This window comes from Mercenaria mercenaria, chromosome 13, assembly GCF_021730395.1.
Source record: "Mercenaria mercenaria strain notata chromosome 13, MADL_Memer_1, whole genome shotgun sequence".
NCBI classification, from domain to species: domain Eukaryota; kingdom Metazoa; phylum Mollusca; class Bivalvia; order Venerida; family Veneridae; genus Mercenaria; species Mercenaria mercenaria.
In genome coordinates, this window is record NC_069373.1 from 27,421,000 (window position 1) to 27,709,357 (window position 288,358).

At 36.5% G+C, this 288,358-nt stretch overlaps 3 protein-coding genes across 6 annotated transcripts; 2 read left to right on the forward strand and 1 right to left on the reverse strand.

Moving 5' to 3' along the window:
• Positions 1–15,649: 15,649 nt before the first annotated feature.
• Positions 15,650–160,963, forward strand: LOC123529215 (sortilin-like). The gene is made up of 22 exons (XM_045309448.2): positions 15,650–15,971; positions 45,997–46,059; positions 59,343–59,407; positions 69,858–69,972; positions 71,652–71,801; positions 73,126–73,333; positions 77,634–77,782; positions 79,120–79,203; positions 79,966–80,026; positions 81,330–81,580; positions 92,992–93,094; positions 93,897–93,973; positions 98,888–99,047; positions 110,399–110,521; positions 116,439–116,556; positions 122,024–122,098; positions 126,714–126,830; positions 129,244–129,373; positions 131,824–131,951; positions 135,416–135,566; positions 141,182–141,289; positions 146,488–160,963. Exons 1-22 carry the CDS (start codon positions 15,681–15,683, stop codon positions 146,500–146,502), a joined length of 2,742 nt encoding a protein of 913 aa, XP_045165383.2. The 5' UTR covers positions 15,650–15,680; the 3' UTR covers positions 146,503–160,963.
• An 8,951-nt stretch (positions 160,964–169,914) lies between these two features.
• Positions 169,915–237,662, reverse strand: LOC123529211 (uncharacterized). 4 transcript variants are annotated; one of them, XM_045309437.2, is made up of 3 exons: positions 237,525–237,655; positions 189,625–189,920; positions 169,915–184,387 (listed from the first exon to the last, which is right to left on the reverse strand). In XM_045309437.2, exons 2-3 carry the CDS (start codon positions 189,694–189,696, stop codon positions 183,518–183,520), a joined length of 942 nt encoding a protein of 313 aa, XP_045165372.1. In that variant the 5' UTR covers positions 189,697–189,920; positions 237,525–237,655; the 3' UTR covers positions 169,915–183,517. The 4 variants fall into 4 exon arrangements, with proteins under 4 accessions (XP_045165372.1, XP_045165374.1, XP_045165375.1 ...); XM_045309439.2 differs by lacking the exon at positions 189,625–189,920 and having other exon boundaries at positions 237,525–237,662; XM_045309440.2 differs by lacking the exon at positions 189,625–189,920 and having other exon boundaries at positions 169,915–184,384.
• An 8,375-nt stretch (positions 237,663–246,037) lies between these two features.
• LOC123529207 (dual specificity tyrosine-phosphorylation-regulated kinase 2-like) lies at positions 246,038–254,983 on the forward strand. The gene has a single exon (XM_053521378.1). The coding sequence runs from the start codon at positions 246,270–246,272 to the stop codon at positions 247,953–247,955; it is 1,686 nt and encodes a 561-aa protein (XP_053377353.1). The 5' UTR covers positions 246,038–246,269; the 3' UTR covers positions 247,956–254,983.
• The last annotated feature ends 33,375 nt before the right edge of the window (positions 254,984–288,358 follow it).

Consider the following 288,358-nt stretch of genomic DNA (forward strand, 5'->3'; position numbering starts at 1 on the left):
TTGTAATTAGGTATAACTAATTGAAATCTTCTGCAAAGCTTCATAAATTAATGACTTTCCATATCCAGTGGGTCAAATTACTAATGTATCTCCATCATTTATTTTTTCTAACACATTCAACTTTTTGGGTTTAAGGATACTGAATTGTGTATTACTTGATTTTTCTTACAGAAATATCTAATGTTTTTATAAATTCCATCTAGCAGCCGACAAAAAAAGGATCCAAAATAAAAGGAAGCTCTGTGTGACGTTTACATCGATATATACACTCAGCCAATCAGCGATTGCTATCTTTCACTAATTACCTGCGGCCTGCGGCCTGAAGGCCGCATGTATATTTGAATGCAACAAGTAGTGTAGCACATGGGGAATGGGAGATATCACGTGATTTTTTACCGATATGTGATTGGTTTATCGCAATTATGGAACGCCGTTTTCGCAATATAGTTGGCGAGCTATATGATATATAGAGAAATGCTTGTGATCTGAATTCCTCATTCATTATTTCATATAATTTATTCAAACTTTCAGCAATGATCAATATTGATACTTAGTTGTGCACAAGAGATTTTTAAATGCTCTTTAATTTCCTGGATTATGGTTCTGTTGTTTTACTCTATATGTCAACGTCCAGGTGAAAGCATGAATCACATTTGTGACAGCTCTAGTAATTTAATTTCAATAGTCAAGGAATGTGACCAGTTGAGATTAAAGCTATGTTATACATAAAAGGGAAATATAGTTATTTTGCTCAAAACAATGACTTTCAGAATTAAGAAATACTAAAGAGCTATTAAAATAAATTTAGATTAGATTAATTCTGTGTATTTCATACTTATTTGGAAATGTATATTTCATAGATCTACTTGTAAAACATGTAGAATGGAGTAATATTTCCTACATTAAAGCGTAATGGTACGATAAAAAACAAGCTCGATTTTCACCCATAAATTACTTTTTAGAATGTAGTCACACAAACATCAATAACAATTTCTTGTCAATCTGACTAAAGTACATATCCTATTACGCTACGCATAGGATCTGACAACGAGCTATTGATAGTCTCGTTCTGACGACCCTTCCGCTAGCCAATCAAAAGCTATCTTACAACATTCTGCAAGCTTTAAAAAGCCTTGGTTTTTGATATCTACAATTTTTATGTCGAAAGTTGTCAGATAGCCGGTTAGCTCAGTCGGTAGGGCACTTGCTGTGTAGGCGAGAGGTCCCGGGTTCGAGCCCTTGATTGACTGCAAATTTTTCTTACTCTTTGACATTCGAACAAGTTGTCTGATTGATTCAAAACAAAATAGATTTGCGAAAATAAAAATAGCAATATTGGAAATCCAAAATATACAGAAGACGAATGTGAATGGGTCGTTCTCAGATCTTCGTTTAGAAGATCAAGTACTTTAGTCAGATTGAATTTCTGGTCTGTTTAACTTCTGGCCGCAGGAAATCTTTCGACTTGTTTCATACCTGGCGCGACATAGTTCTTGGGTTGTAACAGTCGTGATGGGGGCAAGGGACAGTAAATTTGAAAACTCTTCAACTCTGCGCTGATACCAGTGCGAAAAAAATCATAAAAAAATCCAATTTCGACAAATTCAAGGCAATTGTTAAGCGAATGTCCCGCATAGACATAGCACTTCATTATGTGACATTTTCAGTCTGCAATCTGTTGCTTCTGTGATAAAAACGAGTAAAACGCAGGTTTCAGGACACTAAATTTTTAGACAAAAATGGCCCAAAATGCACTCCTTGCGCGACCTGTACCGTATTATCTGCAAATGACTGACCTAAAACACATGCATATTTTTAAAGCATGTGGCCAGACGAAAATAATGGTGGGAAGAAAAGTATCTCATACCCCTTTACTTTTCCGCAAATTTGAGCTAAAGCTGGATGGATGGAGGACCGTTTCCAATTCGTCTGACTTCCGTTACCTCAGGTAAAGTTTTAGACCCGGCCGTCTATATGGAGCTAGGAAAATCGATACATGCACATATTTATTTTACACAATAATCACTCGTACGCAGGAATCCTTAGTTCTATAAACATCATAAATAACCAGTTGAATATATATGCCTGTAAAGTACATATGTCTATTTTATTTAAAAAACGTACCGGGCCAAATGCGAAACTGGCCCCTGCCACTTTAATATGTAGTATTTAGGCATACAGACACTAAATAGAAAAATGGCGCGAAAAAAATGGTAGTCGCATAATGGCGGACACAAAAAAGTCCTCAGTATTTTTTGCTCTGTAGAGCTATTTTCATTATTTTCTTTGCAATTTGTTTGCTAAAATCACATGACAGATCTATGCTTGACATGTAGGTAGCATTTTCATAATGAAATAACAACATGACAAAATTTTTCATGGAAACTTAGATCATACACCACCAGTATAATTTGGGGTCTCATTTTTTAGCTGATTTTGCAGTTTGTGTGTTTGACTGAAATTATTTTTCTTGCATCGAACAAGACTCCCACTTTTCTTTTGATTTTTAGTTAGCACTGACAATATTCTTCAAGAAAATGTAAGTTACAGAAATTTAAAACGGGTCCTGATGTGTGCTGCGGTCATTGGAAATAGGTCAATTTTATATAGAATAAAGAACAACAACTATTTAGTGTGTTATAACCTTTAACGTGTGGAACAGACTAGGTTATAACACACTAAATAGTTGTACTGTTAACATGTGAGAAGATATGGTCGTAGCCCTAGTGGGGCTTAAAGCCACGGCCCAAGGGTAGAACGGCCAACACCTTGACCACTAGACCATTGCACACCTTAATTAGAACTCTTCGAGTGAGGAAGCCATCCAGCTTGCTTACGGAAGGTGGTTCTATCAAGGTGCCCGCCCTTGATGAAATACTAGTAATACAGGGGCACATGGGGTCTTCCTTCACCATTAAATGCGGGAAAAGTCGCCACATGACCTAAATTGTGTCGATGTGACGTAAAACAACACATGATCGATTTATCATCAGCTTTTCGGTACCGTACACACGGTAAAAATAACTCGGTTCGGGTTTTTTTTTATTACCGTTGATGGACAGGAAATCCGCAAAAAAAAGCGTCTGCTTCACATATTCAATACTTTCTTCAAACACAGTGTGCACGTAATCTACACATTTGGTCTGTGGAAAAAAACTTTGACCGAAGTTTTTGAGAAAAGTATTAAAAATGTCTGACAGACGCTTTGTGACAAGGAAAGAACACGTTTACCTGTCTTCGACGCTGTTTATATTGTTAAAATCAGTCAAAGAATAAGAAATTTTACCTGGATCGAGCGATTTCTGTATACGATATTGAAATGTCACATGAACTGGCCACTCTGAACAATTAAGAGAGATTCTATCAACTAAACCTTTGGAAGTTCTAACTTGCAAACAGTTGTGTATGTTCTCATACCATACATTTATTGTATTTTCTGTATGTATATCTCTGTACTTACGTAAACCTTACACAGCCAGCAAAAAAAAGCACTGAGCGACGGACATTTATGAAAAAGGCCAAATGAATGCCCCAAATGTGGTGTTTAGTGGAGACATGGGATCCACTTCCGCTGAAACTAAGAAAAAAATAGAGCCTTTATGGATTGAACAATTCATCTCCATGGAGTCTATTTTCAAGCATATACAGTGTAAAATATATGTTTCTCGTAATAACCTGACGATTTCATTTCATTTTAACAATGAAAAAGATTACTCATTTTCTAAGATAATAAAAAAAATCAACAATGGTACTGAAATTTGTGTAATTTCAAATGATTCAACAAAACTTAAAAAGACAAGGACTTGTTTTGTTTCAGTGCCTAATAGGTTATTATCTAGCCGGATATGATATCGTGTTTTACTGTAGTTATTATATTGTAAATATTGTGTAATTTTAACATGTGACACTTCAATAAACAATGTAATTGTAAAACATTATTGTTGTACATATTTAAACCAATAAATTCTGACTTACTTGACCTGTACATATGTGGCCTTTCAGTATAGAAACATAAGAAGTGAAACTATTTTAAGCTATAGGCATATTTTACAACTATAATATAACTATATCATTTCTTACTCTACTAGAAGCATTGAGTTTGCACTTTTTACCAAAAGCTACGCATTCTAACAGCACAGTAAATTCGGGACTTCTTTTTTGAAATAAAATAAAGTTACAGGTCTTACCGTAATGGTGTTTCTCCTGTTGCTCTGCCATCTGTCCCGTTTCGTTCTGGGCCGTAATGGAGTTTCTCCTGTCGCTCTGTCTTCTGTACTGTAACGTCGGGCATTAATGGTGTTTCTCCTGTTGCTCTGTCTTCTATCCTACTTCGACGGACATTACTGATGTTTCTACTGTTGCTCTTCCTTCTGTCCTGCTTTGTCTGCTCCTTTATGTTGTTTTTCCTGTTGCTCTGCCTTCTATAATATTTCATTGGGCATTAATGGTGTTTCTCCTGTTGCTCTTTCTTCTGTCCCGTTTCGTCGGGAATTAATGGTGTTTCTCCTGTTGCTCTGCATTTTGTTCTGTTCCGTCGGGCATTAATTGTTTTTCTCCCGTAGCTCTGCGTTCTGTCCCTCTTTGTCTGGTCCTTAATGGTGGTTCACCTTCTGCTCTGCCTTGTGTCCTGTTTCGTTTGGTCCTTATTAGTATTTCTATGCCTTCTGTCCTGTTTCGTCAGGCCCTTAATGGTGTTTCTCCTGTTGCAGCACCTTCTGTCCTGTTTCGTCGGGCATTTGTGGTGTTGCTTGTGTTTCTCCTGTTGCTCTGCCTTCTGATCTGTTTCGTCGGGCATTAATGGTGTTTCTCACGTAGCTCTGCGTTCTATCCCGTTTTGTCTGGTCCTTAATGGTGTTTCACCTATTGCTCTGCCTTGTGTCTTGTTTCTTCTGGTCCTTAATGGTGTTTCTCCTGTTGCTCTGCCTTCTGTTATGTTTCGTTGGGTCCTAAATGGTGTTTCTCCTGTTGCTCTGCCTTCTGTTCCATTTTTTCGGGTCCTTATTGGTGTTTCTTCCGTTGCTCTGCCTTCTGTCCAGCTTCGTCTGGTCCTTAACTGTGTTTCTCCTGTTGATCTGCCTTCTGTGTATGTTTCTTCGGGTCCTTTATGGTGTTTCGCCAGTTCCTCTGCCTTATGTCCCGTTTCGTCGGGTCCTTTTTGGTGTTTCTTCTGTTGCTCTGTTTTCTGTCCCGTTTTGTCGGGCATTTCTGATGTTTCTCCTGTTGCTCTTCCTTCTGTCCTGCTTTGTCTGGTCCTTAATGTTGTTTCTCATGTTGTTCTGTCTTCTGTGCTGTTACGTCGATGATGTTTCTCCTGTTGCTCTACCTTCCATTCTGTTTTGTCGGGCATTAAAGGTGTTGCTCTATCTTCTGTCCCGTTTCGTCGGGCATTACTAGTGTTTCTCCGTTTCCGCTTCCTTCTGTCCTGCTTTGTCTGGTTCTTAATGTTGTTTCTCCTGTTGTCCTGCCTTCTGCCCTGTTTCGTCGGGCATTAATGGTGTTGCTCCTGTTGTTATGTATTTTGTTCTGTTTCGTCGGACATTAATGGTGTTTCTCCCGTAGCCCTTTGTTCTGTTCCGTTTAGTCTGGTCTTAAATGGTGTTTCTACTGTTGCCCTGTTTTCTGACCCGTTTTGTTGGGCATTTCTGATGTTTCTCCTGTTGCTGTTTCTTCTGTCCTGCTTTGTCTGGTCCTTAATGTTGTTTCTCATGTTGTTCTGTCTTCTGTGTTGTTACGCCGGGCATTAATGATGTTTCTCCTGTTGCTCTACCTTCCGTTGTGTTTTGTCGGGCATTAAAGGTGTTTCTCCTGTGTTGCTCTGTCTTCTGTCCCGTTTCCTCGGGCCTATTGCTTTGCCTTTTGTCCTGTTTCGTTTGGTCCTTAATGGTGTTTCTCTTGTTGCTATGCCTTCTGTCCTGTTTCGTTGTACCCTTAATGGTGTTCTCCTATTGCTCTGCCTTCTGTCCTGTTTCGTCGGGCATTAATGGTGATTCTCCCGTAACTCTGCGTTCTCTCACGTTTTGTCTGCTCCTCAGTAGTGTTTCTCCTGTTGCACTGCCTTCTGTTCCATTTTGTCGGGTCCTTATTGGTGTTTCTTCCATTGCTCTGCCTTCTGTCCTTCTGTCCCGTTTTGTCGGGCATTACTAGTGTTTTTCCTGGTGTTTTTCCTTCTGTCCTGCTTTGTCTGGTCCTCTGTTATGTTTCGTCGGGTCCTAAATGGTGTTTCTCCATTTGCTCTGCCTTCTGTCCCATTTTGTCGGGTCCTTATTGGTGTTTCTTCCATTGCTCTGCCTTCTGTCCCGTTTCGTCGGGTCCTTTATGGTGTTTCTCCTGTTGCTCTGTTTTCTGTCCCGTTTTGTCGGGCATTACTGGAGTTTTTCCTGGTGTTTTTCCTTCTGTCCTGCTTTGTCTGGTCCTCTGTTATGTTTCGTCGGGTCCTAGATGGTGTTTCTCCATTTGCTCTGCCTTCTGTCCCATTTTGTCGGGTCCTTATTGGTGTTTCTTCCATTGTTCTGCCTTCTGTCCCGTTTCGTCGGGTCCTTTATGGTGTTTCTCCTGTTGCTCTGTTTTCTGTCCCGTTTTGTCAGGCATTACTGGTGTTTTTCCTTCTGTCCTGCTTTGTCTGGCCCTTAATGTTGTTTCTCCTCTTGCAATGCCTTCTGTCCTGTTTCGGCGGGCATTAATGGTGTTTCTCCTGTTGTTCTGTCTTCTATCCCATTTCTTCTTGGTGTCAGTGGTGTTTCGCCGGGCCGTTAATGGTCTTTTCTCCTGTTGCTCTGTTTTCTGTCCCGTTTTGTCGGACCTTTAATGGTGTTTCTCCTGTTGCTCTGTCTTCTGTCCCGTTTTTTCAGGCATTAATGGTGTTTCTCCTCTTGCTCTGTCTTCAGTTTGTTTCGTTTCGCAGTAATGGTGTTTCTCTGCATACTGTCTCGTTTCGTTTTGCATTAATGGTTTTTCTCCTGTTGTGCTGTCTTCTGTCCCGTTTCGTCGGGTCCTTTATGGTGTTTCTCCTATTGCTATGTCTTCTGTCCTGATTTATCGGGCCCTTTATGATGTATTTTTCTGTTGCTCTGCCTTCTGCACATGTCCTGTTTCGTTTAGTCCTTTATGGTGTTTCCTATGTTGCTCTGCCTTCTATCCCGTTACGTCGGGTCCTTTATTGTGTTTCTCCTGTTTGTCTGTCTTCTGTCCTGTTTTGTCGGGTCCTTTATTGTGCTTCTACTGTTGCTCTGTCTTCTGCCCCGTTTCGTCTGGTCTTTAAATGTGTTTCTCCTGTGACTCTGTCTTCTGTCCCGTTTTTTTTTCGCGCATTAGTGGTGTTTCTCATGATGCTCTGTCTTCTGTCCTGTTTCGTTTTGCATTAATGGTGTTTCTTCTGTTGCTATGCATTCTGTCCCGTTTCGTTTTGTATTAATGGTGTTTCTCCTGTTGCTCTGTCTTCTGTCTTGTTTCGTTTCGCATTATTGGTGTTTCTCCTGTTACTCTGCTATCTGTCTAGTTTCATTTTGCATTTATGATGTTTCTCTTGTTGCTCTGACTTCTGTCCCGTTTCGTCGGGTCTTTAATTGTTTTTCTCCTGTTGCTGTGCCTTTTGTCCTGTTTCGTTTTGCATTAATGGTGTTTCACCTGTTGCTCTGCCTTCTGTCTTGTTTCGTTTTGCATTAATCGTGTTTCTTCTGTTGCTCTGACTTCTGTCCCGTCTCGTCGGGTCCTAAATGGTTTTTCTCCTGTTGCTCTGTTTCTTCTGTTGCTATGCATTCTGTCCCGTTTCGTTTTACATTAATGGTGTTTCTCCTGTTACTCTGCCATCTGTCTTGTTTCATTTTGCATTAATGGTGTTTCTCTTGTTGCTCTGACTTCTGTCCCGTTTCGTCGGGTCTTTAATTGTTTTTCTCCTGTTGCTCTGCCTTCTGTCCTGTTTCGTTTTGCATTAATGGTGTTTCTCCTGTTGCTCTGTCTTCCATCCGGTTTCGTTGGGTCCTTAATGGTGTTTCTCTTGTTGATATGCCTTCTGTCCTTTTTCGTCGGGTCATGTATGGTATTTCCTCTGTTGCTCTGTCTTCTGTACCGTTTCGTCTGGTCCTTTATGATGTCTCTCCTATTGCTCTGTCTTCAGTCTTGTTTCGTTGGGCCCTTAATGGTGTTTCTACTGTTTCTGTGTCTTCTATCCTGTTTCGTTTGGCATTAATGGTGTTTCTCCTAATGCTCCGCCTTTTGTTCTGTTTCGTCAATCCCTTAATGGTCTTTTTTTCCTGTTGCTCTGCCTCCTGTCCTGTTTCGGAGGGCCTTTATTTACGTTTCTCCTGTTGCTATGCCTTCTGTCCCGTTTCGTCGGGCCCTTTATGTTGTATTTCCTGTTGGTATGCCTTCTGTCCCGTTTCGTCGGACCCTTTGCGGTGTTTCTCCTGTTGCTATGCCTTCTGTCCTGTTTCGTCGGGCCCTTTATGGTGTTTCCCCTGTTGCTATGCCTTCTGTCCCGTTTTGTCGGACCATTATTGGTGTTTCTCCTGCTGCTGTGCCTTTTGTCCCGTTTCGTCGGGCCCTTAATGGTGTTTCTTCTGTTGCTATGCCTTCTGTCCCGATTCGTCAGACCCTTTGTGGTATTTCTCCTGTTGCTATGCCTACTGTCCTGTTTCGTTGGGCCCTTTATGGTGTTTCTCCTGTTATTATGCCTTCTGTCCCGTTTTGCCGGGCCTTTAATAGTGTTTCTCCTGTTGCTTTGCCTTTTGTTCTATTTCGTCGGACCCTTAATGGTGTTTCTCCTGTTGCTCTGACTTCTGTCCCGTTTCGTCGGTTTCTCTTGTTGCTGTGTCTTCTGTCCAGATTCGTCGAGCATTAATGGTGTTTCTCTTGTTAGGCTGCCTTTGTCCTGTTTCGTCGGACAATAATGGTGTTTCTCTTGTTAGTCTGCCTTTGTCTTGTTTCATCGGGCCCTTTATGACTTCTCCCACTGCTCTGCCTTCTGTCCCGTTACGTCGGGCATCAATGGTGTTTCTCCTGTTGCTTTGTCTTCTGTTCCAGTTTCGGTGGGTCCTTAGTGGTGTTTTTCCTGTTGTTGTTTTTTTTTTTTGCCTTCTCTCGCATTTAATCGTGTTTCTCCTGTTGCTCTGCCTTCTGTCCCGTTTCGTCGGATATTAATGGTTTTCTCCTTCTGGACTCGTTAAGCTAGTTTTTTTGCATACATGTTGTATAAATCATGTTGTATAAAAAGAGTATATCCAACATATGATATCTAATTATCAGTAACTCATTTCAAAATAAGCATGTCTACATAGAGAAAAAAAGTGTGTACGTCATTAATGCCAATCATAACTTAACAATTTTCAGCGTTGAATCTGATACCCGAATTACCAGTCTTATATAACAAGGAGAAAGGACGTGTCGTCTCATCTCAGAAACCAAAATCTTTTGTTTTTAGGACATCTTTGTCAACCTGGTCAATTCTGTTTTGGATTACTTTCACATTGAAATTCATATACAATTTCATTTTGATGTTTGAAAGTTTGATTTATAGTTAATAGACTTATCTTCCGAATCGGAATCGGTAAGTATTTATAAAAAAAAAACAACCATCAAACTGAATAACACTACAAAAATAACGGATCATAAAATTTCTGAAAGTGCAAAAAGATCGCTGGGATCGAGCCTCGTAACCGACTACAGTATTCTTGTGCTAAAAATTAAAAATTTTAAGATAATATTACGTAATATTTTGATGATCAAACGTCGGTACATCACGGGTGACTTCCGCAGCAATTAACTCTTGGGGTGTCATAAAATATTTGAAAGCCGCGGTCCTTCTGTTTTGATTAACACTTCCCGTTATGTAAGGCCATAAATTCCAAGCCATCGTATACACAAATTGTTGTTTAGGGGAAATCCGCATGTATCACGCGTGACCTTCATGACCTAACACATTTAAAAATACTTTGATGTTAAATGGTTGTTATTTTTAGAACGAGGAAAGCCCGCGAACCGGCCAGTTGCAAGCAGTTTTCTCAGTAATTTTCCATGACGTAGCGTCGTGCACATGTAGGAAAAAACCCCGGTGTCTTTCTTTGCTAAGTACTCGATAAATTTAAATAGTAACCACATGATCTTGTACGTAAATAATGATGACGAAATCCCATATTTTGAGTTAGTAAACATCCGGAATTTGTTTCTTTAGGAAAAGAACGAAAATAAAGCGATTGATTATGAGACACGGGATAAAACGATTCTGTTCAAATGGCCGTTAATCGGTATAATACGTTTCTATCGGGGAACCGATAGACTCGGGTCAATACGTTTCTGTTCGGTAATCGATAGATACGGTGATAAACGTATCCGTGTGGGAAAGGGTTAAGATGGCATAAGATAACAGATACCCACATTTCCTGATTACCAAAACAATTTGTTTACTATACTCAGTGAGCAAAGCCGATGTCGATTCGATGTACAATGACATTGTCAATGCCATTATAACTTCTGTCAATTCTACCCTCCCAAAAGCAAAATTTAATAAACACACAAAACCTTACTGGTCAAAGGAATTGAAACAAGCGCATGATAAACAAAGGTAAGCACGCCGTGCCTGGCTTGCTGAAGGTCGACCAAGGGGCCGCTCTCATGCATCTTTCATAAATTATAAGTTGTCTAAGAGAACTTTTATAAATATTCAAAAGAAAGCCATAGAAAATGTAGAAAAGCAATTTGTTGATGAACTTACTCAAGCCGCTGAGTGCGATAATAGGTTATTTTGGGGAATGGTTAAAATTCGTAAAGGTAAGAGGTCCTCGGCATGTTCACAGTTAGAAACAGATACTGGTTGTCTCGAGACCCAGAAGTCATAACAAATCAATTTTGTAAGTTCTATGAAAAATTATATTCACCACTGTATAATGAAGCATTTGATGATGACTTTAAAAATTTGGTTGAGAATGAACTGAAAAATATTCGATCAACAAACAGTGAATATCCTAGCCGTCCACAAATTATTCCTAACCTTTCACCAGATGATATCGAAAAGCATGTTAACACCCTCAAAATGAAAAAAGCCCCATCTTTTGATATGATATGCAACGAACATTTAAAGTATGGGGAAAAAGTTTATTTACTTCAATCTCAGACCTGTTCAATATGATTATAATGGAGGGTAAAATTTCGCTCATGTGTAAGAAAGGCATGATAATACCGGTATATAAAGACAACGGTAAACCCCGAACAGATCTGAACAATCAAACAAAAAAAAGATTGGAATGAATCGGTGTAATAAATGGTAAACAAATCGGGTGATTTGTTCACGATTTGATCACGATTCAAATGGTATGCAAATGAGCTAATGAATCAGTAATAAATCGTAAACAAATCGTTTAATAAATCGGTAACAAATCAGGACTTTAAATTGTTTTGCTAAATAATGAATCGGTAACAAATCGCGTATGCTGAAGTTGAAATGAAAGGAATCTGGAAATCAGTGGCACTAATAAATCGGTAATAAATCGTGCTAATGAATCGGTAATGAATAGTACTAATAACGCAGTATTATTTTTAAAGGAAGGTAAGCATGGGTACAAAAAGTTTGAGGACGAATTGTAATTATCTAGGAAGGGTAGCATTAACTATAAAAATGGCAAACTAAATGTTCTAGTAAGGAAAGAAAAATATGAAATATATAGATTCTATTTACATTATAGCAATTGCAAAATTCAAAAATATGATACATATTAGAACATATGCATCAGATCTAATTTATAAAATTTCTTTAAAGTTGTCATGAAAACATGTGACAATCTTGTAATTATTTCCTAAAAACTTAACAGCTTCAAATATAATGTAAAAAGTTAATGTATGCACTTAAACATGTCCTTTTACAACTATATTAGACAATCAAACATTTGCACTTACTCCATAACAGTTAAAATTCCAGTATTTTAGAGGATGTGATGTCTCTACATGTGTACTTCAGTTATCCCGCAAAAATGCATTAAAGATGGCTGCCAATATACTCATGTTTCCCACCCCAAAAGTCACAACTTTACTTTTTGATGAATCGGTAATAAATGGTACTGCACAAAATATCTGTTTCTAATGAATGGTAAACAAATCAATTATCTGCAATGAATGGGGGAGGGACTTTCTCTGCAAAACCCGATTTGCTTCCGATTCATTAAATAAATCGTAAACAAATGGTGTTAATAAATCGGCAAATCCCGATTTGTTCACCATTTATTCACGATTTTGATACCATTTGTTACTTGATTTTTGGTTGCGGGTTTATCCCGCTACCAACGTTAAGTGTATTTCTGACAATCATGTAGTATCTTTATTTGATTCCAAATCACATCCAAAGGATGTTTATTTTCTTCATTTTTCTAGTCCCATTCATGAACAATGCGGATGAATTATCAATGATCAAGCAGTTCTTATTCATTCTCCATCCATTCACACTGGCCATTTAGATTATGTAAGATCTGTCAATGATTAGGTATTCCAGCCCATGGTTACATCACTGACTTCCAGCTGTTCATGTAAGGTCAGGCAGAGTTTATCTTAGATTGAGGCGTATTAGTATTTGTTTCGTATACATGTATGTTTATAGATTGGCATTTAAAATGAAAATAACTAGCAAAACCCGCAACCACCAGACATCTCAAGGCTTTGATTTTGTTTGGGATATATATATACCGTCCTATAACCCTCCTCCCAGTTATATATAAAGTATTCGAAAGTATACATGTAGTCATGATCGGTTATCTTCTTGGATATCAGACAGCAATATCCCCTTTCCAAACCATCAACAAAACCCGTACCAAAAACATTCTTGCGCAATAACAGCTTCCTTTTACCTTCAAGAGTCTATATTCCATATTATTATATACTCGTTTCTTTTCCCCGTTAAGTTACACTGGTACCGGAAACGTCAATATTTTTCCATACACTGACGCCTGAATTTCATATCGGGTGCGTGACGTAATTCAGTGTGTGTTGTTGCACTATTTTTTTCTATTTAGTTCAGTATTGTCAATCCTATTCAGGCTATTGAACATATTTATGATATTTACATAATATTTATACGTGTAGATGCGTATGTAATAAAATAGTTATTATCTTTGCATCGGGAAATATGCACGAGTTCTTCAGCGGAAGAATATTGCGCTCCTAAAGTCGCGCAATATTTCCGCTGAAGAACTCGTGCATATTTCCCGATACAAAGCTAATAACCTATAAATATTGAACTGAACTCAAAAGTGTATGTAGTTTTTCTTGACACTAAAAAGGCTTTTGACACTGTCTGGTTAAATGGGGTCTTTTACAAGTTGTCTAAGCTTGGTGTACAGGGAAAAATTTGGACTCTACTCGTTGATTCCCATACATATATGTCTAGCTGTGTGGCGGCAAACGGTAGACAGTCAAATTTCTTTAAAGTTCAACAAGGAATTCAACAGGGAGGAGTAATTTCCACCTGGATATAAAACTTGTTTTTCTCTGCGATTCTTGTGGAATTTTATGTAATAACAAGCTATAGTGCATATAGCAACTGACTGTGATAAGATGAAACATAAACGAGATGAATTCCTTTGTAATACAGGCTTTAGTTTTGGCGATAATGTATTGCATGAATTATTGAACGACGACAATGACACAAAAATTCAGAAGCTCATTGGTAAACGCTTGTTATCAATTACTTGTAAAAACGTTCATAAGTATTTTTTTTAAGAATTGCCATTCGCTATGTTGTTTCATGTATGCATTTTGCTGCAAAGATAATTGATTTATAAAACAATTTAATTAGTATGTGGCCAAATGCAATTATTGCATCATGCATATGTATTTTGTAATGAATCGTGACCATGTTTGATGTAAGTTTTACATCTTTTTCTCTATATTATATGTATATAAACAAGATAGATTTGATTTAAAGCGAAAACCTTAATACTTCTTTTACAATTCATATTGTTTGTGTACATTTGTTTGCAACATTGTGATATTTATTCTCATCTGTAATTTATGTCTTGTTTGAAATGTATATCACTGAACAGTGGAAATAAAGAGTATATAAATTTAAAAAGTGCACACTTTCTTTTGCAACAGGGTATACTGTATATTCATAATAAAAGCTTCAAGAAAATTCATTACTTTTAATTTCATGACTTGATTTTGCCTGTCACATGATCATTTTCCGCGATATGGAATTGGCGAAATCAATACCCGTAGCCTATACGTTTTTATTTCAAAACATACCATGTAGGCATTGATCGGTTAGCGTGGTATAGACTCAAACCCCTTCAAACATCAAAACCGTTGGCACATTTTGTGGAATACACTTCCTTTCTAAAGAGTCGATTCCTAGTTGTAGACTCGCATTCCACCATTTTCACAACCAAACTCAATATTTTCCACCAAACTGACCTAATTTCAACGGTTCTGACGTAAAATCAAGTTGTTTGCACTATTTTTTTCATTTTATATTTCAACTATTAGGCTGACATAATTAGATATTACATCAAATTAAGGTATAGATTAAATAAACTGTTATTATCTTGCATCGGAATGCATTCTTCAAACTGCGCTCTAAAGTTCCATCAAATGTTTAAAATTCTGCAAGTTTCCCATACAAATGAATAACCTATAAATATTGAACTGAACTCAAAAGAGTCATAGTTTCTGACAACTAAAAAAGGTTTGACATGTTTTAAATTCTTTTAACGAATTTCATAACTTGTGTAAAAGTGAAGAATTTTGATTAACATTGATTTTCATAATATATCTAGCTTCCAACGTTTGACAAGTAAAGTTACTTTAAAGTAACTATTAAACAAGTAATCACTTTAAAACTGTTTACTCTGCGATTCCCTTGGTGAATTTTTTTAATAACTGCTATGTCATATCCAACGACTGTATCAAGTTACTAACGGATGAACCTTTGTAATACGTTGCGGGTTTTCGGCGAAGGCATGATTTAATTAACGACGACAATGTTAGAAGATCATTGTAAGTTTTTAATTTAAAAACGTTCATATATTTTTTAAGAATTGCACTATTTTTTCATGAACATTTTCAAAGGTAATGATATAGAAACCATTTCAATAAATTAACAATATCTCATGCATATGTATATATGTAATGATCTAATGTTTGATGTGTTACATTTAACTATTATTTATATAAACGAGATGTTTAAGGCAAACTTATACTCTTTTAAACTATTTTTTACAGCAACATTAATTATTCACTGTTATTTAATTCTAAATGTAAAACATGTTAAAGATATTTAATTAAAAGTCAACTTCTTTGCACAGCGTTAATGTATGATCTAATTAGCTGTGGTTATTACTTTGAATTTAGACTTGAATGTTTGCACTGCACAATATCAAGTTTTCCGATATGAAGGGCGAATATACCGTAGCTCATAGTTTTCTTGTAACATAAAATATTTTTACTTAAAAATTGGCATGTATACACACGTAGAATTATAATCTTAATAAAAGCTTCAAATGATTAAATATTCATTACTTTAAATTATATGTTTTGATTTCGCTTATTCTATTTGATTTCGCGAAATCTAATTTGATTTACAGGTTTATGTGATACTGAGTTCGAGCAAATAGTCGCGTTCATTTGCATAGGCCCTGTACATGAATTTCCTCTCTGGTGGGAAATAACATTAGCACCGAAAGTCATGTGACTAACAACACACCAAGATGGCGGACAAGGAAGGAAAGTTTTCATCAAAATATTTTATTTTCTGTTTACTTGCATTTTTGAAATTTTGCAGTTTGTCAGAAGCAAAAATTATACATATGCCATACCATCAGTCAGAACGGGTAGTTCAATTCGATGCAAATTCGCTGCCAGTGTTTAATCTACAGAAGTTTTCCATAGAAAACGTTGGACACAGTTTGTACAAGAGGGAATTGGCGCAAGATGAAAGCTGTAAACAGCAAAATTCTGAGTTTGAAAAAAGGCTAGGAGAAAACAAAATATGTGAGACCGTAAGTGTACATATCATACAAATTAGGCGCTGCCATAATTTCCTTGGCAGTGGCTAGGAGTCCATTTATCCCAGACTCACCAGTTTCGACTCACATTCATAATTTTAACAGGTCCAAAACATTGCGGAATGATACTTATTTCACTTGGGTATTGATTACATTTTACTCGGACTTTATCATAGACTCCCTGTGTAAAATCTCAAACTTTTAACTAAAATAAAGGTATTAAATCGATATAATATTTCAATGAAACTTCAAAGTGAAGTTGTTTGTAGCATCATCTGGGGCATGTGCAGTGAAAAATCTTAATTTGATTTCTAAAATAGTGTGATATTTATTTCTAAATTCACTATATGTTCATAGTAAATATACTTCGTTATACCCAAGTGGAAACTGGCAGGTACTCGAAAATGCAGCTCTCTGATTGGTCAGTTAGAACCCCTAATGTACTGTGATGTCATGATAAAGTTATGAATAACAAGCAACATGGCTGCGCTTTTTCATTCAGTAACATACGTGACTCTATTAGATGTTGCATGTGCACAAGCCTTTTATGCATTGAATCATATCAATAACATCTTATTCTAAACAACTGACTGCCAGAAATCAAAAGGTAAACAACAACTAGTGTGGTCGGCCATAGAGTCAGAGTACCTGGTTTCGCACACATTTCCTAAGAATACCTTCCTGTCTAGCTAAAAATGATTAAATTTGAATTTACCTCTATATGTTTTAATAAACACACTTATTTCGGTTTGAAACACGCTACTTTCACTTCCCACTACAATGACGTCATACCTCTAAGTGTACTTGATTCGGATAACATATTTTGACCAGTTGTTGCATTTAAGTGTACCCGGTTTCGCACACCCTGCTATTTATAGAACTCGGTGATAACAATGCAGTTACTCAACAGAAAAATATTAATTAACTTTTTAGCCATTTATATAATTCAATTTAAACATGTATTTTCCAATAAAACATCTGAAAGTGAAATTTAAAAGCAGTTATGAAAGTGAAAGCTAGGTACCAAACCCTGTTTTTACTTCTAAAAGCAGAAAAGGCTAAAACAACTGAATACATGAAACAAACATAAAACAACAGAAGCTGTTGAATCACAAAAGACCCCCACAAGTCTAATTATTCGATTAAGTTCTCTGTTTTAATAAAAACGTAAAGCAAACAATCAAGTTGAAGGCATTTTGCAGGTTGGGAGAACTTCAATAACTGTTGAAATATTTTTCATTTAGGTAAAGTAGTAGGTAAATACTTACCTGTATGATAGAATAGTGATTTTTCAATTTATTTTGCACCTTGTTGTTGTTTGCATAGTCATTTTTTTCATGAAACGTAATATTTTTCAGCTGACCTACTGGTCTCCATTGATATTGTTATTGTTTTCGTCTGCACTTACCAGAACGAGGCTTCAGTGGGGAAAGACCCCTTGTGTCAGATAATGTAGGGAATAACTCAGTTTCGTGAAACAATAACAAAGAATTGTTAAATTTTCTGTTTTATTCTCACAAAGTACATGAATTTACTGGGTGTGCGAAACCGCGTACAGTGCGAAACCGGGTACACTGACTCTACTTTTTTCTTACACACCTATTTCGACGCATCTTACATGATACTTGTTACGAAGTTTTTGATTGGCTTAAATATTTGTGCAATCACTGTAAGTAATGTGCTACACCATAACTGTCATGGACGCTGAAATAAAACTTGACACAAAAGCAGATGCAAGTAGATAATCAATATTAAGGCCAAATGATATAAATAAATCTGAAAACATTTAAACATTCATGAACATAAGGGGCTAAGAACATAAATAATCTCTCTGCTTTTTAAATACACACTGTCTGATGTTTTTTCTTTCATTTTTCTGGACTGCAGTGTTTACTGAGAAATTGGGCACATTTTGTTTTATACAAAACTTTAGATGAACCCAGTGTTCGCAGCTTACTTGACAAGAGAAAAAAAAATGAAGTGAGTAGTAACGATCGCATTGATATATAATGCGTACACATTCCAAAACAGTGCATAAAATAGTGCGACTATATATGTCACATGGCAGTGATGTGACCTTGATAGCACCAAAGTCGGCTGCAGACTTACAACAAAATTTCCAGTAACTTTTTTAATCTAAGCTTCCACAGGGACGTTTTTAAAATGGATGAAAATTTGCATTAGTAGAAACATTAAAAATCATGTATAGGGTAAATGTAAGTTGATAAATATCTTCAAATCCTGAACTTTCCAACTTTTTTAACAGTAAAATTAACCATGATGTTTTCTGTCATTACACCGAGTAACTATGTCATCAGAAACCCCAAGTTAGTCGAGAACGAGGTCAAAACAAATATGGCGTCGAAATAAGTGTGCGTAAAATTACGTGGTGCGACGATAGTCCAAAAAATTTGACGCGATCCTAGGAAATGTTGGGAGATTTTTTATGGGCAGTATCCCCACTCGCGTCAAACACTCGAAAGACCAAAATAGTAGAGGAAATTTCAGATGAAATTTTCATCGCTGCCGATCGATGCTTTACATGCTGTAGGTTTAAATGCCGATTTTGTAACAAATTGGCCATAAATTCAAATAAAACTTATTTGTATGACAGTATCGAAAGGGGAATTGATTCCTCATTGATTTATGTAAAAGTTATCACATAATTTCCAAAATTACAAATTTTCTGGTGATTTAAACTGATGTATGTATAGTACACAATTAATGTTTACTGGCCTTCTACACTCTGTATGCATAAGTGATAAAACCAATACTTTACACAGCTGTGTACTGTGATTTAACCTCCATTATATTGGTCCGTTTAGACTGCCCCGTCACAAATATAAAACAATCTAAATGTCGAATTATTTTGACTAGGAGTCTGGTATATCTGGACCTCTAGACCAAGAGACTACAAGTCTGGTTACTGGACCTCAAGACAACAAGTTAAGAGCTGAACAGAGGTCCGATAATCAATATGAATCAGACATCCCTACTCTCCCGATCACGTCGGTTTCTCCCGATTCTGGATGTAAAATCCGATCACCCTGATAAGAAGTCCAGATCTCCCGATTAAAAAATAAACAAAACAAATAAATTATCCGCTCCTTTACATTAGTCCGATATCACTAATAACAAAAGTCTGTAAACAACAGTGTTCGAATATTTTCACACCAGTCTACCCCTGTTGATTGTTGTTTATTGCATGATATAACAAACAAAGCCACATGTTGATTTATGTGTCACAACTCAGGGCACTTGTTTGGCCGTTTTCGGGGCTGAATATGGGTCCCATTCCGGGATTCCCCTCATAAAATAATATGTTTTTTTCTCCTTTCTCAGAAGAAAATTCCCCTGATAATAGGTTGTTTGACACAACTAGATACGAACTCTCTTTCAAGTTATATTATAGTGCCTTTAAGGAAGGTAACTGCTACAATATAGTTACATTAGTTAGAAATGATTGAAAACATTATTTATAAGTGTGAAAAGTAGTAACATATATATGGCTAAAACTTTCCCTTTTTGTCTTAAAATGACGAAAAATTCTCCTTCCTGAGGGTATAGGTACCTGTCCCCAAAAGTTGTCTAGTGCCCTGCAACTGAAATTGAAATCCAGATTTAATCAATAAAAATTAATCACAATCAAATTTAGATTAGAAAATATATTTCCTTTTCTTTTTTCTATAAGTTTTTGAAATCGAAAGTAGGTTGTTGTGATGTCAACCTGCCAATTTTTAAAAAACATTTCAATAAGAGGAATGTCATGGTAAATTTTAATATCAGATTCTGTCAAATGCTATTAAACTGTCTTTGCATCATCACAATTTGTCAAACACATCCTTTAAACTGGAGATTCGGGCAATGTTTACGAAAGTGTAATAGTATCCATACATACAATTTTGGATATCCATGTTTTGATCAGTTAAAAAATTGGGGCTAGGGGTTTTAGAAACTGGTGGGCGGAGATGAGAATCAAACATTTAATTTTCTATTCATTGCCTAAACTTGTATTCTTTTTATACGCCCAAAGGGAGGTATTATGTTATGACGCTGGTGTCCGTCTGTCTGTTAGCAATTTCGTGTCCGCTCTGTAACTCTTGAACCCCTTGAAAGATTTCAAGGAACAGGGGTCACGCTGTCGATCGCCACTTGAGTCATTTGCGAAAAAAATTAAATGTGGCTTCGAAATTTTCTAATTGGCGAAAATGGCCCGAAGCTATGTCTGTCTGCAAAACTACGAATATTGCCAGTTTTACGAACCAAAAGGTGTGAAAAATCAATAATCTGTGTAGACAAACAACATCCGTTATTGAAAGGGAGGGAGCCAACTTGCAAATTTTTTTATTTGATCAGGCAGTTAATTGGCGATAATTAGATTGTTGAATAACAAACTGGATAATTATAATCATCATTTTGTGTGCTTGATATGATTTAATGAGCAATCGGCCGTTAGACGATCTATAGCAAATTTTCATAATTGCTGAGGGTTAGTTTGGGCAAAAACAAATAAAAAATGCTTTAGATAAGCAGAAATTGTAAGTATTGAATAGCTATGATGATAGAAAAGCAATAAAACATAAGTATTTTATCAAATATTTAACTGTAACTTACGTTTTCCATATTTGTCACCCGTTTTCGCGACCGTGATTTTCGGATATTTCTGTCATTTCTGACGAGATTTTTTAGTGCAATCTTAATACAAAGCCAATAAAAAGTCTACATTTAAGAAAAATATGACAACTGTTGCAAAAGGAGCTCTTATTTTGAAGTATTTTTCGAGAATAAAACATGCGAAGGCATCAAACCCCACCCACTTATAGGCAATGTGCAAAATAAGACACTGCTTAAACAAAATTTCTTCTTTTTTGACATCTTTATTTTAAATGTGATTTTCAAAAAAAATTTATTAAATGGCAGATGTTTATAAAATTGATAATTTTAGAAGTTAACAAAAATTGATTTTCTAAGTAGCTTTTTAAAGGGTTACTAAGAAATATGTAATAACTACATTAATTTCTTGAGTGGTACTTTGGTACTTATAATGTACAAGAACGTCAGTGCTATGCGCTTCACTGTTGTTGGCCTTATAATTTTAACTTCGGAAAAAGCAGTGGCTCAGAGAAAAAAATTCCCAGTGTGACCCCTGAGGAAACTTGACACAAATATTCACCACACCGAGACGACGTGCAGAGGGCATGTTTTGGATGTCTCGCTTCCAGGTCAAGGTCACACTTAGGAGTCAAAGGTCATATCAGTTTGTTTCGTGTCCGCTCTGTAACTCTTGAACCCCTTGAAGGATTTCAAAGAAACTTGACACAAATGTTCACCACACAAAGACAACTTGCAGAGCGCATGTTCCGGACGACTCGCTTCAAGGTCAAGGTCACACTTAGGGGTCAAAAGTCATATCAGTTTGTATTGTGTCCGCTCTGTAACTCTTGAACTGCTGGAAGGATTTCAAAGAAACTTGGCAGAAATGTTCACCACACTGAGACGATATACAGAGCGATGTTCCGGATGACTTGCTTCAAGGTCAAGGTCACACCTAAGGGTCAAAGGTCATATATGACTTTGCTTTGTGTTTATTGCTCTGCATTGCAGTGCTCTTGTTTTTATTTGGCAGATCTCTTTTCTGTTCACTTACAATAATTTTTTTTTAAATTACTTCCCTTTAATGTTACTATAAATAGCTTATTTTGAAACTTTTTTATTATTGGCCGTAGGGAAAAACTGAGACCACTTTCTGTGGTACAACATGGATGGTACCTCTAATTTTTAGGTGTATTTTTACATACCTGTACCTCATAAGGATTTCTTTTTTTGTGGACTTAGATTTGTTTTTTGAAGTTTTCCTTTTGTTGTTCCACTCCTTTGGGCTACAACAATCAAGTTCTTTAAATTTTGCTCCCATCCTATGATGTAATCCTTCGGGTGTATATTGCCCCACTTGGCGGAGCTCTTGTTAATATTTTGTTTTGATGGTTGTAACAGTGCTTTGTTTGTCACAAAAATTCACTTGGGGAGTCTTGCTCCCCACAAAAGAATATGAGTGCAGGTTTAATTCTCAGTGGAGTTCTGAATTTAGACATAGTGCTAAAAGTGCCATAACTAAATTTTGAAAAGAAGGCTTGCATAAGTTATATCAAAGAGTTGAAGAGTGCTGACTTGTTATAGATATTTACATTTCAGGACTTGAAAAATGCATAATAAACTTAAAATGAACATATGAAGAGAAATGACTGGTGATATTATAAGTGCAAATAAGTTGATATTATTTATTAATTTATTATTAGCTGCTGCATTGCATGTTATTTATTATTTTTTATTAGGAGTGCTATTAAAGAGATGTTTTACACTTAACATGTGTTTTTAGTACCTGTGTATGTATTAAAAGATTCCGTAAAGTAATACCATGAACGTAAATACCACAGTATTAAATCTCCCACTTGAACACCTCAGCCTCCCACTTTAGAATGCAAAAACTCCCACTTGGCACGCAGAAAAATTTTGGATGTCTGATGAATACGTAGAATGGTATTTACAAAGAGGATACTATATTTTGTCATTAAAAACAGAAAAAAACTGCTAAAATTTAAACAAAACAAAAAAAACTTAATAACAGCATCTGTACAACTTTTACCAGCAATTACCTTATACGCTGGTAATACAGTAGGTAAACATAATAGTACATGTATATTGATAGACATTTCCATATTGATTATTAAGTAGCTAGAAGTCCAGTAACCAATCAATGATTACCAGACTTCTAGACTTGGGGTCTAGAGGCCCAGTTATCATTGATTACTATATACAGTTCATCTGTATTGTCTTGGCACTTTACATTCGACTTCACAGCATTAAACAAAAAGCAACACAACAAAGTATTTCTGGTCTTTACCACAATATTTCATGTCGTATGCATCAAAAACTGTGTGAAAATGAGTCAGATATCATCCAAGAAACAATCATATGTACTTCAAACAACAGTAGTCAGCTATTGTCATCATGTGACATCACATCACTAATTTTGTGGTATAGGTCAACAACTGTGGCAATCAAACTATCATAGGCTAAGGAACACTAAATATTATTCAAACATTAAAAAGCTGTCTAAGTCTAACTAACAAGAACACTCAAAAATCATTAAACATCAGTTTAAACGTTTTATTTGAACTGTTTACATTGGCATTATCACAAATAAACTGCTCTGGGCAGTGGACACACCTGATATTTTGCAAGTAAACCACAAGGTGGTGGGTGTGATCATAATTTATTGGAGCCCAACTCTGGTACAATAACTGATAAATTTCTACCTGATACTTAGATAACATGTTCCAATTCACTGTTCAGCATGGTGGGAATATTTATCTAGATGGTCACAGGGCCCTACCTCCTCCTCCCCTTTAAAATCTGTTGACCTTAGACATTTTGATAGCTTGTTAGCCCACCATCATCAGATGGTGTGCTATTCAAATCACTCTGCGTCCGTGGTCCGTCCGTTAACAATTTCTTGATTTTTACCTAGTACCTACTTTCACATTTCACATTTCTCAAGGTACAGCCTTCAAATTTGAAGCACATGCATAGTTTTGTGTACCAAAATGAACTTTGACCTTGAAATTGATCTAGTGACCTACTTTCATATTTCTCAAGCTAGGTTTCAAATTTAGACCACATGCATGGACCACATGCACAGTTTTGTGTACCAAAATAAACTTTGATCTAAACTTTGATCTTGATTTTGACCTTGAGCTAGTCTTGAAATTTGGAACATTCAAAAATGGCTCAATGGTGGGCACCAAGATCACTCTGTGATCTCTTGTTTTTGATATTTCATTCATTTTTGTCTAGTAGCCATGAAGATGTTACATAAAGTTTGGTGTTCTCTAACCATTGGGTGGGACTTAATTTGCATAATTAATGATGGCAAGTGCGGCTATTAGGCGAACTTGTAAACATTGCAAATGTTTGCTTAATTTATGGATTTTTTTTGAACATCTGCAGTAGGGCGTAAAAAAAAAATATGTATGTTTCCGGTGACCCGACTGACCCTAATTTTAGCCCCCGACCCTAAACTTTTTTTCGGACGAAAATTTGAGGGTACGAAAAAAATTATATGCTCTCATTTAGGAACATCGGATCGATGTACATTCACCGGGCTTTTTGAACAAGTCCACCCGCCGACAGGCAGTTTCTTGTGAAGGATCTGACAGTTCTATATTCACCTCCATCGTACATTGACGAGTTAAATTCTGGATAGGACGAGTCAAAGAATATTTATTTTTATAGCTCTTTGGACGAGTGGACTTCGCTGTATACTCGACCGATCGGGCGAGTGGTTTTAACGTCGTAACTTTACCAAATTCAGAAATTATATCACGAAAAAATACCTGGATTGACTGGAATTAACCCGCGAATCATAAGGATATCAAAACGTCATGCCGGTAATTTTCCATTCCATGAGCACGTGCGACCTATCGTAATATCTAATCTCGCCGTTACTTTTGTTTATCGACACGAACACAAAAAACGCGCTTGGTGCATTCATTTTTTGATATAATCGCTTCAAATTTTCAACACCGCTTAAGAAGTAATACAGTTTAAATTCTATAATAATTTTAATAAGACATTGACAAAAATGTAGGCAAAATTCTATAAAAACGGCCGAATTTTCATGTAATCACTTGTAACATTTCAAACAGCGCGATCTTAATTACTTATTTCTTTCTTAAAGTAAATAAATGATACATAATATGGTCATAAAATTCAGACTTTTGAACAGAAAGTATAAAAACAGAATTAAAAAATCTTAAATAATGAAAAAGCGGCAGCAATTTAAATACATGGAGTAAAACGATTTTTCGCAAACAGATTTCTGTTAGCGCGGCAGAATAGGTTACGTGACCTCGTGAATGTAAATAGAAATGTGGCTTTAGAATAACGCATGTTGTTGCGGTTTTTAATTAAGTTTTAAATGAATCTTTTAGTACAAGTATTATTTTTGACACAACACTTTGTAAGATATTCTTCTCTAACAATAATGTAAATTCTTTGAGGGCAAACAGGTCACAGAAGTCATTCGTGATGTTGTACATTCGCTTTTAAAAAAAATAAAGAAGAAACTTTTTTATTGTTTTCTTCTCAACAATTTAAAGAAGCGAGGCGGTACGATCAAACAGTGATGTTTCACATGGCGCGAAAACATGACGTAATGCCATGACAATCTAGGGCAACTATACCGCTTTGATCTTCTCTTCAGATGCCATGATACCGACACACTTCTGTTAGCTCTTTGGCCGGTGTTAATTAATGATTAAAACAAGGCCAGTTACTTAGCTTATAAACTGAATAATTTCCGATAATTGTTTTTTTCCCGCTTTCACAAAGGGTGTGTGGATGATGATAATTATGTCCATATTTTGGGGACACTTTTCAAAATAATTATTTTCGGGAAATAAGTCTTGAGAAAATGAAAATAACTAAATATTTTATGCTGTCCTAATAGGTTAGGAAAATACGGGAGGGGATAGACTTTAATTATTATTACTATCGCTGCAGTTATTTTGGAGAGCAACTGGCTGGTGCTGCTGACAAAAATACAGGAAAGAAAAATAAAAATGTCTGCTGTAAAAAGGAAGTTTAAGAAGAACAAATATGCCACCTTAAAAAGGAAATGTAGGGTACAAGAGAATAGTATTTGTCTACTGAGTGTTACATTTGAAATTTACTTATTGTATAATACTCCTTTCATAAAAGTGACAATATTAAACATGTCAATTATAAGGGCAAGTGACTGTTCACTAAGGGCAAGCAGATTTTAGTGGTTAGTAGTCCTGCAGGGCAGGTGGTGTGGAAAAAAAATTACACCCCTGCCTTGACATAAAAAATCATGAGTTTAAGCTAGGCTTGAACCAATGGAAACCCAAAGGTGCATCTGTTGAAATATTCTGACGGCATGTATTTAAAAATTTGACTAAAAGCCAAAGGGTATATAAAAAGCAGTGTATTTAAAGTGTATAGCATCTGCCATCTAGTAAAGACATAATTATATGTATTGGTAAGACAATAGGCAAAAGCAAAGACAAGGGAATTCCTCTACTGTAAAGATGTGTATTCTAAAAAAAAAAAAAAAAGAAAAAAAAAAAAGAAAAAAAAAATCGACCTACCTACCCTATTTTTTTCTGGCATGCCACAGGAAACATACATATTTTTTTTTTGGCCTAGACATGTGAAAAATATGATTTTAATAAATATGGACAGATCCTTGCCAAGGTGACTGCAGGTAAGAATGTTGTTCACTAACATGCGTAAAATAGGCAGGGTTCTGCCAAGGATCAAAAATGGTGGGGACACATGTCCCCTAGATATGGACATTTTCAAAATCTTGGGGACAACAACTTTTGACCGTATGACATTGAAATAAGACAGTAACATTAGTCATTACTAAAATTGAAGTCTTTATTGTAGTCCAACCATTGATTTTTTGATACTCTTTAAATCAGCTCTCCCGAAATGGAGTCACTTTCCTTCTTGGTTTCATCCGAATTTTCTGCAGTCTTTGTGGTTTGATTTTGTGATGCATTTTCAGTTTTGGAGACAATTAGTGTGGAATGGTCAACAGATTTTAAGCAGTTTACGGACACACTTTCAGTTTCCCCTGCCAAGACTTCATCGGTTTTGTGTGGACTATGGGGCTTTTTATGAAGCAACATGAAGTACTAGGCTGTTAATAATTAGACTGAATGTTTTTCTTGTTAGCTCAAGGTGAGCTTTTGTGAGCGCTCTTTGTCTGTCGTCGTCTGTCCACAATTTCTTGTGAACACGATAGAGACCACATTTTGCATTCAAATTTAATTAAACTTGCACAAAACTTGTATTGGCGTAATATCTCGGTTTGTTCTGAAAACTGGCCAGATCCCATCATGGGTTCCAGAGTTATGGGCCCTTAAAGGGCCAAAATTTGCTAATTTGCTTGTGAACACGATAGAGACCACATTTTGCAGTCAATTTTAATCAAACTTGCACACGACTTGTATTGGCATAATATCTCAATTCCTTTTGAAAACTGGCCAGATCCCATCATGGGTTTCAGAGTTATGGCCCCTTAAAAGGCCAAAATTTGCTATTTTTGGCTTGTGACCATGATAGAGACCACATTTTTGCAACTGATTTTAATTAAACTTGCACACAAATTGTATTGGCATAATATCTTGGTTCCTTTTGAAAACTGGCCAGATCCCATCATGAGTTCCAGAGTTATGGCTCCTTAAAGGGCCAAAATTTGCTATTTTCAGCTTGTAAACACGATAGAGACCAAATTTTTCAATCAATTTTAATTAAACTTGCACACAACTTGTATTGGCATAAAATCTCAGTTCCTTTCGAAAACTGTCCAGATCCCATCATGGGTTCCAGAGTAATGGCCCCTTAAGGGCCAAAACTTGCTATTTTTAGCTCATCTGATTTTTTGAAAAAAAATGATGAGTTATTGTCATCACTTGAGCGGTTGTCGGCGTCGGCGTCGGCGTCTGCGTCGGCGTTGCCTGGTTAAGTTTTATGTTTAGGTCAGCTTTTCTCCTAAACTATCAAAGCTATTGCTTTGAAACTTGGAATACTTGTTCACCATCATAAGCTGACCCTGTATAGCAAGAAACATAACTCCATCTTGCTTTTTGCAAGATTTATGGCCCCTTTTGTACTTAGAAAATGTCAGATTTCTTGGTTAAGTTTTATGTTTAGGTCAACTTTTCTCCCAAACTGTCAAAGCTATTGCTTTGAAACTTGGAATACTTGTTCACCATCATAAGCTGACCCTGTACAGCAAGAAACATAACTCCATCTTGCTTTTTGCAAGATTTATTGCCCCTTTTGGACTTAGAAAATCAGTTTTCTTGGTTAAGTTTTATGTTTAGGTCAGCTTTTATCCTAAACTATCAAAGCTATTGCTTTAAAACTTGCAACACTTGTTCACCATCATAAGTTGACCCTGTACAGCAAGAAACATAACTCCATCCTGCTTTTTGCAAGATTTATGGCCCCTTTTGGACTTAGAAAATATCAGATTTCTTGGTTAAGTTTTATGTTTAGGTCAACTTTTTCTCTTAAACTATTAAAGCTATTGCTTTGAAACTTGCAACACTTGTTCACCATCATAAGCTGACCCTGTACAGCAAGCAGCGTAACTCCATCCTGATTTTTGCAATAATTATTGCCCCTTTTGGACTTAGAAAATCATTTTCTTGGTTGAGTATTATGTTTAAGTCAACTTTTCTCATAAACTATCAAAGCTATTGCTTTAAAACTTGCAACAGTTTTTCACCATCATAAGTGGACACTGTACATCAAGAAACATAACTCTATCCTGCTTTTTGCAAGAATGATAGCCCTTTTTAGACTTAGAAAATCATGGGTAGGACAATATTTCTATTACACAAAAAAAATCAGATGAGCGTCAGCACCCGCAAGGCGGTGCTCTTGTTGGCTTAGGAACACAATAGAGACCACATTTTGAAATTGATTTTAATCAAACTTGCACACAACTTGTATTGGCATAATATCTCTGTAACTTTCGAAAACTGACCAGATCCCATTATGGGTTCAAGAGTTATGGCCCCTTAAAGGCAAAAATGTGCTATTCTTGCTATTGCAGCCATATTAAGACTTCATCTACGGTTTGATGCCCCATGTGGTTCTGGGACGATCTGTGTATAAAAAGAATTGGAACCACTGCCTTACCCTTGCATGATTGTAAGAGGCGACTAATAGGGTCTTAACACTTGGTTTTGCAGTAACTCTGTGATTCCAGCAGGTATGCAAATTTTGATTCCATACCTCATGTTTTTATTTCTATGTAAATGAGATGTGGAACCAAAATTTGTAGCCCTGTTTGGCGCCATATAACCTATGCTGTGTTGGTCACCGTTAAGCCCAAATAAACAAGTAAACAAACAAACTTGCAAAATATCTTTAACAACAATAGATCTTGGATTCCATGATGAATCTGGCAGATCCAATTATAAGTTTCAGAGTTGCCCCTGAAAGAGCCAAAATTTGTTAATTTTACATTGTGAACACAATAGAAGTGACATTTTACTTTCGAGTTTAACCACACTGACACACACCTTAAGTCACAATAATTTCTCGGTTCCTTTCAAAAACCTGCTTGATTCGGTCATGGGCTCTAGAGTTCGAAACTTGGTCATGTGGGGTCAATAACTAGGTCACCAGGTCAGATCAAAGGAAAAGCTTTTTAACACCCTGGAGGCCACATTTAAGACCCTATCTTCATGAAACTTGGTCAGAACGTTTATGTTGATGATTCCTATGCCAGATTTAAAACTGGGTCATGTGGGATCAAAAACTAGGTCACCCAATTAAATGAAAGAAACTGCTTGTTAACACTCTTGAGGCCACATGTATGACCCTATCTTCATGAAACTTGGTCAGAATGTTCATCTTGATGATTTCTAGGCCAAGTTAGAAACTAGGTCATATGGGGTCAAAAACTAGGTCACCACTCAGATCAAAGGAAAAGCTTGTTAACACTGTAGAGGCCACATTTATAACCCTGTCTTCATGAAACTTGGTCAGAATGTTTATCTTGATGATTCCAAGGCCAAGTTTAACAGGTGAGCGATATAGGGTCATTATGACCCTCTTGTCTGCAGATACAGAAACGTAGCTTAAAATTGTTAATTGTTTATCAAAATGACGTTTTTGCGGGAAACTCTGCTATTCAGATACGGAAGAAAAATGAATGATTAGTACTCGGTGCCGGTCGTCCCATACACACATTTCATTCCCAAAATTTTCGTAATGCAACAACTGACGCTTCTAGAGAAATTTTCTGCGACATTCATAATTTTACGCGAGATTCCAGCCTCGGCAAAACCCTGAATAGGTCATGAACTTTGACATGCAAACACTGCATATGTTGCACAACTCAAATACCGCAAAATTAGTGATGACATGAAATTAGTGATGGCGAGTATTATTGTTCTGTGTTACAAGTGTATATGATAATTTCCATGGAAAAGTTTTCATCATATAGTTGTCATAAAGTTGCCATTAAAATGCATTTGTTTGTACATTTCATTTTTAGCTCACCTGAGCTTGTCAACAATTTGATTGTTAACACTCTAGAGGTCACAATTTTGGCCAAATCTTAATGAAACTTGGTCAGAATGTGTGATATTGGGTCATCTTTGGTCAAAAACTAGGTCACCAGGTCAAATCAAGGAAAAGCTTGTTAACACTCTAGAGGCCACATTTATGACTGTATCTTCATGAAACTTGGTCATAATGTTAACATTGATGATCTTTAGGTCAAGTTTGAATCTGGGACATGTGGAATGTGACATACTGACCTACTTCTTGTTTTTATCTCACCAGAGCCAAAGGCTCGGGGTGAGCTATTGTGATCGCTCACCGTCTGGCGTCCTTCAACACTCACAATTTTGATGAAACTTCACAGGGATGTTCCTTGGATGGTCTTCTTTAAAAATTGTTCAAAGACTTGAATTCTATGTAGAACTCTGGTTGCCATGGCAACCGAAAGGAAAAACTTAAAAAATCTTTTCCAAAACCAAAAATCATAGGGCTTTTATATTTGGTATGTAGCATCATCTAGTGGTCCTCTACCAAGGTTGTTCAAATTATTCCCCTAGGGTCAAATATGGCCCCGCCCTGGGGGTCACATGGTTTACATAGACTTATATAGGGAAAACTTTGAAAATCTTCTTGTCCAAAACCACAAGGCATAGAGCCTCAATATTTGGCATGTAACATCATCTAATGGTCTTCTTTAAAGATTGTTCAAATTATGCCCCTGGTGTGAAAAGAGGCCCCGCTCCGGGAGTCCCAAGTTTTAGATAGACTTACATATAGGAAAAAACTTAAAAAATCTTGTGTGAGACCAAAAGGTCTAGGCCTTTGATATTTGGTATGTATCATTGCCTTTTGGTTCCCTACCAAAATTGTTCAAATTATGCCCCTGGGGTGAAAAGAGGCCTTGCCCCGGGGGTCTCAAGTTTTACATAGACTTATATAGGGAAAAGAAGTTACAAATCTTCTTGTCTGAAACCACAAGACCTAGGCCTTTGATGTTTGGTATGTAGCATTGCCTTGTGGTTCTCTACCGAGAATGTGCTAATCATGCCCCTGGGGTGAAGAGAGGCCTCGTCCCGGGGGTCCCAAGTTTTACATAGACTTATATAGGAACAAAATTTCAAAATCATCTTGTCTGAAACTGCAAGGCCTAGACTTTTGATTTTTGGTATGTTGCATTGCCTAGTGGTCCTTTACCAAGATTGTTATGCCTCTGGGGTAAAAAGAGGCTCTGCCTTGGGGGTCCCAAGTTTAACATAGACTTACATAGGAAAAAAACATTTAAAAATCTTCTTGACTGAAAGTTCAAGGCCTAGGCTTTTGATATTCAGTATGTAACATTGCCTAGTAGCTCTTTAACAAGATTGTTCAAATTATGCCCCTGGGGTGAAAAGAGGCCCTGCCCTGAGGGTCACATAGTTTTTAGCTCACCTGCGGACCGTTTTACTAACGTACTTACATATGCGTAACTCTACGTTTTACATAACTTTGTGTGTACGCAAAATTGTTTTGCCTAAATGTGTTTTACTAAACTTTTGTACGTACGTTTATTTGTAAATATTTGCGTAAATATATGCCTACAAAAACCTAGAGTAACGCCTGCGTAAATATGGCCGACAGGAGAAATAATCAGCGTCGACGGCGGCGAATTTTTCACGAAAGGCCGAATTATTTAGAGGCATTGCCTGAAAGTGCAATCAAAGAGAAGTACCATCTTCCGGGGCAACAGATTAGGGACTTAACATGGTTTAATAGAGGATGATATTAATGCGGAGTCATCCAATTTCTTCTCTCACAAAGGTATAAATATAGATCTATTACAGTATATATCGTTAGTGTTATAATGTTGCTGTAGTCTACATTCGGTTGACATGATTTTGTTGTGACTGTGTTATCTCCCATTTGTTTATGACCTTCACCCTTTACACACGAGAACCAATTTAACGGTTATGTTCAGTATGAGGAGATTGCGAGTTAGAAAAAATTGTGTCATTTCAGTAAACATAAAAAATACCTTCAGCTGAAGAGTTACGCACATTTTATGTGCACGTACGTTGTATAAGTTACAAACGTTTAGTAAAACGCACGTATGACTATGAAATTGCGTAAGAGAAAAAGTTACGGAAATATTTATGCAAAACGTAGGATTGTTAATAAAACGGTACCTGAAAGTTCAGGGGTGAGCTATTAGTATAGGGTGGATGGTCCGGCATCAGATCTGTCGGTCGTCATCCACATTTTTACTTAAACATCTTCTCCTCTGAAACTACTGGTCAGAGTAACACCAAATTTGGTCTGTAGCATCCTGGTGAGATCCTCTATCAAGTTTATTCAAATGAGGATATTTGGCCACTTTTAGGGGCCGCTAGAGCTAAAAATAGAAAAACCATTAAACAACTTCTTCTCATGAACCGCTTGATGGATCTCCATCAAACTTGGTCTGTAGCATCATTATAATGTCCTCTTTCAATTTTGTTCAAATGGGGACATTTGGCCCCTTTTAGGATCGCTCGAGCATGACACCTGATCACTGTGTATTAATTTAGTCTTTGTTGCTTTTGGCAAACTCGAGCAGAGGTGTAAAATTTTTAGCACCTTCGCTGGTCAGAATGTATCTGTTAATTAAAAATTTCCACATGCCGTGAGTCTGTTCCACGACTATCCTAACAAGAGCTGTCTCCATAGGATGACACATGCCACCGATGGCACTTTGAATGAATAGTTATGGCCAATGTTAGAGTTTAGGACCTTTGACCTAAGGAGCTGGGTCTTGCGCGCGACACCTCGTCTTACTGTGTCACACATTCATGCATAGTTATTTTAAAATCCATGCATGAATGACAAAGATATGGACCGGACACGCCCATCAAAGTGCCATCAGGGGCATGTGTCATCCTATGGAGACAGCTCTTGTTTAAATTTTATTTTATTATAGTCTCTTCAATGTGACAATACAATACATGCAAATTTACAAATATCACAGATAAAAACTAGTTTAAAGAAAGCACATTGCCACTCTACATACAGTCTAACCTGTACTAACGGTCACCTCCGATCAGCGGTCACCTCCATTCAGCGGTCATTTTATGACGCCCCTGATGGATTTTCTCTATTTTATCACTTTGTTCAGCAGCCACCTGCCATCGGCGGCCTGTGGCCACCGAAATTGCCTCACGACCGCCGTATTTGACCCCTTTCAGCGGCCATTTTTCTTCCAAAACCTATTATTTTTAGGTGATAATCGCCGGAGATACCCGATTTTTGAGAAAAACGTGATTGCTAAGTTTCGCATGACTTCACCACAAGAACGACCAAATGACATGAGCTTCTCAATTAAAACTGATAACCAAAGGTGTAATCCCCTTTTTGTTATGATCAAATGGCCAGTAATTATCAGCAATTAGCGTGTCACCTCGTGTCAATTTTGTTTTTCACAGTTTGATCTCGGTTAAAGATAATACTCGATAACTAATTAGTAGCATAATATTTGTGATTTTTTTATACTTCTGTCATCAAAATACTATTACTATACTAATAATGTGTTTAAAAAATATAAACCACTCTTATCTTTTACGGAACGTAACGGCAATCTTAGATTTAAGCGTAGGCAATAAGCGTGGAGAGTAGCTTCCCTTACCAAAATGGCGAAAATTGTAAACAAACTTGTTTTGAAGTTGGAAAATTGTCTGTAACAATTTTTGTTGTAAAAAAAACACGCCAGAGTTTTAGATTGCTAAGAAAAACATTCGTATTGCGAAGGTTTAAAATGCACGTCATTGTATCCTGGTAAAATAATTATAGAAAACCGAAAAGAAATGGGCCTAAAGGCTAAACTGGTCAGAAGTCTGAAAAATACATATACTGGCTGCACCTCTGATCAGTGGTCATCTGGCTTAAGGGGCCAAATTGTCTGCTTCCCTTGGCTGGCTGCTTAAGACAGGTTAGACTGTAGAGTTATAAGAGACTTTGTAGTCTAAAAGAACATCATAGAATATCAGTACTTTAATCAACCACTGTACAATCTAAAAGCCAAAATTTCCCTTGCTAATTTTAATTAAAACCTGCCATAAAAAGGAAACAATACTGTAAGACACAGAATAAGGAAAAGAATTGCAAATGTATAGGATAGAAAATGATTTTAAGATAATGATCCAGTTATGATCAGATTATCACTGGTTTGATTAGCAAAAGAACTTTTAGCATTGATAAAACAAATGCAGTTTTATATAAGACACAAAATTTGTACATAAAATGCACTCTATAATAAAACAGTAGTTACATAAAAAGGTAAGCTGACAGATGTAAATTTATGTATAGCCCCTAGTGTTAACCTATATTCATTGTGGGTTCATGTAAGCTTAGAACTTTAAATCCACAGATAAATACACAACATTAGGAATACAAAAGATCAGACCTATGTTTTAATATTGAGAATATATATGATCTGATAATGAGATTAATTCTTGATAAAGGTGGAAGAAAAGTTTTATTGATCAGATATCGATCAATTACTGAAAACTTATTTTCTGCGGGATCGAGAATATTGTTATGAGATCTTAGTATTTTAATCAGCAGTTGTTTGCATTCAAATTAAGGAAAATAATATAGCCTTTTCATAAAATTGAGACGGTAATTTTGATTATGCCCTTGTTGATAAATAAAAATAAAAGGTCATAGTTGTTGCTTCACATGTGCCATTTACAAATTACGTATTGAAACATCTATCATAGATAACGTTTGTAATACGCGTCAAAAGTATGTTATTATTACGTATCACTGTTTACTCTGCAAATGGTCCCGATGACAATTAGTATTGGTAAAATAAACTTCTATTTTCTTCGTATGCTGGTGAATGTTCGGATCACTCGAAACCATGGATAACTCGAACATTTTGCTCATCCCATTGTGACCTCGAGCGAGCGATGTTTTACTGTAGTGGAAACTTTAAAAATCTTCTTGTATGAAACTGCCTGCCTGATTATAGTATTATTTTACACAAGTGGTCCTTATCTGACCCTCTACCAATTTGTTCAAATTATTTTGATTCTTCAAAAAACATGGCCGCCACAGGTCACTTTTCCCTATAGGTATATCTGTCAGACACTCCTATTACTTTTTCCATAGACTTCCATTATAAGAAATGACCCTGTCACATGCCCCAAAATTGAGAAATGACCATTAAAATGGAATTCTTTCAGTAAGACAGCATTTCAGACACATAAAAATAGCAATTTTATATTGGCGTAACCAGTCTGTTTTCTTACAATTTTTCATGAGACCAACCTACCTCCTTTCTTGAATGGCATTTAGAGGCAAAATGCCCACTGACACCTACTATTCTAAATACAGAATTGTTAAGTCAACCATTCAGCAAGGCACTAGTAAAATATTCCAAATTTCACAGAAAACATTATATTGCTTGATTTTGACACAAATTTTATGATTGTAAACATAACATTTTTATCCAATCAGCTTATATCGCATTGAATCTTATGGGTTTCCCTACACTTTTTTTCAACCAATCCAAAGCCGGCTTGTAATAACAATCGCTGACCTATAGTGAAAACTTTAAAAAACTTCTTGTTTAAAATTGCAGGCCCGAAAATCTTCTTGTTCAAAAGCACAGGGCCTAGGGCTTTGATATTTGGTATGTAGAATCATCTAGTGGTCCTCTACCAGGGTCAAATATGGCCCCACCCCAGGGGTCACATGGTTTATATAGACTTATATATGGAAAAACTTTGAAAATCTTTTTGTCCAAAACCACAGGGCCTATGGCTTTGATATTTTGTATGTGACATTATCTAGTGGTTCTCTACTAAGATTGTTCAAATTATTCCCCTAGGGTCAAATATGGCCCCGCCCCAGGGGTCACATGGTTTAAACAGACTTATATAGGGAAAAACATTAGAAACCTTCTTGTCCATATCCTACAAGATTCAAATTTGGACCACATGTATAGTTTTTGGTGGCTAGATGAACCTTGACATGAGTTGACCTTGATCTTGACCTAGTGACCTACTTTCGCATTTCTGTAACTACAGCCTTCAAATTTGAACCACATGCATAGATTTGTGTACCGAAATCAACTTTGACCTTGACATTGACCTAGTGACCTACTTTCACATTATTGAATTTACAGGCTTCAAATTTGGACCATGTGCATAGTTTTGTTTACCGAAATGAACTTTGACCTTGATCTTTACTTAGTGACCTACTTTCACATATCTGTATCTACAGCCTTCAAATTTGGACCACATGCAAAGGTTTGTGTACCAAAATGAACTTTGACCTTTACATTGACCTAGTGACCTACTTTCACATTTTTGAAGATACAGGCTTCAAACTTGGCCCACATGCATCTTCTTCTCTGAATCAATAATAGCTAGAGCCTTGATTTTTAGCTTGACTATACACAGTATGGAGAGCTATCCTACTTGACCTTCCGTGTCCACACTTTGGTTAAAAATTTTGATGCACTTTCTCTTTACCTTTGTTATTACTTGATGGATTTACTTCAGACTTAAAATATTTGTTCCTCATCATCACCCACATCATATGGCACAAGGGTCATAACTCTTGCACCAATATTTCATGAATTATCCCCCCTTTTTTAGCTCACCAGAATCAAAGGCTCAGGGTGAGCTATTAGGATCACTCACCGTCAGTCGTCTGTCGTCCATCGTCCATCCGTAAACTTTTACTTTAAACGACATCTCATAAACCGCTAGGCCAATTTCATCCAAACTTCACAGGAATGTTCCTTGGGTGAAGCTCTACAAAAAATTTTCAAAGAATTGAATTCCATGCAGAACTCTGGTTGCCATGGCAACCAAAAGGAAAAACTTTAAAAATCTTCTTTTCAAAAACCAGAAGCCCTAGAGCTTAGATATTTGGTATGAAGCATTGCCTAGTGGACCTCTACCAAATTTATTCAAATCATGACCCCGGGGTCAAAATTGACCCCGTCCCAGGGATCACTTGATTTTACATAGGAAAATCTTCAAAAATTTTCTAAAAACAAACCAGAAGGCCTAGAGCTTAGATATTTCACATGTAGCATTGCATAGTGGACCTCTACAAAATTTGTTCAAATCATGACCCTGCCCCAGGGGTCACTTGATTTTACATAGGAAAATCTTCAAAAAAATTCTAAAAATAAACCAGAAGGCCTAGTGCTTAGATATTTCACATGTAGCATTGCCTAGTGGACCTCTACAAAATTGTTCAAATTATGACCCCCGGGATCAATTTGACCCGCCCCATGGGGTTACTTGATTGTACATAGAAAAATCTTCAAAATTTCCAAAAAATAAACCAGAAGGCCTAGAGCTTAGATATTTGACATGTAGCATTGCCTAGTGGACCTCTACAAAATTTGTTCAAATCTTGACCCCCCCCCCCCCCCCGGGTGAAATTGACCCAGCCCCAGGGGTTACTTGCTTGTATGTAGGGAAATCTTCATAAATTTGCTAAAAATAAACCAGAAGGGATAGGTCTTAGATATTTAATAATAATAATAATAACGACTTTATTTATAGTGAATAACATATTTGGCTATGCCAATTTACAATATGGTCCACATATACATGGCTATATACAAAAACAATGAACATGAATAAAATTATGACATAATAAAACACAGAGTTATATGTTAACAGAAAAATAATATGAGAATGAAATATATACAATACAGGACACTATATTTGCTAACTGGAGTATTTACATTGAAAATGGTGAGAGATGGTAGAGACAGTATTTCCTGACACTTAATTACAATTATGAATTATTGTACTGTCAGAGTATTGCCACTGAAGGTATGATCTTTTAAATTTTTCCAGGGTGTCTGAAGAACGTATGTATTTAGGTATGTTATTCCAGATAACTGGTCCAGAGTAGTGCAAAGATTTGCGAAAAAATTCCTTTTTTGGCATAGGTACTACTAGTTCATCATTTTGTCTAGATCTAAGTTCATGATCAGATGTATGCTTTTGAGTAAATTTTGAAGTAAGGTAATTAGGACATTGATCATTAGTTGATTTATATACTAGGATTGCTTTTTTGTATTTAATTCAGTTAATATTTGATATGTAACATTGCCTAGTAGACTTCTACAAACTTTGTTCAAATCATGACCCCCTGGGGTGAAATAGGCTCTGCCCCAGGGGTCACTTGATTTTACATAGGAAAATCTTCGAAAATTTTCTAAAAATAAACCAGAAGGCCAATAGCTAAGATATTTGACTTGTAGCATTGCCTAGTGGACCTCTACAAAATTTGTTCAAATCATGACACCCAGGGTCAAATTGACCCCGTCCCATGGGGTTACTTGATTGTACATAGAAAAATCTTCAAAATTTTCTAAAGATAAACCAGAAGGCCTAGAGCTCTACAAAATTTGTTCAAATCATGACCCACGGGGTCAAAATTGACCCCCACCCCAGGGGTCACTTGATTTTACATAGGAAAATCTTCAAAATTTTATAAAAATAAACCTGAAGGCCTAGAGCTTAGATTTTTGACATGTAGCATTGCCTAGTGGAATTCTACAAAATTTGTTCAAATCATGACCCCCAGGGTCAAAATTGACCCTACATGAGGGGTCACTTGATTTTACATAGGAATTTCTTCAAAAATTTTCTAAAAATAAACCAGAAGGCCTAGATTTTAGATATTTGACATGTAGCATTGCCTAGTAGACTTCTACAAAATTTGTTCAAATCATGACCCCCAGTGTCAAATTGACCCCACCCCATGGGGTTACTTGATTGTACATAGAAAAATCTTCAAAATTTTCTAAAAATAAACCAGAAGGCCTAGAGCTTAGATATTTGACATGTAGCCTTGCCTAGTGGACCTCTACAAAATTTGTTCAAATCTTGACCCCCCACCCCCCCCAGGATCAAATTGACCCAGCCCCAGGGGTTACTTGATTGTACATAGGGAAAACTTCATAAATTTGCTAAAAATAAACAAGGAGGCCTAGATCTTAGATATTTGATATGTAACATTGCCTAGTAGACTTCTACAAACTTTTTTCAAATCATGACCCCTGGGGTAAAATTGGCCCCGCCGCAGGGGTTACTTGTTTGTACTTTGGAAAATCTTCCAAAAAATTTCTAAAAATCATCAGTTTGACATTTGAAACATATAGCTCATATTTCTCAGGTGAGCGATCCAGGGTCATCATGACCCTCTTGTACTTAGAATTTCAGGTTAAAGTTTTGGTGCACTTTCACTTTTTCTCAGTTATTACTGAATGGATTTAATTCAAACTTAAAACAGTTGTTCAACACCATCACTCACATCATATGACACAAGGGCCATATCTCTTGCACAAGTATTTTATGAATTATCCCCCCTTTTATACGCCCGTTTGAAAAACGGGACGTATTATGGGAACGCCCCTGGTGGGCGGGCGGGCAGGCAGGCGGGATGGCGGGCGGGCGGGCGGCGTCCACAGACTTTGTCCGGAGCATATCTTCTACATGCATGAAGGGATTTTGATGAAACTTGGCACAGTTGTTCACCATCATGAGACGGAGTGTCATGCACAAAAACCAGGTCTCTAGGTCTAAGGTCAAGGTCACACTTAGAGGTCAAAGGTCAAATTCAAGAATGACTTTGTCCGGAGCATATCTTCTTCATGCATGGAGGGATTTTGATGAAAGTTGGCACAATTGTTCATCATCATGAGACGGAGTGTCATGCGCAAGAACCAGGTCCCTAGCTCTAAGGTCAAGGTCACACTTAGAGGTCAAATGATACAAGACAGAAAACTTTGTCCGGAGCATATCTTCTTCATGCATAGAGGGATTTTGATATAACTTTGCACAAATGTTCACCACCACGAGGCGGAGTGTCTGCGCAAGAACCAGGTCCTAGGTCAAGGTCAAGGTCACACTTAGAGGCCAAGTCAGATACAAGAATGACTTTGTCCGAAGCATTTCTTCTCATGCATGGGGGATTTTGATTTAACTTGGCACAAATGTTCATCACCACGAGGCGGAGTGTCATGCGCAAGAACCAGGTCCCTAGGTCTAAGGTCAAGGTCACACTTAGAGGTCAAAGGATACAAGAATGAAAACCTTGTCCGGAGCATTTCTTCTTCATGCATAGAGGGATTTTGATATAACTTTGGCACAAATGTTCACCACCACGAGGCGGAGTGTCATGCGCAAGAACCAGGTCCCTAGGTCAAAGGTCAAGGTCACACTTAGAGGCCAAAGGTCAGATACAAGAATGACTTTGTCCGAAGCATTTCTTCTTCATGCATGGAGGGATTTTGATTTAACTTGGCACAATTATACACCATTATGAGACGAAGTGTCATGTGCAATTCCCTTCTTTAGAATTACTTCCCTTTGTTGTTACTATAAATAGCTTATATTGTAACTTTTTCATTACTAGTCGTAGGGAAAAATCGAGACCACTTTTCTGTAGTACAACATGCATGCTACATCCAGTTATGAGGTGTATTTTGACTAATCTCTACCTAGTAAAGATTTTTGTGTGGACTTACAATTTTTTTTTGGATTTTTCTTTTTTTTTTTTTTTTTTTTTTTTTTTTAAAGATTATCTTCCCTTAGTTGTTACTATAAATAACTTATATTGTAACTTTTTTATAATTGACCGTAGGGAAAAAACAAGACCACTTTTCTGTGGTACAACAGGGATGTTACTTTCCAATTTTAGGTGTATTTTAAGGTATCTCTACCTGGTAAGGAGTTTTTTTGTGGACTTAGAAAAACAAATGACTTACAATGATTACTAAACAACCACAAAATTAAAATTCCATTTGCAAATACAGGTGCTAGAGTAAAGAAATTTGCTGTGACGGGCGTATATTGTGAAATTCTGGCACTCTTGTTTACTTATAATTTCAGGTTAAAGTTTTGGTGCACTTTCAGTTTATATCGGGTATTACTAAATGGATTGATTCAAACTGAAAGTAGTTGTTCCACATCATCTCCCACATTATGACACAAGGTTCATAACTCTGGTACATATATTTAATGAATTATCCCCCCTTTTACTCAGAATTTCAGGTTAAAAATTTGATGCACTTTCACTGTCTCAGTTATTACTGAATGGATTTGATTCAAACTTAAAATAGTTGTTCAACATTATCACTCACATCATATGACACAAGGGCCATAACTCTTGCACCAGGATTTCATGAATTATCCCCCTTTTTATACGCCCGTTTGAAAAACGGGACGTATTATGGGAACGCCCCTGGCGGGCGGATGGGCGGGCAGGCGGGCGGCGTCCACAGACCTTGTCCGGAGCATATCTTCTACATGCATGGAGGGATTTGGGTCAATTCTGGGTCAATTTCACTTTGCGCCAACAAATTCGCCAATCAGGAAAAGTTTGCGCCAGTGACTCTCAAGTTGGAGCCAATAGTCTGTGATTTGCGACATACCATTTTCTTTTTCAATCTCTTTTTCATTTGATTCTTTACAGTAACCATGCAATTTGCTCTTGAACCAGTCTATCCTAATACCACATTGAATCAAAAATAGTTTTTTTAATCTTCTCAACCATTTTCAACAACATTTTCTGAAACAAAAATAATTGCTCAATCTATAAAATTATCCCTTTAATTTATTAGTTTGCCATTTTTAATTATCTCCCTTTAAGGGATATTTTCACTAAATAGATGTTTTTAAAACATGAATATTTATCCTAATATCACATTGAATCAAAAATAGTTTTTAATCTTCCCAACCATTTTCAAGAACATTTTCTAAACAAAAGTAATTGCTCAATCTATAAAATTATCTCTTTATATAGTTTGCTATTTTCAATTATCTCCCTTTAATGGTCATTTTTACTAAATAGATGTTTTTAAAACATGAATATTTATCTCTTTATTCTTTTAACTTTTTATTTCAAAATTAATTTAGGTCATTTATCAAAAACAGTGTTGTTTTATATTATTTTATAACTTTTGAAAAGCTTTTTAAAATGCTTAAGTTTCATTATATATATATATAACTAAATTTCTATTTCCATTCATACATACTATTGTATAGGGAAAATACCACCTACAGGTATTATTAGCACTTTGTTTTGAAGCTCTGGGGTTGAGCTTTTTTAAAAACCCGTGTATCAATGCTTTACGTTGGGCACGTAAAAGAACCAAAAGAACTGCTTTAGTTCATTTGTATCTCAAAAATTCTTTGATTGAATTTATACGACCGCGACTGAAATTATCTATTTACGATCGGAGAATAAAACTATGTATCTTTTGATCGTGTTTTGACGTTTCGGCATTTTCTCGGTCTCAATTACTTCGGCGAATCGGATTGTCATTAAAATAACCTGTAAATTTATCTCGTGTTTTTTGCATCATAAAAAAGGTGGTGCATTAGACGAAGCACGCAGCTAATATTTCGTTTCATTTGCTTTGGTGTAAGTAGGCGGGGCTAAATTTGGTGAATTAGATTGACTGATAATCGTTCTTGCGTGGAGGAACGCTCTAGTGACTCGGTGAAGTTTTAAATTATGCCCTGAGGTGTAAATCGATATTGACACGATGTGTATTGTCTTCGTGTAGTGTTAAATATCGGATAATCCGTTATTGCGTCATTGAGAAAGATCAGAAGATCAGATCGACGATTATCTTGTAGGCGCCAATGAAATTCGCCAATTGAAGATTTTTAGCGCCAGAATTTACATTTTGTCGCATTTGGCGCCATTGGCGACCGACAGCGGGAACCCTGATTATGTCAGAGTCGCACTGTCTAGCTATTGCCCTAGGCTAAAGAATGTGTGTGAGGTCTAACATAGAAGAAACCTATCAATACTTGTACCATTACGTTATGCAAACACACTTAAAGCCTTATACTCAGGTGAGCGCTTTAGGGTCAATGACCCTCTTGTTTAAGATATAGTCTGGAAATTTGGATGACATGTACAGTTTTGCACACCGATCTTAAAACTGATTTTCAGTGACCATAAATGTGACCTACAGACTTACTTTCTTAATATTTTAGCATCAGTTTGAAACATGTAGCTCATATTACTCAGGTGAGCAATCCAGGGTCATCATGGCCCGCTTGGTTGAAAAAATATGATCAGTTATTGTCATCACTTGTTCGTTGTCGGCGTCGGCATTGCCTGGTTAAGTTTTATGTTTAGGTCAACTTTTCTCCTAAACTATCAAAGCTATTACTAAAAAACTTGCAACACATGTTCACCATCAAAAGCTGATTCAGTACAGCAAGAAACATAACTCCATCCAGCTTTTTGCAAGAATTATGGCCCCTTTTGGACTTACAAAATACCAGATTTCTTGGTTAAGTTTTATGTTTAGGTCAACTTTTCTCCTAAACTATCAAAGCTATTGCTTTAAGACTCTGTACAGCAAGAAACATAATTCCATTCTGCTTTTTGCAAGAATAATGGCCCCTTTTGGACTTAAAAATATATGAGTTCTTGGTTAAGTTTTATGTTTAGTCAAACTATCAAAGCTATTTCTTTAAAACTTGCAACACTTGTTCACCATCAAAAGCTGACATTACAGCAAGAAACATAACTCTATTCTGCTTTTTGCAAGAATTATGGCCCCTTTTGGACTTAGAAAATCATGGGTATGACAATATCTCTATTATACAGAGACAAAACAGTCAGATGTGTGTCTTCACCCACAAGGTGGTGCTCTTGTTTTAAATGAGCTCCCACTCAGATTGGAGACATATTGAATCTGAAATTTTATAGGTAATTTCCGTCAATCACTGTTACTTACTTAAGCCGTACACCAATTTCAGCAGTAAATGAGCACAATCCAATTCTTAAATACTAAAGAAAAGCATCAGTTTTTTGTTTTAATCCTTCAATGCTGTGAAAATATTAATATTTTATTAAATTTGAGATTGTGTTTTTCTCTTGATTATTATTATTATTATACCAGATTTATGTAGCGCCCTTTTCATGATAAACATGTTCAGAGGTGCTTACATAGCACAAATGCAGCCACTCGGGGTGCCAAATTCATCCTCTACTAGTACAACACAGAGCGATCTGACCAAAGGGACAGAGAATGAAACAAAGCCCCCAGAAGAGAGAGAGAAATCTCTTTATGTTGATACTGTGTACTAGTACTTTTGTTTATCATAGTCAGTTGTAAAAGCTTTTGTACCTGACAGCATCTAAATAAGCTATTTAATTCATTTGTCATGGAGTCTCTGCTCAAATCGTCAGGTCACTGCCATGCAGAGGTAAATCCTGGCAGTCCTGGATATCCTGCTCATTTATACCCGAGTCACACATACGGTGCAGATAGCAACGTCTAGCTATGGAAAGAACTGTAGTAATCCGTATCAATCCGTACCTGAGCCGTACCTCAGTGTAGTCCTTCGTATTAATCCATACCAAAACATGGTCAAAACGTATTCAAAACTTATTCCAAACTTGCAAGTTTCTCCAACTTTTGAACATGCACAAAAGTTTGAGCGAACTGTAGCCATTTGAGAGCGTGAATTTAGTCCAACTTGGCTGAAACTTATTCATCCGTAGTTAAATGCAGTTATCTGTGCTGTTACGTACCTCGCCGTAGGTGAACGTAGTTATCCAAGGCTGCTCGTACTTCAGCATAGTTCAACGTAGTTTACCGCAGACCCGTCCGTGCGCTGGGCAAGTTGCAAGGCACAGTAAAACGTAATTCAACGTAGTACCTCATACCTATCCGTACTTATTCGCGTCCTGTATCGTTTTATTTGTTTCCTGTTTCTCACCATTTTTCCCGTACTAAGACGTACTGCTCCGTAGTTATACTCCCACAGACTAATCCTATCCGCACCATACCTCAACGCACGGACATATCCGTATGTGTGACTGTAGCTTTAGTCAGATCACTGCCATAAATAGTATTTGGCATAGGTAGTCAGGAAAAAGCGGAATATCCACAATTTACAAGAAAGAGTCCGGACATGCTAAAATTAAAATGTTGTGCTATCAGTAATTCTCAAGACCTTTACTAAAACCTTTTGAAAATATATTAATGTCTTCACAATTCCTGTTTCCTGGACTTAGGCCGTCTTTATCTAACTTGATAAAATGATAGAATTGTATAACAAAAGTAATTATATCAAGTTAAACAAGAAAAAACCATCGAAAGCTCAGCACTAAAATGAAGAACGTAGGCCATCAGAAATTCAAACAGCATTTTTAAAACATATTAAAATGGTGTAAAGGCGGCCATTATGTTTTTTTCAGCAAAACAATTTCTTTTCAATGATTTTTAACTGAGAAAAGTCATATCATACCACTTGAAGTTATGATGAATGACATGAGGTGATTTCCAAAGTTTATTTCAAATTCGAAGAATAGTCAAAGCTATTCTGCTCACCCTGGCGTCAAAGTCACACCTTGGTTAAAGTTTTGCATGCAAGTATGTATAGCTATCATTTAAAGGCATATGGCTTTGAAACTTATTTTTTCTTTTTCTAGGTCAATAACCAACCTCACTGGGTCAAGTCCCATAACTCTGACATGTAATTTGGGCAAATAATGCCCCCTTGTGGACTTAGAAAATCCTGGTTAAAGTTTTGCATGCAAGTTATTATCTCCATAACTAATGCATATATTGATTTAAATTCAGGGTTATAAAAGTTAGGTGAAACAACCAAGGCCTATAACTCTGACATGTATTTTGGGCAAATTGTGACCCCTTTTGGACTTAGTAACTTGCATCCTGGAGTTTTGCATGCAAGTTACTATCTCCAAAACTAATGCAGATACTAGGTTGAAACTCTGTAGATATTTTAACATTTAGGGTAATATTCCTGCTTATGGGACAACAGTTCGAATAGTTGAGCATTGGTTGTCTTACGGACATCTCTTGTTAAACAGATAAAATTCTATCTTTTTGAAGATTTATACTATTTATCTATTTTTTCAGCATACATTTCTCAACGAGACTAAAACTGCAATGGCACTTGCATGGGCTGGTGAGAATGATGGGGTAAGAATGATTTAAATAGCTTTCTTAATTAACCAGCTATTGTATAACAATAACAGCATGTGATAAATAGCATATAGGACACTCATATTAATAAAAATAACAGTTTATGATAAATGGCATATAGGACTACATGTATTTATAACAATAAATGGCTAAGGGCTACCCATATAGGTATTTATAACAATAACGGCCTGTGAGAATTGGCATATAGGACTACACATATTTATAGCACTAACAGAGTGTGATAAATGGCATATAGGATAACATGTATTTATAACAATAAATTGCATATATAGGTATTTATAACATTAAACGGCTAATGAGACTCCACGTATTTATAACACTACCTGCGTAGGATAAATGGCATATAGGACTACAAGTATTTATAACACAAACAGCATGGGATAAATTTCATATAGGATTACACGTATTTATAACACTAACAGTATGAGATAAATGGCATATAGGACTACATGTATTTATAACACTAACAGCATGGGATAAATAGCATGTAGTACTACATGTATTTATAACAATAACAGCATGTGATAAATGGCATATAGGACTACACATACATGTACTATTCCCCAACAATAAGGTGATGTTTGTGATAACTATGAATAAATTTTAATGTAAGGGAATTCAATATTTTTGTATGTTGTCGAAATGTTAATATTTGTAAATTTCGTACAAATCACAGTCCTTGCTGTATTTATATGACAGTCCTAGTTTTATTTATATCATAGTCCTGAAATATCATTCAACTTATGTAACATCGATATAAAGTATATGGTATATGTCCTATTTGTTTAGAAAATTTAGAAATTGTTATGTCCATCTTTATAGCAACCTTGTCTGATGGTTAGAGTTCCTGCTTTTAGTTCTCATTGAATCAAACTTTTATAAGAGGGATCCAGAGCTGTTGTTGATGGTCAGATCTATATAAATATGTCAGGGCAAGAACTTATGACAGATTATAAAAAATCAACGCCTCGGTAGCCTAGTGGTAGAGCGTCCGCTTCGAGTGCGGGGGGACGTGGGTTCGATCCCCGGCCGCGTCATACCAAAGACGTAAAAAATGGTACTAGTAGCTTCCTCGCTTGGAGTCGGCATTAAGAGGATAGTGCTAGGACTGGTAAGCCCGGTGTCAGTATAATGTGACTGGGTGGGGTATCATGCCACGTGTCTACAGCGTGATATTCCAGTGAAGCAGCACTATAAAGTTGGGCATTGTGCTCACTGCTACAAGTAGACACCGTCGTTTATATGACTGAAAAATTGTTGAAAAAGACGTTAAACCCGAACACACACACACACACACACACAGATTATAAAAAACTTAAGAAATATTAAGCCATCTTTAAAAGAAAAATGTTTGCTGTGCTGTGACTGACTTAATAAAATGCCCATAATCAAACTTGTTATACGTCCAAAGGGACGTATTATGTTATGACGCCTGTGTCCATCTGTCTGTCCTTCCATCTGTCCATTAGCAATTTTGTGTCAGCTCTGTAACTCTTGAACCCATTGAAGGATTTCGAAGAAACTTGTCACAAATGTTCACCACATCGAGACGACGTGCAGAGGGCATGTTCTGGATGGCTTGCTTCAAGGTCAAGGTCACAGGGGTCAATGGTCATATAAATTTGTTTCTTGTCCGCTCTCTAACTCTTGAACTGCTTGAAAGATTTTATAGAAACTTGGCACAAATGTTCACCACATCGACATAATGTGCAGAGCACATGTTCTGGATGGCTAGCTTCAAGGTCAAGGCCATACTTAGGGGTCAAAGGTCATATGACTTTGTTTCGTGTCCACCCTGTAACTCTTTAACTGCTTGAAGGATTTTAAAGAAACTTGGCACAAATGTTCACCACATCAAGATAACATGCAGAGCGCATATTTCGGATGGCTCTCTTCAAGGTCAAGGTCATACTTAGGGGTCAAAAGTCATACATCGGGCGTATATTGCTCTGCATTGCGGTGCTCTTGTTTACACATTACATTCTTCAGCCTTTGATCAGTCTTCATGAAACTTGTGTGGAATTTATATTGCCAAAAAGTCATAGGCAAGCTTCATGATTGGCAAGGTTTTATCTCAAAGAAGACCAGAGTTATCACCCATTATTAGTAAAATAATGCTCTTTTATGTAGAAGGAATACAGTTTATCTAAAGTTGTCCTATGAGGATATTACAAATTTTCACTCCGTCTTTGAATTAAGAGCTTTAACAACCTTGTACATTATATAGATGTTGCAGTGAAGTAAAGCAAATCATAAAGATCTTCAGGCCTGTTTACAAATATTTATTCTATGACACAGGCTTTCTAACTTGTCACTGTATACTGGGAGTTGTTTTTTTTTAAGTGTCATATTTTTAAAATTAAAAAGTCAAGTACGAGACAGTTTATACAAACCCCTTGTTGTTGATAGATAACATCAGTGACAGGAAACTGATTGATTTCCTCTAATTAGCATGTACAGAGTGCATGGTTTTATGTATGAATGGTTTCATGAATTATTAATTGATTACACATGTTAATTTGCTACTGAAAATGAAAATTTTTATATAGGGTGTTTACAAAAGTTGTATGTTTTGTTTTTAGGGTTAATTTTGGTCTAGATGAATTTGAACTATACTTTACTTTTGTATAGTTTTAGTATTTGTGTGTAATTGTACATTAATTGTTTAAACACAAAAGAACTCCTTCTTTTTCTAAATACTTAGCATGTAGCAGAAAGTGTATTTCTGTGTTATATAAAGATTCCTGTAGAATCAACAAAAATAAAATTGTTTGCTAAGTTAAGGTTTACTGATATATATTTGATATTTCTTTGCCCATGTATATTTATAACTGGTAATTGGATTATTAAATTGTGTAAGTGGATCACAGGGTTGTGAGTTTGATACCCGGGCGAGGTGCAGAGCTACAGATAAGATTTTGCTGTAATTTGGTATTTACCCCCTAATTTTTTTTTGTAATTGCTTATTTTGGTATTCAGTTGAGTAACACCTTGAGTGTTACCCCATCAAATTTTACACAACTGCTTTTTCTCTAGTTGTTTATTGCTTTTTTAACAAAATCAATAGCGCACTGCAACACAACTGTTTGAAAAGAATTTCAACTTACTTAGTTACACTTACTTGAAAAGGTTTTACTATAAGAAGTCCTGGTAAATGGTATTTGATGATCTCTAAACAACAAGGTTGAAGGAATCTGTCTGATCCTCTTGAAATAATAAGGCATCTGTCTGATACCTCAGTTACAAAAACAATAACAGTCAACAAAGCACTGAATTAAGAAGTTTGAACATAGCTGTTGCCTTACAGCTTAAACATTACAAGAACTTAAGTCTTTCAGAATTTTAGCCTGTTTTCTGCTGCTTAGCTGGTCTGGGCTTGAATTCCATGAACAATCTACCCTTCCTTCTTCTCTTCTGTCTGATCCAGTAAGCCACTGCTGCAGTTGGATCATAACTGGCAACATCTGGACCCAGCATACTGATTGTCATGAGAGTGTTCAACTTCTCTGACTCCATGGATGCTCTGTATTTACTGTTCAGTCTATTTTGTGTACCAAAGCTGCATTCACATTCAACGCTGGTAGACTGCAGACAAAGAGCTATTGAAGCCAACATAGCAAAGTTGGGCATCACATCCTTGTGCAACAGAATGATTCTTTTGCACAGCTTATCTGTCTTAAGTTTGGCATAAGTACCCTTTATCATTCCCTGTATTGTTGGCCACTCTTCTTGTAGTTTATCTGGATTAAGTAAGGGTTGTACCTGATGGACCTCATCTTCTGTTCCTTCTATCAAATTTCCATGAACAATGGTCACAGTCTTTTCATAGCCATACAATGCAGATAAAGATTCTACATCTTCAATGCATTCTTCATCACTGGATGAGTTCACTAGAGTTGGCTCAAACAACTTGCTGAAATCATCAAACACAGCACTGTCCTGTTTTCTAATTCGGCTAGCAATATTCTTTTTCAGTCTCCCTATGTAATCTTTCCTAATTCTCTCAAATTCACTGTCCATGTTGTCATGGAATGCCATTTTTTCTTCAGCATAAAATGCATCATTATCTTTCTTCTGTATCTGCTTTCATTTGTACTAGACACTCACCATTGCTCTCCAAAGAAGTAAGTTTTGAGACAGTTCCATCTATGAGGGGCTTAATCTCACTGAAAAGCAGATTCTTCTTCTGAAATTCACAGCTGAGGGTTGCAAGCTCATTGTGGACATCAAGTACCAAGGCAATAACCAGTGCAACCTTGTATGAACTGAAATACTTAAACAGACCTTTTGCTACTGCATTCTTCTCTGCTGCAAACTTTGATAAGGTAGCCAATACAGATGCATAAGACTCAAAAACTGCCAACACAGCATTTCGCAATCCTAGCCATCTGACAGAAAAGGGTTCTTTGATGGAAATTTCTGGTTCTTCAAGTAAATTCTGAATATTTTTCAGAGCAAGTGTTTTGATACTTGAGGCACTTACGAACAAGTACAAGGAGTTAAATTTTTCTTGGAACTTCAGCATGTACTCATTTTTCTTTACAGAGTCTGAACAACCAAGGTTTATTCTGTGGGCCAAACAGTGTGTCTGTACAAAAAATGGGGAGTATTTACTGATCATCTGTTTTCCTGCCCCTGTGTGTTTTCCCATCATTGCTGCTGCTCCATCTGTAGCTAATGAAGTACAATTTGCCAAACTGATTCCTAGCTTTTTGAATTCTTCCACTACACAGTTTACAATAGTGTGAGCTCGGCCATCAGCAATAGGTATATTACATAACATTTTTGTGAAAGGTTCCCCGCCTTTAACATATCTTACACATATACTAAGTCTCTTATCAACTGTTACATCAGTGCTTTCATCCAACATAAGTGCGAAAACCCCAGATGATTTAATCTCATTTACCAATTCGTCTCTCAGTACATGAGCAATGGAGTTTTGCATTTTGGTAATTGAATCCCAACTAGGATTGGTGTACTTCACTTAAAGTCCATTTTTGGTCTGCAGTTCCAGTAATCCATTTACAGAATGAGATGGAATTTCAGCTTTGGCTGCAAAGTATACAGTGTTAAAAACTATTTCATCTTCCTTTGCTACACTAAAAGCAGTCTCAACAGGTGCAGCATCTTTCCCTAACATAGTCTGAACTTCCTGTTTTTCCATGGCAGTGCATGCATTACTGTGTTCAGTGCTCTGGTCATGTCTAGTAACAGCGGATATCTGAATGTTAGTTGTACCCTCATTTGCCCAAACACTTTTAAGTTTTAACTTGGATTGCATTTGTACACCTGTGGAGCATATCATATTTGTATAAGTGTCATTTATTTCAAACCATGGGTATTTACTTTTCCAATCAGAAACAGTTTTTTTATTCGATCGGGCACCGTCATGTTTTTTACGACTGCAAGCAGAGATGACCCGGCTCAGTATTTCATCAACAACTACTCTGGCAATGCGTCCCATAAGATACACGATCTCTGCTGTACTGTCAGTGTTTTTTTCCGCTGTCCTCTCGAAGACATATTTAACCCGGAAGTAAACAAGATTGTATTAGACCGGTTTACAATATTGTATTATAAAGAGGGAAATGAGCGAAATGAATGAAACGCTTTTAATGAACCCGGCACACGCGTTTTCTTTCGTTTTGCTGATTTACTGCGTGGTTGAAGAACCAGTCTACTATGCCACTTTACGCTGTTTCGGACAGTATTTGCTTTGCAATACGCGGCGATTCTGAAAACATTTCAGTAAGGGAATTTTATTTGCTTTTCTTTACACTGGTTTCCAGAAATAAATTGCTTTTTCTGACTTTTTTTTTGCGTAATTACACAAATACGCAGCTTATCTGTAGCTCTGGGGGTGTATGTTCTCCTTGACAATTTGATAAAAGACATTGTGTTTGATATCATCGTCCTTCACCTCTGATTCATGTGGGGAAGTTGGCAGTAACAAGTGGAGAACAGGTTTTACTGGTACAGAATCCAGGAACACTAATATAGCTATAGGCCTAACTATAGTAAAGGAACCAGCATGGGAGCCATCTGGTCTAGTCGTGTTATGGCAGACAGGTTTTTGAACACTAATTTTTCACTTGGCATGGCCGCAGAGGTCTAAATTAAAGCTGGTTTCTGTTTAAAGGCGTATGCTAGAATTCCCTGTATATGAGATGGGCGAAAATTTTCCCAATAACAGAATTTCTTTAAACTTTGGATATTGAAGGACAATCATCTAAGAAACAAAAATATGCAATAAAAATCATAGGTCACCGGTATCGAAAAAGAGTTATCTGCCCTTGAAAACGTCATTTTTGGGGGAAATGCCGTTTTCAAGGGCAGATAACTCTTTTTTGAATCCGGTGACCTATGATTTTTTTGCATTTTTTTTGTTTCTTAGATGATTGTCCTTCAATATCCAAAGTTTAAAGAAATTCTGTTATTGGGAAAATTTTCACACCAAATTCTAGCATACGTCCTTAAATTTCATTGTGGATGTATTTTTGACATGTTAGTAGGAAAAATAGGAGAGGATGTATTTGGTGAAGTGAAATTCAATTTTAGTATGAGTAGTACTTCCAGGTCACAGCAGTGTGAGTTTGATGTGATTTTACAGTAAGCAAATGTGACAAGAGAAATCTCTCTTAGAAGATACATGACCCATACTTACCTTTTCATTTTATAGCAGTTTTATCATAACTCTTTAAAATGAGGTAAGGATTTGTCTGAAATGGGTCTAGCTATGTTTGGTAGCTCTTTAAAAAATGTCAGTTTTTAGCTCACCTGTCACAAAGTGTCAAGGTGAGGTTTTGTGATCGCGCGGTGTCCGTAGTCCGTCCGTGCGTGCGTCCGTCCGTCCGTAAACTTTTGCTTGTGACCACTCTAGAGGTCACATTTTTCATGGGATCTTTATGAAAGTTGGTCAGAATGTTCATCTTGATGATATCTAGGTCAAGTTTGAAACTGGGTCACGTGCCTTCAAAAACTAGGTCAGTAGGTCTAAAAATAGAAAAACCTTGTGACCTCTCTAGAGGTCATATATTTCACAAGATCTTCATGAAAATTGGTCTGAATGTTCACCTTGATGATATCTAGGTCAAGTTCGAAACTTGGTCACATGCCTTCAAAAACTAGGTCAGTAGGTCTAAAAATAGAAAAACCTTGTGACCTCTCTAGAGGCCATATATTTCACAAGATCTTCATGAAAATTGGTCAGAACGTTCACCTTGATGATATCTAGGTCAAGTTCGAAACTGGGTCTCGTGCCATCAAAATCTAGGTCAGTAGGTCAAATAATAGAAAAAACTTGTGACCTCTCTAAAGGCCATATTTTTCATGGGATCTGTATGAAAGTTGGTCTGAATGTTCATCTTGATGATATCTAGGTCAAGTTCAAAACTGGGTCACGTGTGGTCAAAAACTAGGTCAATAGGTCTAAAAATAGAAAAACCTTGTGACCTCTCCAGAGGCCATATATTTCATGAGATCTTCATGAAAATTGGTCAGAATGTTCACCTTGATGATATCTAGATCAAGTTTGAAAGTGGGTCACGTGCCGTCAAAAACTAGGTCATTAGGTCAAATAATAGAAAAACCTTGTGACCTCTCTAGAGGCCATATTTTTCATGGGATCTGTATGAAAGTTGGTCTGAATGTTCATCTTGATGATATCTAGGTCACGTTCGAAAGTGGGTCACATGCCGTCAAAAACTAGGTCAGTAGGTCAAATAATAGAAAAACCTTGTGACCTCTCTAAAGGCCATATTTTTCAAGGGAACTGTATGAAAGTTGGTCTGAATGTTCATCTTGATGATATCTAGGTCAAGTTGTAAACAGGGTCATGTGCGGTCAAAAACTAGGTCAATAGGTCTAAAAATAGAAAAACCTTGTGACCTCTCTAGAGGCCATACTTGTGAATGGATCTCCATAAAGATTGGTCAGAATGTTCACCTTGATGATATCTAGGTCAAGTTTGAAACTGGGTTACGTGCCATAAAAAGCTAGGTCAGTAGGGCAAAAAATAAAAAAACCTTGTGACCTCTCTAGAGACCATACTTTTCATGGGATCTGTATGAAAGTTGGTCTGAATGTTCATCTTGATGATATCTAGGTCAAGTTTGAAACTGGGTCAACTGCGGTCAAAAACTAGGTCAGTAGGTCTAAAATTATTAAAATCTTTTGACCTCTCTAGAGGCCATATTTTTCAATGGATCTTCATGAAAATTGATCTGAATGTTCACCTTGATGATATCTAGGTAAAGTTCAAAACAGGGTCACGTACCGTCGAAAACTAGGTCAATAGGTCAAATAATAGAAAAACCTTGTGACCTCTCTAGAGACCATATTTTTCAATGGATCTTCATGAAAATTGGTCAGAATTTTTATCTTGATAATATCTAGGTCAAGTTCAAAACTGGGTCACATGAGCTCAAAAACTAGGTCACTGTGTCAAATAATAGAAAAAACGACGACCTACTCAAAACTGGGTCATGTGGGAAGAGGTGTGCGATTCAGGACCATCATGGTCCTCTTGTATATAGAATATATAGGGAAAACTATTTACTGGTATGTGACCTATAAGAAAATGTGGGCAAAAATTGAAATTTGTTCAGATGTTGATATAAATTGGCTAGTTTGGTCAGATTTTGGTAAAGAATGAGCATTTTGTTGAAATTTTGCTACAAAAATTGATAAAAACAAAAAGAAAACACATTTTCACTGTTTTGGGTGTATTTTTTAGCTCACCTGTCACAAAGTGACAAGGTGAGCTTTTGTGATCGCGTGGCGTCCGTCGTCCGTCCGTCCGAGCTCACATTTGCATACTTTAAGGTGGCTATAGGAACAATAGGTAACTGTACTTTTTCTTTGATGTCATTCATTCCGTAAGGCTTTTATGTGGATATTTTTCTCTTACGTGGCTAAAAGAAAAATAGAGAGAACAAAAGAGTAGCCACATAAGTATCCATATGTAGGAACGTCCATCCGTTCGTCCGTAAACTTTTCCTTTTGACCACTCTAGAGGTCACAATTTTCATGGGATCTTTATGAAAGTTGGTCAGAATGTTCATCTTGATGATATCTAGGTCAAGTTTGAAACTGGGTCAGGTGCGGTCGAAAACTAGGTCAGTAGGTCTAAAAATAGAAAAACTTTGTGACCTCTCTGGAGGCCATACTTTCCAATGGATCTTCATGAAAATTGGTCAGAATGTTTACCTTGATGATATCTAGGTCAAGTTCGAAACAAGGTCACACGCCATCAAAAACTAGGTCAGTAGGTCAAATAATGAAAAAACCTTGTGACCTCTCTAGAGGCCATATTTTTCATGGGATCTGTATGAAAGTTGGTTTGAATGTTCATCTTGATGATATCTAGATAAAGTTCGAAACTGGGTAAACTGCGATCAAAAACTAGGTCAGTAGGTCTAAAAATAGAAAAACCTTGTGACCTCTCTATAGGCCATACTTTTCAATGGATCTTCATGAAAATTGGTCAGAATGTTCACCTTGAAGATATCTAGGTCAAGTTCAAAACTGGGTCACATGCCGTCAAAAACTAGGTCAGTAGGTCAAATAATAGAAAAACCTTGTGACCTCTCTAGAGGCCATATTTTTCATGGGATCTATATCAGTGTTGGTCAGAATGTTCATCTTGATGATATCTAGGTCAAGTTCGAAAATGGGTCAACTGCGTTCGAAAACTAGGTCAGTAGGTCTAAAAATAGAAAAACCTTGTGACCTGTCTAGAGGCCATACTTTTCAATGGATCTTCATGAAAATTGGTCAGAATGTTCACCTTGATGATATCTAGATCAAGTTCGAAACTGGATGACGTTCCTTCAAAAACTAGGTCAATAGGTCAAAGGATAAAAAAATCTTGTGACCTCTCTAGAGGCCATATTTTTCATGGGATCTGTATAAAAGTTGGTTTGAATATTCATCTTGATAATATCTAGGTCAAGTTTGAAACTGGGTCAACTGCGGTCAAAAACTAGGTCAGTAGGTCTAAAATAGAAAAACCTTTTGACCACTCTAGAGGCCATATTTTTCAATGGATCTTCATGAAAATTTGTCCGAATGTTCACCTTGATGATATCTAGATAAAATTTGAAACTGGGTCACATGTGGTCAAAACTAGGTCAGTATGTATAAAAATAGAAAAACCTTGTGACCTCTGTAGAGGCCATACTCTTCATGAGATCTTCATGAAAATTGGTGAGAATGTTCACCTTTATAATATCTAGGTCAAGTTCAAAACTGGGTCATTTGCCTTCAAAAACTAGGTCATTAGGTCAAATAATAGAAAAACCTTGTGACCTCTCTAGAAGCCATATTTTTCAATGGATCTTCATGAAAATTGGGTCATGTGGAGACAGGTGAGCGATTCAGGACCATCATGGTCCTCTTGTTGTTTTTTTTTAAATACACATTTACACACTAAAGTTTGCCCATTTATAGCTTTCAGAGGGGACATTAGGTATATTTCTAAGTGTTAGTGTGTAGTTTGCCTGCAAATTATAGTGAAAATGTATAAAATAGGGCAAAAACAAGCTCAGGCTAGAAACTGGTTAAAAATTATGTCGCGACATCAATTTAGAAGGAAAATTGACGCGGAGACACATGTTACTGAAAATGCCATAAAACCTTGAAAATTGATTTAATCAGGCTGAAACTTGGTATTTTTCATGCAGATATGTTACTGATACTATGCAAATGCAATTGAGACTATCACAGAAAGCCAGTTTTTCTTATAGGCCTAACTATAGTAAAGGAACCAGCATGGGAGCCATCTGGTCTAGTTGTGTAATGGCGGACAGGTTTTTGAACACTAATTTTTCACTTGGCGTGGCCACAGAGGTCTAAATTGAAGCTGGTTTCAGTTTAAATTTCATTGTGGATGTATTTTTAGCTCGACTATTCGAAGAATAGGGGAGCTATCCTACTCGCCCCGGCATCGGCGTGAGCGTGAACGTCACACAAATGTTAAAGTTTGCGTACCACCCCAAATATTTTCAAAGTCCATTGAGATATTGCTTTCATATTTTGCATACTTGTTTACCATCATGACCCCAGTCTGTAAAAAGGAGGAGGCAACTCTATCAAGCATTTTGACTGAATTATGGCCCCTTTTCGACTTAGAAGATGCTTATTGTAATGTTAAAGTTTTACTCATTGCTTATATTATACTATCTAGCACTGAGAATAGTCGAGCGCACTGTCCACTGACAGCTTTTGTTGACATTTCTAGTAGGAAAAGTGGGAGGGGATGTTGTATTTGGTGAAGTGAAATTCAGTTTTAGTATGAGTAGTACTTCCATGTCACAGCATTGTGATTTTGATGTGATTTTACAGTAAGCAAATGTGACAAGAGAAATCTCTCTTAGAAGATACATTACCCCTACTTTTCTTTTCATTTTATATAAATTTTATCATAACTCTTTAAAATGAGGTAAGGATTTGTTCTCTGAAATGGGTCTAGCTATGTTTGGTAGCTGCTCTTTAAAAAATGTCAGTTTTATATAGAATATATAGGGAAAACTATTTACTGGTATGTGACCTTAACTGCCTGCCATTACATAACTGAAGTACTGTTGAAAAACGGCGTAAGACCCAAAACAAATGAACAAACAACATTGTGTAAGTTTACTAGAAATTGAACAGTCTTTATAGCTGCTATGTTAAAATATATGAATTGAGTAGAGTTAGGGTTGGTGAGGTGAGCAATACAGGGTAGGAGAGGTGAGCAATACAGGGTAGGAGAGGTGAGCAATACAGGGTTGGTGAGGTGAGCAATACAGGGTAGGAGAGGTGAGCAATACAGGGTAGGTGAGGTGAGCAATACAGGGTAGGAGAGGTGAGCAGTACAGGGTAGGTGAGGTGAGCAATACAGGGTAGATGAGGTGAGCAATACAGGGTTGGTGAGGTGAGCAATACAGGGTAGGAGAGGTGAGCAATACAGGGTAGGAGAGGTGAGCAATACAGGGTAGGAGAGGTGAGCAATACAGGGTAGATGAGGTGAGCAATACAGGGTAGGTGAGGTGAGCAATACAGGGTAGGTGAGATGAGCAATACAGGGTAGGAGAGGTGAGCAATACAGGGTAGGTGAGGTGAGCAATACAGGGTAAGAGAGGTGAGCAATACAGGGTTGGTGAGGTGAGCAATACAGGGTAGGAGAGGTGAGCAATACAGGGTAGGTGAGGTGAGCAATACAGATACAGGGTAATACAGGGTAGGTGAGGCAAGCAATACAGGCTAGGTGAGGTGAGCAATACAGATACAGGGTAGGTGAGATGAGCAATACTGGGCTAGTGAGATGAGCAAAACAGGGTAGATGAGGTGAACAATACAGGGTAGGTGGGTTGAGCAATACAGGGCTGGTGAGGTGAGCAATACAGGGTAGATGAGGTGAACAATACAGAGTAGGTGAGGTGAGCAATACAGGGTAGATGAGGTGAACAATACAGGGCTGGTGAGGTGAGCAATACAGGGTAGATGAGGTGAACAATACAGGGTAGGTGAGGTGAGCAATACAGGGTAGATGAGGTGAACAATACAGGGTAGGTGAGGTGAGCAATACAGGGTAGATGAGGTGAGCAATACAGGGTAGGAGAGGTGAGCAATACAGGGCTGGTGAGGTGAGCAATACAGGGTAGATGAGGTGAACAATACAGGGTAGGAGAGGTGAGCAATACAGGGCTGGTGAGGTGAGCAATACAGGGTAGATGAGGTGAACAATACAGGGCTGGTGAGGTGAGCAATACAGGGTAGATGAGGTGAACAATACATGGTAGGAGAGGTGAGCAATACAGGGCTGGTGAGGTGAGCAATACAGGGTAGATGAGGTGAACAATACAGGGTAGATGAGGTGAGCAATACAGGGTAGGTGAGGTGAGCAATACTGGGTAGATGAGGTGAGCAATACAGGGTAGGTGAGGTGAACAATACAGGGTGAACAATACAGGGTTGGTGAGGTGAACAATACAGGGTAGTTGAGGTGAGCAATACAGGGTTGGTGAGGTGAGCAATACATGGTAGGTGAGGTGAACAATACAGGGTAGGTAAGGTGAGCAATACAGGGTTGGTGAGGTGAGAAATACAAAGTAGGTGAGGTGAACAATACAGGGTAGGTGAGGTGAACAATACAGGGTAGGTGAGGTGAGCAATACAGGGTAGGTGAGGTGAGCAGTACAGGGTTTGTGAGGTGAGCAATACAGGGTAGGAGAGGTGAACAATACAGGGCCTGTATTTACGTCTTGTTATATTTTCAGACATTGATTATTGTTACAACTGGAGACATTATGGGAAGTACAATAGAATCTACAGTATTGAGAAGGTAATTTAAATATTTCTGGAAAACTCTGTCAGTGTTCTGAAATCCAGTTTTAGGTTGACTATTTGAAGAAATGAGAGCTATTGTCTTCACTTTGGCCTCACCATTAAAGTTTTATTGCAAGCTTTTCAATTTCAATATATCTTCTAACCTGATGCCCCTATTTTTATCAAACTTTATTTAAAGGGGTTGACCTTTGTAAGGGGCTAACATGTTATAGTTGACGGCCAGGTAACCTAAAGGTCAAGGTCACTGGGGTCAAATGGTTGAAGTTCTATTGTAGGTTTCTTAATTTCACTATATCTCCTTAACTACTGCCCCTATTTATACCATCAAACTTCACATAATTAGTCTTTGTAAGGAGCAGATATTTCAGGTCAAGTATCCTAAAGGTCAAGGTCACTAGGGTCAAATGATGTAACAAAGCTGGTCAAAGTTTTGTGGCACAGTTTCAAAATCTCTTCTTTATCTATAATCATCAAACCTCGTAGAGATTGATCTTAATAAGAGGTAGACATTTCTTGGTTCATACACCTCTAAGGTCAAGGCCACTGGGGTCAGATATTGTAAGTGTTGGCTACAGTTTTATGGTATGCTTCTTAATTTCTTTGATTTCTCATAATATTTCTTGGTACCAGTATCCCTCTTACCCCAGTTCTAACCGCTTCCCATACTTCTTTTACCCCCTTCCCCTTCTTACCCATAAATGAAATCTATATCAACCATTCACACACACCCAGCCAACACACACACAAATTATTTTTTTTAGCTCGACTATTCAAAGAATAGGGGAGCTATCCTACTCGCCCCAGCGTGAGCGTTAGCGTCACACAAATGTTAAAGTTTGCGTACGACCCGAAATATTTTCAAAGTCCATTGAGATATTGCTTTCATTTTTTGCATACTTGTTTACCATCATGACCCCAGTCTGTAAAAAGGAAGAGGCAACTCTATCAAGCATTTTGATTGAATTATGGCCCCTTTTCGACTTAGAATATGCTTATTGTAATGTTAAAAGTTTTACTCCTAGCTTATATTATACTATCAAGCACTGAGAATAGTCTAGTGTGCTGTCTACTGACAGCTCTTGTTTTTACAATTCTTACACTTACTTGTGTCTCTTACGGTTTCTTAGTACCCCTCTCACACCAGTATACAATATTATATTCAGTATTTAGATCTTTTGGTGAAAATTTTCATGCAGTTTCATTCTATCCCAGTTATTATATAAAATGGATTTAAGTCAGTGAAAATAGTTGTTCCTCTCATTTGGTATTAAGGGTATTAATGAAGCCAGTGATAGCTCTAGTTTACTCAGCTATGCCCCTTTCATTATCCAGCATCAAAATTGTCAAGTGTGCTGTCTCCTCTGACAGCTTTTGTTAATCCCCCGCCACGAGTGGTAGGGAGTTATAGGAATGATCTCTGTCCGTCCATCCTTCTGTCTATCCGTAACACTTTTGTCTCCGCTCCATATCTCCTAAACCCCTTGAAGAATTTTCATGAAACTTTGGTCAAATGATCACCTCATCATGACGATGTGCAGAACTCATGAGTCAGCCATGTTGGCTCAAGGTCAAGGTCACAACTCAAGGTCAAAGGTTTGAGCCTTCCATTTCGTGTCCGCTCTGTATCTCCTAAACCCCTTGAAGGAATTTTATAAAACTTGGGTCAAATGATCCCCTCATCAAGACGATGTGCAGAACTCATGAGTCAGCCATGCCAGATCAAGGTCAAGGTCACAACTTAGGGTCAAAGTTTTGAGCCTTCCATTTTTGTCTGCTCTGTATCTCCTAAACCCCTTGAAGGATTTTCATCAAACTTGGGTCAAATGATCACCTCATCAAGACGATGTGCGGAACTTAGGAGTCAGCCATGTTGGCTCAAGGTGAAGGTCACAACTCGGGGTCAAAGGTTTGAGCCTTCCATTTTGTGTCCGCTCAGTATCTCCTAATCCCCTTGAAGGATTCCTATGAAACTTGGGTATAGTGATCACCTCATCAAGATGATGTGCAGAACGCATTAGTCAGCCATGCAGGCTCAAGATCAAGGTCACAACTTAGAATCTAAGGTTTGAGCCTTCTATTTTGTTTCCACTCTGTATCTCCTAAACCCCTTGAAGGATTTTCATCAAACTTGGGTCAAATGATCACCTCATCAAGAACTCATTTGTCAGCCGTGTCAACTCAAGGCCAAGGTCACCACTCAAGGTCAAAGGTTTGAGCTCTGTATCTCCTAAACCCCTTGATGGATTTTCATGAAACTTGGGTCAAATAATCACCTCATCAAGACAATGTGCATATTTTGTGAGTCAGCCATGTCAGTTCAAGGCCAAGGTCACAGCTCAAGGTCAAAGGTTTACCCTTTCACTATCCATAACAGTGGCGGAGGATTTAGTTGTCTTTCAGACTGTCTTGTTATTTTGGTTTCAGTCAGATGAGTTTTAGAGGATTGTCCCTAACATTTAGCATGTACTAGGGAGATTAATGCCTTTAATCCATATTATGCTATGTTTGCATTGCTTGTATTTTATTATCCCCCGATGAAGTCGGAGGGATATAGTTTTGGCGTTGTCCGTCCTTCCGTCCGTCCGTCTGTCCGTCCAGAGCCATATCTAGAAAGTGGTTTGAAATATTTAAATAAAACTTCATATACATGTTCACCACTATGAGGTTATGCGGCCCGTCAAGTTTCACACAATTTTTCGTCCGGATCTCTGTAGTAACTTTAGAGTTATTGCCCTTTAATTGTTTAAAAATCCACATACTTGTACATAACAAACTTACCATTTGCAGAATTTCATAAAACTTTCATTCTTTTCCATGAACATTTATTATAAACATGTGAAGTTGTGTACCCACACCTGGTCACCCCCTTGCCTTGGTCACACACCCTTCCCCTCCAATCACACTCCCCCCTCCCCCGCTTCCCCCAAATTTTTTTTAGCTCACCTGTCACATAGTGACAAGGTGAGCTTTTGTGATCACCCTTCGTCCGTCCGTCTGTCCGTCAACAATTTCTTGTCTACACGATAGTGGTTTCAATTATGATTTTATTTTAACCAAACTTGCACACAACTTGTATCACCATAAGATCACGGTTCCTTTCTTGAACTGGCCAGATCCCATTATGGGTTCCAGAGTTATGGCCCCTGAAAGGGCCAAAATTAGCTATTTTGACCTTGTCTTCACAATAGCAGCTTTATTTATGATTTGATTTTTACCAAACTGGCACACAACTTGTATCACCATAAGATGTTGGTTCCATTCTTGAACTGGCCAGATTCCTTAATGGGAACCAGAGTTATGGCCCCTGAAAGGGCCAGAATTAGCTATTTTGACCTTGTCTGCACAATAGCAGCTTCATTTAGGATTTTATTTTAACCAAACTGGCACACAACTTGTATCACCATAAGATCTCGGTTCCTTTCTTGAACTGGCGAGATTCCATTATGGGTACCAGAGTGATGGCCCCTGAAAGGGCCAGAATTAGCTATTTTGACCTTGTCTGCACAATAGCAGCTTCATTTATGATTTGAATTTAATCAAACTTGCACAAAACTTGTGTCACCATAAGATCTCGGTTCCTTTCTTGAACCGGCCAGATCCCCTAATGGGTTCCAGTGTTATGGCCCCTGAAAGGACCAAAATTAGCTATTTTGACCTTGTCTGCACAATAGTAGCTTCATTTATGATTTGATTTTAACCAAACTTGCACACAACTTGTATCACCAAAAGATCTTGCTTCCTTTCTTCAACTGGCCAGATTCCATCATGGGTTCCAGAGTTATGGCCCCTTAAAGGTCCAAAATTGGCTATTTTGGCTTTTGCAGCCATATAGAGACTTCATTTATGGTTTTATTTGATACAAACTTCTAAAATATCTTCAACAACAATAAATCTTGGATTCCATGACAAATCAGATCCAATCGTAGGTTCCAGAGTTATTTTATATCTGATTACCTCCCCTGATTGGAATCAAAATGGATTAATATCAGTAAGTACTTACAGGACTTATTTGAAATTTCATTATTGTTATTAGTTGGACTGAGACAATCAGGGTTAGATAACTATGGACTGATTTTATGTCAAATCACCTCCCTTTATTTCAGATTAAAAGTGTTATATTTTCATAACTACTGAAGATACTGATCTGAAATTTCATTTATGTCAACAGATTTATTTGGCAGATCCTTCTTTTGTCCACTTACAATATATTTTTTTTAATTACTTCCCTTTTACGTTACTATAAATAGCTTATTTTTAGTACCTTTTTAGCTCGACTATATGAAGTATAAGGAGAGCTATCCTACTCGCCCCGGCGTCGGCGTCGGCGTCTTTCCGAGTCCCCACCTTGGTTAAAGTTTTGGTGCACTTTCTCTTTTTTCAGCATATCTCTGTAATTACTTGATGGATTTGATTCAAACTTGTAATGCTTATTCCTCATCATCATCCACATCATCTGACATAAGGGTGATAACTCTGGCACCAATATTTCATGAATTATCCCCCCTTTTCACTTAGATTTTCAGGTTAAAGTGTTGATGCACTTTCACTGTATCATTGTTATTACTGAATGGATTTGATTCAAACTTAAAATAGTTGTTCAACATCATCACCTGCATCATATGACACAAGGTGCATAACTCTAGCACCATTTTTTCATGACTTATTCCCCCTTTTTACTTAGAATTTCAGGTTAAAGTTTGGTGCACTTTCACTCTACCTCTGTTATTACTGAATGGATTTGATTCAAACTTAAAATAGTTGTTCAGCATCATCACCCACATCATATGACACAAGATGCATAACTCTGGCACCATTTTTCATGAATTATTCCCCCTTTTTACTTAGAATTTCAGGTTAAAGTTTTGGTGCACTTTCACTCTACCTCTGTTATTACTGAATGGATTTGATTCAAACTTAAAATGGTTGTTCAGCATCATCACCCACATCATATGACACAAGATGCATAACTCTGGCACAATTTTTCATGAACTATTCCCCTTTTTACTTAGAATTTCAGGTTAAAGTTTTTGCACTTCCACTCTATCTCAGTTATTACTGAATGGATCTGATTCAAACTTAAACAATTGTTCAACATCATTACCCTCATCATATGATGCAAGGTGATAACTCTAGGACCAATTTTTCATGAATTATTTCCCCTTTTTACTTAGAATTTTAGGTTAAAGTTTTGTGCACTTTCACTCTGTCTCTGTTATTACTGAATGGATTTGATTCAAACTTAAAATAGTTGTTCAGCATCATCACCCACACCATATGACGCAAGGTGCATAACTCTGGCACCAGTTTTTATTAATTATTCCCCCTTTTTACTTAGAATTTTAGGTTAAAGTTTTGATGCACTTTCACTCTGTCTCAGTTATTAATCCCCCGACGTGGCGGAGGGATTATAGGAATATTCTGCATCCGTCCTTCCGTCCATCCTTCCATCTGTCTGTCCGTCCTTCCGTCCGTCTTTCCGTCCGTCCTTCCTTCCTTAACAAAATCGTGTCCGGTCCATATCTCCTAAACCCCTCGAAGGATTTTCATGAAACTTGGGTCAAATGATCACCTCATCAAGACAATGTGCAGAACCCATGAGTCAGCCTTGTCGGTTCAAGGTCAAGGTCACAACTCGAGGTCAAAGGGTTGAGCCTGCCATTTTGTGTCCGCTCTATATCTCCTAAACCCCTTGAAGGGATTTTATAAAACTTTGGTCAAATGATCACCTCATCAAGACGATGTGCAGAACCCATGAGTCAGCCATGCCGGCTCAAGGTCAAGGTCACAACTCAAGGTCAAAGGTTTGAGCCTTCCATTTTGTGTCCGCTCTATATCTCTTAAACCCCTTGAAGGAATTTTATAAAACTTGGGTCAAATGATCACCTCATCAAGACGATGTGCAGAACCCATGAGTCAGTCATGCTGGCTCATGGTCAAGGTCACAACTTAGGGTCAAAGGTTTGAGCCTTCCATTTTGTGTCCGCTCTATATCTCCTAAACCCCTTGAAGGAATTTTATAAAACTTGGGTCAAATGATCACCTCATCAAGACGATGTGCAGACCTTATGAGTCAGCCATGTCGGCTCAAGGTCAAGGTCACAACTGAAGGTCAAAGGTTTGAGCCTTCCATTTCGTGTCCGCTCTATATCTCCTAAACCCCTCGAAGGAATTTTATAAAACTTGGGTCAAATGATTACCTCATCAGAACGATGTGCAGAAATTATGTTTCAGCCATGCCAGCTCAAGGTCAAGGTCACAACTAAGGGTTGAAGGTTTGAGCCTTCCATTTGGTGTCCACTCTGTATCTCCTTAACCCCTTGAAGGATTTTCATCAAACTTGGGTCAAATGATCACCTCATCAACAACTCATGAGTCAGCCATGTCAACTCAAGGTCAAGGTCACAACTGAAGGTCAAAGGTTTCAGCTCTGTATCTCCTAAACCCCTTGAAGGATTTTCATGAAACTTTGGTCAAATGATCACCTCATCAAGATGTTGTGCAGAATTCATGAGTCAGCCATGTCAGTTCAAGGTCAAGGTCAGAGCTAAAATCAAAGGTTTTACCCTTTCACTATCCATAGCAGTGGCGGGGGATTTAGCTGTCTTTCAGACTGCCTTGTTACTGAATGGATTTGATTCAAACTTAAAGTAGTTGTTCAACATCATCACCCACACTATATGACACAAGCTGGACAACTCTGGCACCAATTTTTAATGAATTATGCCCCTTTTTGCTTAGGATATACTTATATATAGTGTTTTGATACATTTTATCTTTACCTCTCTTATTACTTTAAGTTGAATTTTTTGACATAGACTCAGGCTATTGTGCAATATCTTCATCCACAATTGCAGTCATTAAACACTCCAGTGACAGCTCTAGTTTCCTCAGATGTGCCTAGTTTCACTATCCAGCATCGAAATAGTCGAGCACGCTGTCTCCTGTGACAGCTCTTGTTTATTATTGGCCGTAGGGAAAACACGAGACCAGTTTTCTGTGGTACAACATGGACATCCAATTTTTAGGTGTATTTTAACATATCTATACCTTGTAAGATTTTTTTTTTCTTTTTGGTTAAATTTCTTCCCTTTGTTGTTCCTGTCCTTTGGGCTTAGATATTTTTTCTGAGGACCTTCTTGTCCTCAAGTGCAATGATAACAGGTGAGCGATATAGGGCCATCATGGCCCTCTTGTTTTTTTTCATTCCTTATTTTAAATTTTTTAAACCTTCCATGAATATTTATCAACATGCAAAGTTGTACCGTTCCCCCATCTCGCTCCTCCACCCAGTCATGCCCACAACCCCAATCATGCATCCCTTCCCTCACCCCCCAACATTTTTTTTTCATTTTTAATTTTCCATTAATATCTATAATCAACATGTGAAGTTTTGTACCCTCACCAGGTCATACCCCCCCACCTCCACTCAAAAAAAAATATATATTTCTTTTTCCATTCCTTTTTTCTCTGTCAGTGAGCAGTAAGTGAGCACACAAGTCTATCTTTCAGGTTAATCTCTGCAACCACTAACTATTAGAAATACCTTTTTTTTCCCCAGGACTATAGTCCTATGGATTTATCTTCCACCTGACATTTTCTTCCAACCCTTGAGCAGTTCAATGCTGCTGTTTGCAAACATTGAATTTGGGGTCAATGGAGCAAAAGTCAAGGTCACTGTTACTAGAAATAGAATAAAATTGTTTCCGCTCAGTAGCTTAATTTTCAGTTGATGGATTGAAATAAAACTCGGCATGTAAGTAGCTTATAGAAAAAACATGGCTGCGATTGCATATGGGGTCAATGGGGTCAGGTTCAATGTCAGTATAACTGATTTTATATGCCTACTTACAAAATTCCACTATGGCGTAGTGATCTAGTGTTGGACCAAAGCTGCACTATCAAACGGATGGGTCGCATTTCAAATCCCACTGAGCACCTAACTTTGTTTTTAGGGGTTTGTTTTGTTTTGTAAGAAAAAAGAACCATTAAGATGCCTTAGGGTCAAGGTCAAAGTCATAGTTACTAAAAATAGATTTTTTTGTCGAGCCCGCTTGCGGTGAGCTTGATATAGTCGTCAGTTTTGGCAGGTCGGTGAATGTGCGTCCATGCGTCCGTCCGATTTTGTCCGGACCATGACTTTGACATGCATGGTCAAAGGTCAAGGTCACAGTTGGAGGACAAAGGTCAAATAGAAGTTTGTCCGGACCATAACTTTGACATGCATGGACCAAATTTGTTTACATTTGGCATGAATGTTTACCTCAATGAGAAGGAGTGTCATGCACAAACCCCATGTTCCTATCTCAAAGATCAAGGTCACAGTTTGAGGTCAAAGGTCAAATTGAAGCTTGTCCGGAGCATTTCTTCTTCATGCATGGTGGGATTTTGATGTAACTTGACATGAATGTTCACCTTTATGAGATGGAGTGTCTTGCGCAAGAACCAGGTCCCTAGGTCAAAGATCAAGGTCACACTTAGAGGCCAAAGGTCAAATACAAGAATGACATTGTCTGGAGCATGTCTTCTTCATGCATAAGGGGATTTTGATGTTACTTGTCACATATGTTCAACACTATGAGGCAACCTTGTTTTTAGAATTACTTCCTTTTGTTTTTACTATAAATAACTTATATTGTAACTTTTTTTATTACTGGCCGTGGGGAAAAATTGAGAAACTTTTCTGTGGTACAACATGCATGTTACGTCAAATTTTTCGGTGTATTATCTCTACCTGGTAAGGAGTTTTTAATGGACTTATATTATATAGATTTTTTTTAATAATTGGTCAAAAAAATTCCATATGCAAATACAGGCGCTAGTGTAAATCAGTTCTGACACTGCCAAATAGTATAATAAATGTTAATTTTTTAGACAGCTGGCAGGCTCGACATTCTGCCCGTGGGCATGCAGAATGTATTTCTAGTTTATTGGAAACATCAAAAATATGGTTTCTTGTTTATATATTTAGTTGCAATTGACATTCTGTCACCAAACTAAGTGTACAGCAAGCTTATTATGAAGAACTAGCATTGGATTGTATTTGGGATTACTAAAAAAGAAAAAGACTTTCTGCTCAATAGCTGTTTTTAGGAATGCGATATTGCAATGGAACTTTGTATGTAAGTAGCTTATTAGGAAAGAAAGGTTAGGGGATTGTATTTTTTTGGGCCACTAGGGTCAAGGTCACAGATCAAAGTCAGTGTTACTAAAAAAATGAAAATGTTTGAAAATCCTGTTTTTCAGGGAATTTCCATGTCTCTTGTTATCTTTTAAATCACTAGCATATTTTCCTTTCCCTTTTATTTGGCCCGTTTTGCTTTTATTTTCTACTAACAATTTTTTTAAATTGATGTGCATGAAAATGTCTACGTCACTGTAAAGGGTTAGTCAGTAATGGATAGATAGATAAAGAGAGAGAATCACTGATAAATGGCCTAAGCTGATGATGGAAAATAGGAAAAATTGTTTAACATTTTCGAGTTACTATGTCTTGTATTAAATAATAAGAAGATGTCTATTGTTTCACATTTTTAGCTCAACTATTCAAAGAATAGGTAGAGCTATTGGACTCACCCATGCGTCCGCGTCCGCATCCTGATTTGGTTAAGTTTTTATATGTAAACTGGTATCTCAGCACTTGTGGGAATGGATTGAAATTTCACACACTTATTTACTGTGATAAACTGACTTACATTGCACAGGTTCCGTAACTCTGTTTTGCTTTTTTACAAAATTATGCCCCTTTTTTGACTTAAAAATTTTTGGTTAAGGTTTTATAAATAATATGTAAGCTGGTATCTCAGTACCCACTAATGGGAATGGATTGAAACTTTACACACTTGTTCACTGTAATGATCTGACATGCAGTGCACAGGTTCCATAACCCTGTTTTGCATTAAAATTATGCCCCTTTTTTGACCTAGAAGTTTTTGGTTAAGTTTTTGCATGTAAGCTGGAATCTCAGTACCCACTTATGGGAATGGATTGAAACTTCACACACTTGTTTATTGTCATGATCTGACTTGCATTACATAGGTTTCATAACTCTACTATGCATTTTTACAGAAGTATGCCCCTTTTTTGACTTAGCTGTTTTTGGTTAAGTTTTTGAATGTAAGCTGATATCTCAGTACCTACTAATGGGAAAGGATTGAAACTTCACATACTTGTCCATTGTCATGAACTGATATGCATTTTACAGGTTTCATATTCCTGTTCTGCAATTTTACAAAATTATTCCCCTTTTTCAACTTTTATTTTCATTCAACTGACAAGGCTGTTGAATAGCCGAGTGTTGCTGTCCTCCGATAGCTCTTGTTTTTATCATACTTAGATGTTGCTGCATTGTGTAGCTTTGTCTCAAACCAAGCTAACTTAATCTGTTTTAGACTTTCTCTGAATGATAAGGCAGCCATGATAGATGTTATCATTTATTTCTTTTGCAGTACCAACTATGGTGTTGATTACACAAATTTGACTGACGTTTTAGGTCTGTCACCAGGGACTTTCGTTATCAAGAAACACAATGGCTTACAGCGACACCCTCATAATGCTAAGAGAGTAAGAATGATCTTTAGATGTTTTGTTTATTGTAAAACATGCAGAATAATTTCTCATGTTTGTTTAAAAGGTTGCACTTCATGGTAAGGCGCTGCCAGAGCAAAAATTAGAAAAAACCTTTTAACAACTCACCAGTGTGATGTATCGTCACAAAAAATTGGTCTCTAGCATTTTTTGTTGGAGTTCTCTCAAGTTTTCTTCAAAAGGTTTGCCTTGGACCAAATTTGGGGCCCCAATAGGGGTGAGGATGAAAAACTTTGAACAATCTTTTTCTCCAAAGGTGCAAAGCTTGGTGGTAAGATATTTTTCATAACAGTAGGCTAGGAGTTCCCTACCAGATTTGGTCATGCCGACTTCTGTTATGTTTGTTAAAGGCCTAGATTCACTACTATATAAGTGTCCCCCCCCCCCCCCCCCCCCCCAATATACAATTCCCAACTTATCTGCTGCTTATCAGCGATTATGTAATAGCAACTGATTAGAGGGCAATTAGCACAGCAGGGACCCCAACTAGACCATGAAGATGTGTGCAGTGGAGTTGAACGAAATTAATTTTTCTTCAGTGAATGTGGAATGATAATAATATTAATTATTATTTTGATATTATATAGATGATAATAACTATTACTTTAATGTTATATTAATGATAATAATAATAATAAAATTAATCGTAATTATTATTATTATTATTATTATATTACATAAAGGATAATTAAAGATACAGTAATAATATTGAAAATAATAATGATAATAAAACACAAAACACAAGTATAGTGAAAACTTCATGAGTTCTTTGTGCTGACAAACAATATTTTTCTAATTGGAAACTGGGTTTCTTGTATTCATGTAATCAACATTATTTGAACTTAAAATTATTGTGTTCCATCTATACTCAATTTTCATTTTCAGTATGTTGCCAAAAGTGACTTTTTTCATGCTTTGCTTTGTAACTTTGAAATGCACATTTCAATTTTAGACAAATGTTATTTCAGTATTCTGCAAGCTTTAGATGAGTGAAAGTCACATTTTTCTGAAATATCACAATTCTCCAGACAAACTTTGAAAAAATAAAAACTTGCATATTTCTTTAAGTAAGATTATCATTATTTCATTATTGTGAAAATAAGTTCCTGATTATATTATTTTTGTGTTTGATCAACAAATATTTTTCTTTACATAGAAATGCAAAAAAAAACCAACTAGTATAACTTTAAAAGTTATCAGTTATATATCAGTTTAAAATAAATTACATTGTTTCCCCTTCTCACTAATTGATACACTTGTAAGGTAGACTGACTCTCCAATAAACATTGACCCTTGTTTATTGGAACCATACTGTGATGGTCATTAGCCCCCAACTGTGCTGGTGAAGACAAAAATCCCTTGGCCCACTGCCAAAATCTAGGCCTTTAAGTCCAGTGTGTGACACAGGGCCATCATGGCCCCTTTGTTTGTATATCGTATTTTGGTACTAACTTAATGCATGTTTGGATTCTTAAAGTTATGCACTGTTACTGTTTCACATCATTTATAAATCATAAAAAAGAAGTTTAAGTACATGTTTACCAATACACTAATACAGAAACCAAAGAACTTAATATGTCCAAAGTGAAAAGTAATTCATATTTATCAGACATGCCTATACCCTGTTATATTAAATAAACAATAACATTTTGTAGGTGTATCTTATTGGTGAAGGTAAATACATGTATACAACAACAGATGGAGGGCTAAATTTTAACAAGATAGATTTGACATTTCCATTTGACGGAGAGTTGGTGTTCAATTCATTCAACAATGATTATTTGATAGCACTTAATGCTAACAAGGTAGGATTCTAGCAGACATTCTTCATAACAGTTTAAAGCTGTGAAAGTAGAAATTTTATCCAATAGTTTCAAAGTCAGATGACAAATTCAATGAAATGGAAAATTTATAAAATTATGTTAAAAGTCGTTTTTAGCTCATCTGATTTTTTGAAAAAAAAAATGATGAGTTATTGTCATCACTTGAGCGGTTGTCGGCGTCGGTGTCTGCGTCGGCATTGCCTGGTTAAGTTTTATGTTTAGGTCAGCTTTTCTCCTAAACTATCAAAGCTATTGCTTTGAAACTTGGAATACTTGTTCACCATCATAAGCTGACCCTGTATAGCAAGAAACATAACTCCATCTTGCTTTTTGCAAGATTTATGGCCCCTTTTGTATTTAGAAAATATCAGATTTCTTGGTTAAGTTTTATGTTTCGGTCAACTTTTCTCCTAAACTATCAAAGCTATTGCTTTGAAACTTGGAATACTTGTTCACCATCATAAGCAGACCCTGTACATCAAGAAACATAACTCCATCTTGCTTTTTGCAAGAATTATTTCCCCTTTTGGACTTAGAAAATCAGTTTTCTTGGTTAAGTTTTATGTTTAGGTCAGCTTTTATCCTAAACTATCAAAGCTATTGCTTTAAAACTTGCAACGCTTGTTCACAATCATAAGCTGACCCTGTACAGCAAGAAACATAACTCTATCCTGCTTTTTGCAAGTATTATGGCCCCTTTTGGACTTAGAAAATATCAGATTTCTTGGTTAAGTTTTATGTTTAGGTCAACTTTTTCTCTTAAACTATCAAAGCTATTGCTTTGAAACTTGCAACACTTGTTCACCATCATAAGCTGACCCTGTACAGCAAGCAACATAACTCCATCCTGCTTTTTGCAATAATTATTGCCCCTTTTGGACTTAGAAAATCATTTTCTTGGTTGAGTATTATGTTTAAGTCAACTTTTCTCATAAACTATCAAAGCTATTGCTTTAAAACTTGCAACAGTTTTTCACCATCATAAGTGGACACTGTACATCAAGAAATGTAACTCTATCCTGCTTTTTGCAAGAATGATGGCCCTTTTTAGACTTAGAAAATCATGGGTAGGACAATATTTCTATTATTCAAAAAAAATCAGATGAGCGTCAGCACCCGCAAGGCGGTGCTCTTGTTCTGTCTTATATGCAGACGAAAAATATAGAAGTTTTTCCCAAGCTAAAATCTGTCTGAAAATCAGTTTAGTTTTAGAAATTTCAGCCAGTAACTTTGTTTAAACATTTGACATAAGTTTTATACCAGAAAATCAGTTTAGAATATGCTGTAAAAAATATTTGTTTTGTAGAACATGTTTGTCTCAAAAGATGATGGAGCCAACTGGAAACCGGTTGATATAAAAGAGAAACGTACTGGAGAGAAAAAAGTTGTTGACAAAGTTGTTTGGGGTGTTAAACTTGATGACAGTGTTGACAAAGGGACAAATCCAGACACTGCTGAAACTATATATTTTACCTACGGAGCAGAGCAGATAAATGACCCAATTTTAAAGCAATGTGAGTAACTATTTGTAGGGGAATAATATTTATTAAGAAACAAATAAAATTCACACTTACATAATCTTCAGAAGTTGAATTCCATAAAATCATTTTCCCAAGAAATAGCCATTTTGATCTTAATGACAAAAAACATTGTGCCCCAAAAATTGATTTTACACATCCACACATTTCCTTTTAAGTGTTTATGCCTACCGTATTTTACCTAAGTCTTGGGACAGCATAAAATAATTATTTTTTTCACTGTCCCAAGACTTATTTCCCGAAAAATAATTAGTTTAAAAAGTGTCCCAAAAATATGGACACAGTAATCGTCATCGGGTAACATCCCCCACCCACCCGTGTTGAAAGCGGGAAAAAAAACAAGGATTATCGGTAATTATTCTGTTGATAAACGAAGTAATTGGCCTTGTTTTCATCATAAATTAACACCCCCTCAAAGAGGTAAAAGAAGTGTGTCGGTATCATGACATTAGAAGTGGAGATCAAAGCGGTATAGTTTCCCCGAGATTTTCATGGCATTACGTCATGTTTTCGCGCCATGTTGCACATCACTGTTTGATCGTACCGCCTCGGTTCTTAAGTGCTGAGAAGTAGATCTAGTGTTGTAACAATCAATAAAAAAAGCTTCTTTTTAATTTGTTAAAGCGAATGTGCAATATCCCGTATAAACTGACAGGTAAACGTGTCAAACTATAATAGCGGATATCTTACCTCTGTGACCTATTTGCCCTCAAGGAAATTACAAAATGGTTTGAGAAGAATATCTTATTATAAGGTGTCGTGTCAAAAAATACATGTACATGTACAAAGATTCATTCAAAACTTATTAAAAATACGCAACAACATCATTATTGTTTTTGTTTTTTAACCGCATTTTCTATTTACATTCACGAGTTCATGTAACAGAAATCTGTTTGCCAAAAATCGTTTTACTTCATATTTTTAAATTGCTGCCGCCTTTTCATTATTTAAGATTTTTCTATTCTGTTTTTTGTACTTTCTGGTCAAAAGTCTGAATTTTATGCCCATAGTTTGTATCATTTATTTACTTTTAGAAAGAAATAAGTATTTAGGATCGCGCTGTTTGAAATTTTGCAAGTAATTTTATGAAAATTCGACCGTTTTTATAGAATTTTGCCAACATTTCTGTCGATACCTTTTTAAAATCGTTATAGAATTCAAACTATATTACTTCTCAATTGGTGTTGAAAATCTGAAGCAATAAAAAAAAAAAATGAATGTGTGACGCGCGTTTTTTGTATACGTGTCGATGAACAAAAGTAACGGCGTTGTAAGACATTACGATAGGTCGCACGTGCTCGTGGAATGGAAAATTACCGGCATGGCGTTTTGATATCTGTACGATTCGCGGGTAAATTCCGGTCAGTGGTAAATAAAAATAAACAAATAACGGAAAATGGACTTCCTGGCTGCTGCTGCAAAAAAAATACAACACTTTACTAGTAAAAACACGACACGAAAATGTTAAAAAAATAGTCTTTGGTTCTTATAATTATTTGATATTTTGATCGATACAACATCATACAATGTATAATAACGGTATTTGGGTTACATCTTGAATCAGTACAAACCTTAGTCCCAACACTTAGGAACGAAAAATACGCTGAGAAAATACATGTCCAAAAACTTAGGGTCAAGAAAAATAATTATTTTTCCATATTTTAGGGGTGTCCCAAGATTTAGGGTGTCCCAAGACATAGGTGAAATACGGTAATTAAATAACTAGAAACTACAATTTAATATTTATTGAGTCGGCTAAAGGCTGAAAGCCTTTTGACGAGTCCTTGCTATCCAACGATTCTCTAAATGGACCAAATAACACAGTGAAGGGATGTAGTTCCATTAGATTTCTCAAACTTCAAACAGTTCACTGCATGAATGAAGTTAAGTTGTGTCAATTCCCTTTGCTATGACCAATATACGATGTAATCTGTCATATTTATGACTTGTAATTGTGCAATTCTCGAATGTAACTCATTAAGCATAAATGTGCATTTTAAGAATTGCGCAGGCTTACAAAGCTTGGGTAACATCCAGCGAAAGACAAAAAATAGTTCACAGGGCTCCAGATAAGATGCGTATTAGCGTAAATTACGTATAGAAATAATGCAAATACGCATGTCTAATAATTTCTAAGCGTATAAAAACGTATATAAAATTACAGAAACGCACACAATGCTTTTTTAAAAACAAAATCTGAATCGTCTGGATGCGTTAAGTAACATAGCCGATCAGCCTTAATTCTCCTACATTAAACGTAAACATGCATCGTATGATTTCTATAAACTTTGTGTGGGTTGAATTTTGCAGTCAGTAAACGGATAAATTATCAGAAGAAGAAGCTCTTACTGGTTTGTTTAGTTACTACTGATATTAAAAATGATTTTAATTCTTATTTTTCGAGAAATAAACAAATCGGCGAAACATTAAATTGTATTTTCTTGTAGTTTTTGAAATCGAAAGTAGATCGTCTATGTTTGGCTGCTTTCACGAAACGAAACAACTTTTTTATGAAAAGATTTAAATAAGAGGTAATTTAACCGTAAACTTCAATGTCAGATACTGCCAATTGCTGCTAAATGTCTTCGTATCATCACAATTTGTAAAATATATTGTTCAAACTGGAGAAAAGTGTAATGGTATCCGGATATAATATTTTGGGTAAATATCGAGCTGTGTTATGAAATTTTAAGAAAAAACTAAAAACAAACTGAAACTGGTAGACTATACTGTCAGTACATCAATCATTAGCCGACTCAGGCCATTCAGGCCTTTGATGTTAAAGTTACAATTAAAAGATCAGTTAAAAAACAAACTGAAATAAGAGACAGACTAATAGAGTACAGGCAAAGCTGTATAAAGCAGCCAGGCAAATGAGTGGTACAGTCTGGCTGCTTAAGGTAGGTGGCTGTTTTAAGACAAGTTGAAGCAACAACACGGTGTAATTAATACACATTTAACATTACCACTCTCCAAGCTCGGGTATCACAGTCACCTATACTTTGATGCCAAGCTCAGGTATCACAGTCACCTATACTTTGATGCCAAGCTCAGGTATCACAGTCACCTATACTTTGATGCCAAGCTCAGGTATCACAGTCACCTATACTTTGATGCCAAGCCAGGTATCACAGTCACCTATACTTTGATGCCAAGCTCAGGTATCACAGTCACCTATACTTTGATGCCAAGCCAGGTATCACAGTCACCTATACTTTGATGCCAAGCCAGGTATCACAGTCACCTATACTTTGATGCCAAGCCAGGTAGCAGCTCAGGTATCACAGTCACCTATACTTTGATGCCTAGCCAGGTATCACAGTCGCCTATACTTTGATGCCAAGCTCGGGTATCACAGTCACCTATACTTTGATGCCAAGCCAGGTAGCAGCTCGTGTATCACAGTCACCTATACTTTGATGCCAAGCCAGGTAGCACAGTCACCTATACTTTGATGCCAAGCCAGGTAGCAGCTCAGGTATCACAGTCACCTATACTTTGATGCCAAGCCAGGTAGCACTTACCACTCTATCAATATCATTGAACATAATTATAAGGTGTCATTGACCAACATTTTGAAACCAAAATAACATAATATTTGGAAAAATTATTTTAACATTGAGACAATTCTACACCCCCCTCCCCCAACTTTTTTAACTCCAAAAACAGAGAGACATGCATAAGGGGAAAGTGTCTTGGTCAAGCCAGTTATGATGGCTTCACAGTCAGGCAGACCCTTAAATGAATTTAGCAAAATGAAAAGTCAGTATGTGACGTTAGTTGGCTGGCTGTATATGGCAAGTGGCTGCTCGATACAGGTGACCGCTGTGGCAGGTTCATCTGTATATTAAAGTAAGAGCTAGACCTATATTTCTTTAGACTAATTCACAATTTCAGAATGGATTCTTTTTAATTCTGTTGTGTTTGTCTCTTTTAATACATACGCTAGAATGACGTCACGTTAACATGGGGTGACGTCATGATTTTGTTGCAACCAAGAAAGAGCGCTACTATATTTTATCTACTGTTTTAGATTAAGGGCATATTAGAATCGAAATAACACTATTTATACACTTGGGCGGTAATACATCGTACAAATAATTTCACTCGGGCTGTGCCCACGTAAAATTATTACACCCGACGAATAATCACCCATCGTGCATATGTAGTGTTAAAACACTCTTTTGCTATAAATTATTTCTTAAATATGTACCATAAATAAAAAAGAAATTCATACATAAACAAGAGCGTAACTACTTGTTTTATTCTATTACAGTTTTTGACTTCAGTTATACAACAGAATTTACTCTTGCAAAGTCTACAGATGCTGGAGCTACCTACACTGATCTTCTAGAAAAAGTTGTTTCATTTGAACGCCAGGGAAAATTTTTGTATGCCTCTCAAATAAAAAGCAACACAGATGCTGTAAGTTAAGCTCTTATGGTAATGACTGTTTCAGCCGTTTCTGATTTTAAGCTTACCTGAGCACAAAGTTTGGAAAACTCTGGAAATCTCCTCTCAGACTACTGGCCCAGTTTTAGAATAATTTCACAGCATTGTTCCTTGTTCTAAAAGTATTCAGCCCAGCTGTTAATGTCAGGTGAATGATTTAGGTCCAGGATCCATCCTGGCCCTCTTGTTCAAGAAATGGAGCTTTTGTTCTTACCCTTTTGTCTGAGTCTCCATCACAGAAGTTTTGTATACTGGTACTGATGATAAACTCGGACAGAAAATGAGGTTTTTTACCTGTAACTTTTTTATTTCTGCAAATTGTTATCAATGGTTGGTATCAAAATACAGCTTAGCTCTTACTGAATAACTGACATAATTTAAATTTATATTTAGTAAGCAAACTCACAAGAAGTGAGGCATTGAAAGTGGTATGTAAAATGGGGACTGTAGGAATGTTGACTGATGATAAATTCGACCACTTTGTCATTTAAAAAAATTTCTCCGTAGTATTATATTGAAACTTTCCCAAAAATGCTGCAACAGTCATTCCCGATCAGGTAATGAAAAGTGACCCAATGTCAGGCCTTTATGTGTTGACAGTGAGCATGCGCAAAAAACACCCTCATCCCCAGTATTTTTGGATAAATATTTTTAAACAGACAAATGTAACTCATTTATTTATACAGAATATTTACCAATTTGGTTTTGTTTACACCAGTTGGTGTTCTAAGTGGTTGCTATTAGACGGCATGTTCAATCATATAAAAAAACAATTGCAACTGAATAATTTGAATGTGGTCAGCTTTATCATCTTTCGAATTTATCATCAGTACAAGCAGGCTTCTCAAAAATTAAAGGACCAAATACTTTCAAATACCACACTTCTGCAGCATTATGACATGACCTTTTAGGGCAGATTTCATAACCCGGGCTTACATATTACAAAATTATGCCCCTTTTCAAAGTCGCTGTCTTTGTACATTTGTCCCTCATCCCAGGATTTTAAACCTTACTTCAAGTTACTTGGAGTGTAGAATTTTTTCATGTGAAAGCTTTCCAGCTGGCTGACTGTAGGTCTGTGGTTCTAGCAAGTTGCCCTCTCATGCCTAGGGTTAGGGTTAGTAACATTTTAGGGGGCACCTTGGGTCTTCCAACATTGAAAGTTTGAATGTTGCCATATGACATATAATTGTGTCCATTTGCTGTTAAACCCATCAAAAATGAAACAAAATTTAAAGTTCAGTAGACAGTAGAAGACTACATCTGCCTTAATGTCTTATAGGAAACATATTTACCTGTTTACATTCTAGTATGGCTGGAGACATCTGCTTATTTCTACAGATGGTGGAAATGTGTTCAGGGAAGTCCAGTTACCTACTATAGAGCCAAGCAGAGTAAGTATTCATTCTATACAGGATATATGGTAGTCAATGAAAGCCAAAACATAAAAATAATGTGATGATAAATTTCATAAAAAATAAAATAGAACTTGAAAATCAAATACATGTATGAATTAAAGGTATGTTATTGAACTTAAATATACTACTGAAAAAACATGATATCGCGTTGACAATACTTTCATGGTTTTGGCCAGAACAGCTCTTTCCTTGGGGACAAGAATTTGTTGATTTTTAAATTTTAAGGGTAAACTCATTTATATTTTATTCGTTTCTTTAGATTTTATTTCATGGACTGACACAACTGTGAACTCGACAAAAACTAGGTTGTCACAAAATTTAATAAAAAAGTAATATTTCAGTAACTCTATCTCGCTGACTTCAAATCACTTGCCCCTCATCGATGTGGGTTCGAGCCTCACTTGGGGCGTTGAATTCTTCATGTGAGGAAGCCATCCAGCTGGCTTACGGAAGGTCGGTGGTTCTACCCAGGTGCCCGCTCGTGATGAAATAATGCACGGAGGGGCACCTGGGGACTTCCTCCACCATTAAAGCTGGAAAGTCGCCATATGACCTATCGTGTCGGTGCGACGTTAAATCCAACCCAAAAAAAAAAAAAAAAAAAAAAAAGAATTTAGTAACTCTATCACTTGGAGTTTATTTTTCAACTGACAATGTTACTTGTAGAGATACTGTCAAGTCTTTCTGAGTTTGACAAGGAAATACATTCAGTATAAACATGTTTATTTTTCATTTCAGTTTTTCAGTGTAATGGATGTGGAAGACAGTATGATATTTATGCATGTTGATAATAAGGATGGTTAGTATGCTTTGTGTACTTACTATTGTATTATTAAAAGTACCCTGTTTGATCCATACCATGAAAACTGCTATAAATTTTGTCATATTATGTTATGACGCTGGTGTCTGTCTCTCCGTCTGTTAGCCATTTCCTGTCCCCTCTGTAACTCTTGAACCACTTCAAGGATTTCGAAGAAACTTACACAAATATTCACCACATCTAGATGACATGCAGAGCGCATGTTTCGGATGGCTTGCTTCAAGGTCAAGGTCACACCTTTGGGCATATATTGCTCCGTATTGTGATGCATATTGCGTTGCTCTTGTTTATCATCTTCTGTACTCCATTTTAGTAGACTGAAGTGTATATCTTTATTTTACACTGGAGCTAAAAATGAAAGAATCGAGCTAAGCTACAATACAGGTTAATCTGTGTGATATTTCTTTACTGATTTTCATTTTAGTTACTGATTTTTGCTGTAGCTGTTCCATATATGGTTAGACCCAGTGTGAAAAGAAATGCTTCTATTATCTGAATGTAAAGAACTGAAACTGAAAGTTGAAATACACAGTAATAAATGCTAACATATCTCTACCCATTCTCTGTACAGCGAACAAGGACTCTTGGCCATTGTTTTGATGAATTATTTGCCAAAACTCTAAAAGCTAAGAGGTAATTAAAAATAACAAGAGTGAAATTTATCATTCACACAATGGTTTTGTTTTGAGTGAACTGAGATAAGACTGGCAGTAATAAGTCTACCCATGATATAAACATTGATGTTGTATTAACAATAGTTGAGTCTGCAGTGAATATATTTGATACCAGTTCATGTCTCTGTCAGCCTTCTCTACAATTCAGCATTGTTACCATTTTATGCAATGATGGAAGACAAAATAGATATCAGTCAGAAATAATCAAATTGGATACACCTTTGATGCTTCTGCTCAGTAGAATTCATATGCTATATCTGTAACTAAAAGTTAGAACATATAAATTACAAAATTTCACGATAGCTAAATTATTTTACAAAGTCATTCTTAACATTATAGATAATGAGTTAAACTTCGAATCATTCATATCATGTGCTCAGAACTAATTGTCTTCAAGGGTTAAATGCTGGATAGTCAGTGTGTTTTGTCAGAACATTTATAGTATTTTCAAAATATGAATAAATGTGCAGTGCCCATTAAATAAAGCCAGCAGTAGTTATTTCAACCTTTGGTCATACATTCTGATCTTTTAAAAGATTTGTTTTATTTATGAAGTTTGACTTAACCAATTTGAAGTAATTCAAACTTTAATTCATTATTTTTGATAGATACTGGTCATGGGACTCTTTACACATCTGCCAATCAGGGAATAGTATATTCAATATCTCTGACAAGGCATCTCTTCCCTAACTATGGGGAAATACATGATTTCTACAAGGTGAAGTCAATGCGAGGCGTTTACATCACCAGTCAGATGAGCGATGACGATTCCATACATACCATGATAACCTATAATCGTGGAGCTGATTGGCAAAAAATACCTAGACCTGAAGGTGTGGCTTGTAAAGATGAAAAAAAGGTATCATTTATATACTGTTTAGCTTGACTATACGAATGTAATGGAGAGCTATCCTACTTGACCCAGCATCCACGTCAGCGTCCCTTCACCATTCACACTTTGTTGAATGTTTTGATGCACTTAACTCTTTATCTCTGTGTTTACATGATGGATTTGCTTCAAACTTATAAAAGTTATTCCACATCATCAGCCTTATCTTATGGCACAAGGTTCATAATTCTGGCACCAATATTTCATGAATTATCCCCCCCTTTTTTACATAGAATTTCATGTTAAAGTTTTGGTACACTCAGTGAATCTCTGTTATTACTGAATGGATTTGATTCAATACTTAAAACGGTTGTTCTCCATCATCACTCATACCATATGACACAGAGTCCATAACTTTGGCACCAATTTTTCATGAAATATGCCCCATCTTATTTAGAATTTTGGGTCAGTTATGATGCATTTTCACAATATCTCTGTTATTACTAAAGGAATTTGATTCAGACTTAAAATAAATGTTCCTTATCCTCACCCGCATCATGGGACACAAGATCCATTTCTCTGGTTCAAATATTTCATGAATTATGTCCACTTTTTTCTAAGAATTTGAGTGTTATTTTGATGCTTTTTATACTCCCGTTTGAAAAACAGGACATATTATGGGAACGCCGCTGGTGGGCGGATGGGCGGGCAGCCGGGCGGGCGGCGCCCACAGACTTTGTCTGGAGCATATCTTCTTCATGCATAGAGGGATTTTGATGTAACTTGGCACAATTGTTCACCATCATGAGATGGAGTGTCGTGCACAAGAACCAGGTCCCTAGGTCTAAGGTCAAGGTCACACTTAGAGGTCAAAGGATACAAGAATGAAAACTTTGTCCAGAGCATTTCTTCTTCATGCATGGAGGGATTTTGATATAACTTGGCACAAATGTTCACCACCATGAGACGGAGTGTCATGCACAAGAATAAGGTCCCTAGGTCTAAGGTCAAGGTCACACTTAGAGGCCTAAGGTCAGATACAAGAATGACTTTGTCCGGAGCATTTCTTCTTCATGCATGGAGGGAATTTGATGTAACTTGGCACAATTGTACACCATCATGAGACGGAGTGTCATGCGCAGGTCCCTTCTTTAGAATTACTTCCCTTTGTTGTTACTATAAATAGCTTATATTGTAACTTTTTCATTACTAGTCAAAGGGAAAAATCGAGACCACTTTTCTGTAGTACAACATGCATGTTACACCCAATTTTGAGGTGTATTTTGACCTGTCTCTACCTGGTAAGGATTTTTGTGTGGACTTACAATTTTGTTTTTAGCTCACCTGTCACAAAGTGACAAGGTGAGCTTTTGTGATCGCGCAGTGTCCGTCGTCCGTCCGTGCGTACGTGCGTCCGTAAACTTTTTGCTTGTGACCACTCTAGAGGTCACATTTTTCATGGGATCTTTATGAAAATTGGTCAGAATGTTCATCTTGATGATATCTAGGTCAAGTTCGAAACTGGGTCACGTGCGGTCAAAAACTAGGTCAGTAGGTCTAAAAATAGAAAAACCTTGTGACCACTCTAGAGGTCACATTTTTCATGGGATCTACATGAAAGTTGGTCAGAATGTTCATCTTGATGATATCTAGGTCAAGTTCGAAACTGGGTCACGTGCGTTCAAAAACTAGGTCAGTAGGTCGAAAAATAGAAAAACTTTGTGACCACTCTAGAGGTCACATTTTTCATGGGATCTTCATGAAAGTTGATCAGAATGTTCATCTTGATGATATCTAGGTCAAGTTCGAAACTGGGTCACGTGCGTTCAAAAACTAGGTCAGTAGGTCTAAAAATAGAAAAACCTTGTGACCACTCTAGAGGTCACATTTTTCATGGGATCTTTATGAAAGTTGGTCAGAATGTTCATCTTGATGATATCTAGGTCAAGTTCGAAACTGGGTCACGTGCCTTCAAAAACTAGGTCAGTAGGTCTAAAAATAGAAAAACCTTGTGACCACTCTAGAGGTCACATTTTTCATGGGATCTTCATGAAAGTTGGTCAGAATGTTCATCTTGATGATATCTAGGTCAAGTTCGAAACTGGGTTACGTGCCTTCAAAAACTAGGTCAGTAGGTCTAAAAATAGAAAAACCTTGTGACCACTCTAGAGGTCACATTTTTCATGGGATCTTTATGAAAGTTGGTCAGAATGTTCATCTTGATAATATCTAGGTCAAGTTCGAAACTGGGTCACGTGCCTTCAAAAACTAGGTCAGTAGGTCTAAAAATAGAAAAACCTTGTGACCACTCTAGAGGTCACATTTTTCATGGGATCTTCATGAAAGTTGGTCAGAATGTTCATCTTGATGATATCTAGGTCAAGTTCGAAACTGGGTTACGTGCGGTCAAAAACTAGGTCAGTAGGTCTAAAAATAGAAAAACCTTGTGACCACTCTAGAGGTCACATTTTTCATGGAATCTTTATGAAAGTTAGTCAGAATGTTCATCTTGATGATATCTAGGTCAAGTTCGAAACTGGGTCACGTGCCTTCAAAAACTAGGTCAGTAGGTCTAAAAATAGAAAAACCTTGTGACCTCTCTAGAGGCCATATATTTCAAAAGATCTTCATGAAAATTGGTCAGAACGTTCACCTTGATGATATCTAGGTCAAGTTTGAAACTCGGTCACGTGCCGTCAAAAACTAGGTCAGTAGGTCAAATAATAGAAAAACCTTGTGACCTCTCTAAAGGCCATTTTTTTCATGGGATCTGTATGAAAGTTGGTCTGGATGTTCATCTTGATGATATCTAGGTCAAGTTCGAAACTGGGTCACGTGCTGTCAAAAACTAGGTCAGTAGGTCTAAAAATAGAAAAACCTTGTGACCTCTCTAGAGGCCATATATTTCATGAGATCTTCATGAAAATTGGTCAGAACGTTCACCTTGATGATATCTAGGTCAAGTTGGAAAGTGGGTCACGTGCCATCAAAAACTAGGTCAGTAGGTCAAATAATAGAAAAACCTTGTGACCACTCTAGAGGCCATATTTTTCATGGGATCTGTATGAAAGTTAATCTGAATGTTCATCTTGATGATATCTAGATCAGGGGCGAAAGTGGGTCACGTGCCATCAAAAACTAGGTCAGTAGGTCAGATAATAGAAAAACCTTGTGACCTCTCTAAAAGCCATATTTTTCATTGGATCTGTATGAAAATTGGTCTGAATGTTCATCTTGATATATAATCTAGGTCAAGTTCGAAACAGGGTTCAATGTGCGGTCAAAAACTAGGTCATTAGGTCTAAAAATAGAAAAACCTTGTGCCTCTCTAGAGGCCATACTTATGAATGGATCTCCATAAAATTGTCAGAATGTTCACCTTGATGTTATCTAGTTCAAGTTGAAACTGGTCACGTGCCGTAAAAACTAGGTCAGTAGGTCAAATAAAAAAACCTTGTGACCCTCTAGAGGCCAACTTTCATGGATCTGTATGAAAGTTGGTCTGAATGTCATCTTGAGAATCTAGCAAGTCAAGTTTGAAACTGAATCAACTGCAGTCAAAAACTAGGTCAGTAGGTCTAAAATTATTAAAATCTTTTGACCTCTCTAGAGGCCATATTTTTCAATGGATCTTCATGAAAATTGATCTGAATGTTCATCTTGATAATATCTAGGTCAGTTTCGAAACTGGGTCATGTGCGGTCAAAAACTAGGCCAGTAGGTATAAAAATAGAAAAACCTTGTGACCTCTCTAGAGGCCATATTTTTCATGAGATCTTCATGAAAATTAGTGAGAATGTTCACCTTGATGATATCTAGGTAAAGTTCAAAACAGGGTCAGGTACCTTTGAAAACTAGGTCAATAGATGAAATAATAGAAAAACCTAGAGACCATATTTTCAATGGATCTTCATGAAAATTGGTCAGAATTTTTATTTTGATAATATCTAGGTCAAGTTCAAAACTGGGTCACATGATCTCAAAAACTAGGTCACTATGTCAAATAATAGAAAAAAACGATGTCATACTCAAAACTGGGTCATGTGGGAAGAGGTGAGCGATTCAGGACCATCATGGTCCTCTTGTTTATAATTGACAGTAGGGAAAAAACAAGACCACTTTTCTGTGGTACAACATAGATGTTTCTTTCAAATTTTAGGTGTATTTTAATGTATCTCTACCTGGTAAGGAGTTTTTTTGTGGACTTAGAAAAACAAATGACTTACAATGATTACTAAACAACCACAAAATTAAAATTCCATTTGCAAATACAGGTGCTAGAGTAAAGAAATTTGCTGTGACGGGCGTATATTGTGACATTCTTGCACTCTTGTTTTTGATTTGATTTTAACCAACTTTGCACACAACTTGTGTCACCATAAGATCTTGGTTCCTTTCTTGAACCATCCATATCCCACTACGGGTTCCAGAGTTACGGCCCCTGAAAGGACAAAAATTAGCTATTTTGGTCTTGCCTGCACGATAGTGGTTTCATTTGTGATTTGATTTTAACGAAACTTGCGCACAACTTGTACCACCATAAGATCTTGGTTCCTTTTTTGAACCAGCCTTATTTCACCATGGGTTCCAGAGTTACTGCCCCTGTGCATCCACAAACTTTGTCCAGAGCTTTTCTTCTTCATGCATGGAAGAATTTTGAAGTAACTAGGCACAAATGTTCACCATCATAAGACGCAGTGTCATGCACAAGAACCAGGTCCCTAGGTCTAAAGTCAAGGTCACACTTGGAGGTCAAATGTCAAATTGGATAATGACTTTGTCCGAGCGTTTCTTCTTCATGCATAGATGGATTTTTATGTAACTTGGCACAAATGTTCACCACCATAGACTGAGTGTCTTGCACAAGAACCAGGTCCCTAAGTCTTAGGTCAAGGTCACACTTAGAGGCCAAACGTCAGATACAAGAATGACTTTGTCCAGAGCATTTCTTCTTTATGCATGGAGGGATTTTGATGTAACTTGGCACAATTGTTCACCAGCCTGAGACGGTATATAGTACAATATGCATGTTACATCCAATTTTAAAGTGTATTTTGACCTATCTCTACCTGGTAAGGAGTTTTGTATGGACTTACATTACAGTTTTGCACACCAATCTTAACACTGACTTTCAGTGCCTTGAATTTGACCTACTATCCTACTTTCTTAATATTTTAGCATCAGTTTGACATTTGAAACACATAGCTCATATTACTTAGATGAGAGAGCCAGGGTCATCATGACCCTCTTGTTAATTTTTAGCTCAACTATACGAAGTATAAGGAGAGCTATCCTACTCGACCCGGCGTTGGCGTCTTTCCGCGTCCCCACCTTGGTTAAAGTTTTTTTTACACTTTCTCTTTTTACCTCACCTGTCACAGAGTGACAACGTGAGCTATTGTGACCGCTTGATGTCCATCGTCTGTGTCCGTTGTGCGTCAACAATTTCTAAAAAAATCTTCTTCTTGAAAACCACTGGGCAGAATTACACCAAACTTCACAGGAATGATCCTTGGGTGGCCCCCTTTCAAAATTGTTCAAAGAATTGAATTCAGTGCAGAACTCTGGTTGCCATGGCAACTGAAAGGAAAATCTTCTCCTCAAAAACCAGAAGCCCTAGAGCTTAGATATTTGGTGTGAAGCATTGCCTAGTAGACCTCTACCAAGTTTGTTCAAATCATGACCCCAGGGTCAAAATTGACCCCGCCCCAGGGGTCACTTGATTTTACATAGGAAAATCTTCAAAAAATTTCTAAAAATAAACCAGAAAGCCTAGAGCTTAGATATTTCACATGTAGCATTGCCTGGTGGACCTCTACAAAATTTGTTCAAATCATGACCCCCGGGGTCAAAATTGACCCCGCCCCAGGGGTCACTTGATTTTACATAGGAAAATCTTAAAAAATCTTCTTTTCAAAAACCAGAAGCCCTAGAGCTTAGATATTTGACATGTAGCATTGCCTAATGGACATCTACTAAAGTTGTTCAAATCATGACCCCCCGAGGTCAAAATTGACCCCGCCCCAGGGGTCACTTGTTTTTACGTAGGAAAATCTTCAAAAATTTTCTAAAAATAAACCAGAAAGCCTAGAGCTTTGATATTTCACAATGTAGCATTGCCTGGTGGACCTCTACAACATTTGTTCAAATCATGACCCCCAGGGTCAAAATTGACCCCTCCCCAGGGGTCACTTGATTTTACATAGGAAAATCTTCAAAAATTTTCTAAAAATAAACCAGAAAGCCTAGAGCTTAGATATTTGACATGTAGCATTGCCTATTGGACCTCTACAAAACTTGTTCAAACCATGACCCCCGGGGTCAAAATTGACCCCGCCCCAGGGGTCACTTGATTTTACATAGGAAAATCTTCAAAATTTTTCTAAAAATAAACCAGAAGGCCTAGAGCTTAGATATTTGACATGTAGCATTGCCTAGTGGACCTCTACAAAATTTATTCAAATCATGACCCCCGGGGTCAAGATTGACCCCGCCCCCAGGGGTCACCTCGATTTTTACATAGGAAAATCTTCAAAAATTTTCTTAAAATAAACCAGACGGCCTAGATCTTAGATATTTGACATGCAGCATTGCCTAGTAGACTTCTATAAAATTTATTCAAATCATGACCCCCGGGGTCAAATTGACCCCGCCCCATGGGGTTACTTGATCGTAGATAGAAAAATCTTCAAAATTTTCTAAAAATAAACCAGAAAGCCTAGATCTTAGATATTTGACATGTAGCATTGCCTAGTGGACCTCTACAAAATTTGTTCAAATCTTGTTAAAATGTGTATGCCTATGTGCTCTATGTCAAAACTTGATCATATCATTTTGAGCAGTGGTACTCAGGTGAGCGATACAGGGCCATCATGGCCCTCTTGTTGATTTTTGTTTTTTGTTAGCTCACCTGTCACAAAGTGACAAGGTGAGCTTTTGTGATCGCGCGGTGTCCGTCGTCCGTGCGTGCGTGCGTGCGTCCATCCGTAAACTTTTGCTTGTGACCACTCTAGAGGTCACATTTTTCATGGGATCTTTATGAAAGTTGGTCAGAATGTTCATCTTGATGATATCTAGGTCAAGTTCGAAACTGGGTCACTTGACTTCAAAAACTAGGTCAGTAGGTCGAAAAATAGAAAAACCTTGTGACCTCTCTAGAGGCCATATATTTCACAAGATCTTCATGAAAATTGGTCAGAATGTTCACCTTGATGATATCTAGGTTAAGTTCGAAACTGGGTCACGTGCCATCAAAAACTAGGTCAGTAGATCTAAAAATAGAAAAACCTAGTGACCTCTCTAGAGGCCATATATTTCACAAGATCTTCATGAAAATTGGTCAGAAAGTTCATCTTGATGATATCTAGGTCAAGTTCGAAACTGGGTCACGTGCCATCAAAAAGTAGGTCAGTAGGTCAAATAATAGAAAACCCTTGTGACCTCTCTAAAGGCCACATTTTTCATGGGATCTGTATATAAGTTGGTCTGAATGTTCATCTTGATGATATCTAGGTCAAGTTTGAAACTGGGTCACATGCGGTCAAAAACTAGGTCAGTAGGTCTAAAAATAGAAAAACCTTGTGACCTCTCTAGAGGCCATATATTTCATGAGATCTTCATGAAAATTGGTCAGAATGTTCACCTTGATGATATCTAGGTCAAGTTCGAAAGTGGGTTACATGCCATCAAAAACTAGGTCAGTAGGTCAAATAATAGAAAAACCTTGTGACCTCTCTAGAGGCCAATTTTTATGGGATCTGTATGAAAGTTGGTCTGAATGTTCATCTTGATGATATCTAGGTAATTTCGAAAGTGGGTCACGTGCCATCAAAAACTAGGTCAGTAGGTCAAATAATAGAAAAACCTTGTGACCTCTATAAAGGCCATATTTTCATTGGATCTTATGAAAGTTGGTCTGAATGTTCATCTTGATGATATCTAGGTCAGGTTCGAAACAGGGTCGTGTGCGGTCAAAAACTAGGTCAGTAGGTCTAAAAATAGAAAAACCTTGTGACCTCTCTAGAGGCCATACTTATGAATGGATCTCCTAAAATTGGTAGAATGTTCAACTTGATGATATCTAGGTCAAGTTTGAAATGGGTCACGTGCCTTAAAAAACTAGGTCAGTAGGTCAAAAAATAAGAAAAACCTTGTGACCTCTCTAGAGGCCATACTTTTCATGGGATCTGTATGAAAGTTGGTCTGAATGTTCATCTTGATGATATCTAGGTCAAATTCGAAACTGGGTCGAATGCGGTCAAAAACTAGGTCAGTAGGTCTAAAAATAGAAAAACCTTGTGACCTCTCTAGAGGCCATATATTTCATGAGATCTTCATGAAAATTGGTCAGAATGTTCACCTTGATGATATCTAGGTCAAGTTCGAAACTGGGTCAGTGCGGTCAAAAACTAGGCCAGTAGGTATAAAAATAAAAAAAACCTTGTGACCTCTCTAGAGGCCATATTTTTCATGAGATCTTCATGAAAATTGGTGAGAATTTCACCTTGATGATATCTAGATAAAATTCAAAACAGGGTCACGTACCTTCGAAAACTAGGTCAACAGGTCAAATAATAGAAAAACCTTGTGACCTCTCTAGAGACCATATTTTTCAATGGATCTTCTTGAAAATTTGTCAGAATTTTTATCTTGATAGTATCTAGGTCAAGTTCAAAACTGGGTCACATGAGCTCGAAAACTAGGTCACTATGTCAAATAATAGAAAAAACGACGTTATATTCAAAACTGGGTCATGTGGGAAGAGGTGAGCGATTCAGGACCATCATGGTCCTCTTGTTTTTAGATTAACTCCCTTAGTTGTTACTATAAATAACTTACATTGTAACTTTTTTAGCTCACAAAGTGACAGTGTGAGCTTTTGTGATCGCGCAGCGTCCGTCATCCGTGCGTAAACTTTTGCTTGTGACCTCTGTAGAGGTCACATTTTTCATGGGATCTTTATGAAAGTTGGTCAGAATGTTCATCTTGATGATATCTAGGTCAAGTTATAAACTGGGTCACGTGCGGTCAAAAACTAGGTCAGTAGGTCTAAAAATAGAAAAACCTTGTGACCTCTCTAGAGGCCATATTTTTCACAAGATCTTCATGAAAATTGGTCAGAATGTTTACCTTGATGATATCTAGGTCAAGTTCGAAACTTGGTCACGTGCCATCAAAAACTAGGTCAGTAGGTCAAATAATAGAAAAACCTTGTGACCTCTCTAGAGGCCATATTTTTCATGGGATCTGTATGAAAGTTGGTCTGAATGTTCATCTTGATGATATCTAGGTCAAGTTCGAAACTGGGTCAGCTGTGATCAAAAACTAGGTCAGTAGGTCTAAAAATAGAAAAACCTTGTGACCTCTCTAGAGGTCATACTTTTGAATGGATCTTCATGAAAATTGGTCAGAATGTTCACCTTGATGATATCTAGGTCAGGTTCGAAACTGGGTCACGTGCCGTCAATAACTAGGTCAGTAGGTCAGATAATAAAAAAACCTTGTGAACTCTCTGGAGGCCATATTTTTCATGGGATATGTATGGAGGTTAGTCTGAATGTTCATCTTGATGATATCTAGGCCAAGTTCGAAACTGGGTCAACTGTGGTTAAAAACTAGGTCAGTAGGTCTAAAAATAGAAAAACCTTGTGAACTCTCTAGAGGCCATATTTTTCACAAGATCTTCATGAAAATTGGTCTGAATGTTCACCTTGATGATATCTAGGTCAAATTCGAAACTGGGTCATTTGCCTTCAAAAACTAGGTCAGTAGGTCAAATAATAGAAAAACCTTGTGACCTCTCTAGAGGCCATATTTTTCATAGGATCTGTATGAAAATTAGTCTGAATGTTCATCTTGATGATATCTAGGTCAAGTTTGAAACTGGGTCAGCTGCGGTCAAAAACTAGGTCATTAGGTCTAAAAATAGAAAAACCTTGTGACCTGTCTAGAGGCCATACTTTTGAATGGATCTTCATGAAAATTGGTCAGAATGTTCACCTTGATGATATCTAGGTCAAGTTTGAAACTGGGTCACATGCCATCAATAACTAGGTCAGTAGGTCAAATAATGAAAAAATCCTTGTGACCTCTCTGGAGGCCATATTTTTCATGGGATCTGTATGAAGGTTGGTCTGAATGTTCATCTTTATGATATCTAGGTCAGGTTCAAAACTGGGTCACATGAGCTCAAAAACTAGGTCACTATGTCAAATAATAGAAAAAAAACGACGTCATACTCAGTTCAAAACTGGGTCATGTTGAGACAGGTGAGCAATTCAGGACCATCATGGTCCTCTTGTTATAATTGACCGTAGGGAAAAACCAAGACCACTTTTGTACAGTACAACATAGATGTTACTTTCAAATTTTAGGTGTATTTTAAGGTATCTCTACCTGGTAAGGAGTTTTTTTTGTGGATTTAGAAAAACAAAAGAATTACAGTAATTACTACACAACCACAGAATTAAAATTCCATTTGCAAATACAGGTGCTAGTGTAAAGAAATTTGCTATGATGGGCGTATATTGTGACATTCTGACACTCTTGTTCACCATAATAGTATCACTATTGTTACTAAATGGATTTGATTCAAATTTGAAATGGTAGTTCAACAACATCACCCACATCATATGACACATAGTCCATAACTCTGGCATTAATATGAATTATGACCCCTTTTTACTTAGAATTTCAGGTTCAAGTCCAGATGCACTTTTGCTCTACCTCAGTTATTACTAAATAGATTTGATTCAAATTTAAAATAGTTGTTTCACATTATTAGCCAAATGATATGACATATGTGCATTAGTCTTGCAGAAATTTCTGTGAATTATGGCCTTTTTATACTTAAATTTTTGATACACTTTACCTATCTCTCTGTTATTACTTAATACATTTGTCACAGGCTTAAACTATTGTCCAATGTCTATATCCTCATAGGAGTCATTAAACACCCCAGTGGCAGGGCCAAATTCCTCTGATGGTCCCAAATTCACTGTCCAGCATTGAAATAATCGAGCGTGGTATCTCCTGTGACAGCTCTTGTTATGTTTTGTAAAAATGAATAACAGCTTTGGTATGAAATTCATTAAAGACAATATTTTGAATTGAAAAAGGGGCATCCCTGGCAGAGTGGTAAATGTTGCTGACATTAATACTGCTACAGTACTAGTATACTGTTGAAAAACTGCATGAAACCCAGTCAGACAGACAGGTCTTTGTAACAACTTCCCTTAATATTATTCAAACTTTTTTTTTGCTTTATTGCATTTATGAGCTGGCAAACTATGAAATATTTATTTTAAACATCTCATTAAGATGTCATAAACTGCCTAATTGACTTTCACTGTATGTGCCCTGCACAATATAATACAATAATACACTGGTATATGATTTATATAATGTTTTCTATTTATCTATGTCAGTTTTACATTTTACAGGACTGCCATCTACAGATTCATGGCATGTATAGTTTAAAACGTGGAATTATAGCCAATTTACCAGTCAGTGAAAAAACTGCCATAGGCTTGATTCTTGTTCATGGTAAGTTGAGCTATGCTTCCTTTGTTGTATAAATGGTTCACAGAATTTTCTCTTCTCTACTGTGCTTCCTTTGTTGTATAAATGGTTCACAGAATTTTCTCTTCTCTACTGTGGTTTCTTTGTTGTATAAATGGTTCACAGGATTTTCTCCTCTCTACTGTGGTTTCTTTGTTGTATAAACGGTTCACAGAATTTTCTCTTCTCTACTGTGGTTTCTTTGTTGTATAAACGGTTCACAGAATTTTCTCTTCTCTACTGTGGTTTCTTTGTTGTATAAACGGTTCACAGAATTTTCTCTTCTCTACTGTGGTTTCTTTGTTGTATAAACGGTTCACAGGATTTTCTCTTCTCTACTGTGGTTTCTTTGTTGTATAAACGGTTCACAGGATTTTCTCCTCTCTACTGTGGTTTCTTTGTTGTATAAAGGGTTCACAGAATTTTCTCTTCTAAACTGTGGTTTCTTTGCTGTATAAACAGTTCACAGGATTTTCTCCTCTCAACTGTGGTTTCTTTGTTGTATAAATGGTTCACAGGATTTTCTCTTCTCTACTGTGGTTTCTTCAGGAATTCAGGAATGGTCAGAGGGTCAAATAATGACAGCAAACAGCATATTGCTGTTAAATGATTTTCTTTAAGGATCTCAAAATACTTTATAATGGGTAATTTAAATAAAATAAAAAAATTAATAAATCCATCAAGAAATATTGCCTAATCCACAGTATTTAAAGCTACTTACCCGCAGTTAGGGCAAAACCTTTCAGAGTGCTCAACTCCACCTAGACTATATGTTGTATTTTTGTAGGTCATATAGCAGATGCTCTACAGAAGACTAATCCTGACGTGTATATATCCCGGGATGGAGGATACACATGGAGTCTGGTAAATATTATAACTCATTGTTTATAGGTTTTCTAATCAGTGTGATTCATATCTAAGACCATATAGTGTATATACAGTTAAGGTTTGGCACATGAAACCTACAGAGTATCAGAGCCTGTATTCTGTTTTACATGTATTTATATGTATTACACTACACATATTTATTATGTCTCCCACCTGTAGTGGGGTAGACTTATTTAGTGCTGTCTGTCTGTCTGTATGTCACAAAGTTTTTTTCATGCATCTCCTCCAACACCACTGGATGGATTTACTCAAAACTTCACAGGGGGTAACCATTGCCAAGCTTAGTTATACATATCATCAGCATTTTCTGCTTTGATGATTTTAAGTGGAGGCATGACCCTTCAAATTGAATGATATTTTGGTTACTTCTCTTATATTATTGGGCAGATTTCCACCAAACCTTACAGGAGTTATCAGTGCCAAGCCTAGTTATATTTTTCTTCAGCATGTTCCTATTCAATGATTTTCAGCAGAGTTATGGCCCTTTATTTTGGTCCCAGGGCAAGGCGTATGTTCTCTGTGACAATTTGATAATAGACATTTTGAGTGCGGAAGGTCTTGGGTTCGATCCCAAGGCCACGTCATACCAAAGACTTCAAAAATGGTACTAGTAGCTTCCTCACTTGGCATTTAGCATCAAGAGGATAGTGCCAGGACTGGTCAGCCCGGTGTCAGTATAATGTGACTGTGTTGGGTATCATGTTACGTGTCTTTGACATGATATTCCAGTGAGGCAGCACTATAAAGTAGGGCATTGTGCTGCTACAAGTAGATACCATTGTTTATGTGACTGAAAAATTGTTGAAAAATACATTAAACCCAAACTCACACACACACACAAATTCGTTCTCCACCTCTGAATCATGTGGGGAAGTTGGCAAGTAATGCACATCAAAGGAAACTGTATTATAGTAATAATGCATTTTTACCATAATTATGTAATGAAGAACTGAATGGTCAGCTTGTAAAGAAGGCAGATAATTTCCTTGACCATCTGACTGATGAAATGCATCTAAATTCTTTGGTCGTTATTAGCTCACACTGATCTATTTTGATCGCTCGTCGTCCGTCCATCCACACTTTACTTTGAACAACATCTCCTGCTAAACCACCTGGCCAATATTGATGAAACTTCACAGGGATGTTCCATGGATGGTCTTCTTCAAAAAATTGTTCAAAGAATTGAATTCCATACAGAACTCAGGTTGCCATGGCAACCGAAAGGAAAAACTTTAAAAATCTTCTGGTCCAAAACCACAGGTCCTAGGGCTTTGATATTTTGTTTGTAACATCACCTAATGGTCCTCTACCAAGATTGTTCAAATTATCCCCCTAGGGTCAAATATGGCCCCACCCTGGGGTTCACATGGTTTATATAGACTTATATAGGGAAAAACTTTGAAAATCTTTTTGTCCAAAACCACAGGGCCTAGGGCTTTGATATTTGGTATGTAGCATCATCTAGTGGTCCTCTACCAAGATTTTTCTAATTATCCCCCTAGGGTCAAATATGGCCCTGCCTTTGGGGTCACATGGTTTATATAGACTTATATATAGGGAAAACTTTGAAAATCTTCTTGTACAAAACCACATGGCCTAGAGCTTTTATATTTGGTATGTAGCATTGTGTAGTACATTTAAAATTTTAGTTTTTTATTTTCCATCAATTTTTATGCCCCCGAAGGGAGGCATATAGTTTTTGAACCGTCTGTCGGTCTGTCCGCAATTTTCGTGTCCGGTCCATATCTTTGTCATCCATGGATGGATTTTCAAATAACTATGCATGAATGTGTACCACAGTAAGACGACGTGTCGCGCGCAAGACCCAGGTCCGTAGCTCAAAGGTCAAGGTCACACTTAGACATTAAAGGATAGTGCATTGATGGGCGTGTCCGGTCCATATCTTTGTCATCGATGGATGGATTTTCAAATAACTTGGCATGAATGTGTACCACAGTAAGACGACGTGTCATGCGCAAGACCCAGGTCCGTAGCTCAAAGGTCAAGGTCACACTTAGACTTTAAAGGATAGTGCATTGATGGGCGTGTCCGGTCCATATCTTTGTCAACCATGGATGGATTTTCAAATAACTATGCATGAATGTGTACCACAGTAAGACGACGAGTCGCGCGCAAAACCCAGGTCCGTAGCTCAAAGGTCAAGGTCACACTTAGACGTTAAAGGATAGTGCATTGATGGGCATGTCCGGTTCATATCTTTGTCATCCATGGATGGATTTTCAAATAACTTGGCATGAATGTGTACCACAGTAAGACGACGTGTCATGCGCAAGACCCAGGTCCGTAGCTCAAAGGTCAAGGTCACACTTAGACATTAAAGGTCATTTTTCATGATAGTGCATTGATGGGCGTGTCCGGTCCATATCTTTGTCATTCATGCATGGATTTTAAAATAACTACGCATGAATGTGTGACACAGTAAGACGACGTGTCGCGCGCAAGACCCAGCTCCATAGGTCAAAGGTCCTAAACTCTAACATCGGCCATAACTACTCATTCAAAGTGCCATTGGGGGTGTATGTGATAGAGGCTGTATTTTTTAATTTTTTATCGGAATGATTACCTTGATGAAATCTAGGCCCAGTTCGAAAATGGGTCATCTGGGGTCAAAAACTAGGTCACTAGGTCAAATCAAGGAAAAACCTTGTGTATGTGATAGAGGCTGTATTTTTCAATCGATCTTCAAGAATTTTGGTCAGAATGATAACCTTGATGAAATCTAGGCTGAGTTCGAAAATGGGTCATCTGGGGTCAAAGACTAGGTCACTAGGTCAAATCAAGGAAAAACTTTGTGTATGCGATAGAGGCTGTATTTTTCAATTGATCTTCATGAATTTTGGTCAGAATGATTACCTTGATGAAATCTAGGCCGATTTCGAAAATGGGTCATCTGGGATCAAAAACTAGGTTACTAGGTCAAATCAAAGAGAAACCTTGTGTATGCGATAGAGGCTGTATTTTTCAACTGATCTTCATGAAATTTGGTCAGAATGATAACCTTGATAAAATCTAGGCCAAGTATGAAAATGGGTCATCTAGGGTCAAAAACTAGGTCACTAGGTCAAATCAAAGAAAAACCTTGTGTATGCCATAGAGGCTGTATTTTTCAATTGATCTTCATGAGTTTTGGTCAGAATGATTGCCTTGATAAAATATAGGGCAGATTGGAATATGGGTCATCTGCTGTCAAAAACTAGGTCACTAGGTCAAATCAAAGAAAAACCTAGTGTATGTGATAGAGGCTGTATTTTTCAATTGATCTTCATGAAATTTGGTCAGAATGATTGCATTGATGAAATCTAGGTCAAGTTAGATGATGGGTCATCTTGGGTCAAAAACTAGGTCACTAGGTCAAATCAAAGAAAAACCTTGTGTATGCGATAGAGGCTGTATTTTTCAATTGATCTTCATGAAATTTGGTCAGTATGATTGCCTTGATGAAATCTAGGTCAAGTTTGAATATGGGTCATCTGTGGTCAAAATATAGGTCACTATGTCAACTCAAAGAAAAACCCTGTTTATGCTATAAAAGCTGTATTTTCCAATTGATCTTCATGAGTTTTGGTCAGAATGATTGCCTTGATGAAATCTAAGTCAGATTTGAATATGGGTCATCTGGCATCAAAAACTAGGTCACTAGGTCATATCAAATAAAATACTTGTTTAAACTCAAGAGACCACATTTTTGGTCCAATTCTAATGAAAATTGGCCAGAATATTTGTTTCCATGAAATTCCTAGGTCAAACATGTTTACACTGTTATGGTGTGTTTCTCAGGTGAGCGACCTAGGGCCATCTTGGCCCTCTTATTTACATTAGCTGATTCGTTTCAAGCAGCTTTAAACATGTTTACTGTTAAGTCAGTAATATTTATGGGGGACTAATTTTTGTGGTGGCCATGAAGTTTAATACATGTTCCAATGAACATACAAAACTCCCAATTATTGTTTCTTTAAAGTTTGAAATCCATAAATTCATGTCTCCAATAAATAGTAAGTTTGGCTGAAACCAGAAAATTTTATGTCCATGAAATTAATTGACTTCCTATTAATTAGCTAGATACTTTTTATTCCTCTTGTGTATCATGTAAGAAGAGATGAGCAAAATAAAGTACTGGCAAAAAAGTGAAGGAGAAACAATAACACTGAAAAACATAAGATACAAACATTTATAGCAAATAATAGAAGTAGTAACAATGTGAGAGAAAAACATAAGATACACATTTATAGCAAATAATAGAAGTAGTAACAATGTGAGAGAAAAACATAAGATACACATTTATAGCAAATAATAGAAGTAGTAACAGTGTGTGAGAGAAAAACATAAGATACACATTTATAGCAAATAATAGAAGTAGTAACAATGTGAGAGAAAAACATAAGATACACATTTATAGCAAATAATAGAAGTAGTAACAGTGTGTGAGAGAAAAACATAAGATACACATTTATAGCAAATAATAGAAGTAGTAACAATGTGTGAGAGAAAAACATAAGATACACATTTATAGCAAATAATAGAAGTAGTAACAATGTGAGAGAAAAACATAAGATACACATTTATAGCAAATAATGGAAGTAGTAACAATGTGTGAGAAAAGAACATAAGATACACATTTATAGCAAATAATAGAAGTAGTAACAATGTGAGAGAAAAACATAAGATACACATTTATAGCAAATAATAGAAGTAGTAACAATGTGAGAGAGAATTACTATACAGCTGCTACATCTGCTACAAGACAGGGAGGATCAGGAAAAATTGAGATTCTTAGGTACATTCTGCAATGTGAAACAGAACAAAATACCTTTAACTTCTAGGATTGAATATGACAAGGCTAATTGATAAGTTTCTACTGTAATGTTTCAGTCATTGAAAGGCCCACACCATTATGCAATTGGGGACAATGGAGGTTTGCTAGTAGCAGTTTCCAAATCAGAGCCAAGCCCTAAAATTGTAAAATTTTCTCTGGATGAAGGAAGATGCTGGCATGAATATAAATTCACAGACAAAGTTCTCAACTTTACAGGTAACTTCTATAAACCGATAACTTTCTGACGTTTTAATGGCCTAAATAGCAACTTTTTCACTAAGGTTTTGACATAACTTCTGTATGAACATAATCAGAATACAGATCTACCTAGATTGGTGCCTGATTTCTGCTGTTTTCATGTCTTTGGTACCAGGAATGTAGAATCAACAAGTCCTTTTGTGAAATCAGCCACCATAATGTAGAGATAGTTTGCAAGGTGTGTTTACTTCTTTTAATTTTAGTTTTAACATTGTTATACCAGTCTAATCTATAAGGAACTGTTTGGAAGCATTGAAAGTTGTGAGGCAAAATATCATAATAGTTTTTATTGATTTTTTTTTTTTTAAAGCCTGTGTTGGAAAAACAAACGTATTATGTGATGGTGCTTGTATCTGTACAGCCATTATATTTCGTGTCTGGAGCATAACTCTTAATAACCATTCAAGTTATTGACTTCAAACTTAGCATAATATAGGTAGGTGGAGATGAGACGATATGCCGAGCATATGAACCGGATTGGTTGGTTAAAGGTCAGGGTCCCAAATGGAGCTCAGAGGTCAAATTTGTCTGTCATATTTCATGTCTGGCGCAAGAATTAATTATCATTCAAGTTGTTGGCTTCAGACTAGGCATATAGGTAGATAGTTATGAGACGATGAATCAGATTGACCAGTCCAAGGTCAAGGTCACAAATGGAGCTTAAAGTTGAAATTTATCCCCCATATTTTGGGTCCGGAGCCTAAATTTAAAACCATTTAAGGTATTGACTGTAAACTTGGCATAGGTAGCTGGCAGTGTGGTGATGTGCAGATCTCATGAAATGGGTCAGTAAGTCAAAAGTTCAGGTCAAAAATTGAGTTCAAAGGTCAAAGCTGTTTGACATATTTCGTGTCTGCAGCTTAACTTTCAAAATATTGATGTCAAACTTGGCATATTAGTAGGTGGTAATGAGATGATGTGCAAAGCACAGTATCTGTTTCCATAGGTCAAAGATAACAACAAGGTCAAATCTGTCTGTCGTATGGACTACAGACTTGACATATAAAAGGTAAAGGTCTTGTTTATTATAGTGTCACCCCTATTGAAAGGGCCAGCCAATTTGGCTTATGAGACACCTTTATTGTACGTACCAATTACATCTCAGCTCCTACCACTACGCCAGGCGCCAGGCGGGTAGAAGTTGGTAACCATTCATTTAACTAGCTCGTGGCTCAGGAACCGGCCTTTTTGGAACGAGTCCCATGACAAACATCCCCCGGACGAACGCTTCCCATGGGGCTCAAACCTTCGACCTCCTGATCCCAAGGTGGATGCCTTAACCACTGGGCCACGGTGAGTAAGTGGCAAGGAGATGAGGTGCAGTGTACATGAGCTGGGTCTGTAGGTCAGTTGTCTAGGTCACAAACTGAGCTCAAATGTCAAATTGATCCTTTTTATTAGCTCGACTATACGAAGTATATGGAGAGCTATCCTACTCGACCTGGTGTCGGCGTCAGCATCCTTCCGCATCCACACCTTGGTTAAAGGTTTGATACACTTTCTCTTTTTTTGTCACCCGCCAAAAGTGGTGTGGGGTTATAGGAATGGTGTCTGCCCATCTGTCCTTCCATCAGTGTGAACAATTGTGTCCGCTCCATATACATTAAACCCCTTGAAGGATTTTCATGAAACTTGGTTTAAGTGATCACTTCATCAAGACATATGCAGAATTCATGAGTCAGCCATGTCGCCTCAAGGTCAAGTCACAACTCAAGGTCAAAGGTTTGGGCCTTCCATTTTTGTGTCTGCTCTGTATCTCCTAAAGCCCTTGAATGATTTTCATGAAACTTGGGTCAATTGATCACCTCATTAAGTTGATGTGCAGAACTCATGAGTCAGCCATGTTGGCTCAAAGTCAGGGTCACAACTCAAGGTCAAAGGTTTGAGCCTTCCATTTTGTGTCCGCTCTGTATCTCCTAAACCCTTTGAAGGATTTTAATATGACTTGGCTGCATATCGCTTGGAACATATTCATTGATGTCGTCATACATGGGCTTTAAAATATACTTAACAACATCAATGCTTCCACCCAATACCATCAACCCTTTCACTATCTGTAACAGCGTTGGGGGATATAGCTGTCTTTCAGACTGCCTTGTTCTCTTTATTTCTGTAATTACTTGATGGATTTGCTTCAAACTCAAAATATTTATTCCACATCATCAACTAACATCATATGACACAAGGGCCATAACTCTTGTACAAATATTTCATGAATTATCCCCCTTTTTACTTAGAATTTCAGGTTAAAGTTTTGGTACACTTTCACTTTGTCTCAGTTATTGATTAATGGATTTGATTCAAACTTAAAATAGTTGTTCCAAATCATCACTCACATCATATGACGCAAGGGTCATAACTCTGGCACCAATTTTTAGCTCTACTATTTGAAGAATAGTCTAGCTATTCCACTCACCCTGGCGTCGGCGTTGGCGTCACACCTTGGTAAAAGATTTGCATGCAAGTACATACAGCTATCATTTAAAGGCATATAGCTTTGAAACTTATTTTTTCTTTTTCCAGGTCAATTACCAACCTCACTGGGTCAAGTTCCATAACTCTGACATGTATTTTGAGCTAATTATGCCCCCTTTTGGACTTGGTTAAAGTTTTACATGCAAGTTACTGTCTCTAAAACTAATGCATATATTGAATTGAAACTTCACGTGTCTTCGGGGTTATAAAGCTAGTTGATAGTAGCAAGTCCCATAACTCTGACCTGCATTTTGGTCAAATTATGCCCCCTTTTGGACTTAGAAAATCCTGGTTAAAGTTTTGCGTGCAAGTACATATAGCTATTACTAAAAGGCATATAGATAACTTATTTTTTCTTTTTCTAGATCAATTACCAACCTCACTGGGTCAAGTCCCATAACTTTGACATGTATTTTGGGCAAATTATGCCCCCTTTTGGACTTAAAAATCCTGGTTAAAGTTTTACATGCAAGTTACTATCTCCAAAACTAATGCAGATATTGAATTGAAACTTCACATGTGTCTTCGGGGTTATAAAACTAGCTGAAAGCATCAAGTCCCATAACTCTGACCTTCATTTTGACCAAATTATGCCTCCTTTGGACTTAGAAAATCCTGGTTGAAGTTTTACGTGCAAGTACATACAGCTATTACTTAAAGGCATATAGATTTGAAACTTATTTTTTCTTTTTCTAGATCAATTACCAACCTCACTGGATCAAGTCCCACAACTCTGACATGTATTTTGGGCAAATTATGCCCCCTTTTGGACTTAGAAAATCCTGGTTTAAGTTTCACATGCAAGTTACTTTCTCCAAAACTAATGCAGATATTGAATTGAAACTTCACATGTGTCTTTGGGGTTATAAAACTAGCTGATAGCATCAAGTCCCATAACTCTGACATGCATTTTGGCCAAATTATGCCCCCTTTCAGACTAAGAAAATCCTAGTTAAAGTTTTGCGTGCAAGTACAATCAGCTATTACTTATATAATTATATTTGAAACTTATTTTTTCTTTTTCTAGATCAATTACCAACCTCACTGGGTCAAGTCTCATAACTCTGACATGTATTTTAGGCAAATTATGCCCCCTTTTAGACTTAGAAAATTCTGGTTAAAGTTTTGCGTGCAAGTTGCTATCTGCAGAACAAACACAGATATTGAATTGAAACTTAAATGTGCCTTCAGGATTATAAAACTAGTTGATTGCATCAAGTCCCATAACTCTGACATGCATTTTGGTCAAATTATGTCCCCTTTTTAACATAAAACTTTTGGTTAAAATTTTGCATGCAACTTACTATCTCCAAAACTAATGCAGATACTGGATTGAAACTCTATAGATATTTTAACATTTTCCTGCTTCTGGGACAATACCGTAGATACCCGTGTATAATGCGCACCCGTGTATAATGCGCACCCCCGATCTTAGTCCAAAATCCTGGGGGGGGGGGGGGGGGGGGGAGGGAATTTTTTTTGGTCAATTTTGAGGTGGATGGAAAACGAAAGTAGAGTTTACATCGACACCGGTAATAAATTTTATCTCCTCGGCGGAGAGCAGCATCAGTCTCACGGTACTATCGATTTTTGTTTTCTCGAAAATAAAACCAGTAAATTATTGTTATATTTGTTGTTTTACCTTTTTTAATTCACTATTTTGAATAAATAAATAGCAGCTGATTCAATATTTCGGAATGGTATCTTTCAAAATGACATGAGCTTCTCAATTTAAACTGATAACAAAAGGTGTGATAGTCTTTTTGTCACGATCATAAAGCCAGTAATTACCGGCAATCAACGTGTCACCTCGTGTCAATTATGTTGTTCACAGTTTGATCTCGGTTAAAGATAATTCTCGATCTTTAATTAGTAACATAATTTTTGTGATTTATAAACATTTCTTTCGTCAAAATACTTTTAAATTTATATGAAATTAATTTTGTTTGAAAGAAAAATAAACAATTCGATCTTTTACGGAACGTAACGGCAATCTTAGATTTTAGTGGAGACAGTAAGCGCGGGGAGTAGTTTCCCTTTACCAAAATGGCGAACATAGGTAACAAACTTGTTTTGAAGTTGGAAAATTGTCTATACCTGTGTATTATGCGCACCCACGATTCGAGGGTGGTCCCGGGGGTCAAAAAACTAAGCATTATACATGGGTATCTACGGTAATTCGAATAGTCGAGCATTGGCTGTCTTACGGACAGCTCTTGTTCATGAATTATGCCCCCTTTTTAACTCAGAATTTTAGGTTAATTTTGATGCATCATCACTATATCTCTCATGTTACAGAAGGGATTCGATTCAGACTTAAAACGGTTGTTCAATGCTCAGGTGAGTTTTTGTGATCGCTCGATGTCTGGCATCTGGCGTCTGTCTGTCGTCTGTCAACATTTAGCTTGTGTATGCGATAGAGGCTGTATTTTTCAACTGATCTTCATGAAATTTTGTCAGAATGATTACATTGATAAAATCTAGGCTGAGTTCGAAAATGGGTCATCTGGGATTAAAAACTAGGTCACTAGGTCAAATCAAAGAAAAACTTTTTGTATGCGATACAGGCTGTATTTTTCAATTGATCTTCATGAAATTTGGTCAGAATGATTACCTTGATGAAATCCAGGCCAAGTTCGAAAATGGGTCATCTGGGATCAAAAACTAGGTCACTAGGTCAAATCAAAGAAAAATCTTGTGTATGCGATAGAGGCTGTATTTTTCAATTGATCTTCATGAAATTTGGTCAGAATGATTGCCTTGATGAAATCTAAGTTGAATTTGAATATGGGTCATCTAGGGTCAAAAACTAGGTCACTAGGTCAAATCAAAGAAAAACTTTTTGTATGCGATAGAGGCTGTATTTTTCAATTGATCTTCGTGAAATATGGTCAGAATGATAACCTTGTTGAATTCTAGGCCTAGTTCGAAAATGGGTCATCTGGGATCAAAAACTAGGTCACTAGGTCAAATAAAAAAAAACACCTTGTGTATGCGATAGAGGCTATATTTTTCAATTAATCTTCATGAATTTTGGTCAGAATGATTATCTTGATGAAATCTAGGCCGAGTTCGAAAATGGATCATCTGAGTCAAAAACTGGTCACTAGATCAAGTAAAGAAAAACTTGTGTATGCGATGAGGCTGTATTTTTCAATAATCTTCATGAATTTTGGTCAGAATGATTACTTGAGGAATCTAGGCCGAGTTCGAACGGGTCATCTGGGTCAAAAACTAGGTCACTAGATTAAATAAAAGAAAAACCTTGTGTATGCGATAGAGGCTGTATTTTTCAATTTATCTTCATGAATTTTGGTCAGAATGATTGCCTTGATGAAATCTAGGTCAAGTTTGAATATGGGTCATCTGGGGTCAAAAAGTAGGTCAATAGGTCAAATCAAAGGAAAAGCTTGTATATGCGATAGAGGCTGTATTTTTCAATTGATCTTCCTGAAATTAAGTCAAAATGATAACCTTAATGAAATCTAGGCTGAGTTTGATAATGGGTTATCTGGGGTCAAAAATTAGGTCACTAGGTCAAATCAAAGAAAAACATTGTGTATGCAATAGAGGCTATATTTTCCAATTGATCTTCCTGAAATTAAGTCAGAATGATTGCCTTGATGAAATCTAGTCAAATTTGAATATGGGTCATCTAGGGTCAAAAAGTAGGTCACTAGGTCAAATAAAAAAAAAAACCTTGTGTATGCGATAGAGGCTAAATTTTTTCAACTGATCTTCATGAAATTTTGTCAGAATGGTTGCCTTGATGAAATCTAGGTCAAGTTCGAATATGGATAGTCTAGGGTCAAAAACTAGGTCACTAGGTCAAATCAAAGAAAAACCTTGTGTATGCGATAGAGGCTGTATTTTTCAATTGATCTTCATGAAATTTGGTCAGAATGATTGCCTTGATGAAATCTAGGTCAAGTTTGAATATGGGTCATCTAGGGTCAAAAACTAGGTCACTAGGTCAAATCAAAGAAAATACTTATTTATACTCAAGATTTTTGCTCCAATTTTAATGATAATTGGTCAGAATATTTTTTTTCCATGAAATCACTAGGTCAAACATGTTTACACTGTTATGGTGTGTTATGGTGTGTTTCTCAGGTGAGCGACCTAGGGCCATCTTGGCCCTCTTGTTATGTAACATTTCATGTTGAAGTTTTGATGCACTTTCACTCTGTAACTGTTATTACCAAACAGATTTGATTGAAACTTAAAATAGTTGTACCACATCATCATTAAAATCATATGACACAAGGGCCATAACTGTTGCACCAATATTTTATGAATTATGTCCTCTTTTTACTTAGGGCTGTTCCAGGAAAAAAGGCCTGAGGGGGTCGGAACGAGTACCTAGTTTTTTTTTCTAGGTGGGGGGGGGGGGTATTTTTGGTATTTAAATTTCCTTGGTTGGGGGTGTAATTGGTATTTTAATTCTGTTGGTAGGGGGTATTTTGCACACTAAAACATATAAAAATGTTTCTTGAATTTTTCTATGCGAGTATATTTTTATCACGAACAATAATGCGAATTCGATATTTATTAATTTGATTGATGTTTTCTTACGCTCAGGGAAAAATGCCGGTACACGAACCGTACGGAATAGTGCAATAATCATGACCTCGTACAAGCAGGTAAGAAGTTTTGACAAGCTAAAATACATCAGTTATGCATCTGAATAAGCACTCCGGTTAAAATGCAAATGGCGGAACAAACCTGGTTCAGAAATCTGAAAGTAGAAGGCGTCATCTCCTGGCTCGCAGACAAAGGCCTTAGCGAGCTGGGTAACATAATAAAAGGGAACACAGGATTTCCTTTCTTTTGTCATATCTTACTTGACTGCATGTACTTAAAACTTCCTGTTTAAATCACAACATAATTTTCAACTGTTCAAGAGCTAAACACAATCCTTCCCATTCGTAATTTTAAAAAATCAAACTTATTTGTTATTATACCGCGATCTTTCATCTGCCAATGACATATTTACTTAAATTATTTTCTCAAACGACTTGGTCCTCAGGCCTGGACCTTAACTTTTTTCAGCAGGTCCACCAACTGCTAAAATCTAGTAGACCTGCTCAGACTTTAGTGGACCTCCAATTCTAGCACATAAATTGTGAAGTTGTAGACGTCATAGCTCCATATGACTCAAAGAAACAGGAGTTATTTCTTAAATAATTAAAAATGGAAGAACTGTAGCAATCTGATATCCCGAAAAATAATTATTTTGAAAAGTGTCCCAAAATATGGACACAACGATCATCATCCACCCGACCTGTGTTGAAAGCGAAGAAAAAAAAACATTAACAATTATCTGTAATTATTCTGTTGACAAACTAAGTAATTGGCCTTGTTTTCATCATCATTTAACACCCCCTCAACTCAAAGAGCTAAAAGAAGTGTGTCGGTGTATTATGGCGTCTGAAGCAGAGATCAAAACGGTATAGTTGCCTGAGATTGTCATGGCATTACGTCATTTTCGCGCCATGTGACATATCACTATCGTACTTTCTCGGTTCCTTAAATTGGGGTTAAATTGTTGAGGGGAAATCAATAAAAAAAAATTTTCTTTAATTTTATAAAAGCGAATGTGCAATATCCCAAATAAACTGACATGTAAATGTGTCAAACGATGATAGTGGATATCCTACCTCTGTGACCTATTTGCCCTCAAGGAATTTACATTATTGTTTAAGAAGAATATCTAACAAAGTATCGTGTCAAAAATACATGTACAAAGATTTATTTAAAACCTATTAAAAACCGCAATGACACCATACTGCTTTATATTAAAACCACATTTCTATTTACGTTCACGAGGTCACGTAACGTATTCTGCCGCACTAACAGAAATCTGTTTGCCAAAAATCGTTTTACTGCATGTATTTAAATTGCTGCCGCTTTTTCGTTATTTAAGATTTTTATGCCCCCGAAGGGAGGCATATAGTTTTTGAACCGTCTGTCGGTCTGTCAGTCTGTCGGTCCGTCCGCAATTTTCGTGTCCGGTCCATATCTTTGTCATCGATGGATGGATTTTCAAATAACTTGGCATGAATGTGTACCACAGTAAGACGACATGCAGTGCGCAAGACCCAGGTCCGTAGCTCAAAGGTCAAGGTCACACTTAGACGTTAAAGGATAGTGCATTGATGGGCGTGTCCGGTCCATATCTTTGTCATCGATGGATGGATTTTCAAATAACTTGGCATAAATGTGTACCACAGTAAGACGACGTGTCACACGCAAGACCCAGGTCTGTAGCTCAAAGGTCAAGGTCACACTTAGACGTTAAAGATCATTTTTCATGATAGTGCATTGATGGGCATGTCCGGTCTATATCTTTGTCATTCATGCATGGATTTTAAAATAACTATGCATGAATGTGTGACACAGTAAGACGATGTGTCGCGCGCAAGACCCAGCTCCGTAGGTCAAAGGTCCTAAACTCTTAACATCGGCCATAACTATTCATTCAAAGTGCCATCGGGGGCATGTGTCATCCTACGGAGACAGCTCTTGTTTAATTGTGTTTTTTGTACTTTCTGGTCAATAGTCTGAATTTTATAACCATAGTGTGTATCGTTTATTTACTTTAAGAAAGACGTTAATAATCAAGATCGCGCTGTTTGAAATTTTACAAATCATTTTATGAAAATTTGATCGTTTTTAAAGAATTTTGCGTACATTTCTGTTGATATCTTATTAAAATTGTTATAGAATTCAAGCTGTATTAGTTCTCAAGCGGTGTTGAAAATTTGAAGCGATTATATTAAAAAATGTGTGCACAGTGCGCCTTTTTTTGTGTACATGTCGATAAACAAAAGTAACGGCGATGTAAATTATATATATTACGATAGGGCGCACGTGCTCGTGGAATGGAAAATTACCAGCAAGATGTTTCGATATCTTTATGATTCGCGGGTAAATTCCAGTCAATCCAGGTAATTTTGCCTGATGTAATTTCTGAATTTGGTATAGTTACGACGTATAAACCACTCCTCACCCGATCGGTCGAGTATACAGCCAAGTCCATTCGTCATATCCTAACTTTAACTCACCAATGCTAAAAACTGCCGTACTTAAGGCAAACTCAAGTTTGGTTTTGTGAATTCACCGATTTGGGTACGATTTTTTCTTCTTTTTTTTTGCACTTTTAAGGGTTTCATTTCATTTGGAGACCGTGAAAATTGGTTGACCGTCTGTCTACCTAACTTTTGATAGTTAGTGGACCTGCCGATTTTTTGGTTGCGTTGGTCCAACGCTAAGGTCGAGGCCTGTAGTCCTTGTTGAAAAATTTCCAAAACAATTTTATTTACTTTTGACTACCAGGATTCAGTGCCCCTACGAAACTTCAGTTTTCCGGTTAACTTAATTGCTGAGTTTCATAGAAAAATTAAAGACAAACACAAGTGCATAAGAACTTTATATAGATATACTAACATAGATAAGTTTTAGCACCCAGTGTAGTAAAAAATCACAATGCTGCAGCGATCGGCAAATATTTTTTCTGTAGGACGAGTTGCCTTTGAACAATTTCTACGTGTCCTGCTGCATTTTGTACTCGTACAGTAATTTTCGGAGGATGAATCCTATTTTTAGCTGTACCATGGGACGTCCTTAGAACCCCAGTTGTGAAACATCACCATGTTGTAGTTGTCAGAATACTGTTTTAGAATATAAATAATGGCAAAATGCACCTAATGGTGAAATAAGTAGGTTGAATTCAACAACACATCAATGCAATTACTTTGTCATACAAGTCAAGAAATTCTGTTTGATATCTTTTATTGACGTTATATTCATAAAATGAATTTATTTACATAGTTATTGACATGTAAAAATACAAATGAAAACATCTTTACTGCAAAATTCACACAGATCCAATAATTAAAATTCTGTGGGTAGGGGGTATCAAAGCAATAAAAATTCTGTTGGTGGTCCCCCAAAAACAATTAAAATTCTATAGGTGTTCCCTAAAAATTGGAGCTCGTTCCTACCCCCAGCCCCCACTCCCCACAGGCCTTTTTTCCTGGAACAGCCCTTAGAATTTCAGGTTAATGTTGATGCACATCCATTATATCTTTGTTATTACCTAATGAATTTGATTCAAAATCAAAATAGTTCTTCCACAATATTGCCCTCATCATATGACACAAGGTCCATAAATCTGGCTGAAATATTTTGTGAATTAAGTCCCTTTTTTACCTTGAATTTCAGTTTAATTTTGATTCTTTTTTTCACCATATCTCTGTTGTTACTTAATGGATTTTATTCAAACTTAAAACAATTGTTACACATTGTCACCCACATCAAGGTTCATAATGCTGGCACCAAAATGCTACGAGTTATGCCCCCTTTTTACTAGAATTTCAGGTTCCAAGTCATGATGCACTTTTGCTTTATCTTGGTTATTACTAAATAGTTGTTCCACATTATTAGTCACATGAATTGACATGTGGTGCATTACTTTTGCAGAATGTTTTCATGAATTACGGTATGTCCGTTTTATTCTTACTTAATGTTTTGATACACTTTATCTAAATCTCTGTTATTACTAAATACATTTGACAGAGACTTAAGTTATTGTCCAATATCTTCATCCACATTGGAGTCATTAAACACTCCAGCTTCCTCAGATGTGCCCAGTTTCACTATCCAGCATCAAAATAGTCAAGCATGTTGTCTCCTGTGACAGCTCTTGTTTCATGTCCAGAATACAACTTAAAAAGTATACCATGTATTGACAAGAAATTTCGAACCCGAAGGGACAAGAAACAATAAGAACATTGAGTGTCTTGTCTTATGTTACATTTCTGTGTTTACAGGTTTACTAACAGAACCAGAAGGGAAGAGTGCTGTTGTCATGCTGTGGGGTTATCTTTCTAAGACTAAGAAATGGGAAGTTAGTGTGATAGACTTCAAGAAAGTCATTTCTAGAAAATGTGAAGGTATCATAAACATTTTTTCATGATTAACTAGTAATGCAGAGTGACATAGTTTTGTTGTACATATATATTGTAAAATTAATGACTGATATCTTAGCAGTCACAGATTCTGTGATTTTTTTGCTCACCTCAGGTGAGTTTTTGTGATCGCTCGATGTCCAGCGTCTGTCTGTTGTCCGTCGTCTGTCAACATTTAGCTTGTGTATGTGATAGAGGCTTTATTTTTCAACTGATCTTCATGAAATTTTGTCAGAATGATAACCTTGATGAAATCTAGGCCGCGTTCAAAAATGGGTCATCTGGGGTCAAAAACTAGGTCACTAGGTCAAATCAAAGAAAAACCTTGTGTATGCGATAGAGGCTGTATTTTTCAATTGATCTTCATGAAATTTTGTCAGAATGATTACATTGATGAAATCTAGGACGAGTTCGAAAATGGGTCATCTGGGTTCAAAAACTAGGTCACTAGGGCAAATTGAAGAAAAACTTTGTGTATGCAATAGAGGCTGTATTTTTCAGTAAATCTTCATGAAATTTTGTCAGAATGATTACCTTGATGAAATCTAGGCCGAGTTTGAAAATGGGTCATCTAGGGTCAAAAACTAGGTCACTAGGTCAAATCAAAGAAAAACCTTGTGTATGCGATAGAGGCTGTATTTTTCAATTGATCTTTATGAATTTTGTTCAGAATGATTCCTTTGATGAAATCTAGGCCAAGTTTGAAAATGGGTCATCTGGGGTAAAAAACTAGGTCACTAGGTCAAATCAAAGAAAAACCTTGTGTATGCGATAGAGGCTGTATTTTTCAATTGATCTTCATGAAATTTTGTCAGAAAACAGTCAGGGCCCTGTCTGTCTACATGGATCAAAATGGATAATTGAAAGTGTAGTGCACGGACTTTAAAAATGTGCAATATATTGCACCAAAATAAAGGAAACCTTGCCAGCAGTATTTAGGCAAATACACTGCCATTTGGCCTCAACAGGACTTTATACGCAATAGCTACTGACAGATCTGATGGTCAAAACTACTGATAAATCACTTAGGGACTACTGACATGGTTTTGAAGGGGTAAACAGGTCTGAAACCATTCTTCAAGTTTAGAGAAATATATCGGGTTCAAATACTTGAATAATATCAAACAAAGTTTTACCACACATCGATTGAATGTCCATTTAATTGATATTTATTGTAACGAAATCTCTGTTCAGTTGAAAAAAGCAACCTAAAAACAAACTGAAACTGGTAGAACTTGTTGAACATTTAATATTGTCTGTTCCATCTTCAGCAAGCAGGCAGATGGCTATTTCAACCAAAATAATTGCAAATCTTTAAAGATTAAAAGCTGCGACTCTTGGCGAAAATCTGCCAACAGGAAACTGAAGAGTATTTCGGACACCCATACATGTATATTCAGTACTCTGTGTCTTTTTGTACACAACTTATATCTTGAAATAAAATATCTTTCAAAATATACTTAAACAACTTATTTGGCAGCGGTTATAAATTCACTGAATATGCTTGTTCTTTCTACTTCGCTAATATGCTTGTTATGGTCCCTAAAAATGGGGGAGCATAATTATAGTTGCCACCTTGTCCATCGCACTTTCTGTCCAGAGGATATTGAAGATACCACATTGTAACTTTTACATGTGTATGAGATCCATTTCGGTTTACTTTATTTCTAGATCTGATCCTTCTCAGATCATTCCTGTGGGTTTGTTAGAACTTTGATACTATTGATGGAAATTGTATGAATCTTAAAAATGATTAGTATTGAAGCCTCAATGTCAAACACTACTTTAATCGATTTCATTGATTTATTACCATACATAATCTGAGGAAAAAATATATTTGAAATAAGTTGCATGGAAACATATTCTTTTTACCCACAAAACCATTTACTATGCCCCCGGCATCTACTGATGCGGGAGGCATATAGTGATCGTCCTGTCCGTCCGTCCGTACGAGGTTAACCAAATGGGACCGTTTCGTCTAGCATCAATACCCCTTACTAGAATGACTTGATACTAATGCAGATGTAACCTGTGACAATTCCTCATCTTCAGACATCACCTGACCTCAGTTTGACCTTGACCTTGACCTTGACCTCATTTTGGACTTAGGTTGCTTTATATGGACCATCTCTTGGTTAACCAAATGGGACCGTTTCGCCTAGCATCAATACCGCTTACAAGAATGAATTGATACTAATACAGATGTAACCTGTGACCATTCCTCATCTTCAAACATCACCTGACCTCAGTTTGACCATGACCTGGTTTTGGACTTAGGTTGCTTTGTATTGACAAGGATGCCACCGGGGGCATCAAGCGTTTATTGAATGCAGCTCCTTGTTCGTGTACATTCTGTATTCATTTCCTGTTGTTTGAAATTATAACCTTAACATTTAGACTATACTATCAGTACATCAATTACTAGCCAACTCTCAGGCCCTTCAGGCCTTTGATTTTGTGTCTTAGATTATTTTATTTTTATACGCCCGTCTCTGAAAGAATGGGGCGTATTATGTGAACACCTTTGGCGACGGCGGCAGTCAAAGCATGTCCACTTTCTTAAGTCGAACAGTTTTCATCTGATCTTCACCAAACTTGCTGCCAATGTTTGTGGGCATAATATCTCGGCCATGTTCGATAACCAACCAAATCGTCCGAGGCACTCTTGGATTATGGCCCTTGAATTACTTGAAAAACAGCGAATGTAGTCTTGTCCGCTTTCCGAGTCAAACAGTTTTCATCCGATCTTCACCAAACTTGCTGACAATGTTTGTGGGCATAATATCTCAGGCAGGTTCGATAACCAGCCAAATCGACCCAGGCACTCTTGGATTATGGCCCTTGAATTACTCTAAATACTGCGAATTTAGCCTTGTCCGCTCCCTAAGTCGAACAGTTTTCATCGGATCTTCACCAAACTTGCTAACAATGTTTGTGGGTATAATATCTCAGCCAGGTTCGATAACTAGTCAAATCTTCCAAGGCACTCTTGAATTATGCCCCTTGAATTAGGTTCGATGACGGGCGTATTTTGTGACAGTCTGGCACTCTGGTTAGAATTTATTCCATTTGTTGATCCTATAAATAGCTTATTTTGTAACTTTTTAGCCCACCATCATCAGATGGTGGGCTATTCAAATCACTCTGCATCTGTGGTCCATCCGTCCTTCCATTAACAATTTCTCGTTATCGCATCTCCTCAAAAACTATTGGGGGGATTTTGACCAAACTTTGTCAGAATGATGTATTGGTACCCTAGTTATGTCCCCCTGAAAATCAGACTGGTTCAACAATTTTTGAGTGAGTTATGGCCCTTTGTTTATTTTGATTTCTAATATAATTTTATATCCAGTGGCCCTCCAAGTAGTTAATTGGTCGACGATTTCTTGTTAACGCATCTCCTCAGAAACTAGTGGGGGGGGGGGGGGGGGGGGGGGGGGGAGATTTTGACCAAACTTTGTCAGAATGATGTATTGATACCCTAGTCTAATATAATTTTATATCCAGTGGCCCTCCACGTAGTTAATTGGTTTTTATGGCCTTACCTGTAGAAGGGTCATAAAGTGTATAGTTTTGAGTGGCTAGATGAACCTTGACATGAGTTGACCTTGATCTTGACCTAGTGACCTACTTTCACATTTCTGAAGCTACAGCCTTCAAATTTGGACCACATGCATAGGCTTGTGTACCGAAATAAACTTTAACCTTGACATTGACCTAGTGACCTACTTTCACATTTTTGAAGGTACAGGCTTCAGATTTGAAACACATGCATAGTTTTGTGTTCCGAAATGATATTTGACCTTGATTTTGACCTAGTGACCTACTTCCACATTTCTCAAACTACAGCCTTCAAATTTGGACCACATTATTGCATAGTTTTGTGTACTGAAATGAACTTTGACCTTGAGATTGACCTAGTGACCTACTTTCACATTTCTCAAGCTACAGTGACATCATCTTATGGTCCTCTATCAGGATTATTCATATTGTGCCCCTAGGGTGAAAACAGGCCCCACCCCGGGGGTCACAAGTTTTACATAGACTTGTATAGTAAAATTGACCTAGTGACCTACATCCATATTTTTGTAGGTACAGGCTTCAAATTTGAAACACTTGCATAGTTTTGTGTTCCGAAATGATATTTGACTTTGATTTTGACCTAGTGACATACTTTCACATTTCTCAAACTACAGCCTTCAGATTTGGACCACATGCATAGTTTTGTGTACTGAAATGAACTTTGACCTTGAGATTGACCTAGTCACCTACTTTCACATTTCTCAAGCTACAGGCTTCAAATTTGGACCACATGCATAGGTTTGTGTACCGAAATAAACTTTGACCTTGACATTGACCTAGTGACCTACTTTCACATTTTTGAAGGTACAGGCTTCAAATTTGAAACACATGCATAGTTTTGCAGGGTTTCCACTACAATTAATAAAAAAAATTTTGCCGTAAATGTATTTTTTATAATGTGTATTTCTTTGTCTAAAGAACTCTCCATCTAGCCTAAAAATCAATATTACTCGCAGCCGTTTCCTTTCATAATACACAATACACAGCGTGTCATCAACCAAGGAATTAGCGATTCGACATCCATTACATAACGATGCCACATGCCTCTCGATTTTTGACCTACATGCGATAAACCAGTGACAGCTTTGGATGCAGAACCCATGACGTTTTATTGGCCAAATTATGTAGCTCCACCTTTACATATGTCATCATTGATTGAAGTAATTTGGCGAGGTAGTTACTGTTTATCGTCAAAGAAATGAAAATCAGGTTTCACAGACTGAATTAAAAGGCAGTGACAGATGTTAAATGAAAATAAAAATTAGTTATAAATTTCACGGCAATGTTTTTCGTATGAATCTGATTAATACATGTTTTAACAAGCGGAATCACGAAAGTAGTGTCAAAGTAGCCATTTTAAAGTTATATTTTGTAGCAAAACTTCGGAATGAACAACTGACGGGACATCTGCGATAATTTCCAAGAGTTTTTAAATTATGATCGTAGATTGATTTTGGCAAATTCCAATGAAAAACTGCCAAAAACAAGCAGAAAGCGATGGTAAAAATTAACTCTGGTCATAGACAATAAGTTATAAATTTTCATTTTATAAATAATGCTAGTCTTGATTGCCTTTTTAGCTGACCTGAGCCAAAGGCTCTATGTCCGTCGTGTGTCAACAATTTGTAAAAAAAAATCTTCTTCATAACTACTGGGCAGAATTACACCAAACTTCACAGGAATGATCCTTGGGTGGGCCCCCTTTGAAAATTGTCCAAAGAATTTAATTCCATGCAGAACTCTAGTTGCCAGGAAGACTGAAAGTTTTCTCAGCTGAAACCACTGACCACATTTTAGATTTTCACAGCATTGTTCTTTGTTTCAAAATTATTCAGTTGAGTTGTGAATGTCAGGTTAGGGAACTAGGTCTAGGGTCATTATGTCCCTCATGTTTACAGATATTTTCATGGGTAGATTTTCAAGAAAATATATTAAGCACATGTTTAGATCAAATCAAGAAGGAATTGACAGTTAAAATGTGTTTTAGGCTCTGCCCTTGACCCTGCTGAGGACCTATGATACCAGAACCCCAGCTTATTTACAGGATTGATACTTTGGCTCACTTAACTGTAGTTCAACATAAAGACCAAAAAGCTTTTGCTAAATGATTAATGAAATAAAAGTGTAAAGGTTTATTATTCATTTGGGTAAAAGGCTGATGTTGCAGTATACTTGCTGTGATATATTAAAGTGTTGTTTTTCTTGCTGTGATATATTAAAGTGTTGTTTTTCTTGCTGTGATATATTAAAGTGTTGTTTTTCTGTCAGTTTAAATGGTGACTATGCTGTATATTAAAGTGCTGTTTATCTGACAATTTAGATGATGACTATGAACCATGGCTAGCACACTCAGTTCTGAGAGCTGATGAGGGTCCTGAAGTTCGAGGATGTTTGCTTGGAATTAAAGAGACATTTAAAAGACTGAAGAAGGATTCATGGTAACTTTCTTCATTATTTATAATTTCATCATGCTTGCAACATTTGTTTGGAGGTCCTTTCAAGACAAATTGTTAGGGGTCTTGCCTTTACCAAGAAGCCCTACAATAATCGTCAGTGTGATTGTCTGTCTATCTGTCTTTCAGTCTGCAGACACCTTCATGTAAAAAACACAACTTTGTTACCAATTTCAGTTCCTGCTAAGCTTACTTGAGGTGAACTCAGCATAGACCTGAAAAATGGCTGTTCAGTTCAGGCTATGTGTGTTAGTACCTTATTAAGTAGTGCATCCATATCATACCCATATTTATTAGATACTCATTTATAAACTCCGGTAAGTTTCAGTTACTTGTTACTGTAATATAATCAATTGCAGACCTAAAACTTGCTATAATCATGATTTTTGATTAGTTTCAATTGATTTACATTTATAAATTTAGAACTCTTTAAAAGTACCTGTAAGTTCAGTTGTAGAATAAATACATTAAACTGGAAATGACAAAATATGTTCACCTTTATGAAATTATATAAACAAGCTTATTACTTTATGAAAAATGTAAATCATTTCTGTTAGATTATTCCTATAGAATGCAACTATGCAAAATAATAAACTCTTTCCTTGTGCCTTTGTTGATTATTATTAACCCTCACCCTGCTAAATTTCTATAATGAACTTGTCCATCTTTCAGTTTGGACAGTACCATTAACTGTTAAAAGAGGTTCTTGCCAAAAGATACTGACTGAATGGTGAACAGTGCAGATCATGATCAGACTGCATGGATGTGCAGGCTGGTCATGATCTGCACTAGTTGCAAAGGCAGAATCAATCATGTTCAGCATGATAAGGTTTTTAATTATTTTTGAAAAATAATCACTGATCTTTAATAATGTTATTGATCTGCCTGTTTAAAGTTTTCAGATCACAAAGAAAAATTTTTGCACTTTATTTATATGTTATTATAATTCTAATGATTTCATGAACAGCTTTACAAGGTCCTAAAAATGACTGTAAGGTTTTCAACAATGTTAAGCCCTTGGTCTTTATATCAGAAAATATTTTTTTGTGTATGATACTATAAAATTTTTGGGTCCATGACATATTGGCAGTTCATAAAAGTTTGTAACAAGTGTAGTTTGATATGTAAATTTACTATGTTGTGGAAAAGTCATTTAGATAATATAAGAAGTGTGTGCTGAAAATATAGATGTTTTATCTTACTGGCAGGAGAATGAGCAAAATTGCCCAATCCCAGGCAACATTTGCCCCTATAGAAACACTGTTAAGACATAACCTAACACCTCCCTCCATTTATCATACTGACATACAAACAAACCCTATAATTGATTTCTTATGGACCATGTACTTTCAGCCAAGAATGACATGAAAATCTACTGACCCTACATAGAAATATAGGGGGTCACCATGTGACCACTTTTCTAACCAATCGAAATGCTAGAGGTAATTTCAAGGGTAGATTTTCAAGAAAATATAGTAAGCAAATGTTTAGATCAGACAAAGAAGGAATTGCATTGTTAAGATGTGTTTTAGGTCACATTCTTTTTTAGCTCATCTGATTTTTTGAAAAAAAAATGAAGAGTTATTGTCATCACTTGATCGGCGTCAGCGTCTGCATAGGTGTTGCCTGGTTAAGTTTTATGTTTAGGTCAGCTTTTCTCCTAAACACAAAGCTATTGCTTTAAAACTTGCAACACTTGTTCACTATCATTAGCTGACCCTGTACAGCAAGAAACATAATTCCATCCTGCTTTTTGCAAGATTTATTGCCCCTTTTGGACTTAGAAAATATCAGATTTCTTGGTTAAGTTTTATGTTTAGGTCAACTTTTCAACTAAACTATCAAAGCTATTGCTTTGAAACTTGCAACACTTGTTCACCATCATAAGCTGACCCTGTAATCAAGAAACATAACTCAATCCTGCTTTTTGCAAGAACTATTGCTCCTTTTGGACTTAAAAAATCAGTTTTCTTGGTTAAGTTTTAAGTTTAGATCAGCTTTTCTCCTAAACTATCAAAGCTATTGCTTTAACACTTGCAACACTTGTTCACCATCATAAGCTGACCCTGTACAGCAAGAAACATAACTCCATCCTACTTTTTGCAAGATTTATGGCCCCTTTTGGACTTAGAAAATATCAGATTTCTTGGTTAAGTTTTATGTTTAGGTCAACTTTTTCTCTTAAACTGTCAAAGCTATTGCTTTGAAACTTGCAACACTTGTTCACCATCATAAGCTGACCCAGTACATCAAGAAACATAACTCCATCCTGATTTTTTCAAGAATTATTGCCCCTTTTGGACTTAGAAAATCAGTTTTCTTGGTTGAGTAATATGTTTGTCAGCTTTTCTCATAAACTGTCAAAGCTATTGCTTTAAAACTTTCAACACTTGTTCACCATCAAAAGCTGACCATGTACAACAAGAAACATAACTCTGTCCTGCTTTTTGCAAGATTTATGGCCCCTTTTGGACTTAGAAAATATCAGTTTTATTGGTTAAGTTTTATGTTTAGGTCAGCTTTTTGCTTTGAAACTTGCAACAGTTGTTCACCAGCATGAGCTGACTCTGTACATCAAGAAACATTACTCCATCCTGCTTTTTGCAAGAATTATGGCCCTTTTTGGACTTAGAAAATCATGGGTAGGAGAATTTTTCTATTAAACAAAAAAAAATCAGATGAGCTTCAGCACCAGCAAGGCGGTGCTCTTGTCTTAGCTCACCTGTCACATAGTGACAGGGTGAGCTTATGTGATCGTATTTTGTCCGTCGTCCGTCCATCTGTTCACAATTTCTTGTGAACACAATAGAGACCACATTTTGCAATCCCATCCAGCTGGCTTACGGAAGGTTGGTGGTTCTACCCAGGTGCCCGCTCGTGATGAAATAATGCACGGAGGGGCATCTGGGGTCTTCCTCCACCATTAAAGCTGGAAAGTCGCCATATGACCTATCATGTGTCGGTGCGACGTTAAAAAAAGCAAAACAAAAAACGTTTTGCAATCAACTTTAATCAAACTCGCACAACTTGTATTGGCATAATATCTCGGTTCCTTTCGAAGACTGGTCAGATCCCATTATGGGTTCCAGAGTTATGGCCCCTTAAAGGGCCAAAATATGCTATTTTTGGCTTGTGAATATCATAGAGACCACATTTTGCAATCAACTTTAATCAAACTTGCACACAACTTGTATTGGCATAATATCTTGGATCCTTTTGAAAACTGGCCAGATCCCGTCATGGGTTCCAGAGTTATGGCCCCTTAAAGGGCCAAAATTTGCTATTTTTGTCTTGTGAACACGATAAAGACCACATTTTGTTATCAACTGTAATCAAACTTGCACACAACTTGTATTGACATAATATCTTGGTTCCTTTTGAAAACTGGCCAGATCCCATCATGGGTTCCAGAGTTATGGCACCTTAAAGGGCCAGAATTGCTATTTTTATGCCCCCGAAGGGAGGCATATAGTTTTTGAACCGTCTGTCGGTCTCTCCGCAATTTTCGTGTCCGGTCCATATCTTTGTCATCGATGGATGGATTTTCAAATTACTTGGCATGAATGTGTACCACGGTAAGACGAAGTGTCGCGCGCAAGACCCAGGTCCGTAGCTCAAAGGTCAAGGTCACACTTAGACGTTAAAGGATAGTGCATTGATGGGCGTGTCCGGTCCATATCTTTGTCATCGATGGATGGATTTTCAAATAACTTGGCATAAATGTGTACCACAGTAAGACAACGTGTCGCGTGCAAGACCCAGGTCCGTAGCTCAAAAGTCAAGGTCACACTTGGACGTTAAAGGATAGTGCATTGATGGGCGTGTCCGGCCCATATCTTTGTCATGGATGGATGGATTTTCAAATAACTTGGCATGAATGTGTACCACAGTAAGACGACGTGTCACACGCAAGACCCAGGTCCGTAGCTCAAAGGTCAAGGTCACACTTAGACGTTAAAGGTCATTTTTCATGATAGTGCATTGATGGGCATGTCCGGTCCATATCTTTGTCATTCGTGCATGGATTTTAAAATAAGTATGCATGAATGTGTGACACAGTAAGACAACGTGTCGCGCGCAGGACCCAGCTCCGTAGGTCAAAGGTCCTAAACTCTAACATCGGCCATAACTATTCATTCAAAGTGCCATCGGGGGCATGTGTCATCCTATGGAGACAGCTCTTGTTTGGCTTGTGAACCCGATAGAGACTACATTTTGCAATCAACTTTAATCAAACTTGCAAACAACCTGTTTTGGCATAATATCTCGGTTCCTTTCGAAAACTGGCCAGATCCCTTAATGAGTTCCAGAGTTATTGCCCTTTAAAGGGCCAAAATTTGCCATTTTTCGGCTTGTGAACCCGATAGAGACTACATTTTGAAATCAACTTTAATCAAACTTGCACACAAGTTGTATTGGCATAATATCTCATTCCTTTCAAAAACTGGCCAGATCCCTTCATGGGTTCCAGAGTCAGAATTTGCTATTTTGGCTTTTGCAGCCATATAGAGACTTCATTTATGGTTTGATTTGATACAAACTTGCAAAATATCTTCAACAACAATATATCTTTGAATCCATGATGAATCTATCAGATTCAAACATAGGTTCCGGAGTTACGGCCTGTGATTGACCCCTGAAAAAGCCAGAATTTGTTAATTTTTACCTTGTGAACATGGTAGAAATGACATTTTATAATTGATTTTAACCACACTTACACACAACTTAAGTCACAATAAGATCTCAGTTCCTTTCGAAAACTGTCTAGATTCATTTATGGGTTCCAGAGTCATGCCCCTGAAAGGGGCAAAATTTTCTATTTTGGCCCTTTGATTCCTAGGCTAAGTTCCAAACTGGGTCATATGGGGTCAAAAACTAGGTCACCTGGTCAAATCAAAGGAAAAGCTTGTTAACACTCTTGTTCATTTGATGTATGTGAAACTTGGTCAGAATTTTTCTCTGCATGAAATATCGTATAAATTATTTGGGTCATGTAGGGTCAAAAACTAGGTCACCAGGTCAAATAAAAAAATAAAGAGGCCACGTTTTTTTGGTCCAGTCTTAATGAAAATTGGTCAGAATATTTGTCACAGGTGAGTGACTTAGGGCCATCTTTGCCCTCTTGTTTATTTTTAGGTGTGTGTGTGTGGTGGGGGGGGGGGGGGGGACGGGGGGAGGTAAAACGAAGAGATTTGTTTTATCTTGCTTGTTTCAATATGGATAAAATGATGGTTGAATCTGTCTTTCATTTATTTATGTTCTTTTGAGAATTGTTATTTAAATTGTTCGTCACACTTTTCCAGTAATATTTCTGTTAAATATGTCAGTCATTGAACTTGTTTTCTGTAGTAGGTATAAGCATATCTTATATCTTTTATTTGTATTAATTAACACATGTAAACATCTGTTACAATCAAGATACTTGTGTTTATTTCTGTCCTCATTGTTTCAGGTGTTACAATGGATATGACCATATGGTGGAAAATAAAACAGAACCTTGCAAATGTACAAGAGAAGATTATGAATGGTAGGCTTCATTTTTTAGTTGACCTGAACTGAAGGTTCAGGATGAGCTATTAGTATGGGGTGGATGGTCCGGCGTCTATCGTTTGTCGTCCACATTTTAGCTTACCTGAGCCAAAGGCTCATGGTGAGCTTTTGTGAGTGCTCAATGTCGGTCATGTGTTGTTCGTCCATCAACATTTTTAGCACACCTGAGCCAAACCTACTTTCTTGTTTTTAGCTCACCTGTCACATAGTGACAAGGTGAGCTTTTGTGATCACCCTTCGTCTGTCGTCAGTCCTTCCGTCCGTCCAGCGTCCGTGCGTCAACAATTTCTTGTCTGCACCATAGAGGTTTCATTTATGATTTTATTTTAACCAAACTTGCACACAACTTGTATCACCATGAGATCTCAGCTCCTTTCTTGATCTGGCCAGACCCCAATATCGGTTCAAGAGTTAGGGCCCCTTGTCTGCACAATAGCAGCTTTAATTTTGATTTGATTTTTACCGAACTTGCACATAACTTGTATGCCCCCTTTTACTTAGAATTTAAGGTTAATTTTGATGCATTTTCACTATATATCATTCTGATTGGCTTAGAACTAAACGGAAGTAACCTTTTTTAGCTCATCTGATTTTTTGAAAAAAAAAATGAGTTATTGTCATCGCTTGATCGGTGTCGGCGTTGCCTGGTTAAGTTTTATGTTAAGGTCAGCTTTTCTCCTAAACTATCAAAGGTATTGCTTTGAAACTTGCAACACTTGTTCACCATCATAAGCTGACCATGTACAGCAAGAAATATAACTCTGTCCTGCTTTTTGCAAGAATTATCGCCCCTTTTGGACTTAGAAAATATCAGATTTATTGGTTAAGTTTTATGTTTAGGTCAGCTTTTCTCCTGCAACAGTTGTTCACCATCATAAGCTGACTCTGTACATCAAGAAAGATAACTCCATCCTGCTTTTTGCAAGAATTATGGCCCTTTTTGGTAGGACAATTTTTCTGTTATACAAAAAAAATCAGATGAGCGTCAGCACCCGCAAGGCGGTGCTCTTGTTTAACTTTTGTACTGATTTACTTCCCCTTAAATTCCAAGAATTAGTCTTTTTTTATAAATTCTTTTTTTAGATTTTCAATATTTTAGATATTTTTCTAACATTTTAGCTCACCTGAGCACGAAGTGCTCAAAGGTGAGCTTTTGTGATCGCCCTGTGTCCGTCGTCCGTCATCATCGTCAACACTCTAGAGGTCACAAATTTGAGCCAATCTTAATGAAACTTGGTCAGAATGTTACCCTCAATGAAATTATGGATGAGTTCGATATTGGGTCATCTGGGGTCAAAAACTAGGTCACCAGGTCAAATCAAAGGAAAAGCTTGTTAACACTCTAGAGGTCACAATTTTGGCCCAGTCTTAATGAAACTTGGTCAGAATGTTACCCTCAATAAAATCTTGGACGAGTTCGATATTGGGTCATCTGGGGTTAAAAACTAGGTCACCAGGTCAGATCAAAGTAAAAACTTATTAACATTCTAGAGGATACATTTTTGGCCCAATCTTAGTGAAACTTGGTCAGAATATAACACTCAGTAAAATCTTGGACGAGTTCGATATTGGATCATCTGGGGTCAAAAACTAGGTCACCAGGTCAAATCAAAGGAAAAGCTTGTTAACACTCTAGAGGTCACAATTGTGGCCCAATCTTAATGAAACTTGGTCAGAATGTTACCCTCAATAAAATCTTGGACTGGTTCGATATTGGGTCATCTGGGATCAAAAACTAGGTCATCAGGTCAAATCAAAGGAAAAGCTTGTTAACACTAGAGGTCACAATTTTGGCCCAATCTTAATGAAACTTGGTCAGGGTCAAAAACTAGGTCACCAGGTCAAAGCAAAGAAAAAGCTTGTTAACACTGTAGAGGCCACATTCATGACTGTATCTTCATGAAACTTGGTCAAAATGGTAACCTTGATAATCTCAAGGTCCAGTTTGAATCTGGGTCATGTAGGATCAAAAACTAGGTCACCAGGTCAAATCAAAGGAAAAGCTAGTTTACACTGTAGAGGCCACATGTATGACCATATCTTAATGAAACTTGGTCAGAATGTTAGTCTTGAGGCTGTATAGGTCAAGTTCGAATCTGGGTCAGGTGGGGTCAAAAACTAGGACACTAGGTCAAATCAAAGGAAAAGCTTGTAAACACTCTAGAGGCCACATTTATGACTGTATCTTCATGAAACTTAGTCAGAATGTTAATCTTGATAATCTTTAGGTCAAGTTTGAACCTGTGTCATGTGGGGTCAAAAACTAGGTCACCGAGTCAAATCAATGGTAAAGCTAGTTAACACTGTAGAGGCCACATTTATGACTGTATCTTTATGAAACTTGGTCAAAATGGTAATCTTGATATTCTCAAGGTCCAATTTGAATCTGGGTCATGTAGGATCAAAAACTAGGTCACCAGGTCAAATCAAAGGAAAAGCTAGTTTACACTGTGTAGGCCACATTTATGATAATATCTTAATGAAACCAGGTCAGAATGTTAATCTTGATGATCTATAGGTCAGATTCAAATCTGGGTCAGGTTGGGTCAAAAACTAGGTCACTAGGGCAAATCGAAGGAAAAGCTTGTTAACACTGTAGAGGCCACATTTATGACTGTATCTTCATGAAACTTAGTCAGAATTGTAATCTTGATGATTTCAAGGTCCAGTTTGAATCTGGGTCATGTCGGGTCAAAAAATAGGTCACTAGGTCAAATTAAAAGAAAAACTAGTGAAAGGAAAAGCTTGTTAACACTCTAGAGGTCACAATTTTGGCCCAATCTTAATGAAACTTGGTCAGAATGTTACTCTCAATAAAATCTTGTACGAGTTTGATATTGGGTTATCTGGGGTCAAAAACTAGGTCACCAGGTCAAATCAAAGGAAAAGCTTTTTAACACTCTAGAGGCCACTGTATCTTCATGAATCTTGGTCAGAATGTTAATTTTGATTGTCTCAAGGTCCAGTTTGAATATGGGTCATGTAGGATCACAAACTAGGTCACCAGGTCAAATCAAAGGAAAAGCTAGTTTACACTGTAGAGGCCACATTTATGACCATATCTTAATGAATATTGATCAGAACGTTGGTCTTGATGATCTATAGGTCAAGTTCGAATCTGGGTCATGTGGGGTCAGAAACTAGGTCACTAGTTTAATTCAAAGAAAAAGCTTGTTTACACTCTAGAGGCCACATTTATGACTGTATCTTCATGAAACTTAGTCAGAATGTTAATCTTGATGATCTTTAGGTCAAGTTCGAATCTGGGTCATGTGGGGTCAAAAACTAGGTCACTGGATCAAATCAAAGGAAAAGCTATTTAACACTTTAGAGGCAACATTTATGACCATATCTTAATGAAACTAATGGTCAGAATGTTAATCTTTATGATCTTTAGGTCAATAGGTCAGGTGAGTGATACAGGGCCTTCATGGCCCTCTTGTTTTGATTTGTCAAAAAACATGGCCACCAGAGGGCATGGTCACTTTTCCCTATATGTATATAGTGGAAACTTTAAAAATCTTCTTGTGTGATAGTGCTAGCCCGATTTTGAAATAATTTTACATAAATGGTTCTTGTGTGACCCTTTACCAAGATTGTTCAAATTATTCCAATTTGTCGAAAAAAACATGGTTGCCAGGGGGCGTGGTCATTTTTCCCTTTTTGTATATAGTAGAAACTTAGAAAATCTTCTTGTATAAAACTGTAAGCCTGATTTTGAAATTATTTCACACAAATTGTCCTTGTGTGACCTTCTGAAAAAATTTAATACTGTTAAAAAATTTCTGATTTGTCAAAAAACATGGCTGCCAGAGGGTGTGGTCGCTTTTCATCAACAATTTCTTTAAACACCATCTCCAAAACTTTACACAAATGATCTCTAGGTAGCCCTCTTTCATAGTTGTTCAAATGGTTCCGGTTCTTTGAACATACGTGTCTTTTTGGTTAAAAATAGGGTTTCAGCTATAAGATTTTAGAAATCTTTTTCTCTAGAGCTTTGATATTTGGCATGATTGTGATATAAGGATTTGACTCTCTACCATACTTGTCCAAATTATTGCCCTAGGTAAGAAAAATGGCTATGCCCATGTGTCTGACATGTTCTTACTATAGGCTTTTATATTAGGAAACTTTGAAAATCTTCTGAATCAATAATAGCTAGAGCCTTGATTATTTGGCATGTGATATCAGATTTGTAATGTCTACCATAATTGTTCAAATTGTTGTCCTAGGTTCAAAAATATGTGTGAAATGTATATAACATAGGCTAACGTAGAAGAAACCTAACTCAGACTTATGCAGACACACTTGAAGCCTTGTACACAGGTGAGCGCTTAGGGTCATTGACCCTCTTGTTTTAATTGTACCAGTTTTATCTGCGCAACTTAACACAATTTTAGATTTTAAGTATCACCGAGAGATCAGCTGTCTTACCGCTTTTACAAAGTTTTATGCAGTGTTCCTGACAATCCATTATGGTTTCAACCCTTACTATGGTAGAAGAAGAAGAAACTACTGTTTTTGATATAAATAGAAAAACAAGTTACTTAGTAATTGAAGCAAACATTAATGTGTTGTGTTGTTTATTTCAGTGACTATGGTTACTTTAGACCTGGCAGCTCAGATAAGTGTATAAAAGAAGGAGATTTTAAAGGACCTGAGATTGATATATGTCTACATGGTCATGATGAAAAGATTGTTTCACGCGGGTAAATATGTTTGATAGACTTGTGAAAAAAGGAAGTATAAATACGAGGGTTGTCCCAATAAATGGTAGACTCTTAGAATAAGTCATTTTTATTGACGTCCCATTGTATTTATTTTACACTCACTTTTATTGTGTCTGTTTTCAACAATCTGGACATGTCTTTCCTAAAAAGATGAATTTACAAAAAATCTTTTTGAGCTTTTATTGAGGTTAGAGACATGTATGCGGCCCAAATCATATAGCGCAACAATATACTACTAGTGTTCCATCTTCAAACTGTTGTAATAGGGCAAAATGTTGGTATTTCTTACATATGTTAGGGTAACTCCTTTTATGACTCAATCGTGCCAATTTCAAGTAAGTGACATCATAACTTAATTAAGGTGTAAAACGGTCCTTGTTTCATGTATATGAGTGATCAACACATCCTGTAAAATTGGCGACGTCTGTATATGCAGTTGCGCACCAGAAAGTCATCAGACTCTGTAGAGTACGAAATAACTCATACATGCACTCTGAAGACGTTGTAACATCTTTAAAGGCACAATAGTACTTTGCAGGCCGTAGTTTATAAGTGACTAAATGCATATTTTTTCTTGGACATTAAGAATTTGCAAAACTTAATGAAACTGTGAAATATTCAATAAGAAAAGTCGGCGCCAATTAAAAAGTGTCAAAACTTCACTTTCACCCGAATGTTTTTTTTTTTTCAAAATGAACACGCGTCTACATCTAAATTTACAAGCTGTTGAACTTACGCATGTGTTATTTCCTGCCGAATAATATGTAATATGAATTGGGTAATAATGCATCAGACAAAAATCTAGCAATTAGTTTATAATATTTAATAGTCCCAAAGTAATAGTACTTTACTATGTGTCAGTAAAAATAAAGGCTAGTGTAAAACATTGCAGAGCAGGCCCCAAAAAAATCAAATAACAGCTGCAGAATAGTGTGGTTGGCACGTGACGCTACGTCAAACTTCTGTTTTTAGTATCTACTTTAACTTTGACCAGCATGTTGTAAACAAACCATGGGTAAATGTCTGAATGAAAGTCGGTTTTGTTCCAACGCATAGCTGTGTTTATTTTTGATGGACCCTCCATAAACTACAAAAAAGCTGCAGGTCAGTACTGTCGCATGCACACAACTACAGATTACATCGGATGGCTACGGTGTCTTTTTTGGCAACATTGCATATTGTTGTGCTCACTTTACATTATCATGGGCACAATTTGTTCGTTGGGACTTAATTTCGTGGTTGAGCTGAACCACGAAATCCATGAAAGTTAATCCCCCACAAATAATGATTTCACAGTAATAAGATGTTGCAATTGTGCAATTATACATCAACTAATTACTAACCATTTATCATTGTCACATTTATCTGCACTACTTAGCCATAGAAGGTTCATTGAATATGCAATGAGTATTTTTGGAAAGAATGAACAATACGCTATATCTTAATGTGGTTGATGGTAAACACGTTATGATGTACATTGGTTACCGTTATATGTTCCACTTTATTTGGATTTAGAAACATAATCCTAACAATCATTTTATTGTAATTATGTCTCCCATGGGAGACATATTTACTCCTGTCTGTGTGTCTGTCACAAAGCTTGTCCACACTCTAAGTTGAACATTTCTCATCCGATTTTCACCAAACTTGAACAAAATGTGTTTGACCATAAGACCTCGGCCAAGCTCGATAACTAGCCTAATAGGCCAAGACACTTCAGAATTATGGCCCTTTAACATAATTACCAACAACTACCGGTGCAGCATTGTAGACCAGTTACTCCACTCCTCTACCGCCGATACAGCATTTTAGACTGGTTACTCCAACATGTGAATACCAATAGGGCACAAACAGTATACAAAAACAGACTTACTATTCAGATGATTAGGCAGTTGTGGGAGGCATGTGCTTTTCTCAAAAGCACCTCTACTTTTCTGTGTGTTTTCCTAAATGCCATTTCAAAAAACTGTAAAAGCTTCATGAATTGGTGTCACTTATTTTCTTTGTTATTCCCAATGTCTGTGATGTAATGGGACAACCCTCATAAGTTGGTATAAGGTAAAAAAAGGGGAGTTTTTAAGAAGCATTAATTGTCTTTGTTAATATTGAATGCCTTGAAATATTTTTATGAGAGGGATTTTCAGAAAAGTACCAACTTACTGAGTACTTCAGTAAGTGACAGATTGGGCTTATGAGATCATTTATCGACCTTTAATGAATTAAGTTCTGTTTTCACTTGGATGTCCTCCATTACCAAAAATACTAAATTTCTTTAGAAAAAATAGAAAATCAAACTTTATGTAATTTGTTTGTAAGCTTATTTATTGTTGCCACTGGTATAATCTATATATTAAATCTATACTGATTTAAAACAATTTAATGGTATTTTTAGGTACAGAAAAATACCTGGTGATAAGTGCAATGGAGGGTTCTCACCAACTTCTGAACTTGTAGACCTAAATAAGGTTTGTGATGAGTTTGGGAACAAGATTGTTGCAGAGGATGAGAGAGGCCCAAGTCAGGTTTGTGTCAGCATTATACTAAACTGTCATATATTTCAATAAATAGAAAACTGAAATGCGGACACACAGTGAAATAATACTTACAGTACAAATATTAGACACTGAAATAGAAAATGTTAATTACAGTCAACCACCATCTGTTTTTACGTTTTAGGGAATATTATTTGCTTGAAGAGAAAAAAATTAATAAACTTAAGAGATATCCTGAAATAGTGTTTGTTTAACTAAATGCCTTTTAAACTGAAAAACAGCAAACTTATGATATCTGGGGGACTATTTTGTATTATCAGTTAACAATATCAAATTAAAACAAGTAGAGTTTATGATACTGTTCAACTTTTATCTTCAAAAGTTGAAATCTTTGAGCTGATTTTCACACACAATAGCCATTTTGGCCAAAGAGCAATTTCATGCTTACAAAATTAATTGCTGAAAGATAATGTTAAATGGAACAAAAGGTTTTTCCTAAAGAGTAAAAGAAATACTTTGTGCAACAATGCATTTTTATGCCGATGTTATCAAAGACACGACAGTGTATAGTGTTTAAACTGTCTGTCTGTCAGTCTTTCTGTCATTCTTGTGTACTCAACTCCTCCTACAGTTTCCATCTGATCAAAATGAAACTTGGTATACATCATCCACATAAAGTAGACATGCCCCTGTTGTTAGGATTTTTATGTCCAGTTATTTTTGGAATTAAAACCCTATTTAAATATTACAACTACAACAGAATATTGTGTACTCAACACCTACAGTTTCTGTCCAATTGAAATGAAAAATTGTATACATCATAAACATAAAATGGACATGTGCATAATGTTGGAACATTCATGTCAGTTATTATTTCTGGAGTTATCGCCCTTTTTTGGACTCTGAAATATTACAACTATATCAGAACATTGTCTACCAAACTTCTCCTACAGTTTTCATCCAACCAAAATGAAACTTGGTGTAAATTTTTGGAGTGGAGATGCCCATGTTATTTGGACCAGGGCTTCGGAAATTTGCCGGTTTGTCGGTTTTGGACCGAATTTTGACTTTTCAGACCGATTCGATATGAAAAAACGAAAAAAATCGGTCCCGTAAAAATGGAGAAAAGTATAAATTTCGGTCTGATATCTCAATACACGATCACCTGCCAAGTAGGAAATTGTTGGTCGCACCTTCAGATAATCAATAAACGTGTCAATCGGTCTGATTGTCACTTTGATAATCGGTCCGTTATTAGCGCGTGACGCAATCAGTGCTCGCGCGGCACATCCTTTAATGTTTGCAGACAGCCGACTGCGGTGTATTAAACATTTTTGACTGGTTCCTAACGTTTCTGACTGGATCCAAATCATTTCGACGGGATCCACTTCTTTTATTTAGAATCCGACGGATGGTTTATTTCAAAAGGCTATGTTTGATCACGGTAACAAACAAATGGTCGCTGCATTTAATCAAAGAGCTATTATTGTACATTATAGGTCTTTGATTTAATGAGACATCACACGGAAAACCGATAAAGATAATTTTTATAATTACTTGATTTGAAAAAATTACATGATTCATTTGTTGGGTCTCCAGTTGAAACAGATGCAGAAAATCGTCTTTGCAACCGGACTGTACAAAAAAGAAAAAAATGGACGGGCAACCACGAATGATAAAGAAAACCGGAGTGGCACAGTTTATCAAATTGGTCTTTTAAAAAACGTTCCAAAATGAAATTTTGTTTACATCAGAAGAGCATATAACTTTATAAAATGTAGTTGCTTATTGAAGTACAACGTAAGTGAAATGAAATTTCCGTGGCCAACCCGCGTGACGTTTTGGTACTATACATGCGGGAAATTCGATCTCAGCGTTCAAATAACGTACACATTCAGTCCGCGGCAGAGTATTCTTTAAATACTGAGGCTGTTTAGCAGAGAATATGTGTAGTGTAACTCACTTTGACGCATTGTATTTTATAGAATTCCGTCAAAGAATGAGGAAACATCACAAAGTATCTGCCGTGTATACGGTAGCGAAGTCACGTGCGTTGGCTTTTAGACTAGTTACGCACACGGTGTCAATGCCTCGTATTATCTCGGAAAAACATCGAAATTTAAACAAAGTAACGATCACACATAACACTGAATAACCGTCTTCATTGCATGGTAACGCGTGGTGACTGGTAACTCAGTTTTAATGCATGACACGCTTATTTCTTTACCCTATCACGTTTTACAAAATATGTAATATTGGGAATGCGGTGGGTGGGGTAGCGCCGATGTCAGGATTTTCGTTTCGGACCAATTGAGTTATCAAAATTTCCGGAGCCCTGATTTGGACTATTTTGAATTACTGCCATATTGAAGACTTAATTTAGGCATTTTCAGGAGGCATGATTTGTCATGCACTGTTGACATCATTCTTGTTGTATTTGTATGTGATAATACAAGGATAAATGTGCACTTTTCTTTCAGCCAAAATCTCCAGATCGATTTAGCCGAGGTGTGAAAATTCTTGCTGTTATTATTGTAATAGGAGTGATGGTGTTGGCATCAGTTATGGGAGTTTACTTCATACGAAAATTTATTTTACTTAGAAGACAGTAAGTATTGTACATAGAGACAGTAAGTATTGTACATAGAAGACAGTAAGTATTGTACATAGAAGATAGTAGGTATTACACATAGAAGACAGTAAGTATTTCATGTAGAAGACAGTAAGTATTGTACATAGAGACAGTAAGTATTACACATAGAAGACAGTAAGTATTTCATGTAGAAGACAGTAAGTATTGTACATAGAGACAGTAAGTATTACACATAGAAGACAGTAAGTATTTCATGTAGAAGACAGTAAGTATTTCATGTAGAAGACAGTAAGTATTGTACATAGAGACAGTAAGTAATACACATAGAAGACAGTAAGTATTACAAATAGAAAACAGCACGTATTGTACTTAAAAGACAGTAAGTATTGTACTTAGAAGACAGTAAGCATTACACATAGAAGACAGTAAGTATTACACATAGAAGATAGAAAGTATTGTACATAGAAGACAGTAAGTATTGTACATAGAAGACAGTAAGTATTTCACGTAGAAGACAGTAAGTATTGTACATAGAAGACAGTAAGTATTACACATAGAAGACAGTAAGTATTGTACATAGAAGACAGTAAGTATTGTACATAGAAGACAGTAAGTATTTCACGTAGAAGACAGTAAGTATTGTACATAGAAGACAGTAAGTATTACACATAGAAGACAGTAAGTATTTCACGTAGAAGACAGTAAGTATTACACATAAAAGACAGTAGGTATTACACATAGAAGACAGTAAGTGTTGTACATAGAAGACAGTAGGTATTGTACATAGAAGACAGTAGGTATTACACATAGAAGACAGTAAGTGTTGTACATAGAAGACAGTAGGTATTACACATAGAAGACAGTAAGTATTTCACATAGAAGACAGTAAGTATTGTACATAGAAGACAGTAGGTATTACACATAGAAGGCAGTAAGTATTTCACGTAGAAGACAGTAAGTATTGTACATAGAAGACAGTAAGTATTACACATAGAAGACAGTAAGTATTTCACATAGAAGACAGTAAGTATTGTACATAGAAGACAGTAGGTATTACACATAGAAGACAGTAAGTATTTCATGTAGAAGACAGTAAGTATTGTACATAGAAGACAGTAAGTATTACACATAGAAGACAGTAAGTGTTGTACATAGAAGACAGTAAGTATTACACATAGAAGACAGTAAGTATTTCATGTAGAAGACAGTAAGTGTTGTACATAGAAGACAGTAAGTATTACACATAGAAGACAGTAAGTATTTCATGTAGAAGACAGTAAGTATTGTACATAGAAGACAGTAAGTATTACACATAGAAGACAGTAAGTGTTGTACATAGAAGACAGTAATTATAGTACATAGAAGACAGTAAGTATTACACATAGAAGACAGTAAGTATTGTACATAGAAGATAGTAAGTATTACAGGTAGAAGACAGTAAGTATTACACATAGAAAACAGTAAGTATTACACATAGAAGACATTAAGTATTGTATGTAGAAGACAGTAAGTGTACATAGAAGATAGTAAGTATTACACGTAGAAGACAGTAAGTATTACACATAGAAAACAGTAAGTATTACACATAGAAGACAGTAAGTATTGTATGTAGAAGACAGTAAGTATTGTACATAGAAGATAGTAAGTATTACACGTAGAAGACAGTAAGTATTACACATAGAAAACAGTAAGTATTACACATAGAAGACAGTAAGTATTACACATAGAAGACAGTAAGTATTGTACATAGAAGACAGTAAGTATTACACATAGAAGACAGTAAGTATTACACATAAAAGACAGTAAGTATTACACATAAAAGACAGTAAGTATTACACATAGAAGACAGTATGTATTTCACGTAGAAGACAGTAAGTATAGAAAGTATTATACATAGAAGACAGTAAGTATTACACATAGAAGACAGTAAGTATTATACATGAAAGACAGTAAGTATTGTACATACAAGACATTAAGTATTTCACTTAGAAGACAGTAAGTATTGTACATAGAAGACAGTAAGTATTTCACATAGAAGACAGTAAGTATTTCACGTAGAAGACAGTATGTATTTCACGTAGAAGACAGTAAGTATAGAAAGTATTATACATAGAAGACAGTAGGTATTACACATAGAAGACAGTAAGTATTATACATAAAAGACAGTAAGTATTACACATAGAAGACAGCAAGTGTTTTACATAGAAGACAGTAAGTATTACACATAGAAGACGGTAAGTAATGTGCATAGAAGACAGTAAGTATTGTACATAGAAGACAGTAAGTATTGCACATAGAAGACAGTAAGTATTGTATGTAGAAGACAGTAAGTATTGTACATAGAAGATAGTAAGTATTACACGTAGAAGACAGTAAGTATTACACATAGCAGACAGTAAGTATTTCACATAGAAGACAGTATGTATTTCACGTAGAAGACAGTAAGTATTGTACATAGAAGACAGTAAGTATTACACATAGAAGACAGTAAGTATAGAAAGTATTATACATAGACGACAGTAAGTATTACACATAGAAGACAGTAAGTATTGTACATAGAAGACAGAAACTGCTGGTCTAAATTGCACCAAACTTGCTCAATAGCATCCTGGGTCCTTTATCAAGTTTTAGGGGCCGCTAGTGCTAAAAATTCCAAAAAAAAAAGAATTAAATGATTTCCTCTTATGAACCGCTTGATGGATCCTCATAAAACATGGTATGTAGTGTCATTGTACAGTACTCTCCCAATTTTGCTCAAATGGGGGCACTTGGACCCTGTCAGGGACTTTACAGTGCCTTTATCCTATGGTACTACTTTGGATTAAAGTTTATCATGTGATTCTCTGGCTCGTACTGTCATTAAAAAGGTAAAATTTCTGTATAGGAAACTTTAATATCTCGCTCAGCATACAAAGAATTAGAGGAATGTTTGCCTTTCATTGGGCCGAACACACTTTCAGCTGGAGACAAACTCCATTTACAAGAGTAAATTTATGAAGGAGAACAATTCCTGTGGTGTTTGAAATGTTTTTTTCACCGGTCACACTAATTTATGTAATTAACTTCCACTGCCTCCGGATCTTTCAGAGTTGCACACTCTCTAGCCTGTTTAGTTTTAGGTGTGCTACAAAAGCCATCATGACCATCTTGTCATAGATTATGTTCTAAAATATTTATGGCAAATACTGAATGAATGATTTTATTTTGCATGATGTAGACTATATCTTGTCTTAATGTGTGTTTGTGTTGCTATGCTTTAGATTTCTATCTGTTGATACACTAGGTATAAAGTCTGTCTCTTAATATCAGTAGCTTCTCTGGAGGTTACATTAGGAGTAACAATTCACCGTCATCATGGCAACCATCTAACACCAAGTAAATTAGTGTTGATATATAAAACTTGTGTATTAGTGGATTTGAATATAATTATTCCTTGAATGTGAGGTATATGTTTAACATGAAACTATTATGTATTTCAGTAAAACAGAGTACAGATATTCATTGCTAAACCAAGGTGAGCAGCAAAACTTGATGGGAGATGATGATGATGAAGAGGAAGGGAATTTAGAAAGAGATTTAGACAAAGCCCTCTCATCTTCAACTGTCAGATATGAAGATTCAGATGATGAGGTGAGCATTAAGTGATGAATTTCTACTTTATTTGTGTTATTATTATGCCCCCCTTCGAAGAAGGAGGGGTATATTGTTTTGCAGATGTCTGTCGGTCGGTCGGAATGTAGACCAATCCGTTTCCGGATGATAACTCAAGAACGATTGGGCCTAGGATCATGAAAGTTGATAGGGAGGTTGGTCATCACCAGCAGATGACCCCTATTGATTTTGAGGTCTGTATGTCAAAGGTCAAGGTCACAGTGACCCTGAATAGTAAAACGGTTTCCGGATGATAACTCAAGAACACTTGGGCCTAAGATCATGAAAGTTGATAGGGAGGTTGGTCATGACCAGCAGATGACCCCATTGATTTTGAGGTCAGTATGTTAAAGGTCAAGGTTACTGTGACCCTGAACAGTTAAACGATTTCCGGATAACTCAAGAACGTTTAGGCCTAGGGTCACGAAAGTTGATAGGGAGGTTGGCCATGACCAGCAGATGACCCCTATTGATTTTGAGGTCAGTATGTCAGAGGTCAAGGTCACAGTGACCAGGAATGGTAAAATGGTTTCCGGGCAATAACTCAAGAACGCTTGGACCTAGTGTCAGGAAAATTGACAGTTAGGTTGGCCATGACCAGCAGATGACCCTTATTGATTTTGAGGTCATTAGGTCAAAAGTCAAGGTCACATTGGCCAGGAACAGTTAAACGGTTTCTGATCTTCTTGTCCAAAACCATAGGGTCCTGATATTTGGTATGTAGCAAAATCTAGTGGTCCTCTACCAAGATTGTTCAGATTATTTCCCTGGGGTCAAATATGGCCCCACCCTGGGGGTCACATGGTTTATATAGACTTATATAGGAAAAAACTTTGAAAAACCTCTTGTCCAAAACCACAGGGCCTAGAGCTTTGATATTTTGTATATGACATCATCTAGTGGTCTTCTACTAAGATTGTTCAAATTATTCCCCTAGGGTCAAATATGGCTCCACCCTGGGGGTCACATGGTTTACATAGACTTAGGGGAAAACTTTGAGAATCTTCTTGTCCAAACCACAAAGACTATGGCTTTGATATTTTGTAATGTAGCATCATCTAGTGGTTCTCTACCAAGTTTGTTCAAATTATCCCTCTAGGGTCAAATATGGCTCTGCCCCAGGGGTCACATGGTCATATAGACTTATATAGGGAAAAACTTAGAATCTTCATGTCCATAACTTACATAATTCAAATTTGGACCATATGTATAGTTTTGAGTGGCAAGATGAACCTTGACATGAGTTGACCTTGACCTAGTGACCTACTTTCACATTTCTGTAGCTACAGCCTTCAAATTTGGACCACATGCATAGGTTTGTGTACTGAAAAAAACTTTGACCTTGTTATTGACCTAGTGACCTACTTTCACATTTTTGAAGGTACAGGCTTCAAATTTGGACCACATGCATAGTTTTTTGTTCCAAAATAAAATTTGACCTTGATTTTGACCTAGTGACCTACTTTCACATTTCTCAAGCTACAGCCTTCAAATTTGAACCACAAGCATAGTTTTGTGTACTGAAATGAACTTTGATCTTGAGATTGACCTAGTGACCTACTTTCACATTTCTCAAGCTACAGGCTTCAAATTTGGACCACTTGCATAGTTTTGTGTTCCGAAATAAAGTTTGACCTTGATTTTGACCAAGTGACCTACTTTCACATTTCTCAAGCTACAGCCTTCAAATTTGAACCACATGCATAGTTTTGTGTACCGAAATGAACTTTGATCTTGAGATTGACCTAGTGACCTACTTTCACATTTCTGAAGCTACAGACTTCAAATTTGGACCACTTGCATATTTTTGTGTTCTGAATTGAAATTTGACATTGATTTTTACCTATTACCTACTTTCACATTTCTCAGGCTACAGCCTCCAAATTTGAAGCACATGCATAGGTCTGTCTACCGAAATGAATTTTGACCTTGAAATTGATCTAGTGACCTACTTTCACATTTCTCAAGCCACAGCTTTCAAATTTGGACCACATACACATTGTTTTGTACCAAAATGAAATTTGACCTTGATTTTGACCTTGAGCTAGTCTTGAAATTTGGAACATTCAAATATGGCTCAGTGGATGGCGCCAAGATCACTCTGTAATCTCTTGTTAGGTTAATAGGTTAAAGGTCAAGGTCAGATTAAACCAGAATGGTAGAACTTTTGTTTACAGTGAGCATATAATTTCTGTTCCTTGTGCAATTACTGAATGCATCAAGGGGGGCATTTCGTGTTCAACGAGCTCTTGTTAATACATTGTAAACACATTTTACTCAGACTTAAACCATTGTCAAATATCAACAGCCACAAGTCATTACATACTCCAGTGATAACTCCAGCCCTCTCAGATGTGCTGTATTTCACTATCAAACATCGAAATAGTCAAGCCCACTGTCTCATGCGACAGCTATTGTTGTATGTAACTTGGTATCTCAATAAACACTTGTGGGAATAGATTGAAACTTTCACACACAAAAATTAGCCACTGTAATGAACTAACATGCAGTGCTCTAGTTCATAAATTGATCATGCATTTATACAGAATAATGCTCCTTTTTCAACATGGTATTCTTGTTTAACTTTTTTAGCTTACCTGAGCACAAGGGCTCTGGATGAGCTATTGTAATCACTCTGTCATCCGTTAGTCCATCGTCCTTCTGTCCGCACTTTTCTTCAGCTGACATCTCCTCTTAAACTACTAGTCAGAATTGCATAAAACTTTGTAAGTGGCATCCTGACATAGTCCTTTATCAGATGTGTTCAGATATTTCAACTTGGCCCTTTTTAGGGTCTGCCAGAGCTGAAAATAGAAAAAGCTTTGAATGACTTCTTCTCATAAACCACTTGATTGATCTTGATCAAACTTGGTCTTAAGCATCATCAAAAAAGTCCTCTCGGAAAGCCTGTCCACTTAGCTCAGTAGGGAGAGCACAGTTTCACAGATTCCTGGTGAGGCGCATGTTTTCCATGAGTTGATAAAAGAGTAGTCTGAAATCATTTGTTCTCCACCACTGATTCATGTGTGGAAGTTGGCAGTTACTTGTGGAGAACAGGTTTGTACTGGTACAGAATCCAGGAACACTGGTTAGGTTAACTGCCCACCATTATATAACTGACATACTGTTATACTGTTTAAAAATGGTGTTAAATCCAAAACAAAAAACAATTTTGTTAAAATTAGGACGTTTAGACCCTTTTAGGGGTCACTAGAGCTAAAAATAGAAATACCATTTAACAACTTCTTCTCATGAACTTCTTGATGTATCTTCAAACTTAATCTGTAGCATCATTGTAAGGTCTGTCCCCAAATTGTTAAATTGGGGCACCAGTCCCCTCTCCCCCCCCCCCCCCCCCCCCCACCTCTTTTATGGGGCCATTAGTCTAAGTGCTATATATAGAAATACCTTTAGACAACTTCTTTTCATGAACCAGCAGATGCAGATACTGTAAAATCATTTAATTTCCTGGGCATGAAATTTCGTGGTTTGGTCAAAACAGCAATTTTGTGGGGATATAAATTCATTGATTTCAACTTTTGAACATTAAATAAATGGGAATTTTACTTGTTCTTTGGGATTAAATTTCGTGGAATGACTCAACCATGAAATCCACGAAAATTAGTCCCCCACGAATATTAATGATTTAACAGTAACCATTATAATGAGACCTTCCAAAACACCCTCAATCTGATTCAATGGTCTGTGTCGTTTTTTTTTCACCCAGCTTTAAAAGCGTAAGAAGCATATAGTGTTTGAACTGTTTGTCATCTGACACATTTATGTATTCAACTTCTGCTTCTGGAACTTTCAAGACCTGGTGCATTTTATGGTCCTGACTGCTTAAATAGTTTTAATAGTTACATTTTTTATTATACGCCCGTTCGAAAAACGGGACATATTATGGGAACGCCCCTGGCGAGCGGGCGGGCAGCATCCACAGACTTTGTCCAGAGCATATCTTCTTCATGCATGGAGGGATTTTTGATGAAACTTGGCACAATTGTTGAGTGTCATGCGCAAGAACCAGGTCCCTAGGTCTAAGGTTAAGGTCACACTTAGAGGTCAAAGGTCAAATTCAAGAATGACTTTGTCCGAAGCATATCTTCTTCATGAATGGAGGGATTTTGATGTAACTTGGCACAATTGTTCACCATCATGAGACGGAGTATCATGCACAAGAACCAGGTCCCTAGGTCTAAGGTCAAGGTCACACTTAGAGGTCAAAGGATACAAGAATGAAAACTTTGTCCGGAGCATTTCTTCTTCATGCATGGAGGGATTTTGATATAACTTGGCACAAATGTTCACCACCATGAGACTGAGTGTTGTGCGCAAGAACCAGGTCCCTAGGTCTAAGGTCAGGGTCACACTTAAGAGGCCAAAGGTCAAATACAAGAATGACTTTGTCTGGAGCATTTCTTCTTCATGCATGGAGGGATTTTGATGTAACTTGGCACAATTGTACACCATGAGACGGAGTGTCACGCGCAAAAACCAGGTCCCTAGGTCTAAGGTCAAGGTCACACTTAGAGGTCAAAGGGTACAAGAATGAAAACTTTGTCCGGAGCATTTCTTCTTCATGCACTGAGGGATTTTGATATAACTTGCCACAAATGTTCTCCACCATGCCTGTGACCTTTCTTATTTTGTAGGGGCATCTGAGTCTGTGACACATTTCTAGTCATGAATTTTCTTTATTACTATTATTAAATTGTCTTATGTATACTTTAAACATTTCATAGGTATTAGTTGTTTTAATCTAAATCTCTTGATATCTTTCTCAAATCTATTTTAAGACTTACATTTTGTTTTGATGGGGTGTACCATTATGATATTACATGGGTAACTGTAACATTTTTACCAGAAAAATATAATCTATTCCAATTTAAAGCCATTATAAAAGTTCGAAATAAGATTAATATTTCCCCCAAAACATGCCAATATCAAAAACATATCTAAATAGTTGAAATAATCACTGTGCATTAAGTGTAATGAATTGCAGATAATGTAATGTCAGATTATTTATCCTGTTGTTTACACCAAAAATGACCTTTCCCACAAGGGTCATTAAATTTTATCTGTAAGTAAAGAGTTTCTATTAAGAAACTGAGGGGTGCGTGATGTTTCTTTTGTCAATATAACTGCAAATCCTGTAATAACATGCAGTCTACCTATTGTACAACATAGTCAATGTTCAATAAATATGTGCAAAACCTTTGCCAAAAGGTCAAAAAATGTAAATAAACACAGTTAAATTTACTGGTCGGCAAAAATGAAAAGTGAAAACATTGTTGCTTCAGTAAAAATACTCTGGTAATAATTTGAATGTAAATACCTTATGATCGACAATGTTTTTTTGGTCTAAATTGACCTGTATTTAACAAAACTTGTACCTGATGTTCTAAAAATTACCTTTACACATAGCAAATGGGATTTTAAGAATTCTATGTTGTTTTTTGGTTGCAGCATCAAGAATTGTTGATCACTGTGATGTATAGGAAATTTGTTTTGGGAATTGCAAGTGAGGTATAGTAATATAGATTATTGCATTATTTTATATTTCATAAAATGATTAAATAATGTGATTTCAGGAGTTGAATACAACTGTTCGACCTGTTAGACAGAACGGTATGGTTAAAAAGTCACCTAAACCAAAGGATACAAACCCATTTGGATCATACCATGACGACTCTGACGATGTAAGATATTCTATATTCTGAATGTTTTTATAAAATGTTTAATACCAACTTCACTTAGTTCTCAGTTAATTCCTTCTTCTATAAACGATTTCAATTTAATTTACTAAACATGTTTTATAATAGTCTTCACAAGTACTTATAATGATCTTAGCCAGCCCTCACCATACAATACAAAAGTCTCCACCACTGGCTTAACAAGCAAGCCCTTACTGTGGTCTCTACAATCCCTAACTACTCTTCACAAGCCTTCTTCAGTGTCTGCAAACCATCACTATTTTCTCTGCAGTGGTCTCCACAAGCCCTCATCAAGGCCTCTGCAAGCTGTAGTTATGGGGTTTAAATAAAGCCTTTCCATGGTCTCCACAAGCTGTTACCATGGTTTCCACAATCCATCACCATGGTCTACACAAACCATCCCCACAGTCTCCACAAGCTATCGTTATGGTCTCCAAAACCCATTACCATGGTTTCCACAAGCCATCACTATGGCCTGCATAAGCCATCACCATGGTTGCCACAAGCCAACACCAATGGTATCCACATGCTCATACCATAGTCTCGACAAACCATCATCAGTTTCCACAAGCCATCACTATGGTATCCACAAGCTGTTACCATGGTTTCCACAAGCCATCACCATGGCCTGCATAAGCCATCACCATGGTTGCCACAAGGTCTCACCAATGGTATCCACAAACTCATACCATAGTCTCCACAAACCATCATCAGTTTCCACAAGCCATTACCAGTGTCTCACAGTCTTCGAATTTGGCCACTAGTCCGAAGCCCCAGGCTAGTAAAAACCTAGATCAGACTAGTATTTGTCTCTAGGTGACTAGTCCGAGAGGCTAGTAAAAAAAATCGAGAGAATACGTATAAAATTACCAAAAAAATCCATAGCGTGAGTTTTCTACTAGCGCACTGTATTTGACGAGTGTAGATATTACGCGCACCAGTGGAAATAGACTGGTTAAGCGTTCCTTGCGCTGAATTATCCATAGCGAGAAGCAAAAGGAAAACCAGTCTGTTTAACCTAGCGTGACCATTACGAAAATAGAAAAGTAAAGTAAACAAATGTTTCAACTAAAATATACACCCGGGGCCATCCCAGGAAAGGCCAATAAGCGGCATTTATCTGAAAAGGAAAAAATATCCGCAAAAAAAAAAAGTATGAATCAAAAAGAACGCGGAGCTTCCAGCCTTCCTGGGAAAAAAGGTTTCCGTGGCTTTGATACTTAAAATTCTGAATCTGGCAAGATGTTTTGCACCTTTTGTATTAAAACATCAAACGAGTGTGTTTTTACCACCGGGTGTTCTATTTTCAAAGTGGAAACACTAAACAATCACCAGGAAAGCTGGCTAGTACTTTGAAAAGTTTTTCGTGAAGACTGGTCTCAACAAGCCATCACTGTTGTCTCCACAAGTTGCTATCACAATGGATTCCACAAGCCATCACCATGGTTGCCACAAACTATCACCATGGTCTCGGAAACCAATCACCATGGGTTCCATACCATGGTCTAAAAAGCTGTCACCATGGTCTCTATAAGCAATCACTATGGTGTCCACAAGCCATCACAAAGTGCAGAGAATTTGTATCATATAATAGTATGAAGACCTTGATGAATTATGCAGAGAGGATCTGGATATAGATAAAAGATAATTTAGATTTGAGTAGATTAGCCTTCATGGTTTTGGTTGAAACTGTGAGTTACTTTCCCATCAAAACTTACTAGGAGCTGGATTTTTTCATGTTAGGAACACGTGGGGCTGGCTCTAGCCATGTGCCTGGCCATAAATGACATTATTTACAGGGATCATTCGTAAACAACTGGAAAGATGTCAGTGTCAAACCAAGTGTGCTAGCAACTGCTGGTCAGGCTTATAAATAAAATGAAAATAATATATAGTCAAATCTCGATATCTCGACTTCATCGGGACCAAGGAAAAAAGTCAACATATCAAAAAATTGAGATAACCGAAGTTAGGGCAACTTTAGTCGGTAGGTGGGGTAATGAAGTTTTGTGTTGATAAAAACACGTTTTTTGAGACAAAATGTGTATATTTGTACAAACACGTTTTACATATTGATTGGTCATTACTGTCTGAAATAAATCATTAATAAAGACTTTTGTTTCGTGTTCATTTTAATCTTTGTTCAACCTACTTTTTAGTTTCTAATTACCTCTGGTCGTAAGCAGGATCATTGAGTGAATAACCGCACATGTTGTTTTTCACACCTCCGACAGCAGACGACAATTGAGAGAATACATGCGCATGCAGTTTTCGCACCTTGTTTGGCAAACGATTAATGTCCACTCAAGATAACCGATGTCAAAATAGAGTAATTTCAAAGTTGGGGATTAAAGATTTAATCAAAATATCGAAAAAATCGAAATAAACAAATCGAGATATCCGTAGTTGATTTAATAATATATAAAATAAGAAGGAAAAAAAACGGGAAAATCCACTCGAGATATCAAAATAACCGGTCGAGATAACGGTTTTTGACTGTATGTTTTATAAAAACATCAACATACCTTCAAGTACTTTGATAGAATGATTTTCTGTCTCATTTTCATATGTCTGTTTTAGCTCACCTGTCACATAGTGACAAGGTAAGCTTTTGTGATCACCCTTCGTCCGTCGTCTATGCGTGCGTGCGTGCGTGAACAATTTCTTGTCTGCACAATAGTGGTTTCATTTATGATTTTATTTTAACCAAACTTGCACACAACTTGTATCACCATAAGATCTTGGTTCCTTTCTTGAACTGGCAAGATCCCATAATGGGTTCCAGAGTTATGGCCCCTGAAAGGGCCAAAATTAGCTATTTTGACCTTGTCTGCACAATAGCAGCTTTATTTATGATTTGATTATTACCAGACTTGCACACAACTTGTATCATCATAAGATCTTGGTTCCTTTCTTGAACTGGCCAGATTCCATTATGGGTTCCAGAGTTATTGCCCCTGAAAGGGTCAGAAGTAGCTATTTTGACCTTGTCTGCACGATAGTGGTTTCATTTATGATTTGATTTTAACCAAACATGCAAACAACTTGTATCACCATAAGATTTTGATTCCTTTCTTGAACTGGCCAGATTCCCTTATTGGTTCCAGACTTATGGCCCCTGAAAGGGCCAGAATTAGCTATTTTTGACAAGGTCACACTTAGGGGTCAAAGGTCATATGACTTTGTTTTGTGGGTATATTGCTCTGCATTTGCATTGCATTGCAGTGCTCTTGTTTTTATTTGGCAGATCCTTCTTTTGTTCACTTACAATAATTTTTTTTTAATTATTTCCCTTTTATGTTACTATAAATAGCTTATTTAGTAACTTTTTATTATTGGCTGTAGAGAAAAACCGGGACCACTTTTCTGTGGTACAACATGGATGGTACCTCCAATTTTTAGGTGTATTTTGACATATCTGTACCTTGTAAGAATTTTTTTTTCTTTTTGGTTAAATTTCTTCCCTTTGTTGTTCCTGTCCTTTGGACTTAGATAATTTTTCTGAGGACTTAGATTTATTTTTAGCTCACCTGTCACATAGTGACAAGGTGAGCTTTTGTGATCACCCTTCGTCTGTCGTGCATGCCGTGCGTCCATCCGTCAACAATTTCTTGTCTGCACGATAGTGGTTTCATTTATGATTTTATTTTAACCAAACTTGCACACAACTTGTATCACCATAAGATCTCGGTTCCTTTCTTGAACTGGCCAGATCCCATTATGGGTTCCAGAGTTATGGCCCCTGAAAGGGCCAAAATTAGCTATTTTGACCTTGTCTGCACAATAGCAGCTTTATTTATGATTTGATTTTTACCAACCTGGCACACAACTTGTATCACCATAAGATCTTGGTTCCTTTCTTGAACTGGACAGATTCCATTATGGGTTCCAGAGTTATGGTCCCTGAAAGGGCCAGAATTAGCTATTTTGACCTTGTCTGCACAATAGCAGCTTCATTTATGATTCCATTTTAACCAAACTTGCACACAACTTGTATCACCACAAGATCTTGGTTCTTTTCTTGAACTGGCCAGATTTCGTCATGGGTTCCAGAGTTATGGCCCCTTAAAGGTCCAAAATTGGCTGTTTTGGCTTTTGCAGCCATATAGAGACTTCATTTATGGTTTTATTTGATACAAACTTCCAAAATAACTTCAACAACAATAGTTCTTGGGTTCCATGACAAATCAGATCCAAGCGTAGGTTCAGAGTTATTTTATATCTGATTACCTCCCCTGATTGTAATCAAAATGGATTTGTAGCAGTAAGTACTTATAGGACTTACTTGAAATTTCATTATTGTCATTAGTTGGACTGAGCCAATCAGGGTAGATAACTATGGACTGATTTTATGTCAAATTACCTCCCTTTATTTCAAATTAAAATGGGTATATCTCCATAACTAATGAAGATACTGATCTGAAATTTCATTTATGTCAACAGATTTATTTGGCAGATCCTTCTTTTGTTCACTTACAATAAATTTTTTTTTTAATTACTTTCCTTTTACGTTACTATAAATAGCTTATATTTAGTAACTTTTTTATTATTGGCCGTAGGGAAAAACCGAGACCACTTTTCTGTGGTACAACATGGATGGTACCTCCAATTTTTAGGTGGATTTTGACATATCTGTACCTTGTAAGAATTTTTTTTCTTTTTGGTTAAATTTCTTCCCTTTGTTGTTACTGTCCTTTGGACTTAGATATTTTTTCTGAGGACCTTCTTGTCCTCAAGTGCAATGATAACAGGTGAGCGATATAGGGCCATTATGGCCCTCTTGTTTATTATGTAATGGCTTTGTATGTTTGTTTGACTGTCTATTATTGAACATTTTCCATTTCTGGGTTCTTGAGTTGAAAAAATGTAAGGTCTACAAATATCAAACCGTTGGAGATCAACAGGTCAAGGTCAAAGTGATCTGAACACTGAACATGTTTTCCAGAATCTGAAGTCATAAAGTGTAATAGCTACGGCTTTCAGACTTTCAACAATGATTTAGTATCACTGGAAGAAGATTCCTTTTGGTTCTGGGGCCTGTGGCTCAAATAATTTCTTACAACTATGGTTTGTAATACCTGCTTTTTGCTTCCCTGTATCTTGCTGCATGCGAATGGGCATATCATTTCCCATTTTGCAGTGCTCTTGTTGAATGTATCATCTTTTCTTTCATATTTTTACAGGATATGTTGAGTTAATGAAGAGAGATGGTATATTGATGGAGACTTCGTTACATTACCATGTGTTATAGAACACTAGAAACTTGAAATCCTACTGTATGAGATAACTGGGGCACAATACTGTGATACTGTCCATGTTCAACTACAAGTCTTCACATCAGTGTTACCTTGTTATGATCTGACTTCTTTTCTATTTTTTATTGAATTACTTCACACTTGTCATCTTGGGGATATGTGTCATTGAAATATATATATCATAAATATTGTCATGTTTGGGTTTGTGTTTAGGATTACACCATTTTATATTGAGGACTACTTCTGGATCACACTGAAGTGGTTTTTCTCATGTATACAGCTTGGAAGATTTTGTAGTGCTAGTACATGACACATTATTTACAGCTTGGATGTTTTTGTTGCACTATTACGATACACATGAAGAATAATTTTATACATCAGAGGCATTAGGTATCAATACAAGAGAAATGTTTAACATTTTTTCTCAAAGTTTACTTATGCAGGATGATTCTGTAGATAGTATTTACTATGTTAGGAATATAATTCTCTTACAAAAACGCCGTTGAATTTCATATGCTATTCATATACTGACAGAAGCTAATGAAAGTGTTGAGAAGGGTTACCCCAGTAAATATGCAAGATATTACATGTATGAACAGAAAAAGTTCATGTAATCTGAACTAATCTTAACTACTTCCCCGTGCTTTGGCCGACAGGTAAATAATCTGAGATTACTTACAGATAGCTTTGTTGATACATTTATGGGATACAGGATACAGAATACAAATGTTATTTACAGTTGATATTTGTACATTACAATAAACATCAGCAGTGTATCGCTAGTGAGTGACATTAGGGCTTTAGCAAACGAATAACATAGAAATATAACAAACAACAATGTTATCGAAAGATAATCACATAGACTATTGTATAACAGATGTCACTGTATTGTCTTGTACTAAGCACAGCTGGTTTTCCTGTGATTTTTGTTAAAATCAAAATATACATGCTATTGGTACGCTGCAATAATTGTTCTATAATTTTATGCTAATTGCTCAACCGCCTGTTAGGGTTGCGTCTGTGTCTTTGTCTGTAATTTAATCACTTGTTCAAAAAAGATTAAAATCAAGCTGTGACGTGAAATATTTCATTTAGGAATGAATACAAGCTACAAGCTACTTGTATTTTGGTCAAAAGAAAATAGGTCTGGTAACAAATCTGAATCCAAGTAATGATGCTTTACCAAAAGGTTTCAATCTACATCATTTTTCTTGCTGTCTGTTGTTAAGTAATGCAGAAAATTATAGTAAAATAACTTTGACATCAACATAGGAAGTTTTACAGATCGTCCAGACACCAGTACAAACAAGGCTGAATCTTTCTTTCTGTTAGATAAATTTTTGTTTTGTAGTGAAAGTATTGATTACTGCAGATGGTTTGTAAGTACACAATTCTGTGACAACATTGACTGCAACATTATTCTACTGAACAACATGCTGATACAACATGATACCAGACCTGTTATAGTCTAGCTTTTATCTGTACATAACTATTCTGTTCACCTATTATCCACTCAAGGAAAGATACAGTGGTCCAGTGGGTTCAAATATAATCCTCTCAAGGGAAGATACAGTGGTCCAGTGGATTCACCTATAATCCTCTCAAGGGAAGATACAGTGGTCCAGTGGATTCACCTATAATCCTCTCAAGGGAAGATACGGTGCTCCATTGGTAAGATGGACTATGAAGCCGGGGGTCCTGAGTTCAATACATGGCTCCTCCAGTTGAAATCACTGCTATTTTTCAATTAAAGAGTTTTTTCACCAGGCCTGCTTAATAGCGAGGGAATATTCTGGGATCAGAGTGTCTTCTGTATCTTGCACTATCCTCCCAACAAAATTCATTTGACATTTCCCTGTAGGAATAGTCAGTATGGATAAACCAATGGTAAATATTGACACATACAGGAAACTTCTTCCTGTGGTCCTGTCAGTATGGATAAACCTAGGGTAAATATTGACACATACAGGAAACTTCTTACTGTGGTCCTGTCAGTATGGATAAACCTAGGTAAATATTGACACATACAGGAAACTTCTTACTGTGGTCCTGCATCGGTTACTACTTGTAGTAAATTTTGTAAATATTGTGCTAAGAATATGTGATATTTCTATACTTCTGGAAATTACCACAACTGGAAAGGAAAATGTAAAAACCTACAGTGCAATACCATAGTACCAGTGGCATAGATCATTCAAAAGTCTCATGTAAATAGGATAATTTAGAAGCATCTTAGGTAAAAGGTAGAACTTGCAGTAAAATGTTTTACATTGTATTCTTTTCATTCTGTTCCGTAGTTCTAAATATAGATTTTTAGCTTGACTCTTCAAAGAATAGGTAGAGCTATTGGACACACCCATTCGCACAATCTGACATGCAGTGCACAGGTTCCATAACTCTACTTTGCATTTTTATGAAATGCCTTTTTATTGACTTAGCAGTTTTTAGTTAAGTTTTTGTTTGTAAGCTGGTGTCTCGGTATCCTAGAATTGGAATGGATTTAGTTAATTTTCCTAGTCTGTGTATGTATTCATGTGCATATAATGCAGTGATATTGCAGAATTGTTCAAGACATTTAAAGATAAGTAAGCAGTGATATTGCAGAATTGTTCAAGACATTTAAAGATAAGTAAGCAGTGATATTGCAGAATTGTTCAAGACATTTAAAGATAAGTCAGCAGGAGATATAACAGTTGAATATTTTGTTAAGAGAAGAAAAAAAAACAGATAAAAAGCTGTATTCTAAGTATTTTTTGAAATGTAAAGGGGACTAACGCTACATGTATAGTTTGGTTAGACAGTTTAACACATAACATATCATTCGTATATTTATTTGGATTTTTTGTATATATTGTACCACTTGTATATATTTGTCAGTAACTTATTTATTCTGATAAAACATCTGCAGTTGATATAGAAACAAAAGTAAAAGTTAATGTTAGATAGGACGGGAAATAGCTTGCAATAGCTAGAGCAAGTCTGAGATGTTCAGATAGCATAATATAATTGAACCGCACCATGAGAAAACCAACATAGTGTGTTTGTGACCAGCATGGATCCAGACCAGACTGTGCACATTAGTCTGGATCCATGCTGGTCGCAAATGCACTATGTTGGTTTTCTCATGGTGCGGCTCATATGTAAAAAATTACCTGTGGACAGACTGTGGATACCAAAGACTTGTGAAGCTACTCATTCACAGGGGAAATTATAAATATCTTCATTTCTATACAGTTACATATAAAATGACAAAATACGAATTAAAAAAGACCTGTATTAAATATTTGTAACAATTAAAAAAGAATCTTGATTTTATTCATCATTTAAAATAGGCCTCAAACATCTTACATTTTTCTTATCATTGTTTCTGTATGTTGCCAGGTTACTTTCTAAAACAGTTGCGGGTCAATGTTTATACCAAAGACCGTTCTTGTAACAGGTTTCAAAAAGACTTCTTTTTTTTACCACAAAATGTGACAGTGTCACTAAGAACAGATAAAACAACTGAAACTTGAGACCTGAAACTATCTTCAAATGCTAAAAGACTATTAAGTAATATTATAAAGTAAATGAACATAATTTTGACTTTAATTTGATGGAACAAAGTTGATTAATAAATTGTTTGTTTATTCCATTTATAGAAAGATGGGTAATGTTTATCAGAATAAATTTGTTTGTCTTTCTTTTTGCCAATGGTAAACTATATATTTGCCAATGTTTGCCTACACTTCAATATTATGACTATATATTAGAGATGTTCATTTTTTGTCTTTGTTTTTATTGATATTATTTCATTGTTAATTTGTGCTAATAACTTCATCTCTATTTCCTTAGTTTCTACTTTGATTTTTATTTCTGTGATAAACTGTTACGTATAGAACAATATTGTCTACATTTTGTTTTGTTAATTACAAACATATTTGTCCTGTTTACAGTTTCTGCTATGCACTTTCTCAATAAAATGATTTATGGCCTGTATAGTCCCTGAACACTTACTGTGCCTCTGTTTCAGATAGATTCCAAATGAATCCAATGTACTATATTTGTAATGTAAAACATTTCTGAGAGAAAACTATCAAAATAATTGCAGTAATTTAGTGGCCACTTGCATACAATTGATCGAAAATTAATACAAGGTTAAAAAGTCTTTACTTTTATGTAGGTAGACAGCTTGATAGAAGGGTTGCAAACACAAAACATCTGTTGGCATAGAACTGTCTTCAGGGTTTTCAAACCAAACCTAAGGATTTCCTGATTTTTCTCAGAAACCAAAAAATAAATAGTAAACACTTCTTCCCATTTCAAACGTCTACTGTAGTCAAGAATCATTTACTATTGTTAAAGGGTAATAAGTTAATTTTATATGAAAGCCATCCTCAAGCCTTTCATAACGCTGAAAGAATTATAAAAATCGGACCACTATTGAAAAAGATATAAGTTTGAAATTTAAGAAAATAGCTGATCATGGAGGCAGCCATTTGTGTGTTTATGATGTCATTTACACACTGCTGAATTCTTTATTTAGCAAATAACCTTTTAAATAGATTAATTTTCATATGTTTCTTGAATGTAATGTGTAAAACATGATAATTTCTTTCATTTATAGCAGGAAAAAGTAGAGAAATTATTTTACAGAGAATTAAGTAAATACAGCCCCATGTGGTTCTGGGATGATCTATGTATGAGAAGAATTGGAACCACTGCCTTACCCCACTGCATGATTGTAAGAGGCGACTAATAGAGTCTTAACTCTTGGTTTTGCAGTAACTCTGTGATTCCAGCAGGTATGCAAATTTTGATTCCATACCTCATGTTTTTATTTCGATGTAAACGAGATGTGGAACCAAAATTTGTAGTCCTGTTTAGCGCCATATAACCTATACTGTGTTGGTGCGCCGTTAAACCCAAATAAATAAATAAGTAAATACAGTTCAAATGTGTATCTGAAAATTAAATAAATATGCCATTTTGTTTTTTGTTGCCATGAAACAAAATGGCCACCAATTTGACCAAATATTTAAATGCTCATAACTTTCTCATTTTTACTCCGATTTTGAAAATTCTTTCACTTCTTTAAATGATTAAATAAATCCCAGCTGGTGAAATTAACGTAAAAACAATGTTGTCTTTCCCTTTAAAGTCTGCCTTGTCTTGTTTTGGACCTTGATAAGGATAATGGGATAAGAGGACATTAACCTTTACCCTGCTATATTTCTAAAATAGACTGGTCCATCATTGAATTTGGGCAGTGCCTTTTATTATTCAAAGGGCTGTTCATTGAAAATTACTGACTGAATAGCGAACTGTGCAGACAATGATCAGCCTGCAAGGATGATTTTGTATATATGGTACCACATGTAAAAATTTGTCAGTAACTTATTTATTATGATAAAACATCTGCAGTTGATATACAAACAAAAGTAAAAGTTTATTTTAGGTGGGAAGGAAACACTGGGACCTCTCAGGTTTGTTCTACTGGAGCCACTTGATTTTTGGTGGCTGCTGCCACCAGTGTTAAAAAGAATACTCTGTTTGAGAAATCTTGTCAGTTCTTAAGACCATCCTAACAACACAACAAAAAATAGTTCCAGGCTTTCCAGGGAAATAATTATCTACACAACGTGCAGAATATGCAATGCTACAATATATGCCTTATTACCATTTTTAATGTAAATTCGGCAACTAAAATCAATACAAACTGAAGCCAACGTTTTAATTAAAACAACCACGTGTATGAATATAAATATGCAAATTTATGATCACGTGAATAAGCGTTGACCGTATGTCACCTGAACTGAGCGATGATATTGATGAGCTATTGCATAGTACTGCCCTAGAGGTCACATAGCTTATAATGTAGAAAAGGTAGAAATCTAGCCGGGAATCCAGACTGACAATTCAAACATGTTTCCTAACCGCATTGTCACATGTATAACTCTCGAAATATAAGACTGTATTTGATAAAGAACGATGAATTCTAATAGCAATATCTACAGATTATATACATCGGCTAAAAATAGAAACGGAATTTCAACGGAAAAGTTTCCGAACATTTACGGTCCATAGACAATACCAGTTTGTACCTACCATAGCTTTTCCAGCAAGTTGTAGCAATTTTCAAGTTTGTCAGAATAAACTTAAATGTTCGTCAATCATAGCTATCAAAATATAAGATATTATATGAATGCAGCCGTAATGATCTAAGAATGTTACCGAATTTTAGACAGTATTGTCTTGTTGTCGTTTGAAACACTCAAAAATATGACCACATGTTAATTAGGCTATTTATAGAAAATCGATAATCAGCAGTGATACGGATTTTCTCAGACGTTGCTACTGCCAATTAACACTAATTAGCGCTCTAATTTAGTAAGATGATTTATGAACAGAACAGGACGGTAATTTATTGATATAACTTGAACATGTACAGTTCATCGTTATATTAAGAACAAAATATAATTAAACATGCTTTGCAATACGAGAGTGAACAAAGCAAAAGAATATTCAGATAAAATTCATTCAATATTTTTTGCAATGTGACCTGCCATGAGAATCAAAGACAAGTATGTTTTCTAAATAATATTCCCTCACGGATAATCTTCCTTCAGCAAATGTACAACATAAGATATTATATTAATGCATAGATACACATGTATTCAGTACAATTTCGTCTAACAAAATCTGAATTATCAACGGGCGCAGCTATGATATTAATACAATATGTCAGACTGTATCAAGCCATCGGATAACAGATTTGACCAACTTAAAAATTGAATTGTTTCAGACAGATTCTGCTCACTTCAGTCGCACCAAGAGTAAACCAAAATAGTGCATTTGTGACCAGCATGGACCTGCGGATCCACACAGTCTGGTCAGAATCCATGCTGTTCGCTAACGGTTTCTCTAGTTGCAATAGGCTTTGAAAGCGAACATCATGGATCCTGACCAGACTGCACAGATGCACAGGCTGGTCTGGACCCATGCTGGTTGCAAATGCACTATGTTGGATTTCTCATGGTGCGGCTCAAAATATCTGGATTGATACAAATATGTATAAAAATTAAAATGGTTTCGTTTCGCCAGTTACATAATTTATTTTTCGATTTTTTTCATGGTCTGACTAAAGTTGTAAGTTTGTCTGACTTAAATGTCCAACATTTTTGCGGAGCCTGCTGTTATGTCTAGTGGGCTTTTGAGTACCGGTATAACAGATGGAGTAATAATTAATGCGCCTCTTAAATACACTGGCTGCAGAACTGAAATTCTGAGGGGCATTTGTGGTGCATGTTTTGTGCTGTTTTCTTCCACAAAAAATTTCATGAAAACCAAAGTTATTCGATAAGGACTAAATCAGTGTGTATATAATTAATGACAGGCACTGTCCAAAGGCTTTAGAAAGAAATCTTAAAAGCTGAAGTTCTTCTGGTTGATATTAAGAATTCCTCAAAGGTCACTTTCTTTGTAATATTTTACACATTGATTAGCAGCCACCATCAGCGCTTTGAGCGCTTTGATTTATAATCTCACTTATATATTACTATTTCCCCAAACACCTGCTGAATCAATCTGCTAAATGCAGTACAGTCATATCATTCAACTAGACTAGATCTAGTCCAGATACATGTATCAAAAGTTGAGCTGTGTTCCATTTGTGGGATATACAAATATTACTTTCAGTCATATCCCTTCTATTTACATGAGTTGTCAAATTAAAAAATGCCCATGTTGTAAAACACCTTTTAGTTGAGACATTTAGTTTTAAGGTGTTCAGTCATATGGTCCTTTGTGAGGTTCCACATATATTGAAAACAAAATAAATGTTGAATACTGTGAAAATGTTCTCTATAACTTTTACAAAATGTCATATATCTAAACTAACCATTCCTTTTATATAAGCTAAATATGTTATATTTTGTTTGCTGTGTATTTGTAGTGTGAATGCTTAAGGTTTTTGTGAGTCATTTTAATTATTGAAATAATTGTTATAGGAACTACCTATCATATAAATAATTGCTCCTGGAACCACCAGACCTACAAACTGTATGCTATCCAAACAACATTCGTTGTATGAGCAGCTCACTCCTAAAGCAGGTGTGTGAGGAGGATTATGTATTTTGATATCCAGTTAAGGCTGGCAATGCCAGGTCTATATGTTAGCACAAACAGATACGTCTAAATATGTAACTATATTAAGATATTACTGCTCTTTATGTTGATATGAAATTTGCTGGTGTCTGGTAAATAACTTAATAGGTCTTTAGATACATTGAAAATTATTTTAGCTGTCTCATTTCAAAACTAGTGTTGCTGTATTGTGTGAAAATGTGTTTTTTTTCTTCAAATTTTGATTTAGACAAGCAGCTTTTGTATTATCTCAGAAACCTGTTGGAGAGAGCTGACTGATCTGTTATAAACCCTAATAAACATAATTATACAATCAGGCTATGACTTTAGAGCACTTTTCCAATATTGTATTCCAAATAATCTCTAGAAAATGTTTTTATAGATACACTACCAAACATGCAATAAAATACATTTTATACAGTTTCAGAAAATTACTTTGTAGACATATGTAAATGAGAAGTTTAATGGGTATGTCTCCCTTCCTGTCTTTGAGTTTTACACTAGCAACTCAAAGCAAATGTCCCTTTTGTTTCTACATGTTAACAATGACTTGTATAAATTGTTGATCTGCACTCCAAGGAATATTCAATAAGAACAGTTGTCATACATGTATATGTGTATTTAGTTCTATGCAAAAATTATATGTTGTCTTTTGAGAAACTGTAAGTGTTATACATTTGTAAGAATCTGTAGTGAAAGTGATATACATATGTAAGAATCTGTAGTGAAAGTGTTATACATATGTAAGAATCTGTAGTGAAAAAATGGTAATGTGAATTCATCATTAGTGAAGGCCTAATTTTCGTGGTTGGTGAAAAAGCACAGAAAATTTTATGTGAAGAAATTGATTGATTACACAGTACTGTTTAAAAGACAGACTGATGTTTACATTTCTGTATTTACATTTTATGATTTATATTGTTGATATTCATCATTTAAAAGTGTGTGTGGTTTTGAAAAAATCTTTTCGAATGGGTGCTGTTTAGAATAAATCTTTTCTGGTGGGTGTGGTTCAGATTAAATGTTTTCAAGTGTGTACTTTTTAGAAAAATCTTTTGCAGTGGTTCAGAATAAATCTTTTCAAGTGGGTGTGGCTCAGCATAAATCTTTTAAGTGGGTGTGGCTTAGAATAAATCTTTTCAAGTGGGTGTGGTTTACAGGAAACCTGAGAATGATCAAATGTTACATTTTGTGTTCAGCCAAGTTTTTCTATAATTAAGACTGAGAGGATCTGTTAAGGATAATTTTATTTATTTATAGAATATTTTAGACAAATGTAAAGTTGGGTTCTGTGTTAAGCTAGTTGTCTGTACATTCAGTTTCATTTTGTTTAGTAAACGTAGGGTAGATACTCAAGAGTTATGGAATATACATCAGTTGATTCTTTGGTCAGATGATTTAAAGATGATAAGAGGTATAAATACACTTTACATATTTGGCACTGTAAACATATTCCAAAGTTGAAATTCAGATATTATACACCTGCTGACTAGCTTGCAAGTCTGTAGTCTCAACAATTGACCTAGGTCCAAAGGAATGAGAGTCAGTACTTCCGACAGGTCAGTAGTTTTGAATATAGATAGCAGCCATTCAGTAAGTGTTGTACTACATGAAATCAAAAATATAATTTTTTGTTTGTTATTACTTTAGCCCCAAAAATATAAGGTTAAACTGTAAACTAGTCCGGAGCACAAACTATGTACTGATGTTTTATATAAGAAGAAAGGTAATACATTTTTTAGCTCACCTGAACCAAAGGTTCAGGTTGAGCTATTAGTATAGAGTGGATGGTCCGACGTCCATCATGCGTCGTCCATCGTCCACATTTTTAGCCCACCATCATCAGATGGTGGGCTATTCAAATCACTATGCATCCGTCGTCCTTCCGTCCGTCCGTTAACAATTTCTCGTTATCGCATCTTCACAGAAACTACTGGGGGGATTTTGATCAAACTTTGTCAGAATGATAAATTGGTACCCTAGTTGTGTCCTTCTGAAAATCAGACTGGTTCAACAATTTTTCAGTGAGTTATGGCCCTTTGTTTTTTTTTCTTAATTTACATAGATTTATATAGGGAAAAACTTTGAAAATCTTCTTGTCCAAAACTACAGGGCCTAGGGCTTTGATATTTGGTGTGTAGCATCATCTAGTGGTCCTCTACCAAGATTATTCAAATTATTTCCCTGGGGTCAAATATGGCCCCGCCCCGGGGGTCACATGGTTTATATAGACTTATATAGAAAAAACTTTGAAAAACCTCTTGTCCAAAATCACAGGGCCTAGGGCTTTGATATTTTTTATGTGACATCATCTAGTGGTCCTCTACTAAGATTTTTCAAATAATCCCCCTAGGATCAAATATCCCGCCCTCGGGGTCACATGGTTTACACAGACTTATATAGGGAAAAACTTCGGAAAATCTTCTTGTCCAAACCACAAAGCCTAGGGCTTTGATATTTGTAGTGTAGCATCATCTATTGGTTCTCTACCAAGTTTGTTCAAATCATCCCCTTAGGGTCAAATATGGCCCCGCCCCGGGGGTCACATGCTTCATATAGACTTATATAGGGAAAAACTTTTAAAATCTTCTTGTCCATAACCTACAACATTCAAATTTGGACCGCATATATAGTTTTGAGTGGCAAGATGAACCTTGACACGAGTTGACCTTGATCTTGACTTAGTGACCTACTTTCACATTTCTGTAGCTACAGCCTTCAGATTTGGACCACATGCATAGGTTTGTGTACTGAAACAAACTTTGACCTTGACATTGACCTAGTGACCTACTTCCACATTTTTGAAGGTACAGGCTTCAAATTTGGACCACATGCATAGTTTTATGTTCCAAAATGAAATTTTACCTTGATTTTGACCTAGTGATCTACTTTCACATTTCTCAAGCTACAGCCTTCAAATTTGGACCACATGCTTAGATTTGTATACTGAAATGAAATTTGACCTTGAGATTGACCTAGTGACTTACTTTCAAATTTCTCAAGCTACAGGCTTCAAATTTGGACCACATGCCTAGTTTTGTGTTCTGAATTGAAATTTGACATTGATTTTTACCTAGTACCTTCTTTCACATTTCTCAAGCTACAGCCTTCAGATTTGAAGCACATGCATAGTTTTGTGTACCGAAATGAACTGTTTGATCTAGTGACCTACTTTCACATTTCTCGACTACAGCTTTCAAACTTGGACCACATGCATGGACCACATGCACATTGTTGTGTACCAAAATAAAATTTGACCTTGATTTTGACCTTGAGCTAGTCTTGAACTTTGGAACATTCAAAAATGGCTCATTGGTGGGCGCCAAGATTACTCTGTGATCTCTTGTTACTTAAACATCTTCTCTAAAACTACTGGTCAGAATAACACCAGATTTGGTCTGTAGCATTCTGGTGAGGTTCTCTATCAAGTTCGTTCAAATACGGGCATTTGGCCCCTTTTAGGGACCACTAAAAAATAGAAAAACCTATAAATGACTTCTTCTCATGAACAGCTTGATGGATCTTCATCTAACTTTGTCTGTAGCATCATTATAAGGTCCTCTTTCAATTTTGTTCAAATTGGGGCACTTGGCCCCTTTAAGGGGCCACTAGAAGGGGCCACTAGAGCTAAAAATAGAAAAACCTATAAATGACTTCTCATGAACAGCTTGATGGATCTTCATCAAACTTTGTCTGTAGCATCATTATAAGGTCCACTTTCAATTTTGTTCAAATGGGGGCACATGGCCCCTTTTAGGGGCTGCTAGAGCTAAAAATAGAAAAACCTTTAAACGACTTCTTCTCATGAACCGCTTGATGGATCTTCATCAAACTTGGTCGGTAGCATCATTATAAGGTCCTCTCCCAAGTTTGTTTAAATGGTGGCACTTAAAAGGGGCTGCTAGAGCTAAAAATAGAAAAACCTTGAAACAAGTTCTCATGAACCGCTTGATGGATCTTCATCAGACTTGGTCTGTAGCATCATTATAAGGTCCTCTCCCAAATTTGTACAAATGGGGGCACTTGGCCCTTTTTAGCTAGAGCTAAAAATAGAAAAACATGGAAACGACTTCTTGTCTTGAACCGCTTGATGGATCTTCATTAAACTTGGTCTGTAGCATTATTATAAAGTCCTCTCCCAAGTTTATTCAAATGGGGGCGCTTGGGCCCCTTTTAGGGGCCGCTAGAACTAAAAGTAGAAATACATTTAAACGACTTCTCAACATGAACCACTGGATTGATTTTCATCAAACTTAGTCTTTAGCATCATTATATGGTCCTCTATCAAATTTATACAAATGGGGTCAGCGGCCCCTTTTAGGGGCTGCTAGAGCTGAAAATAGAAATACCTTTAAAGGACTTCTTCTCATGAACTATTTGATGGATCTTCATGAAACTTGGTCTATAGCATTGTCATATGGTTCTCTGTCAAGTTTTTTTCAAATGAGGGCACTTGGCCCCTTTTAGGGGCTGCTAGAGCTAAAAATAGAAAAACCTTTAAACAACTTCTTCTCATGAACCACTTGATGGATCTTCATCAAACTTGGTCTGTAGCATCATTATAAGGTCCTCTCCCAAATTTATACAAATGGGGGCACTTGGCCCCTTTTAGGGGCCGCTAGAGCTAAAAATATAAATACTTTTAAAAAAAAAATTTTAATTTAAATTAAAAAAAAAAAAGTTTAATTTTCTTTTAAATTTAATACTTTGTCACAAGCAAGATCTAATTAGGTCCAAGTCAGCCTCAGGTGAGCGACTTAGGCCCACTTGGGCCTCTTGTTTAAATTGCAAGGGAGCATTTGTATATTTAGTGTAAAAATGGTTGCATTTTATTAGTGTTTGACATATTTGGCATTATAAATGCTGATATTTCTAAAACTCAAGTCTGTCACAATTTTACCAAAAATCTTTAATCCCAAGTAGATTTTTCCTCCACCTCTGTTTTGTGTATAGAAGTTGTTTGTATATGTAAAGAGTACTGGAATAGGACAATGTTTGGCTTATTATGGACCAGCATTGACTTTCTAGTCGGGTTGAAAAATAACTGAAAGTGTTAACGGAACAAGAAGAAAAACTAATATAAACTTGAAGGATACAAGGAGAATATAATCATTCCCTCAAAGTTTTTTAACAGCAACTGAATCATTTGTTTTAGCCAGCTTTCCCACATCAGATCACTTTCAAGTTCCAACATATTGTGATGCTTACGGCAACTGCTTTATCTAAGACAAGAGAGAGGCTATATAGTGAAGTCATCATCATTAAGAAACCATTGGGGAGAAAACGTAATGATTACACTTTATAGCCTCTATCCTACTTTGTTTATTTACTACTTTTTCAATGCAGCTGTAAATAGATTACGCTTCCCAGATATTGTATGATTCGTACACTCTTCATGAATAAATATGGAAAAAATTCAAAATGTCTTACATGTGATTGGTTGAAAAAGTAGCATAAACAGTCATTTAACAATATTGATTTTGAATAGATCTAAGTGATCTACAGTCAAACTCAGATATAGGGAACTCAAGTCGGATATGAAAAAAATACATTATTTTTTGTTGCCCGATTTTTTTATCTTTTTTATTTCATATTAAACTTTCCAGATACAGCAAAGACGGTTACAGCCAAAACTTGGTTATAAGGAACAAGTTTTATTGTCCTAAAGCAGTACTTCATGCAGACAAGGAAATAGCGGTAATGAAAACTAACAGCTCAAACTTGCTTAACTCAAAATTTCGGCTATCTTGAAGACATTTTCAAGTCCCGTCCAGAAAACGTGCACAAAATACTATTTAAAGTCGAACTTTGGTTGTCTCAAAGTAAAACACCCAATCCCTTAGAATCTGAGATACCGGGTTTCTTTGTTATACGGATACAACAAAGAAAAGAAATTTCCACTTTATCTTAGTTTTACTGTACCATACACAAAACAGCTGGTTGGATAGACCAGTTTGTCTCCGTCTTAAGCTTATGTATGCATTTTATGTTTTTTGTGTAAACTTGGATTGAATGAGATGCATTGTAATGAAAGAAAATCTTTTATTCTGTAAATGCTTGATTCATACATTTCAAAACAGGTTTTTTTTTTTCAGTAAGTAGACGATATATTTACATAATGTATACAAATCTGTTTTGATTTTTTGTCGTTACCCTCCATAAAGGGTCACAACACTTTGAATTGACAATTTTTAAGTGAAAATGGAATATATGAATTAAACAAGTGGTCATTTACATTTTGTCTTATGAACAGTCATGAATAAACTAATAAAGCTCTTGAGTTTATATGGATATATTTTATGTCCATTGTAACAAAGCTTACCCATTTATCAAGTCACTCTACAGAACTTACCAGTTCTAAATTTTTAATTCTTTTCTACAAATGGAAGAGACCTTGTGTTCTTGTGCTCAGAAGATGATTTGACTATTTTAGCAAAAAGTTAAGGGTCCAAGATGCAATCTTGTGCATGTAGAGGAATGTAACTTGGGTAGATTGTTCTATGGTAGAAGCCTGGCACAGACAGCAGAAGTCACTAATGCTAGTATAGATGATCTCTACGGCAAGTTTGAAACTAGCTCACTGGAAAAGCTTGTTAACACTCTAGAGGCCACAGTTGTGACCCATTCTTTATGAAACTTGGTCAGAATGTTTGATCTCTAGGTCGTTTGAAACTGGGTCATGTGGGGTCAAAAACTAGGTTAGTAGGCCAGATCAACTCTGGTGAGTGATATAGGGCCACCATGGCCCTCTTGTTTAGGCAAACTTTCGGACCAAGTTTTATTCACATTGGGCAGAAATGTTCACCTACAGTAATATTACTAAGGCAGACTGCAAAGCTCCTGGGCAAAAACAAGATAAAGCCTTAAGGGTATAAAACTGCATTCCTAATTGTCTTTATTAAAGACATGTAGAACCTTTTTATGCCTAAAAACAATCTCAGCATGTATTGGATAGTAATATTAAAAGTGGGTTACAGATGTCACCACCTTATATCACAGACAAAGTGTTATGTAAAACATGTGTTCCTTTAGTTCAAATATGGCACAGTTTCAAATGTCATCATACAACATGAAATCCCAACCATGGTTAATTTGTCCAAATTTCTGGACAAAATCTCAACATTTGTTTCTTTATCTGCAACTCATGGGCGTGGTTAATTCATAGGTGAGAAATAACATTCTCTTGTTCCAAACATTCTCACTAAGTTTCATAAAGATTTGGTTACAACTGTAGCCTCTAGAATGTTAACAAGCTTTTCCTTTGATTTGACTGGGTGACCTAGTATTTGACCCCAAATGACCCAGATTCAAACTTGACCTAGAGGTCATCAAGACAAACATTGTGACCAATTCTCATGAGTTTCAAACTTAAACTCTGGACTCTAGTGTTGACAAGATTTTCCTTTGATCTGGCTTACTGACCTAGTTTTTAACCCCACATGACCCAGTTTCAAACTTACGCTAGAGGTCATCTATACAAACATTCTAAGTTTCATAAAGATTGGGTTACAACTGTGGCCTCTAGAGTGTTAACAAGCTTTCCCTTTGATTTGACCAGATGACCTAGTTTTTTATCCCACATGACCCAGATTTGAACTTGACCTAGAGGTCATCAAGACAAACATTCTGACCAATTCTCATGAGTTTCAAACTTAAACTGTGGACTCTATAGTGTTAACAAGATTTTCCTTTGATCTGGCCAACTGACCTAGTTTTTGAACCCATATGACCCAGTTTTCAACTTGACCTAGAAATCATCAAGACAAACATTCTGACCAAGTTTCATAAAGATTGGGTCACAAATGTGGCCTCTAGAATGTTAACAAGGCAGATGTTGACAGACGCCGGACAATGACTGGTCACAATAGCTCACCTTGAGCACTTTGTGCTCTGGTGGGCTAAAACTTTAAGACAAGTTTGATACTGGATTGTCTGGTGTCAGAAATTACACCATTATGTCAAGTCATAGAAAAACCTTGTTAACACTAGAGGTCACATTTTCTACCTGATCTTTATGAAGCCTTATTTGAATGTTCAGCTAGGAAGTTCATTCATGTTTTTAGCTCACTTGAGCACGAAGTGCTCAAAGGTGAGCTTTAGTGATCACCCTGTGTCCGGCGTCCGTCGTCGTCCGTCGTCCGTCCGTCCGTCCGTCCGTCCGTCCGTCGTCAACAATTTGACTGTTAACACTCTAGAGGTCACATTTTTGGCCCAATCTTAATGAAACTTGGTCAGAATGTTACCCTCCATAAAATCTTGGACGAGTTCGATATTGGGTCATCTGGGTTCAAAAACTAGGTCACCGGGTTAAATCAAAGGAAAAGCTTGTTAACACTCTAGAGGTCACAATTTTGACCCAATCTTAATGAAACTTGGCCAGAATGTTACCCTCCATAAAGTCTTGGACGAGTTCGATATTCGGTCATCTGGGGTCAAAAACTAGGTCTCCAGGTCAAATCAAAGGAAAAGCTTGTTAACACTCTAGAGGTCACATTTTTGGCCCATTCTTAATGAAACTTGGTCAGAATGTTACCCTCCATAAAATCTTGGATGAGTTCGATACTGGGTCATCTGGGTCAAAAACTAGGTCACCAGGTCAAATCAAAGGAAAAGCTTGTTAACACTGTAGAGGCCGCATTTATGACTATATCTTCATGAAACTTGGTCAGAATGTTAATATTGATGATCTTAAGGTCCAGTTTGAATCTGGGTCATGTAGGATTAAAAACTAGGTCACCTGTCAAATCAAAGGAAAAGCTAGTTAACACTGTAGAGGCCACATTTATGACCATATCTTAAAGAAACTTGGTCAGAATGTTTATCTTGATGCTCTTTAGGTCAAATTTAAACCTGGGTCAGCTTCGGTCAAAAACTAGGTCACTAGGTTAAATCAAAGGAAAAGCTTGTTAACACTGTAGAGGCCACATTTATGACTATATCTTCATGAAACTTAGTCAGAATATTAAACTTGATGATCTTTAGGTCAGGTTTGAATCTGGGTCATGTTGAGTTAAGAAATTAGGTCATGGGGCAAATCAAAGGAAAAGCTTGTTAACACTCTAGAGGCCACATTTATGACTGTAACTTCATGAAACTTAGAATGTTAAACTTGATGATCTTTAGGTCAAGTTCAAATCTGGGTCATGTTGGGTCAAAAACTAGGTCACGGGGTCAAATCAAAAGAAAAGCTAGTTAACACTGTAGAGGCCACATTTATGAACATATCTTGATGAAACTTGGTCAGAATGTTAATCTTGATGATCTTTAGGTCAATAGGTCAGGTGAGCGATACAGGGCCTTCATGGCCCTCTTGTTTTCTGTAACACTGAGGTAAACACAAAGTATGCAGAGTGACTTCTGCAATAAGAAATATTGACACAATGTGACTGGTGCCTCATGGAAGATAAATTACCACTTGTTAGTATGCATTGTATCCATTTACCAGACTGTGTGACCAGACATGATTGATTTTGAATATATAACATACTAAATTATTAATAGTAAAACAAATGTCTTGTATAAACAAGAGGGCCAAGATGGCCCTAGTTCGCTTACCTGTGTAACATGCCATAACAGTGTAAACATGTTTTACCTAGTGATTTCATGGAGACAAATATTCTGACCAATATTCATTAAGATTGGACCAAAAAACGTGGCCTCTTGAGTGTAAAGAAGCATTTTCTTTGATTTGACCAACTTGCCTAGTTTTTTACCCCACATAACCCGATGGGAACTTGTCCAAAATTTCATGAAAACACATTCTGACAAAGATTCGGGAAGATTGGAGCAAAAAAGTGGCCACTAGAGTGTATACCAGCTTTTCTTATGATTTGACCTAGTGACCTAGTTTTTGACCCCACGTGACCCAGATTTGAGATCGTCCAAGACTTCATGATAACAAACATTCTGACCAAATTTTATGAAGATAGAATCAACAAGAGTGCAAGAATGTCACAATATACGCCTGTCACAGCAAATTTCTTTACTCTAGCACCTGTATTTGCAAATGGAATTTTAACTTGTGGTTGTTTAGTAATAACTAAGTGTTTTGTTTTTCTAAGTCCACAAAAAAACTCCTTACCAGGTAGAGATACCTTAAAATACACCTAAAATTGGAAAGTAACATCTATGTTGTACCACAGAAAAGTGGTCTTGGTTTGTCCCTATGGTCAATTATAAAAAAGTTACAATATAAGTTATTTATAGTAACAACTAAGGGAAGTTAATCTTAAAAAAAAAAAATCAAAAAAAAAATTATAAGTCCTCACAAAAATCTTTACCAGGTAGAGACTGGTCAAAATACACCTCAAAATTGGATGTAGCATGCATATTGTACTACAGAAAAGCGGTCTCGATTTTTCCCTATGACTAGTAATGAAAAAGTTACAATATAAGCTATTTATAGTAACAACAAAGGGAAGTAATTCGAAAGAAGGGAACTGCGCATGACACTTCGTCTCATGATGGTGTATAATTGTGTCAAGTTACATCAAAATCCCTCCATGCATGAAGAAGAAATGCTTCGGACAGTCATTCTTGTATCTTACCTTTGGCCTCTAAGTGTGACCTTGACCTTAGACCTAGGGACCTGGTTCTTGCGCATGACACTACATCTCGTGGTGGTGAACATTTGTGCCAAGTTATATCAAAATCCCTCTATGCATGAAGAAGACATGCTCCGGACAAGGTTTTCATTCTTGTATCCTTTGACCTCTAAGTGTGACCTTGACCTTAGACCTAGAGACCTGGTTCTTGCGCATGACACTCCGCCTCATGGTGGTGAACATTTGTGCCAAGTTATATCAAAATCCCTCTATGCATGAAGAAGAAATGCTCCGGACAAAGTTTTCATTCTTGTATCCTTTGACCTCTAAGTGTGACCTTGACCTTAGACCTAGGGACCTGGTTCTTGCGCATGACACTCCTTCTCATGATGATGAACAATTGTGCCAACTTTCATCAAAATCCCTCTATGCATGAAGAAGATATGCTCCGGACAAAGTTATTCTTGAATTTGACCTTTGACCTCTAAGTGTGACCTTGACCTTAGACCTAGGGACCTGGTTCTTGCGCATGACACTCCGTCTCATGATGGTGAACAACTGTGCCAAGTTTCATCAAAATCCCTTCATGCATGTAGAAGATATGCTCCGGACAAGGTCTGTGGACGCCGCCAACCCGCCCGCCCGCCCACCAGGGGCGTTCCCATAATACGTCCCGTTTTTCAAACGGGCGTATAAAAATGTGCCCCCTAGGGTGTAAACAAGCTTATTCTTTGATTTGACCTGGTGACCTAGTTTTTGACCCCACATGACCCAGATAAAAATTCATGCGATATTTCATGCAGACAAACATTCTGACCAAGTTTCATGCACATCAAATGAACAAGAGTTGATTCGACCTGATGACCTAGTTTCTGACCCCATATGACCAAGTTTCAAATTTTGCCTAGAAATCATCAAGATAAACATTCTGACCAAGTTTCAAGAAGATAGGGTCATAAATGTGGCCTCTAGGTTGTTAATAAGCTTTTCCTTTGATTTGACCCGATGACCTAGTTTTTGATCCGACATGACCAAGTTTCAATCCAGGCCTAGAGATCATCAAGATAATCATTCTGTGCAAGTTTGTTTCAAATCAAAGCATAAATGAAACCTCTATATGGCTGAAAGGGCAAAAATAGAAAATTTTAACTCTAGAACCCATGATGGAATCTAGCCAGTTTTCGAAAGGAACCGAGATCTTATTGTGACTTAAGTTGTAAGTGTGATTAAAATCAAATATAAAATGTCACTTCCATTGTGTTCACAAGCTAAAAATGAACAAATTTTGGCTCTTTCAGGGGTAAATCAGGGGCCGTAACTCTGGAACTTATGATTGGATCTGACACTATCATCATGGAATCCAAGATTTATTGTTGTTGAAGATATTTTGCAGTTATTATAAAATCAAACCATAAATGAAGTTTCTATATGGCTGCAAAAGCCAAAATAGCATAACTCTGCAACCCATGACAGGATCTGGCCAGTTTTCGAAAGAAACAGAGATATTATGCCAATACAACTTGTGTGCAAGTTTGATTAAAGTTGATTGCAAAATGTGGTCTCTATCCTGTTCACAAGCCAAAAATAGCAAATTTTGGCCCTTTAAGGGGCCATAATTCTGGAACCCATGATGGGATCTGGCCAGTTTTTGAAAGAAACCAAGATATTATGCCAATACAAGTTGTGTGCAAGTTTGATTAAAGTTGATTGCAAAAAGTAGTCTCTATCCTGTTCACAAACCAAAAATAGCAAATTTTGGCCCTTTAAGGGACCATAACTCTGCAACCCATGATGAGATCTGGCCAGTTTTCGAAAGGAACCGAGATATTATGCCAATACAACTTGTGTGCAAGTTTTATTAAAGCTGATCACAAAATGTGGTCTCTATCGTGTTCACAAGCCAAAAATGGCAAATTCTGGCCCTTTAAGGGGCCATAACTCTGGAACCTATGATGGGATCTGGCCAGTTTTCGAAAGGAACTGAGATATCATGCCCATACAAGCTGTGTGCAAGTTTAATTAAAATCAAATACAAAATGTGGTCTCTATCGTGTTCACAAGGAAATTGTGAACCGACGACGGACGGACGAAGGGCGATCACAAAAGCTCACCCTGTCACTACGTGACAGGTGAGCTAAAAAACGAGGGCCATGATGGCCCCAGATCACTCACCTGACTTACACGGCTTGGTAGATGGTTATACATGGAAAATGTCTGTGAATTATTTTAAAGTAGTGCCAGTGTTTTATAGGGAAAAGTGACCATGTCCTCTGGCAGCAATATTTTGACTAATCAGAATAATTTTAACAATCTTGGTAGTGTCACACAAGGACCATTTGCGTGAAACTATCTAAAATCGGGCCAGCAATTTCATACGTTAAGATTTTCAAGGTTTCCGCTATATACATATAAGGAGAAGTGACCACACCCCCTGGCAGCCATGTTTTGTGACAAATCAGAATAATTTGAACAATCTTGATAAGGACCATTTGTGTGAAATTATTTCAAAATTGGACTAGTGGTTTATTAATCCCCCGCCGTGGCGGAGGGATTATAGGAATGGTCTTTCCGTCCGTCCGTCTGTAACAAAATCGTGTCCGGTCCATATCTCCTAAACCCCTTGAAGGATTTTCATGAAACTTTGGTCAAATGTTCACCTCATCAAGACGATGTGCAGAACCCATGAGTCAGCCTTGTCGGTTCAAGGTCAAGGTCACAACACAAGGTCAAAGGTTTGAGCCTGCCATTTTGTGTCCACTCGATATCTCATAAACCCCTTTAAGGAATTTTATAAAACTTGGGTCAAATGATCACCTCATCAAGATGATGTGCAGAACCCACAAGTCAGCCATGCCAGTGCAAGGTCAAGATCACAACTTAGGGTCAAAGGTTTTGAGCCTTCCATTTTGTGTCCGCTCTATATCTTCTAAACTCCTTGAAGGATTTTCATGAAACTTGGGTCAAATGATCACCTCATCAAGACGATGTGCAGAACCAATGGGTCAGCCTTGTTGGCTCAAGGTCAAGGTCACAACTCAAGGTCAAAGGTTTGAGCCTTCCATTTTGTGTCCGCTCTATATCTCCTAAACCCCTTGAAGGAATTTTATCAAACTTGGGTCAAATGATCACCTCATCTAGACGATGTGCAGAACCCATGAGTCAGTCATGCCGGCTCAAGGTCACAACTTAGGGTCAAAGGTTTGAGCCTTCCATTTCGTGTTCGCTCTATATCTCCTAAACCCCTTGAAGCAATATTATAAAACTTGGGTAAAATGATAACCTCATCAAAACGATGTGCAGAAATTATGAGTCAACCATGCCAGCTCAAGGTCAAGGTCACAACTAAGGGTCGAAGGTTTAAGCCTTCCATTTTGTGTCCACTCTGTATCTCCTAAACCCCATGAAGGATTTTCATCAAACTTGGATCAAATGATCACCTCATCAAGAACTCATGAGTCAGCCATGTCAACTCAAGGTCAAGGTCACAACTGAAGGTCAAAGGTTTCAGCTCTGTATCTCCTAAACCCCTTGAAGGATTTTCATGAAACTTGGGTCAAATGATCACCTCATCAAGACGTTGTGCAGAATTCATGAGTCAGCCATGTCAATTCAGGGTCAAGGTCAAAGCTAAAATCAAAGGTTTACCCTTTCACTATCCATAGCAGTGGCGGGGGATTTAGCTGTCTTTCAGACTGCCTTGTGAGATGTTGTTTCAAGACTTTACTATTTTTAGCTCTGGCAGCCTCTAAGTGCAACAAAATGAAACGGTTTAAACAATTTTGGAAGAAGACCACCAAAGGAACATCTAGGCCAAGTTTCATCAACATTCACCACAAGGTTTCAGAGGAGATGTCGTTCGAAAAGTTTGAACATACGGGCAGATGCCAGACAGTGAGTGATCAAAATAGCTCACCCCAATGCATAATGGTGAGCTAGGAAGATGTGGCAATGCCAACGTCAGAACATAATGCATCTTCATAACATTGTACTTCTTGCTACTGTCCAACCATAGGAAAGATACCTAGCAGCCAACATTTATTCGTTTTGTAGTATTTATGTCACTCTAACAGAACAGATGTTTTACAGTGACTTTCCAGATTTTTAATGGTTGAGGAAGGGGCATGGTATGGCACCTGGGTAGAACCACCAACCTATCTATAAGCTAGTTGGATGGCTTCCTTACATGATGGCACTAACAGGGCTCAAATCCACAGAGATGTGGGGGCCAAGTAATTCAATGTTAGCTGCTTAATCACTTGGCCATATAGGCCCTACAACCCATATCTGACTCCAGCTTGGCCCGATACCATATAGGCCCTACAACCTATATCTGAATCCAGCTTGGCCTGATGCCATAATATATCTGAATCCAGCTTGGCCCGATGCCATATAGGCCCTACAACCCATATCTGAATCCAGCTTGGCCCGATGCCATATAGGCCCTACAACCCATATGTGAATCCAGCTTGGCCCGATGCCATATAGGCCCTACAACCCAGCTTGGCCCGATACCATATAGGCCCTACAACCTATATCTGAATCCAGCTTGGCCTGATACCATATAGGCCCTATAACCAATATCTGAATCCAGCTTGGCCCGATACCATATAGGCCCTACAACCTATATCTGAATCCAGCTTGGCCTGATACTCCAAAGGTGAAAGAAAGAAGAAACAAACAAGCATGATTAACAGAACACAAAATATCTATATTGACTAAAACATGAACAGAATATTCTCCCAATCAAAACTTTATGTGATAGAGGCAACAAGTACTGTGAAAATTGTTCATCATACAAAATACGAGTAATGCAAGTGTTTGCTACCCTTCAGAGATTGTTTAATGCTGCTTCAACTTAAAATGCCCTATCAATATGCTGTTACATTGGAATGACAAAATAAAGATATACAAGCTCTGTATGGCAAATACATTACTTGTGCATAAAGTACTTTCCCAAATGCTGCCGTTTGAGCAAAAATCACCCCTACATGTTAACAAGAGCACCGCCTTGTGGGTGCAGACGCTCATCTGATTTTTTTGTCTCTGTATAATAGAAATATTGTCCTACCCATGATTTTCTAAGTCCAGAAAGGGCCATACTTCTTGCAAAAAGCAGGATGGAGTTATGTTTCTTGCTGTACAGAGTCAGCTTATGATGGTAAACAACTGTTGCAAGTTTCAAAGCAATAGCTTTGATAGTTTAGGAGAAAAGTTGACCTAAACATAAAACTTAACCAATAAATCGGATATTTTCTAAGTCCAAAAGGGGCCATAATTCTTGCAAAAAGCAGGACAGAGTTACGTTTCTTGCTGTACAGGGTCAGCTTATGATGGTGAACAAATGTTGCATGTTTTAAAGCAATAGCTTTGATAGTTTAAGAGAAAAGCTGACCTAAACACAAAACTTAACCAAGAAATCTGATATTTTCTAAGTCCGAAAGGAGCCATAATTCTTGCAAAAAGCAGGATGGAGTTATGTTTCTTGCTGTACAGGGTCAGCTACTGATGGTGAACAAGTGTTGCAAGTTTCAAAGCAATACCTTTGATAGTTTAGGAGAAAAGCTGACCTAAACATAAAACTTAACCAGGCAACACCAACGCCGACGCCGATCAAGTGATGGCAATAACTCATCATTTTTTTTTTTTCCCCCAAAAAATCAGATGCGCTAAAAATGTTCATTTCTGTAACATTTTCTATATCTTTCCTAATGTTGGTTGCTTTTATTGCTGTCAATCGGATGCAAGTGTTAAAAGCATTTTGCAATTTAACGTTTAAATAATATTTACTAAAAATCTCAGAGAGACTAAAGAAATGCTGTTCTGGTTAATCATCGAATAAAAAAACCTGTTAAAACATTCATCATGTGATCATTTATGAAAGTTAACATCTCCAAACACTTGCACAAACTAAGATAAATCTGGTGTTCAAGTATCATAACTGCCACTATTCATGTGAATGCAGAATTAACCCTTACCCTGCTAAATTTCTATAATGAACTTGTCCATCTTTCAATTTGGACAGTACTATTAACTGTTAAAAGGGGTGCATACCAAAAAGATACCGACTGAATGGTGAACAGTGCAGATCATGATACGACTGCACGGATGTGCAGGTTGATCATGATCTGCACTGGTCGCAAAGGCAGAATCAATCATGTCCAGCATGAAAAGGGTTAATATATTTCAGATAATACTGTGATAACTGACATGGACATTATGTATACCATTTCCCAAAACCTGAAAGATTACTGTCTGGATAGATTTTGGTCATAACTGGTACAAGCAATTTTAAATATGACTGACAAATTGTCAGGCTACTTTTGTACTATTGCATCCTTCCTCAAACATCTAATACACATATGCCATATTTTAGCATAAAATATGTTAACAACAGCAGTGATTTATTTTTCAAAATCTAAAAGGCAGTAAACACTTGTATTCATTTAAAAATATTACAATCAACAGAATTTATAAAGAAATCTATTTATGACATACAGACTTAAGGAAAATACTCATTTCAAGAAGATATAGCTTACAACAAAACAACAAATCTTTTTCAAGCCAAATAATACAGTTACATGGTATAATGAGAGTTTTGTACAGTCATCTCACATCTATGAGACATCTATGGTTACTATGGGAACATCTTGTTGAATCTGTTAAACTTAAATTTTTAAATTTAGTATATATCTGTACTTTTGTATTGTCTAAAATGTTGTAAGACAGTAACTGCTTGAAACTGTTAAAACTGTAAAACATTTCAAATTTCAACCCGCCCTCTAACCACCAGATGTTCCTTCTGAAGGGGACTAAATATTTCAAACACAATTCTCCCTCAAGCAGCTTATATCCTTCTGTTTTTCTCTAAATTTCTAACTAAACTGACACGAAATGTTGTTATTTTGTTGCATGAAAAACAAGTACGACTGTGGCAATATTGTTGAAATTATGGCAGGTTGTAAGCACAAATATGGCTATGGCAGACTGTAAGATTTATGCACGAGACATATTTAAATTCTTCAACATGAAGTCTTTTCTACATTACATAAAACAATGCTTGTCATTTGGTTATATATAAAACTTCCTTCATAATGCACAATAATGATTAGCTAAACTTCCTTCATAATGCACAATAATGATTAGCTAATTTTCCTTCATAATGCACAATAATGATTAGCTAAATGCAGTTGCAACAATACTCTTCGGAAAGAAAAGAAACATTTGTTTTTTACACAATGTGCATGCATCCTTAACAACAGGTAACTGCACCATTACAGTGAAACTTGTGTAAGATACCTGTAAATAGAAATACTCTTGTCTCTACAGATGTTCAGAAATTATTAATACCATTAACACAAGGTTTTGTGAGACAAGTGAGCTGAAAATTTACAGTAAATCTGACTGATTCTCAATTTAAGGCTGTCAAACATGTGCAACCATTGGATTCTGGAGGGGGAGGCGCGGGTGCTAGATGCATCCCCTTTTATCTGCCTTGTAAGTATACGAAATCTCGCGCTTTCTATTACCTAATGACCAAGTAGTGGGATATATTTTTTAACCAACAAAACATTAACAGTTCATAGTTGTCATAAATATCTTCCATATTTTTGGCAAATTCAAGTATATACATACAAGTTTACTATAGATCGCTAGACATTAGATATGGTTAACATGTGAAAATTTGTATGAAAAAAGTTTAAATTGGACCAAAATCCAGCTGGCATCCCCTACACTAAACATCAACATTATAGCTTTCAGTTTAATATGAATAATCATACATTATAATTCCATACATCTACATGTAAAGTAACAATCTCTATGGCTAAAATTGACCATACCAGGGAAAGTAGAATGCTGTGATCATGACCTTTGACCCTCAAGTATAACCTTGACCTAGGACCTAATGACCTGGGCTGCATGTCTACTTAGAGTTGGTAAGTCACACTTGACTGAGCAAATGACCTTGCAAACTGTTCTCATTACAAGCTGGCCAATTAAACTCCGTGACCTTAGAAACAAGTGAATGAAGTAGTGCCATGCAAACAAAGTCCCCTACTGGAAGGCACCTAATTTTCTCCACTGCAGTATAACATAATGAACTGATATCTGTCAATGATGTATAAACAATACTGTACTATATATACAATATGTTATAACAGAACACTTGGATTAAAATTTGCATATATAAAAACCCACAGTTGTTTTCATATTGAATTTTTTTGGCCGATTATAAAAAAGTTATCATATAAGTTATTTACAGTAATAACAAAGGGAATTTATCCTAAAAAACAAAAAAACCAAAAAAACTTCTATATAATATGTCCACAAGAAACTCTTTACCTGGTAGAGATAGGTCAAAATACACCTAAAAATTGGATGTAACATGCATGTTGTACCACAGAAAAGTGGTCTCGATTTTTCTCTACGGCCAGTTAAAAAGAAGTTACAATATAATCTATTTATAGTAAAACAAAGGGATGTAATTCTAAAAACAAAGGTGCCTCATGGTGGTGAACATTTGTGCCATGTTACATCAAAATCCTTCCATGTATGAAGAAGAAATGCTCCGGACAAAGTCATTCTTGAATTTGACCTTTGACCTCTAAACATGACCTTGACCTTAGACCTAGGGACCTGGTTCTTGCGCATGACAATCCGTCTCATGTTGGTGAACATTTGTGCCAAGTTTCATCAAAATCCCTCCATGCATAAAGAAGAAATGCTCCGGACAGTCATTCTTGTATCTGACCTTTGGTCTCTAAGTGTGACCTTGACATAAGACCTAGGGCCCGGGTTTTTCGCATGACATGTCTCATCCAGGGGAATATTTGTGCCAACTGATATTTAAATCCTTTTTTGCATGACAAAGTTACAGACCGGACAAGAAAAAAATCCTATTGACCTTTGATCTCAAAGTGTGACCTTGACCTTTAAGCTAGGGTTCTAGGTGTTGCGCATGACACAGCGTCTCATCATGGGGAACACTTATGCCAAGTAATATTGTAATCCCTTGATGGATGACAGAGTTCTGGACCGGACAGGAAAAAAACCTTATTGACCTTTGACCTCCAATTGTGACCTTGACCTTTGAGCTAGGGGTCCAGGTTTTGCACATGACACGTTGTCTCATTATGGGGAACATTTGTGCCAAGCAATATTAAAATCCCTACATGGATGGTAGAGTTATGGACCAGACAGGAAAAAAGCTCTGTTGACCTTTGACCCCCAATTGTGACCTTGACCTTTGAGCTAGGGGTCCGGGATTTGCGCATGACACGTTGTCTCATCATGGGGAACACTTGTGCCAAGTGATATTAAAATCCCTTTATGAATGTCAAGAGTTATGGACTGGACACGAAACAGACCCTGTTCATGCCATGTTAATATTTGACTGCTAAGTGTGACTTGACCTTTGAGCTAGGGGTCTGAAAGTTGTGCATGACATATCGTCTTATTATGAGGTACATTTGCGCCAAGTAATATTAAAATCCCTTCATGGATGGGAGAGTTATGGACCAGACAGGAAAAAAAGCCGTTGACCTTTGACCTCCAATTGTGACCTTGACCTTTGAGCTAGGGGTCCGGGTTTTGCGCATGACACGTCATCTCATCATGGGGGACATTTATGCCAAGTAACATTAAAATCCCTTCATGGATGACAGAGTTATGGACCAAACACGAAATTGCGGACAGATGGACAGACGGAATGACAGAACAGCGCATTCCTATAGTCCCCAAAACTGTTTTTCAACCAGTAGGGGACTAATAACCTGACGTTAAAATTATTCTTTCCTAACTGAGGCGACTCTTTGGCTGATCGCGCTCCGTGGATTACATATTACTTAACCCGAGAAATGAAAAGAGGCGTTGTTGAAACATGCCAAACATCTTATTTGTCAAAAAGGTTAACATACGTCGTTACTTTCAAATACATGGTCAATATGTGAAAACAAACCCCATTGCTACCCTCCCATTGTGCGCAACAAATTCACGCTTCGAATGCCCGGATGTCACACTCACGAGATTTAGGACAGATACTACTAAACTATAGCCATGAATTACTTGATCAATGACCACTAAGTTTGTTGTGTGCGAGGACATAGACTGTTAGCGCATCAAATCACTACATTAGGATGTTAACAGAAAAATATACAGCAAATATATATGTCAATAACATAGAGTGGTCTTGTCCTTGCATCCAATCCTGGGGTTCCACACACTGATGACCAGTATTTAAAACAGACATTGCAACCAAAATTTTACAAAATGATAGATGTGCCCTAGAAGGAACTTTTGCTATGCTTTAACTTGTTGTTGCTAGTGTTATGAAAATCTTCCAAGCAGTTAAGCTACAGAGCGGACATAAAGTTAGGCTATAGGATCTTTGACCTCCGAGTGGGACCTTGGTATATGCTCTTCACGCCTTCTTGATGTGGTAAACAAACAAGGCCGGTTTTATGAAAATCAATCGTCAATGCTATTCGACCTTTGACCTCAATTTGACTTTGAATATAGTGAATTGTGCACATTGTCTTAATAAGGTTCTTAAATCATGCATGTTTAATGTAAACTCCCTTGTGGCTAAGAAAATACACAGGGACATGAGGGACAGATGGAAATGTGTATGTCCAATAAAGCCCTAATATATATTTTGCATCTGGGGTATAATAATGATGAAAGCATGATTAACTGTTTCTTTTAAAACATAAGAAAGTTTGATCAACATAAAAATAGATGAACATGATCCAAACATAATAAATTTGAAAATGAAAAGAAAAATTGATGAAGTGACTAGAGACCTTTACCATGCTGCACCAAACTTTGATGTAAAAAAATGAAATTATAAAACAATGATTGTACATCTTTCAAACTCTTTCTACATGCTTCTTTTCCAAAAAATTACCATCAACAAATGAACATCATTTCAAGGAAGATGATACTCTGAAATTGTTTCTTTAATAACTAAGCTTATATTTTACATATATGAAATGCACAACAAGCTTTCCTAAGCTGCTTAATACAAATGATAGAAAATTATTAAATAAAAGAATGTGTATATAAACATAATACACAACGAGAGCTCCACAGAGCAGGGCATCACAAGCCCAAAGTTTTAGATTGGAGGGGGAAATTAAATCTAAAGACTGTTTTTTTGGGAGGTGTATGTAGTGGGAGTAATATGCGACAGTGAGAGGGGATTGGGTAGCCACAGTGATGGGATACTAAGGCACAACCAACAGCAGAACTTTTTGTTTTTGTTGCTTTTTAGCGGGATTAGATGGGGGGTTAATAAGAAGTTTATGGGTTGATTGATACAGTAATGTGGATTGTTGTACTTTGCTCACTGTCTCATCAATATTTACCTATATTCCAAGTTTCAAGTCAATACATTGAATAGTTTTCAGTTGTGCTCCGAACACGAAATATGACAGAAAGATTTGACCTTCAAGGTAAATTTGTTACTGTGACCTTTGACCTTTGGACCTTAAGTTATTGAGTGGAAACAATTTCAGTGTTGAAGTCACTGTGACCGAGATCTTTGACTTACTATATCCAAACAACCACGGTTGTCTGCTGACCATAACAATCATCCTATGGAATTGGAGAACAGTATGCCAAAGCGACCTCTGTTTATTCAACAGAAACCATTTTCAGTCTGTGTGTCACTGCGACATTGACCTATTAAACATTAAAGCAATAGGGTTCATCTACTGACTACAGGCAAGCATCCTATAAAGTTTTACAACTGTAGGACAAAGCATTCTTTAGTTATTGAGCGGAAACAATTTTCAGGCTCAAAGTTGCTGTGACCTTGACTTTTGACCTACTGACCCCAAAACAATAGGTGTCATCTACTGTTTGCAGGCAATAACCCAAATAAGGTTGACTTATTTTGACACCAAGCGTTCTCTAGTTATTGATTGAAAACCAAATGGTCTACCTACAGACTGACTGACAATAAGCAAAATAATATACCCTATCTTCAGGGGAGCATCATTAAAACACATTTCTGCTATACATTATTTTTATTTTAGTGTTTTTATCATCTCCTCAAAAAAGTAGATAAGAGATTTTCTATATGAATACAGATCTCAATTTTTTGTGACGAGGTGACAAAATGTAACAGTACAAGTCACAGGGTAGCACTATTCCCTAGTTGCTCCATAAGGGTGTAACATATTCTATCAATAATGGCCTAATGGCAGATTACATATATTGAGCTTACTGAGATCTCTATACAGTTTCAATTACAAACAAGAGCACGGACTGCACATGTTAATGCTTGTCTGCAAGTGCTAGACATGAGACAATATACAAGAAAAGAGTTAAGGTTCTTGGCTTTCTTATTCACTTACTGATGGTAAAAGGGTATAAAGTTTCAAAGTTATAGTATTCAAGAAAAGCCAAGTCAGAGTTATGGTTCTTGGCCTACATATTCGACTAATGACAATAAACAAGTGCACAATATATCAAAGGTATTCATGTAGTTTATCAAGACAAAAGATTAACCTAGAAAATTCAACTTTTCAAGTACAAAATGGGCCATAATTCTAATAAAATGCAGCAAGAATTATGGTTCTGGGCCAAAGCTCCTTTGATAACTATTAACAAGTCTGCAAAGTTTCAAACCTACTACTTCTACAGTGTTTCAAGTGGACCTAAACAAAACATTCCACGAAGAAACTCTATTTTCTACATATAAAAAATTGGTAATACTTCTAATAAAATGCAAGTATGGCCTGCTTACTTAACTAATGATGATAAAGAAATATGCAAAAATGCACAGCTATAACTCGTTGCCGTTTCTGAGAGAAAGGAGACCTAAACAAAAATCTTAACCAACATCAACACTGACTATCAAATGATAACAAAGCCTTGCAGATTTTTTTCAAATAATCAGACAAGCAAAAAAATAGTTAAAAACAAGTTACATTCACACTTCAAGAATCCAGTAACAACGGGTAAATTCTGTTTACTTCCGTATTTTATGTTCTGCCTGACCGAGCCCAAATGTATGAATCTAGTTGTGATGGGCTTGAATTCATATCCGAGCAAATATCTCCTTTTTTTATGGTTGACACTCAAATAGAAAGTGCCTGCAAGGCAATATAAGGAAGCATACAGTATTTTTAAACTAAACGTAATTGATCTTATAAAAATGTCTAATGAAAAATGCTATGATGTATTTATAAACAAACATTCATGAAAGATCATTAAATTTATTCCTCAGTCATTTGTAACAACTTTTTGCAGAGAAATAATCTAGAAAATAATAATAAAAATTAAATACAAATGACTATCTAACTTTGTCAGAAACGGTTTCCAATTTCATACATGATATCATTATCAATTTAATAACATTCTAACATATAACACAATGATCTGGCGCGGTGCAAACTATCCTCATTGTCATCACTGATGCTCTAATTTACATGATTCCGCACGTTAGAAAAGAAAACTTATTACCAAGGTTTCACATTCACCCTGCTTCCACATTCAATCAAATCCTGTGTTAAAAACTGTGAACAGTGAGACTACCAAAAGACTAACACTTACATTTCTGAATATATTCAGCTGATCTCAAGACCACTTGCTAATAAAGACTTTCCCGCAAACAGTCTTTATATACTTACTTTACCGTTCTGCACAAAGATGAAAAAAAACATGACTACTATTTTACATTCTGTGATTATCATGAACAACAAAAAGCAAAAAGTGATTTTCCAATCTCATTTACCTGAATATACAAGGCTAAAATATGCTAACCAAAAAAATCCCATCTTTCTTTCAATGACTTTAACATGCATACTTTGTCTTTAGTCAATTTCATTTTAATTGCAATGAATGATTTTCTAAGTAAGTATTTAACTGAGAAGAGGGACAGACATGTCTCCAGAAGAACAGCAACATGATGTGTATCAAAGCTCATAAATCAATACAGGGTAATAGTATGGACTATTTACCAGTCTGATATAAAAGTAACACTTAATTCCTTCTATTTTCCCTCAATCTTCTATTGCAAGACAAATGCTTTAAAACACCTTTCAGTTTCTGTCTATCAAAGAATAAACAAGTGTTTTTCATATATAAATACTGTGAAATGTCTCAATCATATCATTTTTTCTTTTTAATTTATAATAACCATTGGAAAAATTTCTGAAATTAGAAAACATATATATCAACGTGGAGATATATCTCTTAAAAAATTTTGTATGCCCTGTATAGACAAGTCAATGTTACCGAAGAATCAAACTGCGGAATGTTTTTGCATGTTTGATAAAATTAAGTTGTCAATTACTACACTTATATACAAAATAAATGCAAAATAAACACATCCTTAACAAGATCATATAACAAACAATTTCTTGTCCTCTATTTTAGACCTTAAAAAAAAAACGCTATGCACACTTCCTTTTTTTTTTTTGTTAAATGAATCTCAATTTTGTTTTTATTTTCTATCTGGGTATGGATAAAGCAGGAGTGGAAAGTTTATACTACATTATCTTAGCTTGATCTTTTTTATGTTTATTAGAACAACTGCCAAAGAAGCTTTCTAGGAAAATAAGTACATGAGGTGCTGTCATGACCCCAAATAGGGCATGAACCAAAGACGTTCGAAATGAGCTGCAGACACTTTAACCTCTAGACCAGAGCTCCCCTTGTCTAAAGACTGCAGTGGGTGTACCTAATGAAAATTGCAGAAATTCATTTATATTTGCAGATTTTCCTGATCATTTATCAAATTTTATTATTCGTGTTCAATTCTAAAAATGGGATCATGATGATGTGAATTGTTGTTGCAGTCAATATCTGCTAAAATGCACCATCTGGACATTATAAGCTTGAAAATGCTCCGATATTTGAAGTCAGTGATACATGTATGCATTGTCCAGCCCAAGTCTCAGAGAAGGAAATGCATATGTACTAGATATATCTGGAGCCGTACAAAACTGCTCCCAGAAAAAAAACCCCTCCCACTGCAATTCTAGTCCTTCACATGGACAACCCCTAAAGCCTCCACTGACATTTCATGAAGCTGATAAAAACCCTCACATGCATTTAAAAGAAACATCTGACATATTAAATCTAGTAAATAACTATGAAATTATTTTTATATTACAGTGACAACTGTTTATAAACCTATAAACTGTTCCTTTACAGTCCATGGAAATATCTTAAAATAACAAGAGCTGTCCATAAGACAGCCAATGCTCAACTATTTGAATTACTGTCCCAGAAGCAGGTTCTAAGTCCAAAAGGGGGCATAATTTGGCCAAAATGTAGGTCAGAGTTATGGGACTTGATGCTATCAACTAGTTTTATAACCCCAAAGACACATGTAAAGTTTCAATTCAATATCTGCATTAGTTTTGGAGATAGTAACTTGCATGTAAAACTTTAACCAGCATTTTCTAAGTCCAAAAGGGGGCATAATTTGCCCAAAATACATGTCAGAGTTATCGGACTTGACCCTGGGTGAGGTTGGTAATTGATCTAGAAAAAGAAAAAATAAGTTTCATAAGTCCAAAAGGGGGTATAATTTGGCCAAAATGCAGGTCAGAGTTATGGGACTTGATGCTATCAACTAGTTTTATAACCCCGAAGACACATGTAAAGTTTCAATTCAATATCTGCATTAGTTTTGGAGATAGTAACTTAAATGTAAAACTTTAACCAGAATTTTCTAAGTCCAAAAGGGGGCATAATTTGCAGAAAATACATGTCAGAGTTATGGTACTTGACCCAGTGAGGTTGGTAATTGATCTAGAAAAAGAAAAAATAAGTTTCAAATCTATACGCCTTTTAAGTAATAGCTGTATGTACTTGCACACAAAACTTTAACCTGGATTTTCTAAGTCCAAAAGGGGGCATAATTTGGCCAAAATGCAGGTCAGAGTTATGGGACTTGATGCTATCAACTAGTTTTATAACCCCGAAGACACATGTGAAGTATCAATTCAATACCTGCATTAGTTTTGGAGATAGTAAGTTGCATGTAAAACTTGAACCAGGATTTTCTAAGTCCAAAAGGGGGCATAATTTGCTCAAAATGCATGTCAGAGTTATGGGACTTGACCCAGTGAGGTTGATTATTGACCTAGAAAATGAAAAAATAAGTTTCAAAGCTATATGTCTTTAAATGATAGCCATATGTACTTGCATGCAAAACTTTAACCAAGGTGTGACACCCATGCCGACGCCAGGGTGAGTAGAATAGCTAGACTATAGTCGAGCTAAAAAATAAGGAAGTTTATAAGGTTTTGTCCACTTATACAAAATTCATTAGGAGGGGTTTTGCCTAGGAGGGTTTTTATTCTACACCTGTATATCAGCAATTCAACTTTCCTATGATATTCAAGTAAGCATTACATAAAATTCAGTCTTATTCACGAGTATAACAAATTGGAAAGATGAAACAAAACATAATTTATACATCACAGTCCTGTTATGACTCTGGACCAGTGATACAGTGGTCAGGACTTGTGTGATGTAAGGGTTTTTACAAATAATCAAAAAAAGTAGCTCAACTAAAAACTATGTGAACTGCCTTGTACAAACTATTAACAAAATTCATTCTGGTATTCAGTACAGCATGCCTATATCTATATAGACAGATTCAGTACAGCATGCCTATATCTATATAGACAGATTCAGTACAGCATGCCTATATCTATACAGACAGATTCAGTACTGCATGCCTGTATCTGTATGGACAGATTCAGTACAGCATGCCTGTATCTATATGGACAGATTCAGTACAGCTGCCTGCATCTATATAGACAGATTCAGTATAGCTGCCTGTATCTATATGGACAGATTCAGTACAGCTGCCTGTATCTATATAGACGGATTCAGTACAGCATGCCTGTATCTATATGGACAGATTCAGTACAGCTGCCTTATCTATATAGACAGATTCAGTACAGCATGCCTGTATCTCAGTACAGCATGCCTATATCTATACAGACAGATTCAGTACAGCATGCCTATATCTATACAGACAGATTCAGTACAGCATGCCTATATCTATACAGACAGATTCAGTACAGCATGCCTATATAGACAGATTCAGTACAGCATGCCTATATCTATATAGACAGATTCAGTACAGCATGCCTATATCTATACAGACAGATTCAGTACAGCATGCCTATATCTATACAGACAGATTCAGTACAGCATGCCTATATCTATACAGACAGATTCAGTACAGCATGCCTATATCTATACAGACAGATTCAGTACAGCATGCCTATATCTATACAGACAGATTCAGTACAGCATGCCTATATCTATACAGACAGATTCAGTACAGCATGCCTTTATCTATACAGACAGATTCAGTACAGCATGCCTATATAGACAGATTCAGTACAGCATGCCTATATCTATATAGACAGTTTCAGTACAGCATGCCTATATCTATATAGACAGATTCAGGGTCCTTGTGATGCATCATTTTGACAAAATATGCCATTTTGTTATGTTATAAGGTGTACAGTTACTTTATGTTACAGTGTGACATTGAATGAGTATACACAACAAATAGTTTCTTAAAGCATCAAATAACATTATCAAAAGCTTCTTGAACTAAACATGTATAAAGTTTTGTTTTTGTTTTTGTTGGGTTTAATGCCACACAATCATAGGTCATATGGTAACTTTCCAGCTTTGATGGTTGAGGAAGACCCCAGGTGCCCATCCGTGCATTATTTTATCACGGGCGAGCACCTGGGTAGAACCACCAACCATCCGTAAACCAGCTGGATGGCACATGTATAAATAAAACTGTATGTCATCCACAAGACATTCAGCAAACTATGACAAAATCAGAAATTCTTTGAAAACTGCCTCATGAGAAAACAAAACTAGGGACATCAGTTGTAAAAATACCTTAACAAAGTTATACAAATGCAGATCAAAAACTGTGTATTAAAAATCAATGAACAGTGTCTTGCCCATACCACATTCAAACATGTCAAGCTCTTAGTAGATACTGCAAAAAGCACTGGTCTTGGTCCTTAATATGCAAAAGTATGTTTGGCTTCTTAGTTCCTTCTTACATAAACTGTTTACCAGTTCCTATATACATAGTTTACGACATAATCACCAGTATATTAATAGATCATCACCTTCGTGGTATCCAGTCCTACACGCATTTGAATTGCTTACAGCAACATCTATCTCACCTCAAACATAATGAAATATTTGCTGCCTTCATATTTTTCCTTTTCTGAAAGTTTATAAGCTTAAAGTATATATAACAAGTTTTCAGTATAAATCTGGAATCACTTTTGCTTGTCTTTATTGGTGCGTACTTTAGCCATTTTTATCAACTTTTGCTGAATTTCTTTACAAGGTGTAGGCAATGCGGTACCATCCTTCAGCCCAACCATTACCTTCTGGATAAAGTTGTATGTATACACCAAAGTGTCTGGATATTCCATATTAAATATCCAGTATGTTGCAAAAAGACTTGCAAATGCAATCGTAAATTCCTCAAATTCCTGAACAACTTCTTCTTCTACAACAAGAATAAACTCATCACTTTTAAAAACGTTACCCTTAGAAATAAGAACAGGAACTATTTTTCCTTTTGGATCAACCTGCTCATCTTCTCCAATTTCAATCACCATATCACACAAGTTTTCCTTCATCATGTAAGGGACGAGACATAATGATGCAACCATATCCCAGTACTGCTCTAGGGACGGGCTTTCCTTCTTAACGCCTTCCGCTTGCTTCAAGAGATCTTTTGCACTCGGAATTTTGTGACACATATCAGTAATGTCACGCCAATGAGAAACACAATATTCCTGTAACGCATGGTCTAAATCTATATCAGTTATCCTCTCAAACTCAAGCATGATTTGCCTGTCAACAAAAAGTTCGGGATAACTTTCTTTCACTTCATTTATTGTCGGCAATTCAACCGTAATGTAACTTCTTCTAACATCGTAAGTCCTTTTCATATATGCATTAACATCTTCTGGTGTGTCAGAATTTGGCTGATCTTTTTCGACTTTTGCCTTCTTGGCTGGAATGGCCACATTTGCATCTTCATCAGCAATAGCTTTCTCAACATCTGCTGAAGACCCTGGCATAACTTCAGCTGACATCATTGCACTCTTGTGCTTTCCGCTCGATGACATTTGCTGCTGAAATATATAAACAAGAAACATAGAAATTCCACGAAAACCAGGCTGTTTATTTTAGTAACAGTTGTCTTGAACAAACAGCTGCAGTAACAATACCCCAACCTCAGGGTTCCCACAAAGAAGAAAAAATATCATTCCACGACTATTCCTCGACTTTTCCCTGAACAAATTCCAATTTTCCCTGACCAAAACTTTCAGCGTTCACAGAAGCTTAACTGTCATCTATCAATAAATACTGGCCTCTATTCCTATCAGTCAACTCTTTACCATCTTTCTTTTTATCATGATAACTAACTGTTTAAATTAAACGGGTGAAAAGAAAGTTTGAATGATCGATACCATATTCATATCAATAAACAAGAGGGCCAAGATGGCCCTAGGTCGCTCACCTGAGAAACACACCATAACACAACATAACAGTGTAAACATGTTTGACCTAGTGATTTCATGGAAAAAAATATTCTGACCAATTATCATTAAAATTGGAGCAAAAATCTTGAGTATAAGTATTTTCTTTGATTTGACCTAGTGACGTAGTTTTTGATCCCAGATGACCCATATTCGAACTTGACCTAGATTTCATCAAGGCTATCATTCTGACCAAATTTCATGAAGATCAATTGAAAAATACAGCCTCTATCGCATACACAAGGTTTTTCTTTGATTTGACCTAGTGACCTAGTTTTTGACCCATGACAACCCATATTCGAACTTGATCTAGATTTCATCAAGGCAACCATTCTGACCAGATTTTATGAAAATCCAGTGTAAAATGCAGCCCCTATTGCATACACAATGTTTTTCATTGATTTGACCTAGTGACCTAGTTTTTAAACACAGACGACCCATATTCAAACTTGACCTAGATTTCATCAAGGCTATCATTCTGACAAAATTTCATGAAGATCAGTTGAAAAAAAATTAGCCTCTATTGCATACACAAGGTTTTTTTTAAATTTAACCTAGTGACCTACTTTTTGACCCAGATGACCCATATTCTAACTTGACCTAGATTTCATCAAGGCAATCATTCTAACCAAATTTCATGAAGATCAATTGAAAAATACAGCCTCTATAGCATACACAAGTTTTTTCTTTGATTTGACCTAGTGACCTAGTTTTTAACCCCAGATGACCCATTTTCGAGCTCAGCCTAGATTTCATCAAGGTTATCATTCTGACCGAAATTCATGAAGATTTATTGAAAAATACAGCCTCTATCGCATACACAAGGTTTTTCTTTGATTTGACCTAGTGACCTAGTTTTGATCCCAGATGACCATATTTTGAACTCGGCCTTGATTTTACCAAGGTAATCATTCTGACCAAATTTCATGAAGATCAGTTGAAAAATACAGCCTCTATCGCATACACAATGTTTTTCTTTGATTTGACAGACAGACAACAGACGCCGGATGACGGACGCCGGACATCGAGCGATCAGAAAAACTCACCTGAGCTCTCATTTTAAGGAGACCTGTTTTTCATTGGTTTTGTTTTTCATTAACACACTGACAGGACTTTACCAACAAGTTTCCAAGGAAATCAAAACGTTGCCAGTAATTTTCAATTCCATGAGCATGGGAGTATCAAACTGACATATTGAAAAATAAAATTTACACTGATATTACCTTTGACAATCCGATAAAGTTATTTCAGTTTCATTAATTTAGTCAGTAAAACAGTAGTGGTTTTAATTTGTATGTGCTGTCTTTTTGATAATGACTTAACATGAAAACAATATGCGCATCTTAAGAGTGAAGCTTCCTGTGAAGTTTCGCTGAATTCCAGCCAGTGGTTGCTCTGAAATTCTCCGGACAAGAAATGTTACTACAGTATACTAATGTTGAATAATAAAAGGGCAATAACTCAGTGAAAAATCATCCAACTGGAACATGAATACAAGAGGGTCATGATGACCCTATATCACTCATCTGTTAAACTTGGCCTTGGAATCATCAAGATAAACATTCTGACCAAGTTCATGAAGATAGGGTCATGTGGCCTTAAGAGTGTTAACAAGCTTTTCATTTGATTTGACCGGGTGACCTAGTTTTTGACCCCATATGACCCAGTTTTGAATTTGGCCTTGGAATCATCAAGATAAACATTCTGACCAGGTTTCATGAAGATAGGGTCATAAATGTGGCCTCTAGGGTGTTAACAAGCTTTTCCTTCGATTTGACCTGGTGACCTAATTTTTGACCCCACATGACCCAGTTTCGAACTTGACCTAGAATCATCAAGATAAACATTCTTTGCAACCTATGATTGGATCTGACAGATTCATCATGGAATCCAAGATCTATTGTTGTTAAAGATATTTTGCAAGTTTGTATCAAATCAAACCATAAACTAGAGCTATCACTGAAGGTGATGAATGTACCCCCCCTCACACACTGACACAGTACATATATATGTAGATTGTATGTATATAGTATAGTAACAAAAAACAAAGTCCCGTAACTCTGCAGATTTTTTTTCTGAAAAAAACATAACATACACCGGTTGGTACTGATCACTTGTGTGAAGTTTCATTAAATTGTGTGCAATGGTTCGGGAGATTAGGTGCACACAAGATTGCATATGCAGACTCTATGTATATAGCATAGTAATAAAACACAAAACCCATAACACTGCAGAATATTTATCTAAAAGAATGTAACATGCACCATGCAAAACTAGGGTTGGTACTGATCACTTTTGTGAAGTTTCATTAAATTGTGTGCAAGGGTCCGGGAGATTAGGCGCACACAAGACTGCATATGCAGACTGTATGTATATAGCATATTAACAACAAGAGGACCATGATGGTCCTGAATCGCTCACCTATCCCCACATGACCCAGTGTTGAACTGAGTACGACGTCATTATTTCTATTATTTGACATAGTGACCTAGTTTTTGAGCACATGTGACCTAGATATCATCAAGATAAAAAATTCTGACCAATTTTCATGAAGATCCATTGAAAAATATGACCTCTAGAGAGGTCACAAGGTTTTTCTATTTTTAGACCTACTGACCTAGTTTTTGACGGCACGTGACCCAGTTTCGAACTTGACCTAGATATCATCAAGGTGAACATTCTGACCAATTTTCATGAAGATCCATTGAGAAATATGGCCTCTAGAGAGGTCACAAGGTTTTTCTATTTTTAGACCTACTGACCTAGTTTTTGACGGCACGTGACCCAGTTTCGAACTTGACCTAGATATCATCAAGGTGAACATTCTGACCAATTTTCATGAAGATCTCATGAAAAATATGGCCTCTAGAGAGGTCACAAGGTTTTTCTATTTTTAGACCTACTGACCTAGTTTTTGACGGCATGTGACCCAGTTTCGAACTTGACCTAGATATCATCAAGGTGAACATTCTGACTAATTTTCATGAAGATCCATTGAGAAATATGGCCTCTAGAGAGGTCACAAGGTTTTTCTATTTTTAGACCTACTGACCTAGTTTTTGACGGCACGTGACCCAGTTTCGAACTTGACCTAGATATCATCAAGGTGAACATTCTGACCAATTTTCATGAAGATCTCATGAAAAATATGGCCTCTAGAGAGGTCACAAGGTTTTTCTATTTTTAGACCTACTGACCTAGTTTTTGACGGCACGTGACCCAGTTTCGAACTTGACCTAGATATCATCAAGATGAACATTCTGACCAACTTTCATAAAGATCCCATGAAAAATGTGACCTCTAGAGTGGTCACAAGCAAAAGTTTACGCACGAACGCACGCACGGACGGACGGACGGACGACGGACGCCACGCGATCACAAAAGCTCACCTTGTCACTTTGTGACAGGTGAGCTAAAAAACAAAGTCCCATAACACTGCAGAATTTTTTCTGAAAGAACATAACGTGCACCATGCACAACTAGGGCTACTACTGATCACTTGTGTTAAGTTTCATTAAATTGTGTGCATGGCCGGGTTCAGGAGATTATGGCATGCACAAGATTGCATATGCAGACTATGTATATAGTATAGTAACAAAAAAACGATGTCCCGTAACTCTGCAAAAAAAATTTCTGAAAGAACTTAGCATGCACCATGCACAACTACTGTTGTTACTGATCATTTTTGTGAAGTTTCATTAAACCGTGTCAAGGGGATGAGGAGAGCTGGCACACACAAAACTGTGTCTACAGACGGAGAGACGGATAGACAGACAGACAACCTGAGACCAGTATATCCCCCACTTACAACTTCGTTGTTGGGGGGTACAATGAAGTCTCTATATGGCTGCAAAAGCCAAAATAGCAAATTTTGGCCCCTTAAGGGACCATAACTCTGGAACCCATGATGGGATCTGGCCAGTTTTCGAAAAGAACCAAGATATTATGCCAATACAAGTTGTGTGCAAGTCTGATTAAAATCGATTGCAAAATGTGGTCTCTATCATGTTCACAATCCAAAATAGCAAATTTTGGCCCTTTAATGGACCATTACTCACAAACCCATGATGGGATCTGGCCAGTTTTCGAAAGGAACCGAGATATGCCAATACAAGTTTTGTGCAAGTTTGATTGAAACTGATTGCAAAATGTGGTCTCTATCGTGTTCACAAAAAATTGCAGACGTACGACGTACGAAGGGCGATCAAAAAAGCTCGCCTTGTTACTACATGACAGGTGAGCTAAAAATATGCATATCTCTTAGGAGTGAAGCATCCTATGAAGTTTCTAAGAATTCCATCCAGTGGTTGCTGAGGAATACTCCAGACAAGAAATGGTACTACAGTACAGTATGTTAAATAATCAGAGCAATAACTCGAGTGCAGGAGCATAATGATAATAATATGCATCTCCTCTAGGGAGTGAAGCTTCCTATGAAATTTTGATGATTTCCAGTAAGCGGCTGCTGAGAAATACTCCAGGCATGAAATGGTACTATGTTGAATAATCAAAAAGCATTAACTCAAAAATTATCATTAGTTCAATTCAAAAGGGAGACAATTTGCAACAGTCAGTTATACTGGACAGTGTCCTACATTATTATTATGTCAATTTTCCATCATAAACCAAAAGGTTTATATAAATTCCAACAAAATATTTTCAATGGTTTCAGAGATATTTCAGAAAACAATAATTGTGTTGCATTTGCTAATTCCAATATTCACATTTCAAGTACATAACTTGGAATAGCTGTCAGAATAAAATATTTGATACTTGATGTATTTAACTGTATTGTCACCATATGAAGATGTAATCTACTAAAAACAAACCTTCCAAATCCGTCCATTAAATTCCCAATATATATCATCTGAATGTTGTTCACAAATGGCTGTTAACTGCATTTTTAGTATAACAGAAAGTTTCTTTAGCAAATTTTTTTAGATAGATTACATTTATCCAACTCGAGTTTTACTGTCTAATTGTTCCTGAGGATATAACCTTCCCAATTAAGCTAGAAATATCCTTTAACCTCCAGAACACGGAATAAAGCTGTTGACAGACATCAGTCGCAGATATAAAACAACATCTGCTCAGTTTCAGTTCATCACAAAACTGAATGACAAAACTTAAATAAAAAAGAAAAACAGATCATTGTTAAACAAGTACCAAGCAGTTCCTGTGTTAATCCAACATCAAACTTGCTTCAGGCAACAAGGTTCTTAAGTCAAGGTTCTTAAGCAATTTGAGAAAACTAACATAAATAACTGAACAAGTGAATGAAGTATTGCCATGCAATACAAAGTCCCCTACTGGAAGGCACCTAATTGTTTCTACTGCAGTTTAACATAATGAATTAATATTTGTCAATGATGTCAGTCAGACAGTGTTTAAGTTTATGAAGGGTCCATCCGCCCTTTCAGGCACAATATAGCTTTACCTATGTAGAGTATAGACCCCTGGCATGTCACCAGGCATGCTGTTAAAGATACTTTTTGAAGCCAAAGTGGTGAAAATTTTCCTCTACACAATTTCCGGAGAGTATATGCCAAAGATAAGTAATTTTGAAGCCAAAAGTGGGTCACTGTTGTGGCCAATGAGACCTAAATGACAGCTCCCCGATGGTAGCCAATAGACAATATGAGAAGGTAAGGTGTGGCTAGGGTTCAATGACGTATAAACAATATGTACTATATATACAATATGTTATAACAAAACACTTGGATTCAAATTTGCATACATTAAAACCTGTTTTCATATGGATTTATTTTGGCCAGTTATAAAAAAGTTATCATAAAAGTTACCTATAGTAACAACAAAGGGAAATTAATTATTAAAAAAAAAAAAAAAAAAAAAAAGCAAGAGATCATAGAGTGCTCTTGACGCCCACCAATGTGCCATTTTTGAGTGTTCCAAATTTCAAGACTTCTTGACTAGCTCTAGGTCAAATTTCATTTCTGCACACAACACTGTGCATGTGGTCCAAATTCGAAAGCTGTAGCTTGAGAAATGTGAAAGTAGGTCACTAGGTTAATGTCAAGGTCAAAGTTTGTTTCGGTACACTATCCTATGCAAGTGGTCTAAATTTGAAGCCTGTACCTACAGAAATGTGAAAGTAGGTCACTAGGTCAATCTTAAGGTCAAAGTTCATTTCGGTACACAAAACTATGCAAGTGGTCCAAATTTGAAGGCTGTAGCTTGAGAAATGTAGAAGTAGGTCACTAGGTCAAAATCAAGGTCAAATTTTATTTCGGAATACAAAACTATGCATGTGGTCCAAATTTGAAGCCTGTACCTTCAAAAATGTGAAAGTAGGTCAAAAGGTCAACGTAAAGGTCAAAGTTCATTTCGGTACACAAAACTAAGCATGTGGTCCAAATTTGAAGGCTATAGCTTGAGAAATGTAAAAGTAGGTCACTAGGTCAAAATCAAAGTCAAATTTTATTTCGGAATACAAAACTATGCATGTGGTCCAAATTTGAAGCCTGTACCTTAAAAATGTGAAAGTAGGTCACTGGGTCAATATAAAGGTCAAAGTTCATTTCGGTACACAAAACTATGCATGTGGTCCAAATTTGAAGGCTGTAGCTTGAGAAATGTAAAAGTAGTTCACTAGGTCAAAATCAAGGTCAAATTTTCGAATACAAAACTATGCATGTGGTCCAAATTTGAAGCCTGTACCTTCAAAAATGTGAAAGTAGGTCACTAGGTCGATGTGAAGGTCAAAGTTGTTTTCGGTACAAAAAACTATGCAGGCGGTCCAAATTTGAAGGCTGTAGCTTGAGAAATGTGAAAGTAGGTCACTAGGTCAAAATCAATGTCAAATTTCATTTTGAAACACGGAACTATGCATATGGTCCAAATTTGACGCCTGTACCTTCAAAAATGTGAAAGTAGGTCACTAGGTCAAAATCAAGGTCAACTCATGTCAAGGTTCATCTTGCCACTCAAAATTATACATGTGGTCCAAATTTGAAGGCTGTAGCTTCAGAAATGTGAAAGTAGGTCACTAGGTTAAAATCAAGGTCAACTCATGTCAAGGTTCATCTTGCCACCCAAAAATATACATTTGGTCCAAATTTGAATGTTGTAGTTATTGACAAGAACATTTTAAAAGCTTTTCCCTATATAAGTCTATATGAACCATGTGACCCCCGGGGCGGGGCCATTTTTGACCCTAGGGGGATAATTTGAACAAACTTGGTAGAGAACCACTAGATGATGCTACGTTACAAGTATCAAAGCCTTATTTGTGGTTTGGACAGGAAGATTTTCAAAGTTTTTCCTTATATAAGTCTATGTAAACCATATGACCCCCAGGGCGGGGCCATATTTGACCCTAGGGGTATAATTTGAACAATCTTAGTTGAAGACCACTAGATGATGTCACATACAAAATATCAAAGCCCTAGGCCCTGTGGTTTTGGACAAGGGGTTATTCAAAGTTTTTCCCTATATAAGTCTATATAAACCATGTGACCCCCAGGGTGGGGCCATATTTGAACCCCAGAGAAATAATTTGAATCATCTTCGTAGAGAACCACTAAATGATGCTTCAAACCAAATATCAAAGCCCTAGGCTCTGTGGTTTTGGACAAGAAGGTTTTCAAAGTTTTTCCCTATATAAATCTATGTAAAATATAGAAATCAACAAAGGGCCATAACTCACTCATAAATTGTTGAACAAGTCTGATTTTCAGGGGTACACAACTAGGGTACCAATACATCATTCTGACAAAGTTTGGTCAAAATCCCCCCAGTAGTTTCTGAGGAGATGCGATAACAAGGAACTGTTAACGGACGGACGGACAGAATGACGGACGGACGGACCACGGACGCAGTGATTTTAATAGCCCACCATCTGATGATGGTGGGCTAAAAAATCTATTAGAAACAAGAGCTGTCTCCATAGGATGACACATGCCCCCGATGGCACTTTGAATGAATAGTTATGGCCGATGTTAGAGTTTAGGACCTTTGACCTACGGAGCTGGGTCTTGCGCGCGACACGTCGTCTTACTGTGTCACACATTCATGCATAATTATTTTAAAATCCATGCATGAATGACAAAGATATGGACCGGACATGCCCATCAATGCACTATCATGAAAAATGACCTTTAACGAGTGACTACAGCTAGATGTTTAGGGGACAAAAAAAAAAAAAAAAAAAAAAACAATAATGAACCTTTAGCTACGGACCTGGTTTACTAACCGTCTGGCATGACGTCTTACTGTGGTACACATTCATGCAAAGTTATTGAAAATCCATCCTTTAATGACAAAGATATGGTCCAGACACGCCCATCAATGCACTATCCTTTAACGTCTAAGTGTGACCTTGACCTTTGAGCTACGGACCTGGGTCTTGCGCGCGACACGTCGTCTTATTGTGGTACACATTCATGCCAAGTTATTTGAAAATCCATCCATCGATGACAAAGATATGGACCGGACACGCCCATCAATGCACTATCCTTTAATGTCTAAGTGTGACCTTGACCTTTGAGCTACGGACCTGGGTCTTGCGCGCAACACGTCGTCTTACTGTGGTACACATTCATGCCAAGTTATTTGAAAATCCATCCATCGATGACAAAGATATGGACCGGACACGAAAATTGCGGACAGACAGACCGAAAGACTGACAGACGGTTCAAAAACTATATGCCTCCCTTCGGGGGCATAAAAAGTAACAATATAATCTATTTATAGTAAAACAAAGGGAGGTTATTCTTATAACAAGGGTGCCTCATGGCAATGAACATTTGTGCCAAGTTACATCAAAATCCCTCCATGCATGGAGAAGAAATGCTCTGGACAAAGTCATTCTTAAATTTAACCTTTAACCTTTAAGTATGACCTTGATCTTAGACCTAGGGACCTGGTTCTTGCGCAAGACAATCCGTCTCATAGTGGTGAACATTTGTGCCAAGTTTCATCAAAATCCCTCGATGCAAGAAGAAGAAATGCTCCCGACAAAGTCATTTTTATATCTGACCTTTGGCCTCTGTGCATGACATGTTGTCTCATCCAGGGAAATATTTGTGCCAACTGATATTTAAATCCTGTCTTGCATGACAAAGTTATAAACCGGACAGGAAAAAATCCTACTGACCTGTGATCTCAAAGTGTGACCTTGACCTTTAAGCCAAGGTTCTGGGTGTTGTGCATGACATGTCGTCTCATCATGGGGAACATTTGTGTCAAGCAATATTAAAATCCCTTCATGGAGTTAAGGACCGGACAGGAAAAAAGCCCTGCTGACCTTCGACACTAAATTGTGACCTTGACCTTTAAGCCAGAGGTCCGTGTGTTGAGCACGACACGTCGTCTGATCATGGGGAATATTTGTGCCAAGTGATATAAAAATCCCTTAATGTTTGACAGAGTTAAGGACCGAACGCGAAGCAGACCCTGTTCATGCCATGTTTGACTGCTAAGTGCGAAGTGTGACCTTGACCTTTGAGCTAGGGGTCTGAAAGTTGGGCATGACACATCGTCTTATTATGAGGTGCATTTGTGCCTGTTGACCTTTGATCTCCAATTGTGACCTTGACCTTTGAGCTTAGGGATCCAGTCTTGCGCATGACACATTGTCTCCTCATGGGGAACATTTGTGCCAAGTGATATTAAAATCCCTTAATGAATAACAGAGTTATGGACCGGACACAAAGCAGACCCTGTTCATGCCATGCTAACATTTAACTGCTAAGTGTGACCTTGACCTTTGAGCTAGAGATCTGAAAGTTGTGCATGACACATCGTCTTATCATATGGTACATTTGTGCAAAGTAATATTAAAATCCCTTCATGGATGGGAGAGTTATGGACCAGACAGGAAAAAAGCCCTGTTGACATTTGACCTCCAATTGTGACCAGGACCTTTGAGGTAGGGGTCTGGGTCTTGTGCACGACACGTCGTCTCATCATGGGGAACATTTGTGCCAAGTGATATTAAAATCCCTTAATGAATAACAGAGTTATGGACCGGACACAAAGCAGACCTGTTCATGCCATGCTAACATTTGACTGCTAAGTGTGACCTTGACCTTTGAGCTAGAGGTCTGAAAGTGGTGCACGACACATCGTCTTATTATGAGGTACATTTGTGCCAAGTAATATTAAAATCCCCTCATGGATGTGAGAGTTATGGACCGTACAGGAAAAAAGCCCTGTTGACCTTTGACCTCCATTTGTGACCTTAACCTCTGAGGTATGGGTTCGGGTCTTACGCACGACACGTCGTCTCATCACGGGGAACATTTGTTCCAAGTAATATTAAAATCCCTTCATGAATGACAGAGTTATGGACCGGACAAGAAATTGCGGACAGATGGACAGAATGACAGACGGAATGACAGAAAAGCGCATTCCTATAGTCCCCGAAATGGTTTTCAACCAGTAGGGGGCAAAATCAAAATTTTTTTTATCTATTTTTGAAAACCATAATCAAACAAGAGGGCCATGACAGCCCTATATCGCTCACCTGTTATCATTGCACTTGAGGACAAGAAGGTCCTCAGAAAAAATATCTAAGTCCAAAGGACAGTAACAACAAAGGGAAGAAATTTAACCAAAAAGAAAAAAAGTTCTTACAAGGTACAGACATGTCAAAATACACCTACAAATTGGAGGTACCATCCATGTTGTACCATAGAAAAGTGGTCTCGGTTTTTCCTTACGGCCAATAATAAAAAAGTTACTAAAAATAAGCTATTTATAGTAACATAAAAGGGAAGTAATTTAAAAAAAAAATTATTGTAAGTGAACAAAAGAAGGATCTGCCAAATAAATCTGTTGACATAAATGAAATTTCAGATCAGTATCTTCATCAGTTACGGAGATATACCCATTTTAATTTGAAATAAAGGGAGGTAATTTGACATAAAATCAGTCCATAGTTATCTACCCTGATTGTCTCAGTCCAACTAATGACAATAATGAAATTTCAAGTAAGTCCTGTAAGTACTTACTGATATAAATCCATTTTGATTACAATCAGGGGAGGTAATCAGATATAAAATAACTCTGAACCTACGCTTGGATCTGATTTGTCATGGAATCCAAGAATTGTTGTTGTTGAAGTTATTTTGGAAGTTTGCATCAAATAAAACCATAAATGAAGTCTCTATATGGCTGCAAAAGCCAAAATAGCCAATTTTGGACCTTTAAGGGGCCATAACTCTGGAACCAATGATGAAATCTGGCCAGTTCAAGAAAGGAACCAAGATCTTGTGGTGATACAAGTTGTGTGCAAGTCTGGTTAAAATTGAATCATAAATGAAGCTGCTATTGTGCATACAAGGTCAAAATAGCTAATTTTGGCCCTTTCAGGGGCCATAACACTGGAACCCATAACGGGATCTGGCCGGTTCAATTAAGGAATCAAGATCTTATGGTGATACAAGTTGTGTGCAAGTTTGGTTAAAATCAAATCATAAATGAAGCTGCTATTGTGCAGACAAGGTCAAAATAGCTAATTCTGGCCCTTTCAGGGGCCAAAACTCTGGAACCCATAATGGGATCTGGCCAGTTCAAGAAAGGATACGAGATCTTATGGTGATACAAGTTGTGTGCAAGTTTGGTTAAAATAAAATCATAAATGAAACCACTATCGTGCAGACAAGAAATTGTTGATGGATGGACGCACGGCACACACGCACGGATTGACGACGGAAGACGGGTGATCACAAAAGCTCACCTTGTCACTATGTGACAGATGAGCTAATAAAATATGGAATACTGACCATTGCTTGGCATATGACAGGACAAAACTAAGGAAAAATAAGTGGTATCACTGAAGGTGTACCCCTACACCCCCAGAACCCCTACACCCCCCACCCCCGCCCCACCCCTCTCATGCACTGACACAGTACATTGCAATCTGATGCACATAAGATGCATAATTATGTGGACCATATGTATATAGACTTAATGTAGATATATAGACTTAATGTAGATATATAGACTTCATGTTTATAGTATAGTAACAACAAGAGCGCCACCAAGCGGGGCAATATATGCCCGAAGGGTTACATCAGAGGATGGGAGCAAAATTTAAAGAACTTGACTGTTGAAGCCCAAAGGACAGGAACAACAAAAAGAAGAAAATCCAGAAAAAAATTCTAAGTCCACAAAAAAATTCTTACCAGATAAAGTTATGTCAAAATACACCTAAAAATTGGAGGTACCATCCATGTTATACCACAGAAAAGTGGTCTCGGTTTTTCCCTACGGCAAATAATAAAAAAAGTTTCAAAATAAGCTATTTATAGTAACAACAAGAGGGCCATGATGGCCCTATATTGCTCACCTGTTATCATTGCACTTGAGGACAAGAAGGTCCTCAGAAAAAATATCGCTCACCTGTTATCATTGCACTTGAGGACAAGAAGGTCCTCAGAAAAACTATCTAAGTCCAAAGGACAGGAACAACAAAGGGAAGAAATTTAACCAAAAAGAAAAGAAAATTCTTACAAGGTACAGATATGTCAAAATACACCTAAAAATTGGAGGTACCATCCATGTTGTACCACAGAAAAGTGGTCTCAGTTTTTCCCTACGGTCAATAATAAAAAAGTTACTTAAAACAAGCTATTTATAGTAAAGTAAATGGGAAGCAATTAAAAAAAAAAAAAAAATGATTGTAAGTTAAGAAAAGAAGGATCTGCCAAATAAATCTGTTGACAAAAATGAAATTTCAGATCAGTATCTTCATTAGTTACGGAGATATACCCATTTTAATTTGAAATAAAGGGAGGTAATTTGACATAAAATCAGTCCATAGTTATCTACCCTCATTGACTCAGTCCAACTAATGACAATAATGAAATTTCAAATAAGTCCTGTAAGTACTTACTGATATAAATCCATTTTGATTACAATCAGGGGAGGTAATCATATATAAAACTAGAGCTATCACTAAAGGTGATGAATGTACCCCCCGCATGCACTGACACAGTACATTGCAATTTGACGCACACAAGATTGCATAATTACGTGGACTGTATGTATATAGACTGTATGTATACAGTAAAGTAACAAAAAACAAAGTCCCATAACTATGCAGAATATTTATCTAAAAGAATGTAACATGCACCATGCACAACTAGGGTTGGTACTGATCACTTGTGTGAAGTTTCATTAAATTGTGTGTAAGGGTTTGGTAGATTAGGCATGCACAAGATTGCATATGCAGACTGTATGTACATAGTATGTTAACAAGAAACAAAGTCCCATAACTATGCAATTTTTGTCGTTGAAAGAACCTAACATGCCCCATGCACAACTACTGTTGATACTGATCACTTGTGTGAAGTTTCATTAAATTGTGTCAAGGGGATGAGGAGAGATGGTGCGCACAAGATTGTGTCTATGTATATAGTACAGTAACAAAAAAACAAAAGTCCCATAACTCTGCAAATTTTTTTTCTGAAAGAACCTAACATGTCCCATGCACAACTACTGTTGTTACTGATCACTTGTGTCAAGGGGACAGGAGAGATGGTGCGCACAAGATTGTGTCTATGTATATAGTATAATAACAAAAAAACAAAGTCCCATAACTCTGCAAATTTTTTTTCTAAAAGAACCTAACATGCCCCATGCACAACTACTGTTGGTACTGATCACTTGTGTGAAGTTTCATTAAATTGTGTCAAGGGGATCAGGAGAGATGGTGCGCACAAGATTGTGTCTATGTATATAGTATAGTAACAAAAAGACAAAGTCCCATAACTCTGCAAATTTTTTTTCTAAAAGAACCTAACATGCCCCATGCACAACTACTGTTGGTACTGATCACTTGTGTGAAGTTTCATTAAATTCTGTCAAGGGGATAAGGAGAGATGGAGTGCACAAGATTGCGTCTACGGACAGACGGACAGACAGACAGACGGATAGACAGGCAGACAGACAGACAACCTGAAACCTGTATACCCCCCCTTACAACTTTGTTGTCGGGGGGTAAATAACTCTGGAACCTATGAATGGATCTGATTTGTCATGGAATCCAAGATTTATTGTTGTTGAAGATATTTTGGAAGTTTGTATCAAATAAAACCATAAAAGGAAGTCTCTATATGGCTGAAAAAGCCAAAATAGCCAATTTTGGACCTTTAAGGGGCCATAACTCTGGAACCCATGAAGGAATCTGGCCAGTTCAAGAAAGGAACAATAATGAAATTTCAAATAAGTACTATAAGTACTTATTGATATAAATCCATTTTGATTACAATCAGGGGAGGTAATCAGATATAAAATAACTCTGAACCTACGCTTGGATCTGATTTGTCATGGAATCCAAGAATTATTGTTGTTGAAGTTATTTTGGAAGTTTGTATCAAATAAAACCATAAATGAAGTCTCTATATGGCTGCAAAAGCCAAAATAGCCAATTTTGGACCTTTAAGGGGCCATAACTCTGGAACCCATGAAGAAATCTGGCCAGTTCAAGAAAGGAACCAAGATCTTTTGGTGATACAAGTTGTGTGCAAGTTTGGTTAAAATCAAATCATAAATGAAGCTGCTATTGTGCAGACAAGGTCAAAATAGCTAATTATGGCGTTTTCAGGGGCCATAACTGGAACCCATAATGGGACCTGGCCAGTTCAAGAAGAGAATCGAGATCTTATGGTGATACAAGTTGTGTGCCAGTTTGGTAAAAATCAAATCATAAATAAAGCTGCTACTGTGCAGACAAGGTCAAAATAGCTAATTTTGGCCCTTTCAGGGGCCATAACTCTGGAACCCATAATGGAATCTGGCCAGTTCAAGAAAGGAACCAAGATCTTATGGTGATACAAGTTGTATGCCAGTTTGGTTAAAATCAAATCATAAATGAAGCTGCTATTGTGCAGACAAGGTCAAAATAGCTAATTTTGGCCCTTTCAGGGGCCATAGCTCTGGAACCCATTATGAAATCTGGCCAGTTCAAGAAAAGAACCAAGATCTTATGGTGATACAAGTTGTGTGCCAGTTTGGTAAAAATCAAATCATAAATAAAGCTGCTACTGTGCAGACAAGGTCAAAAAAGCTAATTTTGGCCCTTTCAGGGGCCATAACTCTGGAACCCATAATGGAATCTGGCCAGTTCAAGAAAGGAACCAAGATCTTATGGTGATACAAGTTGTGTGCCAGTTTGGTAAAAATCAAATCATAAAAAAGTTGCTATTGTGCAGACAAGGTCAAAATAGCTAATTTTGGCCCTTTCAGGGGCCATAACTCTGGAACCCATAATGGAATCTGGCCAGTTCAAGAAAGGAACCAAGATCTTATGGTGATACAAGTTGTATGCCAGTTTGGTTAAAATCAAATCATAAATGAAGCTGCTATTGTGCATACAAGGTCAAAATAGCTAATTTTGGCCCTTTCAGGGGCCATAACTCTGGAACCCATAATGGAATCTGGCTAGTTCAAAAAAAGAACCAAGATCTTGTGGTGATACAAGTTGTGTGCCAGTTTGGTAAAAATCAAATCATAAATAAAGCTGCTACTGTGCAGACAAGGTCAAAATAGCTAATTTTGGCCCTTTCAGGGGCCATAACTCTGGAACCCATAATAGAATCTGGCCATTTCAAGAAAGGAACCAAGATCTTATGGTGATACAAGTTGTGTGCAAGTTTGGTTAAAATAAAATCATAAATGAAACCTCTATCGTACAAAAAGAAATTGTGGACGGATGACAGACGGACGACGGACGATCACAAAAGCTCACCCTGTCACTACGTGACAGGTGAGCTAAAAAGGGAAGTAATATAAAAAAAAATTATTGTAAGAGAACAAACAAGAGGGTCATGATGACCCTGGATCGCTCACCTGAGTAATATGAGCTACATGTTTCAAATGTCAAACTGATGATTTTTAGAAATTTTTTGGAAAATTTTCCGATGTACAATCAAGTAACCCCTGGGGCGGGGCCAATTTTACCCCACGGGTCATGATTTGAACAAAGTTTGTAGAAGTCTACTAGGCAATGTTACATATCAAATATCTAAGCCTTCTGGTTTATTTTTAGCAAATTTATGAAGATTTCCCTATGTACAATCAAGTAAACCCTGGGGCTGGGTCAAGATTTGAACAAATTTTGTAGAGGTCCACTAGGCAATGCTACATGTCAAATATATAAGCTCTAGGCCTTCTGGTTGATTTTTAGAAAATTTTGAAGATTTTTCCATCTCCAATCAAGTAACCCCATGGGGCGGGGTCAATTTGACCCCGGGGGTCATGATTTGAACAAATTTTGTAGAAGTCTACTAGGCATTGCTACATGTCAAATATCTAAGATCTAGGCCTTCTGGTTTATTTTTAGAAATTTTTTGGAAAATTTTCAGATGTACAATCAAGTAACCCCTGGGGCGGGTCCAATTTTACCCCGGGGGTAATGATTTGAATAAATTTTGTAGAGGTCCACTAGGCAATGCCACATGTCAAATATCTAAGCTCTAGGCCTTCTGGTTTATTTTTAGAAATTTTTTGAATATTTTCCTATGTAAAATCAAGTGACCCCTCGGGCGGGGTCAATTTTGACCCCGGGGGTCATGATTTGAACAAATTTTGTAGAAGTCTACTAGGCATTGCTACATGTCAAATATCTAAGATCTAGGCCTTCTGGTTTATTTTTAGAAATTTTTTGGAAAATTTTCAGATGTACAATCAAGTAACCCCTGGGGCGGGTCCAATTTTACCCCGGGGGTAATGATTTGAATAAATTTTGTAGAGGTCCACTAGGCAATGCCACATGTCAAATATCTAAGCTCTAGGCCTTCTGGTTTATTTTTAGAAATTTTTTGAATATTTTCCTATGTAAAATCAAGTGACCCCTAGGGCGGGGTCAATTTTGACCCCGGGGGTCATGATTTGAACAAATTTTGTAGAGGTCCACTAGGCAATGCTTCATGTCAAATATCTAAGCTCTAGGCCTTCTGGTTTATTTTTAGAAAAATTTTGAAGATTTTCTTATGTAAAATCAAGTGACCCCTGGGGTGGGGTCAATTTTGACCCCGAGGGTCATGATTGAACAAATTTTGTAAAGGTCCACTAGGCAATGCTACATGTGAAATATCTAAGCCTTAGGCCTTCTGGTTTATTCTTAGAAAATTTTTTAAGATTTTCCTATGTAAAATCAAGTGACCCCTGGGGAGGGGTCAATTTTGACCCCGGGGTCATAATTTGAAAAATATTAGTAGAGGTCCACTAGGCAATGCTACATGTCAAATATTTAAGCTCTAGGGCTTCTGGTTTTTGAGAAGAAGATTTTTTAAGATTTTCCTATGTAAAATCAAGTGACCCCTGGGGCGGGGTCAATTTTGACCCCGGGGTCATGATTTGAATAAATCTGCTAGAGGTCCACTAGGCAATGCTTCATACCAAATATCTAAGCTCTAGGGCTTCTGGTTTTTGAGAAGAAGATTTTTAAAGTTTTTCCTAACCAGAGTTCTGCATGGAATTCAATTCTTTGAAAAATTTTGAAAGGGGACCACCCAAGGATCATTCCTGTGAAGTTTGGTGTAATTCTGCCCAGTGGTCTTCAAGAAGAAGATTTTTCAGAAAATGTTGACGGACACACGACGCACGACGGACATTGAGCAGTCACAATAGCTCACCATGAGCCTTTTGCTCAGGTGAGCTAAAAAGGGATCTGCCAAAGAAAAACAAGCGCACTGCAATGCAGAGCAATATACACAAAGCAAAGTCATATATGACCTTTGACCCCCAAGTGTGACCTTGACCTTGAAGCGAGTCATCTAAAACATGCGCTCTGCACGTCTCCTCAGTGTGGTGAACATATGTGCCAAGTTTCTTTGAAATCCTCCAAGCAGTTCAAGAGTTACAGAGCGGACACAGCAAAGTCATATATGACCTTTCACTCCTAAGTGTGACCTTGACCTTGAAGCTAGTCATACGAAACAAGTGCTCTGCAAGTCGTCTCAGTGTGGTGAACATTTGTGCCAAGTTTCTATGAAATCCTTCAAGCAGTTCAAGAGTTACAGAGCGGACATGAAACACACTCATATGACCTTTAACCCCTAAGTGTGACCTTGACCTTGAAGCTAGTAATCTGAAACAAGCGCTCTGCACGTCGTCTCTATGTGGTGAACATTTGTGTCAAGTTTCTTTGAAATCCTTCAAGGGGTTCAAGAGTTACAGAGCGGACACGAAATTGCTAACGGACGGACGGATAGATGGACAGACGGACGGACACCAGCGTCATAACATAATTGCAGAGTATTTTTCTGAAAGAACCTAACATGCACCATACACAAGTAAGGTTGGTACTGATCACTTGTGTGAAGTTTCATTAAATTGTGTGCAATGGTTCCAGAGATTAGGCGCACACAAGACTGCATATGCAGACATATGTATATAGCATAGTAACAAAACACAAAGTCCCATAACTCTGCAGAATATTTATCTAAAACAATGTAACATGCACCATGCACAATTAGGGTTGGTACTGATCACTTGTGTGATTTCATTAAATTGTGTGCAAGGGTTCACGAGATTAGATGCGCACAAGATTGCATATGCAGACTCCATGTGTATAGTATATTAATAAAACAAGAGGACCATAATGGTCCTGAATCGCTCACCTGTCCCCACATGACCCAGTTTTGAACTGAGTATGACGTCGTTTTTTTTCTATTATTTGACATAGTGACCTAGTTTTTGAGCTCATGTGACCCAGTTTTAAACTTGGCCTAGATATCATCAAGATAAAAATTTTGACCAATTTTCATGAAGATCCATTGAAAAATATGGCCTCTAGAGAAGTCACAAGGTTTTTCTATTATTTGACCTAATAACCTAGTTTTTGAAGGCATGTAACCCAGTTTTGAACCTGACCTAGATATCATCAAGGTGAATATTCTCACCAATCTCTATGAAGATCTCATGAAAAATATGGCCATTAGAGAGGTCACAAGGTTTTTTCTATTTTCATACCTACTGACCTAGTTTTTGATCGCATGTGACCCAGTTTCGAACTTTACCTAGATATCATCAAGGTGAACATTCTCACCAATTTTCATGAAGATCTCATGAAAAATATGGCCTCTAGAGAGGTCAAAAGGTTTTTCTATTTTTATACCTACTGACCTAGTTTTTGACCACACGTGACCCAGTTTCAAATTTTACCTAGATATCATCAAGGTGAACATTCAGACCAATTTTCATGAAGATCCATTGAAAAATATGGCTTCTAGAGAGGTCAAAATGTTTTTCTATTTTTAGACCTACTGACCTAGTTTTTGACCGCAGTTGACCCAGTTTCAAACCTGACCTAGATATCATCAAGATGAACATTCAGACCAACTTTCATACAGATCCCATGTAAATATGGCCTCTAGAGAGGTCACAAGGTTTTTCTATTTTTTGACGTACTGACCTAGTTTTTGACCGCAGTTGACCCAGTTTCGAACTTGACCTAGATATCATCAAGATGAACATTCAGACCAACTTTCATACAGATCCTGTGAAAAATATGGCCTCTAGAGAGGTCACAAGGTTTTTTTATTATTTGACCTACTGACCTAGTTTTTGACCGCACATGACCCAGTTTCAAACTTGACCTAGATATCATCAAGATGAACATTCAGACCAATTTTCATGAAGATCCATTGAAAAATATGGCTTCTAGAGAGGTCAAAAGGTTTTTCTATTTTTAGACCTACTGACCTAGTTTTTGACCGCAGTTGACCCAGTTTCAAACTTGACCTAGATATCATCAAGATGAACATTCTGACAAACTTTCATAAAGATACCATGAAAAATGTGACCTCTAGAGTGGTCACAAGCAAAAGTTTACGGACGCACGCACGGACGGACGGACGACGGACGCTGCACGATCACAAAAGCTCACCTTGTCACTTTGTGACATATCAGCTAAAAACAAAATCCCATAACTGTGCAGAATGATTTTCAGAAAGAATCTAACATACACCATGCATAACTATGGTTACTACAGATCACTTGTGTTAAGTTTCATTTAACTGTGTGCATGGGTTCAGGAGATTAGGCGCACACAATGCATATGCAGACTCTATGTATATAGTTAGTAACAAAAACATTTTTTTCTGAAAGAACCTGACATGCACCATGCACAACTAGGGTTGGTACTGATCACTTGTGTGAAGTTTCATTAAATTGTGTCAAGGGGAAGAGGAGAGTTGGTGCGCACAAGAATGCATATGCAGACTGTATGTATATAGTACATTAACAAAAAACAAAGTCCCATAACTCTGCAGAATTTTTTTCTGAAAGAACCTAACATGCACCATGCACAACTAGGGTTATTACTGATCACTTATGTGAAGTTTCATTCAACTGTGCGCATGAGTTCAGGAGATTAGGCACGCACAAGATTGCATACTGTAAAAGCACATATTTTCACGAGGTCAAAATTTCGCGAATCTGAAATTTCGGGTATGTTCGCAAGGTTTAATATTCGCGAAATCATACAAATGGTATTCTGCTTGTAAAAATCGCCATGTTCAATGTATTAGGCTAAAGATCATCATCCCATACACATTTTGGGCAATTTAAGTGCAGTTTTGTGGTCAAAAGCATCATGAAAACCCTTTTGATATATATATATATAAAGAACAAGCAAATTCAATGAATTGATATCCCCTGCCGAAAGGGCCTGTGGTGAGGAATGGCAAAATATATAACCGGCAAAAAGTTAAGGATGTTACTAAGAAGCAAATAATTTCATTAGTCAAAATCAGGGAAATTGACCAATCCAAAAAAAAAAAATTGACAGGCATCATCGCAGTATGTTGGTTCATGTTTATTTCAAGTTTCATGAAATTCTACCAGCTAGTTACTGAGAAATGGTTGCGGACGGACGCATGGACTGACGGACAACGCCATTTCAATACCCCGCTCCCGATTTCATCGGCGGGTGATAAAAAGTATAAACATGAATGATACTTGGTAAACTTTCCATTGTGTGCAACTGTGCCCATATTGTGTGTGCATGAATGGGGCTAATTGAGCTATTGCCCAGCTATTGCCCAGTCCTGTAAATGCCTTCAAAATCCATCAGAACATAGCATTTTAAACATTGATAGTGGAACTCAACCATCAATATTAGGAGGTAATTTCTCTGAATCCCAGATTCCCACATCCACTGGCCCTACTACTTTTTAAAGCAATTAAGAAAATATATAATGTTAAAATTTATTATTATTTTTTTTTTTTAAATTGCACACAAAGGTCCGCATCAGTTTTGGCTATTATTTTTTTATAGGTTAACAAGAGCTGTCACTAATGGTGACAAATGCCCCCCGCAGCACCTTGATCTTTGACCTGGTGACCTTGACCTTTGACCTGGTGACCCCAAAGTCAGTAGGGGTCCTATACTCAATAAGTACTATCAGCATGTGAAGTTTGAAGGTCCTGGGTGCAGTGGTTCACGAGTAAAGTGCCTTCATGCAAAAAGTTAACATTGGCCCGTGACCTTGACCTTTGACCTGGTGACCCCAAAGTCAGTAGGGGTCGTGTACTCAATAAGTACTATCAGCATGTGAAGTTTGAAGGTCCTGGGTGCAGTGGTTCACAAGTAAAGTGCCTTCATGCAAAAAGTTAACATTGGCCCCTGTGACCTTGACCGTTGACCTGGTGACCCCAAAGTCAGTTGGGGTCCTATACTCAATAAGTACTATCAGCATGTGAAGTTTGAAGGTCCTGGGTGCAGTGGTTCGCGAGTAAAGAGCCTTCATGCAAAAAGTTAACATTGGCCCCTGTGACCTTGACCTTTGACCTGGTGACCCCAAAGTGCAGTAACACTTGGTGTTTGTGTGCGGCATTGTATCAAAATAAACTGATATCACTGAAAATAAATCAGTAGTGTAATATTTTCATTATGTATTTGGCGGCTTTGAGACCAACGTAAGTATAACAAGCAAATTCGATGAATTGGTATCCCCCGCCGAAAGGGTTTGTGGTCAGGAATGGCAAAAAAATATATCCGGCAAAAAGTTAAGGATGTTACTAAGAAGCAAAAGAAGCAAATAATTTCATTTGTCAAAATCAATTTAACAGAAAATGAATGCTATTTTTTGGTTGGGGGAGGAGGGGCAGCGGGGGTGACTGGGTGAGGGTACAAAACATCGATTATTGTCATTGATCATCGATGTTGATTATAAATATTGAAATATGGATGGAAAATTAACAAGAGGACCATGATGGTCCTGAATCGCTCACCTCTTCCCACATGACCCAGTTTTGAGTATGACGTCGTTTTTTCTATTATTTGACATAGTGACATAGTTTTTGAGCTCATGTGACCCAGTTTTGAACTTGACCTAGATATTATCAAGATAAAAGTTCTGACCAATTTTCATGAAGATCCATTGAAAAATATGGTCTCTAGAGAGGTCACAAGGTTTTTCTATTATTTGACCTATTGACCTAGTTTTCGAAGGTATGTGACCCTGTTTTGAACTTTACCTAGATATCATCAAGGTGAACTTTCTCACTAATTTTTATGATGATCTCATGAAAAATATGGCCTCTAGAGAGGTCGGAGGGTTTTTCTATTTTTATACCTACTGGCCTAGTTTTTGACCGCACGTGACCCAGTTTCGAAACTGACCTAGATATCATCAAGGTGAACAATTAGATCAATTTTAATGAAGATCCATTGAAAAATATGGCCTCTAGACAGGTCAAAAGATTTTAATAATTTTAGACCTACTGACCTAGTTTTTGACCCAGTTTCAAACTTGACCTAGATATCATCAAGATGAACATTCAGACCAACTTTCATACAGATCCCATGAAAAGTATGGCCTCTAGAGAGATCTCAAGGTTTTTTTATTATTTGACCTACTGACCTAGTTTTTTTAAGACACGTGACCCAGTTGCAAGCTTGACCTAGATATCATCAACGTGAACATTCTGACCAATTTTTATGGAGATCCATTCACAAGTATGGCCTCTAGAGAGGTCACAAGGTTTTTCTATTTTTAGACCTACTGACCTAGTTTTTGACCGCACATGACCCAGTTTCGAACTTGACCTAGATATCATCAAGATGAACATTCAGACCAATTTTCATACAGATCCCATGAAAAATATGGCCTTTAGAGAGGTCAAAAGGTTTTTCTATTATTTGACCTACTGACCTAGTTTTTGACCGCATATGATCCACTTTCGAACTTGACCTAGAAATCATCAAGATGAACATTCAGACTAACTTTCATACAGATCCCATGAAAAATATGGCCTCTAGAGAGGTCACAAGGTTTTTCTATTATTTGACCTACTGACCTAGTTTTTGATGGCCATGACCCATTTTCGAAACTGACCTAGATATCATCAAGTGAACATTCTGACCAATTTTCATGAAGATCTCATGAAATATACGGCCTCTAGAGAGGTCACAAGGTTTTTCTATTTTTAGACCTACTGACCTAGTTTTTGACCGCACGTGACCCAGTTTCGAACTTGACCTAGATATCATCAAGATGAACTTTCAGACCAACTTTCATACAGATCCCATGAAAAATACGGCCTTTAGAGAGGTCACAAGGTTTTTCTATTATTTGACCTACTGACCTAGTTTTTGAAGGCACGTGCCCCAGTTTCGAACCTGACCTAGATATCATCAAGATGAACGTTCTGACCAATTTTCATGAAGATCTTGTGAAATATATGACCTCTAGAGAGGTCACAAGGTTTTTCTATTTTTAGACCTACTGACCTAGTTTTTGAGGGCACGTGATCCACTTTCAAACTCGACCTATATATCATCAAGAGGAACAATCAGACTAACTTTCATACAGATCCCATGAAAATATGGCCTCTAGAGAGGTCTCAAGGTTTTTCTAGTATTTGACCTACTGACCTAGTTTTTGAAGGCACGTGACCCACTTTCGAACTTGACCTAGATATCATCAAGATGAACATTCTGACCAATTTTCATGAAGACCTCATGAAATATATGGCCTCTAGAGAGGTCACAAGGTTTTTCTATTTTTAGACCTACTGACCTAGTTTTTGAGGGCACGTGATCCACTTTCGAACTTGACCTATATATCATCAAGAGGAACAATCAGACTAATTTTCATACAGATCCCATGAAAAATATGGCCTCTAGAGAGGTCACAAGGTTTTTCTATTATTTGACCTACTGACCTAGTTTTTTAAGGCACGTGACCCACTTTCGAACTTGACCTAGTATCATCAAGATGAACATTCTGACCAATTTTCATGAAGACCTCATGAAATATATGGCCTCTACAGAGGTCACAAGGTTTTTCTATTTTTAGACCTACTGACCTAGTTTTTGACCGCACGTGACCCAGTTTCGAACTTGACCTAGATATCATCAAGATGAACTTTCAGACCAACTTTCATACAGATCCCATGAAAAATACGGCCTTTAGAGAGGTCACAAGGTTTTTCTATTATTTGACCTACTGACCTAGTTTTTGAAGGCACGTGACCCAGTTTCGAACTTGACCTAGATATTATCAAGATGAACATTCTGACCAACTTTCATAAAGATCCCAAGAAAAATGTGACCTCTAGAGTGGTCACAAGCAAAAGTTTACGGACGCACGCACGACGGACGAAAATGAAAAAAAAATAAAAATGTGGGGGGGGGGGGGGGGGATGACTGGGTGGAGGAGTGAGGTGGGGGAACAGTACAACTTTGTATGTTGAAAAATATTCATGAAAGTCTGAAAAAAAAATAATAATAAAAAGGAAAGAATTTTTTTTTGGGGGGGGGGAGGTTGGTCTGGGGAGGGGGTGTGACGAAAGCAAGGTGGTGACCATGTGTGGGTACACAACTTCACATGTTTATAATAAATGTTCACGGAAAAGAATGAAAGAAGTTTTATGAAATTCTACCAATTGGTTGGTTTGTTATGTACAAATCTGTAGATTTTCAAATAATTAAAGGGCAATAACTCTTAGGAAAATTGACCAATTGAAAAAAAAAATGACATACATCATCAATGTATGTTGATTCATATTTATTTTAAGTTTCATGAAATTCTACCAGCTTGTTACTGAGAAATGGCTGCAGACGTGGATTTTTCAGTAAATAAAGGGCAATAACTCTAAGGGAAATTGACCAATCCAAAAAAAAACTTGATGGACATCACTGCAGTATGTTGGTTCATATTTATTTCAAGTTTCATGAAATTCCACCTGCTAGTTACTGAGAAATGGCTGCGGACGGACATTTTTGGGCATTTTTCATTAAATCAAGGGCAATAACTCTAAGGGAAATCGACCAATCCAAAAAAAAACTTGACGGGCATCATCGCAGTATGTTGGTTCATATTTATTTCAAGTTTCATGAAATTCTACCTGCTAGTTACTGAGAAATGGCTGCGGACGGACACACGCACGGACGTGACGGACGGACAACGCCATTTCAATACCCCCCTCCCGATTTTATCGGCGGGGGATAATAAAATAAACTATTTCTGTTGTGGTTTGTTCTATTCGTCTTAAAATTATACTATCCTATAGTACTTACGGAGAAAACGGAACATATCCCAGTTTTGTAAATATGGCCGTTTCCATTTAATATGTTGAAGAAAGTTTGTGTAATAGCGATTTTTGATGGTGAATATTTTTGCGAGAATTAATTTTCGCGAGATGAAGACCGCAAAAATTTATCCTTCGCGAAAATTTCTGCTTTTACAGTATACAGACTATGTATATAGTATAGTAACAAAAAACAAAGTCCCATAACTCTACACAATTTTTGTCTGAAAGAACCTAACATGCCCCATGCACAACTAGGGTTGGTACTGATCACTTGTGTGAAGTTTCATTAAATTGTGTCAAAGGGATGAGGAGAGTTGGTACGCACAAATTTTGTGCCTACAAACAGACAGACAACCTGGAACTGTATACCCACTTACAACTCTGTTGTGCGGGGGGTACAATAACTCAAACTGAAAGTAAACAGTTTAACTATAACTGTCTGGGTGGGGGTGTTGAGTAATATAAGAGACAATATCAAGAAACTAGAAGTAACAAGAGGGTCATGATGACCCTGGATTGCTCGCCTGAGTAGTATAAGCTACATGTTTCAAATGTCAAACTAATGCTAAAATACTGTGAAATCATTATTATTCATGGGGGATTAATTTTTGTGGATTTCGTGGTTCAGCTCATTCACGAAATTAAGCCCCAATCAACAAATTATGCCCACGATCATGTAAATTGTACTCAATGTCGCCAAAAAAGACACCATAGCCGTCCGATCTGGTCTGTAGTTGTGTGCATTCTGCAGTACTAACCTGCAGCTTTCGTTTAGTTTATGGAGGCTCCATAAACGATTAAACATAGGTATGCGTTGGAACAAAACCGACTATTTCATTAAGACATTTACCAGTGGTTTGTTTACAACATGCTCGGCAAAGTAAAAGTAGATACTAACAAGAGCTGTCGGAGGACAGCAACGCTAGACTATTCAACAGCCTTGTGAAGTGAATGAAGACAAGTCGAAAAAGGGGAATAATCTTGTAAAAATGAAAAACAGGGTAATGGAACCTGCACAGTGCGTGTCAGTTTATGACAGTGGACAAGTGTGTGAAGTTTCAATCCATTCCCATTAGTGAGTACTGAGATACCAGCTTGCATACAACCATAACCAAAAATTTCTAAGTCAAAAAAGGGGCATAATTTTGTAAAAATGCAAAGTAGAGTTATGGGACCTGTGCATTACATGTCAGATCATGACAGTGAACAAGTATGTGAAGTTTTAATCCATTCCCATAAGTGGATACTGAGATACCAGCTTACATACAAAACCTTAACCAAAAATTTCTGTCGAAAAAGGGGCATAATTTTGTAAAAAAAAAAAAAAAAAAAAAAAAAAAAAAAAAAAAAAAAAAAGAAGCAAAATAGAGTATGGAACCTGTGCAATGTAAGTCAGTTTATCACAGTGAATATGTGTGTGAAGTTTCAATCCATTCCCACAAGTAGTTACTGAGATACCAGCTTACATATAAAAACTTAACCAAATCGGAATGCGGACGCACGGGCAAGTCCAACAGATCTACTATTCTTTGAATAGTCAACTAAAAATTGAAGTTTGACGTAGCGTCACGTGCCAATCCCCTATGCTGTGGCTGTTATTTGATAGTTTTCGACCCCGCTCTGCAATGTTTATATTTACTGACATCTCTTTTGGGACTATTAAATATTATAAATCAACTGCTCAATTTGCGTCCGATGCATTATTACCCAATTCGCATTACACGCTTCTCGACAGATAATAACAATTGCACAAGTTCAACAGCTTGTAATTTTACATGCAGACGCGCATTCAACAACAGGCATGTACGGAACTTTTTTTCATGATTCTAAGCCATTTACACTTTATCAATCGTGTGCAATAACTCATTTTTAGCAATATAAAATCAGTAAATCTATAACAGTTTGTTTTTTAATTTGCAATACAAAAACTAGTTCTTGTTTGAAACACAATCAAATGATCAATGTGATGAACTTTATACTATATTCGATTATGAATGTTTATTGTGCAAGACTATATCCCAGGTGCTATGGTTTAGACACTTTTTAATTGGCGTCGACATTTCTTATTGAATATTTCACAGTTTCATTAAGTTTTGCAAATTAGGAGTTGTATAATTATAGATAACACGGTCAATGGTTAATTGGCACATGATCACTCGCTAATCTCCCGCAGCGTAGATTGCAAATTCGGTAACTATGGTAGCGCTGTTTGACACGTATAGGTTTCACATGTTAGAACAAAATGATAAAACTAGATCTATTCCTGTGGAAATCATAAAAAAACAGGAGGGCCATGATGGCCCTGTATCGCTCACCTGTTATCATTGCACTTAAGGACAAGTCTTCATGGTCAAAAGATCATAATGAAGATCAATCAAAAGAATTATGAGAAAATATAGTTGAAATTTTCTTAAAGTAACTTTAAATAAAATTATTCTCAAAACAGGCCAGAAGTTTCATACAAGAAGATTTAATTTTAAAGTTTTCTATATGGCCATATAGGGATAATGAGTGTCTCCTGCGGGCCGTCATGTTTTTCGAAGAATCAAAATTATCTCAAGGAATTTGGTAGAAGGTCATCCAAGGCACATTTGTGTAAAATTATTTTGAAAACGGACCAGTAGCTTTTGAGAAGATTTTCAAAGTTTTCTATACAGCCATATAGGGAAAACAAGCCCCACCCCCCTATCAGGGGCCATAACTACAGAACCCATGATGGGATCTGGCCTGTTCAAGAAAGGAACCAATATCTTGTGGTGATACAAGTTGTGTGCAAGTTTGGTTAAAATCAAATCTTAAATGAAGCTGCTATTGTGCAGACAAGGTCAAAATAGCTAATTTTGGCCCTTTCAGGGGCCATAACTCTGGAACCCATTATGGGATCTGGCAGGTTCAAGAAAGGAACCAAGATCTTATGGTGACACAAGTTTTGTGCAAGTTTGATAAAATTCAAATCATAAATGAAGCTGCTATTGTGCAGACAAGGTCAAAAAAGCTAATTCTGACCCTTTCAGGGGCCATAACTCTGGAACCCATAATGGGATCTGGCCGGTTCAAGAAATGAACCGAGATCTTATGGTGATACAAGTTGTGTGCAAGTTTGGTTAAAATAAAATCAAAAATGAAACCACTATCGTGCAGACAAGAAATTGTTGACGCATGCACGATTGCACTGACGCACAGACGACGGACGACGGACGAAGGGTGATCACAAAAGCCCACCTTGTCACTATGTGACAGGTGAGCTAAAAATTCAAAAATTGAAAATCCACGAATTTACGTCCAAACGAAACAGTCGTTTTTGAAGTATTTTTTCCTATATAACTCATAAACAAGTGACCCCCGGGGCGGGCCTTTTTTCAAACTAGGGGCATAATTTGAACAATTTTGGTAGAGGACCACAAGGCAATGCAACATACCAAACATCAAAAGCCTAGGCCTTGCAGTTTCATGCAAGGACATTTTTAAAGTTTTTTCCTATTTAAGTCTAAGTAAAACTTGGGACCACCTGGGCGGGGCTTCTTTTCACCTCAGGGGCATAATTTGAATGATCTTGGTAGAGGACCACTAGGTAATGCAACATACCAATTATCAAAAGCCTAGGCCTTGCAGTTTCAGACAAGAAGATTTTTTAAATTTTTTTCCTATATCTCTATGTAAAACTCTGGACCCCTGGGGCGGGGCCTCTTTTCACCCCATGTTAATAATTTGAACATTCTTAGTAGAGGACCACAAGGCAATGCTACATACAGTCAAACCTGTCCATAAAGACCACCCTTGGGAGAGCCAAAATGTTGTCTTTATTGGGAGGTGGTCTTTATTTACAGGTTAAAATACACTGTAAATGTTAAAATGGGAAACAAAACCTGTGATCTATAGAGCCAGGTGGTCTCTGTTTAGAGGTGGTCTTTAACACAGGTTTGACTGTACCAAATATCAAAGGCCTGGGTGTTGTGGTTTCAGACAAGAAGATTTTTAAAGTTTTTTCCTATATAAGTCTATGTAAAACTTGGGACCCCTTGGGTGAGGCCTCTTCACCCCAGGGGCATAATTTGAACAATCTCCAAAGTGGACCATTAGATGATGTCACATGCCAAATATCGAGGCTCTATGTATTGCAGTTTTGGACAAGAAGATTTTTTAAGTTTTTCCTTTCTGTGTGGACTTCAATTCTTTGAACACTTTTGAAAGGGGACCACCCAAGGATCATTCCTGAGAAGTTTGGTGTAAATCTGCCCAGTGGAGAAGTTTGGTGTAAATCTGCCCAGTGGTTTTGAAGATTTTTTTAGAAATTGTAGACGGAGGACGACGGACATCAATCAGTCACAAAAGCTCAACATGAGCCTTTGGCTCAGGTAAGCTAACAATAAATTGGGCGACATTTGTCTTGGCCAGCTAACAATAGTTTGTTTTTAAGTCTTAATATGGATTCATAATCTAGCTAGACTCTGCATAATAGTGACTTCATAAATTGTTATAATAAAGCAAATTATATTTATAGGTTATTAGCTTTGTATTGGGAAATATGCACGAGTTCTTCAGTGGAAATATTGCGCGACTTTAGGAGCGCAATATTCTTCTGCTGAAGAACGAGTGCATATTTCCCGATGCAAAGATAATAACCTTTTTATTACATACGCATGTACATCTGTAAATATTATGTAAATATCATAAATATGTTCAATAGCCTGAATAGGATTGACAATACTGAACTAAATAGAAAGAAATAGTGCAACAGCACAATACTGAATTACGTCACGCACCCGATATGAAATTCAGGCGTCAGTGTATGGTAAAATATTGACGTTTCCGGTACCAGTGTAACTTAACGGCAAATAGAAACGAGTATGTAATAAGGAATTTTACACACAACAATTCTGACCATCTTTAAACATATTAAATCAATTATTACATTAAATTTTTACACTGTTTCGTACAACTGATGGCAGACAAGAGGGATGTACAGACAATTAGACTGACAAAAAACACTAACAACAGCTCCACCTTCAACACTTTGTGCTCACAATGTTTCTTGGGGTTTTTTTGGCCAAATTATGGTGATATAAATGTGGATTTATTACTCTTATTCTGACCAAAGTCAGTGACATGCATGGAAAATTCATTGGTCTCTCAAAATATGCTGGGACAGGAATAGCTACTAGTAAATGGACAATTTTGTAAAACAATTTTGCATCAGTTCGTCTGTTCTCCAAAGATCTTAAACCTAGAGAATTTTGCATACTTGAGATACTGTCATATGTGGAACAGTAGTTGTTTATCCATCTGATTGCTCTTCTTTGTAACATTTCTGTCTTTAATAATATTGATATTAAGTTTAGTGTAGGGTGACCAGGCTGTGGATGAGTACTCTACCTGAAGCCTGACAAGAGGTTTATATGCTATTTCTTTAACATTCTTGTAACATGGTTTGGATGTTATGTTTTATGAAACCAAGTGTTCTGTTTGCTGTTGTGCAGATTTTGTTAAAGGAGAGGTCGTTTGTTAAGTCTACACTGAGGTACTTTGCATCTGTTACGGTTTCAAGGATCTGACCATGCAATGATTATGTAATGATGTTGTATTGTATGTTTGTTTCGTGAGATGTTAAGAACTTGGCACTTACTTGGGTTGAAGTGCATTTCCCATTTCTGTAGGGAGACATCATCATGTTGCAACTTATTGCAATCAGTTGTATTATTGATAGTAAGATAGACAGCTGTGTCATCAGCAAAAAGTCAGACTTGGGATTTTACATGATCAGGTAAGTCACTAATATATAGAAGAAAAAGGAGAGGCTTGGGGCACACCAGATGTCACAGGAGCTTCAACAGATTTCTCTCCCTCGAGTACAATCACCTGGGTTCTGCCTATTAAGAAAGAGCGAATCCAGTCAAGAGTGCAGCCTCTGATACCATGCTCGTGAAGTTTGTAAAGCAGTTTAGTGCAACTAACTTTATCAAAAGCCTTGCTAAAATCAAGGAGAATAAGGTCTGACTTCCGGCCTGCAACAAGGGTTCTGGCTAGGTCATCAATTGTATGAGTTGCGTTTCACATGAGCGGTGCTCTCTGAATCCATACTGCAGTTCATATAGAATGTTGTACCTAGTAACATGGGAGGAAATATTTGATGTTGGATGGACCACTCTGGGGTCCTTTCTTGTATAGAGGTGCAACATTTCCTTTTTTCCAATCAGGTGGCAAAGTACCAGTCAAGAGATTTTTGGATAAGTATTTCAAGGATACGTGCAATGTGACAACAAAGTTCTTTAAGGACAATTGATTTGGTGTTGTCAGGACCAGCAGCTTTATCTGTTTTAAGAATTGCCAACAGTTCGCTTCTAATTGGAATTGCAACATACTGCGAAATCATTATTATTCGTGGGGGATTAATTTGCGTGGATTTCCTGGTTCAGTTCAACCACGAAATTAAGTCCCGATGAACAAATTGTGCCCACGATAATTTTAATTGTACGCAATCTCGCCAAACAAAACACCATAGTCGTTCGATCTGATCCGTAGTTGTATGCATGCGGCAGTACTAACCTGCAGCTTTCGTGTAGTTTATGGAGGCTCCATCAACGTTAAACATAGGTATGCGTGGAAACAAAACCAACTATTTTATTTAGAAATGTACCCGTGGTTTGTTTATTACATGCTTGTCAAAGTAAAAGTAGATACTAAAAACAAGAGCTGTCCGTAAGACAGCCAAGCTCGATTATTCGAAATATCGTCACAGAAGCAGGAAATTATTACCCAAAATGTTAAATAGCAAAAGAATTTTAAGTTTGAAAGGGTACATAATTTGACCAAAATGCATATCAGAGTTATGGGACTTGATGCTATCAACTAGTTTTATAACCCCGAAGAAACATGAAGTTTATAACCCAGAAGAAACGTGAAGTTTCAATTCCATATCTGCTTTAGTTTTGGAGATAGAAACTTGCATGTAAAACTTTAACCAGAATTTTCTAAGTCCAAAAGGGGGCATAATTTGCTCAAAATACATGTTAGAGTTATGGGACTTGACCCAGTGAGGTTGGTAATTGATCTAGAAAAAGAACAAATAAGTTTCAAAGCTATATGCTTTTGGTAATAGCTGTATGTATTTGCACGCAAAACTTTAACCAGGATTTTCTAAGTCCAAAAGGGGGCATAATTTGCCCAAAATACATGTCAGAGTTATGGGACTTGATTCTATCAACTACCGTAGTTTTATAACCCTGAAGACACATGTGAAGTTTCAATTCAATATCTGCATTAGTTTTGGAGATAGTAACTTGCATGTAAAACTTTAACCAGGATTTTCTAAGTCGAAAAGGGGGCATAATTTGCCCAAAATACATGTCAGAGTTATTGGACTTGACCAAGTGAGGTAGTTAATTGATCTAGAAAAAGAAAAAATAAGTTTCAAATCTATCTGCCTTTTAGTAATAGCTGTATGTACTTGCACGCAAAACTTTAACCAGAATTTTCAAAGTCCAAAAGGGGGCATAATTTGGCCAAAATGAAGGTCAGAGTTATGGGACTTGGTGCTATCAACTAGTTTTAAAACCCCGAAGACACATGTGAAGTTCCAATTCAGTATCTGCATTAGTTTTGGAGATAGTAACTTGCATGTAAAACTTTAACCAGAAATTTCCAAAAGGGGCATAATTTCCTCAAAATACATGTTAGAGTTATGGAACTTGACCCACTGAGGTTGGTAATTGACCTAGAAAAAGAATAAATAAGTTTCAAAGCTATATGCCTTTAAATGATAGCTGTATGTACTTGCATGCAAAAACTTAACCAAGGTGTGACGCCGACACCAGGGTGAGTAGAATAGCTAGACTATTCTTCATATAGTCGAGCTAATAAAAGTCTGACGTAGCGTCACGTGCCAACTGCATTATAATACGGCTGTTATTTGATTTTTTCGGCCCCGCTATGCAATGTTTATACACTAGCCTTTTTTTTTTACCGAAATATAGTAAAATACTACGACTTTTGAACTATTAAATATTATAAATTAATTGCTAGATTTGCGTCCGATGCATTAATACTTAATTCACATTACACGCTTCTCGGCAGGAAATAACACCTGCACAAGTTCAACAGCATGTAATTTAAGATGTAGTTGCGCCATTCATTTTGAAAAAAAAAAATCGGACAAGTTTATAATAGTTTATGAAGGATTACTATGGTTATACTAGTACTAAGGATTAAAAACAACATTATTTAAATCTATAATAGTTTGTTTTAACATGCAGTAAAATAACTAATTCTTGTTTAAAACACGATCAAATGATCAATGATCAACTTTGTATTTGTTTCGATTATGAACGCTAATTGTGCTAGCTGCTACGGTTTTGACACTTTTTAATTGGTGCCGGCTTTTCTTATAGAATATTTCACAGTTATAAAAAGTTTTGCAAATTAGGGTTCATATAATTATAGATAACACGGTCGTTAATTGGCAGATGATCACTCGCTAATCTCCCGCGGCGTAGAATGCAAATTCAGTTACCATGGTAGCGCTGTTTGACACGTGTAGGTTTCACATGTAAGGAACCCAAGTACCTGTACATCTACTCTGTGGAAATTATGATTTTTTTTTTGTTTTTTTACAAAAAATGAAAATCCATGAATTTATGTCCCCACGAAACAGTCGTTTTGGCCAAAACCACGAAATTTCGTGCCGACGAAAATAAATAATTTCACAGTATGCTAGTAGTTGGTACTAATAAGCTTTGATAATGTGGCAGTTGAGTCCAATAAGTCCAGGGGTGTTCAAAGATAATCCATCATAGATCCATTGTACAGCAAATATTGGATTTACCTGTATTGGAAAATTAACAGTGTCGATTGTATTGAGGTCAACTGCCACGTTATCAAAGTTTATTAGTATTCATATAATTGTGTTTCATATTATAGTTATATATGCTGATAATATATTAGCATAAACATATGTTATTGTTATTTTAGTTGTAACCATGTTGTTGTCATGTCAGACTTTTTCAAAGCAGTGGAGAATGTCACAGTCAGTGAAATAATTCAGTACTGTCATACCTAAAATCATTGATGCAGGAGAGAATGATCAACATGTTTTTATTGGCTGCACACTAAATCTCAAAAAATCATGTTTTTTGGCAGTAATATTAGTTACACTGCTTGTTGGTGACAGGATACGGGATATACGTTGTCGAGGAAATCCTTATCAGGCGAGAGTCTGTATGAATAAAGTAACCGATTGCTAAAATGAAATAAACGTTACGGACCATGTATTTGACGAGTCTAGCCTGCATAAATTTGGTTCCGGAACTGAAATTTTGCTAACATGAGATAAGAACCTTCGCGAATTTAAATTTCTGACCCTTCCGTCGCGAATTCATCAATCCGCGAAATAATTCAGGATGCCGGAATTCGCGAAATAAAGATCACGCTAATATAAAGTGATTTACAGTATTCGCACATGATAAAATTATATTTTACAGATATTATAATGGGCCTGGCGATAGCCTTGTCATATGTTAGGTATTGTTCAATCCAGGGGTTTTTTTTTATTCTATAGCAGAGGCCGAATATCGGCCTCGTCCCCCAGCCGAGGATTTTCCCCGCAGCCAAGGATTTCCCCTACCGCAGTCGAAATTCCCCTACGTCCGAAATTCCCCCCTCCAAAATCGTAAACAAAGCAATGGAGATTACTCCCAGCGATTTTCCTGACCGAATATCGGACCTGTTCACAATTGCAGACGGTCTTTCACAATTTTCAATGGGTGTGAAAACCTTTAGAAATAGTAGAAAAATGTTAGAAGAGCGTTCAGTGGACCCGAGGTTCCGGTTTTGACCAGCGAAAATCGATAAAAACTCATATCTGACCCGCACATAATATGCCGTGGGCGTCTGCTTGTCTCGGGGTAATACTCTTTGATGCGTAACGAGTTCGAAAGCTCTGCCCCTTGTCAATCAAAATCCCAGTGAACTTCATACTGTTTGTCGACACCAGCGTAAGTATGACAGTAGGCGGAGTGTCGTATGTTAATTAGCTACTGACAGATGTCAATCACGCCACGCACCGACTGACACGTGGTTATCATCAGTATGTAATATAGATGATTGATAAACAATGCAGCGTCAGATTATCGTGTGGAATAGTTCTGGTGAAAAGATGAAATTTAAAACGGGTATTTTATCAAGAATTTTTAATGTTTGCTTTCGTTTTTTCATATTTGTCACACGTTTTTGCAATCGTGATTTTCGGACTTTTTTTTTATCCTTTCTTACAAGATTTTCTAGTACAATTGAAATAAAAAGCCAACAAAAGTATGCATCTAATAATAATATGATGACTCTTGCAAAAGCAACTCTTATTTTAAAGCATTTTTTGTGAATAAAAGCATGTGACCTTTAAATATTCAATGATTTGAGCATTTCAACTCTCCCCACCCACCTTGTTACAATGATAAGTGAACATTAGTGCAAGTCCATCTATTGCTAAGTGACAGTGTGTATAGTTGCTAAAAGTTGCAAGAATATGTAAAAAAACATAGTTTAAAGTGTTTATTATGCATAATTGTAAATTTCCCCGAGTGAAAAAATCCCCCAAAACTGCTAGTCACGCGCTATTTTCTTCCCCCAATGACAGACTGGGGCCTCTTCCCCCAGTCGTAAAAAAAACCCCTGCAATCATATTATAAGTGATGTCAATTTAAAGTATACTTACTTTTGCGTTTAGAGATACATGTATGTAAATGTTGCTGAGTGTCAATATATAGTGTAACCGATATTAATAAATGCAGTTCTTTTTTAGTTGAACTATCATTTATTCTATTTCAGACTTGTTAACTCCTTAAAAATCATGTCTGTTATCCCGAAGTCCATCCACTTTCAATTATCCATTTTGATTCATGTAGACAGACAGGCCCAGACTGGGCAGAAAAAATGTTTGAGCCATTTTTACGCGGTCGGTAGCAGGGTGGGTGTGGGGAGGGGAGTTTCTTTCCGCTTTAAATTGCAGTCAGATCTTGAAATGGGCATTGCGGCAGGTGATAAAAGGACAAATGTATCAAACTGTAAAGTGGCAATATGGGGGAAGGGTGTGGGAGGATACCCCCCTCCTGCAAGTAGGGTTTGGGGTATTACCAAAGAAATTTTTGAATATGTAGACCCTTGATACAGCCTTTGGTGCGATTTTAACTGAAAATCTTCTGTTTCAATTTCTAAATATTACCTAGATTCTTTCTAGTATTACAATATCCAAAGTATGACTGTCACTTCATCTTTTTACTTTCAGATCATGCCTCAGGACTAGAATATGAGTCTGATATAGATTATATGTTGGTGTAATAAAAATAAATTCTAGAATCATTTCTGTTACAATAATATCTATCATGTTTGTTACTTGAATGTTAAAATTTCATAACACAGCTCGATATTTACCCAAAATATTATATCGGGATACGATTACACTTTTCTCCAATTTCAACAATATATTTTACAAATTGTGATGATAAGAAGACATTTAGCAGCAACTGGCAGTATCTGACATTGAAGTTTACGGTTAAATTACCTCTTATTTAAATCTTTTCATAAAAACGTTGTTTCGTTTCGTCAAAGCAGCCAAACATAGACGATCTACTTTCGATTTCAAAAACTACAAGAAAATACAATTGAATGTTTCGCCGATTTGTTTATTTCTCCAAAAATAAGAAATAAAATCATTTTTAGTATCAGTAGTAACTAAACAAACCAGTAAGAGCTTCTTCTTCCGATAATTTATCCGTTTACTGACTGCAAAATTCAACCCACGCAAAGTCGTAGAAGCGTTGTTATAAACAGGTCACGGGTGTTCGCCGACAAGTGTCCAGAATGTAGTTCGGATTCATCCGCGAAGTCTCGCGGAAGAATTAACGTACTGCACATATCTTATTCGGGTCATTTAAAATGAAGCTGTCATAATTTAATTTCATCGATGTGGTATACTCTTTGATAAGAGACATTCAAATGCTTTCAGAGGTACCCACTCAATAAAATACTAGCAGTATGTTCTAGAACTATATTTTGTCTTTCGCTGGATGTTACGCAAGCTTTGTAAGTCTGCGCAATTCATAAAATGCACAGTGCAATAAATTTGTTATTTACGCAATGATTTTAAAGATTATTTTTTAAAACGGACAGGGTAACAAATGGGTAATTTGGCTAATAAGTTAATATGCAGTTTTAATTTGAATTTGTGAACATCATATTTGCTATTTTGTGACAAAAGGGCATAAAATTCGTCACCATAATCATATGCGCAAATGTATTACCAAATCCCGCAGAATCGCTATGCGTGTTTATGCTTAATGAGTTACCGCGGAAGAAAATACGTGGCTTTATTCGAGTATTGAACAATTACAAGTCATAAATATGACAGATTACATCGTATATTGGTCATAGCAAATAGGATTGATATAAATGAACTTCATTCGATCAATGAACTCTTTGAAATTAGAGACAATCTAATGGAACTACATCACTTCGCTTTGTTGTGAGGCCATTTAAAAATGAGAAATCGTGCGATAGCAAGGACTCGTCAAACGCTTGACAGCGTTTAGCTGACTCAATTAGTGTTCAAAAACCTGTTTGCCATTACGCAACTAGACCAGATGGTTCCCACTCTGGTTCCTTTACTATAGTTAGGCCTCCAAGGGAGAAGTGACTTCTCCCTAAAATCTTAACCTAGCTTAAGCCCTGCGCGCAAGCGATAAAACCAGCATTTCACATGACTGTGTACTGTGATTTATCCACCAATATTTTAGTCCTTCGAAGTTTTGACAGACTGCCTGTCACAAATACAGAACAATCTGGGAAACAATCTGACCGTCGAATTACTGTGCTGTCGGGTAATTTGGCGCACCTAATATAAACTTTGACAAATAGATTTATCATTTGCATATGCATAAAAAATTCTTTATCATTTCTGTGAAGAATTAACCTTTCCCTAACATCTTGCAACATTTGAAAGCAACTTACATCCATGAAACTGGGTCAAATATCACTTGTAGCTGACAAACCATAGTGTTTGTAAACATTATGTCATTTCTGTCGGCTAATTCCTGCGCATGCTTACTGAAGGTCATTTATAGTCTATTTCAACCTTCCCAGATCTGTCATACCCTCAGGCCTCCTAGCAGGCCTGAACAAAAATAAAGGTTTTTATAAAGGCTCCAATCTATGGAAATAAAGGCCTTTTAGTGTAAAATATTAAACTAGAGAGGTCACAAGGTTTTTCTATTTTTAGACCTACTGACCTAGTTTTTGAAGGCACGTGACCCAGTTTCGAACTTGACCTAGATATCATCAAGGTGAACATTCAGACCAACTTTCATACAGATCCCATGAAAAATATGGCCTTTAGAGAGGTCACAAGTTTTTTCTATTATTTGACCTACTGACCTAGTTTTTGATGGCACGTGACCCAGTTTCGAACTTGACCTAGATATCATCAAGGTGAACGTTCTGACCAATTTTCCTGAAGATCTTGTGAAATATATGGCCTCTAGAGGGGTCACAAGGTTTTTCTATTTTTAGACCTACTGACCTAGTTTTTGACCGCACGTGACCCAGTTTCGAAGCTGACCTAGATATCATCAAGATGAACATTCAGACCAACTTTCATACAGATCCCATGAAAAATATGGCCTTTAGAGAGGTCACAAGGTTTTTCTATTATTTGACCTACTGACCTAGTTTTTGATGGCACGTGACCCAGTTTCGAACTTGACCTAGATATCATCAAGGTGAACGTTCTGACCAATTTTCATGAAGATCTTGTGAAATATATGGCCTCTAGAGAGGTCACAAGGTTTTTCTATTTTTAAACCTACTGACCTAGTTTTTGATGGCACGTTACCCAGTTTCGAACTTGACCTAGATATCATCAAGGTGAACATTCTGACCAATTTTCATGAAGATCTTGTGAAATATATGGCCTCTAGAGAGGTCACAAGGTTTTTCTATTTTTAGACCTACTGACCTAGTTTTTGAAGGCACGTGACCCAGTTTCGAACTTGACCTAGATATCATCAAGATGAACATTCTGACCAACTTTCATAAAGATCCAATGAAAAATGTGACCTCTAGAGTGGTCACAAGCAAAAGTTTACGGACGGACGGACGGACGACGGACACCGCGCGATCACAAAAGCTCACCTTGTCACTTTGTGACAGGTGAGCTAAAAATAAAGAGTAAATAAAGGCTATTTTTGTCGGAATTCTCGTTGAAAACACATAATATATATAGGTATTTACTACATGTATGTGGTCTGGTGAACACAACAGCATTCTGAAAAACTCAAGATGAAAGATACACTAGCAGTATCCTAACAACAACACTTAAAAGGGTGGGAAGAAATACAGTAGTACAGTGGTTTTTTAACTTTTTTTGGCAACAGCCCATGCCTTTTCAATTGGGAATTTTTAGCGCGATAACTTCAAAATTGGGAAAAATTAACAAACCTTAATAAAGAAATCATTTTGAAAAGTTTTATTTTAAGGTAAATTTATTTCATTCAAATATGCACTGAGTGTGAACAGAAAGGACAGACAGGTTATTTCCTGATGTCACAGGATCTGATGGCTCAGATAGCTTAGGGTCACCATGAGCTTCTGTTGATTTCTGAGGGTCATTTTGTTGGGACTCAGATTTCTTGGACAGATCACTTTGCTTTTCTGACGTTTGATTTGAATTTAATTTCTCTTTAACTTTACCAAAAGATGTTCGAATGTCTGGAGTACCGATGGCTAGTTTAAGTTTTATTTTCTTATTATAGTGAGCTCAAAGGGCCTGCTCGAGAATCGAGCTTTACGGTAACGCAAGTATACTTGCACACTTGGTGATGGATTTAAAGTTTCGTCAGAAGTTTTTAAAAAGCGCACCCTAGCGGATAGGTGCTCACAGGAAGTACTTCTTTCCTGAGTGAATACAGAACTTCATTCAATTGCTAAAAAATATTCATCACTCAACAATAATGAAAGAATGATTTCCAATTGTTTGAAAAAAATATTGTTTTCATTTAAAAGATCAAGCATCGGCCAGAAAATGGAAAAAATGTCATTAATAAGCAGAAAGAAACGGGAACGCGGTAATGACGTCACCATAACACCGGTTACTTCCCATAAATTTTGCAACGTATGATATTCACTGTTACAGGTATGGTGACACTAAATGTAGACTTTTTCAAGTGAATAGGTTCTCCCGAATTCTTGTGACTAGTGAATAGTTTCTTTGTGACAAATAAATGATGCATAATATTTTTAGCTAAATCCAATTTCTTTGAGCTCGCTTTGAGGCTTTGCCTTATTTCATATTAATATTTGGAATTATGCGACATTTTTCGATAATTTAGGTAAGTTTCTAACAATTTTTTTCCGACTCATTTTGACGCATGAAAAAGCGTTTAGTGACCGTGATGAAAGTCATACTAAATGCCGTACTATACCGTGACCCGTTTTATGTAAAAAACGGCTTCGAGTTGGCAACAAAATTCTGCGAATAAACCATAATTAGAGTCGGAATTTTTATGATTATTTGCATCGTTTTAGTTCAACTTTCACAAGAAATCAATCTAATTGGGAAAATCATCTCGTTTTTGGAAATTTTTAAGCATTTTTGGGGGAATTTTGACTATTTTTGTCAGTTGGGAAGACGCCGAATTTCGCAGTCAAATCAGCGCAAAAAAAAATCACTGTAGTATAACCATTACTTGCTTTAAACTGGCACGGCAAGCAGTCTGAACAAAAATATAGGTTTTGAGTGAAAATTACAGGCTATTTGGCCGTTTTAAAGGTTTTTTCAGAAGATTTAAAGGTTTTAAAGGTTTGCTCTGAAATTAAGGGTTTTTAAAGGTTTTAAAGGTTTCACTAGGAGGCTTGTACCCTTTGAAAAGTATTAGTGGTTTGTTGATAAGTGATCTGAGAACTGACTTAATAGGTTCCATTTTAAGTATATTAGTGGCCACTGTCAAATGTTTACACTTCAGGTACAGTTTAAACAATGAATTTCATTATCAAATGAAGACAATAACATTTTAAGGGTATGACCTTGCACTTAACCTTTAAATAATGATACATACTATAGATTTCCAAAAAAAGTGTTCATCTTTCATTCAGTGATTTTTTATACTTTTTTTGGCAACAGCCCATGCCTTTTCAGTTGGGAATTTTTAGCACCAGGGCCCTCTCTACATTTTGGGGGATTGGGGCCGGGGCCCTTTGAGGGGGGAATTTCGCGTCGTTTTCAAGGGAGGGGGGAATTCATTCTGGAGATATGACATCTGATCATAACCCCTTAAATTAAGGTCAATTGAGGGTTACAGATATCAAACAAATGTGAATATATCTGAAGTATTGTACAGAACATAATCTATTGAAAACAGGCATCTTTTATTTTCTTTTATTAAATCAGTTATGTGACATCCAATCGAGGTTCACATGTCGTCATTATCAGTAGCACTAGCAGTATCCACAGACATTGTCTCAGCAGCAGCCGGAGCAGGGCTTCCCTTCATCGTATCTACCTGATTGTGCAAGTCTGGCCCTGATGAAACAGCGGTGTCAGTGACAGTAGCAGGCCCTTCCCCAGCCGCATAAGGCGCCGCGCTACCGCAGCGCTTAAAACACGAAATACAGCTTCCCGCAGCGCTTAAATATCCCGCGCGGTGCCTCAATTATTAGCGCGGCGTCTTAAATCAGTAAGCGATTTCATCCCCGTGAGATACCTCATGTGTAGTGTATATGTAATTTCCCTGTTGACATGCCTCGACGATTTTTTTGATCAGCAAATTACGTCACGGGGAGTGCACACAGGTAATGAGAATCAATGAAGTGTTAAAACTAATTGATAAATAGTATGGATGCTGTGAAATGTCAAAAAGGGGTGCGTAAGCGGCCAGCTGATTACCAAGCACGTGAAAAGTGCCCTAGATTTCTTTGTGCAAAATTTAAATTAGACCGTTGTTTAGTATAATAACAAGTATATATCAATGCAGTTTGATTCTACTGTAATTTAAACTAGAAAATGCACAAATTTTAATGAATATCGAAAGTAAAAGTAAGTTTAGAATGACCGTTCACGAGTCTTATTACTCCCGATGTCGTATGCAATTTTTCCGTATTTCCTTCAAAAAAAGCTGACAGTCGGTGTATTTTTTTACGATGAGAAACATCAAAATTTGAGGAACTATCTCTGGTTTACCCTAGTAGGTCATGTAACTGAGTAAAAACTACTTTCGGACAACATTCCGAAAGTGTACCTGTATCCGGATAGTATATTTTGGATATGCGTTTTAGTAAACTTTAACCTGACTGTAATAGCACTTTTCGGTTAATGAAATATTGATGAAAGACCTGATCAATACAACATGACTTTTGATAATTATTAGTTTACAATGTGACCTGAAACAGGCCTTTAACTATGTTGTTTACAACATGATCTTGGTTTCAAGATTATATAAGCTAATATATTAAGACCCTCCACTATTTCATATTCATATGAATAAGTTGACATTCTTGGTGACATTTTTTAAGAGAAAGGCTTGAATGGTTTAACCTAAACTATAAAGTAAGTAAAAAACCTTTGTAAACTTTGTTACTGGTTTTTGGAAGATTTACCACTTAAATTTATTTTGTGACATTTCCATTAAGTGTGCAATAAAGATAAATGGAATACATATTAACTATAGACATCTAGAAAGGCAACTACTGCTATGATAACTTTCAGGTTGAAAAGAGCACCCTGCCCCTTTCGGACAACACTCTGTCCCTTTTTGGCAGCACTCTGACCTTTTTGAGCTCTAGAAATAACACTATAATTATTATGATATATTGATGGTTATATCATTATGTGAAAATGTAGAAGTAATGAAATACATGTTGTTGTGTTTTTTTGCATATGGTATACTTAAAAAAGCACAATTTGGGTTCGATTTTAAAAAAAAAAATCGAACACGGGAGGGAGTACCCCTCCCGCACCCAACCTTTGTAAACTTTGTTACTGGTTTTTGGAAGATTTACCACTTAAATTTATTTTGTGACATTTCCATTAAGTGTGCAATAAAGATAAATGGAATACATATTAACTATAGACATCTAGAAAGGCAACTACTGCTATGATAACTTTCAGGTTGAAAAGAGCACCCTGCCCCTTTCGGACAACACTCTGTCCCTTTTTGGCAGCACTCTGACCTTTTTGAGCTCTAGAAATAACACTATAATTATTATGATATATTGATGGTTATATCATTATGTGAAAATGTAGAAGTAATGAAATACATGTTGTTGTGTTTTTTTGCATATGGTATACTTAAAAAAGCACAATTTGGGTTCGATTTTAAAAAAAAAAATCGAACACGGGAGGGAGTACCCCTCCCGCACCCACCCCTTATCCCGCCACACAAACTTTACCCCAGCGCCTTAAAAAATTTCTGGGGAAGGGCCTGAGTAGTTTGTTTTTTTTGAGAGCATGCTGCTTAAAAAGCAAATCTATTTTTGCGCATTTCGCCCCTGTTGCATCCGTGATCTTTTTATGGTATGACAGGCTCTTCCCCAGCCGCATAAGGTGCCGCGCTACCGCGGCGCTTAAAACACGAAATACAGCTTCCCGCAGCGCTTAATTATCCTGCGCTGTGCCTCAATTATTAGCGCAGCGTCTTAAATCAGTAAGCGATTTCATCCCTGTGAGATACCTCAGGTAAATATTGATCGGGGAAGTTTATGTATACACAGTGTAGCTAGCTGTTTACCGTGTACTGATAAGGGTTTAAAGACGACACGTGTTGATGAAAGTCTGTGTTTTCACAAGTTTGCGGTTAATTGGAGCAGGAGTGATTGGATTATAATTAGTTAAAGATTATAATTAGTCTATGCAACGAAATGGGATAACAGTTGGTGACGGCATGCATGGGTAAGTTAATTGTTATCGAGTAATAGTTAGCAGAGAAAGGCAACTGTATTAAAATGACCAGTGATTCTTTGACCAGGCTGGTAACATTGCCCGATTGGGCTTATGACACAAAAAGTAATATTTCTTGACAAATAATGAAGATATTTCTTTCAAACTTGGTCCATTTATTAAGCATTACACCTAATGCTTATCAAGGTAGAAATAACTTTGTTGCCTTCAGTTTAGTTAGAATTACTTCCCTTTTTCAGATTTTTATGATGCATAATTTTTGAACTCCAAAAATATAATGTTTTAATGCAATGCTTAAAACAGAAAAGGGTTCAATGGCTTTCTAGTGCTCCAAACTTGTGCGCCAATACCTTTATTCTATATATTTAGGGTAAATACTTTGTTTCTAGTGCAGGTGTATGAGCAATTTTTTTAGGACTAACATTTCTCTATAATGCTGTAAGTGAAAGCAGAGTAAAATGTTTACATTCATGTACTAGCGCAATAATTTAGAGCATTAGAAAGCCATTTAACCCTTTTTTGTATTAAACTTAGCATTAGAACATTGTTTTTTTGGACTTCAAAGATTATGTGTCATAAAAATCTGAAAAGGGGAAATAATTCTACCAAAACTGAAAGCAAATAAGTTATTTTTATTCTAGTTAGTATCATTTGTTATGCTTAACAAATGGACCAAGTTTGAAAGAAATATCTTCATTATTTTTCAAGAAATATTACTTTTTGTGTCATAAGCACGATCGGGCAATGTTACCAGCCTGTTGACTGAAGTTTGAAATCATTTTGCCGGATGAACTGAAGCAAACTTTTTCGAGGATGTTTAATTATCATTGTTTAAGATGCTATTAATTTCTAAATATTAAACTTTATCTACTGTATTTTTTGTTTCACTTTGCCTTAGTAAACATGAAAAGACCAAATGATACAAGTTTCAGTGGAATAACAAAATTTAGGGCAGGTTACCTAACCATTGTTCCTGGGAAAAACCAGTTCCAAATAAGCAACTGCCTACTTTCTCACGTAAAGAACCGTGCTAGTCGATAAAAGGGATGAATGAATTCTCTTCTGCTGTATTTCAAGGAAGTCAATATTTCTATGCTAAACAAACATTGATTTATTTATTTACTGACTATATTTACAGCATCATGTATGGTCCAAAGAATTTTAGAAGAAAAAAAAAAAACACAAGAAACTTATCAACAACAAAAAAATTATGATTCATTTTGTCAAGTCATTGAAACATGTCATTGTAACTTTAATATGTTTCATTTCAGGCTCTTTCATCACTCTTCTCCCTTGAAGAAGACCAGGCGGTTATTGAATGGGCACAGGCGAAAGCCACCCTTACCACAGATGAACACTTTGAGCACCATGGAGTGGATTATTGGTAATCTGTCCGAGTCTCACCCAAACCTGAGCAAAGTCGCTACAGTGGGACTGCTTCTACCAACCTCCACAGCTGGTGTGTATACATGTTCGTTCTGAAACTTGCTGCTTACAGTAAAATACATAGTTAAACTTGAAATACAGAACCTGCTTCTGTGTGTAAAAAAGCTGCAATGGTGTTTAACACCCACAAATATTTAACAGAAATACTGTTGCAATTCATTGTGCAGAAAAACACAAGATAAATGTCAAATCTTAGGAACATTTACAATATAAATCAATCCTTGGTTATCCTTGCTCTGGGAAAATAACAAATACTTTTTTTTTTGTACTTTCAGATTGTGAGAGAGGTTTCAGCAGTTGAATGTGTAAAGACCACCAACCATTCACCGGTGAGCATGAAAGTGCTTAATGCCTTACTCATGGTGTCCATGCAGGGACAAAAATTGAATGACTTTAATTTCAGTGGTGCAGTAAAGGAATGGCGCAGAGCCAAAGACAGACACTTACCGGTATATGAAAACAAAAATGCCTATGTGTTGTTAGTGTTAGTACAAAAGAAGTGGAAGGACATATGTGTTGTTCGAAAATACATATAAAAGAAGTGGACATCTGTGTAGTGTATATGATATACTGATGGTTATATGATTATGTAAAAATGTAGAAGTAATGAAATACATGTTGTTGTGTTTATTTGCATATGGTATACTTAAAAAAGCACCATTTGGGTTCGATTTTTTAAAAAATCAAACACGGGAGTGGACGCCCCTCCCGCACCCACCCCTTATCCCGCCACGCAAACTTTACCCCAGCGCCTTAAAAAATTTCTGGGGAAGGGCCTGTATGATGTGCATTATGCGACATTTTTTTTCAAAGGGAAGTAACTTTGCATACACGCATCCAGGGAACTGAAAAACACGTGTATTATACGGATCAGTAAAACCAGGGGTTCCACTAGACCTGAAACCCAAGAGTCCCGGGACCCTTGGGTCAAAATTTTGAAGGGTCCTTTTTCAAAATACAAGAGACCTGCCCCAACACATCGATACAATTGACTATATTTTCTTATAAAGTAATACTAGGTAATTAATAGCTACTACAACCAAGAACATGTTACAGCATAATAACAATTTCTGTTTCAGGTCATATAACCTCATACTGTAAATAAATTTTTATCAAAATTCATTTTAATTTGATGAGGTTTTTCTTCAATATTTTTGTTTGTTAGCAGAAAAGTGCTAAAACACTGTAAAAATGTATCCAAAAACGTACTATCCGGATACTGGTACACTTTTGGAATGTCGTCTGAAATGTTGTTTTTGCCAGTTAACTTGGTCCACTAAGGTAAACCAGAGATAGTTCCTCAAATAATGATGCTACTTTTCATTAAAAATTGCATTGAAAGTCAAGTTTTTGTAGTGAATTTTGGAAAAATTGCATATGTCATCGGGTGTAATTAGAATCGTGAACGGACATTCTAATCTTTTCTTTCTTTCCAAATTCATTTAAATTTGTGGATTTTCTCGTTGATATTAAGGTACAATCATTAAACAATGATCTTATTTAAAGTTTGCATGAAGAAATCATGCAGGACACTTTTCACATGCTGGTCGCTTAATTACGATAATAATTGGCGCCTTTTTTGACAGTATGCAGGCTCAATACGGGCAATGCTTTATCAATTAATGTTAATACTTCATTGATTCTCATTACCTATGTTCACTCGCCGTGACGTAACTTGCTGATAAAGAAAAATCAGCGTGGCATGTCCACAGGATAAAGGGCGGGAATTTAGCAGAAGATCAAAGGCAGGAGGGCATGACTGCGAGTGTCTATTTTGAATACACGTGTTTATCGTGGACATAGTTTTACTGTAGGAAATGATTGGTAAGAGGAAGGATTATCAAAGGAAAATGTCTCCGGGTCCCCGAGTGACGCACAGGCAATTATCATGCCGGGTCCTTTGAGCATCTTTTGAAAATCTCCCGAACCCGGGTTCCCTGGTCAAATGGAACCCCTGAGTAAAACTTTATCAGGTCCATTAAGTTACGAGACGCTCCTAAGACTATCGGGTATTGATTTTTTTCGAGGGGGAATTTTTCTACACTTGGGGGGGCAAAAACATACTATTTCGAGTGGGGACGGGCCGAATTTCGGCCCCAAAATTCGGCAAACGAGGGCCCTGAGCACGATAAACTTCAAAATTGGGAAAAATTAACAAACCTTAATAAAGAAATCATTTTGAAAAGTTTTATTTTAAGGTGAATTTATTTCATTCAAATATGAAATGTTGAACAGACAGGACAGACAGGTTATTTTCTGATGTCACAGGATCTGATGGCTCAGATAGCTTAGGGTCACCATGAGCTTCTGTTGATTTCTGAGGGTCATTTTGTGGGGACTCAGATTTCTTGGACAGATCACTTTGATTTTCTGACGTTTGATTTGAATTTAATTTCTCTTTAACTTTACCAAAAGATGTTCGAATGTCCGGAGTACCGATGGCATGTTGAAGTTTTATTTTCTTATTATAATATCTGGAATTATGCGACATTTTTCAATAATTTAGGTAAGTTTCTAACAATTTTTTTTTCTGACTCATTTTGACACATGAAAAAGCGTTTAGTGACCGTGATGAAAGTCATACTAAATGCCGTACTATGCCGTGACCCGTTTTATGTAAACAATGCGCTTCGAGCTCGCAACAAAATTCTGCGAATAAACCATAATTAGAGTCAGAATTTTTATGATTATTTGCATCCTTTTAGTTCAATTTTCACAAGAAATCAATCTAATTGGGAAAAATCATCTCGTTTTTGGGAATTTTTAAGCATTTTTGTGGGAATTTTGACCATTTTTGTCAGTTGGGAAGACGCCCAATTTTGGAGTCAAATCGCCGCAAAAAAATCACTGTCATTGGATTTCATTTTCGTGGGAATTTTTGAAAGGAGTGCACATTAACAACTGCATTTAACTAGAGGGAAATATGTTATTTGGCGTTTCTGATTTTGTTTACATTAAACGACGGAGCATGTCAGCCATTTTTAACTCGTTTTGGGTTAGTAATCACAGCTGTCAAAGCTGTCCAGCAAAATGAATGTAAGTTGTGGTTTACCAAATTTCATTCAGGAAGGCATTATCTTTGGTGGATTTTGAACAGCTATGCTTTTGAAAATACTTACTTCTTGTTGGAAAATCTTCTTTTACTGTTTAACAGTGTAAATTGTTGTAAAAATGTCAGATACACTTATTGACGTCAGAGATTGTTTATGTGAATATGCAAATGAAGGTGCGCAGATTTATCCTGTTGTGTCCCCATTTCGTGACCTTTAGCTTCCATTTTTGCGCATGCGCAGTACACCTGACAAGTACTTGTTACTTTAATTACACCAAACAACAGATAAACTATTAACCGAAGTCAACAAACCCTAAAAACCCTGTAAACTGCAGCATTTGCAAAAAATCCACATACCTGATTTGTATACATGCAGTGATCTGCTTCTCCTAGAAGCTGTCTCCTCAATTCGTGACTTTTGATTGGCTGCTCATTTGGGTCAAAGTTGTTATGGTGAATACTAATTTACAGTTCAATTCCATTAATGTAATCCCTTTTCTATCAAAGTATGTGATTTCATCTCCTATTATTGCCAATTACTCAACAGTTTTAGTGACTTAATGAAGATTAGTGTATAAATTTAGAGCATAAAAATAACCAAAAAATCAGGAAACGTAACCCCAACTGTTAGTGGTAAAAGTATGTTCAATTTCTAACTGTTTATAAACATTTACAGTGAATTTAGAGTTCATATTTTTTAAGTTATCTGTTTCACATTTTATTGCAATTTGGGAAAGTAACTATAAATATTTTTTTCCAAACCAACCAATTACAATGCAGTCATAAAATGATGTTAATTGGACGTTAATTTAGCCTGGAATTTAAAAAATTGACATGTTGCCCAGTGATGGAATAGAGGTAGTGAACGTAACTGTAAATTCAGTTCTGTGTACAAAATTTTCAAGCGCACCTCCATGATACTGATGGCGTCTGCTAGATGGTAAAAAAGGTATCAAGTCAACTCGTCCCCTGGTCAACTCGTCCCCCAGTCAACTCGTCCCCGATTTGGTCATTTTGTCCCCCAAAATTGGTCATTTCGTCCCCCTCATGATAAAATTTGGTCAACTCTTCCCCATTTTGGTCAACTCGTCCCCCTTTTGGTCAATTCGTCCCCCCTTTGGCAATTTTGTCCCCATAATATTTTAGGCATTTTTGTTTTATTTATGACATTTTTTACTTCGAAAACTTGTATTTAAAATTATCTTGAGTTTTGAAGGAGTTATATTGGAAATAGTTCACCTTAAATAATTAGGTTTGATACAATGATAAAAGAAATATACTGAAAATGTATGACAATTAACTGAAATAATATAAAATAAAAATAACTAAAATGCCCTTAATATGAAAAATACGATATAACAGAAAATCTAACTGTTTAAAAATCATAGTAAGCAAAAAAGAGATTAATGAATCCTTACCCCTGATCATAATAGAAGAAAGTTTTAATTAGAAATACAATAAAGAATAAATAAACAACGAATATCTGTCACTTATGTTTTACTTAAAATAACCAACATGCTTTATATTTATTTTTTTTCATTAAAATATATTAAAACAAGAGCACCGCCTTGCGGGTGCTGACGCTCATCTGATTTTTTTTGTGTAATAGAAATATTGTCCTACCCATGATTTTCTAAGTCTAAAAAGGGCCATCATTCTTGCAAAAAGCAGGATAGAGTTATGTTTCTTGATGTACAGTGTCCACTTATGATGGTGAAAAACTGTTGCAAGTTTTAAAGCAATAGCTTTGATAGTTTATGAGAAAAGTTGACTTAAACATAATACTCAACCAAGAAAATGATTTTCTAAGTCCAAAAGGGGCAATAATTATTGCAAAAAGCAGGATGGAGTTATGTTGCTTGCTGTACAGGGTCAGCTTATGATGGTGAACAAGTGTTGCAAGTTTCAAAGCAATAGCTTTGATAGTTTAAGAGAAAAAGTTGACCTAAACATAAAACTTAACCAAGAAATCTGATATTTTCTAAGTCCAAAAGGGGCCATAAATCTTGCAAAAAGCAGGATGGAGTTATGTTTCTTGCTATAAAGGGTCAACTTATGATGGTGAACAAGTGTTGCAAGTTTTAAAGCAATAGCTTTGATAGTTTAGGATAAAAGCTGACCTAAACATAAAACTTAACCAAGAAAACTGATTTTCTAAGTCCAAAAGGGGCAATAAATCTTGCAAAAAGCAAGATGGAGTTATGTTTCTTGATGTACAGGGTCTGCTTATGATGGTGAACAAGTATTCCAAGTTTCAAAGCAATAGCTTTGATAGTTTAGGAGAAAAGTTGACCTAAACATAAAACTTAACCAAGAAATCTGATATTTTCTAAGTACAAAAGGGGCCATAAATCTTGCAAAAAGCAAGATGGAGTTATGTTTCTTGCTATACAGGGTCAGCTTATGATGGTGAACAAGTATTCCAAGTTTCAAAGCAATAGCTTTGATAGTTTAGGAGAAAAGCTGACCTAAACATAAAACTTAACCAGGCAACGCCGACGCAGACGCCGACGCCGACGCCGACAACCGCTCAAGTGATGACAATAACTCATCATTTTTTTTCAAAAAATCAGATGAGCTAAAAATACTTCAAAAGTAGGGAGACAGTGGTTTCTAAAATAAAGTAGAATGAGCATATCCCTGCATACGAAAGGTGTGAAAGATTATTAATCACATTAAAAGGCGTTGATTGGGCTGATTGGAAGGTGTAAATGGTATTTAATTGCATGAGAAGGTGTTGATTGACCGAATGAAATGTGTCAAAATTGTCCCCTAGTAGAATTACATGTGTTAATAGTTGAATGAAGTGAGGAAATTATTTTTATAAAAGAAGTTTAATAGAAAGTTCAATCTTTTTCAAGAGTTTGAAAATAAGCCGCATCAAATACGGACATTTAAACAGTAATCATGTTGTCCAACATAGCAGACTTACGAAAAAAAAAAACACAAAAAAATCCTCCTTGTTAAATAGATCATTTTTAAAGCAAAAATTTCTTAAAACGAACGAAAACTTATGTATATCTTAGCATAAAATATACTTATTTGGCATTTTTCAAAGAAAAAAAAACAAACTGATTAATCATACTATGATTTTTTTCTCAAAAATACGTTTTAAAAAGGGGGGCCGAAAAAGGGGGGACGAAATGACCAATTTGAAATCACCTAGGGGGTCGAAATGACCAAATCAGGGACGAGTTGACTAGGGGACGAGTTGACTAGGGGACGAGTTGACTGTAAATCGTAAAAAATAGCTGGATTTATGCAAATTTAAGGTTTATAATGGAAATTTTGGAGATATTTAGGAAAAGTTTTTAAAGGTAATCATTCTTTTAAACATTTTTAAATGCTTTTCCCACATTTTTCTTGGTATTTAAAGTCAGCAATGCATGAGCAAAAACATGGTATAAAATTCATATGAAATACAGTTCAGCACGTGTTTTAAATCGGAAAAATAGTGACGTCACGAATTGAGGAGAGGGCACGAATTGGGGAAACACAAGGATACCAGACGCGCAGAAACTACTGGGATACTTATAAACTAACCAGAGGGGTGGTCTCAAAAGCTTTACATGATCCTTAATGGTGTAAAGATGTAAAAGATACATATCAAAAGACACTTTGCTTACTGAATAACACGCAATCTAAAATGGGTTGCGCTTTAACTTCTACGAAAAAATGTGCAGGAAATTTTGCGGGAAAATTAGCTGTCACATTTTTGGACAGCAAACACGTTTCAAGTGGTTATTTCATATACAGAAGAATATACTTGAAATAAAGCATCTAAATACCCTTTTTCCGTATAGTTCTTAACTTATCGCGATGAACTTTTCCTTGTCAAAAGGTATGTAAAGAAATATCTAGGAAAAACTGTCTATTTTCATGATTTTCATTCGCAGAAGCATAATGAAGGTGAAGGTCTTTAAGCGGTTATAGCGTGAAAACACTGAAGAATGACAATTCCTTTACAACTACGGATTCCTTCAAAAATTCATGCCTCAGATATAAAATACATATGATCATAAAAGTGTCTTTCGGTAATAACTTTGATATTTCATAACACCATAATCTGTGTATAAAACATCTAATTTCAATCTTTTAACATGTATTTAAAGCAATTCACGGTGTCTTTCGGTATCGAGCTAGAACTACATAACGCATTACCGAAAGACACTTTTATGATCATTTAAATTTTATTTGCACAATCTATTTTGTCATCAAATGTAATTTAAATATAATATAACACCATAACATATGTCTAATACATCTTATTTAAGTCTTTTTTATATGTTTTTATAGTGGTTTTTGGTGTCTTTCGGTATCTTTCGGTATTTATATACACCCGCGTAGAGGTAAATAATGTTTGGCGCATGTAAAATTCAGAATTAACAGAATGTACAGACAGGAAATATTTGGATATGCATATACGAACACATTATTCATTTGCAAATATTCCAACTAAGCAGCAAATTTAAATGACCAAGAGGTATCCTTTCAGTGATAGAAGGTCAAAATCTGGAAAAGGCTAAAGCAGTTGACATGAAAATCACTAGTGACCCCCATAACTCTAATTACTTGATTAAGTTCTCAGTTAAAAAAAAAACTTAAAGCAAAAAATCAAACATTTGCAGGTTAGGATTCCTTCAATAAATGTTGAAATTTTTTTTATTTGGGTAAAGTAATAGGTTAATACTTACATATATGATGGAATAGTGATTTTTAAATTTAATTTGCACATTGTTGTTGTTTGAATAGTCATTATTTTCATCAAATTTAAAAAAAATTCAGCTGACCTACTGCATGGCCTCCATTGATGTTGTTATTGTTTTTGTCTGCACTTGCCAGAGCGAGGCTCCAGTGGGGAAAGACCCCTGGTGTCAAATTATGTAGGGACTAACTAACTTCCGTGAAATAATAACAAAGAATTGATAAATTTTCTGCTTTATTTTCACGAAGAGCATGAATTTGCCGTATGTGCGAAACCGCGTACAGTCCGACACCGCGGGTACACTGACTCTACAGAACTTAACAACCAGCCACCACTCATTCATCCATAAGCGAGGTACGCAACGGGGGAAGAAGTTTACTTTCGATTTCTCTAGCGGTGATAAATTACTTAAAACTTTAAATTAGAATATATCATTTTAGTTTAGGGTAACAAAACTATTAAATATGTTCCATTTAATACGCGCCTTCTGATAATAAATGTCATTTAAGACTTAATAAACGGTTTATCTTCTCAGCGCGCAACTGTTCCGTGTCCCGATTACTACAGAATCTAGGTCAAAATCCATGTTATTCAGCTAACGCCGAAAAAAATCAGACGTGTCAAACAGGATTAAGTGCTGAAAGCACTCGACTGTGCTTGATATCATAATATATTATAAGCAACTATGCAAAGTGCCTGATATTTTTTTTATATTGATCTGATATCAAAATTAAGCTCCTCCCATATTGACGGACTAGCTTTTAATATCTGTTTCCGTCCAGACTGAATTTTATTATAGGGTCCAGTTTTAATGTTGCACCACTTTTTTTCTAAAAAGATTCTGTAATTTCAGCCAGTAATTTCCTTAAGTATGCCTGTCTCCACTTTCATCGCAAAGACAATTATAAAAAATATGCACGAGTTCTGCAGCGGAAATATTGTGCAATATTATTCCGCGAAAGAACGAGTTCATATATCTCGATGCAAATCTAATTATCTTTTTATTATATACACATAATACACTAATAATTATTTTATAATGATATAACTTAGTTCTTTAGCCTGAGTAAAATTAAATTATCGTCTTAAATGCGACGACATGCATGAACCTCTCGTTACAAATGACGTCACGCACCCGATATTCATTTGAACATCAATATGGAAAAATATTGAAGTTTCAGGTTCCATTGTATCTTAATGGACTTTATAATTGAGTATGTACTTACTGACGCCATTTTCTAACTTCAGACAGTGTTATCAGAAATAACACTTCTGAAAAACTTGAATAAATTGAAATCAACTATATTTGAAGAAAAAAATATATTCTAACCTAAACAGTTATATGTCGTAGAATAATGCCACTGTTTGGAGTTCCGATGCAATGGAATTATATAACTAGGGCACAGTCTGAGTGACGTCATAATACACATTTTAACGACAATGATTTTATTCTTTGCTTCCGGGAAATCTACTTTTAATTACCTTTTGTATAATATTGAGATTCTAACACCTTACCAATTATTAATATCTTCATTTTTAATAAACTCACCAAATATATATGCCTTTTTGTGTGTTGTTTTCTATTCCATGGCACCACTGTAACGTTTGCAATTATTCCATTGACGACCTCTTATTCGTGTATTTATAACGTTAAAACACGATTTTTTTGCATTATTTCTTAAATCCCATTAACAATACAATTGAGAGCTCAATTCGCTCAACTTTGCACCACTGGCGAGATTAACATGTGCAAATGCAATTACATTACCTCCGATGGATTCAATCCCCGGTCGCGTACCAAGGATTTGAAAAATGGTGCCAGTTGCTCTCTTATTATTCTCAGCATTAAGCGGATAGAACAGACTCGATGTTCCCTCAAACTCGTAATCTCGCATGAATGAGATGTGGAGACTGGTGTCTAAATTGGTAGAAATTGTTTTAGGTTTTACCTTAAAAACAAGGAAGAATATCCGAGAGGGAAAGCCACGTTCTAAAAACGCAACCTCCCCATACGCGCACACTATCAACACACACACACGCACACACACACAAAACAAACAAATAAAGGAACACAGCGGGGCACCGCCTTGGAACGGTCAGTGGCAACACCACCACTGGGGAGCTTAAACCGGTATATGGTGCACCTAACCTACTCTTACCCACATCGTGTTCCAAAGTCACTGGGCAGTGTAAATAAAAGTTATCCCCGCCAGGTGAAACCCAATACACAAAGACGATAGAAAGCATATAATGTAAAACACAAAAATGCTCCTGGATATATATATAATAATATGCAATCCTTAAGAACCTAAAACGCATGTACTCAGTGCCGTTGCAGAAAACAGAGCAACAGGAGATACACCCTTAAAGGGCAAGGAAAGCCTCATAATAAGTTAATTTCATATAAAAGCCATCCTCAAGCCTTTCATAAAGCTGAAAGAATGTTGAAAATCAGACAACTATTGAAAAAGATATAGCAGTTTGAAATTTAAGAAAATTGCTGATCATGGAGGCAGCCATTTTGTGTGTTTATGACGTCATTTACACACTGCTGAATTCTTTTTTTTAGCAAATGACCTTTTAAATAGAATAATTTTATATGTTTCTTGAGTGTAAAATGTAAAACATGGTAAATTCTTTCGTTATAGCTAGAAAAAATAGAGAAATTATTTTACAGAAATAAGTAAATACAGTTCAAATATGTATCTAGAAATTAAATAAAATCCGCCATTTTGTTTTCTGTTGCCATGGAAACAAAAATAGCCGCAATTTTGATCAAATATTTAAATGCTCATAACTTTTTCATTTTTAAGTCGATTTTGAAAATTCTTTCACTTCTTTAAATGATTAAAGAAATCCCAACAGATGAAATTAACATCAAAATAACATTGCCTTTCACTTTAAGGGCCCGACAAAACAGGCCAGAAGACGGAAATCAAAATAACTTAGTCCTGGTGGGATTTAAGAATTACTTATCATAGAGTCCTCCACTTTTTCCGTCAGACACAGTCAAAGAGGAAAGCGTAGCGTCCAACTGTATAAGGACTGAACACCAAGCATGCGGTGTGTCTCAAAACAGTTGGGACATAACCTCTTTGAATAAAACGTTTAGTTACTTTACTTAAATTGATTAGTGTAAAAAATGGTAATTTGGTATCAGATATAAGACCCGATGTAGTATTTTCGTGCTGATTATACATCTAAAGGGGAGGAACCGTCTGACATGTTGGAATCGATGAGCATCGATAATATTTCTGTTAAAATCAAGCAATTCCTAAATATCATCAAATTACATTTGAACGAACTTTCTTAAAGTTTAAAACATGTTAAAGTAACTATTTTAACGAAATTAAATCGACAACGGGCCGCATAATATCTTTTTTACAAAGCTAAGCTTGTAGTCATTAAATTAGTGTCATATTACCCTTGTTGACATTTGTCATGATCATGCTATCATTTAAACTGGTTTATGTCGATGTACTGTATATGCATTAGACTAAAAAAAATCTGTACTGTACTGTTAGGTTAAAACATCATAGATTTATTTTCTTTCATTTCCTTTCATTAAACTGGCTCTCAAAAAAAAAAGATCAAAGATATAGGTGTACATGTAAATGCCGTCTGGGCACGTATCACAATGCAACATATACTAATAATACCCTCCCCTTCCTTGATTATTATTTTGGCTTTGTCAAAATTTTCTTGCAATATAACGAAGTAAATTCATGTGTATTTTTGTGTCATTATTTTAAATTTGGTTAAGACGGTAGTATAAATTAAATTTAAAATTTCCAAAGTTTTTTCTTCATTTTTTTTTTGCAACAAATGATGAAAAATATTAGTGATTGGAGATATATTGACAAAGATATCAAGAGGGCGTTAAAATATTACGTTTATTAACATAGAAGTAAAAAGTAGGGCATTAAAATGCAATGGAACAAAGCAGAACACCAGTTTATTTTATTCATTTACTTTGTTGGGGTTTACGTCGCACCAACACAATTATAGGTCATATGGCAACTTTCCAGCTTTTTTATGGTGTAGGAAGACCCCAGGTGCCCCTCCGTGCATCATTTCATCACGAGCGGGCACATGGGTAGAACCACCGACCTTCCGAAAGCAAGCTGGATGGCACCAGTCTATTGGTACGGGCAGTGGCAAAAGCATCATTGAGGAGTTTAGACTAGTGCCAAACCTCCCTTTTAACCCATACCTGTTCCTATATATCACCAGACAGTTTTACAAAATTACTCCAAACCAGGTGAATCCCTTCTTGCTTTTTATGTTAAAAAGTGTAAAAACACAAAATGCAATCAAGCAGATTCAGTTCGACTGAGACTGTTGATGAGAGGTAATTAAATGTACAACACTTCTCATGCCCCTTTACGCCGACTTAATTGAAACTCTGTTATACTTGAATAACGAATGAACTTCATAATTCAAATATGGCAACACCGAGTCAAAGCACGAAGAGACCTTTTATGGCTGCCTCATGGCACTTAGATGTCTTTGTTCAGAGAGTTCTTAAAATTCAAAAGAAGATATATTAGTTTTGTTTGGAATGAAGGCGGTATTAATTTAGAACCAACATTTACCAGTTCACGTAAAATCATTATTCCACCTACTTTCCCGTAATATTGCACATCGTTTCTCATCTCAGAATGTGTGTTAATTTTTTCCTACGTTTTGCTGATTTTTTCATAATCACAGCAAAAGTACAACTTTATTGAACCAGTCTGAGAATTTCATACTTACAAAACGTAATTTTTCAGTTGTACAAAATGCTCAATCCTTACATAGGACAACTCGTACTTTTCTTCCAATTTCACGTTAATTTCAAGCTTGTATTTCTTTCCAATTTTGTTTGAAATATAATCGGTTCATATTTGTAAGATTTAAAATATATATTAACACAACAGACTACCATGTTCAACTGGAAGGCAGGGTTTGCAGACATGTTGCCTACCGACAATTTCAACGATATTGTAAACTAAAAATCGCGCATGTATTTTATTGTGCTATAATATATGGCGTCGCTATACGCACGTATAGTCTGTCTCTTCCCTTAAGAAAAACAGATAAGTAGTGTTTGAATACTGTACTGACGTCACCGTTGTTTTCACCGAAGCTGCAGAGCTCCAACTTACAGCCCTCACTTACAAGGTACAAACAGTCGAATGGTAGAGAAACGGAGAAGAGGCAAACTATCTTGTATAAATGGTCTATTTTCTTTTCACTCCTGGCCTTCAGCTTAATATAATGCTACTGATACCAGATTCGCGAGCGCAACGAGCAGAAAATCCTCTGAGATCTAAATTCTAGACTTAAAAGATGTTTGATTGCAGTTTATTTAGGAAAACAGGTGCGTTGGTGCATCCTTCAATCTAATAGTGTATACAAAATGTTATATGTGTGTATGTATACCAGGATGTAGGAGGGTGGGGGAGACAATTCGAGGGGGAACCCCATCCTTCAATTGTTGGTATCTTAAACACTAAATCCTGCATTGCTGAGTTTTAAGAGAAAGTAATTTCTGTCATAAACTGGTTTCACAAGTGTTTTACATTTTTTGCCCGAAGAAAAGTTTGTAGTCTAAATTACTTTTTATCATAAAGAGTTAAAATCATAAATATTGTTAATCACATTCCTTGGTCTATGTTTTTTGAGAGCTGTTTTCCACTACCATCCATGAACAGGCTCAATCAAACCGAGCCTGCAACATTTTCGTTTTTGTCGTGTTGAGCGGCCTGTGGAGTTTCCACTTTTTCTATTCTAGAAAAAAATGTATTTTGTTTTATTTATTTAGATTTAGAAATCTTTATAAAAGGGTGCGAGATCATTGTAGAATGTGGAACTGCAGATGGCTTTGAATATTTCAAGACAAAAAAACAGGTAAGGGTAGATTTCCCGGAAGCATTTAGCACCCAAAGCACAGCACAGCCATAGAGCTACACATCGCAAAGTAGGTCTGCAACAAAAAGAAACTTAACGGAAAATATAGTAGACGGGTTGCTTCAAAAAATCAATGAGTAAATTATATGCAAATTACAAAAAAGCGGCTTGGGTGGAGGGTAACAAGGATGAATATCCAACAGGGAAAGCCACGTTCCTAAGGTAATCAAATGGTCCACGCTTAAATAAATTAAAGTAATCAGTTACGAAGGACTGTAGTTAGAACACGAAGAAGAAGACGTCAGAAAATGTGTTTATCTTATTCTATATACTGATCCAGAGGGGGTCCGGGAGTCCAGACCCAGCACCCACCCCCACCCCCACCCCTGGAAAATCCTTCAAAAATACAAAATTAGGACCGCATTCAAAGTGTATGTGGCTGCTGCTACATATGACCCGACGTAATTCATATTTATGTTAATTATCTGAAAGAAAGAAAGAATTTTACCATGTTTACCTTTAAGAAAACTTAATTTTATTATTTTTCCAAAATTTAACAGATGAGCTCATAAAAATGTGAAAATAAGGGGTATATTGTATATAGAATTGCAGTGGAAAGGGTGTTCTTAAATGCTCCTAAAATCCCCAGAATGCAGGATATGTAGCACTGAATTTCAAAATTTTCCGGGATGGAAACATGCCCCCGGACCCCGTTGATGGTCGGCTACTTTTCTATTTCAGCCTGTTCAACAAAAACTTATTGACAACTATGTACTTGTAAACGGCTAACATCCACAAAAACACATCAAATTATTTAGTGTATAAAGTAGTAAGGGTTCGGTAGGTCCCCTTCCCCCCCCCCCCCCCCCTCACCACACCCCCTCCCTGAGAAAATTGGCTGGATTCGCGCATGATATATATATATACGATCGAAGTGAGTTGCCGGTCGATAAATCTCAATGTGTCAGGACTGTCTTGTTGCTCTGTCTTCTGAAAAGGCATTGAGTACATACGTTTTTGGTTCTAAAGGTTTGCTTTTTATATTTTTATACACGAGCATTTTTGTGTTTTACATGCCATGCCTTTTTGTTTCCATTACGTGTGTTAGAGATTCACCTGGAGGGGATTACTTTTATTTACACTGTCCTGTGTCTTTGAAACATGGTGGGAATAAGAGTGAGGTTGGGTGCGCACCATAAACCGGTTTAAGCTCCCCAGTGGTGTTTTTGCCACTGACCGTTCCAATGCGGTGCCCCACTGCGTTCCTTTGTTTGTTCATTTTGTCCTCTTGTGTAGGTTTTGTGTGTGTGCGCGTGTATGTGTGTGTGTTCCTTTGTTTGTTCGTTTTGTCCTCGTGTGTTGGCTTTGTGTGTGTGCACGTGTATGTGTGTGTGTTTGTGGTGTGCACGTCTACGTGCTGTAGGTTTCGTTTTGGGGAGGCTGCGATTTTGGTACGTGGCATTCCCTGTTTGATATTTGTCTTTGTTTTTATTTAGCTCTCCACTTTCATGACAAGCTACAGTTCCTTCGCAATTTACATACATGCGCTCATATCGGTAAAAAAGCTATATATGTCGGTAAAAAATTATATATAGCTTATGTTAACGTGTTGAAATCTCTCCGATTTTTTTATCCGACAACAATTTAGTAGTCCTAAACCGTCAATTGCAGTCACGTGACCGCATGTTTCCATGACGTCACGGGACATGACGTTTTGACCAACCAGTGTCTCGCTTGGCAACGATACCTCCATTAGTCTTTCGAAAAATAGCAACAGACCACTCTAACAAAGAATAGAAACAATGTAGTGAATCTGGATTATTATTTTGTTTGGCTGCCTTCAAATGGAAGTTTAGTTATAGATGCGGCATGTCGTAAGCTCTAGAAGACAAACGGAGAGCGAGGAAGGGTATATTTCGGTGTTTATTTTCGGAACATGTCAACGCGTGTGAAACCTTTACCAGTGCCTGTACAAAGGACTCGATCTCTTTTGACTACAGGCGACATGTATACCCATACAATTGATGGAACACATCATTTGCCACCATTAACAAGTCAGACCGTTGGAGGGGCGTCGCACAGTGCTCATGTGAGTACCCAGGGACCGAAAGTTACCCAGTTGTATGAAGATCACAAACATCATGAAACGAAAAGAGACCACATCCAACATGGCGTGCAAGAGGAACCGGGTGCACTACCAGTGGTTAGACCAAGTTCAAGTGCTGGTAGTATTGGCTCAAAATCTGGTTCAGCTGCAAGGAGGAATAATGCCATGAGTCCTGAATTGGCTATGAAACAGTACATGCATAAACTCACATCCTTTGAACACCATGAAATATTTAATTATCCTGCGATATTTTTTGTTGGACAGAATGCAAAGAAAAGACAAGGTGTTGTAGGTGGTGCAAATAACAATGGTTACGATGATGAGAATGGATCTTATATACATGTACCACATGATCATATAGCTTATCGGTATGAAGTTTTGAAAGTTATTGGGAAAGGCAGCTTTGGACAAGTTGTTAAAGCTTATGATCATAAAATTCAGTCCCATATAGCGTTAAAAATGGTTCGAAATGAAAAGAGATTCCATAGACAAGCTCAGGAAGAAATACGAATTCTTGAACATTTGAAGAAACAGGACAAAGACAATACTATGAACATTATCCACATGTTCGAGCATTTTTGTTTTCGCAATCATATTTGTATTACATTTGAATTGCTCAGTATGAACTTATATGAACTCATTAAGAAAAATAAATTTCAAGGATTTAGCTTACAACTAGTTAGGAAATTTGCACACTCAATCTTGCAATGTTTAGATGCGCTATACAAAAATAGAATCATACACTGTGATCTCAAACCCGAAAATATCCTTCTAAAACAGCAGGGCAGGAGTGGAATTAAGGTTATAGACTTTGGGTCCAGCTGCTATGAACACCAGCGCATATATACTTATATCCAGTCAAGATTTTATAGGGCTCCAGAAGTCATTTTGGGGGCAAAGTATGGAATGCCTATTGATATGTGGAGTCTGGGCTGTATCCTGGCTGAACTACTGACGGGGTATCCACTGTTTCCAGGTGAAGATGAAGGGGACCAGCTGGCAACTATCATTGAACTACAGGGTGTGCCTCCACAAAAATTGCTTGATCAGTCAAAAAGAGCTCGCAATTTTATTAGTTCTAAAGGTCATCCAAGATATTGCACTGTCACAACACTGCCAGATGGTAGCACTGTACTTCAGGGAGGACGATCACGTCGAGGAAAAACTAGAGGTCCTCCTGGTAGTAAAGACCTTGTCACTGCTCTTAAAGGTACTGATGATCCACTTTTCCTTGACTTTATGCGACGATGCCTTGAATGGGACCCAGCTGGTCGTATGACACCTGGTCAGGCACTGCGGCATGCTTGGCTCCGGAGACGATTACCGAAACCTCCAGGCAATGAAAATCGTCAAGATTCTGCATCGCGTAAAAAGATCACCACAGCTAACACTAGCACTTTAGTGTCTAAAATAGGAAGCTCATCAAGTGGGAAGGCTCGCCAACAGTATATTCAAGAGGACGCTGGAATGTTGAACACTAGAACAAAATTACCACAAATCGGTTCTACTATGTAGAACATTCCACGTTGTGATCACAAACTGAAATAGAAAATTTATCACATAATTATAATATTGTTTAAATGCAATGATATTTCTAAAAGCCGTCCACACATGCCTTATTAAAAAGATATAAAATCACTCACTGTGGTTTTTGAATGGAAATTGTGTGAATTTTTAAATGCACCAGCCAAAATGTGGATTGAAGATTAAATTTCGTGGTGAATTAGAATCAATGGATTTTCTTTTCCATATATTATTTGATTTCAATACTATTCTATTATAGTGACTTTCGTACACTCAATGTGCTGTTCAGTGAAAATGTGCATCAGGTTTAAATGTGGAAATTTGTTTGAATGTGCGATGAATTCCATAGGGAATGAATTTTTTGTGAAGTGTATTGTTTGTTAATGATCAGTATTTATTGAACAAAATGTTCATATTTTTACCACATTGTGTGCACAATATTCTGCCAGTGGAATGTGTTTTACTTCATTCAAACCAGTTCAGGCAGGATATAAAAACTGGACAATGATCATTTAACATTGATCATCCATTTTCTGTGATAAATAGCTTACCATGTTGCCCACATTGGTATTCGAAGCTGCTATGTATGTGTTTCTCAACAGACGGTCTATCATGGATAAAAATTGTGTAATGTTTTGGTCAGAGTAAAGAAATGGATTGATTGTTTTTTTTTTGTTGCATTACTGGTACTTGGTCTTTTAACTCTGATTAAGGCGTAACAAAAATTTGCTTATTTCCGGTAGGTCAGTATTTTTTTAATATTTTTTTTATTATTAAGTGGGTCTTTTCGGAAATTATTTTTGTGTCAAAAAATGAATACAAATATTGAAATAAGGGGGTAATGCATTTAGAGCAGCAGTAAGTTGATTTCTAACATCTCTGACCATGTTTAAAGCATAAAAAGTGCAGTTTTGTAACTTTTTGTTAAAAAAGTTGAAAAAAAAAAATCTCCAACAGTTCCATAAAAACATTTAGGGTCAGGCCAAAAAATTATGGTAGGTCAGGAGACCGGAACAATTTTTTTTATGCCTAATGAATAAATGTTTCCCTGCCATCTGTCTGATTATAGGAAAAAACTATTTATTTATAGTTTGTTAAGGCTAGTTTTAATTAGGTCTTTTATCTTGTTAAATGCATTTGTCAGGAATTTTAAATTGATTTTTAATTTTATCAATTTTTGATATCCAGAGTGGCAGCAACATACCCTTTTTTTCTTTTTTTTTTTTTTTGCCTTGACCTAAATATTGCCCGTGAATTGTAACTGTATTAAGAACACGTTTTAAGTATAATTTACAGTTTTATTAAAAAGACAGTTTTAAAGAAACAAGTACCGGAGTAAGTCCATGAAAGAAATACAATTTTGAAAATTGTTGACAGATCTTGCTGGGTATACTTGAAGCCTGATTTACATTAATGTTCTGCATGTGTCTACAATGTCAGTGTTTTAAGTATACCTTTTATTCTGCATAAAATGGGATTGTTTGCTGATACAGTCTGCAAAGCTTAATTCTTTAACATCTCTTTTGGCCATAAAACATAGTAATATTAGTTTGGCCTAATACTGGATAAGCCATCAAAGTGTTGTGTCTGATTTATGTAATTTGCCAGTTGATTGACAGGTCTGTATATTGCAATCTCTGCCTCCAGTCATCAGTTAGTTTTCCAATAAGCAGAACCTGACCAGAAAACCCTGGCTGTGTATTGTAACTAGAGAAAATATTCTGTTAATGATTTTGGCATATGTTGGTAAATATTAGAAGAAATGATATTTCGCAGCATCATTGGTTTTTATTCAAGCTTGTTTCAATTATTATTTTTTTTATCGGGTAATATAAGGTTGATTGTATTAAGAAATTTACATGCATCATTGTTTTTACATTTTTTCTCTCAATTCAAACTCACCATCTGAAGTATTTATAAAACAATTTAATCTCATTATATACAGCTGATTATATATACGAGGGATTACTTGGAATATTTATTTTAGCAGCATTTACATTAAATTATACAGACGTGGCTTGTATACCCCTTTACTCCATAGATACTCGTTTTAACGCATCTATGCATTACTCCATAGATACTCCTTTTATCGCATTCTACTACACCGATAGTTTAAATGCAAAATACCAATAAAATATATTGGCAATGAAGCCCACAAAAGCATATTTGTGAAGTTTAAACTGTTAATAAAAGATCAGTTTCAGAAAAACTTGTGGTTATAATTGTAATTTATTGATAATTATCACTTTTAATTCAGGTGGCATTTTCTGAAAATCACACTGACTTTATATATATTAGGACAGCTATTGATGGATGGAAAAGTATATAGGTGACCCAAAAACTAAGTTATTATTTGCATTCTATCATTCAACTATGGCAAATTATGTAAAAGTGAGACATAAGATTGGTGTAATAAAAGGTGTGGTTACCATAACAACCATTAAAATCCATAGATCACTTGTCAACATTATGGAATTTATGCTAATTGACCTGGGCCCCTTGGAAGTGTGTTTATTGTGCACAGCTGTCAAAACAAGGCAATTAGGGTGTTGTTTGCATCATTATTTATGATGTGGATCAACAAATTTTATAGAAAGTGTCTTTGATCAGTGCTTCTTATCAAAACATTATGAAATTAATTAATTTTATGATCTATGAAGTTCTGTAAGTTTGGTAGGGGTGTAGATTTTAATGATTAATTAAATGGGTTTGCTTATTTTGAAAATCACTTAATATAGACCTTTCTAGTCTTTCATTTACCTTCAATTAATAAAACTGTGCATTTGTAACAGTAAAAATATTTCTTTTCTGTTGTATCACATGCATAAAACAGCTAAATTATAATAATATTCTAAGGTTTAGGTTTGTAGCTTTCTATTGTGAAAAATATTTATCACAAAATTATGAAAAATATACCATCAGAAAGGAAATTTAATTCTAAAAATAAATTATGTTGGACACTAAATGGTTAAAACAAGTATTCATAGACTAATTTTGATCTGAGTAACACAGGTATAAATTTTGCATTTTTCTCCAATAACCTGTATGGAGATAGTGTACAGATAATGCAACTGAGTGTATTGGGTATCAATAATCAATACTATTGTATCTGTATGGAGTAATCGGATACTGTTAATATTTTTGAAACATGTATATAAAAAAACAAACCAAAGTGTATAGGATTTATTTCATGTATTGTAAAACAATGGCCAATATTCAGTTCATTAATCTGTAATCCAAACATTTCAGATAAGTGAACCTAATCTTTTCAGGTTTTCAAAACCTACTGGGCAAATACATTCACATATTGATTTCAATAGTTGTTCTTTAGGCCAAAATTAAAAATATGTTTGTTTGCTGTCTCCCTACCTACCCGCTTACAATGCTGCGCCCCAAAAGTTTTTACTGGACAATGCTGGTCAAATTTTTTTAAGTTGCGATATGACAAGTGCCATAATTATATTTCAAGTAAGCAAAATAATAAGTAAGAAAGTTTAAATGAATTTCATCCTTTTATACAACTTATACAGATTTGTCTTATTTTTAAGATAAGAAATATTCTGTAAGAAATGATCGTAATTATATTCTGGTAAAAGTATAATCCCCCCACCAAAAAAAAAAAAAAATGCCTACCTACCCAACTTTAAAAAGTAGGGTCGGGAGACAGCAAACAAAGACTTTTTTAAATGTGGCATTAGCCTCAAATGACAGGCCCGTTCTATTGAAGAAACATACATGTATGTAATTGTAAAATCTATGGACATGGCAGAGGTTGGATATATTTACCAGAAATTCCAGTTGTGATACAGCTTAATTCTCCTCAGGTTCATTTTTTATCATATTTTTATTAAGTTTCATTTATGTACATGCAAAATGTTCCTGACTTTCTTTTAATTCTGTACAGGCCATAACAGTGCATAGCAAAGCTTTCCAAAACCAGTTTATGAATTATTTTTTGTATTTGCATGTTTAAGTATCAGTTGGCAAACAAATGAATTTTATCTATACAAATAAAATGAAGCTCTACAAAAGGAATACCAACATTTCTAAACAGCACTTGATGACTTCATATTGATATTCAGTTTTAATTACATATACATTTTTGTACAAAAAAGCTTCATGTAGGTTAAAAGCTATAAAACGCTTGTTGAATACTTGTGCTAGTTTGTAATAATAAGTATGGTTAGTGGTAAAAAAATAATAATAATTTGTTACAGTAATAAAAGCGTAATTATTTGCAATTTTCATTTTTCATGTTCGTGATTATTGTTCAACATTTGTCTGATGTCCTGCAAAAAGTTTCTATTCATGAGAAAACATATTGCATTTATGTCATTGTTATAGAGTAGGGATCAAATTCATTGAACAAAAAATTATTTCATTCATCTTGAATTTCAACTGAAACTTGAGATGGTAATTATTACTGTGTATGACTGACACAAATAAAACTCTTTTATATGTGATGTGTAACTTGCTGGTAAATTGGTACATGTACATTTGTTTTGATACTTCATATTTTTGTTCTCTTTCCAAAAAATGAGAAGAAAAACGATGATAGTTAAATTTAGATATAGTCCATACTGTTACTGAATGACCAAGAAGAGTTCATAAAAATAAAACAGTTTACAAGTTACAGTGTATTTAAATGGTGGTGACTTGAGATTTCTAAATTAAGTTTGTAAGAGTTTTTGTCTTAATTTTGCTACCTTTCAAAAGACTTTGACAGGGATATGCAGTTAACTGGTGGATCGAATTTACCATTGTTTCTTGATTGAGGAAAATAGCATTTATTATACAATTCATGTACACCCGTTTTATTTTTTGGATATTTCTTAAAATAAGTATTCAGCAAATTTCAAACATTACTTCAAGAAAAACTTAAAAACATGATTAATGTAAAATTGTTTTAAATGGAGTTTGCAGAGTTTTGTCATTGCTATTAAATGTTGATGCCTGTAATCTGTTTTATGTTGTTAAAATCCAGCTGACCAAATTTAACTGCTGAGAAAGATCTGTAGAACCCAGTACAAAACAAAATATCACAATACACCTTGGTACAATTGTAAGTTTGGGCACCCACCCCTTATAACTTATGAACATGATACTGAAAGAATGTTTCTTCAAAAATATTTATGATTTTAATACTAAAATATGTTTGTAAATTATCAAACTTTTATTTTGCATGGTTATAAATAAAGGGGTTTTTAATCCTTAAATATAAAAGTACAGATATTTGAAATTGTGATGGGAAAAATTATATCATAGAATTTCCTGCATTGTTTCTTATCAAGGAAAATCTATTTATCAGAATCATCCTGCATAATTCATGAGTTTCTTTTAGAAGATCTGGGAAGAAAGAAAATATTACCATGTAACTAGGTTAGCTAGAACTTCAATCAGCTTGTAATAGGACCAGGGCAGAAAATATTGATGATTCTTTTTCTTTTAACACAATTATTGGTTCTAGTTAGCAAATAAAAGTGTATAAATAAGCAGTTTGTATGAGGAAAATCATTGATTATTTTATCCCAATATTTCTTTGGTTGTGTGGGCTGACTGTCATTAAGTCATTCATATTTAGCCGATGCTGATGTAATTACATGTTAGTGAAATAGCAGGTCAGAGAAATATATTAAACAGTATCATATCAATCATTTTAGACAAGGTCAACATGATTTATGTACATGTGTTTTTTTTGCACTAGTGTTTTATATTTCTCAAGAAAGTGTTTAGGAGTATTGAGTAAAGTTTTTCTAAACTAAGGAAACATGAACATAAAGATAGTTTTGATAAAAAATGAAAAGAGCTGCTAAATTTATGTTTGACAGGAAATTTTAACCATTCATTTGTCAGTGAATTAGCAATTAAGTTGTGTTTCATAAGCAGTGCAGCAATTAAGACCTAGTTATAAGTGTTGGGGATTGTTTTTAAAAAATGCCACAGAGGTATAGAAGATAGAAATAAGCCTGGTTTAAATCTTCTCTAGATATTACTGACCTGTGATTGTTTTTGGCCAATAGATACCTATAGAATAAATGTACATGTACCATTAGCATAGGTTTGTCATACAATTTACAGTATAATTGAGTAATGTGATTTTTGATGTAAACATAGGGACCATAATGTAAAAATAGTGTAAAATTTTAATGCTTTAAAGTTTTTCTCTGCAGTATGATAATACAATTCCCAGTACCAGTCTTAAACTTATTGATTTTGTCATTGCTAAGATTCCATAACGTCTAGTATATAAAAGGTATAAAATTTCATCAATGTTATGGTTTTATACATTAATATAGTAGGAAGTGAACATATGAACTTACTTTAAGGTTCAAAATGGAGTTTACTCAGTGCTTAAAACAAATAACCTTGGAATGTATTTTCCAAATACTGTTTTTATTATACTTGTATGTTATTTCAGAGAAAATCTCGTGAAAAATTACGTTCCTCGTGATAGTTTTTTCCAGGTATTTCATTAGAAATGACAAAGGCTCACACCATGTGTTTAATCAAGCCTAATACACATCCTTTGTTCATTTATGAAAATCAGTGTATGAAAAAGTGCATTTTTTTCATGTGCTCTTTCGACTTGCAACTTCTTGTTTCTACTCTGACACCAGTATATTGTGCTCCTATCTGTTACTTATGTATTATAAGTTTGTTTTTATTTATTCTTTTACATTTTCCCCCATCTCTCAACTTATTAATTTTTATCCTCAGTCTTTTAATCTCCGTCAGAATGACAACAAAATAGTCTGATTTTATAACAGCCTTTTATTTACTGTAAGTTTTTCATATTTTTATATGATATAGTGTATGTAGCATTTATATACATACAAATATACAATTTGGTGGAAAATGCCAAATATTGTTAGTGGATGCTGAAACTGTTATTGAGTATTTCAGACTGTATGCTGGAATTGTTATAGAATATTTCAGACTTGTGTTATTGATTGAATGCTTGAATACAGATATTTTTAACAAAAAGTGTAAAATTTGACTATTAAAATGACACTGCAATATTTAAATGTTCAGGTTGTTTGTTATCCCCCGACAAAAGTCAGAGGGATATAGTTTTGGCGTTGTCTGTCCGGAGCCATATCTAGGAAATGGTTGGGAATATTTATATAAAACTTCATATACATGTTCACCACTATGAGTTCTTGCTGCCCGTCAAGTTTCAGTCAGATTGCCCTAATAACACCAGAGTTATGGCCCTTAGAAGTTTCTACTGTTAACTATATAGGGTACTAAAAATATGGCAATTTCTGCATCATAACTTTTGATATATTTGACCTAGAACTATGAAACTTAAACAGAATTTAGATCACCATAATGTGGTTGTGTACACACAATTCCGTTCGCATTTATTTGTAAATTAAGAGTTATTGCCCTTGAATTTTATAAAAATCCACATATTTGTACATAACAAACTTACCATTTGGTAGATTTTCATTAAATTTCTTTCATTCTTTTCCATGACATTTATTGTAAACATGTGAAGTTGTGCACCCACACCTGGTCACTCCCTTACCTTGATCACACCCCCCCCCCCCCCCCCCAAAAAAAAAAATAATAATCATTCCTTATTTTAGATTTTTTATGCCCCCAAAGGGAGGCATATAGTTTTTGAACCGTCTGTCAGTCTGTCCGCAATTTTCGTGTCCGGTCCATATCTTTGTCATCGATGGATGGATTTTCAAATAACTTGGCATGAATGAGTACCACAGTAAGACGACATGTTGCGCGCAAGACCCAGGTCTGTAGCTCAAAGGTCAAGGTCACACTTAGACGTTAAAGGATAGTGCATTGATGGGCGTGTCCGGTCCATATCTTTGTCATCCATGGATGGATTTTCAAATAACTTGGCATGAATGTGTACCACAGTAAGACGACGTGTCGCGCGCAAGACCCAGGTCCGTAGCTCAAAGGTCAAGGTCACACTTAGACGTTAAAGGATAGTGCATTGATGGGCGTGTCCGGTCCATATCTTTGTCATCCATGGATGGATTTTCAAATAACTTGGCATGAATGTGTACCACAGTAAGACGACGTGTCGCGCGCAAGACCCAGGTCCGTAGCTCAAAGGTCAAGGTCACACTTAGACGTTAAAGGATAGTGCATTGATGGGCGTGTCCGGTCCATATGTTTGTCATCCATGGATGGATTTTCAAATAACTTGGCATGAATGTGTACCACAGTAAGACAATGTGTCGTGCGCAAGACCCAGGTCCGTAGGTCAAAGGTCCTAAACTCTAACATCGGCCATAACTATTCATTCAAAGTGCCATCGGGGGCATGTGTCATCCTATGGAGACAGCTCTTGTTTCAAACAAACTTCATATACATGTTCACCACTATCAAGTTTCAGTCAGATTGCCCTAGTAACACCAGAGTTATGGCCCTTAGAAGTTTCTAGTGCACCCTAGTTTCTAGGGTACTATAGATATGACAATTTCTGCAACATAACTTTTGATATATTCAACCTTGAACTATGAAACTTAAATAGAATTTTGAGCACTATAATGTGGTTGTGCACACACAATTTCGTAGGGATTTCTTTTGTAACTTCAGAGTTATTGCCCTTTAATTGTCTAAAAATCCACATATTTGTACATAACAAACTTACCATTTGGCAGAATTTCATTAAATTTCTTTCATTCTTTTCTATGAACATTAATTATAAACATGTGCAGTTGCGCACCCACACCTGGTAACCCACTTGCCTTGGTCACACCCTTCAACATGTTAAGTTGTGACTGCACAAACCTTGCCCTCAGCCATGTTCAAGATATCTTACTTGATTGTGTTCTCTTAGGGACATCATTCTGTTCTTTTAAGTTCAAATGTACATGTTAAACAGCAACATCTGGTGCCAAACCACTCAAAGACAATATTTCGTTCCAGTTAAACTTCAAGCGCACATTTCAATAACTGCATTTAATTTTAAAAGCTAAGCTTATTACAGTAAGCATATCCCATTCAAAATAAATTCTTTAGTCAGGATCAAAGTATCATATATTTATTATGTACTCTTTAATTAAACATTTGTTTTCTGTTAAATTGATTTTGACTAATGAAATTATTTGCTTCTTATTAACATCCTTAACTTTTTGCTGGACATATTTTTTTGCCATTCCTCAGCACAAACCCTTTCGGTGGGGGATACCAGTTCATCGAATTTGCTTGTTCACATTGAAATTATAGTGGTTATATACTTTGTTCCAGTAAGCTTTACAATATTTTCTCTTAACCTTTACCCTGCTAAATTTCTAAAATGGAGTGGCTCATCATTCAATTTTGGCAGCACCACTTATTATTCAAAGGGGTGGTTGCTGACCTGTGGTCTGTGCATCACAAATATTTTTAGGGTCACAAAGTCTGAGTGATTAGGACACTGAAGGATAAAATTATAGGAGAAAGGTATAGCAGTCAAAGGTTGTATTTTGTCAATAGGTGAAAATGTCAAACCACCATCTTACACTGCTTGATCAGTTGCTTGCATAGCTAGCTAGCTCTGAGAGGCTCAGAAAGGAAAATGTTTTACATTACCTTCTTTCATCTTGTGCAAACCCCAGGTTCCTATCTCAAAGGTAAAGGTCACAGTTGGTGGTCAAAGGTCATGTCAGATCTTATCCAGACCATAACTGACATGCACAGAGCAATCGTGTTTATATTTGGCATGTGTTAACCTCAGTGAGACGGAGTGTCCTGCGCAAACCCAAGGTTCCTGTCTCGAAGGTCAAGGTCACAGGAGATAAAAGGTCATGTCAGATCTTGTCACGCCCATAACATGCATTGAGAAATCTCGTTTATATTTTGCATGAATGTTTAACTCAATGAGACTGACTATCTCAAAGATCAAGGTCACAGTTAGGGATCAAAGGGTGGGCTCGACATGTTGTCTGTGGGCATCTAGTTCTTTATCACTGCTGCTCTGATTTCAAAATGATTTTAAAGAAATGTTCCTTTAATCTGCCTGTAACAAATTCCTTCAAGCCATGATGGTTCTTTACAAAACATGGCTGCCAGAGGGCACAGCTTTTTTTCTCAAGACTGTGAAATCACATAATTTTTGGCAAAAACTTTGTTGATTTGGTAAAAGACAAGTATGTGGGGACATGAATTAGTGGACTTATTTTCAAAGATTGAAACAAACGGATATTAGTGATTTTTAAAGTATGACTAGATGGAAAACTTTGAAAATCTTCTGAAAAGTCGCGGTCGATTTCAAAATGATTTGAAAGCTGTAACATGGGTGACCCTGTAACAAATTATTTCAGATCATTCTGATTTGTTAAAAACAGCCACCAGGGGTCGAGGCAGATTTTCCTTATATAACTTTAGTGAGGACTTTAAGAATCTTGGTGTCAGGATCTGCTGACCTATTTTTAGCTCGACTATACGAAGTACACATGTCGGTTTCCTTCCACGTCCACACCTTGGTTAAAATTTTGATACACTTTCTCCTTATCTCTGTAATTACTTGATGGATTTGCATCAAACTTAAAATAGTTATTCCTCATCATCACCCACAACACCTGACACAAGGGCCATAACTCGCACAACAATATTTTATCAATTATCCCCCCCACTTTTTACTTAGAATTTCAGGTTAAAGTTCTGGTGCACTTTCACTCTTTTATTAGCCCACCATCATCAGATGGTGGGCTATTCAAATCACTCTGCATCCGTGGTCCGTCGTCCTTCCGTCAGTCCTTCCGTCCGTTAACAATTTCTCGTTATTGCATCTCCTCAGAAACTACCAGGGGGATTTTGACCAAACTTTGTCAGAATGATGTATTGGTATCCTAGTTGTGTCCCCCTGCAATTCAGACTGGTTCAACAATATTTTAGTGAGTTATGGCCCTTTGTTTATTTCTATAATTTACATAGATTTATATAGGGAAAAACTTTGAAATTCTTCTTGTCCAAAACCACAGAGCCTAGGGCTTTGACATTTGGTATGAAGCATCATCTAGTGGTCCTCAACCAAGATGATTCAGATTATTTACCTGGGGTCTAATATGGCCCCGCCCCGGGGGTCACATGGTTTATATAGACTTATATAGGGAAAAACTTTGAAAAACCTCTTGTTCATAACCACAGGGCCTAGGGCTTTGATATTTTGTATCTGACATCATCTAGTGGTCTTCTACTAAGATTGTTCAAATTATCCCCCTAGGGTCAAATATGGCCCTGCCCGGGAGTCACATGGTTTACATAGACTTGTATAGGGAAAAACTTTGAAAATCTTCTTGTCCAAACCACAAAGCCTAGGGCTTTGGCATTTGTAATGTAGCATCATCTAGTGGTTCTCTACCAAGTTTGTTCAAATTATCCCCCTAGGGTCAAATATGGCCCCGCCCTGGGGGTCACATGGTTCATATAGACTTATATAGGGAAAAACTTTTAAAATCTTCTTGTCAATAACCTACAACATTCCAATTTGGACCACATGTATGGTTTTGAGTGGCAAGATGAACCTTGACATGAGTTGACCTTGATTTCTGTAGCTACAGGCTTTAAATTTAGACCACATGCATAGGATTGTGTACTGAAACAAACTTTGACCTTGACATTGACCTAGTAACCTACTTTCACATTTTTGAAAGTACATGCTTTAAATTTAGACCACATGCATAGATTTGTGTTCTGAAGTGTAATTTGACCTTGATTTTGACCTAGTGACCTACTTTCACATTTCTCAAGCTACAGCCTTCAACTTTGGACCACTTGCATAGTTTTGTGTACAGAAATAAACTTTGACCTTAAGATTGACCTAGTGACCTACTTTCAAATTTCTCAAACTACAGCCTTCAAACTTGATGCACATGCATAGTTTTGTGTGCAAAGAATTTTGTCCTTGAAATTGATCTAGTGACCTACTTTCACATTTCTCAAGCTACAGCTTTCGAATTTGGACCGCATGCACAGTGTTGTGTACGGAAATGGAATTTGACCTTGAGCTAGTCAATAAGTCTTGAAATTTGGAACACTCAAAAATGGCACATTGGTGGGCGCCAAGATCACTCTGTGATCTCTTGTCTCAGTTATTACTAAATGGATTTGATTCAAATTTAAATTAGTTGTTCCACATCATATGACACAAGGGCCATAACTCTGGCACCAATTTTTCATGAATTATACCCCCTTTTTAGCCCACCATCATCAGATGGTGGGCTATTCAAATCGCTCTGCGTCCGTGGTCTGTCCGTCCGTCAGTCAGTCTGTCCGTTATCAATTCTCGTCATCGCATCTCCTCAGAAACTACTTGGGGGATTTTGACCAAACTTTGTCAGAATGATGTATTGGTACCTTAGTTGTGTCCTTCTGAAAATCAGTCGGGTTCAACAATTTATGAGTGAGTTATGGCCCTTTGTTTATTTCTATAATTTACATAGATTTATTTAGGGAAAAACTTTGAAAATCTTCTTGTCTAAAACCACAGAGCCTAGGGCTTTGATATTTGGTATGAAGCATCATCTAGTGGTCCTCTACCAAAATGATTCAAGTTATTTCCCTTGGGTCAAATATGGCCCCGCCCCGGGGGTCACATGGTTTATATAGACTTGTATAGGGAAAAACTTTGAAAAACCTCTTGTCCAAAACCACAGGGCCTAGGGCTTTGATATTTTGTATGTTATATCATCTAGTGGTCTTCAACTAAGACTGTTCAAATTATCCCCTTAGGGTCAAAAATGGCCCCGCCCTGGGGGTCATATGGTTTACATAGACTTATATAGGGAAAAACTTTGAAATCTTCTTGTTTAAACCACAAAGCCTAAGGCTTTGATATTTGTAATGTAGCATCATCTAGTGGTTCTCTACCAAGTTTGTTCAAATTATCCCCCTAGGGTCAAATATGGCCCCGCCCCCGGGGTCACATGGTTCATATAGACTTATATAGGGAAAAGCTTTGAAAATCTTCTTGTCCAAAACCACAGAGCCTAGGGCTTTGATATTTGGTATGAAGCATCATCTAGTGGTCCTCTACCAAGATGATTCAAATTATTTCCCTGGGGTCTAATATGGCCTCGCCCCGGGGGTCACATGGTTTATATAGACTTATATAGGGAAAAACTTTGAAAAACCTCTTGTTCAAAACCACAGGGCCTAGGGCATTGATATTTTGTATGTGACATCATCTAGTGGTCTTCTACTAAGACTGTTCAAATTATCCCCCTAGGGTCAAATATGGCCCCGCCCCGGGGGTCACATGGTTTACATAGACTTACATAGGGAAAAACTTTGAAAATCTTCTTGTCCAAACCACAAAGCCTAGGGCTTTGTGCATTTGTAATGTAGCATCATCTAGTGGTTCTCTACCAAGTTTGTTCAAATTATCCCCCTAGGGTCAAATATGGTCCCGCCCTGGGGGGTCACATGGTTCATATAGACTTATATAGGGAAAAGCTTTTAAAATCTTCTTGTCAATAACCTACAACATTCAAATTTGGACCACATGTATGGTTTTGAGTGGCAAGATGAACCTTGACATGAGTTGACCTTGATTTTGACCTAGTGACCTACTTTCACATTTCTGTAGCTACATCCTTCAAATTTGGACCACATGCATAGTTTTGTGCACTGAAAAAACTTTGACCTTGACATTGACCTAGTGACCTACTTTCACATTTTTGAAGGTACAGGCTTCAAATTTGGACCACATGCATAGTTTCATGTTCTGAAATGAAATTTGACCTTGATTTTGACCTAGTGTCCTACTTTCACATTTCTCAAGCTACAGCCTTCAAATTTGGACCACATGCATAGTTTTGTGTACCGAAACAAACTTTGACCTTTACATTGACCTAGTGACCTACTTTCACATTTTTGAAGGTACAGGCTTCAAATTTGGACCACATGCATAGTTCTGTGTTCCAAAATAAAATTTGACCTTGATTTTGACCTAGTGACCTACTTTCACATTTCTCGAGCTACAGCCTTCAAATCTGAACCACTTGCATAGTTTTGTGTACCAAAATGAACTTTGACCTTAAGATTGACCTAGTGACCTACTTTCACATTTCTGTAGCTACAGGCTTCAAATTTAGACCACATGCATAGGATTGTGTACTGAAACAAACTTTGACCTTGACTTTGACCTAGTGACGTACTTTCACATTTTTGAAGGTACAGGCTTTAAATTTGGACCACTTGCATAGATTTGTGTTCTGAAGTGTAATTTGACCTTGATTTTGACCTAGTGACCTACTTTCACATTTCTCAAGCTACAGCCTTCAAATTTGGACCACTTGCATAGTTTTTTGTACTGAAGTAAACTCTAACTTTAAGATTGACCTAGTGACCTACTTTCAAATTTCTCAAACTACAGTCTTCAAACTTGATGCACATGTATAGTTTTATGTACAAAGAACTTTGTCCTTGAAATTGATCTAGTGACCTACTTTCACATTTCTCAAGCTACAGCTTGCGAATTTGGACCACATGCACGGTGTTGTGTACGGAAATGAAATTTGACCTTGAGTTAGTCAATAAGTCTTGAAATTTGGAACACTCAAAAATGGCACATTGGTGGGTGCCAAGATCACTCTGTGATCTCTTGTTTACTTAGAATCACTTGCCCCTCATCGATGTGGGTTCAAGCCTCATTCGGGGCGTTGAATTTTTCATGTGAGGAAGCCATCCAGCTGGCTTACGGAAGGTCGGTGGTTCTACCCAGGGGCCTTCCCACCATCAAAGCTGGAAAGTCGCCATATGACCTATAATTATGTCGGTGTGATCTTAAACCAAACAAAATAAATAAATCTGTTATTACTAAATGGATTTTATTGAAACTTAAAACGGTGGTTCCACATGACACAATGAGTTATGCCCCCTTTTTACTAGACTTTCAGGTTCAAGTTGTCATGCACTTCTGTTCTATCTCACTTATTTGATTCAAACTTCAATTAGTTGCTTCACATTATTAGCCACATGATACGATAGAATGTCCTGGTGCATTACTTTTGCAGAAATTTCCATGAATTATACATGTCCCTTTTATACTTATTTAATGTTTTGATACACTTCTCTATCCCTGTTATTATCCCCCGCCAATGAAATCGGGAGGGGGGTATTGAAATGGCGTTGTCAGTCCGTCCGCAGCCATTTCTCAGTAACTAGCTGGTAGAATTTCATGAAACTTGATATAAACATGGACTAACATACTGCAATGATGCCCGTCAAGCTTTTTTTATGGATTGGTCAATTTCCCTTAGAGTTATTGCCCTTTATTTACTGAAAAATGTCTGTCCGCAGCCATTTCTCAGTAACTAGCAGGTAGAATTTCATGACATTTGAAATAAAGATAAACCAACATACTGCGATGATGCCCGTCAAGTTTTTTTTTGGATTGGTCAATTTCCCTTAGTGTTATTGCCCTTGATTTATGAAAAATGCCCAAAAATGTCCGTCTGCAGTCATTTTTCAGTAACTATCAGGTAGAATTTCATAAAACTTGAAATAAACATGGACCAACATACTGCAATGATGCCTGTCAATTTTTTTTTTATTCAGTTTCCCTTAGAGTTATTGCCCTTTAATTGTTTAAAAATCCACAGATTTGTACATAACAAACCAACCAATTGGTAGAATTTCATTAAACTTCTTTCATTCTTTTCCATAAACATTTTTTATAAACATGTGAAGTTGTGTACCCACACCTGGTCACCACCTTGCCTTGGTCACACACCTTCCCCCTCCAAACCCCCACCTCCCAAAAAAGAAAAAGAAAGAAAAAAATTCATGCCTTTTTTTTTTTTTTTTTTCAAACCTTCCATGAATATTTTATTATCAAATCACTCTGCGACCGTGGGCCGTTAACAATTTCTCATTATCGCATCTCCTCATAAACTTCTGGGGGGATTTTGACCAAACTTTGTCAGAATGATGTATTGGTACCCTACTTGTGTCCCCCTGAAAATCAGACTGGTTCAACAATTTTTGAGTGAGTTATGGCCTTTGTTTATTTTTATAATTTATATTTATATAGGGAAAAAGTTTGATCTCCTTTTCCAAAACCACAGGGCCTAGGGCTTTGATATTTTGTATGTGACATCATCTAGTGGTCTTCTATTAAGATTGTTCAAATTATCCCCCTAGGGTCAAATATGGCCCCGTCCCGGGAGTCACATGGTTTACATAGACTTATATAGGGAAAAACTTTGAAAATCTTCTTGTCCAAACCACAAAGCCTAGGGCTTTGGCATTTGTAATGTAGCATCATCTAGTGGTTCTCTACCAAGTTTGTTCAAATTATCCCCCTGGGGTCACATGGCTTATATAGACTTATATAGGGAAAAACTTTAAAATCTTTTTGTCTTTAACCTACAACATTCAACTTTGGACCACATGTATAGTTTTGAGTGGCTAGATGAACATTGTCAACTCATACCTTGATCTTGACCTAGTGACCTACTTTCACATTTCTGTAGCTACAGTCTTCAAATTTGGACCACTTGCATAGTTTTGTGTACCGAAATCATCTTTGACCTTCACATTGACCTAGTGACCTACTTTCACATTTTTGAAGATACAGGCTGCATAGTTTTGTGTTCCGAAATGAAATTTGACCTTGATTTTGACCTAGTGGCCTACTTTCACATTTCTCAAGCTACATCCTTCCAAGTTTGGTCCACATGCATAGTTTTGTGTACTGAAATAAACATTGACCTTGAGGTTGACCTAGTGACCTACTTTCAAATTTCTCAAGCTACAGCCTTCAAATTTGGACCACTTGCATAGATTTGTTTACAGAAATAAACTGTGACCTTGACATTTGCATGGTGACCTACTTTCACATTTTTGAAGATACAGGCTTCAAATTTGGACCATATGCATAGTTTTGTGCTCCGAAATGAAATTTGACCTAGTGGCCTACTTTCACATTTGTCAAGCTACAGCCTTCAGATTTGGACCACATGCATAGTTTTGTGTACCGAAATGAACTATGACCTTGAGATTGATGCAGTGACCTACTTTCTCATTTCTGTAGCTACAGCCTTCAAATTTGGACCACATGCATAGGTTTGTTGACTGAAATAAACTTTGACCCTGACATTGACTTAGTGACCTACTTTCACATTTTTGAAGATACAGGCTTCAAATTTGGACCACATGCATAGTTTTGTGTTCTGAAATGAAATTTGACTTTGACTTTGACCTAGGGACCTACTTTCACATTTCTCAAGCTACAGCCTTCAAATTTTGACCACATACGGTTTTGTGTTCCAAAATGAACTTTGACCTTGAGCTCATGAAATTTGGAACATTCAAAAATGGCTCAATGGTGGGCGCCAAGATCACTTTGTGATCTCTTAACATGCAAAGTTGTACCTTTGCGCCACCTCACTCTCCAGTCAGTCATGCCCACTACCCCGATCATGCATTCCCCCCCCCCCCCCCAATTTTTTTCTATATTTCCATCAATATTTATAATCAACATGGGAAGTTTTGTACCCTCACCTGGTTACCCCACGCTGCCCCCACCACCACCACCAAAAAAAAAAAGCATTCATTTTCTGTTAAAATGATTTTGACTAATGAAATTTTTTGCTTCTTAGTAACATCCTTAACTTTTTGCCGGGTATATTTTTTTGCCATTCTTCACCACAAACCCTTTCGGCGGGGGATACCAATTCATTGAATTTGCTTGTTACTACTACTTATATTTGACACAGACTTAAGCTATTGTCCAATATCTTCATCCACATTGGAGTAATTAAGTTCCAGCTTCCTCACATGTGCCCAGTTTCACTATCCAGCATCAGAATAGTCGGGCCTGCTGTCTCCTGTGATGGCTCTTGTTAAGATAGTATGGCTGGAATGTTCATAGTGTGATTCTGTCAATATTGTTAAGTTTATTAGGTTCTTTGAAAAAACATGGCATCCAGGGTGTTCGATCACTTTTCCCATTACGTCTGCTTTCAAAATATTTTCCTTGGTAGGCCATGTACTAAACTATTAAAGTTATCGCCAAGCATCATGGCCCACATGGGGCTGGGTTAGTTTTTCAGATAAGGCTTGATTGAATTCTTTGAAGCTATATCCTGAGTCTTCAATGTTGTTTGGCAGATCTGCTTCAATAATGGCTACCAAAATTGTTGTCTTAATTAGGTGTGAAACAGCATTTTCAAAATCATGCATTATTTGATTACAGTGTACTGTATTACAATGTTATTATCTTTTTTTTCACGAGTTCGCTTTGTTGTGCGTCTGTAGGTCAGATTTTCTCAATCCCTAGGGACTTACTTTTTAATTTAAAAGGGCTATGCATTCTATTTTAAGGTTTTTATTAGTCAGTCGAGAGCCAAATGAAGACAAATATATTTCTTCGCTCTTCGCTCGCTCCTGATTTTCTCAAAAACCTAAAAAAATATTTAAATTTTCGCTCGCCGCCTCAATTTTTTCAGAAAAAAATCCGATGAACAACTTATCAATTTGGTGTGGCCTAAATAATAGATGTTTCTTTTGAAAAATAATAAAGCATTTCCTATCCACGGATACTGCTGAATAAAATGAACTCGTATAATATAATTATATAGTTGACGCTATTACATGACTCGCCGGTCCATAGTCGGTCAGTAGTTCAATACGGGTATGCAGGACTAGAAAAAAACCCCTGAAATTTATCATTCGGACCTCGGGCAAACGGTTTAGTCTTTTCTCGACTTACGAAATGAAACCAGTGAAAATCGCTTTGCAAACACACGAATTTACTAGTATTATGGCGGTAAAATCGTACATCTTCACTATAATATGAGAAGGGACGAATTCAAGTATTTGCATTCTGTGAAATATATCAAAGTGCGGGTACAATTTATCTTGTGTGACAGTGTTCCAGCATGCGTCTTGAAAAATCCTTTCGACGTATCTCCTTTTTGCCATAAATAATTCAATGTATGAAATCTGAAACTAAATCTTGTTCAAACACTATTCATGAAACGGTCTGAATTATTCAGTAAGCTCATTATGCCTTAAATAGACCTCTACAATACCTCTTATAACTGACATTTTGTTGTGTATATCTTTACGGCAAGTTATGCCAACATGGACAACGAAGGGTTTTCACTCTTTTGTCACATATTGATCTGTGCAAAAGTACGTCATGTACTTATTTGGCCTGTCCGCGTGTCAAAAAAAAGATGTTTCCAGCACTTTTAGCTCGATTTCAGTGCTCATCCAAGCCGTGCACAGCATTTGCATTTTTCTTGGTAAACAAAATTTGGTGTAGAGGGTTGGGGCTTTGAAACGTTTCATTAATTAGCAGTCTCGTACCGAAATAACCGTACTGTACCAAGCAAAAACAACATTTTTTTTCATGTTTTCAATGCAATCTCTTAGTTTTTACTGGTTCTTAACCTACAGTGTAAGTTGTCCTGCTTTTGTTCAGCTGCAGCATGTTTTGCACGCGAACATGTTCCTGCTTCCAAAAAATAGCTTAAAGTTCGATTATAGTTATAATTATGTCATAGGGCTATAGACAAAATGCCTTTCTACGAGCGTCGGTTCAGAAGTGATACATTTATTGATCGTTGTATTATCATAAAAATATATCAAGATGGACGTTTGATCAATTCTGATATTACATGGGAAAATTTTATTTTCTAAGTTAACTAGTAATTATAAGTATTCCACTGACACCATTTTGCCGTACACTAAAAAATAATGTTGTTTTTTTTGTAAAGGAAAAGAAAATGACAATCCCAAGTTTTCAATATCAAATTAACGTGTCAAATCTTATAAAATTTTATTGACGCGAAACGACATCTGTCTGCCGTCTGCGGTGAAAACTTCAATGACGTCATCACAGTTTCAATCAAAATTAGTAGGCTACTTTGCATCTGTAGTGCTAACGGAGTCTACCCATTTGTGCTTTCCATATATCTTCAGATCTGGATAAGAATGCAACATATTTTGATGGTATTTGCGGGAAATATTGTAAAAAGATCAAGGTGCTGTTGTTTTTTTTGTGTTTTTTTTTTGTTGTTTTTTTTCGTTATGGGGCCTGCACAACTTAATGAGCGCACTGATATTACAACTGGATCAATTCTCGTATGTAAAGCTTCATAACATTTCTGCGATTGTTCTCCATTTAAGGAAAACGTTATCAAAGTATAAATACTGTCTATTGATATGGACCATAATTTTATATATTATACATACATAATGACATAACGGCTTTGGTCAATGTATTGGCAAGATTCAAATGTAATAACACAAGCGTTCGGCTCATTTGTTGCTTTAAATGATTAAAAATACCCACAGACATTCCAGGACAAAAATTCGTTTTACTATATATTCATTACAGACCTGAGTGATTTTTAGTACAGGTTAGTTGCGCCGCGCGACCAATTCAGTTTGATAAATGCTTACTAATAAACACTAACCTGTTTAGTGTTTGAAATTATTTTTGTTTACAAATTTAAGCTGTGCCTACAGTATGTGACTAACCGTGTAAAAACGACTGGAATTAAATGTTGATTTACCAAAATAAATTTCCCGATAATTTGAAAAATACTGCAATGCCCCTGGACAAAAAATAATTTCAAACACTATTCTAACATGGCTCGAATTGATTTCAAGTTAAACAAAGCAGAAAATCAAGCTCTGTAGGCCTATATTCTGCTATAAACAACGGTTGACACTTGAGAGCATTATGACGTCAAATTGCCGCATGACGTCCGATACATTACTCCTCGCGTAAATGAAGCCCAGCTTAATAATTATTAAAATATATTAAACGAGCATGTCAGAATAAAAACAATCAAGGCCTTCTTGTGATTTATCGTCTAATTTACCACGGTTCATCGTTCAGATGCTTCAGTATTTAACCACACGGGCTAACGCCCTCGTGGTTCAATTCCTACGCATCTGAACTCTGAACCGTGGTAAATCAGACGATAAACCACTCGAAGCCGTGACCTTGATTATTTGTTAAATAACACATATAGCATCGTTATTAACCAAACAAATGAGCCGAATGTCTGTGATAAAATAATTATTTTTTTAATAGTATGTTTTCTCATGAAAAGATCTGCCCGCATTATTCATATGTGCAGAAAATGCACTTAGTCACAGTGACTAAACAGAATCGAGATATTTCATGAAAGGAAAGAGAAACGGGTGAAAAAAAGAGGAGAGAAATATTGTTGTTACTGCTCTAGCAAACACGACGTTTACGTTAAAACTCGTCTAACCCATGAAATTAATGAAATATTTTATACATTAATACGGCGGAAGACTTTTATTAACAATATTCTAACATTTCTCTCGAAAGATAAACCGATGTCCCCTTTTCTGAAGTGACATGTGGCGTCAGTATAACATTTGTCTTAAAATTGAGAATCATTGCTAATGATGTAGCGCAGATGTTATATTATCATGGTATAAATGATTTTTACTTGCCTGTGAAATAAAGGAAACACTTAACACGCTATAAAAGAGATAAACTCCATTAATAATTCCAGGAATAAAACCGTGCTTGTCATATTATAATTCTGTTGTTGCAGATCAAAGTTATTTTTATGCTATCAGTAGTGTGGGTGAGTTTCAGAAGACTGGGGACATTGACAAAACATGAGAATGATTAAAATATTGTGTAAGATATTATTTAAACTGAATAAAGTCAGTAAAACGGAAGAATTCCAGTGTATCCGATGTTTTAATCAAACCTCCGTTATCCACTAATTTCGATTCTTTGGAGAATCCATTGGAAAAAATTGTCCCCATTTCGCAGTGTGCATGTGCGACACACGTAATTTTTATATATAGAGAGTAGTTATCTGAAGAAATTTCTGCTGCTCGATAAGTCTGTAAATGGTTATTATTTGTGACAGTATAATACAAACAAGATCAAGTTATCAACCTCATCTTAAGGTCGATAGCTGGGGGGTAATTGATTATACATCGTCCTAATTGTTGCTGGTTCCCAGCGTATAATAGGATGTCTAGACGCACGTGCTAGATAGGCCGAATATAATCTACTAAACGTGTTAACGATAATTGGAACATGGAAACCTTTCAGAACATGGTCTGATTTACACTTGTTGACCCGCTGCACGATCGACAGACGACAAGAAACATTCCTAAATGTATAGGTGTTTTCATAAATATAAAATGTGTATATAAACCTCGGAATGGAGTTACCGCCATCTGCCCACAGAAAAAAGAGCATCTAGTCCTGGACATCCTGAAAAATAACTCAGTAAGTCACTGGTGCAATAATTTTACATCAACTTTGATTAAGCCGTATCAGTAGAAGTTGTGGCGGGTTCCGCCGCCATTTAAAGCACTCTTTGCACATAAATCATTTGTTGAAGACGTAGTGACATTTGCAAAACAAGTGTAGTTACAATGAAAATAGTTCGAGAACCAAATCAGAACCTGTCACACTGGACTTGCACGTGATCCTCGTTTATGAATAAGGTACTGCACATTAAGCCTAGTTTCAATCACACCACAAGCTGGAAATAACGCTAAAACTGCAAATCTTCAGACAGTTTGTTCCTTTGTATCCAAAGTAAAAATTAAGACAAGAGGGTCATAGTGGCCCCAAGCCGCTCGCCGGACATTGAATGTTTGACCTGGAATATATCTATGACACGGTGGAAAAGTGCCAATATTTGGTTAAATTTAAAATAGGACCTTACATAACTGCTACAGACAAAGTTTGACGAGAATCCACCAAGCAGTTCATGAGGTCATTTTTAAGTTGTTTTTCATATATATTTTTAGCTCCATCGACCCCGAAAAGGGGCCATTGACCCAATCTGACTAAATTTTAGGAGAGGATCTTATAAAGACGCTACATACCAAGTTTGATGAAGATCCATCAAGTGATTCACAAAAAGAAGTCATTTAAAGATATTTCTATTTTTAGTTCTAGCGGCCCCTAAAATGGGCCAAACGCCCCCATTTGAACAACAAAAGGGCCATGATGGCCCTAGATTGCTCATCCGAGTTTCAGAGATAAACAGACCAGAGTGTGCAACTTTGGAGGAGGACCATAGTACGCTCCAGCTTAGTGTCGAAAGTTCCAGATGCAATAGAAGTTGATAACATAAACTAATAGATCTAACACTACAGGCCAAGTTTGATGAAGATCCTTGAAGTGATTCACGAGAAGTCATTTAATCAAGCTGGACACGAGTGATTCTGCCTTTGCGACCAGTGTAGATCCTGATCAGCCTGCACATCTGTGCAGTCTGATCAAGATCTGCACTGTTTGCCATTCAGTCAGTATCTTTTTGGTAAGCACCCCTTTTAACAGTTAATGGTACTGTCCAAATTGAAAGATGGACAAGTTCATTATAGAAATTTAGCAGGGTAAGGGTTAAAGGTATTTCTAATTTTAGCTACAGCAGCCCCTAAAATGGGTCCAAGTGTTAACATTTAAAAAAAAAAAACGTGAGAATACCTAATAATGATACTACAGATCAAATCTGATGAAGATCCATCAAGTGGTTCATGAGAAGTATGAGAAGAACAGTATTTCTATTTCTAGCTTAAATATTCCCTGAAAGAGTCACCTATTTTCATCTACCATAAAAGTACACTTTCTTTAAATTGTTCGACTTGTCCTTAAATTTGTTCTCAATATTTTACAAGAGGGCCATGATGTCCCTATATCGCTCACCTGTTATCATTGCACTTGAGGACAAGAAGGTCCTCGGAAAAAATATCTAAGTCCAAAGGACAGGAACAACAAAGGGAAGAAATTTAACCAAAAAGAAAAAAAAATCTTACAAGGTATAGATATATCAAAAAACACCTAAAAATTGGAGGTACCATCCATGTTGTACCACAGAAAAGTGGTCTCGGTTTTTCCCTACGACCAATAATAAAAAAGTTACTAAAAATAAGCTATTTATAGTAACGAAAAGGGAAGTAATTAAAAAAATATTATTGTAAGTGAACAAAAGAAGGATCTGCCAAATAAATCTGTTGACATAAATGAAATTTCAGATCAGTATCTTCATTAGTTATGGAGATATACCCATTTTAATTTGAAATAAAGGGAGGTATTTTGACATAAAATAAGTCCATAGTTATCTACCCTGATTGGCTCAGTCAAACTTATGACAATAATGAAATTTCAAATAAGTCCTATAAGTACTTACTGATATAAATCCATTTTGATTACAATCAGGGGAGGTAATCAGATATAAAATAACTCTGGAACCTACGATTGGATCTGATTTGTCATGGAATCCAAGATTTATTGTTGTTGAAGATATTTTGGAAGTTTGTATCAAATAAAACCATAAATGGAGTATCTATATGGTTGCAAAAGCCAAAATAGCCAATTTTGGACCTATAAGGGGCCATAACTCTGGAACCCATGATGGAATCTGGCCAGTTCAAGAAAGGAACCAAGATCTTGTGGTAATACAAGTTGTGTGCAAGTTTGGTTAAAATCAAATCATAAATGAAGCTGCTATTGTGCACTGTGCAGACAAGGTCAAAATAGCTAATTCTGGCCCTTTCAGGGGCCATAACTCAGGAACCCATATTGGAATCTGGCCAGTTCAAGAAAGGAACCAAGATCTTATGGTGATACAAGTTGTGTGCCAGTTTGGTAAAAATCAAGTTATAAATAAAGCTGCTATTGTGCAGACAAGGTCAAAATAGCTAATTTTGGCCCTTTCAGGGGCCATTACTCTGGAACCCATAATGGGATCTGGCCAGTTCAAGAAAGGAACTGAGATCTTATGGTGATACAAGTTGTGTGCAAGTTTGGTTAAAATAAAATCATAAATGAAACCACTATCGTGCAGACAAGAAATTGTTGACGCACACACGGACGGACGCACGGACTGACGACGGACGAAGGGTGATCACAAAACCTCATCTTGTCACTATGTGACAGGTGAGCTAAAAAGTTATTGCAAACATATGAAAATAAAGTACAAAAAGAGAGACAGGTAAAACTTTTTCATAATCGAGGTAAGACACTGTGCTCTGCACTTAGCTGTTATGCTAGACAAGAATGGTGCATCAATATACTGTATGTAGCAAAATGAAATTGAGAACCATACCTATGTGAACAGCATCACGTCAGACCAGGCTGATAAAACAAGAGGGCCTTTATCTCACCTGAGCTAGTTTTTAATCCAGATGACCAAGTTTTCAATCTGACGTAGATTTCATTAAAACAAAGATGGATTCATGTAGGTCTGGTATAAAATGTCTCCTCTAAGTACTGTAAACAGGACTTTCCTGTGATATTACCCAGTGACCTAGTTTTAAACTGTCAATGAACTAGTTGCTTACTTGACCTTAATTTTATAAAGAAAACATTCTGACAATTAAAGTCATGAAGATCAGGTATAAAATGTGGCATCTTCTTTTTGTACTATCAGTCACTGTGACCTTGACTTTTGACCCATCAAAATCAAAATCATTAGGGATAACGCAGTGCCCATGACCAATATGCTTGCCAAGTATGAGGATCTTAGGTCACAGAGTTCTCAAGATATTGAGTGAAAATGGTTTTTGTATCAACAGTCAATGTGACCTTCACATTTGATCCACTCATCTCAAAGTCAATAGATGTCATGCACTGCCCAAAGGCAATTTGTCTACCAAGTGCAAGAATCATAGGTCAAGGCCTTCTCAAGATACTGGATGGAAACAGCTTTTGTACAACAGTTACTCTGACCTACTGGCCTCAAAATCAATAAAGGTCATCCACTGCCCAAGAGCAATGTTCATACCAAGTTTGAGGATCATAGGTCAAAGCGTTCTGAAGCTATTGAGTGGAAACAAAACTGCTAACAGACGCAAATACATACCTATATATATAGATGACCTGCATCATCATATAATACAATCCCTTTGGGCTTATATAGAAAGGTTTAGTTTTATTCAATAATAAATCAGCTTTCAACCTATAATTTGCCAGATTCATAGACCTTGAAATACATGTACATTTTAACTGCATAAAATTCAACTTTTTTACTAGTTAAACCATGAATAAATATAAATATTCTCAACCAACCTAACAGAATTAACAAGACTAACTAGAGCTATCACTAAAGGTGATGAATGTACCCCCCCCCCACCCCCAACACACATGCACTGTCACAGTACATTGCAATTTGACACACACAAGATTGCATAATTATGTGGACTGTATGTGCATAATTATGTGGACTGTATGTATATAGACTGTATGTATACAGTATAGTAACAAAAAACAAAGTCCCATAACTAGGCAGAATATTTATCTAAAAGAACGTAACATGCACCATGCACAAACTAGGGTTGGTACTGATCACTTGTGTGAAGTTTCATTAAATTTTGTGCAAGGGATCGGAAGATTAGGTGCGCACAAGATTGCATATGCAGACTGTATGTACATAGTTTGTTAACAAGAAACAAAGTCACATAACTCTGCAATTTTTGTTGTTGAAAGAACCTAACATGCCCCATGCACAACTACTGTTGTTACTGATCACTTGTGTGAAGTTTCATTAAATTGTGTCAAGGGGATGAGGAGAGATGGTGCGCACAAGATTGTGTCTATGTATATAGTATAGTAACAAAAAACAATGTCCCGTAACTCTGCAATTTTTTTTTCTGAAAGAACCTAACATGCCCCATGCACACCTACTGTTGTTACTGATCACTTGTGTGAAGTTTCATTACATTGTGTCAAGGGGATGAGGAGAGATGGTGCGCACAAGACTGTGTCTACGGACAGACAGACAGACAGACAGACAGACAACCTGAAACCAGTATACCCCCCCTTACAACTTTGTTGTCGGGGGTACAATTAATAATAATATAAGTCTCCTACCAGAAGGGGAATATGCATTTGCTGCCAGAGGAACTACATTTTTTTTATACTGAAACTCATGAAGAACCTGCATACTCTCCAATTAACCTACCATCTATAAAGGTTTCATGAAAGAAATTCTAGTTATGAAAATTAACACAGCATCTATCTTATATAATCTATTGTGACTGTTGAATGGACAGACAGACAAACAAAATAAAATGATCTATATCTTCCACATATGACCTTCTATCTTTGTCCAAGTTTTTATGCAACAATCTTTTGTACATTTAAAAGTTATGAAAGAGACCACCATTTGTGGTGGACAAGACAGACAGACGGATGAATGGATGGACATTCTGACAAATACCATAATGCACATTTTCTCCAGTACTTCTTCCTATCTAGTAAATTTCACAAAAAAAATCACAAAAAAATCTCTGTTACTTTTTAAGTCATAGCAGAATCCAGATTTTTGTCATAGTTTTGAACTATTTGTTGCCGCAGCAACAGGAAGAAAGGATATGAATATCATATTGTCAGCTATCCATGTATGAGACTTTGTGAAAAAACAATGGGGCCCGAATGTCACAATATACACCCGTCATAGCAAATTACTTTGCACTAGCGCCTGTATTTGCAAATGGAATTTTAAAGACTGCAGAAAAATCAGTTTAGATATCAAGCAGAAAATGGCACATTTTGACTGATTCAAGGGCCATTACTCTGGAAATACTGATCCAAACTGGCTTGTTATTGAACTTGACCTTAGATACACATTCTGTATAGTTTATGTTTACTTCCAAGAAAAATTACTCCAGTTATTGAGCAGACTGTCAATTTTGGCCATTTTGACTAATTCAAGGGCCATAACTCTGGAGATATTTGTACAAACGAGCTGGTTACTGAACTTGGCCTAGACATTATAGTAATTCATCTTCTGTATAAGTATGGCTGACAAAGAAAAATTACTATAAATATTAAGTAGACACAATCAATTTTGGCAATTTTTTGACAAATTCAAAGGTCATAACTCCGGATACTGGATACATGGTTATCGAACTTGATCTAGATGTTATAGAGATACACACTTTGTATAAGTTTAGTTTAGTTTTGATACAAAATACTCTAGTTATTAAGCAGACACCAATTTTTTCCACCCTACCTGCCCTCTCATAACACATCCCATTTTTCAAACAGGTGTGATAAAAATATCTTGCACTTTTAAAGTCGTTGCAGGACCCCACTTTGCCACTTCTTTGTCAAATCTTTGGCCTATCTGTTGCCATAGCAACCACATTTTTTGCACACAGGATCCAAAGTTGTGTGACTAACGACTAAGGGACTGACTGACAGACTGATGAGGGTCGGGTGTAAACTATAAGTCCCTTCCAATGTTCCACATGTAGTCCCTAAAAAGGTCCCCAAAGATTATTCTATCAAATATAGTAGTGCATCATGATCCATTTTGTTTTTATTTATCAAGAATCTAAAACGTCTGATATGTATGACATTTATCTCAAACACCTCTAATGTGAGACAAAACGAAAGCCATTTACTGGTACATTAAATATTAAGGGCTTATCGTTGCACATTTAAGGAAAGCAGAGCTTTGACGTCAACAATATCTATATATAAATATAATATACACCGTAACCAGAAGCAAGCTGTACAAATTCATTGATTCCTTTCAATGTAAATATTTAAAATGCTTTTTCGTTTTAAAAAGTCGCCAAGTTTGGTCGATATATTATAATTTCATGTAACATACAACCCAATTATAAATGTTAAACAAATTAACAGACGAATTTCAACAAAGGTCAATTTTAAGTCAAATCTTTTTATCATTTCATGAAAGAAATTGGTTTACAACCTTTTAATAATTTTGTGGTTTATTTAAACATGCATTTAAATTTGCATTATCAAAGAAGTGTATTTAACGAATAACCGTTTCACAATATAGTATCTGTTAAATTTTATAATAAATCAAATCATACGCATCTTATATTATCTAAAATGTCAAATCCTTCTGAAAGACTTAAGTGGCTAAAATAACTTCAAGGGGGTATCATTCTCAACACATTAAAAATATTTTGATCGTCTTGTTTGCCTGATCCTGATGTCCTGGCTCAAGTTTTTAATTTTTTGAGCGGTGACATTTAAGTTTTCAAGGTTAGAATTTTTTTTTCTGTTGTATTCATTAAAAAAAATTAATTTTTTTATTTTGGGGGTGGGGGGGGGAGGAAACTTAGATAATGTCCTCTCAACTTTTAAAGCCCCTTGTTCATTGTTATCTTGTCCTGCTTTTTTCTTTGGGTTTGTAAAACACATATATGTATGCCCCTCATCATGACCTGTCCCATTTTAAGTTCTGAGATCACTATGACCTTGACCTTTGACCTACTGACCCGTAACAAAATAATGATCATCTATTGACAACAGTCAATCAACCTAAGAATTTTGTGGGACTGTAGGTCAAAACAATGCACTTTATAAACAGTAATCTAATTTTTGAGCTGAGACTGTTTTCAGTGTCAAAGTTATATCCTATGAAGTTAAAAGGCATTGGGCCAAAGGTTTCATATGTTACTGAACAGGAACCATTTTCAGTCTATAGATCACTGTGACCTTGACCTTTGACCAAAACAATAGGGGTCATCTTCTTACCACAGGCAATCACAATATGAAGTGTATCAACTGTAGGCCAAAGCATTCTTTACTTATTGAGAGGAAACCATTTTCAGTCTGAATATCAGTTTTACCTTGACCTCACAAACAATAGGAGTCATCTACTTACCACAGGCAATCATCCAATGAAGACTGATGACTTCAGTCCAAAGCATTCTTTAGTTAATGAATGGAAAGCGTTTCCAGTGTCGGGTCAGTACAACTTTAACCTGTGACCTAATGACCCTCACAACAAAAGGGCTCTTCTACTGACCACAGACAATCAACCTATAAAGTTTGCCTATTGTGAGACCAAGCATTTTCTAGTTATTGATTGGAAACCAAATGGTCTACCTATCGACTCGCTGACAATGAGCAAAAAAATATACCCCCTCTTCTTCAAAGGGGTTATTAAATAGAAATATTCACTACTCAAGACAAATTCTTTTAAACATTTGTAGACAAATTCCAAAACTTTGGGTGTGCATATAAATCTTGTTTTCAAATTCGACCATTATCTATCGAACTTGCTATGTTTGGAATATTGTTTTTCTTTGGAGAACCTCCCCAAATATGCTTTTCGGGAATATAAATGGTAGACCTGATTCACCCATACATTTTAATTTTAGAACTCTGGCAATGCCTGTGTTACTATTGTACTGGTACTTTCCCCTCAAGTATTATTATTACTGAGGTCGTGGGTTCGATCCCTGGCTGCGTCATACCAAAGACGTAAAAAATGGTACTAGTAGCTTCCTCGCTTGGCGCTCAGCATTAAGAGGATAGTGCTAGGACAGGTCAGCCCGGTGTCAGTATAATGTGACTGGGTGGGATATCATGTCATGTGTCTACGGCGTGATATTCCAGTGAGGCAGCACTAAAAAGTTGGGCATTGTGCTCACTGCTACAAGTAGCTGAAAAAGACTCACATTATTATTATTATTATTATTATATAAAGTATTTACAAGCAGAGAACAGATATTCTACACCTTACATCACTAGAAAGTAAAACTGCTTCTTATTATTTTCAGTTTCTCTAAAATCAGCTTAAGTATCACACCATTCTGTGACAGAAAAATGACATAAAAGTCTATAAGCAGATAGAAATCACACAAAATAGTAACAAGTATTTTCAGACCTTCCAATCCTCAAACTCTTAATAAATGTAATTTGCAATCTTTCTGGAATAGAATCAATAATTTTTCTGCTGCTAAATAGAAATTAATTTCTAAGATGGTAATATTATTACATTTAAACGTGAAAATTTACACTTTTCCTGCATCATCATATTTATGTTCAACATTATCTCTTTTTTCCATTATCTGTGATGAAATCTACTAAAGAAAATGTTGTAGTTTTCCTTTCACTTTGTATTGATAAGGACCACACTGGAACAAGCAAATTCAGTGAACTGGTATACCCCATCCATATTGATAAAAGTTTCATCCTTGAATACTTTTAAGTAATGAAATTTTATTAATTGGCTACTTTGTTTATGTTGGAATTTCAGGATTTTGAAACAATTCAAGGACAATAACTCTAGTTAGTTAAGATATCCTGACAAAAGTTGCATGTGCACAACTTACTGCTCTATAGTGATCTATATTTGTATCAAATTTCATCAAGATCCATCAATTGATTACTTTGTAATATAGGAATATATGAATTATAAAATAATAAAAGGGCAATTACTCTGCAGATTCTGAAGAGATCCTGACAAAAGTTGCAAGTGCACCACCGCCCATTAGTGATCTATATTTGTATTAAGTTTCATGAAGATCCATCGAAAGGTTACTTAGATACAAGGGGCTTCTGTGGCCAAGAGGTTAAGGTCACTAACTTCAAATTATTTGCATCTCACCAAAGTGCACTCAAGCCTCACTTTCAAAAGGCCGGTGGTTCTACCCAGGTGCCCGCTCATGATGAAATAATGCCCAGAGGTTTGGTGATTCCAGCTAAAGTATTTCTTGAATTATATTAAACATTTTCAATTCCGGACTGACAGACAGAAGCACAAATCCGCATATAGCTGGATAGACAACACCAAATCTATATCCCTTCCCATTCGGCATTTGTATCACTCAATTAACCAGAACTGGCTCTGTCAAAGCAGTGTAACTTCAAGGGCGAGGCCTACTTTGTCAAAACTGTGTCATTGGAAGGGGCAATTTGATTTTCTTACAAAATGAGTGTAGCTTATACAGGATTCTGTCAAGCAATGTGTGTAGCTGAAAAAGGGAGATCAAAATTTGAAAAAACATTCTGTGCAGAGCCGAGACGGGGTTATTCTTTTTAGAACATTATTTAGTACTTGTATAAATATCATTGTTTAAAGGCACTAGCCTCCTGATCTTACGACAAAAAAAAGAAAAAAGAAAATTGATAGGTATCAGGAAAATAATGCTATATTTCTTAAGAAAGCTAACTTAATTAGTGACAGACTGTATACTCAGTTCCAAAAGAAAGTGTGCACTTTTTAAGTTTAAATATTTTAAACACCTGTCCTGTTTCGATTAAAAGCAACCACTTAAAGCGACTGCAACTCAAAATCTAAAATGCACACCAATTTGTTTACGAACTGATTTAAATTTTGGTACCAAACATTATAAGTTTTCATGAAAATAACAGAAAAAATAACAGAAAACTAAGTGCACACTTTCTTTTGGAACTGAGTGTATGTTATGGAAACACATGAGAATTAGTTGTTTTTACTAATTTTTATACTGAAAATTGAAAAGCGTTTGTAACGCTTTATTCGACGTAAACTGCCTTATTTATAAATATCTATACGTAACGGTTGTGTAACACATATTCCTCCATGGCGGTATTAGTAGAGACAACGGGGAATGGTTTTATTGCCATGGCGGCCCATGTTTGATTCCCAACGCGGGCAATTTTTAAATTTTTTTTTTTTTTATTTGGCACTTTTAAGAAAGTTTAGAAACGAAAACACATATTCAAATGTCATAACATGACCAAACTTCAATTTTAAAGAAAGATAATTTTAGCAAAAGCCTTTAAAACAAAGATCTAAAATAAATCCAGATCTGTAAATCTATTTGTATGCCATAAATGACGAGATCTGAAGCTACTCTATCTGCTTTAATCAAAAGAGAAAAATACATAGATAGCAGCAACACACATGAAAGAGGGAACATCTATAATAAAAATCATTTAATAATGGAATGACATAACACACTGGGGTAATAAATCTGTTACCAAGGCAGAGCCTAGTTTTATTATTTGACAAATACTTTTCATTGAAGACCCTGTAGACTCCTTAAACCATTCATTACTTACAGTTATTTTTGGTAAGGCTGAATAAAGAGAATTCTTGGTTTCTGTGATGTTTTATACAAAATTATATTAGGGAGCAACACATTATTTTCATGCCATTTTTGACAACACTAAAGATATCATACTACAGCAATTCAGTTTAAGTATGAACTTCCCAATTAACAAAAACTGTTTGTATACATTACAGTCTGTCAAACATTAAACTGGTATGTAACTTTCAGTACCGTCTATGCAGTGACCTTGGCCTTTGTGCAAATAAAAGTTAGAAGTCATCAATATCGTTTTATGAAGTTTTACAGCTGTATATGATGATAGTTATTTATCTAAAACAATGCTCAGTTTTGAGATCAATGTGATATTGACCTCTGACATACCGACCCCTAAAACATTAGTGGTAATCTGCTGGCTACAAGCAATCATACCATCAAGTTTCACAGCTGTTGGCCCAAGCTTTTTTTCCAGGTATTATACTGTGTTGGTGCACCGTAAAACCCAAATAAATAAATAGTACAAAATCAATTTAAATCTCAAGGTCACTGTGACCTTGACTTTTGTCTCCCAAACTAATAGGGGTCATCTGTTGACCACAGGCACTCATCTAATTGAGTTTGACCACTGAATGCCCAAGCCTTTTTCAGTTGCAGTTCAGAAACAGAAGAGTCTACCAACAGTCAGACTGAGCAACAAAAGCATAACTCATATATTCAATGATCTAAAAGCATAACCTGTATATTCAATGGTATTCAAGCATAACCCATATATTCAATGATCTAAAAGCATAACCTGTATATTCAATGGTATTCAAGCATAACCCATATATTCAATGATCTAAAAGCATAACCTGTATATTCAATGGTATTCAAGCATAACCCATATATTCAATGATCTTCAAGCACAACCCATGTATTCAATGGTATTCAAGCATAACCCATATATTCAATGATCTTCAAGCACAACCCATATATTCAATGGTATTCAAGCATAACCCATATATTCAATGATCAGCAAGAACAACCCATATATTCAATTATCTAAAAGCATAACCTTATTTTCAATGGTATTCAAGCATAACCCATATATTCAATGATCTAAAAGCATAACCTGTATATTCAATGGTATTCAAGCATAACCCATATATCCAATGATCAGCAAGAACAACCCATATATTCAATTATCTAAAAGCATAACCTTATTTTCAATGGTATTCAAGCATAACCCATATATTCAATGATCTAAAAGCATAACCTGTATATTCAATGGTATTCAAGCATAACCCATATATCCAATTACTTTCAAGCACAACCCATATATTCAATGATCTTTAAGCATAAACCATGTATTCAATGATCTTCAAGCATAACCTATATATTCAATTATCTTCAAGCATAACCCATATATTCAATGATCTTCAAGCATAAACCATGTATTCAATGATCTTCAGGCATAACCCATCTTTCAATGATCTTCAAGCATAAACCATGTATTCAATGATCTTCAAGCATAACCTATATATTCAATGATCTTCAAGCATAACCCATATATTCAATGATCTTCAGGTATATGCCATGTTTTCAATGATCTATAGGCATAACCCAAGTATTCAATGATCTTCAGGCATAACCCATATATTCAATGATCTTCAGGTATATCCCATGTATTCAATGATCATCAGGCATAACCCAAGTATTCAATGATCTTCAGGCATAACCTATATATTCAATGATCTTCAGGCATAACCTATATATTCAGTGATCTCCAAGCATAACTTATATAGTCAATAATTTTCAGCCATAACCCATATATTCAATGATTTTCAGGTATATCCAATGTATAAATGATCTTCAGTGTGGCAGTGTTTGGGTTTAACATCTTTTTCAACAATTTTTTAGTCATATAAACGACGGTGTCTGCTTGTAGCAGTGAGCACAATGCCCAACTTTATAGTGCTGCCTCACTGGAATATCATGCCGTAGACACGTGACATGATACCCCACCGAGTCACATACTGACACCGGGCTGACCAGTCCTAGCACTACCCTCTTAATGCTAAGCGCCAAACGAGAAAGCTACTAGTACCATTTTTACGTCTTTGGTATGAAGCAGCTGGGGATCGAACCCACGACCTCCCACACTCGAAGCGGACGCTCTACCACTAGGCTACCGAGGCTTCAGGTATATCCTATGTATAAATGATCTTCAAGCATAACCCATAATATCCAATGTATAAATGATCTTCAGGCATAACCCCTATATTCAATGATCTTCAAGCATATTCAATGATCTTCAAGAATAACCCATATATTCAATGATCTTCAAGTATAACCCATGTTATTCAATGATCTTCAAGAATAACCCATGTATTCAATGATCTTCAAGCCTAACCCATATATTCAATGATCTTCAAGAATAACCCATATATTCAATAACCCATGTTATTCAATGATCTTCAAGCATAACTCATATATTCAATGATCTTCAAGCATAACCCATGTATTCAATGATCTTCAAGCATAACCCATGTATTCAATGATCTTCAAGCATAACCCATATATTCAATGATCTTCAAGCACAACCCATGTATTCAATGATCTTCAAGCATAACCCATATATTCAATGATCTTCAAGCATAACCCATGTATTCAATGATCTTCAGGCATAACCAATGTATTCAATGATCTTCAGACATAACCCATATATTCAATGATCTTCAGGTATATCCCATGTATTCAATGACCTTCAGGTATATCCTATGTATTCAATGATCTTCAGATATATCCCATGTATCCAATGATCTTCAGGCATAACCCAAGTATTCAATGATCTTCAGGCATAACCCATATATTCAATGATCTTCAGGTATATCCAATGTATTCAATGATCTTCAGGCATAACCCAAGTATTCAATGATCTTCAGACATAACCTATATATTCAATGATCTTCAGGCATAACCTATATATTCAATGATCTCCAAGCATAACCTATATAGTCAATAATCTTCAGGCATAACCCATATATTCAATGATCTTCAGGTATATCCCGTGTATAAATGATCTTCAGGTATAACCCATAATATCCCATGTATAAATGATCTTCAGGCATAACCCATATATTCAATGATCTCCAAGCATAACCCAAATATTTAATGATCTCCAAGCATAACCCATATATTCAATGATCTCCAAGCATAACCCATATATTCAATGATCTTCAGGCATAACCCACATTTTTGTTGAGTCGGCTAAAGGCTGAAAGCCTTTTGACGAGTCCTTGCTATCCAACGATTCTCTAAATGGACCAAATAACACAGTGAAGGGATGTAGTTCCATTAGATTTCTCAAACTTCAAACAGTTCACTGCATGAATGAAGTTAAGTTGTGTCAATTTGCTTTGCTATGACCAATATAAAATGTAATCTGTCATATTTATGACTTGTAATTGTGCAATACTCGAATGTAACTCATTAAGCATAAATGTGCATTTTAAGAATTGCGCAGGCTTACAAAGCTTTACACATCCAGCGAAAGACAAAAAATAGTTCCACAGGGCTTAAGATGCGTATTAGCATAAATTACGTATAGAAATAATGCAAATACGCATGTCTAATAATTTCTAAGTGTATAAAAACGTATATAAAATTACAGAAACGCACACAATGCTTTTTTTAAAACAAAATCTGAATCGTCTGGATGCGTTAGGTAACATAGCCGATCAGCCTTAATTCTCCCACATTGAACGTAAACACGCATCGTATGATTTCTATAAACTTTGCGTGGGTTGAATTTTGCAGTCAGTAAACGGATAAATTATCGGAAGAAGAAGCTCTTACTGGTTTGTTTAGTTACTACTGATATTAAAAATGATTTTAATTCTTATTTTTCGAGAAATAAACAAATCAGCGAAACATTAAATAGTATTTTCTTGTAGTTTTTGAAATCGAAAGTAGATCGTCTATGTTTGGCTGCTTTCACGAAACGAAACAACTTTTTTATGAAAAGATTTAAATAAGAGGTAATTTAACCATAAACTTCAATGTCAGATACTGCCAATTGCTGCTAAATGTCTTCGAATCATCACAATTTGTAAAATATATTGTTCAAACTGGAGAAAAGTGTAATCGTATCCGGATATAATATTTTGGGTAAATATCAAGCTGTGTTATGAAATTTTAAGAAAAAAACTAAAAACAAACTGAAACTGGTAGACTATACTGTCAGTACATCAATCATTAGCCGACTCAGGCCATTCAGGCCTTTGATTTGTTTTGGGTTTAACGCTGTTTTTCAACAGTATTTCAGTTATGTAACGGCGGGCAGTTAACCTAACCAGTGTTCCTGGATTCTGTACCAGTACAAACCTGTTCTCCGCAAGTAACTGCCAACTTCCCCACATGAAACAGAGGTGGAGGACGAATGATTTCAGACACAATGTTTTTTATCAAATCCTCATGGAGAACATATGCCTCGACCCCAAGATCCGTAGATCTGCCCTCTCCCTATTGAGCTAAGCGGGCGGGCTCCATAACCCACATATTCAATGATCTTCAGGCATAACCCATATATTCAATGATCTCCAGGCATAACCCATATATTCAATGATCTCCAAGCATAACCCATATATTCAATGATCTCATATTCAATGATCTTCAGGCATAACCCATATATTCAATGATCTCCAAGCAAAACCCATATATTCAATGATCTCCAAGCAAAACCCATATATTCAATGATCTTCAGGTGTATCCCGTGTATTCAATGATCTCCCAGCATAACCCATATATTCAATGATCTTCAAGCGTAACCTATATATTCAATGATATTCAGGCATAACCCATGTATTCAATGATCTTCAGGCATAACCCATGAATTCAATGATCTTCAGGCATAACCCATGAATTCAATGACCTTCAAAAATATTCGATGCCAAGTTTCACTATTTTAGTAACTTCACATTGCCAAATACAGATTTTACAACATATCCTGTGTAATGAAAATTTTCAAATATTTTACTCTGTGAACAAACATGAAGGTTCAAATTCATAAAAAAAGTCATTAGTTATGTTGCTGTAAGCATGAAACTGGTCCAGGAAGCAAACTGCTTTCAGTTTTAGCCTTAAAAGCAGAAGAGTGATCTGGAAGTGTAATTCAGATATTGTAAATCTCAGCTATCATCTGATTGACTGCAAACAAAAATACAGTTACACAACAACCACTCTGTTATTAAATCCGAACAAATTGAATTCTAGGATATTTTTCTGTAACCTAGCAATCATCAGTCAGGAAAAAAGGAATCCTTGCAACTTGGGTAGCAAGCTAAATAGTTCCTTCATCATTCTGTTTTTTTTTACTTTGTCAGTTAAGTATTAATTGTGGAGACAGTGTGTGAAGTTTTTGAGAGAATGGATCTGATCCTTACAGAATTTTCTCTTTACAAACCAGTTAATTTGGAGGCAGTTCACAACTGCTTTTCACTTAAATAAAGCATAGATTGACATGAATCTGTTGGTGTTTTCTCACATTTGGGCCTATGTAAACACCAGGTTTCTATGCATATCATCAAAGAACCTTTTTGAATGGCACAAGTATTTGCTACCCACTATTTTGTTGAGTGGTTAGACCTCACTGCTAGTTCTCAATAGCCTGTTATCTTCTATCATTTTGTCAGGTAGTTACGAAGGAAGTGTACACACATTGACAGGTAGTATTTATCAAAAACTCTCTCATTCACAACCATATGTTCTTAAACCTTTTTAAATATTGTTGATATTTAAAAAAAATATACATGCTAACTCTAATCTACATGGACATAAATTCATGATGTATGCTTAAACAACCTATATGGTTGATATGACAGAACATGTTTATCAATATATAACAAAAGTCTCGGGGAGTGTACATCTGTAAGCTTACATGATCCATTGCAACATTGGGACTGACAATTTCACTGACAAGACAGATGAACAGTCCGACTTCCATAAGAAATAAAGATATTTTCGATGGATGTATTTAATATTATTAGATACAAATTATTCATAAAATTCACAAAACTCCGGCCCTGAAGATCAACGACAACGTGTCTATCATTAATAAGAGGGTCATGATGACCCTGGATCACTCACCTGAGTAATGTGAGCTACATGTTTCAAATGTCAAACTGATGATAAAATATCAAGAAAGTCAGTAGGTCACATTCATGGTCAATGAAATTCAGTTTTACGATTTGTGTGCAAAACTGTGTATGTCATCAAAATTTCAAGGCTGTATCTTAAAAAACAAGAAAGTAGGTCAAGATCAGTCAAGTGACATCATATTACTTGGGGTCATCAGGTAATTATAATTAAACAGTCTTGGAAATAGGATCAGATGATTTTTTAAGTATTTTTCCTGTATAACTCACATCATAACTAAGTGACCCCAGGGCAGGGCCTCTTTTAACCCCATGCAGGGGCATAATTTGAACAATTTTGGTAGAGGACTACTAGACAATGCATCATACCAAATATCAAGGTTGTATGGTTTCAAACAAGAAGATTTTTAAAGCTTTTTCCTATACAAGTCTATATAAAAATTGGGACCCCCAGGGCAGGGCCTCTTTTCACCCAAGGGGTACAATTTGAACAATTTTGGTTGAGGACCATAAGACAATGCTACAAACCAAATATCAAAGGTCTAAGTGTTGTGGTTTCAGACAAGAAGATTTTTAAACTTTTTTTCCTATAATAAGTCTATGTAATTTCAAAGTTTTCCCTATATAAGTCTATATAAACCATGTGACCCCCGGGGCGGGGCCATATTTGACTCTAGGAGGATAATTTGAACAACCTTGGTAGAGGACCACTAGATGATGCTACATACCAAATATCAAAGCCCTAGGCCATGTGGTTTTGCATAAGAAGATTTTCAAAGTTTTCCCTATATAAGTCTATAAAAACCATGTGACCCCCCGGGGCGGGGCCATATTTGACCCTAGGGGGATAATTTGAATAATTTTGGTAGAAGACCACTAGATGATGCTGCACACCAGATATCAAAGCCCTAGGCCCTGTGGTTTTGGACAAGAAGATTTTTAAAGTTTTTCCTTTCGGTTGCCATGGCAACCAGAGTTCTGCATGGAATTCAATTCTTTGAACAATTTTGAAAGGGGGCCACCCAAGGATCATTCCTGTGAAGTTTGGTGTAATTTTGCCCAGTGGTTTTCAAGAAGATTTGTTTAGAAATTGTTGACGGAAGACGGACATCAAGCAGTCACAATAGCTCACCTTGTCACTTCGTGACAGGTGAGCTAAAAAACAAGAGGGCCAAGATGGCCCTAGGTCGCTCACCTGAGTAACACACCATAACAGTGTAAACATGTTTTACCTAGTGATTTCATGGAGACAAATATTCTGACCAATTTTCATTAAGATTGGACCAAAAAACGTGGCCTCTTGAGTGAAAACAAGTATTTTCTTTGATTTGACATAGTGACCTAGTTTTTTTACCCCACATAACCTAGATTCAAACTTGTCCAAAATTTCATGAAAACAAACATTCTGACAAAGTCTCTGGAAGATTTGAGCAAAAAAGTGGCCTCTAGAGTGTATACAAGCTTTTCCTTTAATTTGACCTAGTGAGCCCGCCCGTTTAGCTCAGTAGGTAGAGCGTCGGTCTA

Bases quoted from the DNA above. Each gene is read 5' to 3' on its own strand.
- LOC123529207 (XM_053521378.1), top strand. From the start codon at position 246,270: ATGTCAACGCGTGTGAAACCTTTACCAGTGCCTGTACAAAGGACTCGA.
- LOC123529215 (XM_045309448.2), top strand. From the start codon at position 15,681: ATGGCGGACAAGGAAGGAAAGTTTTCATCAAAATATTTTATTTTCTGT. The intron at 126,831-129,243 runs GTAAATATGTTT...TGGTATTTTTAG, and splicing joins GAAAAGATTGTTTCACGCGG to GTACAGAAAAATACCTGGTG. The intron at 129,374-131,823 runs GTTTGTGTCAGC...CTTTTCTTTCAG, and splicing joins ATGAGAGAGGCCCAAGTCAG to CCAAAATCTCCAGATCGATT.
- LOC123529211 (XM_045309437.2), bottom strand. From the start codon at position 189,696: ATGCAGTTAACAGCCATTTGTGAACAACATTCAGATGATATATATTGG. The intron at 184,388-189,624 runs GTTTGTTTTTAG...TATATATTTCAG, and splicing joins TTAATGGACGGATTTGGAAG to CAGCAAATGTCATCGAGCGG.